This window comes from Melospiza melodia, chromosome 12, assembly GCF_035770615.1.
Source record: "Melospiza melodia melodia isolate bMelMel2 chromosome 12, bMelMel2.pri, whole genome shotgun sequence".
Classification (NCBI taxonomy): domain Eukaryota; kingdom Metazoa; phylum Chordata; class Aves; order Passeriformes; family Passerellidae; genus Melospiza; species Melospiza melodia.
In genome coordinates, this window is record NC_086205.1 from 24,061,449 (window position 1) to 24,306,991 (window position 245,543).

General features: G+C 47.7%; 3 protein-coding genes across 11 annotated transcripts; all 3 read left to right on the forward strand.

Moving 5' to 3' along the window:
* Positions 1-1,148: 1,148 nt before the first annotated feature.
* PLD1 (phospholipase D1) lies at positions 1,149-65,730 on the forward strand. Of its 4 annotated transcripts, none has more exons than XM_063167320.1 (27): positions 1,149-1,171; positions 20,225-20,410; positions 20,733-20,860; positions 21,151-21,296; positions 22,033-22,141; positions 23,568-23,633; positions 29,164-29,222; positions 29,684-29,776; positions 32,171-32,323; positions 33,019-33,168; positions 33,953-34,036; positions 35,723-35,804; positions 37,780-37,890; positions 39,113-39,325; positions 40,785-41,001; positions 41,923-42,036; positions 44,011-44,139; positions 44,419-44,537; positions 44,703-44,816; positions 50,688-50,798; positions 51,462-51,550; positions 54,650-54,763; positions 56,198-56,247; positions 57,131-57,265; positions 59,490-59,643; positions 60,262-60,376; positions 60,944-65,730. In XM_063167320.1, exons 2-27 carry the CDS (start codon positions 20,257-20,259, stop codon positions 61,166-61,168), a joined length of 3,234 nt encoding a protein of 1,077 aa, XP_063023390.1. In that variant the 5' UTR covers positions 1,149-1,171; positions 20,225-20,256; the 3' UTR covers positions 61,169-65,730. The 4 variants fall into 4 exon arrangements, with proteins under 4 accessions (XP_063023390.1, XP_063023388.1, XP_063023391.1 ...); XM_063167318.1 differs by lacking the exon at positions 1,149-1,171 and adding an exon at positions 3,259-3,334; XM_063167319.1 differs by lacking the exon at positions 1,149-1,171 and adding an exon at positions 5,123-5,233.
* A 14,482-nt stretch (positions 65,731-80,212) lies between these two features.
* On the forward strand, positions 80,213-226,806 carry TNIK (TRAF2 and NCK interacting kinase). 6 transcript variants are annotated; one of them, XM_063167324.1, is made up of 33 exons: positions 80,213-80,330; positions 106,736-106,801; positions 155,013-155,069; positions 158,630-158,755; positions 164,145-164,255; positions 166,566-166,656; positions 168,001-168,131; positions 171,420-171,474; positions 172,310-172,388; positions 176,302-176,477; positions 178,062-178,128; positions 179,520-179,724; positions 188,061-188,171; positions 188,615-188,701; positions 189,973-190,173; positions 194,435-194,599; positions 196,249-196,488; positions 198,682-198,788; positions 201,670-201,833; positions 202,929-203,026; positions 203,747-203,770; positions 207,630-207,814; positions 210,926-211,052; positions 213,790-213,954; positions 216,771-216,885; positions 217,246-217,416; positions 218,041-218,184; positions 219,718-219,852; positions 220,083-220,183; positions 221,418-221,567; positions 222,486-222,645; positions 223,210-223,349; positions 224,882-226,806. In XM_063167324.1, exons 1-33 carry the CDS (start codon positions 80,274-80,276, stop codon positions 224,963-224,965), a joined length of 4,095 nt encoding a protein of 1,364 aa, XP_063023394.1. In that variant the 5' UTR covers positions 80,213-80,273; the 3' UTR covers positions 224,966-226,806. The 6 variants fall into 6 exon arrangements, with proteins under 6 accessions (XP_063023394.1, XP_063023398.1, XP_063023395.1 ...); XM_063167328.1 differs by lacking the exon at positions 213,790-213,954; XM_063167325.1 differs by lacking the exon at positions 203,747-203,770.
* Positions 226,807-231,369: 4,563 nt separating this feature from the next.
* Positions 231,370-241,939, forward strand: SLC2A2 (solute carrier family 2 member 2). Its single transcript, XM_063167330.1, has 11 exons — positions 231,370-231,506; positions 232,136-232,231; positions 232,741-232,997; positions 233,525-233,649; positions 234,375-234,490; positions 235,020-235,182; positions 235,565-235,752; positions 236,603-236,707; positions 238,813-238,914; positions 239,329-239,532; positions 239,702-241,939. Exons 1-11 carry the CDS (start codon positions 231,492-231,494, stop codon positions 239,891-239,893), a joined length of 1,563 nt encoding a protein of 520 aa, XP_063023400.1. The 5' UTR covers positions 231,370-231,491; the 3' UTR covers positions 239,894-241,939.
* Positions 241,940-245,543: the final 3,604 nt, after the last annotated feature.

The window sequence follows — 245,543 nt, forward strand, 5'->3', positions numbered from 1 at the left end:
GTGATCCAGTTAGGGGAAAAAAACAACTCTTTATTTTTCCCCTGGTTGCCCTCTGGTCCCCACGGCTTTGCAGAGGCACCAACATGACCCACACTCGGTGTCAGGGAGCCCCTGCATGGCTAAAGGGGAACCATAAGGAGGAAAAAGGACTTTTCAATGCCTGCAGGTATGAAAGGCACTCCAGGCTCCACCCTGGCATTTGATGGTTGGTTTTTTATTTTTCCCTCTTTGATGTGTGGGTTGCTGTGAACAGTGTCAAGAGCACAGGGCTGGGGAATAGCCCATTATTGGTGGCACTGTGAATAGTGCAGGGCTGGGGTTTGTGCTGGTGTAGCTGGGCTCATTTAACAAAGGAAAAAGCAAATGGATGATAAAAATCTCTATGGGTAAAACCCTCTATTTGGGTGACACCTGTGTTCAACATGTCAGACAGATTCCTGATGTGGCTCTGCTGAGATCCTTCTTGCACTCCAACGCATTGGCAAAACTGCCTTTTGCCACAGAGGAAGGTGAGAGAGTTTTTCAGGTTGTGAAAAAATGGTTTGAGAGGTTTGGAGAAGGTGATGCTTCTTTGTGCTGTCACATGTTCACTGCAGCCTGCTCTTAATTTGGCATTTATTTTCCCTCGCTTAAAGCCTTATCTCGTTTGGCATTTCTCTAATGTCCTGCAGATCTCTGCTCCTTCCCCTTCTCCATGTCTTGTGACGTCAAGTGGTGACCGAGATTGAAAACAATGTCCTTATTTTAAAAGAATGCTTTTTCTTTTCCTGCATTATCTTTCAGCTGGTGTATTGGGCTTGGTGTGCAGCAGCAAAAGCTTTTAGTTCACCAACAGCCCTTCTGCAGATGTCTCTTACACTTTTGGCCGCCTTATTGGGCATGGAAGTGAAAAGTTTTAGGCAGAAGGAAAAAATATGAAGTACAAGTAAATAATAATAATAATAATAAAAGATTGCTAATATGAGCACCTTGGTTTTACAGACTGCAGCAGCCTCAATCCCTGCCTGTCAGCCTCATCTTAAATAAGAACACTTCACACCCCTGTGACGACACCAGGCATCCTCTAAGGGATGTGGGGAAGTTCCTGAAGAATGAAAAGCAGGTGGGAGAGAACCAAAGAAACTCCTGACAGATAATACTGTGCCTCTCAGAGCTCAAGACATTTTTGAGGGTATGTGCCAAGTATCCATTTAATGAATTGCCTCTGGGACAGGGAAGGTTCTGGGAAGTGTAGAAAACCACTAATGGGACATGGGCACAGACGGTGGTGCTTCTGCTCTGTTGTGGTGCTGCAGAGGGGGGAATTGTGAAAAGTAGAGGCCAAAGTGCTAACCTACACTGGCTGCTCTCTTCTGCTACTGGTCTAGCCCTGCTCACTGCCAACATAAACCTATAGCAGGGAGATTAAATACACATTAAGTGAGCTAAGGTTTATGGATTTGGAAAGATTTGCCAGAAATCAGCCAGTCATGTAAAGGATGAACACTGAAATGAACTCTGGGCAGGAGGGAAGGGGTTGTCTGCAGAGAAAGTTGTGTTTCTCTGTGTCTGCTATGTCTCTGCTCTGCATCAACACACATGGAGATGTGTGCAGAGATGGGAGATGGCAGAGGTCCCTGCAGCCCGCTGTCCTCCTGCCCTGGGGAGCTGGGAGGTTTACAGAGGTGTGTCCAGAGAGATGGCAGAGATTGGGCATCCTGGGCAGGTGGGTGCCCTGAGGGATGCTCCCCTTGCTGTATCTCCACTCATTCCTATTCCATACATTTAGCATGAAACCTCTCTGCAGTGTGGGCTAATGTGCCTGTCTGGAACATGGCTCTGCCCTCTCTTTGGGGTGGAAATGGCAGTGATATAGGGCAACTTTGAATATTTCCCTTTGCCTTGAAGTGTTCCACACCATCCTCCTCTCTTGCTTTGTTCTCTCCTGACAGTGAATGCCACAAATATTTGTGCTTTTTCCTTGCTCAGTGCAGCCAGCACTGCTGAGCCACCTTGACTCACAGCTGTCCACAGATGCCCAGTGGGGCAGTGTGTGAGCCCAGCCCCATGAGCTGAAGGAAGCTGTGTTGCAATACCATTGGGAACCCACCTTAGAAATCTAAGTTTGATTTTAGGTGTGAAGCACATCACTCACTCTGTTAAGGTGTTGGTAAGCCAAGTCACAGTAAACCCAGAGTAAACGAGCTGAGCCACTGTGTTACAGGTGTGCCCATAAACAAGGCAGGGGCTGCTCTGGTGGAGAATGTGATGCCTCAATATTATTCTGCCAGAGTAGGAGACAGAGGCTGCTTCTGAACCAGCAGTCCTCAAAGTTGGGTTATTTATCTCATCTACATTTAAGGTCTGTGGTTCAGTTCTTTGTGATTTAAAGAAATAGAAACTAAAATAATTTAAGGAAGAAAAATATCCTAATAACCATGCCGAAGTCTTGCTGTAGATGTAGAAGTGGGATCACTGAGTTTGCTGGAAGAAATCACCAAGATCTCCCTGTGCAGCCACAGCAGTGAGAGCTGCAGTGCTGAAGACAGATTTTGGGCGTTTCACCAGCACTCAGGGCTGGCTTAGAGCTGGAACCTGCTGGGAATTTCGCTTATCCGCATGTCAGTTCAATGCTTCTGCGAGCACAAAGATTTTCTCTCTCGCTAAAAAATCTCCTCCTTGCGTATTAAAAAGGGCATAATGGAAGTAACATGGTAAATGCAGCGTGTGTAGGGGAGGACAGCTCGGATCCAAATACCACCGGACTGTAATTACTGGGCTGTCTTACGCTAAAAAAAAAAAAAAATTAAAAATCGCATGTGCAATTAATAATTGTTAATTTGTACAGGCTTTTTCAATCTGTTTCCCTGGCCAAACGCAGTTTCTCGGTGACGGTGGGGAACCTTGGCTTCTCCTTCTCCCTCCTGGAGTGTCCGGCCACGAAGGGGAGAACCGCGCTCCCTGTGGAAGCAGCACTCGGAGCGCGCAGCAACCTCAAATCCCCTCCACCAGCGGCAAAGTTGGGCTGAAATAACCGAGTTACTCCCTTTAGCTCACTCTGCGCCTCCCTGGGCTCTTCGCACCCAGCCGGGGCGGAGCGGGGGTGCCCGTCCCTCCCTCTGAGCCGCGTCCCGGTCCGGGAGGGGCCGCGGTGCCCTCAGAGGAGGCGGGCGCGGGGCGGGCCCGGGGGCCGGGCTTGGGCAGCGCGCCCAGGAGCCCAGCGGGCGGGGCCGGTGTGAGGAGGTTCCTTGGGCTGTTCGGGGCGGCTTTTCTGGCTGCTGGTGCCCCGCGAGAGGGACGGCGCCCGGCAGGCTCTGACGGCACCATGGGGCACCCGCGGCCGCGGGGGCCGGAGGTGGGTGCGGGCGGGCGCGGCCGCGGGGCTGCCCCGGAGCGGGCGCCTGGTCCGGGGCACTGCGGTGATTTCAGCGTCTGTTTTCAAGTGAATGCTTTGCCCGGGCTCTTTGCTGGGCAGAGTTTGTCGCGGGAAGGTGTTTGTCGTCTGTCGGACGCACTCGGGATGGTTTACGCGTTTTTCGTGCAGTGAAATGGGTGGGTTTGGGTCGCTGCGGTCTGCGCTGTGTCGGGGCAGGACCGCGGGTTTGGGAAGCTCGGCGATGTGGTGAACTCCAGTGTCCCCGGCACTGGTGGAGCCGTGACCCTGCCACGTCCCTTCCGCACCCGCGGTTCTTGGGTCATGGGAAAGCCCTGAGTTACTGAAGGTGCTGACACAACCCGTTCTGCCGAGCTGCTGGGTGGGTTTCTTGCAGTGAAAGCCTTTTCTGCCTGTTGCTGGTTTTCTTTCTTTGGCGTGATGCTCTCTAGAAATCTTCAGCCCCAAGGTGCCTCTGGACCGAGCTGGACCGTGGTTCAAGTCAGTGCAGCTCCGTTGGCTTTGGAAGCGGTCCCCGGGCTGAGCAGGCTCTCTGCACACAGAAGGACAATGCCCATTGTGTGCCCTGGTCTGGTGCTCCCCACATCCCTCCTTTCAGTAAATCTGCACGGTGCCGCTCCAGTGAGGCTGTCTGGGGTCAGGCACCCGCAGTTGGACTGGGTGGATGAAGCTCTGCTGCTTTAGCGCTGGTGGAAGATGCTAAGTGTGGATGTCACGGCGAGGCCGGTGTGGCTGCTGGGACAAAAGCTCCCTGTTTGCCTACGGTGTTGTGTTTCGGGCTGCGAGGGGTGGGAGCTCTCTTTGGAGTGTCTTTAATCGCTCAAGAATTCGTGTTTTCCCTCCCGTGCTGTCTCTACCATTTGATAAGCGTGAGCTCATGCCAGAGGCTCGCAGGTAACCAGGGAACTTATTTTCCACCCACCTCATGATGCTCACAGGAGTGTTAGCCCTGTGACTTGGGTCTCATGGCCAAATCCTGCCCAGCTTAGCCCGAAGTTGGAAAGCTGTGAGTTTGAGTCTGTGGGTTCCCCTTCCTCAGGGTCACTGTTCCCCTGTGATGCTGAGCACTCCCCGGCGATGCTGGGATCCCCGATCCTGGCTCAGGGGGTTGCTGCAGAGTTCCCCCCAAAGTCCCCCCTGTGCACCTGCCCTTGCCTGCAGCTGAAAGAGGCCCTTCCTCCTGTCCTTCTGCCATGAGGTAGCACCAAGCCTGTAAAATGAGATTTTCTGCAGTGGGAAGGTGTGTCTGGCCTCTCCCAGGCCTGGGGTGCAGCCCGTGGGTGACATCCCACGGTGTCCCCATTGCCCATCATGGTGCCAGGCTTACTTGGTGGGATTCTGGGCCCTGGATCTGCCCTCCCCTCTGACTTGGTCAGAGCTCCCTGTGGGACAGGGCCAAGGTCAGATTCCCTCTGAAAAGACCTGTTAAAATTTACAGAGATTGCTGTGGACTCTGCTTCAGCTGATTGAATTAAAGTTTATTGAGAGGTACAGCGATAGAATTTGGTTCTGCCAAGATTTAACTTTCCTAAGTAAAGAAGATTGAAGGGGTTCACTTACATACTCACTTGCATTTTTAGTTTTATCTTGATATATATCACATCATCCTTTTCAGGATTATTGAAAATTAGTGTTGAGGCTCTGGTCTTCCTAGAAAAGATTCAATAACTTCAATTTTCCTGGAGGCCATGATGCTCTTCTTATTTTGAGAGGCTTGAACTCCCCCCCAGAAAATGCTGTTGTTGACAGGTGTCTCCTGAGCTCTCACAGCTGATACCAGTCTGCTGGAATGAGAATTGCACGTTCTTTGAACTGCTGAAGATGCTGTTTCACGTGTGTGAATGAAATTATAAGTACTAGGTAGGTGATTGTTGCTGGTGAAATTAATCTTTCACAAAGCAGGCTATAATCTCATGGCTCTCCTAGACATTTTTATTACTCTTTATAGTAACAAAGTGTAAAGGGTTGTGCCATTGTGACATTGTTATTCCTGTAAATTGGGAAGTGCTCTTTAGACTGCAGGTGTGTCTGTGGTGGAGGAGAGATGTTTTAAGGGAGTGGGTTCTATCTCCAGCAGTGATTTGAGAAATCTCTTACGTGATTAAGTGAAATTTCAGCCAGCTGAACCTGGGTTTTACAGTTATTCCTTCTCTGAAAATGGATTTAAATCAGGTTATCAAACCTTCAGGGAAAGAAATTTCAGGGGAATGCACTTAAATGCTGGCACTACCACAAGTGTTATTCCTTTAAATGGCATAATAAGGAATATATCAGCTGCTAATGTTTATAGAGGCTTGCAGTTTTATCTTCTGTCTGTCTGTACCCTGTGACTATACCAAAGGGGAATCTCAGGGACTGAAATTGCTGGAGTTTTGCATCATGGTCTGTGAGGAGCAGCACCTTTCTGATGCCTTTGCTGCAAACAGGTGGTTCCTTAATTTCATTTTGGAACAGCTATTTTGCAGCAAATTATTTAAAATAATAAATAATAATAATAATAATCGTAGTGCTTTAGTGAGAATTAGTTTTGGCTGGTGGCCCTAAATCTGTGTATAGCAGAGCTGAAAAAGCAATTTGATTTTCTTCTTGAGTGTTGGCACCTGGTCTTGGCTAAGGGTGAGGAAGGAGGAGGGTGAGAGCAAACCTCTACATGCCTTCATGCCTTTTCCTCCTATTGTCTGACTGGCAATTATTTGATGATGTGTTTTCAGCGCGCTCTCACATGCCCTGTACCCTGGGAGCTCCTGCAGGGACTGAGATTTGGTCATGATCATTTGCCTGACAGGAGTTGCGGCTTTGTCTTTTTTTATTTCCCTTCACAAAATCTTGGCCAGCCTTTTTTTTTTTTTTTTTTTTTTTTGGCCAAAAAAAGTGGTTTTTCAGTCCCTATTTAGGTACTGCTTGCTGTGCTTCTTCTGCCCTCTGAGAGGTGGGATGTGTGTGCAGTGCAGCCTGACTTCTCTGCACCCACCTATGCAGGGCCAGACCTCAGCTCTGCTGAGCTGCAGGATAGAGATAGACATGTAGTGTCAATTCAATTTATTGTTTGTTTTAGATACATAAATAAGTTTCTAACTGATATTTAGCCAGGTGCACCTGCCCTGTCCCTCACTTCCATGGACTTGTGATCATCTGATACATGTACATACATACCAGCTCTGTGTGTGCAGACACCCTGGAAGGCAGAAAGTTGTGGAGGGATGGATGGGAAAAGCTCAGTTTTCCCGGTTTTATTTACAAAATATTTGCCATGTTGCTCCCTCACTTGCCTGACACAAGGTGACCAGGGTGGCATCATGTGAGGGATGCTCCCCCTTACCCTGGCTTCTTTGGAGGGGGGGAACAAACAGGAGTGAAGTGTGGTTTTGAAGATCATTAATTTTATATTTATATATATTTTTTACTTTGGAATCCAGAGTTTTCTCTGTTTCCAAGCAGCAGTGGGAGCATCGTGTGCCATCACCACTGCCCCGAGCGCTTTGCACATCCCTCGCTCCCCGTGCCCACACGCTGTGGTGGCATTTGGTGATTTCTGGATCCTTCAAGCAGATCTACACCGAAACCTGGGGGTTTACATAACAAAGTGGGAGTGGGGCTTGTGTCTGTCAGACAGCTCCAGCCCCCAGGCACCCATCTGCTGCTGTGGGGAGAGGGGGAGAAGCCGTCTGGTGGCTGCTGCTCCCACACTGGGGAGAGCTGGATCCCAAAGGAGCTGGGGTGGCACCAGGCAGAGAGGAAGGCACACACCCCAGAAGGGAGGCCAGTTTTGTCTCAGAGAATAATAACTTCTATTTAAAAACACTTGTGGCTTGCACAGATCTAAATAGGTGCAGGTCAGGGCAATCTTGCTGAAAATGGGTCAGGGAAAGGGGATGGGGCAAGTGCCAGAGGATCTGCTGCTGCTGCAGTGAGGATGGTATCAGGTCAGCAAGGGTGACAGCCTGCCCAGGGCTTGTTGCCAAAACAAAATGTGGGGTTTTAATATCAGGGTAATTACCTGACGTAGTCTTGCTGGGCTCCTGTGCTTGCTTGGATGCCAGTAAAAGTGTCTGAGCATAGGGCTGGGTGGGAATAAACCCTGGCACTCAGGGTGTGCCCATCTGTGCCAAGTCTGTGCTGAAACTGGTGTTGGCTGTTTCTGGTGTTCGTACTCTTTGGTTTTCTGTGATTTGTTTGCCCTTAAATCTTCCCTTTTGCTCCCTGGGGACACAGAGTGAACCATGTTGAGCTCCATCAAATCAAATGGTGTTGCATGGCCAGTAGGATTTGACAGCAAAATAGCCAGTTTGCATTAGTTACCTTAGTGTATAGCATTGTCCCTTCCTCCTCTATCCTGTTTTCTGTGGCAGAGGAGGAATAGATAAAATAAATGATCTTCTGTCCTAAGGAACTCAGTATTTAGGGAGAAATGCTGTAATAAAAAGGCAGGTGTAATAAAAAGGTGAATAGTGGTGGGGTGCACACGTTTTTCAGTGGAGAAAGAGCAGTCCTCCACTGTTCACCCATGGAAAGTCTTTGGGAGAGGAGCTGCAGGGCTGAGGATGAGAAACCTGATCAGTATTGGCAGATTGACTTGGCAGAAGGAGACTTTTCTGTCTGGGTGGGGGAGTCCTGTGCACGCTTTACTGACAGCAGCAAGTATTCAGAATATTCATGGTGTTGAGATCTGTTTTCCTGGCTTGCACCTGCTGGTGAAGAAAGAATTCAAGTGCATTTCCTGGATTGCGTTTTCCAGGTCAGGCTGTGAGTGGGCCTGATTCCTGTTTTATGTTTTTCTTTCTGCTGGTGCAGTGAGCCCTCGTGTGCAGCCTTCACATGAGGGCTCTTTTTTGGTAGAGATAAGATGAACCCACTGATAAACACCCGGTGAGCTGGGGCACTTTGCATCTTCTTCCCCAGGGCTGGGGAGGTGGTCCTGGCACAGAGGGTCCTCTCTTCTCTGGGCAAGTGTTGCAGAGCACAGAGACAAAAGGCAGTGCCAGGCAGACAATGTCCCACAGAGCAGGGCTCTGACAGCCTCTGTCCCAGCCTGTGCAAGTGGCTGATTCAGAGCCAGTTGCAGTTTCTGGTTGCCTGGCCCTGCAAGAACCTGCTTCTTTTTCCCCTCCAGGATCTGCCAGTGCCGTGTCCTGGGGCTCTTCCTCGTCACTGGCGCTCGCTCATCGCTGAACCATTTCCTAGAAACTTCTCCCATTCTACCAGCCAGACTTCTGGCAGGATTTTATTAATCAGAAATACTCATTTCGTGTTCTTCCTGCCTGTCTCTGTCCCACCCAGAAAACACCCACTGGTGAGCACAGAGCTCACTGCACTGCCTTGAGTCAGATGAACCTTCTCTCACCATCAGCGGGGCTGACTCCTGCTTGAAGCCCTCAGGCAGGGGGAAAATAAACCAGCAAGAGTAATTAATTGCACCTTTCAACACTTTCAGTAGCTGAGGTGTTGTGGCCATGGCAGGACCTCATAACTGTACCTCAGTACCCGGTTAAAGCCAACGCTTGCTGGTGGGGCTTTTATTTATTTAAAAAGTGTTCTGACTCCCAACCAGCTTTGAATGTGACACGCAAGAGGTGGAATGATTGGGTGGTTTGCATTTATATTTTCTCTTTCAGTTCAAGTAAGATGCAGTTGACTTCACATGAAGAACACAGATTTGCCTTACTTGTGGTTCTCTTGGGTGCACTGGGAAGCACTGGTGGCTGCTGGGGTCTTCTGGGAAGCTCAGCTGTCCTTTGTCACAGTGAAAGGCTGCTGAAACCATTTAGAGGGCAGGCAGTGCATCACAGTCTTTTCAGAAAGAAGTACTTTGTTTTCTCATTTCTCTTTTGCTATTTATGTAGTCCCTGTGAGATGTTCTGAAGTATATTTTTCCATGACTGAGGTTTCCTGCAAATTGATTTTTTTTTTGTGTGTGTGTCCCACCCAGTGTTAAGTCTTACCAAGAAAGAATAGTAGATGAGTCATGGTGGCTTTGAAATCTCTGTGGTTAGGCCTGATCCTGCAGAGTTTTGGCAGCAGTTGTGGCAAGTGAGCCATTTTGTTCACCAGGAGAAAGATCTGGCAAGATGGGAACTGCTGTCCGAGCCTGTTTAGCCTTTTTTACTTCTCTCCCAAAACTATTGCGTTTCTTCCTGCCAAACAGATTTTTTTTTTTTTTTTTTTTTTTTTTTTTTGTACATGCAGAAAACTCTCTGCAAACACTTTTCTGGGCAGTGCTGCTCCAGAAGGTCATGGCAGCTGAAAGAAAAATAGCCTTTAATTTTTGCCTCATTGTGTGCTGAGGTCTGGAGGGTTAAGCTTGTAAGTCATAATATTAATGCTCTGATTTCCTCTAGGAATTTGTGGGGAAAATACTGTAAAGGAGTTTAAACAAAAAGAGAATGAACTGCAGGGTGTCTGCCTTGGCCAGACACCTGTGTTACTTGTAAGATACTGGAGGTCTGGGTGGGGGAGAGGGGGCAGCTGAGGCTTGATTTGAGCTCTGATATGAGCCTCATCTTTCCCTGCCTGCCATCACTGTTCTCCTGTGCAGGCTTGATCAAGGCATTGTTTCTCCCCTCTCTAGGAAAGTGGTTAAAAAAATTTGTCCACGGCATCTATTTTGTTCTAAGCAAGCTGTCAGTATTGTCAATGTATGTAAATGAGATATTTTGCATATATTTGCAGGTGTTTAGTTGTATTTAAGAAAGAAACATAAGGGACCTATTCTGTTCCTGCAAGTTACTGCTTCATAACAGACAATTTCTTATTAAATTTGCCTGGATTTGATCTCAGTTTGAAACCTCAGCCAGCATTCCAGAATTGTTTGTGAAATCAGAACCCAATTACTGTAATTACTCATCCTTGATTCTGATGATGAATCAAACACTTCATGGTATAGAAAAATTAACTTTTCACTGGCTTGAGTCCTGTTTCCTTGGTGCTGTTATGTTACCATGTAGGGTGTCCATGGCTGGTTTGCAAAGCCACCTGGAGCTCTCTGTGAAGTCCTGGGGACAGCATCACCTCTGCCCTCTGTGCTTGGCTTCTCTTAAAATTACCTCTGGGACTTCCCCAAGGCAACTGTTTTCTTCTTGTAAACAACATTCACAAATATTTTTCTTAGCTGGCCACAGAGAAGGAAAATGCAGTTCTTGTGAGACCTTGGTGTTACTCTAAATCCACTGAAAAAGCTGTTTGGGGGTTTCTGGGTGTGAAAGGGAGGCTGAGGGCTGATGTCTGCTCGTGTTGGTGCTGGCTGAGCTGAGGAAAAGCAGCTGTTCTTGGAAACGGGGATCAGGAGCACACTGATCCCCTGTTGCATCCTCCTGTTGTCACCTCTGTCACCTGCTGTTGCTGAGTTTTTGGGAATGATGCCCGATTGTACAACAGCCTTTTAGTGCTGGGTGTCCCAGCTCGATGGTGGGAGCCACTGAGCACTGCAGCTTTAAGAGTAGACTGGAAAATAACTGAAGTCAAATGAGGACAGAGACATCAGAATTTTGTGGAGCTTATCAGCCAGAATGCATCAAACGCATTCAAAAGCATTGCTAAATAAAACATTAAAAATCACTAGGGAGCTTCAGTTTGGAAAGGTGCAGAACCCAGGGTTGCAGGCAGGAGTACAGGAGCATTTTGGGGTCTGCACCACATCATGGGACTTTGCCCTTGTGGCTCCAGCCTGACAGGGGCAGTGCTTTCAGGGTGGTGCAGGGTCCTGTTTGGGCTGGGGAAGCAGCAGGATTCTGGCTGAGGAGCAGAGAGGAGCTGGGACATCCCCTTGCTGGGACAGCCTGGTGACCCCGAGGTGCTGCAGTTGCTCTCACACCCATTTACCAGAGGGGATCCTGTGCTTTGGTTTCTGGCAGTGTGTGCACAGTCAGCAAAAGCTTGGCACAGCCTCATGTTCAGCCTGAGCAGTCACAGGGTTCATTAATGCTGCCAGGAGGGATCAGCGTGGGATGGCACCTGTGTGGACCTGCATGTGGGTCCCAGCCCTGCACCCTGCACTTGGAGCTGCCTGCAAGAGGGACAGAAGCATCAGTGAAACTGTGGTGGTCACCCTGCAGTGGTTGTCCTGGAAGCTGGTGGTGTTTTGGGGAATCATCTGGGAGATGAGCCTGTGCCTTGCGCTCCCCAGGCAGGGGAGGGAGTTGGAGTTGGGCTTGGCTGCTCACATGGGAACATTTGAGTTCTGTGCTCTAGTGGGGACTAACCTCACTAACAGCAGGACTGTTTAGTGGGAGGGTTGCCTTCCTCCTCCATCATGGCCCTCTGCTCCTGCCAACTGTTTGGTTCATCTTAAATGGAAATGGTTTTAAAATTTCCATTAGGGCAAACAGACTCCCAAAAGTCAGGACAATGGAAACAACATTTTATTAAAGTGCTAAACTTTTAACTAAACTATTAGTAAAAATGTATGGTCTAAATCTGCTACTCTTTGTTGCTGTGATACCCACAGGAATCCCTCATTTCTTTGAGCAGGTCACAAAAAAGGTCAGCAGAATCACGTGTCTGTGGTTTCACATGGAAAAAAGCAGAAGGAAAAAGAAAAGTCATGTTCCCCCTTAATGAGAACAGTTCAATCAGCAGCAGGGTGGCAGCAGGAGCAGGGACACTGACCTCCTGACACGTACCTGTGCTCTTTGCTGTGATCCAGAGCTGCTGCCTGGAGCCAGTGCCCGTGCAGGGCTGAGATCCTGTTGCAGTCACTGAATCCCTCCCGAGCACAGGCTGCAGTGCTTTCCCTGGAATTGGCTTGGCTGGTAGGAGATATGTGAAGGTCTGTGTTTGCATTTATCAGCTGCCACCTAACCCACTGTGGGAGGAAGGGAGGGAAGGATGGATGGAGGTGTTGGGCTGCCTGCCAGCACGCCCGCTTGTCTCTGAGCTGCCGGAATTCCCTGCGGAAATGTGGCTTGGCAGGTGGCACTTGCTGGAGCACACGTGGCACTGGGAGATACCACAGCAGTGTTGGGTGATGTACAGGACACCAGCCTGTAGCTATCTATACATTTAGGTAGCAGAAATACCTGCTGTATTTGTGTGGTGTGTTCAGCTGTAGGTAAAGCTGCAGCCATGTGTATCATCCTGTGAGCACTGTGGTGGTCCCTGTTATCCCTGATTTCGTGGAGATGGCCACTCTGATAGTCCTGTGCATTGCACCATCACTTTGGCTAGCTCCTTGCTTTTGGGATTTTACATAAAGCTTTTGTGAGCTCTGTCTTGTGCCAAACTCTGTGTGTCTATCAGCAACCAGAAGTGCTTTGGCCTTCCTGCTGTTTGCTCTTTGCAGCAGGCAGTTTTCCAATCCCCACTTTTCCATCAGCCCAGGACTCTATTGAGCACTCTGTTGCATCTTGGATGTGGGGTTTGGGGATGCTGAGATGGAGCCAATCCCCAGGGTGCTGTCAGCTGGCTCCCTTTGCCTGCCTGCAGCAATAGTGCTGGTTTGTCTCTGGGGGTGTGTAAGCAGGTTCCAGGGGATCTGGGCATCCCCTGTCCTGGTTTTCAGGGCTGTTACGTGCACTGCTCCTGGGTTTAGGGCTGCAGGGTGTTTCCCATGGGCCACATCAGGGAGTGCAGGGCTGGTGGTGATCCCTGAAGGATGCACAGCCACGCAGAGGTGTGAGTGCTGTGCTTAAACACTCTTGTCCATGCCTGAGGAATCCAAAACAAGGTGATGAATTAATATGTGCAGGGCCAGCCTTAATTACCAATAAATACCTAATGATTGGCTTCCTGGGGAGGCTGCACTTCCTGTGGCAGCCCAGGGAGCAGGGATGGTGTGGATGGGCAGGGGGACATGGAGCCAGAGCAATCAGTACATCAGCACGAGATCAGGTGCTGCCCATCCGAGGATGTTTGTGTTTTCCCTCTACTGTTCTGTAAAGCAAATGAAATGAGCCCTTGGGAGGTGCCTGACGCTTGGGCTGGGCCTGGGTGTGGGGACAAACCAGCATGGAGGGGCTTTCTGGCTGAAGCTGTGGGTTAGTCTCCAGTGCCTTACCTCATCCTTTCCCTTAACCTGCCTGGCTTTTCTGTGTCCTTTTCTCCTACAAGTGGGAAAAATGTGGGATGGATGCTGCAGAGCCCTGTCCAGGGGCGGAACAGGCTCTGCCCAGTGTGGATAGTGCAGCAGGCACTTCCAAAGATGAACCTGTTGTTTCCAGCCTTGAAGCATCTCATGCCCTGTTACAAACAGGCTGTGTGGATTCCTGTGACTCTGCTGCTCCTGTGGGCAGGCTCGTGGCTTGGCAATAAACCTCACGTGGCAAGGACTGTGGAAATCAATAATGCAGAGCCAGGGAACTGTGCTGCAGGAAGCACTGCTTGGTTCCTGCTTTTAGAGGTGTTGCTATTAAATTGGGCACTTTGTGGGAATAATTGTTTTGGAAACAGTATTTTAAAATGTTTTGGTTTTATCAGGATTGGGCTAAAGATAAGCAAATTAGGTCTGGATGAGGTTTCAATGTGTCTATTGTTGATCTGGGTTTTTATTTAAGTTCTCTAGCTCCAGATCTTTCCAGGGTAGGAGCAATGCTTTGGTTCTTATTCAAGGGCTGTTTTGTGTGTTTTAAAAACAAACCCTCATCCTTTTGCACTGCCCCTGCAGTATGAGCATCCAGAAGGGCAGATTTTCTGGAGGTGTCTGCATTTGCTGTTGCTGGCTGTTGGCTCCTCTGGCTGTGTGTTTTCCATGTACTGAACTGAAGAACAGGATTAAGGCATTGCTGAGCATTTTTCAACCCTATTGTCTTTTAGTTTCATGGTTAGGGAATGTAACATTCTACCTACAAGAGCCCTGTTGTTTTGATTAAATATTGAGGGGAAGATAAAATCAGTGTGTCTATTTTGCTTGGTGTGAGTATGGGGTTTTTTTCTGGGCTGGAAAAGCAGGATGCTCCTTGCAGGTGCTTGCAGGGATCCTGAGCACAGGGACACTTCCTAACTGTGGAAGTGGAGGGCTGACCCCTGCTCAGGGCTGTGGGAGGAAGGTGTGCCAGGGCGTAAGTCTGGGGTGCTGACAAGCCCAGCTTCTCCTGGGGGAGGCAAATAACTCCTCAGAAATGGCTTTTATCAGGTGAGAGTGTTTCTCCAACACACAGTGGTCCAAAGATCATTTTAGGTTTAAAATAGGAAGAATTAGGAGGTATTTACATGCAAGAGAGTCACCACCACTAGACAGAGCAAAAAGCTGTTGAGGGCATCGTGCATGGGAATTCCTTGGAATTTTGTTTGGGCTCTTGGTGCCCCTCTTGCACCCAGGCTCCTGGCAGCAGCAGGAGGAGAGAGAGAGAATTCATGCTTCGATTCTTTGGTTTTTTGTTTGTTTGTTTTCTGTTTACTGACCCCATTTCACTGCCCTGCTTTGGCCTGAGCCTGTCTGTTCTGCTCCAGGCAGCCTGGGAGGTTTTTGTGTGTTCCTCCGTGGGCGCTGCCTGCGGGACAGAACCAAGGATGGGAACAGAGGTCACTTGTCACAGCCCTTGCCAGAAGGTCACTGTACTGGGAGAGATGTCATGAGAACAGGAATGAGATCATTTTCAGGGATTGTAGTGTTTCTCACCGTAGGGATAAGAGTTGATACAGAGCATCAAACCCTGGGAGGCATTAGCAGGAAATGTCTGTTTTTCCTGGATATATTTTCTCTTCTCTGCTTACCATTTTTTCCAAATTAAATTTTTCTGGGTTTCATAGCTCTTTGAGGTACTTTTCAGCATCAGAACATATTAAGGAGCTGTGATTGTCCGAGCTTGTTTCTGATCTGCCATGATAGAGAATAAACTTAGGCTGACCAAGTTTTAGGTAGTCTGTGCTATTACCAGCTGCATACATTTTCACATCAGGACGTCAGTGTCTTCAAACACAGAACTGTTCATGAATATTTACAAAAATATGTATTTTCTGCCTTCCAGTTTCCATGCCTTTAAAGCTGTGCTTTTGTTATCCTGTGCAACAAGTAGAAAAAAATTTTCTTTAGTGAAGGCTGAAATGGTCATATGATCCCTGAAGTAATAACTTGGGGTTAAAGCATAACCAAAATGGCAAAGAGCAAGTAGATGTTGGGCTTGCAAAGTTGCAGGATGGAGCTACAGGTTTGCAATATATTCACAAGAGCTCAGGGATTAATATAGTTAATTTCTGTTTTTTTAGCCATTGTCACTGCAGTTGAAATCTTGGCTGATTCTTGGTGAAGTCACTGTTTCCAGTGTATATATTTTATTAGTTCAAGAGGTTTGGGGCCTGTGTGCTGTGGGGACAGTCTGGGACAGAAGGCAGAGAACTTAAGTGGTGCTTCAAGAGGAAGTAATTGATATGAGATTGGGCTGGACAAAAGGCAGTGCCAGCTGTCTTTATAGGGTTTGTAGTATGTAAAAATCTTCCAGTTTTTAATCATCTCCTTTTTTTTTCCTTTTCTGTTCCAAGGTTTTCCTTTACTGCTGAGTCTTTTCATTGTGTTTTCCCTCTTGCTGCCTTTGCCCAGGCAGACTTTGAGCCGGAGGAAGCTGGAGCAGCACCTTCCCTCTGTTCAAACACAGGCTGCCACTCCAGCTCCTGCCTGCCCCCGCAGCAGGTTTGGGGTGCAACTATTCCCCTGCCTCCTGCAAGCCCTGGGGGCTCTGCAAATCCCTCCTCAGGCAGTGCCCTGCCTTTGCCATTAGGGCTTTATCCCTAATCTCTGCTTTAAACCAGCAGTTAAACTGAAAGAGAGTAGGTTTAGATTAGATATTAGGAACAAATTCCTGCCTTTGAGGGTGCTGAGTCACAGGTTGCCCAGAGGAGCTGTGGATGCCCCATCCCTGGAAATGTTCAAGGCCAGGTTGGAAGGGGCTAGGAGGGACCTGGGATAATGGAAGATGTCCCTTCCTGTGGCTGGGGGTTAGAACTGGATGACCTTTAAGGTCCTTTCCAACCTACACTGTTCAGTGATTCTAATTCAGAGCACTTCTCCCTTGCCCACCCTGCTCACAGCAACCTTCTGCAGGGTTGCAGTCTGCTGTGACATTTCTCTGCCTTCTCTCAGTATTGACACTGTTCTCACAGGTCAAATGCTTTAGGCCTGAGTTCTCCTGTGTTCTGCATCATCTCTTCCTTCCTGGCTCACAGGCAATAGTCCTGTTTGTTCATCTTGGCACAGGTTTTGCGTTTGTTCGGATTGCCGGTTCTTGACTCAGTCAGATCCTGGTTTTTCTCTTTTGGTTGTTTGGGTTTATTTTCCTTTAAAAAACATGCTGCTTATTTTCTATCTTGAATGGCAACAGCTGAATGCTGAAATGCAGCACTTATTTCTCAGAAGTTTCATCCTGTTATTTGCAGTCTGCTGCGGTTTGCTGGTATCACTTGATACCAGTGTCAGAGGTTCATAATTCCCTTTTCTAGTCTGTCAGCAGTGTGAGCAGTGAGTGGCACTGGACAGACAGGGCCTTCTTGGTGCAGCCTGCCTGGTTTGTGGTAAAATCCTGGATATCCATGTCTGGTGCCTGTTTGCACCCAGCCTGTTGCAGATTAGCCCAGGCATTCCTCAGCTTGCCCGTGGGAATGCAGAGAGTGACCACATGGAAACTCTGCCCAAGAGGTTAAATAGCTCTTGTGGAGCAGGGCCCTGTGAGCAATTTGGCAAAGCTTTCAGAGGGGTGTGTGTGTCCTGTCTTTCCAGCTGAGCCCAGTGCCATGTGGCCTGCCCAGCGTTGGGTTTGCCCTGTGCCCTGTGGCTCTGCAGCAGCCAGCTGTGACAGGGAGCCTGGCCCCTGCCCAGGTTTGTGGGGCAAGTCACATTTTCCTTCTCAACCCCAAAATTTGGCTCTAATCTTAATGGGGATAATCCTGCTGCTGAGACTGACTCAGGCCCACCTGAGTTTGGACCCTGCTTTATCGCAGGACGTGTCTGTGCCAGCTGTAAAAACAGCTTTAGCTTTAAAAAAAAATAAATAATAAAATCCTGAGTTATGGAGCCCTGCTGCGGTCCCTTGGAAATAATCATTGCATACACTGGTTAATTGTTTATCCATTAACCAACTGTGTCAATTAATGTGACAAAGAACCCAGCTGTACCTGGCACAGTGGGGAGGAGGAGGAGGAGGAGGGAGGATGAGCATCTCCTCTCTCTGTTGGCTCCTCTCTGTTGCTCTTCCTGCAGCCCTGCTGATGTGGTATTTGTCTGCTGGTTTCCTTCAAGTGTAATTGCTGGCATGGCACGTCCAGAGTGTGTTTGGGCTGGTGTTCTTTTGGACCATGGAAAACTTCTTTTGGAAAGGACATTAAATTTCCATGAAGTAAAAACATCTTCTCATGGAGGAAAAAAAATTGTTTTGTTTCTAAATGTGAATGTACACAGAAATGCAAAGCAAGATGCTACTTTATTTCCAACTGGAAATACAAAAAAAAATTCTTTGCATGAAGTGCTGAGTGGGAAATAGGATTTTAATGTAGGTATGAGGGTAAAGTGAGGCTCTGGGCTCCCTCCTGCCATCCCCAGGGTTATTGGGAAAGCCTGGCAGCATGGCCTCCCTTGGGAATGCTGTTTATGTGTGCCTGCTTTCCAGGGAGAAAATCAAACATCCAAAGCCAGTCTATATCAGGTGGAATGACTTCACTCCAAACAAATGAAAATGTACCTTCTGCTCACTGAATAATTGAAGTCCCTTGCAGTACGTTGTTAGAATGGGAAAAGTGTAAAGCTTCCAAGGGGGAGAGCTGGCTTTCCATGAGTGGTGACAGGGGAGGTGTGGGACAGTGCCAGTGCCAAATTCCTGCTGCACAGAGAGTGCACGGGCTGGCTAGGGTAACACCAGTGGGGTGAGAACAGTTTGATGATTGAAACAAAATAAAATATAGTAATAATTGTAACGAAAGGGGAATAACTGATGGAAATAAATGATGCATAATACAGCAATTTCTCACCACCCCCTGGCCAGTGCCCAGCCCCCAGCAGCAGTTGGCACCCCCCAGCCAATTTCCCCAGCTGATATCCTGGGAATGGTGTCCTGTGGAATGGAATGGGATTTCCCTTTGGCCAGTTTGGGTCAGCTTTCCTGGCCGTGCTGCCCCACAGCTCTTTGTGCACCTCCTCATTGTCAGAGCCTTGAAAACTGGGAAGTCCTTGAATTAAGGGAAGCAGAACATAGCAACAACTCAAACATCAGTGTGTTATCAACATTGTTCTGGTCCTAAATCCAAAACACAGCACTGTACCAGCTTATAATAAAATTAACTCTGTCCCAGCTGAAACCAGGATGTGGCCCCGAAGTTCAGTGTATCACTGGGAAAGGAGGTATCCACATGTGTGTTTATATTTGAATTGTTCATGCAGGTCTCTTGAAGTGGCCTGGGGGCCCAGTGCTCCCCTAGTCTGGTCCTAAAACCTTCTGTGCTCTGGTGGCTTTCCCTGCCACTGGTGGAAGGTGACAGAGCTACCCAGGCCCTTGGAGCCCTCACTCCCAAGATGAAACTGTTGCTTCTACATTTACTTAGGTATGAGAGAAGAGATTGACCCAGTTTTTCTTGATTCAAGTTCGTGTGCAAATGGATTTTTTTTTCTGAAGGCAGCTGCTTCTAGCATGTTTTTAGGCATACATGGTATCAGCCTTGTGTAGTAATGAAATAATGGACTTGTTTCAAGAGGAAACAATAATGAAGAATGCTCTTTCAAAAGCAGCTAAACACATGATTTATTAAAATGTGAAATTATTTCCAAGTTACAGCATACTCAGCTCTTGTTGTGGAGCTCACACAAGAAGAATTGCACAGTGTTCTTTGCAGAACTTAACATCAGAAATGTCACACTTTTTGGAAAAATCATTCTTTAACACAATGTAAGAGCTTCCAGAAGGATAAATGGGCATCCCTGTATTGGCTTCTGTAAAATGTTGCCAGTTTGTCCCATCCATATTTTTTCAGGGTAGCTGTGACATTTATTGCAGAGCAGGACAAAGATTGAAGGGACTTTTTATCATCATTAGGGCGATGCCCAGGAGGAGCTGGAGCCTGGCTGTGTGCAAGGACCAGCAGCCAGCTCCACAGCCCCATGGTGAGATGCAGAGCCTAGAGGAGGAAGAGGAAGAGGGTTTGCAAATATTCACAAGCAGGAAAGACTTGTGCTAGTGTCAGTGGCCGTGCCTCATCTATCGATTTACTTTTGTTTCCTTATTATTTTTGGCTTCTTCCTTCCCTATTTTTCTTGTGACTCAGGCTCCTGGAATGGATGGGTGGGAATAAAGATGGGAAGTGCTGTAGCCACCAGTGCCCAAACACCTCTAAGTGCCACTGCCTGAGTGCCCTGAGTGGGCTGCAGCCTTTTCCCTGGCTGTGTCCCAGTCCCTAAGGGACAGTGGGCTGGTCCCCTGCAGCCACCCGGGATGTTGGAGGGGTGAGCACAGAAGATTTGGGATCCACCTTGTTGATCTCAAGCTTTCTGTGGGGATCAGGATGCTCCTGACCCTGGAGAGGAACCTTTAGAGCTGTAACTTTGGAGCCTGCTGAGAGGATGGAGCCGTGGGAGAGCACGAGGCACGCAGACACCACAGGCGGTTGTGTAAGGAGCATAGAAATAGAGGAAATCTTAATAATGCTGGGAGTTTTTAGCACTGCTTCACTCAAAGGAAGAACATGTAGCAAAAACTCCCACTGATTTTCTGAGTGAGCTTTTCCTTCGTGTAGCCTGACCTGGGAAACGCTGCACCAGGTGAATTAAATCTGGGATTTGGCCAGCCAGTGACATAGCTGAATATTTGCTATTGGGTGTGTAGGGTAGGATAGTTGGGAAGAGTATAGGTAAGGGGATGGAAGGAAGATGTGTCCATGCATTTCCAGTGGTTTCCTTCAGCCCTGTGCTGCAGAGAAGGTGCTGACAGCTCTGCTTTCTCTCCGCAGCGCCCCGCGGCTCCTGAGCGCAGGCCCCTGAGATGTCTCTGAGAGCAGAAGGCCATGCAGCCACGTCCACGCTGAAGAAGCTCGCTGCAGACATGAGCAACATCATCGAGAGCCTGGACACCAGGGAGCTCCATGTGGAGGGGGAGGAGGTGGACTCGGAGGTGCTCACTGACCCCAAAGGCACCGGTGAGTCGACTCCCCTGTGTCCTCATCCCATGTCCTGCCTGGCTTTTATCAACCTGTTGGCAGGGAGGCTACAGCCGCAGGGGTTTTACCAAGCCCAGCATTGACCCTGATTTAGAACCTGGAGGCTCTTAATACTTGAGCTTCTCAAGTCAAGTCCCTTCTGTGTAACCTTGTCTTTGAGCTCTCTTTAATAAAAATTGCTCTTTTGCTGGAAGTAATGCTGCATAAATCCTCCCATGTTAAAGCATTGCCGTTGGCTGCCTTTCATGCCCTGTTACCAGGCTGTTGAGCTAACAGATTTGTGGATTTGTGCTCCTTGCAGTGTGCATTCCCTTCTCTGCCATCTACCACACCCATGGGTTCAAGGAGCCGGGCACGCAGACGTACCTCTCGGGATGTCCTGTCCGAGTGCGTGTGCTGGAAGTTGAACGCTTTACTTCCACTAAGAAGGTCAGAACTTCACAGATTTTGTTTGATTTCTGTAGAACTCTATTTAAAATGCTGCCTTAATTTTGTGCTTGCTTGTTCATGGGCTGAGGAAGCAGCAATGCCTGTGTCTCAGAAAATGCTTAGGAGAGAAGGTTGTCTGTCTATTTATAAAACCTAATAAAGCAGAACAAGAAATCGTGAGACACAATAATCCTTAAGTAAAGCTGAATAAAGGCTCTTTAGATGAGCAGCTGCAGGAAAATGGCTTATTTCAAAACTTGCATGCCATGTGGTGATGCTCTCCCCTGCAGGTACCAAGCCCCAATGTTTATACCATCGAGCTGACCCATGGAGAGTTTGTCTGGCACGTGAAAAGAAAGTTCAAGCACTTCCAAGAGTTTCACAGGGAGCTGCTGAGGTACAAAGCCTTCGTGCGCATCCCTATCCCCACCAGGAGGTGAGTGTGGACACAGCTTTGGGGGGTGTGATCTGTTAATTTAATGTCTTATCTATTTAACTTCATTAGTCCTATTTGCTTTGCTGTAAGGAGGAGAGGGAAGAAGAATTCAGTCTCCATGAATATTTAGCAGCTATGATAAAAATATTTAATCTATGTGTTCAGCAGCCATAATCTAAGTGATGCAAATATCTCTCTGCTGACGCAGAACACGTTGTCTCCTGGGTCATCAGCTTTTGAGCTGGATTTGCCTTGAACTTGGGGAAGGGGTATGATAATGCTAATGGAAATTGCTGGAGCTTTGTGGCTTTCTGACAGTGTGGGCAGGATGTGGGAGGCATGGGGGTCCCTGGCCAGGCTGGCCTTGGTGCTTGGGATGGCTGGAAATATAAGAGGAACAGGAATATAAATGTGAAAAGAAGTGGTGAAGGAGAGTGAGAGCCTTCTGATGTAGAGAATTCTTGGGAACATTATAGGAAAGGTAAAATTATGAGAGGTTAAGAGCTGGAAGAACATAATGCCCTTAAAACAGGATGTGGACTCCTTTTCCTTATGATACCAAAAGCTCACAAATCAAACTGATACTTCTGTGTTGTGTTTTGGTTTTAAGCCAGTTGGAGCACGCTGGCTTCTCGGATAGAAAAAACAAAGGCATTGCAGCAGAAGGGTTATTTATTGAGGCATACAGACACTTGCAGCACTGAGACTTGATGTTGGGGTGTGTTTTTCCTTGCAGTCACACAGTGAGAAGACAATCCATCAAAAGGGGAGAGCCGAGGCAGATGCCGAGTCTGCCGCACACCGCAGAGAGCACGGTGCGGGAGGAGCACTTCTCCAGCAGGAGGGTAAGAGCCACCTCCCTGTGGGGGCCAGAGGGATGCCCTGAGGTGCAGAGAAGCCTGGCAGGTTGCTTGCAAAGCCACACACCATCAAAACCCTTGTTTGGTATCATTACAGTATTTTTCTTGACAAAGTTTGGCTGTGACAAGTCCAGCTTTATTGCCAAATTCTCTGCTGCACAATGATGAGGGTGCTGCTCCTGGGGTTCATGTGGGCAGAGCTTTCCTCTGCAGTTGAGGAACACTGTGATGTTGGGAGTGGTGGTTCCCCTCCTCCCACCTGCTCTGATTTAAAGATAGACAAGGCAGTTTTCAGAGTCAAGTTGCCTGATGGAGGCAGCCCCGTGGCCATCAAAATCTGAGAGATTTCAGTGCCATCCCCCTCTGAAAGAGTCGATGACAGCCAGGCTATTGATGCTGAAGTGGGTAATTTTAGCCCAGGCACACGTGTTCTGTGTAACTTCATCAGATGTTAACAGATGGGCCCTTCCATGGAGAGGGTGGATGTCTTCCTACCTCTTCATTGCAGCTTTGCTGCTCACAAGTTAAAAACTCCATGTCTGTTCAGGCTGTGCTTATCGTTCTCTTTCTGCTGCTCCCTCCCTCCTTCCCTCCCTGGGCTTTGTGCCACTGGAACTTCAAGGCCCAGAGGATTAAAGGATTGTGTCTTGTGGCTGTGCCATGCAGAAACCCTGCTGTTCACAGCTTCTCTGATGTGTGGGAAGTTTGAGGAGAGAGATGTGGGTTTAAAAGAGGAAGAAAACTGTTGTATAGATGCTTTTTATTTTTTAGCCAATGTTTCCTTTCAGTTTGCTTCGTGTCCTGTAGGACTGTGCCCGGTTTCCCATGCCCAGACAGTCCAATTTTTTCTTTTCCCTTTTATCATGAGGATGGTAAGAGATTACTTCTCCCATAATGGTTTCTTCTCTTCTCCCTCCCTGGCTGGGAGGACAGGCCCAGCCACTGCTCTCTCTGTGTCCTTGGGACAGGACAGCATGGTCCCTGTGCCACTCACCCTGTGAACCTTTTGTTTTGGTTAAACAGGCTCTCTCAGTGCCTCTGAGCCTGTTTTCTCAGAAAGCTGATTCCTGTGGGCCAGAAACAATGGGGACTGATTTGGTATTTAAAATTGTTCTGAAACTTTAGCTCAGTCACAAAAGTTTACCTCCAAGGTGACCCTGCCACGGAGCAGATCTGCTGGTGGAAGGTGCAAACACAGGACTATGAACAGTAAACAACCTGTTTATGGCCAACTGTTTATGGTGCTGAGCTATGATATCCTGTGAGCTCATAATAATGGATTTATTTATCCATTCAAACTGAAAAGTGGGTCTGATTTCTTGATTGCTTCCTAATTCCAGACAGTTGGGTTACAGGAATTTTCAAGAAAAACCTGCACATCCTATCTAAAGTTTCAACATTTTAATTGTAGAAACAGCTGGAGGACTACTTGACAAATATCCTGAAAATGCCAATGTACAGGAACTACCATGGAACAGTAAGTAGAAATTACTTTGCTTAATTGTCTAAAGAATATTCCCTTTACAAATGCCGAATTCATTGGAAGCAAACATGCAGCTTCTGCAAGAAACATTTTGCAGCTGTTTTGTGAGCATTTTGGCTTAGCTGATTTCTCCAACACAGATGTAATATGATTAAAACCAAAGGAATGACTCAGTGGTTGCTGGTGTAGCACAGTGATAACCTCCTCAAGCTGGTTCAGTCCAGACAGCTGGCTGTACATGTATGATACAGTGAGATTCTGTTTAATTCTGCAGACTGTGTAAGATGATAAGTTACAGTTCTAAATACTTAAAAAATTGGAATACAAACCATATTTGTATTTGCTCCTTCAGTCTGGGCTTTGTGTGTGGTTCTGGGTGCAGATTTGTCTTGGGTTTCTATTCTGTGCAGTTTCCCTGGACATTAGTGATGTTGAGTTTGTGTGTGTGGGATACCCAGAGAGGTGAGTGTTTTGTCAGTTCCAAAGGCTTATTTAAAGTTGGCTTATTTCCCAAAGTCAACACTGTTTGAAATGAGGAGAGATGTCAAATCCAGCTTCAGGCTTATTTTAAGCAAAAATATTTCTTTCGAAATTCATCCTCGAATGTTTCTTCAGAAGTCCTCACCTGTCAGCTGCAGCTGTGACATCTCTTGGGGATGGTAATTTATTTCCCCTTTTTTGGCTGCATAATGACTGTGTTACTTCATCTTTTGTGTTACCAGCAAAATCTGATGCACGCACTGAGTAGCTGCCAAGTTTGGTGACATTTCTGAGCACAGAGTGATAGCTGGGAACACCTGGTTTTCAAACAAGCCAAAAATACAGACTGAACTTTGGGGTTCTGCAGCAGCCACTTTGGCTGTTGTTAGAAATTCTTCTATTTTGCAGGATTTCCGTTGTGTAGAGATGTTGGGCAGCTCATAGCTGGATGTTGTGTATAAAAACTTGAAAACTGTGCGTGCTCTATTGCAGAGCTCAGTGTTGAGCGCTGCTTATTCCATGGGACAAAGGGCCCATTGGGGTTGGCCATTGCTCTCTGGGTGGCAAGAAATCTTCAGGCTGAGGCTGAGGAAGCTGCATTCCTTAGAGTGCTTCTTTAGGGGACAGGCTGTGGAGCTTAATTCCAAAGCAGTGAAGAGCTGCATGTGGAAAAGAGTCATCTTTTGTTCTAGAAGCAGGATTGGGATAACTTGGCAATTTTGATCAGTAGCATATGCAGAGCGGGGGAGAGTTATTTTACAGTGTGGATCCATCTTGTCACTTTTAGGCAGGCGTTGCCTTTTTGAAATATTTTGGAACATTTCTGCTCCTCTGAGAACGTGGGTGATGCTTTGGCCAGGCTGTGGTTTGAGACAAGGCTGCACAGTGGGGGCTGGGAGAGGAGATGGGCCAGCCCTGCCTTCCCAGCAGCTGTGGGGTGCTCCCTCCTGGGCTGAATCGCCCTTCTGTCCCCAGCCCCTGGAGCCAGATGTCCCTTTTGCACATAAATTCTCAGTTCATTGTTGGCTTTCACTGCATTTGGCCGCAGAGGAGTGTTCAGGGAGGATTTGCTGCCCGTGGTGGCGGCACGGGTCCTGCAGGCGATGCTGGAAGAAAGCACAGTGAAGGAAGTGCTTCCTTTAAAGCAGCACCCAAACCACCCCCACCATTCTCAGAGGAGACTGAAGTGGAAATTTCTGGCACTTTCCCTGCAACTGTATTTGTCCTCCTGAGAACAAAATGAGGGCTTTGCTCTTCCTGTGGTTGAGAAGCCTTTTGCCCCGATGCTGACAAATGCTGTAACTGTCTTAGTCTTGGAGCACATTTGGACTTCTTTGTGTTCCTCTCATCAAATCCATGCACTGAGGACTTTTTTAAAACCAGGAACTCAGTTAAATCAGGCATGGAGTTGCAAAGGCAAGCTGAGACCTGCCTGGAGCGTAACCCGTGGTCATTGTGAAGAGCCTGCTTGGGTCAGTAGCATCTCTGAGGAGATGTTTTTTACATCTGAGCTGCACAATTTAATGAATTTGCTTTTTTACTTTTTTTATTTTGCTTTTGTGGTTAATTTATTATTTGCCAGTGAGAGCAAAGTGCTTTATACACTATCTGGAGGATGTGCCACGCACTAAGACAGTCAAGCCTGCCAGTCAGGCTTGTGGTTTTGCCCGAAGACCTGAAGTCACTGGTTGGGTTAAGGATCAGGTCCACAGTGACTACATGGCATTGGAGAGGCTGTACATCATCTAGCTTTTTATATTTAATATTTTTTAAATGATTTGATTTTTGTGGTTAAATCTCATGTCTTCTTCTTCTTTCCAAAACCTTTTTTATAGTACTTTTGGGCTGAGGTGCTTTAAGACAATTACTGTTGTGGGAATCTCAGTGTGTTAACTGTTCACACTTCTTTTTCTGAAAATTGGAAATTAGAGGAATATAGCCTCAAAATGTTGAGGCTTAATTGGATTCTGTTTAAAAAATTTTAGTAATTGGATCTTTGCATTATTTTTGTGCAAGCTCCCATACTTGCAAAAGGAAAAGTAAGATTTTATTGGATTGTATGTGTGTAATGTTTTGCATGAATTTTAGAGAGAGTAAAAACCTCATCTTAATAGGAACAGCTGAGAAGTGAGAGAGGCTACTACTTTGCCTCTGATACAGTTGCAGATCCTTTGCTTGGATCTTTGTGGAGGTCCCCACCCAACCCATCAATATTTCAAGCTATTACACTTGAAATGCAACACGTTTAGGGCTTTTTTAAATGTGTATTTTATATAAGCAATTTTTTCTTTGTGTAAGAAATTGTGCTGAACAATATAATTCTGGAGAGTGTGTAATTCCATGTTATTGCTAGTGACCAGTGCTAATCAGCTTTTGATGCATTTCTGAACCCACTAAATAAAGAACAAGGGTCAAAATGAAAAAAATACAGCATGGAGAGGCTGAATCCTTTCTGAAATGAAGATGCTCTGTGAAATTTTGACTTGCATAAATCATGCATGCTCCACATTGCTGGCAGGACAGGATGGTTTGAACACCTTGCAGCTGGTTCTCCACCTTCCACAGCCTGTCCTCCTGCAGCCCATCACTGCTGCCTGCCACAACAATGTCACTGAAGCTGCATTCTCCTGGCCATACCTCATAGCACAGCCATCCTGCTGCGGGTCTCTCTGAAACCAGAGTGGGATGCCAGATCCCAGGGAGGCAGCTGGGCAGCACAGGAATGCTGATGTGACCGAGATGAAAGCTCCTGCCTGCCTCTCCCAGCCTCTCTGTGAATGATGAGCACCTTAGATGAGACACTGGGACAGTAAAAATAGCTAATTGGAACAATTAATCATTCCATCAGATGTTTTGCTCTACACTCGGGAATTTTCCTTCTAACTGCAGGAATTTATTTAAGTTTTTTTTTTTACAAACCAACGCTTGATCAATGTGTTGGATGGGCTCCTGTCACTGCTGTTCAAGAGACTGCTTGGCTGAAGATGAGGTGGCTGTGCTGCCAGACAATCTTTCTTTCTCTTTTATGTAGTGGTAGTTCTGTTTCTGCAAGAGGAAAAACCTCTTGGTTTTTCTTTTTGCTTCTTTGAGTACAATTATTTCTCTGCATGCAGTGCTCCTCAAATTCCTACCAGCTTTCTGGTTCCAGCCAGCATTTTCAAAGGGTTTTGACATTTCTGTGCTTTTTTTGTGTGTGTGCCCACTGTGAGAGACATGTCTGGGTTTCTGATTTGTCTGATATGAAATGCCATGAAGTTAAAATGGGATCCAGACAAAGAACTGGCCTGAAATTTTGCTTGGGACCTCTGATAAGGGCTTGGAGGATACACTGGATTTTTTTCAGGCACTTCCCACCCTGCTCTGAGTGTTGCTGCAGAAACAGCAGAAACGTTCATTGGTCACACCTGGTGCTCTTCCAGAACGCTTTGGGAGAACAGAGAGAGCAAGATGGTTGGTAAAATAACATGGAATGACTTGTTCTAACCACTTGCTGAAAACGGGCTGAAATCACCCTAAAATCAAAGCATTAGGATTGACTCAGCTGAGTAGAGGTTACTTTATGTCCTTGAGATACTCAGAGGAAAGCAGTTGTGTATTTTGTTCTTCATGGCCTTGGCTGATATGAGAAGTTGGGGAGATCCCAGGAGCAGCTGAGCATGAGGAGATGGAAGGATCTTCAGTTCTGCTGCTGTTTTCTGGGAAAAAAAATGATGGTATTGGGAAGGGAGCCTGTGCTAACCTCATTGTAATGGCAAGACAGACTTTGACCCCAAATTTACTGATGCTTTTTGTTATACTTAGTGTCTGAAAATGTCTTTGAGACTTAAAGCTCCACCCATGTAATTCCTGTGCAAAGCTGGATTTTGCTGATGGGGGCCCTGAGGCTGGTTTGCCAAAGAGAGATGGCAGTGGCCCTTTCCTTGAGAAGAGAAAGCCTTTTCTTGGAGTGTCTGTGGGTACAGGTGGGCATATCCTGAAGCTGGTGCTGAGGCTGCCTCCTGTCCCCACTCCAATCTGCAGCCCTAGCAGGGTTCATTGCCAAAATGTGCTGTTAGAGGTTCCCTCTGCCTGGCCAAGGGGACAGTGACACCTGCCCTGAGCACCCTTCTGCACTTGGCCACCTTGCTGTGCCAATAAATTAGAAGTGCCTGGGTGCAGACAGGGTTCTGCTGTGTGACCCCTTTGCAGGGCTGTGCCTGCCCCAGCCCTGGCCTGCACAGGACACCCTGGGAGAATGTTTCTCCCTGCTGAAGGGGCCCAGGGCTAATAACCAGCAGACTGCCAGGAATGTCCTGCTGTGCCAAGAAAAGCCTGCTCAGTTGAAGTTGCCCAGTGTCCTATTTTTAGAGGTGAACGTAATCATGCTGAGCTTTCTCACCAGCTTTGCTCACTCTTATGTTTCCTGCAATCCTGCTGAAGCAGGAGGAGCCATGAGGAGGCAGGTTCCTGGACTTTGGGATTTGAACTTGCTCTCCTCCTGCCCCACTGTGGTTTTCCTGTGGAATTTTGGTTTTGGAGCCAGTTGGCAGTGATGTGTGTCCAGCACTGCCCTGCTGCAGTGGCCTTGGAGGATGCTCATGGGCTGTGGGGCTGAACCCTCCTGTGGTGTCTCCATGGGGTTGGGGACATAAAGGGTGCTCCCTGCTCTGGGCCTGTGTCCTCATTTCCTTTGCAGTCTTGCTTTGAGGGTCCCTGGAGGGAGGAGAGGATTCAGATAGACAGCCAAGATCACACAGACTCCTGAATAGTGTCAAACTTGAGTCTTTTTTCAGCCAAAAATCCAGGAGGGAGAATACCAGGGAGTCCCTGTGATGCATTTAAGTGTAATTGTCCTGAAATGTGTTCTCCAAAGTACATCTAAAATAAACAAACAGAAAACTCAACCAAAATACTTTCCTTGGTCTTCTTGGAGATGCTTAAGTGATGGTGGATAACATCTGCTCTGGGTGTTCTGTAGGTCGTTATGGCTGGTCACTTTGATGAAGCAAAAATTTTTGTGGATTTCAGGATTATAAAGATGGGGGAATCTCTTTTTCTTTCCCAGATGGAGTTTGTTGGAGTAAGCCAGCTGTCATTCATCCACGACCTGGGACCGAAGGGCATGTGAGTTGTGAGCTGTCTTTGTGAGTTATGATTCACTAAGAGCATGGCTTTATACATAAATACTGTTAAAATTAATAGCTTTCCTTTCTCAGCGCTAACTGACTGGGGAATATTTTGCCATCTAGATATGAAAAATTATTACTGTTCAGACAGAAATGCTACAATTTGGAGAAAGGTTTTTAAGAATGAGCTGCTTTACAAGACAGTGCTTACAGGGCTTCCATTCTTTCCTCCCTGTTGGGCCACTTAATTTTCTGCTTCCAGTGCTGTAAAACGGGACCCTGTGCTTCTTAAAACTCCATTATTTTCTTCTGGGGGAGGGTTATTTTTGCCCTTCATCCAGCTTTTAGGGGCACAGTTGCAGAGCCAGCCCTAGGCACGAGGGCTGGGGGTTGCAAAGCCCCCAGCAGCTGCAGGTGATGAGCCCCACGCCTCACCCTGCCCCTGTTGTGTCCTTGCAGAGAAGGGTTCATCATGAAGCGCTCCGGGGGCCACCGCATTCCTGGCCTCAACTGCTGTGGCCAAGGGAGGATGTGCTACCGCTGGTCCAAAAGGTACTGCTGGGCTGCCACGGGGGGGATGTGCTCAAGGGCACACAGAAATCCCTGCTTGTCTCCTTCTCCCAAAAATCTGGGGGAGAGAGTCTTGCTGTTTTTACGAAAGGTGCAGATTGTCAGGTTGGAAGGGCCCGTGGGCTATTCCCCGCCTCACCCTTCCATCTGGTGGGGTTTTTTTTCTCCTTGGTGAGTTCACAGAAGGGACATGTTACTCCAGAGAAAACCTGGGGTTTCCTAGAGTTGACAGAAATGACTGTGCCCAGCTTTCCCTGCTGTGGGAGCACAGGTGGCTCTGTGCCTCTGGGAGGGAATGTGGCTGGTGACCTGCCCCAGGCAGATTTCAGCCTGGCCTTCGGAGCTTCCCTTCCTCAATTCACAAAATGAAAATCAGTTAATTGAAACACCCTTTGGACTGCTTCAGGGCAGGATCAAATCAGGTGTGACCTGCAATGCTGAGGAGCTGTTTGGTGCAATTAACCATGGCATTAAATACATTTATGTATTGCCTCTTGCTGATTACTGCAGGTATTGAACCCCAATGTTTTCTCCTGTTCCCTTCCTGCTGCAGACAGACATAATTTGCTGTTCCCATCCCTTTACCCTCTGTGTTAGGTCTCTGTGTTGCCTGGGGCTGCAGCACAGGGAGATGTGTGCTCTGGGGGAGTATCTCTGTTACCAGCCAGCCTCCAAAAAATGCAGGCTGTACTTTCTGGAGCATGCCCTTCCCAGGCATATCTCTCCATTTCAAAATCCAAACAGCCCATATTTGCCTTACAGCAACAATTTATTAGTCAATGGAGCTTACCCCAGGCATTATGCACCTTTGGATTTTAGCATCACCCATGGGCTGTCATTAGTTTTATCTTTAATAATGCTGTTTTCCAACAAAACCTTTCTGCATTCTTGTGAAGAAAAGGTTCTGTTTCTGCACACTCTTTCCAACATTTCCTAATTTAGGTTCACAGAAGATCTCTATAATGAGGGCACAAGGATACAAAGATGTGACCTTCCTTCAGGTCAAATCATTAAATTGTCACCAATTCTTTTTCTTTTTTATGGAAATATGCCTTTTCCTCTTGATACTCCTCAGTTAACCCTTTCTTGAGCTGTCCAGAGCTCAAGCTGTAGTGGGGCCAGCAGCACACCCAGCTCTGATGGATCTCCATTTTTCTTTAGAGCCTGGAAAGGGAGTAGGAGAAGTGTTTGAGTGGGATTGTGTACAGAATATCACAAGTGAGACACTAAATTCCCATCTTGGCCCACTGGGACTGATAGTTGATGCATCAATAAATAAGCAAATAATATTTGCTTATTTAAGAGGGTTATTTAAAGGAAGGATTTTAGGAGATGGAGGAGGATAGTGGGGTGAAGCTGTGAGCAGGCACAGGCAGGGCTCCTCATGCCTGTGAAAACAGAAGGGAGAGTATTTGGAAATACATCCTGTGGGATGTTTAAGAGTGAAATTATGGGCCAAACAGAGAGGAGAGATATTTTGGCACCAAATGAGAGGTGATTCCAGGTTACTCTTTCAGGGCCCTGAAAGCAAGAAAAAAAATTACGGGATCTAATTAAAAAATATGGGAAATAGATGAGGAGCTGAGGCTGTTACTAAAGATACAGGAATGAACAGATTTTTGCAGTGTTTTGTGCTGCTTTGTGTGTTTCTGAGTGTGCAGAAGAATGAAGAGAAGGTCTGGTGATGGAGACCTGTATGGGACAGAGGGGGCTGGTTACCCCAGCTACGCTGCAGGGGGAGAAAAAATTAGAAATGCCATTCACAGTAAAAAATGTGTTTTTTCCCAGAGTTGCCTTCAGGCTACAATATTTGCGTAAAACCTGCCGGTCATCCCTCCTCGTGTGTTTCTAACAGGGTGCCTGTTGCTTGGCAATAAAAGCTTTCCAAAATGCCTTGTTCATATATTTTGATAGGAGTGAAAGTGATCCTAGCATCAGAATTAATGTAAGAAATGTCAAATAACTCCCATATAGCATACAAGCTGAATAAAAATCAGGGATGGAGGAAGGCTTGTTGCAGCATGCTTCATGCTCAGAGGTTTATGACCAGGGAGGTTCTCGTGAGTTTTGTTTAACAAGGGAACCTGTATTTTTAAAGCCTCCTGTAAAAAGGAGTTATGTAATTAACTCTGAAAGTCCTACATTGAATTAAAACTCATTACCCAAGTTCATAAAATAGACACTTTTCTGCTTAGGAAAACCACCCCCAGTCTAGCTCCTGAGAATAATTTTTACCATTTAGTAGATTTCCCAGATAAATGATTTGCACGTGTTTTGAAGAAGTATTTTCCATTTTATTAGCTCTTTTCATGGCTCATGTTTTAAGGCCTGGCATGGGTGTGCAATCCAGGTGACATGGTTGCTGTGTCTGTACAGGTGGCTGGTGGTGAAGGACTCCTTCCTGATGTACATGAAGCCTGATTCAGGGGCCATTTCCTTTGTCCTGCTGGTTGATAAGGAATTCAACATCAAGATAGGCCAGAAAGAAACAGAAACTAAATACGGGTTGCAGATTGACAATCTCTCCAGGTAAGAAAACAACTTTGTTTATCCCTTTTAGTTTGCTCTTGCTTTTTAAGGAGAAATCGATGCTGCTCTGCAGGAGAGGTTAACAAGCCTGGGTGGCTGCTGCTGGTGTGCTCAGACCTGCTGGGAATTTGGCCCTAATGCTGATTATTTCCATGCCTTAATGAGGCATTTGCAGCTTCTGTTTGTCCATCCCTGTGGTTATTACTGGAGCCTGGGGGCATAGTGCATGCTGAGTTGCACAGTCTGGTTCAACAGCAATTGCTTAGGTAATTTTTTAGACTCTGTTCTCTTTAAGCTGCAAGAAGGGATGTTTTCTTCTGCATCCCAATGGAGTATTGCTCACAAGACATGCTAGTGGGGATAAAGAGATATTTAATGTTTTTATGTTAGTGCACAGTATAAATTCATCTCTTAAAAAATACAACATTGGCTGGCTCCAGCTCCAAGTTAAGCTGGTGCTAATAATTTAAACATGGGTGGGTTTTTCATGCTTGGCACTGCAATGCTGTTAGTCACTCAGAGCAGCTCAGTGCTGTGCATTCTTTTGCAAACAAAGCAGCGACATCCCTGCTTTTTGCGTAAATAAAACATGACTGGCACAGATGCATTTACCAACATGGACAGGCGGCGAGGAGCAGCCCAATTAAATGGAAATGGCTTCAGCCTGCTGTCCTGTGCTTCGTGTGTTCCCACAGGTCACTGATTCTGAAGTGTAACAGCTACAGACATGCCCAGTGGTGGAGGCAGGGCATAGACGAGTTCATCCGCAAGCACGGCAAGGACTTCCTGACGGAGCATCGCTTCGGCTCCTACGCGGCCGTGCAGGAGAACACCCTGGCCAAGTGGTGAGCACCTGCTGCCTGCTGCCCTCAGCACCTCTCAGCAACACAGCTGGTAGCCTTTGGGAACTTGGGGACTGGTGATAATTAAAGAAGTTGCAAAAAAAAACATGAGGCTTTCTGCACCAGGGATGGAGTAGCAGTGCTGGTGGCAGGAGCTCTCAGTGTCACAGCTCATTGTGTTTTGCAAGTCAAGTTATGTTTAATTTCAAAGGTGTTGGGTATTTATCACTGTAAGGATAAAGAGAAGAAGAGGGAATCAACAAATGCGGATCTGGGTATAGTCAGGAGGGTGGGCTGGTCTTTATGCACACAGCAGCCCCTGAGAAATCATTCTGTCCCCAGTGTAACCTGACTGCACTAATCCATTCCCAGAAGTGCCTCAAAAACTGGATTCTAGCTGGAAGCAGACCAGTACTTTCCCTGCACCATCTGCCTTGCAACAACCTCTGCCTGAGTACTTTCCATAAATCAAAGGAAACACCATTCCATCATCCTTTCCTGAGAGACAAACTTGGCTTGCATGTCAAGCAGAACCCAGGAATATTGTGTGAAGTTGCCAGAAGTGCCAAGAGGCACTTAATATTCCCTTATTGTGCTATTTCATCAAGCTACTGATAGCAGCATAGAATTCTCCCTGCATATTGTCCTGATTCTGGAAATTGAATTGTGTTTGCTTTCGAGATGAGAACATAAATGTCATTAACACAGAAGCCCATCTCTCTTCAGCTATGTACTTTGCTTAATGAAGGGGACGAGGCATAACTCTGCACTCTGTTTGCTTTTGCAGGTATGTCAATGCCAAGTGGTACTTTGAAGACGTTGCAAATGCCATGGAAGCTGCTAAGGAAGAAATTTTCATCACAGATTGGTGGTGAGCACTGCCACGTTTGGGTGTTGCCCAGCTGTCTCTCTGGGGACGCTCCTGACAATGCAGCACTGTTCAGAGCCCTACAGTATGGCAGCTAGCCCTGCAGCCAGATGGTTTGGCAGCACACCCAAACCTCTCCTTGTGTTGTATTCAAAGGCCTTTTCAGGAGGGCTGGCAGCAAAAGCACACGCTTCAGATCAACAGCTTGGTTGTCTCCCTCCACGGAAATGCCTGAAATCACACGGAGGCAGCACCTGAACTGCACATGGCGTGGCTTGAGGGGCTCCTCAGGAGTGTAAATAGCTGCAGGTCTGAGGGGCATGGGTGTCTTTCAGTGTATCAGGGAAGAAGGATGCTCAGCAGTGCTATGGGATCCTGCATGGGATCCCCTTTCAGCTCCTCCTCACTGCCTTGGGAGGCCTCATGCCAAGTGTGAGAGCATCTTGTGGTGTGTCCTTTTGGTCTGCTCTTAAATGGGCCAGATAAGAGAGGAGGGGAGGTTGGTCACCTTTTCTAGGCTGTGTGTCTGCCAAAGGACCTGCTCTGCCCACTTGTTCCCTAGTTTGTGTTTATGCAGTGCTCTGGTTCCTGTTTGTGTCAGGACAAGGGTGCCCTCACAGACTGGGCAGAGTCTCCTGGCTGGGTGCTGGTTGTGGCTGCCCATGTCTTGCCTTTTCTGGAGGTTAATCTGCCTGAGCCAGCCTGGACCTTGGGCATGGGAGGCTTCCAAGACATGACTCAGATTTCCTGTTCACCTTAGGCACATCTCTGTGCTTCTCTTTCTCTGCCTCTGAAATGAACCTCTGGCTGCTTATCTGCTGCCTCTGGGAACTGAGAGACTTAGTTTCTAGGAGGAAATTATGAGAAAACTACATACCATGTTAGCTTTTGGTGGGGTAAATCTGTTTCCTGCCATGACACAGTTAAGCCTAATGTTCATGGATTCCCCCTATGCAACATAAGGTGGCAGTTCAAGAACATCTCATTTCAGACCCATTGTCTCTTACTTAGTGTTTTATTCAGACAATTGTTAAAGTATCATGGAATTCCAAAACTTACCTAAAATTTGATGTATAAGATAAAAATAGGATGTAGCAATATGCTTTATCCAAGCCCAAGTTGCAACGCTTGGTACAAAAGTAAAGGAATGAAATTCTGTCATCTTGCTGTGCACGAATTAGATGAGATTCCTTAACTATTTCTTGTAATCCTTAAAGCAATAACATGTCCTGTTGAGAGATCCAATTTCTTTGTCTATGGGCAGCAAGTAAAATTCAGCACAAATCTGTTTGGTTCAGATAGCTCAGGTACCAGGAGAACTGAAATCCCAATCTTACTTATTTTTTGTGCCTGCATATTTCTTTCAGAAAATCCTTGGGGTTTTCTTTTGTTGCATCTTTCTTTCACAGATAGAGTCACAATTTCCTTATTTATACATCACTGTTCAACCTGGTCTCATGGGTTATTGAATGAAGATGAATCTGCTGGACATGTCCCCTGCCCTCTGTAATGCTCAGTTATTAAAGAACAAAGAGCAGGATATTGGAGAATGCATCACTCTGGGACATGAGCTTTCACATCCACTTTATTTAAACTTCAATTCCTTTGCTTCCCAAGTTGGTTATTTAGGCCAGTGCTTTGTTTGCAGGCTACATGTGCTGTAGTTTTTATTCTCCTTTACTTTCTTAGGCTGAGCCCGGAAATCTTCATGAAGCGACCGGTGGTGGAAGGGAACCGCTGGCGGCTGGACTGCATCCTCAAGAGGAAAGCAGTAAGTGAGCTCCAGCTGCACCCTGCACCCTGCACCTCCCATCCAGGGGGTCATACTGGGGCTGGAGCACTTCCTCCATTCATTTTGGTAGAGATGAGAGTTAAAGCCTCACATCAGATGGCCTTGGAAAACCACGTGTTTTGATTTGTTCCCCTCGTTTGGGTTTGGAAGAGCTCAGAGGCAGAAGGTTTGATCCTCTGATTGCCCCAGGTTTGGGTCACAGCCTTGCTTTACAACTGTCTCAGTTCCTGGTGGGGTCAAAGACCTGCTGCTATCCATGTGAGTTATGTAATTTAGAGGTTACAGGGAAGGCTGAGCACTTTGTTGTGTTTATGAGTGTGGGCTGTGCTCCAGCTGTTCACACACCCTGTGATAACACCGATAACACTGCTGCTAAAAAGAGCTTGCCCATATCAGCAGAGTCACAAGGTTTGTTCCCATTCCAAGGAACTTGGACCCTTGCTGTAGTAGAAGGGCAGAATTCCATGCATTCCATAGACACGGACTTTAAACTAAAAAGGGGCAGGTTTAGATTAGCTATTAGGAAGAAATTCTTCCCTGTGAGGGTGGTGAGGCCCTGGCACAGGTTGCCTGGGAAATCGTGGCTGCCCCATCCCTGGAATTGTTCAAGGCTAGGTTGACTGGTACTTTGAGCAGCCTGGTCTAGTGGAAAGTGTCCCTGCTTATGGCTGGGGGGGGAACAAGATGATCTTGAAGTTCCCTTCCAGCCCAAACCATTCTGTGATTCTGTGATGTGCTGAAATAGTCTTTGACTCTTTCCCTTTTCAAGCCAGTTGTCATCACAGTCCTCACCCCTCCACATAGCTAGATAAAAAATGAGAGCTTTGTGTCTGACTGCTGATGGTTTGGAATTACTCTTGTTTTCTGGCAAAAATGAACTGGCCATAAGGCATCACTCACTCAAAGGAGGAATTTGGCTTCTTTTTGTCACATTGACATGGATTTTCTTATGACCATAAAAACATTGTGGTAAGGTGAGTGAGGTCAGTCACTGGAAATGCTAGCTCTTGTGGTGTTCCTTTGACTCAGCAGGGCAGTCAGCAAGCTGATCTCGTGGTGTAGGGGTGAGGCTATCCTGGCTATGTGGTGCAGCATTGCCTTGGACTCCCCTGGGTACAGTGGAGAGCAGAATATCATCCACAATTTGGAGATTGCCTTAGCTCTTAGTAGCAGCTTTAAGGGAATAGAAATTCAACAGGTTGTGGAAAGTTTAGGTTCCAAGTTTAAGCTGGCAAACTCTAGTGCAGGCTTTTAATCCATGCTAATTTATGGGAAGTGGAGGTGTCCCAGTGTGTGACCAGTATTTGCCAAGGTTTGGGAAGCACTTGGCACATTTGAAAGTGCTTTAACAAAAGGTTTTAGAAACCCTGCCATGGATACAATGCTGGTCACAAAAAGCACCATGTTTTTAGCGCTGCTCAGTGTGTTCCAGGAGCTTGTTCAGCTCTACCAGCAGAAAGAACGTCTTTACTGGTGTTGAGTTGGTGACACCCCCTTCAGGAGGGGGATGTCTGTGTCACCTCACTCGTCATGTCATCCTGCAGGGACATTGAACTGAGGGCAGCCCTCGGGGCAACACGAAGCAGCAGAACACTGAACTTTAGTGGATGATCATGATTGTAGTGAATCGTGCTTGCAAAATCTATCTCACAGGGTGTGTAAAAGGAGCTGCTGTAGGGATGACCTGTGGATGGGCCTTGGCATAGCTCAGACAAAACAGCAAAACCCACACAAACCCAGGTACTGAGCCCTTCTCAGAAAGCTGGAGAGCTTTCCCAAGGTTATCCCAGGCTGTGGGGGTCCCCATGGAGCATCTGGAAGAACATAAGAACAAAGAACCTCAATCAGCATTTCCATCAGCAAACACAACACATTGCCTCTAGCTTTTCCTCCCTTTGCAAGCAGACACTATTGATGTGCCTGTATTCAATGTGTTCTTTTTTATTTCTGACAGCAACAAGGAGTGAGAATTTTTGTTATGCTGTACAAAGAGGTGGAGCTTGCCCTGGGGATCAACAGTGAGTACAGCAAGCGGACGCTCATGCACCTCCATCCAAACATCAAGGTAATTACACAGGGCTGTGTGGATGGTGTTGCATTCTGTTGTTCTTGATGGCTGGTGCTGACCCCGGTGGATTTGGGTGGGAACTGCAAGTTCAGGAGTGTTTCCTACCATTGCAGTGTGTCTGACAAGGTACACCCATATAGTGATGCCACATCTGGCAATTTCATTTCTTTAGGTTCTAATGGAACATAAAATTGTTTCGTTTAGATTTCCAAAGCAACTGTTTGCCTTAATTCACAAGAAGTGTTCTTCATGTGACAAGTTAATGGGGTTACATCAAATGGAAAATTACAAATTGAGAGTGTTGTCTCATTTCAGCATTTCTGCTCAAATGTGAATGATCAGAGTCAACACTGGGCATTAATGTTCCCATCACAGAAGAGCAGCATTGCACTGTACTGTGCTGTTACACTGCTCTTATGGCACCAAGCAGAAAATCAGTTGTGGCAGACAAACCAGTAGATAAGGCTAGATCCAGTCTCTTAGAGACACATACACCTTAATGAGCAGAAAGGTACTTATTATGCCAGAATAATTGATTTATTTTCACTTGATCAATTGTCACAGGGAAGGGAAGCATCTGTTCATCATCTTTGTAGCGAAACTGGACAATACACATGAGCTGTGTCACAGGTTTTGGGAGCAGCCAGGTGAAACTTGGTAGCTTTTTCTCCAGGAGACTGATCTAGTGGCTCTAACATCATAAACAAAACCCTGAGCTTAGATACAGAAATTAGGGTTCCATAGATACTTGTCAAAAAGAAATTCCTAAACAAATGCCAAACAACTTGATTTTAAGTGGGGGGAAAAACCACCCAACTTCTCATTTCTCTTGTGTGGTGGCAACAACCAAAGAAGTGACTCAGATCCCCAATATGTTGTTTTCTTTCAGAGCAGGCTCTGTGTTTGAAAGCTCAGCTCTTACAGCTCAACTGAAGCAGTTTCTTTGACTATGGTCCTCTTATGGAGCTGTTGTAAGGGTGACCTATCCCAGCATCAGTAATCATTGCTGCTTGGGATTCCTGCATCCTGGGGAAACACCTGCCTGCCATATGCTATGGGGAAAATGAGTAGCTTCTGCTAATTAAGCAGTGAATACATCCAGTAACAACTCCAGCATTTCCCCATCACCCCAAACAGCCCAAAAAGTCTGCCCAGCTCTCTGCCTGGAAGGATTTAAATTTGACAGCGACGCTGAGCTCAAGTTCTGATTTCCTCACAGGTGATGAGGCACCCAGACCACGTATCCTCCTCCGTGTACCTGTGGGCCCACCACGAGAAGCTGGTGATCGTGGACCAGTCTGTGGCATTCGTGGGTGGCATTGACCTGGCCTACGGGCGCTGGGACGACGACGAGCACCGCCTGACCGACGTGGGCAGCGTCAAACGCGCCTCCACCGCCGCCACCAAGTCACTGTCCACCGCCAACCTGGCTGTAAGTGGGTGCTGTGCTGGTGGGGAATGCAAACTGCCCCAGGGGGCAGGGGGTAGGAACCATGACAGCACCAGCACACACATGCAGCAGCTCAGCAGTGAAGACACAGGAGGGTGCAGGCATGGAGTTCCAACGTGCTTTAATGTAGGGCTATGCTGAAGGAGTCCAGCGGCCAAAGACAAAGGAGGGTCCAGGGTATAAAGAGACAAAGACAAAGGAGGGTCCAGGGTATAAAGAGACAAAGACAAAGGAGGGTCCAGGAAAAGAAGGGATGGAGAAGAGCATCATGGATGCAATGGTCTGAGGGCTCAGGATTGGTACACAGGGAAGGGACCCATAGAAAATGCCAGGGTGAATTTGCGGGCTTACCCAAACCAATGGGAAAACAGGGAAGGAAGAACTTACCAAATATTAACATACAAGGGTAAAAGGGTTAGGGAAGGCCAATGGGCCAGTGGGGAAGACAGAACTGGGATAAATTAACACTGAGATAAATTAACATAGTGCTGCATCGCATCATGGGAGAAGCCTCTTTCCTCACCCTATCCTATGGGGAATGCCTGGAGCCTATGTGCATCTCTCCAGGGTATTGTTGTTGTCTTCTCCTCAGTAAATTCCTGGGCCTGCACAAGCAGCGTCCAGCTTGTGGCCACGGTCAGCCATGGCAGGTCTGGGGAGGGGTGAATGGGCTGTGTCCTCTTCTGAGCATGGAGTTGGGTTTTGGAGCTTTAATGACAAGTGGTGAGAGGAAGGATCTAAGCATCAAATGATTCTTTTGGTCTAGCTGCTGAGAAGCCCTTGCTAAGGCACAGATATGAGAGCTGGGTTTCCACTGGAGCTTGGAACAATAGCCACAATTTGAAGTCTGTGTTCTTAAAATCATAGAATCTTAGAATGGTTTGGGTTGGAAGGGACCTTAAAGATAATTTTGTTCCTACCTCCATCATGGGCAGGGACACCTTCCACTAGATCAGGTTGCTCCATGTCCTCTCCAATCTGGCCTTGAACACGTCCAGGGATGGAGCATCCACAACTTCTCTGAGCAACCTCTCTTTTCTTACTCTTAGAAATGCAGAGTAAGGACTTAGAGAGTGCTCTGAAATGTTTGTTGTTTGAGCCCTCAGCAGCTGCCTTGTTTGCTGAGCTTTCTGCTAACCTGGATCTGTATGCAACCACATGTCTCTAAAAATTTGAGAGGTCTAGGTTGATGAGAATTTCAAGGGGAGTAATAATCCAGAGTAAATTTATCGATCTAAATGCTGATAATATTACTAGGCTTTCCTGGTAAGTGCCTCCTCAGTACAGACTCTCCCCAGAAAGCAAGCCTAGTTCCCACTGAAGTGTGTCTGTCAAGAGCAAAATTTGGCTCGTGGTTGTTTCTGAGCTCTGATCTGCACGAGAATCTGTAAAGGGGAACCTCTCCATACCTGACCTGCAGCCATGTCTGGTGTCTTTTCAGGCTGCAGCAGAGTCGACTGAACGTGTCCCACTGCAGCCTCAAGGTCTGGCCCCAGAGAGCCACTTGTTTGAGAGAAATGCTGATGATGCCCTAGACACATCAAAGATGAAAGGAATAGGAAAACCCAGAAAGTTTTCAAGGTTCAGCATTTACAAGCACCTGCACAAGCACGGCATGCACCACTCTGACAGCGTCAGCAGCATCGACAGTGAGTCAAGTGAGTGATGCTCAGCTAAATAATGTATATAAAGGATGTGTGGAGGTGGTGGTGGGTGTTTGTGCACGTGCACATGATTTCTAGGGCAATGTGTTCTTTGTATGGAAGGAGAGTTGACAAGTTACCTAACTATCAGAATAATAGCTGTGTGTAGCCAACATGTAAATTTGTGTCACTGCAAAATAGAGAAGAAAGGTTTTATGTGGTTTTTTTCTTATTTAGCTAATTAGCAATTTTCATGAGCCATCAGATGATGTGATACAATGTATGTGATTCTTAATGTTTGTATTGTTGAGAAAAGTGTTTGTTCCTGCAAGAGAGAATTGAATCTTTCATTTCTCAACTTGGATTTATTATAACAAGCAAATAATTTCTGAATGGGATTATCCCCTCTCACAGACTAGTGTTAAAAGCTAGGTTTTAAATAAGTTCACATAAATGGAAATATTCCAAATTTACCCACTTACTAGAGAGGAAAGTCTGTTCAACAGTGGAATATTTAAATGCAGCTTTTAATTCCCAACATTAAAGATAACTTCAGTGCAAAATTACAAGGATCAGCTTGGCAATTGTTCCAGAATGAAATCCTTCCTGAAAGTCCTTGGCTCCTGAAGATGGGGGAACTTACTGGAATTTCCATCCCTCCCTGCTGGTCTTTCTCTTGCCTCTGGCTCCTCATGGGGGTCTTGGTTGCAGTCAGCTCAGGACACTGCCGTGCCTTTGTACTTCATGACATCTGTTTGGGTTAAAACCAGCTGGGTCCTGAATTAGGTCCTTTGCCTGGCAGCCACTTGCAGTTGCAGCAAACTGATGTCTGGTTTGAGTTCCTGTCAGCCAGGTGTCTTCAGACAGGAGCAGGCACCATGGTGCAGAGGTGGACGTGTGTTTGTGCCATGAATAGAGCATCTTGACTCTCTGCAGGTTACTCTGCCCCCACTAGGAGCCAGCCGAATCTAATCCAGAGTTTAAGGCCCCATCTGAAAATGTTCCATCACCACAGTGAATCCAAACAGGGGCTCGCTGAGCCTCGCGAGGGTAAGTGGAGGAAGGCAGAGCTGTGGACTCCTTCAGGCTTTAGCTGCTGATGTTCTTGCATTGTAACTATGGTAAGAGTGAGGCTGGGTGCCAGGATCAGCCTTTGCTGCTTGTTGTTCTCCCAGCATCCTTACCCCGCCTCTGTGGGCATCCTGGCAGAAGAGCCTTCTCCAGAATCTACAAATAAATAAGAATTAAAAACCCCAAAACAACAAAACAATCCAAAATCAAACAAATGAGCAAACAAAAGATTTGCAATAAAGACAGCAGGGAACAGTTGCAGAAATAGTTCTGATTCTGGTATGTGATGATTTCAGCAGCTCTCATCCTGTAAAGGAAAGATCTGTTACTGGAACTGGGAAGTTCTGTATTGGATATTTTTAAAGTAAGCCTCATGCAGGAAGACATGCAAACAGAGAGAGGAAGCAGCAGAGTGGCTGCTGCCAGTCCCGTGTTTGGACAAAGACTTGGGTCCCCTCTTTGTCTCCTAATTAAAAGCAAGGAAAGCACACTCAGTTGAGACAGGAGTTGGGTGGTTGTGAGCACTGAGCTGTTCCCATCTCTGGACTGGTGTTTAAGGGCCTATCCCAGTGTGGTACCCTTCCAAGATGCCTTTGGGTGCAGGAATGGAGTGAGGAGCAGTTCTTCAGCAACATCCTCTTACAAACACCTTCCTCTAAGGCATTAACTGCCAATTAGAGAATATTGGTTACAAAGTAGAGGCAGGCAACAAAGCATTTCCATGTCTGTGTGGAGACAATGTGCAGTCTCCCCCGTGGCCATTCATGCTCACTCATGAGTCACTGTGCAGTCATCAGAGCTTGTGTTGGCCTGCATCCCACACATTGCCATTCCACCCAGGCCTGTGGAGTCAGTGATTCCCCAGCTCCACCTGGACTCTCACTAGAGGTTGGAGCTTCCCAAGGCAGCTGTGGTGCAGACCTGCTGCATGGCATTTCTGGCATGGCTTGGCTCAGCTCGGCTTGGCAGGGTCACAGCAGTGCTGGCAGGGCTTGCTTTGTGTCCCCTGGTCTTGTGCTGCTGCCAGTGTGTGTTTTGTTGACTGTTTAAAGTTGGTTTTTCTGTGTACTGAGGGATTTTGTGGTTACCTGGTGGTGTGGTTGGGTTAGGAGGAAGTTTCTGCTCATGGCATTGATGTATAATTATTGCATTAATATTTGGTGTCATGGATGAAGGCTGCTCTCACAGTCAGGAAATAACACCAGGTAACTGTTTATGGTCTAGGCCAACATTTTTGGATTTTTTAAGAGCCTGGAAGAAGAGTTCACTGCACTTAAATATGTGCTCTGGAAAAGGGATCCTGTTAGGAGGGAATATCCCTGCATACAATATTTCAGACTGTTCTCAGTCAACACTAATTTGGAATTCAGGATCTATTTGTTCAACATGTGAAATTGTATCACGAATGACACTGCTATTTGGAAAAAACAAAATTATACTAAGAAAACCCACAATACTTCATGAGGGAACATGAACATCTCATTCTAGATAATAAATACTACTTCTATTAGAGGAGATGCACCCTGCTAGAGAGGCAAAATAATAAACTCTCTAGCAGAGGAGATAGAATTAGTTCACTATTAATGTAAAATATATGAAGTAGATGATATACATGATTTGCCATATGGGAATATTTAGGTGTTATTGAACTGGGAAAGGCAAATGGTTATAGGATGATGTCGTCCAAGATAAAATTCAGCATCTGCTTTTCATTTCCATAACAGACTCCTATTTATAACCTCTTCTGATTATACAAGAAATACTAAAATAGGGAAGAAAAAATGCTGACATATATCCCTTGAAAGTAACAGGAGGACTAGGGAGAAACCAGCTTCAGCTGCTTGGGACTGGCAGGTCCCAGCAGTGCTGTTCCATGGCTGTGGGTCTCTCACTGCTGTGTGCAATGGATGGCCATGACTTTGGAGCATGCTTTTGTTTTGTTTGCCTGCACAGATAAAGGATCCATCCGTAGCCTGAAGACAGGTGTTGGAGAGCTGCTTGGGGAAACCAGGTTCTGGCACGGAAAAGACTATTGCAACTTTGTCTTTAAAGACTGGGTTCAACTCGACAAGCCTTTTGCTGGTGAGTGGGAGTCTTTGCATTCCCCAAAGTTCCTTCTGTACCTTTTTGGTCTTAGATCTTATTTTTTCCTGCCTCCAAGCCAGAGGTAACAAGGCTGGTTTGGTTTGGTTGCTAAGAAAAAGCAGCAAAACTCCCTTTGAGGGAGTTCCCTTTGAGGGAAGTCATCCGCCCTGGGGGTGCTTGGTGCCAGAAACCTCAGTGTGAGGAGGGGGATGCTGTGCTTTTCCACACTCATGTCCTTTGTCTGAGGAAGCTGAGCCATGCTCCCCTGTCCCCCAGACTTCATTGACAGGTACACCACGCCCAGGATGCCCTGGCACGACATCTCCTCCGTGGTGCACGGCCGAGCCGCGCGCGACGTCGCCCGGCACTTCATCCAGCGCTGGAACTTCACCAAGGTGGGTGTCCCCTCACTGCTGGGGGCACGGAGGTAAGCACAGCCTTGCCTCATCCCCCTGCAGGCATCTCTTTTATTTCCTTGTGTTGTTTGGTATGTTGCTAGCATTTTTTCTTTATCTGTTGCAAGCATTTTTTCTTTATCTGTTTCTTTCCCCCCTGTGCAGATTATGAAACCCAAATACCGGTCCCTGTCCTACCCATTCCTGTTGCCAAAATCTCAGCAAACTGCTCATGAGTTGAAGTATCAGGTGCCTGAGGCTGTTCCTGCCACAGTCCAGGTGGGTGTTGGTCTCCTGCTCACATACTCCTTAGAGGGCTTGTTCTGCATCCTCCCATGAAGTTTGAATGCCTGACAGACCCTCTGCAGAACTTGAATTATAAGAGCAAAACTCTTGTCTAATTCAACTCACAGATTAGGTGATCAGATCCTCAAATGTAGTAAAATAAGGCAACACTTTTAGTAGAGAGGCATTAATTTATATCTCCACCTTTGAGGTAAGGGGACTAAAGTGTCTGCAAGTGGTGGGAACACTGTGACTTTGCACAGCTGTGTGGTTTAATGGTTTGTTTTCTGCTGCTCTTCTTCTTACACCTAACATTTGAGCTTTATGATTCAGGAAGGCCTTATGGGTTGAGGTTACCCAGTGAGTATTTATCTCAGATCTCAGAGCAGTCTGCCAGGCCCTGGCGCCTCGCTCAGACGGGTAGTGGTCAGTGAGAGCCCAGCATTAAGTGGAGCCTTGGGGCTGGAGTCTTGCTTTCTGCCTTGAGCTTCATCTGCACTTTATTATGCAGCCCTACACCCCTGTGGGTCCTCTGCAGTTCCACAAATCAGCCCAGAGTCTGAATTGTGACAATCAGTCTCACAGTCAGAATTGCCAAGATACCTCTGTTTAAAAGCCCAGTTTGCTCTGTCAAGTGCACGTACTTGAATACTTGAATATTGCTGTTACCCAGCAGAAATAGGAACTTGTTGAAGAGTACAAAGTCAAAATAGTTATGCTGAAGCAGCAAAACCATTGTGTGTCTCTGTGGATGAAAGATGTATGAAGTAAGAGCAGTTAGACCAAAACCAGGAAAAATGCATGACTTTGCTCTTTGTAAGGAGTGGTCCGCCCAGATGACAGCGCTGCTTGGGGAAGCTTAGTGAAATAAGATGCTTTTTTCTGGCTTTGTGGGTTGCCAGGCATTGTCTGCTCCTCTCTGTGTGGTGTGAGAGATGGGCAGCACAGGGATCTTGTGTTGGGGTTCTGGGGTGTTTTACATCAGCCTCCAAAGCAAGACTCCCAGCTTGCTGGGAAGTAGCCCCTTCAGGCATCATCCTGTTCCCTGTGGCTGTAAATGCCTCCCTGTCTGTGTCTGACTCCAGCTTTTTGGGAAATCTTGTTCTCATGGAATTGATGGGGCTTGTGTCCCCTGAGCACACTTCAACCACAAGATAAGCCGCAACTTCTAAATCACGGGGTTTGCTGTAGCAAAAAGTTAAGCTCTGCTGATTGCAGAACTGGAAGCAGTTCCCAAAGGGGAAATTAAACTGAGAAGAACCTGGATGCAGCTTCTCTCCAGCCCAGCTGCAGAGCTGCTGGCTCAGGGCACCAGGCCGTGGGAGAGGAGGATGGAGCTCAGGCGGTGAGTGCGGAATCCGCAGGCTCCGGTGATGGGTGAGCACTTGGAAAACCAGCCTGGCCACCACATTGCTGAGGCATTGCAAAGAACTGATACATCCAGGAAATGAGGGGCTGCTCTCAGTGATGCCATAAACAGCAAAAAGAGAGCAGGTTTGTCTTGTGAATTATTCATTTGAAACCACCTTGCTCATTTCTTATTTATGCATCTGTCAAAACAGCCCTGCATGTAGACAGATAAATAAACCTAGGTTATATTAGGCTGCAGATGGGTTGTTCTGAAATGTACCAACCTTCCCAGTATGAGGGAAAACTGGTGGGGAAGAGCATTTGTAGTGCCAAGCGTGGTGGAAGCAGTGAGGGAGGCTCCTCTGCCCAGGCTGAGGAGGCTCCCTGTCTGGGTGCAGGTCTCCAGGCTGCTTCAGCTGGGTTATGATTTCTGGGTGACCTCGTCAAACTCCAAGGCAGGGATTTGCAGGCACATAGTAAAATTTGGATGGTCTCCTCTCTAATACCCACACTGGCCTGGTTTCCCTTGGTCCCACACAAGTGCCCTGAGCATCCCTGAAGTCCCACAGTGAATCCAAAAGTGACTCAGTCTCTCCTCCTGATGGAGGTTTCAGATTTGGCTGCTGTAGGAAGTGGAGATATGGGAGGACACCTGCAGCCTGGATCTGAACTCCCTCTCCTGGTTGCCTTTTTCTGGAGCTCCCAGGGGAGCATACCTGTGTGACTTCTCCTTTTCTGCAGGGACAGAAATATTAACCTCTTGCCTGTCCAGTTTATTCATTTTGGAGAAGAGGGCTCAGGTGTTTGCATCTCCTCTCAGTGGTACAATTCTGCACAGAAATAAGCAAATATCCTAAAATCTTTTACCAACTTTTTATCCAGAAAAACTACAGCAATATTCTTGTTCTCCTCAGTATTGAATCCTTTGGCTGGCCAGCAGCCAATCCCCTGTTATCTCCATTTGAGTACTGTGTAGGGATTTTATAGGCAGCAGTTAATGCCCCAAGGTAAAATCCAGCATCCCAGGACTGTCCTTGGCTGTGGGGTGATTGAGGAAAGCCTGGCTCTTGGATTTCTTGTTTCTGACCTTGTTTGCAAATCTGTCTTCAACTGTGGGCAGATCAGAGGAAGGGAAAACACAAAGGATCCTTGGGGATTGCAATGTTGCTGCAAGCCCAAACCATTGACCTGTCAGCAACAGATTCCAGCCTCATTGTACCATCTGGTTTTGCTCTCCTCTGTGAGAGGAGAGGAGTAGGAAAGCATTTCTGGGAGGATAGAGCACTGACAAGGGCTTTCCCCTGGGCAGGGAGGATGAATGCAGTGTGTGTGGGAAACACTGTGGAGGTACAGGCTGGGAAGGAGAAAAGGAGTCAGGCGTGCTCTCCCATCCTCTTTCATTTGAACTTGCAATAGGCAACATGATTTTTGCAAGAGCACATTGATTTTTGCAAGAGTCAAATAGAGATCTGCCAAAGGCACTGCCCGATTTTTTTTCCACTATTCCATCTCTCAATTTCCACTCCAGAGTTTGCAGTTATCTGCCAAAGCCAGCATTGCAAAAGATGTGATGTGGTGAGGCAACATCCCGTTCCTGATGGAAATGCAATGAAAGTTTAATGCTCTGGCAGCAGCTGACGCCCTCACCTCTTTGAAGTCTGCGTGAGAGCCCTGCTTTGCTCAGGGTTTATGCACCAGCCCTCAGCAAACATCACATTTATTACCCTTGTATCAGTTAGAGAAGTTAAAGAGATGACAAGCTATTGAGAGGCTCAGGGGAGGGGAAGGGAGAGGCTGGAACATGGAGACTCCAGCTCTGGAAGGGAGGGGCTCTGCTGGGCAGCCTGTGGCCTTTTGTCCCCATGAAATAGGTTGAGTTTGAACCAGCTAACTTTAAATACCTTGGCAGGAAAGAGAGGTGTCCAGAAGTGTGAGGTGAAACATCAGTGATAAGGGAAGGGCTGTGTGTCACATTTCCAGGTGTGGGTATGTGTGAGTGCCACAGCTTTGTCTCCATGGGATGTTGCCTTGGTGGCATTGCTGTCACAGACATCTTGTGTGAAAAATCCTTTCCTTAGGATTTTTCCTCCTGACGAGCTGAGAGGCCTCAGGAACAAAATGTAAACATTGGTTATCTGCTGCTGTGGAATGCAACAGGTGCATCTGTGATTGGTCTCATGTGGTTGTTTGTAATTAATGGCCAATCACAGTCAGCTGGCTTGGACTCTCTGAGACACAAGCCTTTGTTATCATTCTTTGCTATTCTATTCTTAGCCAGCCTTCTGATGAAATCCTTTCTTCTATTCTTTTAGTATAGTTCTAATATAATATACATCATAAAATAATAAATCAAGCCTTCTGAAACATGGAGTCAGATCCTCATCTCCTCCCTCATCCTCAGACCCCTGTGACACTGTCACACATTGCCCTGTGGCTGCAGACCTGTTAAAAACAACTTTATTTTGAGGAAGTCCTAGATGAAACACCTTATACTCATTCTGTCTCATCCAACATTTTCTGACACCTCCTCTTCCCTTTGCAGGATGGATTTGAGGTTGTACCTGATGGGAGCTTTTTGGATGGTGCTGTGCCAGCTTTTTGTGATTAGCCATGACACATTGTTGTGGGGTGAGGCAGAGGGATGGTGGCACTGTAATAGGGGCAGCCTGGGGTGTGGAGTGAGCTGGGTGCCAGTTATGTGGAGGGGTGAGGAGGAATGCAGGGAAGGGCAGGTGGATGATGGGCTGATGCACTGGGAAGTCATGGTGCTGCAAAGGGATGGTCCTGAGTGATGGCTCTGTTGTGTTAACTAGCAAAAAGAAAAATTTAAAAAAATCAGATTTTGTGCACTAGAAAGCTGCAATCTGCCACTTTCTGAAGTGCAGTTCCAGATTGCTCTGCTGCTGAGCTGCATATGGAATAATTAGCCTGCTTTCAACCCTGAAACACTGTTTTTTCTGTTCTTATTAATGCCAGTAACAGCTTATTAATGCCAGTGGTGGAATTTTGTTCAAGATCTCAGTCTGTTGTGGTGCTCAGTGTTGTTTCAGCAGTGCCCAGCTTGGGATGAGTGGGAACTCTCAGCCTTGGCTTTGTAAACAAAATGAGTGATTAAACCCCTTTGGGAATGATCAGCATGGGTTGCAGAGGTTTGTTCAGGCAAAGGGCAGCTGTTTGGCACTGCTAAAGGCTGTGACAGCCCTTGTATTCAGGTTCAACTCACTCCAACATTTGTGACCCCAACACTCAGCCGAGGACACTGCAGAGTGCACCCTCCTGTTGGCCAAGAGAGCAGCTGAGAGCTGCAGGGCCTGTTTATTACTGGGAAAAAGAGATGTGGGAGAGTTCCTGTCCAGGTGAAGGAATTTGCTCAGGAGCCATCTGCTGTTTAACAGCCATGGCAGCACCAGAGATCCTCTGGAGATGAGAGGATTGGTCTGGTGGATTCCCAAGAGACCAGGATTTTGCTGGAACTGACACACACATTTCACAGATCCCCAGCCCCTGGGTCTTGTGCTGTGTGGGACTGTCCCTGAGTTGCAGTGTAATGGTTATATTGAGATATTTTAAGGCTATTGTTTCAATGTTTTTGTCTTGACAAATGTTTAAAGAGAGAGGCTAATGGTGAGTAACTATTCTCCCAAGCACGTACTCTGCCAACACTTAATTAAAAACTACATTTCCATCTAGGAAAGCCTCCCTTGGGGTGGAGTGTGGCTGCCTCTTGACTCAAAGGGCAGGAGCAGGAGGTGCCACAGCACCTCTGGCTGGGGGGGACAGGATGCTGACTGCTGTGGGGCTTGCTCAGCCTGGCCCAGACCACAAAGGTTGTTTCTGATATTGGTTGGGCTCTCTTGCACAAAAACTGCAGGGTGGAGGGGCAGGGCATGCCCTGGCAATCCTGCAGGAATCTGCTTTAAAAGTGGATTTCCAGTAAAAACTAAGAAATAAATGTGGGCAGCTGAACAAAAAAAAATATTAAAAGTTGTATCATCACAAATAGGATGGCTTGTGCAAGAATTTGGCAGAAGAAACAAATGACCTCAAGTGCTGAGGACAAAGGCAGGGCTGCGTTATCAGACTGACTGTATGATTCTGTACAGGCTCCTTGGGGGAAAACACCCTGCCCCAGCTGGAGACCAGCTTTGGAGTGCTGGGCAGATCACTGATGGGGATGTGCACCCCTAAAGCTTGGAAATTTAGGTTCTTTTAAAAGCAGTTTATGATAAGACCTTAAGAAAGGGCAAGCATCTGGAGCTGCTCAGGTGGGAGAGCCCAGTAGTACAGAGCAGTGGAACAGGGCTCTTATGTTTTAATCAAAACATTGCCAAGCATTAATAACATTTCTGCCTGCCCTCTCTCACTATTACAAATGCACTATAAATCTTGCATTTACTACCTAATTTAGTGACAGCCTGGCTGTGCCAGGGAAGAGCCTTGGCCCTGGGATGATTCAGGTGCCATGGTGCTGTCCTGCAGGGACAGAGCTGAAGGTGTCTCTCTGCTGCTCTCCAGGTGATCCGCTCTGCCGCTGACTGGTCTGCTGGCATCAAATACCACGAGGAGTCCATCCACAAAGCCTACATCAGCGTGATAGAGAACAGCAAGCACTACATCTACATAGAGGTCAGTGCCAGGGAGGGCAGGCAGGAGGGTCCTGATGCTCTCAGCATGGCTTGCAGCCACCAGCAGGGTGATTACTTCTTGAGGTTTGATCCTCAGTTTTTAGGCATTTAGACAGATCCTGTGCCTTCAATGGTTTTCAGGCCTGACTGATGGCTGTGTACCCTGACAGCCATCTGACCATGAGGTGGAAAAAAGTGGACCTCTCCTTTATAAGGCTCTTTGGAAAATTGCCAGCAGCCTTCATGGCCTGTGCAATAGTCTCCCTGTCCCCTCTGTGTCCCTTGTGCATGCCCACGCCTCCCACTCACAGGGCAGCTCTTCATCCACACAGCCTTCAGCTGCAGCAATCTCTTGTGTCAGAGTGACACTCAGTGCTGGCTGAATGGAGATGCTTTTTCTCCTCTTTTTTTTTTTTTTCCCTTAGGCTTTTGTTAGGTTGCTCTTTACATGAACTTTCTAAGGAGTGTGATTAATAAGGACTAATTCATTCCTTGAGCAAGCATAGACACACACATCATTTAATAATAATTTTAAAAAGCCTACAATCCAACGGCACACAAACCCAGCTATCTTTGGTTGCTCTTGGTCTGAAATAAAGCATGCAAATACTTTGGGTTGGTTGCTGGCAGTGTCTGACAGTAGCTTCTCTTGCTTTTCCTGCAGAACCAGTTTTTCATTAGCTGTGCTGATGACAAAGTTGTCTGGAACAAGATCGGTGATGCGATTGCTCAGAGGATTCTTAAAGCTCACAGGTAACCTGTTCTTGATGAGGCACTGGAACTCTTCAGGTGCATTTCCATGCTGTGGTGCAAAAAAATAACCCCTCAGTGGCCACAGCTGGACAGTAGCTGTGCCAACACAGAACTGACAGGGTCGAGCATCTGCATTTGCAGCAGTGAGACTCCCGAGTGGTTTCTTTGCATCTATAAAGTGATTTTCTGGACTTACCCCAATATAAATGTATTTTTAACTACAGAATTTGTTTAAAGACAAGTCTTTTGTGCACTGGTTCAGTGCCACCTTTGCTCCATTGCCAATTTGCCTTGAGCTGGGTGGTCAGGCATTTTCATGGGTGGGAAGTGTGAACTAGGATTTGTGGTTTGTTTAAATAACCTAGAGAGGAGCGGCATCAAGCTGGGGAAGCAAACACATTTTGAGGATTTGACTGCAGGGTTCTGCTGTTGTTTGAACAACTTTTTCTAGTACATGCTGCAGGGTGTTCACCACCTCCAGTCTTTGCAGGGGGACCGTTGTTTGTTCCTGGATGGATTGAATCCAACCATGCTTTAGACACTCCTTCAGCACACCTAACCCTGTGCTAACATTAATGCCACAGGTTGTGGCTTGTCTTCACTTTGATCCTGGGCACCCTTGCTCAGGGTTGCTCCCCAGGAGTCTCTTTGAGACATACATTTCATAGTATTAAACTGTACCCTCCTCCTGCTGGGCTGAAATGCAGGAAACTTTCTGAACTTTTCCCTTTCATCTCTCATGGGCTGTTTCACCACACACGGAGATGTTTTCATGCATGGATTATTTTTTCCATATTGTAGTTGTCCAGAACTCTGCAGGGCCTGCTTTTCCAGAGGTTCTTTCTCCAAGGTTGCAGGAATTCTGCTCTTTTTTGCACTTGAGCTTGGAAATTCCCACTTGGATAAAGGCATCCAACCTGAGACAGCCACCAGAGTGCAGGACATGTCTGCAAGGCCACAGGAGCTGCCCTGGGCCAGGCTGTGTTCAGAGCACTGTGGATAGAAGAGCACTATTGCAACAGGGATGGCCAGGGTGTTATCTGCTGGGCCATTAACAACAGGGTGGAGTTGCCTGTAAGCTGCAGTGAGTAGCCCAAAAAATTGAAATTAGCTAAGGATGAAAAGGTGGGATGGATTTTCTCACCCATGGTAAATGAGGAGCAGTGCCAGTGCTGCTGGAAATGCTGTTGCTGTGTTTGTAGTGCAGCTTTGAAGCTCAGAGGCAGCTGGACAAAGCATCTTAGGGCAGCTTCCAGTGCCTAAGGGGGCTGGAGGAGAGCTGGAGAGGGACTTTGGAAAAGGGCATGGGGTGATAGGACAAGGGAAATGGCTTTGAAGTAAAAGAGGATTAGATCGAGTATTGGGAAAAAATTCTTCCCTGTGAGGGTGGTGAGGGCTTGGCACAGGCTGCCCAAGAAGCTGAGGCTGCTCCATCCCTGGATGTTACGGTTTTCCCATTTTATAAACTTTGTTTAATCTGTCATTCTGTCCAGATACTAAAAGTCTGTCACAAAAGGGGGCCACACGGATTCTTAGTGACCCATTTCCAGATATGATGCTCACTTCTGCATTACTCCAATTGTATGCCAGTATTGTGCTGGCTTAATGTTGGCAATTCCTAACTGAATATTAGGTTCAAGTTCTGCATTACTGAAGATTTAAAAGTAAATTCAGACCTAAATGGTTTGTATCATAATGCTAATTTTCCAAACTGCCCCAGGAGAACAGCATTTAATTATAAATTAAGGTCTGTAGTGAGCTTGTATACTTCTCACTCTTCTAGACTAAATATTTTCTACTGATGTTATTAATAATGTTCTTTTCTTGGTTTCCGCTTTTTTTCATGGGTGGCTCTCTAGGCAGTTTAGTAAACACTGTCCTTATACAAACAAGCTGCTTTTTGGGGAATGCTTTTGTTGGTAGACCTTTCTCATGATACAAACAGACTTGGTTTCACAGTCTCTTGTGTTTGGGTAAGGCCTCATTAACTATTTCTGAGCTCTGCTGGTGAGCCAGAGCCAGTCTGCAGTGCCCAGCACAGCTGGAAGGAAGCTCTGGTTGAAATGAGGCACACAGGTCCTCATTGTCTCCCTCCCAGCTCAGATGGGACCCCAGTGCTTCACAATTCCCACCCCCCTAAATTCACAGGCATGGCTTGCTGAGGAAGGAGTGCTGCTAGCAAAAACTGCAGACTGGCTCTTCCTCAGAGTGCTGCTGGAATGGTTTTGTGCTGATCAAACTGTGTTTGCCATCTAGTGGCAGCATCCTTCCATGGAGCATCATCCTCCTCCTTCTCCTGCAGGGCACAGAGCAGGGAATTCCCAGCGCCCAGGGGCACCTGGAAAGGGCTCTCAGAGCAGATGCACCTGGCATTTGTCAGCAGAGGAAACCCAAAGGGAGCTTTGAGAAAAGCCCCAAGCAGTGCCATAATAGTAGCTTTTGTTCTTAATGGGGTCAGGATTAGGGTATTAGGATTAGTTTGGAGAACTCTGAAACGGAGATTTTTGGGTGCTGTGATGTATCAAGGATATATTTGCCTTCCCCTAGTGATCAATGTTTTGCTTGTGCTCTGAACTTTTTTCACCTTTTGTGGAAACCTTTGTCCCGTTTGCACTCTCTCAATCTTGGGTTTCTGACTTCTGAAAAGCGGGAAGCAGTGGGAATGTTGGGTTAGCTTTTGGGTTTCTGTAAGCTTTGCTGTGCTCAGCCAGGCAGCTGTCCCCACCAGTCTGCACTAGGATCACTGTGACTGGCCTATTGGGGTGCTCAAACAAACTTCTATAGTGGCAGATACAATCTGAAAAATCCTTAGCCTGCCCCTGAATTTCAGTAAAAATGTGTTTCTTTTCCTTTAGCTTCTTTTGTTGTTAGCTGTGAGTAAATGATTCCTTCTGCTCCTGAAGGAGCTCTCAGAGCAGCACTGATGGCAGGTGATGATTTCCTGGAAATGCACTTCACACTTTGCTCCCTTAAAATCTGTGTGGTGGCCTTGGATGGGAACCAGCTCAGTCATCTCAGGGGAAATGAGACTGAGGGTAGTTCACCTGGTGTGAAGCCGTGCCTTGCCCAGGCTGACATTCCCCACTCTCTCTGTTCCAGGGAGAACCGGCGCTTCCGCGTGTACGTGGTGATCCCGCTGCTGCCCGGCTTCGAAGGGGACATCTCCACAGGAGGGGGCAACGCCCTGCAGGCCATCATGCACTTCAACTACAGGTACCTCACCAGCTGTCAGAGCCCCCTGCACACCCCCACTGCTGCAGGGGGTCCCCAAGCCCCCCCTGCCATCCGTGGGACCAGCAGGGACAGAGCTTTGGGCAGCCCGGTCTTGGGGAAGGTGTCCCTGCCCATGGCAGGGGCATGGAGCTAGATGAGCTTTAGGGCTCAACCAACTCAAACCATTCTATGATTTGTTTTCTGTAGCTATGATATTTTCTGAAAAATCCTTTCCTTAGGATTTTTTCTCCTGAGAAGCTGAGAGGCATCAGGAACAAAATGCAAACAATGGTTATCTGCTGCTGTGGAATGCAACAGGTGCATCTGGGATTGGTCTCATGTGGTTGTTTGTAATTAATGGCCAATCACAGTCAGCTGGCTCAGACTCTCTGTCCGAGCCACAAACCTTTGTTATCATTCTTTCCTTTTCTATTCTTAGCCAGCCTTCTGATGAAATCCTTTTTTCTATTCTTTTAGTATAGTTTTAATATAATATATATCATAAAATAATAAATCAGGCCTTCTGAAACATGGAGTCAAATCCTCATCTCGTCCCTCATCCTAAGACCCCTGTGAACACCGTCACATTTTCCACTTTGCTGATTAATCAGACTTGCTGGCCAAGATTTATCTCCAAATCTGCCTTTTTGGTCAATACTTGGCCTGGCTCTGCCTGTTGGCCCCATGCAGGCAATGGCATCTTCCCCAGTGTGATTCCCCTGCTGCAGGATGGATGTTTTGGGGGGGCACTTGCAGTCCAGCAGATCTCACAGGAAGGACTCAGATGCAGCAGGGTGAGAAATGTAGAAGGCAAAATGGCCCAAGGTGGTTTTACTGGAAAGCTGCTATGTTATGGTATGGCCAGGGCACAGTCAGTGTCCAGAGACTGCTGCAACCCTCAGAATGAAATCCCCCTTGTCTGCTGGCCTGCAGGGCTCCTGCTGCACCTCCAGGAGGATGAGGGGCAGGGGACACAAGCAGGTGGAAAGTAGAACATGCCCCTGACCCTTCTACCTGAGCTTCCTCCTGCAAGGGCAGCCAGAGGAGATTGCCCATGGGTTGGTTGGTTCTCAGTGGAATTCCAGCTGTGGCTTTTCCAGCCCAGCCATAATCACACCAACTCCCTGACCTGGTGTTCTGCACGTTTTCTTAACATGATTTCACACCCAGGCCTGGCACGGGGGGTAGCAGCCCTGCTTGTCACACATTTACAATCATTGCCACGTGCTCTGGAAGACAGAAGTGCTCCCCAGCTCCTCTGTAGGTTGGAATAAGCTCCTTTTGGAACATGAGCAGTAGTAACTGTCCTTTGGGAAAAGAAGCACCCTGTTTGAGAGGCAGCTGTGTTTGTGATTCACCCCACCCAGTTCTGCTCCAGCACAAGCTGCTGTCTGCAGCCACGGGGGTGCTCATGGCTGCCTACCTCCTTTCCAGGACCATGTGCCGAGGGGAAAACTCCATCCTGGGCCAGCTGAAGGCAGAGGGTAAGAACTTTATTCCTCTCCTCTGTGTTGTTTACTTTGGATGCTGCTGTTTGGAGGATGCATCTGTAACACATCCTGCAGCACGTGCTGCGGGCTCGTGGGGCTGAGAGCGACCTCCTCCTTGTCTGTCCTCCCATGGGGAGCTCTGCTGGGTCACACAGGCCATGGCCACTTGTCAGAATTGAGACCTGGCTGCAGCCCTGATGCAGAGGAGGGGAGCACCCCAGGGAGGAGCCCAGCACAGTTGCAGCTGCTCAGGATTGTGTTATTTGGAAAATGTCCTGAGCGGGGTCACGCTTCTGGAGCCACGGATCCCACACAGGGTTTGTTTCTGGCACTTGTCAGATGTGGAGAGGAAGAACCTGCCTAAGCAGGAGGCTGTTTCCTTGCCATGAGGAATCCTGCTGGAATTTGCTCTGCTGGGAATTGGAGCACTGTGAAAACCCACATAATCACAAACACTGGGACCGTGCATAATGCCTCATTTGTTCTAGGTCCTGGTGTAAATGGGAACTGCACACAAGTGCATTAGGACACATTTGCCATACTGAGCATGGACAAAACACCTGCTTCCAGCCTCCTTTCTGCAGCATCTGCAGAAAAACAGTCTCATAGTCCACTTATTGTGCCGTGCCCAGGAGACTGGAGTAATTTCTCACCGAAGTGGGAGTCTCTGAGCAGGCAGCAGATCGGAGCAGCACAATGAGCTCACAAGCAAATTTTCAAATCTATTTTTTAAAAAAACTCTTTCTTTTATCTGTTCATTTATAAGTTTTAAAAGTCAAAAGTGAACTGTTATTCATAGGGGTCTTCATGTAAACAAGGTCATTTTTTTTCTTCCACCTCCCTCATGCCATCAATTTTCTTATCTTTTAATTTTCAGTTGGAGATAAGTGGATAAACTACATATCCTTCTGTGGCCTTCGGACATATGCAGAGCTGGAAGGAAAGCTGGTCACAGAGCTCATCTATGTGCACAGCAAACTGCTCATTGCTGATGACAACACAGTTATAATCGGTGAGCAGGGGCTCTCAGGAGGGGTTTGGGGCCCTGGGTTCTACCTGGATCAATCCCTTCCCATCCCCATGCACAGTGCAGGCTGCAGTGCCTTGGACTTTGCTGTATTGTCATTTCTTTCTTGAGAAATATTTTGCTGTTTAAAAAAAAAAAAAAAAAACAAACCCAAAACCCAAACTCATAAATTCATCAAGAGGGAAGAAAGGATTCAGAGGGCTGTCATTTCATTTGTTTTTCTAAAATCTTTTAAATCTGTGTGTAACCGTGAAGAGAATCCCAGTGCAGGGAATATTGTCCATCTGTCTTGTATCAAACTCTGCTCTAGCAGGAAGACTTGTGAGACTTGTCATCTGTTCCTGAAAGAACAGAATGTGCTGTAAAATTTGGAAGGTTTGGACAACATGTGTCTTGTGTCAGCTCCATTTCCTAAGAATGGGACAATATGCTATAGGGAGTAATAGATATCATTTCATCCTCTTCTCTTACCGTATTTATTATGAGAACATGAAGCAAAGACAAGAGAGTTCAGGCTCAGAGCTCTGCACTGCAGCAGAATTTCAGCCTGTTTCTTTAAAGAAGCCCTTTTTGAGCTGTTACATCAGCAATAAAAGCTTTGCCAAGGAATACCTTAATACCAGATTTTACAAGACTCAAAATACTCCCTCCCTTCAAAGCAGATGCCCTGTGGTGAGGTTTGCTCCTCTGTCACCTTCTCAGATCCTGTCCCCAGTGCACAGAGTGGCTCTGAGGTGCTTTGATACCACAGCAGGAGCTGTGTTGTTCCAGCTGGGATGGTCTGGGGGGCCTGAGGCAGATCTTAGTTTTTATTTTCTGTACCTATAAGCTTGAGGGTTGATTTTTATACAGCCTGTGCATCTCTGCTGCCTGGTGAGGGGATGGGAAGTCATACCTTTTCCACATAAGAGTGCATGGAAATTAAGTGCTCATGGAGCTTCTGGGCTGGAGGAGGGGGTGAAAGGACAGAGAGGCACTTAGCTGGATTTTCCTCTGGAGGTGTTGGCTCCCCTGGAGTTAATCCAGTTCCTGGGGAGGCTCAATGGCTAACTGCAGCCTGGGGGTCTCTTACAGCTGTGTCTGGAGGTTTTTTATTGTTGTTTTGGTCCTTTCTGTGGGTTAATGACCTCATTATGCCTATCCCTCCCTAAATCTTGCTGTTCCCTTGGAGCCAACAGCTGCAAGCAAACAGTGTTCCCCCATGCCCTGCTTTCTGATGTCTTCGTAGGACAAAGAAACCTGTCTGGGGGACAAAGCCTCAGTGGTCTTGAGCAGATCCCTCTGAATGGCACAGCAGCCTGGTCTAGTGGAAAGTTTCCCTGACCATGGCAGGGAGGTTAAAAGGAGAGCAGCTTAAAAGTCTTTTCCAAGCCAAAGCATTCTGTGATTTACGCAGAGAGCTCATCCTGCCTCAGGTCACTGGGTATCCAAACCAAATGCAGTTCAGACCTTTGAAAGATGTGTGGCTCCTTCAGCAGAAGCATCTGAGAAGTTGCAGAAAAAACAAATTTGGAAAATGTTGGCCTGTGCTTGGCTGTGATTTAATTTTCTTCCATTGAAGCCTACAAAAATTAGTTGGGTTTTTTTTCTCTCTCCCCCAGCTCCTCTCAGGGTCTGTGTTTCCATAAGGAAGCCCCTGGTTGATGCCTGGGCTTACCTAGAAACAGAGGCCAGACAAAGTTAAAAAGATAAAAGTGGATATATTTATTGAAGGGCCTTCAGGTACAGTAAGGGCAGACAAAGCCTCCCCAGGGGGCTACACCCAAAATGGACAATGGTCATGAGTTTCTCAGACAGATATAAATTTGGTCTATGGTATATAACTTCATTACCTGAATCTAATTATAGATTATAGATCTAATTATATGCCAATTTGCTCCCCACCCTGATTCACTTTGGTTTGTACTTTTTGGGGCCTGGGACAGACGGTGTCCTTGGTTCTCAGGCTTAGAAGGATCTGACCAAAATGTGAAGAGAGCTTACCAACACTCTGTATGGAGTTCAGAATTACACATTAATGCAGTCCAGGATCTGAAAAACACAACAGCTAAAACCTTAAATACAACAGCTAAAGCCTTCGTGCGTCAGGTTTGGGTTTCACCTGTGGGAGCCGTGGATGTTCCCCACGGGGCCGGGTGGTGATGGAGGCTGTGCAGGAGCACCTGGAGCAGCAGCGATTCATTGCCCGTGCCTGTCGTGCCCTGCCCAGGCTCTGCCAACATCAACGACCGCAGCATGCTGGGCAAGAGGGACAGCGAGATGGCCGTCATCGTGCAGGACAGCGACACCGTGCCCTCGCTCATGGACGGCCAGGAGTTCCGCGCCGGCCGCTTCGCGCAGTCCCTGCGCCTGCGCTGCTTCAGGTGCGGCCGGGGGACGCAGCAGGGATGGGGGACAGGGGACAGGGGACAGGGGAGGGCTTGCTCAGGCCTCACCCGCCCCACAGCCCTTCTAACCAATGGGCCAACACTGCCTGCCCAAGCTCTGCCCGGCCTGCGCTTAGCCCAGGGTTTTGCTGCTGTTTCCTCAGGCTGCTCCCCAGCTTAGCAGCTTGATTTTACAAATTATTTTTGCTCTGGGATTTCACTAGCAGAGCTCATAAACAAGTGGTATTTCCCCTCCAGATCCCGTTTGTGCACACTCTCAGTCTTGGGTGGCAGTGTCACTTTTTAAAGGAAGCTTCTTTGCTGGGAGCAGCCATCTGGCCCACAACACAGCCATTTTTAGTTTAAGGCCTTTTTCTTTTTTTTTTTTTTTTTTCCCACCCTGTTTCCCATCTGGACAGTTACTGCACAGAAGAAAAGGAGAAAATGAGGCAGCTTTAGAGCTGAGAGATTATCACAGAGCATGGAAGTGGGAGGGTGCTGGGAGCGCACAGGGTTTGGCAAGTCCCAAGGAAACTCCTTGTCTCCTGGCATTTATCAGGAGGGGAGTGCCCAGTGCCTCAGCCTGTGTGAGCATCCATCCCTTTGTCTTCTCAGGGTTGTCCTTGGCGGCTCTGACCTCAGCCCTGAACACCAGGATCCCGTCTGTGACAAATTCTTCAAGGAGGTGTGGATTGCCACAGCAGCTCGGAATGCCACCATCTTTGATAAAGTGAGGAGCACAGCAGCTTCCCCCTCCCTCCATCCCTCACAGGGGCAGCAGATGCCAATGGGAGCAGCAGCACAGGGAGGGCAAAGAGAGCAGGTCCAGTTCCTGGGGCAGGACTTTCAGAGATGTTTTGAAGGAATGAGTAGTGTCAGATGCAAGAGCTATGAACAGGAAAGTGGAGCTGGTGAATTCTCAGTGTGACAGCACCCATGAAGGCAGCAGATCAGATTTCTCTGTGTTTGCATCAGCTGTAGCTCCAGTGAATGACCATGGTGTAGTTACTACTTGTAATTAGCCACAGTGTAACTGGAGTAGAAGCAAATTTTACTCCTGTCTTTTAATGAGCTTTTGCAGTGATTAGAAAAGGCCCTGGAGCTTCCTCTCTGCCTGCTCCAGCCTCATCCAGGGCAGGCACTTACCTCTTCCCTCCCTGTTCTCTGGGCTGTTCATTCAGTCACTCCCACCCTGGGGAATTTTCCAAGCACTGGAAGCTTGGTCCTTTTTCAGGAGCTCTGCATTGCTGCATTTCCCCTGCACTGACAGGTGACTTCTGCTTTCTGTTCTGCTCAGGTGTTTCGATGCCTTCCCAGTGACCAGGTGAATAATTTAGCCCAACTGCGTGATTTCATCAGCAAGCCCAAATTAGCAACTGATGATCCTGTGAAAGCAGCAGAAGAATTGAAAAAGATTCGTGGGTTTTTAGTACAATTCCCCTTTCGTTTTCTGGAGGAAGAGTACTTGCTTCCCTCTGTTGGAACAAAGGAGTCCATGGTACCCATGGAGGTTTGGACTTAAGAAGATAAAGCAGACTGCTTTACCTTTTAAAGTCTTGTTCTCAGGAGAGAAGTTAATGAAAAATACGGGATTTTGGAATGTGAAAGAAGACTAAAAGCTTCTCCACCAAGGTAATGAGCCTTCAGAAGGATTTTGGTGGAGGAACTTGAAGCAAATCAACACTAGCAGACAAGAGGAGCAGAAAAACTTGCAAATGGTGGCAGACAGAAGCTTAACTTCTGGAGGAGTTACTTCTTCAGGCATGTTCTGAGCATCTAAAGGATGCAGGCTGCTTCCTAGGACAGGAACTGACTCCCAGTCGATGTTGTCACCACTGCCAGCTGTATCCTGTGCTTGTGATCGTGCTGTGGCTGCACAGGAGGCCTGGGCTGCCTGTGCTGCTTCTCAGGCTTTGGGTGTCTGCACCTTGGCTCGCTGGAGCTCCCCATCTCACCCCTCCACATGCCATCAGAGCACACTGTGCAGCCCTGCCACTGCTGGGAAGTGCCATTTGCTGCTGCCTTGGGCTGTCCTGCAGCTTTCTGAGTGTGTTTCACTTCTTAAAGGGAAACAGACTAACAATCCTGTATCAGAATCAGCATTTTGGTCTCTTCATCCCTTCAGGGGAAAAAAATCCTCTTCCTATTGCAGCTGGAGCAATCAGCAGCCCTCAGGCTTGGCAGAAGGCAGTCTCTGGAGGTGCTGGAGATCACTGGAGCTTGCTGGCCTTTGCACACACAGCACATCAGCTTGGTCCCACTGAGTGTGACTGATTTCCTCAGGAAAGGATCAAGGTTCCAACTCAAGCCTGAGGTGTGCAGAGCTGGGGGAAGCCAAGGCCCTGCATGTGACAGGACTGAGACTGGAGAGGCAGCGTGATCTGGACCAAGCTCTGCACTCTGTGCATTCATCTTGCAGCCTGTGGGGAGATTTTCATTTCCATCCCTTTCCCCTTACTCAAAAGAAGGGAAGGGCCAGTAAGCTGACACCATGCTCAGACCAAGCTGATGTGTGGGTTTGTAGATGGGGTGAAGGCAAGGGGGAAGGGGAGCAGATGACAAAGCCTTGTCTCTGCTCTGCTTTGTTACTGATCCAGCCACAGCCTTGAGTGCAGTCATGCAGGATGTGTCTTCCCAAGCAGAGTGAAGCTCAGCATGCACATTCCTGTTTCACATTGCTGTTAGAAGCTTTCCAAAGCTCTTTTGCACCTCCCTGTACAGAGCAGTTCAATCCAGCATCCTGGGAAAAACACTACAGTTCCTGGGTTAGGACCTGGTGTGGTGGGCACCAGCCTGGGTCTCAGCCCATGCTCCATCCTGCAGTGAGGCCTTGTCTCCCAGTTCCATGTCCAGCCCCAGCCTGAGGTGTTCCTGGCAGCCTGCAGTGCTGTGTCAGCCACTGGGATAGTGGAGCATTATGGAATGGAAACACTTCAGGAGAGTTGGATCTGGAGGAGTGGGAGGCTGAGCTCTTCTGCTGCCCCCATTCAGGCATCCCTCCCTTCCCTTCCCAGGGTTATACTGTGCCCAACACTCCTTGGTCCAAAGGCCCAGTAAACTGGTATTTATTTTGTTTCACAGAAGAATTTATATTTTTTCTTTTCTACGTCTTCCAGCAGTTTTTTAACTGGAAAATAATCCCACTGGTCACCTACCTATGCCCAAAAGGTAGCTGGCATGACATTTCAGCTGATTGCCTTGTGTGTTCAGACCTGTAAATAGGCACCAGCTTATTCTGTCCCTGCTGCATCACCCAAATAGGGAACAAACCCCAGATGTTCTTCCAAATCTCAGCCCATTCCTGCAGCTTCCACTGTTTTACACTTGTGTTTTGTAGATGCAGTTGCCTCCTCTGCTCCTTTCTGGCATCTGTGGTGTGGTTCACCTTTGGGAAGTGCATGTGCAGCATTTTATGTGCTTGAGTCCAGGGGGTTGATGGTTTTACCTGGCATGCTGTAAGCACAGAAATATCTTCCCTTGACATTTTTCCTCTTCAAAAACCTGACCTGGGGTCACCCCCTGCAGAACCAAAGCAATGTGTGCCCTGACCATTTCCAATCGGAAAGATCAAAGGTGTCCTGTGGTTTCACATCAGTGCAGGGTCAGAGCTTTCCTCTCCTGATGTTTTTAGCTGTTTTAGTTGGACTGAAGCTGCTGACTTTAAACAATTACAGCCTGCCAGAGAATCCTTGTCAGTCACACAGGTCCATGTTCAGAGTCAGAAATTGTTCAACCCCACCACCTGCGCACTGAACCTTGAAATGCAACACTCCTGTCACCTTCTAAGTGCTCTTATTCTCCTCCTCCTGATATTAGCAAAGGTTTTTATAATTGTTAAATTATCCTTACATTGTCTTTTAAAATGGTAGGTTGCTAATTGTTGGGGCTTTTAACTGCAGAGGTGTTAACTCCCCCTCTGCCAGGCTGCTTTGGGGAACAACCACTCCGGCTCTGCAATGCTCAGTAGCTGCTGGTCCCCAGTGACACAGCAGAGCCATGGAGGGACATGTAATTGAGTTATTTGGTGTGAGAAGGTGCTAATTAAGGAGCTCTTTCATAACTGAGGTAGCAGACAGGCCTGATGTTGGCTCTCTGTCTGGCAGGAGGTTCCCCTCTGTGGAAGCAGAGGCACTGTGCTGACCATCCCTGCCCTGTGTTGGTGCTAAATTCCTGATACCAGGAGTTTAGAGACATTCCAGTGCAAGCAGGGTGTGCAGCCTCAGCACAATGAGGAGAGCCCAGCATCCCCCAAAGCTTGTGGCACCATCAGGTTCCCTGTGGAAGCAGCTCTGCTCACCCCAGACAGACAGACAGACAGGAGGGCTGGAGCCACTCCAGTGATGACCCTGCTCACTCACAGCCCAGGCTGTGCTGTCTGGAGCTGCCTCCTTGGGTCCTGTGTGCTGCAGGTTTGTTTCTTACATTAAGAAGCCTGCGAGGTTGAGCACCTTGAGAGAGTTGGTTTGTGCACCTGAACAATCACAGCTTCTTAGTCTGTCAAACCAGCTTGGGCTTCAAAGTGGAGAAAGTCACCCATGGTACCCAGAGCTGGAACAGGAGATGAGGATCCAAGCACTAGCAACCCCAGAAACATCTGCTGTTTCTTGTGGTATTTATTTGTTACAACTATAGGGAATGAGAAATTCTCCCAGACTCAGACTTTATTTTGTGATTCAACCCGAGTAGAACACTTCTTTTCCCTTTAAATTATTCTTTAACGGGTATCGTTTTGAGAACTCATGCTCCTTTCCTTAAATCTTAATGGTCTAATATTTTAAAATATGTGTTTTGTTGTATAGATATTGGACTGAATAAATGTTTCACTGTAAAGATAATGCATGATTTAAAAATGAGGGATAAAATGTCATTGTCTGCAAGAAATGTACTAAAAACAGTTTATAAGAGAACCACTCCATGGAAGAGGCAAAGTGCTCAGCTCAGTGTCTGTCTCTTGGTCTCAGTTTGTCCCCTGACTTGGTGAGCTGTGCTGCATTAAACCCCAAACACTCCATTTGCCTTTCTTTTGATGACAACATGATTTTGCAATGCTGGTGCTGTCCCTGGGAGAAGCTCAGTGCAGGTGTTGCCTGGCTGGGACTCTCCCATGAATTATTTCCAATGAATATTTCCTTCCGGAGGGAGCATCCCTGTAACAATCAAGTGCAGATGTGCTGTTGTTATTTCAGTGTAAGGAGCCTTGAACACTTGTGGCAAGGACGCTCTGGGGGCTGTGTCTGGTCACAGAGCTGCATTTTGGGGACACTCCCACACAAGTGTGAGAGAGCTGTAGGACAATGCCATTTCCCTCTCCACGCTGGGCCAGGCTGACCCCTCTCACCAGAGCCTTTCATGGTGTGCTTTTCTTCCAAGGGGAAGAAGAGCAGAGCAGGATATGAGCAGGGTGCCCCAGAGATGTGAACACACTGTCACAGCTCCTGGCACTCATTCTGCAGATGGATTCAGCCAAGCAGTGGCTGCTGCCCTGCTGGAGCCAGGAGCTCTGCAGGATCCAGAGTGGAACTGCATGGCCTGAATCAAGGCCAGCCTGTGAATCTCAGTGTATCCAAGTGGAGCTGCCCCAGTCACCACACATCGACCACTGAATGCAATGATCCTCTTGGGGTGTCACTTTTTTCCTTTCCCTGCCTGCTTTCTTGTTAGATTTTCCAGTACTTGTGGTTATTCTATTTTTAACCTTCCAGTGTCTTCATAAAACCTCCTCTGTGTCAATAATTCCAACTTTCCCTAGTCCTGACTCTAGGGAATTGAGAAAAAGTGTCCAAAAGTCACCATTTTTGGAATGTTTTGTTGTGTTTTGCAGGGTTTTTTTTTTTTTTTTTTGAAATTATGTCTCTAGCTAACCTAATCCACAAAAGGAGAGCTTCCACTTGGGGTGTGAGCGCAGGTCTCCGTGCATCCTTGACTGTGCTGCTGTGATACAGAATATCCCTTCTGTGAAGGCCGCTGGAATTGAGTTTTGTATCCTTGTTCCTGCTAACCATGGCTTTCCTTTCCACTCTGTTTGTATCTGGTAAATGAATGTGTATTAATGGACTGAAAATACAACAGATCATCACGTCAGAACGTTTGGCTTTGGTGTCTTTCTCCTTGTTTTGGGGGCCTCATCCTGCCTTGAGTTCTGTCCTTGTTCTGTATCAGCAGCCAAGACATGAGGGGGAAAGGCCCAGAACAGCAATAAAAAAGGCTAGACTTGAGTCATTTGGGTTTTCCTGGGAGAGGGAAATTGCTGGGGTGAAACAGCATAGAAAGAAAATTGGACTTCTTAAATAGATTAAAAAGTCGTGGTTTAAAGGAGTTTTAATAATCCAGAAGCATTATGAAAGGCACAGACAAAAATGCTCTGTCTCCAAAATAAAATTAACTTGCCCCTGTCTATTTTAACTTCCAGTAAAGGAAATTCAGCAGAGAGAGAGAGGGGAAGAAGCAGCTGCCTGTTGTCCTCCAGGGGCAGAAGAGATTAATAAAGCATCAGTGGCATTTCCAAGCTCTCTTGCAAACTGAAAACATATTAACTTCTCCATTTCTTAGGTTTCATCTCCTTCCTCAGATGCCAGAGGGCTCTCTGCATCTTCAGAACTTCCAAACCCAATCTGTGTCCTCGACAGACACAATAAACCGAGACAGCAGAGCCAGAGGGTGAGGCAGGGTTGGTAGGGGACATCAGGCACTGGCGAGTGCCACTCCTGAGTGACACTGTCGGCTTCTGCTGCCACTGCAGCATCCCCCTGCTGATCTGTGCCTGCTGAATCCCACTTGGGGGCTCCTGAGGAGGAGGCAGCAGCAGGCAGAGCAGTGTGGGAGCTGACACTCTGCACTGCTGGGTGCAGAGCTGAGCCCAGGGGTGCTGGGGGCAGCAGGGGTGCTGTGGGGTCACACAGGGCAGCCACAGCTGAGGCTGCTGTGTTCTGCTGGCATTGCTTGGGTTCCCTGTTGGCTTTGCTTGGGTTCCCTGCCAGCAGCAGGAGAGCCCTGGGATCACAGCTGAGACTATCTTGGTGTGAAATTAATGTGAGACTGGAAGTTTCAGGAGTTCAGGTATGGTTTTGTAGGAATATCCTTTCCCTCCTCTCCGTGGTTGTCCTGGTTTTGGGGGGGATAGAGTTCATTTCCCTCAGTAGCTGGTGGGTTCTGTTTTGGATTCAAGCAGGGGCCCAACCTGAGGGCACTGTTGCTGCTTTTGCTGTTTTCCTCTCCTACAGGACCTGCCTTCACTCACATCCATCCCTCAGAGCAGGAGTGAGTGCAGCCATGGCTGTGGCTGGCACTGGCCAGGGGAGGCAGGGACGCGATGGCAAAACTCGCCCTGCCCTTGCCCTGCCCAGCCTGTTCTGTTTGCTGCTGCAGGATCTGCAGCCTCGCTGATGGCTCCTTGTCCTGCACGCACAGAGTGCCCTTGCCAGGGTGTTCAACAACCTGTTCTTCCCAGGGTGGATTCCTCCAGCCCTGTTTTGTGCCGAGGCTGTTCCTGCCTCCTCCCACAGGTCAGATGTGGCCACAGGAGTCCCGTGCCAGGGCCAGGATTCTCTCTCTCTCTCTCTTTCTCTCTCACGCACCCCCAGCACCCACACATCTGCTCTGTGGCCCTTCATTGGCATTTATGCACCAAGCTCTCAATAACGCATCAACTTTAATGAGTGCCAGCCCTCTGCATGCATGGAATCACTAATATGCTGTAGTTATTTTTGTTCTGAGGAGGAAAGCAGGGAAGAAAGGAAAAAAGAAAAGGTTTTGTGAGCCAGGTCTAAGGGTACATGAAGAAACAGGTTTCTTCTCACTGCTAAAAATCAATTTATTTTAGTTTCTCTGCAATTGTGCCGGCTCTTCACATTTTCAAGTATGGCTCTGAAGCGCTGATGCAGTGGAGCAAAGGTTTGGAGAGCTTGAATCACAACAGCACTGTGAGTGAAATGCTGGATTTGGTTCTTATTGGAAAAATTAAAAGTGACAGCTTCAAAATTGGTTCCACTGCTTTGATTGATTAGACAGAATATTTAGCTCAAAATGATTATGGCACAATTTTCTACAGAGGCTCATGGCTGGGATGGAAATTAATTTGGAGAAAAGGGGAGGGGGAGTTGTTAAAAAGAAATTATTCTGCAAAGGAAACTGTTTATCCCTGGAATCTTAGATGAGTAATCTCTCCATATTCAGCCTGATCTCAATAATTAGATATTCTGTGAGTTCCTATTTGAGGGCAAAGGGGGGACAGGGAGATGGTGTTAGTGAGGCTTCACAGGTGTGTATCCCCTGGAGGTGCTGCCAGGGCTGCTCAGTGCCCAGCAGATGCAGATGGCCTGTCTGTGGGAATGTCCTGACTGGGAAACCTGCCCTGGGCAAGGGTTGGGGTTCAGGGGAGCTGCAGGGCACCCACTGGGGAGCTGAGGGCCATTGCAGGTGCTGTGGGCACAAGGCAAGGTCAGGCAAGAGCTGGAGCCACCCCTCCAGCTGGAGAACCAGGGCCAAGCACAGCTTTAAGCAGACTCACACAAGGCTGCTCCAGTGTCTCCAGCTGCTCTCTTGCTCTGGATCCATCCTGGAATGGGAGGGGACACCTGGGAGGGAGGGGACAGGCAGGCTGGGCTGTCACCCAGGGAGACACCAAAAGCAGAATCACAGAATGGTTTGGGTTGGAATGGACCTTAAAGCTCATCTTGTTCCACCCCCTGCCATGGGCAGGGACAGCTTCCACTATCCCAGGCCACTCCAAGCCCATCCAGCCTGGCCTGGGGCACTTCCAGGGCTGGGGCAGCCACAGCTTCTCTGGCTGCTGCACAGGGAAGAATTTTTCCCTGATATCCAGTCTAAACCTACTCTCAGTTAGAACAGATTCCCCCTTGGCCTGTAACTCCAGACCCTTTTAAAAAGTTCCTCTCCATCTTTCTTGCAGGCTCCCTTGTCAGGTACTGAAATGCCATAATTAGGTGACTCCAAAGCCTTCTCCTCTCCAGGCTGAACATCCCCAATTCTCTCAGCCTTATAGCAGTGGTGCTCCTAACCTCTGTCCCATCTCATGGCTCTGTCCTGCTGCTGGTGTCCTGCTTTTGGCATTTATCTGATTCATCCTTGTTCCTTGCACTGAACAGGCAGAAAAGTGTTTCTACTCTCTTCATTGGGTTATCTTCCTTACTCCATTCTTTATCAGACAAAGTCACATTAAAGGGCCCAGCCAAGCCCAGCAGACTCACAGGCTGGGCATTGTGCACATTGTGCATCCAAGACAGAAACAGAAAATGGGTCCTTCAGGAGAGGACTCGGGCTACTTGCCCAGCAATTTTAAATTTCAACTTGAAAAATAGGTTTGAGACTTTGGGTCGTGCTTTTTAATTTTTGGGTTTTTTTACATTTTAGGTTTTCACATTCAGACATGCTTCCTCTTGAAATAGGTACATGATTTATGAAATAAAATATAAAAGAACTGTAACTGCAGAAATATGAAGTGGGTACTGTATATGGAAGTAATTTAAAGTAGAGTTAATGTTTTTCTTTATACAGAAAAGCTCCATTTTGACCAGTATCAGATATGAAACAAGGAAACTCCAGAAGCAAAGACAGCTGTAGCCACAAGCCACAGCTGTAGCCACAGACCAGCACAGCACTTAGAGGATGTTTTTCCATGGGTGTCTCCTGTCTCATGCACAGTGAATCCTGGATAATCCCCACATATCTTTTAGGATTGTGCATTGGCCAGCACATCCTGGCTGGAAAGAGTAACGCAGATGTAACCTGGGCATTTAATCCCATGTAGGAATTGAGGCTGTGCTGGGGCCACGTTACAGCAGCCCCAAGGTCACTTTTAGGTAACAATCCACAATTTTCACAGATGGGTCACTCTTAGGCAACAATCCATGCGACTCTTCTTGGCCTGGCAGCCATTCTGCCCAGGTGTGTGGGGGCACAGAGCCCACGGCTGAGGGATGCAGTGCCCACAGCTCCTGGGCTGAACCGATGTGCATCTTACAGGCACCGCACGTTGTGAGTGACACGCTCATCTCCTCACCTGCACCTCCAGTTTGGGTCAAACCTGCCACCAAAACAATGCCGATTGCAGCTGGCGACACACCTGGAGCCCTGCAAGGAGGATTTCCCGTGGTGCTGCTCCCCGGGCTGCTGGGGAGCCTCTGCTCCGCCTCGCCCTGTCCTGCAGCGCTGCTCGCCTCCATCCCCTGCAGCACCACCGGGAATCCTGCTGCTGCTCGGGCTCAGCGCTGCTGGGGCCCGGTATTGTTCTGCTGCACAGCGATGGGTTAAACACGCCTAAGGAAAAAGAAAAATAATCTAAAAATAATCCCTTTTGGAGGGATTCCTTCCGGCGGCTCCAGCCCTCCCTGCAGCCGCGGGCTGGGTTCCTCTAGAGGGTGCTGCGGGCTCAGCCAGCGCTGCCCCGCAGGGATGCGGGGTTTGCGGGGAGCCTGCGAGCCCCGTCCCGCTCTGCCCGCTCCCTGCAGCTCCCTACAGCTCCCTGCAGCTCCCTGCAGCTCCCTACAGATCCCTACAGATCCCCGCAGGTCCCCGCGGCCACAGCCCAGCTGCAGATAACCCACACAGCCCCGCCGGGCTCCCTGCTCCAGCCTGCTCCTGCGGGCTGTCCCCACCTCTGGCCTTGCTGCAGGTCAGCATCCCCCCCTTCCTCTGAGCACGGCCACGCTGAGACACCTTTACATGAAGCACTGCGTGTACCGTGACTGTTGGGGCTTAAATGCATTCCAAGGCTGCCCTGGCTCTCCAGTGACTCGCTGCAATGTGTATCTCCCCTTGGTTTCCTTGCAGACCATATCTGTACGACATCGATTGTACCGGCTAAGAATGCTTACAAACCTATTTCCTGCTGCAGGATGATCACATTATACACAATTACACACTCTAGGAATTTCTCCTGAGATCCAGCTGGGTACAGGCTGGAGTGGCGGAGGAGCCGGAGCGTGTGTGGAATAATGAATCACTCATTCAAGCTGACTCCAAGCTCTCGGGTTGTGCGAGCATGTGGTGAGCTGCACTAGCTGCTAACTGCCCCAAAAAAAGCCTGAATCACCTAAATCATCCCAAATTTGGTTTCCACTGGGTGTACACTTTCTGAGTCTTGCCACTTCATTATTATTATTTTTACCATACCAGAAAGGTTTGAGCAGAATTTATTCTGAATGTCTCAGCAGGAGAAATCTCCATGAGCTGAGACATGCTGTTCCAAACAGAGACTTTCTCAGCAGGAGCCAAATCCACGTCCACAAGGTTCCCACCCTCAGGAGAGACACAGGATTGCTTGTCCTGTTACTGGTGGTGATGGCAGCAGCAGCAGCACTGTGATGATGCATTTCCATTGCAGCTCCATGGGGCACCTTCCCAGGATCCTGGGATACCAAGGGATCCAAAACCTCAGCATTTCCCTGGCCTGGAAATCTCACAGCCTAAGATGGGACAGAGCTGCCTGGAAATCATGGAGATGCCCTTGAGAAGGGCAGGGATGTCTCATGCAGAGTTTTTCTATAAACAAGGAAGCTGATGCTTTTCTTTGACCCACTGTTGGATCAGTCTGGGAAAGCCATGTGCTGTAGTGCCACAGGAGGGACGTGGAGATGACCATGATGAAGCCCCAGTGAGGAGCACAAAGCCCATCAAGCTGGGCTGGCTGTCCCTGAGAGTCCCACAGTGCCAGGGCTGCAGTGTGGCACACTGCAACACCCAAAAACCTGACCCTCACCTTCCTCTTCCTCCTCCTGGCCAAGCTGCCCCAGGAGCAGCTCTCCTGCTCCACATGGTGAAACACCTCCCTGCACAGCATCACCTCCCTGGTATCCAGCTATGTTTTATCCACTGTTCCATCCTTATCTGCCAGCTCAAAAGGCTGCAGCATGTTTGTTAGCTAAAGATTTCCTTTTAGGGAGCTGGAGGCAGATTATCCTGGCTGTTTCTAACAATGTGTAATCTAAGCTGTCACCCACATTTCCAATATTTTACTCCTGGCAAGGCTACAGCAAGGCTGGAGTGGAGCTGAGGGGTTGGAGAGCCTTCCTCACGCTGGATGGATGGTGTCTTTGACCTGGGACCTCACCAATCCCATCACCTCCACCCTCAGGTCACCTAAACTTCAGTTTCTTTAACCCTCTCAGGGATCATACTCTATCGCTTTCCTAAGGTTACGACTTCCAGTTGTTTATTTTAAAATAAGAGCTAAAATTCATATAAGGAGGTTCCCATCCCTGCAAAAGTACTGAATCTTGTGAGAGCTGGGAGAAAAATCAAGCAAAATGTCTCCACAGAAACACTTCAGACACACTGTTTGGAAGACCCACCCTTGCCAAGCAGGCTTGTGTACTCCCCTTTTGTTCATCATAACTTTTGTTTATGTCAACCTCTGCAAAGAGAATTTAGCAGAGGATTTATTGGCACACTGAATTTTTTTACAGTTTTCCAATGTGGCACATCCACCCACCTGAATGTGTTTTAGAAAGTGCCCAGCCTCCTGTGATAATCTGAAGGGACATTTCCCTTCAGTGCCACGTGAGATAATGTCACCTTGACCCCATATGTTTCTTTCTTCCTGACTAAATGGCTGCTGCACTGGTGGTTTTGCTGTGCTTAATCTGAACTCAGTATAAGGCCGATGTGCTTGTTATGTTCTCACATTCCTTTATCTACAAAGCTGAAACAAAACCCAGGCAATTCTGTAAGGGCAAACACAACTGTTTTGCATGCCTGGAAGAAATTGTTGTCTTGCAGTTGTCTTACAGGTTTTTTCATTATTTTAATGTGTAATCCCAGGCCAGCTGCATCTCAGCTCTAACACTGGATCAAGTTAGAGACTGAAAAGTAATGAAAAACCAGGCTGAAAGAGGGCCTGCGTGTTTCAGGAGCTCAAGTCCTATTTTTCACAAGCAACCTGGGCTTTTAGCAGCCTAATTGCCATTTACTAGCAGCTGGACTAGCTCTTAATGCTCAGTTTTGCAGAGGAAAAGGCTAATTCTCCTTCAGTGAACAGCGTGTGTCAGCCACAGCAAATGCAGAACTCAGCCTTGCTGTGTGTGTCATCTGGTGCTCCTGAGAGCTCACAAAGGGCTGAACCCACCACCTACCTGTGCGGAGGATGGAGGATTTTCTGTCAGAATATGGCCAGCTTGCTTCTTAAGATGTTGTGTAAAGCACTGAAAGCTTCTATAACAATAATTCAGAGAATTTTCGCAGAGAGGTCCCTTGTGGGGCTGCCAGCACCTCCCCTCTGTATTTTGGTGGGATGATTTGGTACAGAATGGCTTTATCCCCTCTGCCCAAGCATGTGGTGGAAGGGAACCAACAGGACACAGCTCACCACAACCACCTTTGGTCAAGTAGGATTTGAAAGTGGGCTGGACCACTGGTTCCTTTTTCCATCTCCCTTGGCAGGGACCAGGGGGGAGGATTCTTACTGTCAGGACAGGTTGGAGCTCTTCAGTATCCAAGGGCACAAAAGCACCTCCTGCCTTTGCCACTGCCCCAAGGCTTCCAGCTGACTCCTGGGCAAAGGCTGGCTTAGAGAAGCACCAGTAACAAAGCAGCAGTAACAGAGCAGAGCATGGAACAAACAATGTGCTTGGTATGTGCAGATGACTCAGCTTTCCAGAGCCCTCACTGAACGGGGCTGGAGCACCACTCTGACAGCAGTGATGGACAAAGAAGTCAGTCTTCAATCTCTGTCATCTGTGCTGTGCCCCTTCCCAGTCATCTCCATGTGCTTTTGAGAGGCTTGTAACTCTTGGGGTGACAAAGGTCTTGGCAACCTCTGTGCAGGCTGCAGTACTGCATGTGCTAGGAGCCACAAACTGAGAAACACAAATTTCTGAGTTAATTAAATATATAATAGCATTTTTTAAAGTCTCTGTAATACTGTGGTTGCTTTGAGCCTGTAGGGGACAGAATTTCAAAGGAAATTTTCCGGCTTATCCCTCCCACTCAGAACTGGTGCACAGAGGAACTGGGTCTCAGTCATGTCTTTGTCGTTTGGGGTTGATGTGATTTTCTCACCAAGGTTCTCCCGAGTGTCCTGCCCATTCCCAGCTGATGGTTCCCTTGTAGTAACCTACTCATGAGAGCCCAGACTGCAGCTCAGATGTGGGCAGGGTTTCCCCCTGCTCTGAGGATCAGCCCACTCTTTTCTGCTTTCTGAACTGAAGATGGAGTCACTCCAGTGAACATGCAGAACGCCTTCATCAGATATTTTCAAAACCACACAGTTTCCTGCCTGGTGTTTTGGTAGTTATTCAGAAATCACATGTTAACACTAAAGTCATCAGCTTGTTTAAATGTACCCGTTTTATTTTGATCTATATATCCTTGTGCTGACAGGGTATATAGATCACACAAGTGTGACAGTGCTTTTCCCATCTTGGATGCTCCTTCATTCCCAGGTTCCTGCTGACCAGGAGAAGGTCCCCTTGTCCCTTCCTGCTGGGTAGGGAGGGCACAGAGGTGTCAATCAGTGTATATAAAGTCTACAGGACCTCCTGGGCCCAATGCCAGCCTCCATCCACATCCCTGCAGCAGAAGCCTTCCATATATAAATCCAGACTCGAGTGCCTCCTCTCTGAGATGGTGAAGTGGTATTTTTGGGTGCTCTGGTTATGATTTTCTCTTTCAGCAAGTCTGAAAGCCCATGCCTTGATATTCTCCACCCATTTCCAAAGCGTACAGCATGTCTTACCTTTGGTGAATATTTGGGTGAGCTTTTTAAAGCTTTTCCTTGTTATGACATGACCTAGAACATACCCCTCCTTCTTTTATTTTTTTTTTTTAAACCATTTTCATCTAATTCCAGGAGAAGTGCTTTCATAGACTGCCACATCTCCATGAAGGCATGAGGAAGTAAACACCTCTGAGCGAAGCCTCCCCAGAAAGGCAACAGCAGTTGGCTCAAACCCCGTCTTCCTACTCAAACCTCACACTTTACTCAGACGATTTCTTTGAGTTCCTTTAAGTACCTCCAGTTGTTTTCTGACTTGCTTCTGCTTTGGGCATTGATGATGAGTGGGAAGCCTGAAACACAAAGTCTATTCTGTAGTTTAACTCTTTTTAAATTAAATTTTATTTTATTTTATTTTGTTTTATTTTATTTTATTTTATTTTATTTTATTTTATTTTATTTTATTTTATTTTATTTTATTTTATTTTATTTTATTTTATTTTATTTTATTTTATTTTATTTTATTTTATTTTATTTTATTTTATATTTTATTTTATATGTGTGTGTGTGTAAAAGACTTACACCTTTTGCAGGGAAAAGTGGCAAGTACTCAACGTGCTCCCAACAGGGCAGAAGCATCATGTGTTTGTGGCCCTATCTTTGCAGAACAACAATTTTCACAAGCCATGGTGAAGACACTGATAATTTTTTTTTTTAAAAAGGGAAATCTGGAAAAATATATGTGCCCAGGAGGTTTAGGACTGTATTGCCTCCAGTCTCAGTGGTCTGAGAGAGCCCTGCATGCCTGGCTGCCACCAAAGCCCTGTGGGACCTTTGTTGTCAGCACGTTTGCCAACTGCAGTTCGAGTCTTGTAACCCCTTTCCCGAGGACAGATGTTGAACCCTACCCACACCTCAGGATAGATTATAATTTAAAAAAAAAAACCCAAACCTCACTGTTCCTGAAATGTGTCTTAATTAACTCTCAGCAATTTGCATTTGACAAAAGATAGAAGCCAGTTTCTCTTGTTCTACTGATCTGTGCTTCATGCCAGATGGGGGTGGCTTCAGGTCAGGTGTTTCCCAGACCTGGGGCTGTCTTTGGGATGCAAGGCAGCCCAGGAGAGAAAAGGGAAAGAGAGAAAATAAATACTGGTTGGCTTAGGGTAGCTCAGCTCCAGACCGAGCCGCATTAAAAAAACCATATTGGGATGATAAATAATTTTGATAAAAGGCCCTTGACAAATGGAGCAGCTGTTCCACCCTGTGGATGGGGCTGTAAATCCAGTATTTATGGGCAGGGGCTCCCAAAGGACTTCCCTGCTGTGGCAGGTGGGTCCTGGGGAACGTCCCTATTCTGGCAGCTCATGCATTGTGGATCTTACACATACTAATATCATCCCTGAGATGCAGGCAAAGAAAGGAGAGATTAGTATTCCTCAGCAGGACTGTGGGGACATGGTTTGCTGGGGGCAAGGCCACGTTAAGGTTTTTGCAAGCAGTGCAAAAATGGGGTTTTGATTGGTTTCTAACCAGTCACAATTGGCACATTTTAAATGACTTTAAAAGACCTGACACCCTCCTGAAGAATAGGGTCGCCCTTTAATGTATTTTTTTTCTTTGTAGAGGAGGCACAAAGGAAAGAGGTTAATTGACAAACCAAAGTCCTGCATCTCTAGTGTGCAGTGTTCCCAAATAGCAACATAAAAACATATTGCCAAAAGGACATGTTAAAGCCCTGATCCTACAGCCAGGCTGAGGGGAGAGACCTCAGCTCCTGCTGCATCTGCTGGTGAGGCACACACATCATCACATACAGCTCTGCTTTAGCCAAAACCTGAAATTTCACATTTAAATTTTAGCATTCTGGTAAATGCTACAGAGGTGCCTCAAAGGATGTGGGTGCTTGCTACCCTGGGGAAGCCTCCTTCAGCCCAGGCCAGACACAGAGTGAGTCTGAGCTGCATAAACCAGGCACGGGCACAGCGAGCACTCCTGCCGGGGGTGCCTTCTAGGCTGGAGTGTCCGTGGTGCCTTTGGCCCACAGTGGCTGCTCTCAAGAGAAGACAAATGCAATGGCAACAGAAGGAGCATAAAGAAAACCCTGTGCTGGTTCTCAGTGTCAGATATTTTGGGGAAGAACAGCACTCCTGGAGGATGGCTGTGGGTGAGTTAAGCTCCTGGAAGCGAACCATCCCCTGTCTCTCTCCCCGTGGTGCCCCAGGAATTTGCTGGTTTTTCAGTGTACCACTCTGTTCCCTGGTATGAATCTGTAGAGGAAGGGCTTCCCAAAGAGCTCTTGCTGATTTTCCATTTACTCCCCCATCACGGTGATTACAGAGGTTTGTACTTCACAATGCTTAAATAGGGGAGTGATGAACTATTTACAGGGGGTTTTTCTTTTGTATACAGCTATAGGAAAAATCCTGACAGCAGGGTTCACTCACATAGCCCTGCTCTGCTCCAAGGATGCAATGGAAAAACACTTCTCTCCCTGGAGAGGAACCCACATCAGCAGGAGGACGAGCAATCAGTAAGTGATAATGAATCAGTTAAAGTGCATTTGAGATCAATAGATGTAGGTTAGGACACATGTAGCCAGTCATTTCTGAGTCTCTTTTAACACCGCTGCATGTTAGCCTAAACACCAATTATTATGCATTTTACAGAGTATAAATTTTTCAGCACCTCTGTTGAGTTTGTTCAGTACTGTCTCACATGGGCTAACAGTGGGGTAAACCAGCCTGGATTTGGAAAAATTGGGGCCACATGGTCACAGAATTATTGTGGAATAAATAATATGTTGGGGCCCAAATGTGCTTCCTTGTTTGCTTCATTCCTCTTCTTGATGATCTTTTGAAGAATGATCCAAAGCCCAAAGCACCTGAAGCTGTTGCTAACTGGGCAATGGCTTATGTGTCACTTAGATTTACTCATTCTACATACACCCCCTCACAATATAATTAATAGTGATGGCACTGTTAGATAATTAAATTTAGTTTTAGGCAGAGGTCAAATGACCTGGATAGTTTATATGAGGGCTGATGCCCTTCCATGAGTAAATCAAAAATTGTGATTTCAGGGTCCCCCACTCACTGCTGACAGCTGAGCTTTGGGTCATTAAGGTGCTCATTGCTCACCAAGGCCTGTGGGAAATATGGAATTTTCACATTTCCCCACTTCCCAAGTGGAAATTAAATAGGAAAAACAATGACCTGTCAGAGAATGATCCCAGTGTGTGGCAGAAGAAATGGCAATGGAGCTGATGAGGGATGTGGGGTCTGAGCTGGGAGGGCTGTGTGCTTTTTCCATGGTTGCTGTTTAATGAAGGATGGGATGTGGTAACCTTATCTGTTTTATTATTTATTATTTATTTTATTAAATTCCTTCATTTGGCCTGGCGGTGCCCTGCCCGTGCTGCGCCTCAGCCGTAGCTGTGCCAGGGCTGGCTGGAGCTGCTGTGGCACAGCAGGGTCTGGCTGCCATGCCCAGGGGGCACCTGCCAGGTGGGAACTCAATCTTGTGCTGAAATGACTCACACCAAAATATTTTGAGCCAGTTCAACTGATTACTTTGTTTTGAGTCATGGTGACTGTAACTGCAAGGTTTGTTTAGATGCAGAAAAAAAACCAGTGTACATAGAGACACAGATAGATTGGTAAATGTATAACTAAAAGAATAACATATTGGAAACAATTTTTTTTAATGGAAAAAGCTTCCTGCAAAAAATGACTGCTCAGTTTAAGCTTTTCCTGTAGCCAGGCTGGGTACAGCCCACATAGCACCCCTGGCATCTCCAGAGGTCACCGGGTGCTCATCTCCCCTCCAAGGCTCTGAATTTGCTCCAAGCAGCCTGGAAACAGCAGCCCTCTCTGGGATTTTCCTGTCACTTCCCTCCATCACTTTATGCATTTCTTATTTCAGCGATAACAGGAGGGTCCTCTACATTTTCCCCATCTCTATAGGCAGTGGATAAATCATAATTAAATCACAGCTTAGCTTGGGACTTGGCACTCGTGCTGAGGATCAGGGCAATCTGTCTATTTGCAGGATTAGACATACATAGATATATATATGCATATATTAATCCTTATGTTTTTCACAAATAATCCTGTGTATTCTTGGATGGAAAGTACATTAGAGCAAGCCAGCATCCTCTCTCATCCTGTTTGTTCCTCCCTTCTCTGCCTGAGAACAAAGACAGCAGGAGGAAGTCTCGCATTGGTTTGTTACCAGTTTCCAGGCAGTTTTGCTTCCAGCTCCCCAACTACGAGTGCAACATTGCAAACCCTGGGCTGGAACAGACACAGACAACATCTGGTCTAGAAAAACATCACCAAAGCTTGGGGACCTTGTTGAATTTAGCATTTTGATAAAATTGATTTCTTTATATGTGAGTGAGGGCTATTGACTGTGCACGATATTAAGGAGGAATGGTGTGTAGCTCGGGAAAAGGGGTTCAATCCAGGCAGGCTGCCGTCACTGCGGGTGATGTGCAGCCCCGTGCGACTTCCGCTACCTGCCACTTGGGCAGTTCATTACCCAAAAAAATCACATTCTGCTGCGCCCTCGCAGCCCTGCAGGCTGGAACAGACACGGCCAGCGCTGCAATCGGGATTAGTACGTGATAAGGCAGGGATGCAGTCCCCGGGGAGAGCCGAGGGCAGCGGCAGCACCGACCCTGCTGTTTCTAGGGAGGTTTCAGCAGCTCCTTCTGGCCCTTGGTCCATCCGTGTCCCTCAGTCCTGCCTGGTGAGGCTGCACCTCCCACATCAGCAGCCTCCCCACAACTGCACGGCCGTTTGTAATACCATTTATTATTACATTTTGGAGCACATCTCCAATCAGAGAGTGTAAGAAAATCCCATCCGCCTGCCAGTTGACTCATGTGTAGGGTTTCCGCTTCCCAGATCTGCATATTGTAAGCTCCTGACACAAGTTGATGTTGTAAGTACAGCTTCCATACGGCTCTCTCAAAGGCAACAGATTTTTTTATACATATATATTTATATACGGCACCTGGTTTGGCAGGAACCACATCCGAAAAGGGGAAATAAGGAAAACTAAAAGCTGACTCTACCTAGCTATTGCTGGCTTGGGAGGCGGTTTGGCCAATTCCAAACACAGCATCCATCCTGAGGATCAGCCTGGGAGTTGGTAGGGCTGGGATGGCTCCCAAATGCCGAGGGAACAGGTCGACAACCGGTCAGCAAAGCCAGCTGTGACATCTGGATCCAGCTGCAGAAGGGCCGAATCTCCCCGAGCATCCCGAGGAACACCAAGCAGGTTCCTCTGGCCTTGGTGCTCCCATCTCCTGCCTGCAGGATTCGGGTTCAGCACCTGAAACCGGGCAGTTTTCCCACCGCACCTGACGGGCACCGCTGCCGGGCTCCTTGCGTGAGGGAACCCACGCGGCCTGGAGCCCTGCGCCTTTCCGCCCAGCCCCAGCCCGGATTCCGGGACCTTTGTGTCTCGGGGGGGATCTGCGGGCTGAACGAGCCCGTTTGTGCACCCCGGCGGGTCCCGGTGCCCGTTCCCTCCGCGGGTGCGGCTGCCCCACACGCCGCGTCCCCCTCGCTGGTCACAGCCGCGGTGCCGGCGCAGCCCCCGCCCGCCCCTGAGGGGGCTCTGCCCGCCCCCGCGCGGCGCCGCCCCCTGGCGGCGGGTCGGGCGCCGCCCCCGCGGTGACAGACAGGGGCGGCGCGGGGCCGTGCGGGCGCGGTGCGGGGCGGGCGCGGCGATGCGCCGCCGCCGCCGCCATCCCGGCGCAGCCCGCGGCGAGCCCTGCCTGCCTGGCCGCCCCTAGGCAGCCGCGCTGCGGGCGGAAGGACAGGGGCGGCGGCGGCGGCTTCTCCTTCCCGGCGCCCCGCATGAGGAGAGGCGTTAAATAGCGCCAGCGCCGCGGCGGCCGCCACTGCCCGGTCGGTGGCGGCGGGGCCGCCTGGCCGGCGGCGGAAATATGGCGAGCGACTCCCCGGCGCGGAGCCTGGACGAGATAGACCTCTCGGCGCTGCGGGTGAGGCGCAGGGCCGGGGACGGCGGGGAGGCATGCGGGAGCGGCACCCCTCCCATCCATCCATCCATCTATCCATCCATCCATCTATCCATCCATCCACCTATGCATGCATGCATCCATGCATCCATCCTTCTCCCGGTGGCGGGGAGATGGGGCTGGGGGTCCGCGGGGCTCGGTATGTGTGTCTGTGTGTGTGTATGTGTGTGTGTGTGTGCAATGTGCGCCTGCACGTATGTAAATGCGGGTAAGATAACCGTGCGCGCCCGCCGCCGCTCGCTCGTGTGCGCGCATCCACACGTGTGTGCATCCGCACATGTGTGCGCGTATCCGCGCGTGTGCGCATCCGCACATGTGTGTGTCTGTGTGTGTGTGTGTGAGTGTGCCCGCCCCGCAGGTGTGTGCGTGTCCGTGTGCGCGCACCCGCGCAGCGCCGTGGGGACGCGGGTGCGGGCGGCCGGGCGGGTCCCCGCGGCGGGGAGCGGGGCCGGTCCCACCCGGACACCCCCGCGCTCCGATCCGCTCACCGTGGGCAGGCGGACACGCAGGGATGGCGGGGCCGGGCACCGCCGGGGTGCGGAGCTCAGCCCCAGATTCCGCTTTCCCCGCCCCGGCCCCGCAGCCTCTCTCCATCCCTTCTCTCCATCCCTTCTCTCCATCCCTTCTCTCCATCCCTTCTCTTCATCCCTCTCTCCATCCCTCTCCCGCTGTGTCCCTGCGCGCTGCCTCCTCCTCGCCCCCCCGGAAAATGAAGCCCAGCATGTACCCTTGAAATGTCAGCCTCGTCAGACGTGTCAGCCTCGGCGTGGGCTGTGGCCTGATGTCCCCCCTGGTCCATTTCTCTTGTAACTTTCTTCCTTTTCCCCGTCTTTCTGGCCGTAAGAACGGCTCGATGGAAACGAGCATGGGGAGTCATTGAGAGAAACAGCATTTATGCGGCAGGCAGCAGCCAGGCTGCTCCACACAGCCCGCTGCATAGGCAAATAAATAAAATCAAGCAGAATCTGCTGAAGACTTGAACAAATGTATTTTTAGAAATATTATTTGCTTCAGTGCAAGGGAAAAAAAAAAAGAGAAGTCTATCTTTATTCACTTGCCCTACTTTCTTTCTGGTGAGTTTCTGGTTGATTAATAGTGTAAATGATTGCTCAGCAATACACAGTGTAGATGAGATTGGAATGGGGGAACCATCTGCCTTAAAAACAGACCTGGTTTCCCCTCTTAGGTGGAAGGTGCCTTGGGAGGAAGGTTGCTGAAGCCGGTGGAGTTAATCCAGGAGAACAGTATAATTTGGGAGAGAGGGAGCCCTCCCCTTCTTCCTCACCTTTTGGTTTTTTTTTTTAATTTAAATTTTTTGTTTAACATCTGTGCTGGGAAGTGTATTTGAACTAGGATATAATGTCTTTTTAAAACCATATCCACACGTGCTTAGGGTTTTTTTTTGTTGTTTTTTTGGTTTTTTTGGGGTTTTTTTTCCCCTCCTGTTTGTGGCTTTTTAATAGCAATGCACAGCAGCCACAGTCGGGGTTTTGTTTTCGCTTTAGGAGGAAATGTATATTGCCTCCCTCCCCCTGAGACACAGCAGCAGCAGCAGCGCCTGGCTGATGAGCAGAGCAGTGCTGGCATTTCAGGGTAACCGGAGACAAGGGGGACCTAAAAACCCTGACTGTCACCGGGGTGGGACAGCAAAACCCTGACTGTCCCCAGGGTGGGACAGCAAAACCCTGCTCTCTGCCCAGCAGTGCCCACTCTGCCAGCACGGAGCTGCTGCCACTCAGCCCTCTGCCCCCTCTCATGGGGACAGAGCTGCTGTGGCACTTTCCTGTAAATGATGAGGGATGTGGTGGTTTGCAAGCCAGACAAGAATAGGAGCTTAATTTGCCAAGGAATAGATCTCCTTCTAAACTGAGCTCCTCCAGCACTTAGAATAATTGTTAGAGGTCGTAAATTCAGCAGATTTAGGGCACGAGGCGTGAATCATTCCGTGGGGTCTGAATCAGAAATCGATAGTAAATTTGCTGCCTGAGCACAAAACATGGCAGGGAGGCGTAATTCCCCAAGCCTTGCAAAATTTTTATGTATCAGAAAAGAGGTGTCACATTGCAGTGGGTTTGTGGAAGAGTCTGGGTGGAGGAGATGTTGCTCTTGACCCGCCTGTGTGTTTAAAGGGGTGAGAGGCGCCTCTGTGAAATGCTGGGAGCAGGTAGTGACTCAAAAACCCGGCGATTTGTTCCCAGCAGCGGGGAAAGGAAGCGCTCAGGACACTTTATCTCTGAGTTTGAGTCACTGAAATGTTCCGGGAGGCTGAGATGAGCCACAGGCAAACGTGTGCGAGAAAGGTGGGCTGCCGGCTTGCCCAGTGCCTTGCTTTGGCTTGCCTCCTGCCGTCCCAGGGAAGGGAGCTGTATCTGCAGGATGGCTGTTGGAGGCTGAGCACCAGCAGAACCCTGCACACCATCATTCAGTGCAGTTTGCCACTGCCCACGGGCTTGTGGGGTGGGCTTTACAGATCTGGAAGGCTGGAAGGTGACATAGGAGGTGGCAGGAGTTGCGGTTTTTGCCACGCTGTGGAGTTTATTTTGGCCACACAGCCGGGCTCCAGTGCAGCAGTGCGTCTGCTTGATGTGCTGGAGGCTGGGCAGGAACAAAGCACTGAATTCTGATTGAAATGCACGGCCTGGTGCACTTGGGGTTGGCTCCTGCCTTCCCTGTGACGTGCTTCTATCCATCACTGGGCACCGTGCTCATTGCCCTGGTACCCAGGAGTGCCCCTGTGTGTGCCAGGACAGGAAGGATTCTCAACACAGAGATCTTCCAGTGGTGCTGCTGGTAATGGGGATTGTTAATGTTGCAGAAAAATGTAAATTAAAACGAGGCCAGCAAACAGGTAGCACTGCATATTATACTGACAAGAGATAAACTACATTATAATGTTCTTTTGTATGGGCAAGGTGATATTTTTGCTAGTCCACTCAGCATGTTTAATAGCCAGATGACCTGGCAGTGTTATTAACAGAATAATGATTAACATGGGGATTCACACAGGCTGTTGACAGGCATGTTGGAGAAGCAGATTTTTGCAATAAAATGAAAAAGTGTGAGAAGGGATGCAGTGGGCCATGGTCTGTGGTGGGAAATGCACAGCTGATCCCAATAGGAGAGAGCAGAAAGATGGGGCTGGGTTTGGTGGTTTTCCCCCCCTTTTTTTTTTTTTTTCATCTCAGCGAATGCAAGAGCCTGTCATCTCTTGCTGAAGGCAGTGGCCTTGATCCTTCTCAAATATTCAGGTCAGTAGCTTTTCCTGTGCTGCATCCATCTGCAGGGCTGGGCCTCTGGCTGATGCTCTCAGAGCAGTGATGCTGGGCTCTTCTGCAGTAGCTGCCACAGCTGGATTCATCCCCAGTTGCTTTGCAAGGTGTGTGGGAGTTATAAAAGATCTCAGGGAGGAAAAACCTTCCCCAGGGAGCTGATAACCCCTGGGCTGGGTCTGGCTTGGGGCCAGCAATCCCCCTGCTCACAGCTGCTGCTTGTCTTGCAGGCGAGGGCTCGCCCTGGGCAGGGGGCACCAGGCTCAGCTGGGATGTGCAGCTGGGCTGGGGGTTTCCTGCAAGTCAGGGAGTTTAAAAAGAGCCTTTTGGGGAAGAAGCAATTGTTTTCTTCATGTACCTGGACGTTGCTTTTGTTTTGAGCTCATTAACGAACGCCAGGCTTTTGTTGTTTACTTCAGTGAAGTGCTGACCGTGCACTCTTTGGAAACTGTATCCTAAAATCGTTTATTGTTTTGAAAAAGCCTGGCCTTTAATGCTCAGGCTTGGAGGGGAGACAGCAAAGAATTTAAGGAGCCGGTGAGTATTAGCTGTTGCTGGGAAGAATTGGATGAAACCCAAAAATGTCACTACTCTTCCTTTAGCCTGCTTTGTGTAGAAGTGAAGTTTCAGTGGCCCTTTGTTTGCATTAGTTGATCACTGTCAATGAAGATAAAAGCTGACACGTTAAAAACCCACAAAACTCAAGCATTCTGGCATTGTCCTGTTTCTAGAACTTTGTCAGTTTATGGCATATTTCAGCATCATTAAAGATTTAGGTGAAGCTCTATTGTGGGATAAGCACTGCAAGCCACCACTCAGGAGCATTACTCAGGCAGCATTATTTTAGGTTTCTTCTTCCAGCACTTTTTAAAAAAAAATCTGTAGCTCAACAGAATTTGGGCAGCTTTTGTAAAGGTCACCTTCCTAAATAGAAAGAGGAACAAACTTGACTGGAGATGACTTTTAGAGATTAAAAGAAAAAAGACATGAAAAGCTTATTTTGCTGTATTTTACATGATAATGCTATATTTGCAAATAACTTTGCAAATTAATATCTAATTTAAAATTAAAATAGTTTAATATTTATTTTGGAAATAACTTTGCAAAATTTGGGGCAGATGTTCAACAAATGAAAATATATATTCACAGTTCCTGAGGAAAGACACTCTCAAGAGTATTCCATCAGGGACTTAATCTGTCCTCTTCCAGTGTCATTCAGTGCACATGTAAGCTATGGAGCATGACAGCATCCATGTGCTTTGTCTGTTTTGGAGTCCTTTGAGTTCTAAACCATAAAACTGCAGCAGAATACTGGTCCTGAATCACAGAATCATGGAATGGTTTGGGTTTGAAGGGACCTCAGAGCTCATTTAGTTTTAAACCCCTTCCCTTAGCCCAGGCTGCTCCAAGCACTGTCCAGTCTGGCCTTGAACAATTCCAGGGATGAGGCATCCACAGCTCCTCTGGGTTTTATGTTGCAGTGCATTTCTACCCTCTGAGAAAATAATTTATTCCTAACATCTAATCCAACTCGTTCCTCTAATTTAAATCTTCCCAAAGGGATGGCAATGTCCAGCTCCATTCCTTGAGCCGTTGGTGCAAATGTATCCTCTGTGCACCTGTGCATGTTCTTGTGTGTGCTCATGCAGAGTTACCATGGAAAAGGGTCTGTCTTCTGTCAGATCTTTCTCTGGGGTTGATTGTGTTCTTTTCTCTGCCCTTTGGAGTTGTGCAGCCCAGCTGCTGCTCTTCTGCAGTTACTCTTCAGCACTGGTCTTCCTTATCTTTGCAGCTCTTCCACAGCACAGCAGTGTATGGTGTGTTTGAGGGCATGGAGAATTCTCTGTTCTCACTGATGTTCTTTTGCTGGGCAGTCATAAAAATTAATAATTTGGAGTGAATTTATGGCAAAATGTATGCTTGAGCAGGCTGAAGTTTGAGCACAAGCACTTTGTTGAATCAAGCCTTGAAGCAACAAAGAGCCTTTGGCTGGTGTGCATATTTAAAATAAAGGGTCTGTTTTTAATGCATGTGACAAGGAGGAGTTAGAGGAGGTTTTTAACCTTGCTACCTGAAGGTAGTTTTTTATATGCCAGGCTTGTAGCTGTAGTGGTACAGTCTGTATGAGGTGAGGGATGAGTTTCCATTTGATCTGTGTGTGAATCCCCATGGATGAATCAGCCAGCTGTGGGAGAGGTGTCCTTGGAAATCATCACTCGTGTGAGGCCAGGTCAGGGGAGAGCTCCTGGGCTCAGGCTCTGAGCTGCTCCCTGCACCCCCTTCCTGACTCCTCCTGATGCACCCTCACCCTCGGCAAGGGCAATTACAGACACCAGTGGGGGTTCTGTGGCTCTGACCTGCAGGCCAAGGACGGGCTATTGATCCCTGTCTCGATTCTTCATGCCTCATCTGTAAAGGGGCAGAATCCTGCTAGATGTCCCGTGCTTCCCCAGGGAAAGCTACCAGCAGGCAAAAGGGTACATGGTGTGGAGAAATACCTTTGGCAAAAGCTCTTGTGCCTTGGGGTGTGGAGGATGGTTGAGGGTTCAGGACCTTCCACCTGGAGGCAGCTGGCTGCCAGGGGAGCACACACATTGTTTTCCCTTGCTGCCAACTACAGAAAAGACCAGGAGCCTGATGGAGTGAAGGGGTGACCTGCATCTGCTCTCCCAGGATTTGGCTGATCCTTTCTCCCTGCTGGTGGCCTTTTTGGCCCTGACTGCTCTGCAGGTGTAGAGCCTCCATCAGGAGGTTTCTGTTTGCTGATGCTCAGGTGCCTTCTTTGCTACCTTTCACACAGCCATTAAAGCAGGATGCAGGTTGAAACCCACAAGCCTAAGTCATTTGGTAGCTCCATTGGGTGAGAGGTTGTGTTTCCCGCTTAGAAAGCCAGCAGCTTTAATTTCCTTCTCCCCAGCTCCCTTCCTCTGTCCTGTTTTGTCACTTTGCACTGTGGCTCCACATTGAAAGTGATGGCCAGTCTGCTCTGGGCACAGAAAGACAATTTATGTAAGTGAGATTTGGTGTTTTCCATGTAAATTGTTTATGATTTCTAAAGGAGCTGTGGCCAAGGAACGCGGTCCTTGGGAAACGGATACTCCCCCTCTCCCTGTGCTCCTCCTCCATGGCTGTTTGTGGATGAGCCCTGCAAAGGGCTCAGCATCCCCTTCCTGCCCTGGGATGAGGATGCCCAGCACATCAGCCCTGGGGAGCTCCTGCAATGGCTCATTAGAGAAAGGAGAGGAAAAGCCACCAAGGTTGGAAAGCACTGATAAGAACTTTAGTTGGCACTCAGTTCTATCTTTCTGCACGCTTGATTTTTATTTTGTAATGGCCAATCAGAAAACATTTCCCTTTGATCCAGAACGTCGCTTTTCAGTGTTGCTTTGCTGCAGTGCTTGCCAGAAGTTCAAGGTTGTGTGTTGGTAATAAATGATGGCAATCAGACAGGCAGCACTGGAATGGCCAGGCTGGATAGCAGCTCCTGCTTCCATCCAAGGGAGCCAGCAGCCTGTCCTGCCCCACACTCAGAAACTGAGTTACCCTGGCCAGCACAAAGTGTTCCCTTTGCTCTGCTGTGGCTAACCAGCTCTGCTCTGCCACAGGAGCCTTGTCAGATATTCATGGCTTTGTGCAAACAGCATCCACTGCCAGTCAGTGAGGAGCCACCTGTGCAGGTGACACTGTCCCATCCTTCCTATGGTTGCAGTCTGGTGAAAACAGCCCTACCCTGTGGCAGGCACCTATTTGTGCTGCTGTGAGCAGTGAGCTGCTCCTCTGAGCAAAGCCTGAGCAGTGCAAGCTCAACATCCTCCTGCTGCAGCGAGGGTGGGTGTTTCTGCTTGCCTGAGTGCCCGTGTGGTTTTCAGCCTCACACTGCACACAACCTTTTGTTGCAGATTTTGCTTGTTCCCTCCAGCACAGTGGCGTTTCAGGGTGCAGAAAGTGTTGCTTTCAGAACAGCAAATTGTTCCGAAAGCAGCTCTCTTTAAAAGCCAGGGATATTGCCTCACGTGCATAGTCCTTTATAAGCTAACAAGAAAAGTAAAAAATTTATATGGCTGACAGTTTCCCCTCCCCTTCCTTTTAAAAATTCCCTTTTCTCCTGATTTTGAAACTCAGCAGGAAAAAGCCTACTGCCAGCTGAGTCATGTGTTCAGTGCATGACAGAAGTGACTGTTTGGGATCATGCCCTGAATCTGCTGGATGGTGACTTTAGGATGCATTGGAGGTGGTAGAGCCTTTGCTGAGGAAAAGATCTCACAGCTTGAGCCTAATAAAATGTGTCTAATAACTGCTGTAGCATGCTACAGAAATACAAGAGATCAAAGCTTCAGAGGCATTTATTTTCATAATTTGTGGGTCAGATCCTTGCAGGACTAATTGGGTGCTGTTTGATGTCCAGGCAACAATAGAAATCTCCCCGTACATCAGAATATGTTTGTCTCTTCCTCTTTCTTTCATACCAAAGCATAAAAGCTTAGTGTGATTTTGAGATAAACTGGCAAAAGGGGAAGAGCAGATCTCCTCCCTACCTCACTGCAGCCTTTCTTAGCAGTATTAGGAGGATAGTGAGGCACTGGGACAAGTGCCCAGAGAAATGGCAGATGATCCATGCATGGAAGTGTTCAAGGCCGGGTTGGATGGAGCTTGGAGCAGCCTGGTTTAGTGGGTGGCATCTCTGCCCATGGTGAAGGATGGCTTAAGGGTCCCTTCCAACCCAAACCATTCTATGCTTCTGTTACGCTGGGGCCATACAGCTGATTCAGTGGCCAGAACAACGTGTCTGCTTACCAGATGTTGATTGTTTAATTACCATCAGTGCTTCAGGAGCACTAAGCCTCATGGCTGTTGTCTACCAGGCTGCTGCTCCCCAAAACATGAGCCAGGATGAAACCAGAGGATGAGTTTGGTGGTGCAGCTCAGTGCACCTCTCCATTTGTGAATCTCTGGTGGTGTCTCAGCACCGTGGGTGGTCACCCCAAAACACAGCAGGTCAGAAATGCTTTGGGCTTTGCAGGGCGCTTACAAAGGTCTTGTATTTATATGTATTAAAAGAAAGTGTACAAATATAAATAAAAATAAGCGTGGGTCTAACCGTTCCCTCTTGAGTGGAACAGGACAGCACAGCTTGTCCCTGTGCCTGGCAAATAGACCTTCTTCAAAACAGGCCAGAATTTTCCAGGCTACTCACTCAGATGGGAGATGCCAAAACAGTCATGAAACATGGCTGGAAAGGAAGGTGCAGTGCTCTTAAACTTGTGGGTTTGTGTTTTATATTCCCACTGAATACTCAGGATAGGTGTTTGGGGAAGGGGATTCTCTCAGGTGTCTGCAGGTACCACCATTTGGGGAGGAAAGAAAGATGGGTGTGCAAGGCAAATGTTTCTGGAGAAGAACCAGAGGCCAAAGGAACAAAATGAAAAGGACTTTAAATGCATTTTCTAGCCATGCAGACAGGCTGTCTTCAGTGCAATAAATCTTCAGCCTTTATATATTGATTAGCTTCAGTAAATAGTGTGATGACTCTGCTCTTCCCATTGCTATTCTGTGGGGATCGGTGTGTTAGTATGGCTGAAGAGGCTATAAAAGCTAAATGGGATTCCAGTAGTGAGAGCCGTTTACAAATGCACTCCAAAGTGATCCTCACAGCCAGTGGGACTGTGTTGGACTGCTGTAGATGTAAACAGAATGCTCCACTGGTGACCAGGCTCCTAATGGCCGTGTTTTCTAATGGGCAAAGCTCTGTTCTCTGAGCCAAGTGTCCTCCAGTGCCCGTGCCCTGCCCTGGCAGGGATGCTGTCTGCCCCTGGTCCCTGGCTGGGCACCTGTCATGGACACATTCTGAAGAGGAGAGGCTGAAATATGGGGATCCCTGGCTAGAAAACAGAAAATGGCTGAAAATGCCCCTTTTTGCACCAGCCATGTAATAATTTCTTCAGCATTTGTATGATGCTGGGCATAATTTGAAGCAATTTTGCTTGTTAAGTTTTGCTCCTGCTCTTGGAGCCAGGTATGTGATGTGGCAGCCTGAAGGTGGTTGTGTTTGAGCTCTGGGCAAGCCCCAGATCCCTGAGCATTTGCTACTAAAAAGCATGGACAGAGCAGGAAGATGGCAGGAGCAGCATCTCATTGTCCTTATGGAGGATGGATGGATGGATGGATGGATGGATGGATGGATGGATGGAGAGCTGCTTTACCTGTTGCCATAGCTGGAAGCCCATCCAGAAGATTTCCATTGGCATCTCCCTGTTTTGTGGCTGCCTGTAACAACACCCTGGTGAAAGAGCTCTTCCAGAGGTGGTTTGGACCATGAGCTGAAATCCCAGGTTGCTCTGGAGACAGATGAAGGAAAGATAGGATGGAGCAGTTACAAAATTACCATAACAATGCACCTTTAATTCAGCTTGAAGGAAATAATTGAAGACTAGTTGTCACTTACGTTTGTGACCTCTGCCGGGATGACTCACACTGCAATATAATATGAGTCACTTGTTAATGATGGCCTGTTAAGGAGAAAGTGCCAAATCCCTGTAACAACTTCTGTAAAAGCCAGGATGGGTGTTCAGGATATTATTGCCTAGAAGTAACTGATACTCAAGAGCACTGAACACCTTGAGGTGGCTCTGGGTGACTCGGGTGTGAAAAGGCAAAGGTCCTGAGCAGAAATGCTGCTTCTTCTTTGGCCTTGGTTTGAAAGAGCCGCAGAACACGGTGTAGCTCTCCTCCCCAGTGCTGCCCTGACGTGCCCAAGGGTGGGGACCCTGATAGCTTTCCTTCCTGCCAGATGGCCCAGCTGGCCAGAGGCAAGTGCCTGCTGGTGGGACAGAGGCTGGGAGGGAGGGAAGGGGCTTAATGGGTGCTCAGCTCACCCATCAGATCTTTTATTTATATGTATTGTGTCTTCAAACCTCTACAGAGCATGGGCAGGGAGGTCTTGGAGGCATCATGGCTGTTGGGAGAAGGTGAAGGGAGCACTGAAACACTCTGTGGGAAGGTCCCTGGGGTAGCACTGATGTAGAGACCTGGGGGAGGAAGGTGAGGAGCTGCAGCCTGTGGTGCCATGCAGGGAGGGCTTGGCCAGGCACAGCTTCCCCCTGAACTCCTCGTCTCTGACGTGTGAGAGAAGTTTTTTATGGCCTCAGGAACTCGCCGGTGCTCCTGCAGCAATTGACTTGAGCACTCACTTGTTAATCATCTACCAGCTGTATTAAATGCTTCCTCTTACCGAGCTAGTGTTTTTCCTCAATAAATGAGATTTCACAATCCACAGAAGAAGTGAGAGGCTGGTGTGGAGATGCTTGTGACCAGGGGTAGGAGCTCACCAAGAAGTGACCAGCTCCTGTGCTGTGCTCCTGTCACCCCTGGGAGGGGGTTTCTCAATTGACAGAAGAATGATTTTGTCTGTAGTCAGGAAATTCTGTGAAGTGCTGACACCAGAAGTTAGCTTGGAAAAGGGAGTATTTTCCCCTCGATCTCATAATTGTAGAGAAGCATGGAAAAAGGTCTTCTGGAAAGACCATAATCCAAAGGGCAAATAGAAGACTTCAAGTAGCTTATTGAAAATTCAGAAGAAAAAAATGGAGATAAATGTGTGAGGCTCTGCCTACTCTCTTCCCCGAGTGATAAAACAGAGATCCCTGAGCTGCTTGTGCCATGCTTTCATCCTGCAGGTGAGAAGCTGCCTTCCCTCTCTTCTGCCACCTGCTCCAAGGTGTATCTTGCCCTCTGGGCTTTGCCTGGTGGCAGTCCAGACAGGACTGGTGCCCATAGAGGATCCTGCTGCCTTAGGCAGCACCTGTGTGGGCACAAGGAGGCAGGAGGGTGGTGGTGAGGGGCTGTGGAGGAAAGGGATGAGGAGGAATGGACCTGAAGGAAGAGAAATTTACTCTTGGATGTTCCTATCAAGGCAGTCTAAGGCAAGCAAAGGACATTGAATGTACGTGTTGGTTGCATGGCAGAAAATTGTGTTTAGGACCTTAGGAATAGCTCTCTGTGAGGGGTGGGGGAATGAGACTTCCTGAAGAGAAGCTGCCAGCACAGTGGAACCCAGATCTTGAGCACATCTGTGTTTTGTCTTGCTCGTTTGATAACGATCACCCACTTCTTTATCAGTTCCTGCTTTAGCACAGTGCTCCTGCTGCTGTGGGAGCTCTCATCATGCCTCTTGAATAGGCAGAAGTTCATCATCTGATGGAACTGGAGGCACACCTTGCAGGTGGGCAGACCAAACCCCCAAAAATGGAGCAGTGTGGTTGACCAGCGAGACAGGGCAGAAGTTCAGAGGTGAAGCTGGTTTCTCAAGGCCCTTTCACCATAAATGGTGGGTTTGTTTTTGCCTGTTGATGTGACCTCTTTGTGCTGCTGGTGTACAGCAAAGTGCCTGCACAGATGAAGTGTCCTCGAGAGAAGATGCAAAAGCTCTGCTCATTATCAGAAACGAGTGAAACTGCTCCAAGCTAATATGGCTGCCTAAAAATAGAAGTGGTGTTAGGGGGAAGGGCTGTCTTCTGTGTTCATTTGCCCTTGATTTTCATGACATTTTGCTGCTCTATATTGCGTGTCTTGTTCAGGAGACTGCGTGTCCTGGTCACACTGGAGTAATTCACAAGAATGTGTGCTTGTGTCAAAAAAACATCCTGAGGAGTCTGAAGAGCTTGTTGGGGGTTTATCAGTTAACTGGCAGAATGCAGTTATTCAGGTTTATTCCCTCATCCTCCTGCCCCTCTTGTGTCCCTTGCTGTGATCCTGAAGCCTTTCCTGAAGGAGTGGGAGGCCTGAAGAAGGGGATGTGGCTGACAGTGAGGCTCTGGGATGGGTGCTGTGAGGTGGTGGTTGCACAGGCCATCCATCATGTGCAAACCTTGCCAGAGAGGACACTCATACCTCAGCTGAAGGTTGCAGCATCTACTTTGCAGTTAAGCGGAAAAAAAAAAAAAAAAAAAAAAAAAAGGAGAAAAAAAATTACTTATGAGACTTAATTACTGAGTTATTGTTATTCAGTATTTAAAGCCCAAGTTTCATAACTGCCTTGTGATATCAGCATTCATGTTCTTTGTCAGTATTATGCAAGCAGCTCACCTTGTGATCATGGAATACTGAAAAGTGCTTTCTAATGCTCACCCTCGTTTCTCAACGAGTCCATAAAACCTCTTCTGCTTTCCATTAATTATGGAACAATGGAGCATTTTCCTCTTGAAGGGAGCTGAGCCTTTTTTGTTTTTTCTTCAAGTTCTTGAGCCAGCTGCTCCTCTGAGATGTGTCTGTTCCAGAGTGGACGTATCTCCTGTCCTTCACTGCATTGTCTTTTGCCACTGGGGAGAAAGCAGGAGGTTTGTGGGCCAATCTTAGGGGCAGAGGTCTTGCTCTGCTGAAGCAGTTCCAGCTGGTGCTTGGCTGTTTCTGGCCCTGCTGTGGTTGGTGTGATCTGCCTTCAAGGTTAACTGAGGCAGCTGGGAAAGATGGGAGCAGGTCCAATGGGGATAACTCAATTTCCTTCCCAAAAGAGCTGAAATACTGGCTTGCTTGTTGATATTCAGTTGTTTTCCAAGTGAGAGTTTGTTTAAAACCAGAAGAAGCCTTTCTGGCCCCAGCAGGAGCCGTGTTGTGAGACCCTGGCACTGCAGCTCTGGTTTCACCTGTGCCAGGTCTGGATTTTCCCCACCTTCCAGATTTTGCAGAACACTGAGAGCAGACCTCTAGTTTTCCTGCTGATCAGTCCAGTTCTGCCGCTCAGTGGCATCCAGAGAAAGGCTGGGACAGGGAGGGTTGTCCTGTTCTGTGGGGGTTGCCTGTGAGGTGGTTCTGCAGGTGGCTCTCCAGAGGTGGTGGGGTCTTGTGATGTTCTTGGGAGAGTCTTGAATGATTTCCTTGACTTAAGAGATGCAAAATTTAATCTTCCCCCTGAGCTTTCTCGAGAAAAAGGAAATGATTGTTTTTTCCCTTCCCTGTAGGAGGAAAGGGTTCAGATGTTTCTCTGAGCCCAGATGTGGAGTGCTGAAGGGGATGTGTGCTCCCTGGCCAGTGCTGCTTCTCCATCCTCCGGACTTTTCCTCAGGTGCACTTCTGGAGATCCATAACTCTCTTCACATGCTAATGAGGACTTTACAGATAAGATCCCCTGTGAGGAAAGGAATGCTAGGACAGTCTCATAGCAGGGGAAATCAAGGTGAGGAGTGGTCAAACATCTTCCTTAGATTCACTCATGAGCCGTGCAGCCCCAGCAGAGCTCAGAGTAGAAGTCAGACCCTTTGGCCTCTCATCCCGTGTTGTGGCCATTAAACTCTGCTCTCCTAAGATTAGATAGCCTGTGGTTTTACTGTCTGCAAGCCTCGATGAGCAAATTCCTCTGAATAAATGCTTTTCTTGTACACTTGCCAACACTGAGTGATGTTTGGGACATGAGGGAAGGGAAATAACTTGCAGGCGTCAATTTTCAGGAGATGAATCAGATGAAGAGATGATACCTAACAGGTCTGAGCTGTTGGAGTGGCTCAGTGGTGAGGATCACATTCTGTGTCTCTGGTTTAGACTAAGTGATATGGGAAACCCAGGGTGCAGCTGTACCGCCAGCAGCTTACCATGAATTTGAATATTGCTGAACACTATCCATTCATGGATATTGCTGGACAACTGGATATTGCTGAACAATATCCAGTTCCTCTGGGTCTCTGGCAGGATGAGAAATGGCACTGGAGTTTGAGCCTTGGAATGGGTGCTAAAGGGATTGGAGTTGCATACTTGGTGTTACCCTGACCAAAAAGTCCATCCTGGCTTTGCATCACTTGCAGTCTGGGAAAGCTGATAGTTGAGGTGGTTTTCCTGCATAATGAATATTCCTTTTCAACACAGGTCTTCAGAGAAGGATTGCAGAAGCATCTTGGTGTTGCGGTAGTTTGTGTTTCTTGCTGCAGCCTGAGGCTGTAAGGTGGACCACAGCTCAGCTGAGCACATGCTGCCTTTGGCTTTCAATGAATCTGCAGCATCTCCCCTCCCTTCAGACCAGAGAGACAGTGATGGCTCAGCTGGGTCTGCCGAGAGGGATGAGGTGAAGCTTTCTGAGCATTTAGGGTGGCCTGGCAGAGTTTGTTGTGCTGTTTATTTTGCTTTCTGTGGGGTTGTGTTGTCGCTGAAGCACGTGGGTTTGACTTCTGGTTATGAGCATCCTTATCTGCCTCTGTAGCCATTAGCTCTCTGTCTTGCCCATGTGGGAAGCTGTGAGCTGCTTCATCCGATAAGGCTTCTCTTATCTCTTCTGCTCTTTATTGTGTAGAATTGAAATTACTCTAGGAACTATAAAAAAGAGGATGAGCCTGGGAATTGCAGCTGAGGAGTTGTGTTTCTCTTCCCTGCACAGACCAACGAGATGTCAATAGAAAGTTTGAATGTCTCCAAGCATCAGCCAAAGCTGAGTTCTTGGTCATGTATTATGTTAAGAGCAAAACATATGTCCTGAGATTTCCTTCCCTTACTTTGTGCAGCACCATCACAACACCACGTTTGGCCTTCTAAGCTCATCAGCCTGCTTGTGAAATATTCAGTAAAGCTGAGTTTGCATCACTGTCAGTGTGCTGCATCTTTTTGGAGTGACTTTGATCTTACTCCGTGCTGAGTAATTTACAGCCCTCTCCCTCTGCGAGTCTGGCCCTTGCAGGCTCCCTCGTTTCTCCTAATCGTAAGCATTTAAGTGGTATTAGAGCTGCTTATCCCCGTCTTGTTCTCTTGCAGAGTCATTAACACCTCTGCAAAGAAAGCGTCAAGCTGTAGTAAAGTCGGCTGGTGGCACTTGGCAGTGGTTTGGGTGGTTCCAGAGGGAGCAGGGGGCTGAGCAGGGTGTTTGGGAGGGATGCTGGTGGTGGGCTCACCCTTGGGAGGTGGTGTTCCCCTTCAGCCTGGGGTCAGGGCTCCTTTCTGGGTATTACAGCAGGCACCTCAAGCTTTTGTTGAGTTCTTCCCCCACCCCAATTCCCTAGAGGCCAGAAACATCCATCTCTCTATGTTTGCTGTGCCTCGTTCAAGGGCATGTCTCTGATGATGTCAGCAATTTTCTTTTCTGTTCTGTTACCTTTACAAAGAGATGTTCAAGGGTGATCCCACAGGAAGTCATCCAAGAAAACCCAGAGCTGGTTTTGCTCTTCACCTTGTCTGTGTTCCTGTGCCACAGTGGTCTGATCTGCCTCATGGCCATGGAGAAGTCCCACTCATTGCTTGGTCCTTGGAGCCAGTTGAGCTCTCCACTAATTAATGGGAAATTGTCATGCCTTACGTTAGGCTGGCAGGAAAAATTAATGGGGGTGAATAATAGCACAAGATACACGGGAATCAACGTTTTTCTCCTTGGAGGCTGTAGATGTAATCCACTTAATATTCTGTGGAACACAAGATTAATATTCTTCAGCATAATATATTTGAGGGCTTTTCTTTTTAGTTTGCTGGCAGAGGCATTGCTGCATTGCTAAAGCTGAGGGCAGGGGATTAGGAGGGGGGTGGGAAGGATGCTGACCCAACTTCCAGAGGATTCAGAAACAGAGAAATCTGGCTAGAGGAGATTAAACTTCTTCCTGGCTAGCAGGACTTTTATGCAAAAAATGCGTCTCACACTGGGACAGCCCCTGTTGAAAGCTGGTAGGGTGTCTTTCAACTCTCTGGATGCCTGAATTATTGGGGAACAGGTCTGATTTGCTTGGACTGTGTGGTGTGACTCTGCTGGTGGGCTCCCAGTGCAAAGCTGGTGCCTGCAGAGTGTGGAAACCAGCCCCAGCCTTGCACTTGTCCTCCTTCACAACAGAGTTTTGCCATGATTTAAACTCATAGAGCTGCTAAGCTTCACAGAGGTTCCTTTAAAATAATAATAAAGCAAATCCCCTGTTCTTTTTCTTTCACAGGATGGAAAGAATGCAGTGGGTTGCCAAGCTTAAAGAGGAGTAGATACAGCAGAAATAAATAAATGAAGACCATTTATTTAAAGTTGATTAATCTGATATGTTCGTAGTTTTCTAAAATAAAATCTAGCCCCAGAGAGTTTGGCAAATCAAATAACAATAACGGCAGTTAATTTAGAAGCAGTTACTAATGTTTCTCATCCCCTTTTCAGATCCTTAAACACTCATGATTAATCTCACATCCTATGACTGTGGGCCAGATCCTCGTGGGGATGTGCACTGTGTCTCTTGGGATGAAGGAGGTGGGTTTGAAGAGCTGACCCCATTTCTGAGTATGGGAAGGACTGAAGGGCTCAGAGGAGTGGCTGGTGGTTGCTGGCACCTTGTGCCTCCAGGAGGAATAGTTCTGATTTTTCAGTTGAAATTCCAATTATTATGGGCTTCCCCACCTGCTTTGTTTTCCTGTCTTGTACTGGTCTTCAGCAGGCTGGTCCCTGTGGTCTTACAGAGCTTGCTTAGCTGCTGTGTGTGTGTTTATGTTAACAATTCCAGCCTGCTTGTGTGAACTAATAAAAACTGGTGGGGCTCTGCAAGAAGCCAGATAATGTCACAGCTGGTTCCAGGGACCAGAGCTGGCTCCCAAGGCAGGGAGGTGTCATGGGGCTCCAGTTTGACCTGTGGGTCAAATAAAGCAAAATATGGTGGTTGGACTTATGGGACATCAAGATGATTTGCAAAGCAAAACCTGCACATGCTCGTGGGGTGTCTGGGGGAATGGTCCCTCACCTCGTCTCATCTAATGCAGATATCAAATGAGCTAAACTAAATAATGTGTGTGCCCCTGCCAAGTTTAGTAGTTCAAGACATTGGGGTTTGAAATAAAAAGCATCTCCTTCAATTTCCTAGTGTGTTTCACAATGTAGGAAGCCACCAAGAAATACAGAAGACTTGCTATAGGAAATACTTCACACCCTGGCAAAAAAAAAAAAATCTTGCAAATCACTTCAGCAACTGTGGACCAACCCTGATTTTAGGCTTTTTTTGGGCATGGATCAGGCAGGAGCTTGATTTTTGCTGTGGAACCTTGTTTTACACCCAGTTTGAGTGTCTATCATAACCAACCTTTTGGACTTCCTGCTGGGTCATTTCACAGCCTGTGAAATGTAGGAAGAAAGGTGAGAAGCCTTCCTTTCCCCTTCCCCACATCTTGTTAACTCTTGGGTGAGCCATGTATTTCTAAATTGAAACATGCAAATTAGTACAAATTTGATAATGTTTTAGATAATTCTGCTGATTTGTCAAGACAATTCAATGTAAAAGTGAGTTTATAATACAAGGTTTTGGCATCTTGTTGATATAGTTGTGGAGTTTGGGATTTTTCTACAGTCTATGCTGCAGAGTTCTGCTGAGTAATTTAAAGTGATTTGTTCCCCGTATTGTCCTGGCTTGAAACTGCTGCCACTGGGGAGTTATCTGCATTTCTTGCTAGCCAGCCCTTGTAGAGCCAAGTGTGAGCAGCTGATGACAAGTGACAGGCTGTGGGTAAACTCCTTGAAAAGCACAAAACCAGCAGATAACTCCATCTCCAGATGATCTGTGAAAACTGGGCTGATGTGAGAAACTGAATCCAGCAGGGGAGGTGGTGTTTCTCCAGACATGTGTACAGGGACAGGAAAATATTGAAAAGTAATGGCAGCTGCTTTAATCTGGGATTCAGGGATTTCTGGAATGCTTGCCTACATGCCTGGCTGTGTGTTGGTTGTTGCACAGATCCCTGCTGTTGAAGGCTGTAGTCCTTGGGTTGTTGATGCTGCAGCCCTTTCATCCCTGACGAGATTTCTGATAACTGAAAAATGGGCATAAGAGGTGCAAAACCATCCTAGTTTAAGAAAGCAAAAGGTTTTAAGATTGCTTTTCTTTTCTTGCTCCAAAATGCAAGAGAGTGAGACATTCTCCTGTTTTAAGCCATCTCTCTGGGCACAACTCTCACTGCAAGGAGGGAGCAGGGCTGTCATTTCTTGGCAAAGGCGGTCCCAGATGGTGACCCCAGCCCTCCTGTGAGGGCTGCAGGAGCTGGAGTGTCCTGCAGTGCCTCAGGAAGGTGCAGACTGGCTTCTGTCACCCCTGCAGACAATGCCACAAGCGTGTCCTGCTGTTGGAGACTGAATGTTTGTTTGCCTGTGTGTGAGAGGGTGCTCCCTTCTCTTGGCACGAGCTTGGCACCAGTTGTGCTTTACACAGTGCATCTCCAGGAGTGGGATGTCAAGGGGCTGCAGTTCCCAAAACAGCTGCCTTGGTAAGTGATTAAACCAACTCCTCCAAGAGCCCATAAACCTTTGACAGCGTTCAGTGGCAGGTAACGACTTCAGCTTGATGCAAACATTTGCTGGCCAAGGTTGAAACTCTCTTTCTCAGAGGGGTGAGATCTAAACATTTAGGAATAATATCTTACTGGTCTGAAACTACATGAATGACTTCCAGTGAGGAGAGCATCCAGCTGCTGTGCTCTAATTGATGTCTGCATCTGAAGAAGCGTGGTACAATAGTGGTAGTGACTTCAGATCTTCTGGGGGCTATAGATGTGATTTATAATTGGCACTGCAGCTTTTTAGAGACACTGAGCTCAGCCAAGCCTTTTATATATTGCCTTGTTGGAGTTGTGTGCTTGAATTAGGCATATGTTGAAGGGGTTGATGGCGCTGAGGCTGCATTCATCTAGCAAGGCATTGAAAACCTTGGGGTTCACTTAGCTTTTGCTGATGCTTCTGGTGTGATTGGCTTCTGGCTCTCCTGGATGAACAGTCTGCTGTGAAACTGGGAGGTGGGCTTGTCATACAGCTGCAAACAATTCATGGAGTCTGTCCTGGTGATGTATGGAATGTGCTGTGGAGCTTTAAAGGGGTGAGAGGAATGGCTGCTTTGGAGGGAAATTAACTTCAAATGAAGAACAAGTACAGTTGTGTTGTCTTGAGGGTTATTGAATATCTCAGCATTTCCTTACCATGCTGAGGCTCACGGAGGCCAAATGTTCATTTTCATTAGCCTCAAGTCAAAACTCACTGCCTTTTACTCAAATGACATCAGGAGAGATGAACTCACTGTGTTGTGAAGGAGTGTCAACAACTCTCCATGCTTTTGAAGGAGTGGGAAGGAGGCTTGGACCTTTGTTTTGATTAATGTAAATGTGTAGCTTGTGGGTGGCTTTTCCTTGGCCTGGACTGCTCTGACATGCTGGAGGAAGGTTAATTTACATATGTCATTGTTGTCCTCTCCTGGTATCACTAGTGCATCTTGGTCTGTGGGACCCACCATTTGCAGTGCTATAACTGCATCATTTTGGTTGGAGAAAACCATTTTTTTTCCAGGTCAGTATATATGTGTTCCTTACAGGCTTAGAGCTCCCACATTTCATATTTATGGAGAGGGTACAGAATGGCTGCTTTTTCTTTTGACGTGCTAGAAAGGAGAAACTAGGTCAGAAGAACTCTAATTTTGTGTGTGCAGGTTTGAGTCTGTGAGCAGGAAATCTGGAATACTCAGTTTATTGTAGCTGCAGTGGCTTGGCCTCTGCAGAACCAAATGGGAATGAACTGTCTATGTGCATAAGGGATTTTGTATTTTTCTTCCCTAAGCACTGGTGTTGGCTATTCCTCTGCTGGCTGGGGGCTACAAATCTACACTTACATCCTAAATTGAACAGGTAATAGTTGAAGAAGTAATACAGTTTTATTGACTGAAAAGCCCAATGTGGCGATTAGTCCTTATTTAATTTTGCTGCTGCCAGCTATTGGCAGGTCTTAACATTCTGGAAAGGAAAGAGACGCTCACATGGTGGCTGGAGCTTTATTGCAGTGAGAAACTGGAGAGGAGAGTGCTGGAGACCTGGGAGAGAGAGTGGATTTATGGTTCAGGAAGGGGGAATGGACAGAGCACAGATGTGGCTCTCAGGGGGAATGGACAGAGCACAGATGTGGCTCTCAGTGGGGCCTGGAAGAGCATCTCCTGGTGAGATGCTGCACAGGATGGTTCAAATAGATTTGTAAACAGCCTTCTCAACTGTCCAGGGGAGAAATTTCTGTTAATAACTTTCCTTCTGTTAATAACTTTGCCTTGAGAGCAGTTTTTCTTACGCTGCGTAGTAATGCTGTTTCTTGACAAACATCTTCTTTTAAGCTACGGAGCTGGGTGTTTGGGGGTGAGGGAGGACAAACTGCTTCTCCAAAACGAAAACAAAGCCCTCGGGGAGTTCATTATTACCCTTCCAAGTGGAGCAGCTTGTATTGCTTGAGTGGGCAGGAGGTGCAGTGGTAGATGGCATTGATGATAGCTTGTTTTGTGAGTCTCTGGATGGGTGGGCGAAGGAGGGGAAGGTACCAGAGCTAGCAGGAGAAGGCGTGAGATTAAACAATCCCTGTGAGGGCTGAGGAACATCCAGGAGTCCAGCACGGTTCTGCTCCATTGCTTGGCTTTTATCTCAGAAATACCTGTGCAGCCTTTTGAGGTTTTTTGCACTGCTTTAATTAATGGGCAGCCTTAGGGCTATGTCTGTGTGATTGAAACTTGAAAAAGTCATGTCCCCAGCATCTTTTTTAGAAAGTTGCCAGTGACTCAGTCAGTATTTTGTTGCCTTGGCCTCTGCCTTCCTGCTTTGTTTGCTGCTGTATTAACAATCCTCTGCTGGCTTGTGCAGTCCATCTTCACATTACTCACAGGGCTGTTAACTAGAAGTGCCTTGGAGATGGAGACAGCCAGCTGATTACTAAAAAGCAGCTGTGTCTTCAAGTGCTCTTCAAACCCCTCTGTTTTTCTCTGAACTGAGTGTCATTTGGGGTAACTTCCCCAAGGTAATCCAGACCTTGTTTTGTCACACAAGTGCTTCAGTTCCTGCTGTAGAAGCCAGTGCAGAAAGTGCTGCAGAAGGAGTGAAATTATGCCCCTTCAGAAGGAATAGCAGGGGAATTTGTAGAGCTTGGGGTTACTGGGGTCCTGATGGCTGGGAGATTGATGGCTGTTTACAGAGTTTCTAAAGCTTCCTGCTAATATGAGAGGTGGCTTCACAGAGTATGGCCCAGCCAGCATTTGGCCTTGGGGAAATGGAATCTGGGCAGGTGTACAGTGTGAGAACAAAAGGCTTCATCCTTGTACTCATCCCTGGCAGTGGTGCTTTGCATAATCAGGAATGTTACTCTGATGGCAGTTTTTGCCTATTGAGCTCTACTGCTGAAAGGCTTTTCTGTCTCCCCTGCACTCCTTGCAAAACCTTTCTCACATTCTCAATCAACGATCTTTCTCTTCTGGCTGGAGCTTGGTAGGGTTGGAAAACTCAACTTTCTCCAGGCAATTGACACCTCAAGACAACCCCTTGGGTTGGCAGTGCTGCCATGCCAAGCTGTGTGGTGCCAGGTGGGATTATGGTTTTCCTGGGCTGTCTGGGCAATTGCCATTAGTTTACAAGAGCCAGCTTTTTGGGATGAATGGCCCTCTGGTGCTTCCCAGTGCCAAAGTTTCTCTTTGTAACTCCCAGGAGTTGCCTAGGCAGAGGCACCTGCCCGCAGACAGAGCTCCCTGGGTCTCGTGTTGAGGGTGATGAGTAAATGGCTTTGTAAGCCTGCTTTGTTTTTTGTGGGATCTCCTGTTGAGGCTGTTTTATGATGGAGATGTAAGGCAGAGGCTCACAATATCCTGATGCTTGGGAGCATTAGTGCACAGGCTTTATCTTTTGGTGGAGATTAAAAAAAACTCTTGTGATGCCGCAGAGCTGCTTTAGCTGATTGGAGCCTGGGGACACTCCTCTGTTACTGACCCGTAACTCTGCTGCCTCTGGTTACACACTGCTTTTTCTTTCTCTAGGGTTGTAACATTTGCTTAATGACTGGGTAGCTCCATGATTTTTGGCTGGAAGTTGTCATTAGCTGCTAGAATTGGGGGACTAAGCGCACAATGATTGCAGAGGCTCCAATCTCTGATTTCCCCTCCCGTGCATCCACTGCAATCGTGGTTTAATTGGTGTGCCCCTGGGTTCCCCTCTCCTGAGCATCTTTCCACTGTCTCCTCATGTAACCCTTCCTGTTACATCCCCTTTGTGTGGGCTACAAGAGAGAAAATTGAGTCTCCTTCAAGGGAAACAAGCAGATTTGGTGTACAGGCTGTGGGTAAATATTTCTCATGTTCATGGACACCTGCATAGTGGTATTTAAAGATGGCTAACTTGTGTTCTGCTCACCATAGCCAACACTGATACACACCTGCAGGCCTTGGCCCTCAGGTGACTTAGCCCTGGGTGTGGATACTGCTCTCTGAATTGTCTCCTCAAGCAAAGTGTTGGCTGTTGTGTGCCTTGGACTTGTTGGGACATTGTGGTGTGGGCAAGGACATCTCTCAGCTTTAGTTCTGTGGGTTAGGCAGAAGGAAAGGAGCAGTTTTAACCAGGAACCTGCCAGCCCCACTGTGTGCTCCGTGCTGATAAGTCTTCAAAAGGGAGGCCTGTTTTGTTACTGAAATTTGAATGTATCCTGCTTTATCACCCACACACAGAAGTCCCTTTTCTGATAATGCACCAGTTTCAAATGCACTGTTTACTGAAATAAAGTGGCCTTTTTTGTCCTTACCCATGATATTGCTGGAAAGGATGATGCTTCTGTGTTCTTCTGTGTCTCAGATATGGTTTTAGCCACTGAGACGTTTGTGCCACTGATTTTCTTGTGAGATTAGGAGAAACATTAACAATTTCCCACTTGAATTTGAGCCTGTCCAGGCTTTACTTGTGGCAGCATGGCCATACCCTGGCACAAGAGGCAGTTCCAGGCATGTCCCAACCCATCTCTGCCTGGAGGAGCACTGGGTCTGCAGGTGCTGCTCTGAAACATTTCCCATCCCATGGGCAGATGAAAAGTCCTGTTGAGTGTTTTGTTGCTTTACAGAGAGAATGCTTTGTGGAGAGCCTGAGTTTGTGTTTTCTGGCACAAGCTCTGAGTAGCAGGGAGGAGGGAGGGACCCTACCTTAGTTAAAGGCATCTTGGCAAAGTCCTGGTGCTGCTACAGCTGTAAAAATCCTTTTCTAGTTAGAGTGAGGCTAATGTAGAGCTGAGAATTATTTGTGGGTTTGTCTCAGATGCTGTCTCTCTCCTCCCTGTTTTAAACAATGCACCTTCTTTGCCTAAACTAACAGCTCACCTCATTTTTTTCCTTTTTCTTTGTGGGCTTGTCATTCAGTGCAGCTGTCTGCAGTTACACGAGGTACAGTAGCTCTTGTGCAGGCATTCTGGGGTGTGGGAGGAATGGGTTGCAGCAGCCTTATCACCTGTGTGTCCCTCCTGCACTGAGGAGAGGGCATCAGCAGGCTGGGAGCAGCTGTGTGGGATGAGCTTTGCAGCCACCCCCAGCCAAGTGCTGCTGTGAGCCCTGATCTGCAGCACAGGCTATATTTGGTCTGAGATTATTCCCTGCTTGGCCTGGATTGGTCCTGGCTGGGGCTCTGCAGGGTGGATTTCTTTTTCCCCTGGCTAACATCACCCATGCTGTGTGCCTCTCTCTTTTTTCTCCCTCCCTGCCCTCTCCAGCCTGCCCGAGCTGCTCTGGTCCCTCCTGCAGCCTCAGCAGGGGCTTGGTGGGATGTGCAGGGACAGCCTATTCCCCAGCAGCCATTAAGATGCAAATCTCCTTTCTGTGCATCAATCGGTCCAGGGGAGGCCAGTGGGAAGCAGGGCTTTTTTTTTTTTTTTTTTTTTTTTTTTTTCTGGAAAGGCCATTAATAGCATATTATCCCTGTTTCTTGGGGAGAAGCTTTTCCCTTTAGCTGCCTGCTGGATGGGAGGAGGGCAGTGGGTCTGGGAGGAGGGATCCAGCCCCCTGTGCTCCCTGGCAGTGCTGGGGCTCCCAGTGTGCTGGCTGTGCCGAGGTGGCAGCAGTCAGGGGAGCAGTGTCACTCCTGGCTGTGCTGAGAGATGCCCAGTCACCTTGGCAATGCTTCTGGAAAAATGCCGGGGGAAAACAGGATGGAGAGGGGACATTGCAGCAGGGAAACTGCCTGGCTGGTGGGAGACAGGAGTGGAACTTGTGGGTGATGTGAGCTATGGGGAAAAGCCCTACCCTGGGCACAGTGACAGCAGAGGCAGTTGTGGATAGCATCCCAAACAAGTGATGGATGGACTCAGGCAAAGCTGTTGGAGCTACAAATGTGACATTTACACACATAAGACCAGTGAACCTGGGATGGTGGGATGGGGTGCTCTTGAGTTTTAGGATTTGTAGAAAGAGGCTGGAAAGCATATTGCAAAAAGGAATTCTTTTTATCAGAAATGGCCAGCTGCATCCCTGCATGTTTCTCCAAACCTCCTAAGCATATGCCCTAGGCACAGCTTTCTTCTGCCTTAATCTCCTAGTGAATATTCAAGAATAGATATACTTGTAGCACTGGAAAAGCCTCTTTCAGAGTTGTTTCAGCACTGCAGAGAACAACCCTTAGGAAAGAAACTCAAAAAATAAACAGCAGCTGCTGCCATGTTTCCCTGTCCCCACCTCCTCACCCACTGTGGAAACCCGGTGTCAGTTCCCTTTCCCATCCATTCCTGGCATTTCCCTGCCTGGTACCAAGGCAGCAAAACCCACAGGCTATCCCCAGCCAGCTGAGATGCTGCATGCTGGAAACCTGTTGTGCTGCAGCTTCACCTGTGTCTGGCCCAAGTGTGTGGATGCAGGTGTGTTTGTACATGTATGGTCTCCTCCAGCACAGCTTCCCTGCCCTTTGCTGCAGATTGTCCTGCTGAATCTGAGTGTTGCTCCCACCCTGGAGTACCCCAGGGTTTCCCAGGCAGCCTGAGGAAGCTGCTGATAGATGATGGAGGAGCAGGCAGAGGGGGGATGTGGCATTTCTGGATGATCAGAGTCATTATGTCACCCTGTCACGGAGCCGTGCCAAACCCCGGCTGCTCCACAGCAGCTCCTCGAGTTCCTGGCTGGGTGGAAAGCTGCCCCAGCCATATCAGGACTCAGATTAATTTACTTTTGTGGCCCTGTTAACTGGATGAACCTTGCTTCTCAGCTTCTCACAAAGATCCAGTGTTTGACTTTTGGACCCAGCAGCATCTTGAGTCCCTGCAGCTTCGTAATGAATGAACCCTCTGTGTCTGTAGTGGGGTGGTGGGTGTCCATCTCCTCTCTCCTCAGGAGTGCTGCTGGCTGATCCTCCTTGGGAGGCATCCCTGGGAGCTGGTATCCCTGGGTTCAATGGGATGCCAAGTCATCCAGCAGCTCGAGTAAACCCAGCAGGGAGGATGAGGATGGGTGGTGGTGTGGGAGGCAAGGTCACACACAGACCCCTGGGATGTCAGGATGCCTCCGCATCTGCAGCTTCCAGGGGGATTGTGCTCTCCAAAATTGGAGTGATGAGTACAGGAAAAGGAGGAGGAGCAGGAGAAGGGAAAAACCCACCCAGAGGAGAAAATAGCAGCAATGATTATTCCTTCTTTCTGTCTTTCCCCACCCTCCCTCTTATCTCACTGCTCGTATCATCTTTGGGCTGTGCTGGTGGGTGCACGAGTGTGTGTGACTGCACTTCCCCTGGCTGGGCACATGCCAAGTGCAGGGGGTGTGGGAACAGGGTTTCCTGCTTTGTTGCCACCTTTACAAGGTGTTGTGTCCTCACATATAGCATTGCCTTGGAGCTGCTTATCTCAGCTGGCAAACTGGGATGTCAATAGCCAGGATGCACCAAACCAAAAATGGCCTTTAGACCAAGTAACACTAATGGTGCTGACCTCAGGAACAGACCTGGAAACCCCTGCTTTGAGCCCCAGAATGGCATCCTGCCAGTTGGCTTGTTTTATTCCAAAGCTGCATAAGAAAATCTAACTTTTAACAGGAAATGTTTGCTGTTGCATTTAAAGCTTGCCCTGAGTGTTCATAGATGGAGCAGATGACAGTCAAATGGATGGATGCTCACTCACAGGCACCTGCCTGGCATCTCCCAGGCCAGGTGCTGGAGGTGGGCAGCACCTGGCAGCTCTGTGCTGCCCAGAGTGCTGGGGCTGCCCACACAGGGCTGGCACCTGGACAGTGCCACACTTGTGCTCATTGTCCCTGTAATTCCCGTCTCTGGTCTGCCTGAAAACCTTAAACCACTCAAAACCCTTGTCAGAGAAATGCTGATCTTCATCAAACATTTATTTTTTCAGAAGTCTATAAATATTGCTTATTTAACATTCTTTCTCTTTTCTCCTAGGATCCTGCAGGAATCTTTGAACTGGTTGAGCTCGTTGGCAATGGCACCTACGGGCAGGTCTACAAGGTAAGAGCTCCTGCTGAAGTGATGCTGTTTGCCTTGGCTGGGTGTTGAACATGGAGCATCCCAGCACATCACCTTGACTAGGTCTGACCATTTCAAACCTGACAAGAAACCTTGCTGAGCTCTGACCCTTTGGTCCTGTGTGCAAGCACCGTGTAGCATACACAGCTCTTACAATAAGGAATTCACATTAGCTCTGAAACTGCCACAAGAAAATGAATTGCTTTTTTTTTCTCCCCCTTTCCCCCCAGTTGCTTTTTATTGATTAGATGATGAGGAGGGAGTGAGAAGTCTGTGCTTTAATAGCTAAATCTCGATCTCGTCTGAGAGCTGAGTTTACGGCTGCAATAGGCTGCCAAATGAGTTTGCTACAGTCTAGTGCTCTGCTTGCACACAGGCTGGTTGCCGTCCTTTCCACTGGCAGCAACCTGCTACAGGATTAAAAACACTATTAAAATGTTTTTATTAAGGTGCCTGTTACAGTCAGTAGGATTGCTTTAAGTTTTTCTAAACATCTAGAAGCAGCAATCCACATGAGAATAGTGAAGGGACTGTGGAGAGCAGGATTTTTAAAACATGAACATCTTTACAAGAATATTTAAAATGCCCTTCTCCTGTATTGTATCACCTGTCCCAAACACTTCTTAGCTTGGGGGATTTCCAGATATTGTTATCTTGGTGGGGTCTTTTTATGGACTGTTCTTGTGCATTTGGGGTGGGATTGAATTATTTCGAAGTCTGGGGTTATCTGTGTTTATATGTGGTGAGGAGTTGTTTCTTGTCATGGTTGCTTGAGGAATTTGCCAACTTTTATGGTTCTGCTGGGAGTCAGTTCCTCCCCTGGGCCTCATTCTCCAAGGAACTCCCGTGTGTGTGTGTGTGTGTGTGGGCACAAGTGCTGTGTACACGTGTACTCATGCGTGTGTGGGCACACAGGGAGCCTGTTTACCCGTCATGCCCGTGTTTCACTTTGACTACAGAAAAGAATATACTCATGTGCTCCTACTCTGTGGTTTTGGAGACACAGCTCTTGCTTGTCATGCTCTAAAAGCCAGCGGGCTGCCCCTGCTGTAGAGAGTGGTGTTCAAAGAGCCAAAATTCCCCCATCCTCCTGCTGCTGTAGACTAATCCTGTCAGTAGAAGGATCAAGGGATTGAAGCGAACCGAAGATGAACTGGAACTTCTGGAGTTTTAAATGTGCGAATGTTTGAACTGAAACAGATTTTTTTTTTAAAAAATAACAAAAACAAAGGAAAAACCGCCCCACCCCAAAGCTGTTCTTATCAAGGTTATATTCCAGGGAGCCTTCCCCTCTGGTATTCATTGTTTTCCCACCATGTGCTCCCTGCCACGGGAGCTCCCTTCTGAACTGTTTTTATTCTCAGCTGCTAAAATAACGGTGGAAGGTGACCTAATTTTAACTGGTTCATATTTCTAACAATCCGTGGAAACTATGTGCCTGTAACAGCCTTTTCAAAGCGTCGTGTGTTTTTGTGGAGAGCAAAAAAAGGAAATAAGCTGGTGCTGCTGGTTGTGCGGCTCAGCTGATCGGGTTTCCTCTTGCTGGGTTCAGTTCTTTCTGTGTGTTACCTCAAAGGGGAAAAAAACCGCCCAGAAACGTCCCAAGTGTAGGCTGAACGTTTCTGTGTTCCTTTCCCCCGTGCTGTACAAGGGGAAAATCCTCCTGCTAGCTGTTTTTAACGTGCTGGAGTGGCTGGATTGTCCTCGGTGTGATTCACGTGGTGCCGGTGCCAGACGGGATGGTGACGGGGGTGGAGGGGAGAACGCTGCTGTCCAAACCAAATTAGTAACTATTGAGGTATGAGCTCAGGCTAAGCCTGACTCCACAGCTCTCCCTTAAACTGGAGTCCTGGAGTAGCACACGGCTCTATAAACAAAAGGAGACTTTGATATAAAACATACATAACTGTTTATGGTGTCCCACCCTAAAACCCAGCGTGGAAATAAGATCTCTGCCATTCTTTTTCTCCAGATACCACCGCTGTATTTATCTCTTGCAGCAAAACAAATGGATCAACTTTCAAGACACACAGACCTTCTGGCTCCATTCTAAATCAGCCCTCAGAAGTGATCCATACCTAGGAGCAGTGTCCTCTGTAATTAGATGGTTGTTCCATTCCCATTTCCAAGCCCTTCTCAGGCAGGGCTGGACTGTTCACAGAATCATTTAGTTTGGAAAAGGTCTTTAAGCTTGAGTCCAGACAATAACCCAGCACTGCCAAGCCCACCATGTCCCTAAGTGCCACAGCTACCCATCTGTTGAGTCCCTGCAGGGATGGTGACCTACCCCTGTGTGCTGTGTTACCTGAGGTGCACCTTTGCTCCCCTCCTAGAGGCTGCTGCACCTCTGGTTGTGTTTTTGGGTTCTGGTGCTGGCTGCCAGCCCGAGCTCTGCAGGTCCAGCCCCTGTGCTCTCAGCCAGGAGCAGTCACCTGGTGAGCATCACCCCCCTTCTCATGGCTGGTCCCTCTCTGGAGCAAGAAAAGCAACTTTGCTGTTGGAAAGAGGCAGAAGTGAGATGTTTATTCCAGGCAGGGGATGATGTTTTATGTCTGTGTGCTGCAGCCTTGATGTTTCCCCTGGAAGATCTGATACAGCAGCAATGTCTGACCCTTCTTCATGGCCACGTTTGTGCTGGAGATTGCAGGTGTCCTGGTGAGGACCATCTGGCCTGCCCAGGACCTGGGGGGAAAACGTGCAAGGTGCAAACTTCCCGTTGATCCCATGGGATAAAGGGCATGGTTATGTTCTTACAGCTGAACGATCTCACAGGTTGAGGAGCCTGAGAAGTGTCTGGGGGTGCCGCAGCAACAGGAGCCCTCAGGGAGCAGGGATTCATGGAGCCTCAGCATCTGCTGTGTTGGAGAGGCGGGGAGCCCCTGGCACAGCACAGCACATGCCTTCTCCTTGCTGGTGGGAGGAGAGCTGTGTTGGCCAAGCCTGGAGCACCCTGAGAGCTCCCACAAGGAGGGCACCACTGCCAGAGCCTGAGCACTGGGGTGCAGCTGCTGCTGCTGCTGCTTTGATCCTGCTTTCTGGGTCGTGGTCTGAAGATCCCTTTCAGGTGGTTCACTGTGCTCCTGTGAATCAAAGCCTTGTTTTCTGAGCCTTGTGCTCGAGGCAAAGGCCATGGGTTCTGTTTGACCTCTGTATTTGCAAGTAAAGGTCTTCCTTTGCTCAGAGCAGCAGGTTAAAATATCCCTTTGGTTCTTCCCAGTGACACCTGGGCACTGCAGGAGCCCTCAGCACAGACCTGCTCTGCTTTCACTTCTCTAACCCCAACCATAAGCTCCTCACTCTGGAAAAATGCAGAGAGAAATACATTCCTTGTTCGTGCTTAACAATCTCCTGTGAATAGCTCAATTTTTATTTTAATGAGGGACTGCACTGGTGATGATTTATCTCTCTAATTGAGTCGAAAGCTTTTCTTTATTTTCTAATAATCCTGCATCTAATGTTACAGATTGTAAACTGGTTTTGATGAAAGACTGAGAACTTGCTAGCTGCTGTGCCAGACATTGTTGCAGTAGTGAATTTTTGTGTCCTTGGATTTTATTTTTTTATAGGTATTTAAGGAAATGACTATCAGGAATACAATGAGTTGGACTTGGGGAATTAAGCCTTTGCCTCACTGGTTTTTAGCTGATGGCTGAAAGCAGCTCTAAACACAAAACTCACTAGGACTCTTCAGAGCATTATCTAAACTGTGAGGAAATGCTGCTTTTATGTCCCAGAACATTATTATTGCTGTTTATTTCTACTCTGCATGGGAGCAAACAAATACTCCTTAGAATACAGTGTGTGCTTAGATTGCCTGGGTAGATCAGGGCCATAAGCAGTGGGGTGTCCAGCACCAATAAAGAGAGGAGTTCAAAGGAAAAGGACACTGGGCTACTCAGAAATACCTGCCCAGTAGATGGGTGCAAAGCCTGGGGACACACCCACTGACTGTGCATTGGGTAAGTGGAAAACCAGAGCAATCCCTTCAGTGTTTTTATGGACTTAGCTGTGGCCCATGGATGGTGTCAGCCAGGAAGGATTTTGATGCAAACCTTCACAGTAGTGAGAAAAAGAATCAGGAAATAGATGAGATGTAACCTTTGTACCTCTCATCTTGTGTGTTTTACAACGTGGAAGTAGATGATGTTGAGATTACAAATTCACGTGCTCCTTCCCCACTGTGCCAGGAGGACAGTGGTCATTAATGCCAAGTGCTGCTTCGCCTGGTTCCCTGGGATGTGGCTCTCCATTTGCAGCTCCAGCAAGGTTTTATTTTACAGAGTACAAGATAGAGTATGTGGGCACCTCTGTAACTGCACAATAACTATTGATTGCTTAATTATCTGGTAAATGCCATATAATCAGCGAGCTATTACCCAGCAATAGTCTGTGCTCTAATTTAGAGCGTGTGGGATCCACGTGCCGCCCGTGTCAGCTGTGCCCGTCCGAGGAGCTGCTTTACCATCCCCACCTGATGGGGCATGGCAGGGAATCACCCAGGGCAGGTGGAGCACCTCTGCAGCCCTCTGCCAGCCCAAGTGAGGCAGATGTTTGAAGGGAAGGTGGGTTTTGCAATTGCTTTTTGTTGTCTCTCTGTCTGGAGTACAATACACATGGGAAAAGATTGAAGAAATGCATCCCAGAGTCTTTAGTCAGGACTTATTTATTGCCTAGCTGGTATTTGCCAGAAGTCAGGCCTAATCCACCTGGAGGCAAATGCCCAGGTTTGACCTGGTAGGTGGAGATGTTGAGGTGTGTGGGTATTATAAAGTGAGTAAAATATTTGAAATCCAAGTCACCTGTTGCTGTAGAGCTGGGACAATTTGGTTGCTGAGACAAACCTGTGGGAATGTCCCAGGCACAAGCCTGTGTTTGACAGTGTTGTCTTGGAGTTTGCAGGTGCCAGAGGAGGGATAATGCATGTTCTGCACTCCTGGGTGCTTTCTGTGCACTCCATGCACAGTGGCATCCTTCCTCCTGGCATCCCCAGGCATTCCACCAGTGCAGGCTGGTGGGGTAGCAGATGAATATCTTAAAGAAAGACTATTAGAAGACTTCTTTTTCCTTTAACTTATTTTTGAGAAAACAGAGTGGAGTCTGTGCCGTGTTTAACTTGCCTGACATCTGTCTCAGTCTGGCTGCTGCTGATCAAGTGCTGGGCCTTTGCATGTGCCCTGGTGAGAACAGAAACTCTCCAGGTTCCTGGGTCATTAATAGGAGTTCAGATAATTAGCCTGAGTGAAGAATGACAGTAATTGTTTTTAATCATCAGTTGGTTTATTGTCTCCCTTTCTGAAAGGCTGATGGTCAATAGCTCGATAATTAATCACTGCTGCTTTACCCGTGTGGAAGAAGCCACCATGCTGCACACAATTAATATTTCCTGGGGATTGTTGCTGTAAAGAATGAACTGTAGTTTACATACACAGCTTTTATAGCTGCCGACTGACTGCTGTGCCTTGCTTGAGATGCCAGGCTGAATGTGTGCACACCAGTGCCTGCAGAGCGGGCTGTGCTGCCACACACCCTTGTCCCAACACCTGGCCTGATGTGCTGGTCCTGAGCACACCCAGGGCACCTGGTGCCCCCACTCACAGGCTGCTGAAGGAATTCAGAGCCCCATCATCCTGCAGTCTAAACAAGCAGCTCTAAGCCTAGACAGCTGTTGCATTTGAGGGAGCACTGTGAGCGTTTCTCTTTTCCCACCTTCGTGTTTATGAAATGAACTGTGATGTTGCAAGGTTGGGTGTGACTTGGGCATTGGTGGTTCTAGTGTTGTATCCTGAGCTTTGGGTCTTTGTTTTTTATGTTTTCAAGCTCTTCAGAGGCTGTTTTTGGTGCAGGCTGAGTGTAACCACACGTGTGTGAATGTGTGTAGCCATCCCTCCTCATGCTCTTGTGGTCCCTCTGGTTTGGGAAACTTCTGGCCTTCCCCATGGTTTGGTGCAGCTCTCAGAGCCTGCTCCAGGGGACTGAGGCAGGGAAGCACTTTGGGACAGGGCAGGGTGGGCAGACACAGGCTCTTCCTTCATTGGGATGGTTTTGGTGTTGGCTGGAACGCTCACACGCACATCCACACACAGACCCTTGTGGGCAGGCCCTGGCTGCTCATCACCTTCAAGGTCAGGGATGGCCTGAGTGTGGAATGGATTTACAAGACTTACAAGCTGCTTTATAATCCTTCTGTATGACAAGCACAGTATTAAATATTAAGCCATTGTTTCTGCTGGGATGGCTCTGTGTGCCGGCAGAGAGGGTGCTGCTGCTGTGTGGGGATGCTCACCAGGGCTGGGGTCTCCATTGCTTCCATTGCTGGGCTTTTACCAGCTCTTTCTGGGTTGCAGGAAGGGGCTGGGCTGGAGTACTGGTGTGTGATAACTCCTGCAGCCTTATCAGAAGGAAAATGGGCAACCTCAATGCATCAGCTTCCCCACGATGTTATAGTAGCTCTGGAGGAGAAGGTCCTTTCCATGCTGACTCAAATGGAGTGTGTGTGTGTTTCTGAAATGCAGATTTGTTTTTGCCATGCAGGCAAGGAGGTCTGAACTGAAAAATGCTTAAAGTGATGCTTCATTCTTATTTAAAAAAAAAAAAAAAAAAAAAAAAAAGGCAAAAGCTTTGTTACCAGAGCAACTGGTACATCTTGTGCTGCTTCATTTCTCTGAAACACAGAGCGAGCCCTCAGCCCTCCCTTCCCCCCGACAAGAAACCAGCCCCCACACACCTACACACCAATATGTCACATTAGCTTTGCTGCTTTCTGAATAATGTAAGGGAAAGGTGCTTTTTCAGTCCTGGAGAATGCAGGTTATAAAAGGTGATTAAAAATGTCTGTATTGCTTCCCTTTAAATCTCTGCTCCCTTTCCCTCCCTGCTGAGTTTGTGAAGGGAAAGGGCAGGGTGAAGGTCAGGAGCAGGTTGATGTGTCTATGGAGTGGCATTTGTCCACTCTGCCTTGCATTGCTGGGTGCTCTCATTCTATAAATACTGCACAGCTTTGCAGGACAAAAAAAAAATATTTGCAGTGTCTTAGGGTTAGAAAAGCTGCTTTTGAGGATGCCAAGTGAAGTCAGTGGTGCTGCAGAGCGTGGGGAATGTGGTGCTTGGGCCTGCAGTGCCCTTTGTGTGGGTGCCAGGCATGGATGGGGACAGAGGAGAGCCCCCTCCTTGCCTTGTGGCATTGCAAGGTGCTCTGTGCAAGCAGCTGCTGTGCTGATCATAGCAGCAAGCCCCACGTCCATCCAGTGCCACATTCCCCTGCCCAGAGGAAAGCCTGGGCTGGGAACTCAGCCTTGGCTTTTGTCACATCTTCTGTGGGGGCACCGAGAGTGAGGGGTGAGGGTGCAGTGTGTGAGGGAGGTGTTTAGAAAAGAGCCAGCTTTCAGAACTGGGGTTACTGTGTCTGAAAGCAGAACTCTCTGCTTTGGAGGGGTGGCTTCTCCTCTGCTGAAGGTCCCACTGCTCTGCTCACTGTAGTATCTTACCAGCAGTGCTCTACAAGGGTGTGGCTGTGGCTGGTGGGTGCTGTAAGGCTTGGGTGGGCTACAAAACACATTTGCTTTTGGGTTATAGCCCTCTCATGGGAACCCTGGGCTGCAGGGCACACGTGAGGAGCTTCTTGCTCTCAGCAGAAGCTGGTACCTGCTGTTTTTTGCAGTTGTAAGCTTGGATATTGTATTTAGGAGGTAACAGGCTCGTGTAGTGAATTGGAGCCTGTGCAGTGCACAGGGAGCTGGGGACCAGGACCTCACTGCTGTGGATTCTCCAGTGACCTTTGCTAAGTGCCTTCTCTCTTCTCCTTTCCCATCTTCCTTTCCCATCCCTGTCCTTACCCCATTCCCAATATAATCAGAAACAGAGCAATGCTGGGGAGGTTTGGGGGGCAGAGCTGGGAGCTGCTGGGTGGCACCAGCATTGGAAATCCATCTCTGAGGCCATGGGGAGGCTGAGTGCCTCTGCAGCAACATTTCGGGAACGAAATGCTGAGAGCAAGGCTGATTCCCAGAGGAGCAAGTGGAGCAGCTGCTGCTAGGTCAGCTGAGGAAAACAACCGAGAGAAGCACTGAAAAATAGGTTTTGGAGCTGGGAGGTGTTTTGTTCCTCCCAGCTCTGGAGGTGCCACTCTCAGCTAGGAAGACACTTTTTAGAGAAGGGGATGGGAGGAGCAGCAAGCTGTAAACGCTGGTCCAGGCTGTGGATTTGAAGCTTTTGCAAATGCTGTGGTGTTTGTCTTCAGAGACGTTTCTCGCTTGTCACTTTTTTGTGTCACTCCCAAGTTTTGATGCAGCTTGACTCGTGGCTGACCCTGAGGACTGGGAGGCAAGTGATGCCCACAGGGAGCTGGCTGGAGCTCTGCAGCTCCTCCTGCTTCTGCTTTGAAGGCTCACTGCAGAGAGAATGGTGCCTCTCTTCAAATCTGCTCTTTATTCTTAGGTTTACCTGGGAAGCCCTTTACACTAATTACCTAAAGATGGAAAGTGCCAAGCAAACACAGCCTGCTTCCAAATGTTGTGGGATTTTTTTTTTTTCCTCTTCTTGCATAAGAATGGCAGATTGGTGTAATTTTTTTTTTTGTTTTGTTTTGTTTAAGTCTTCATATTTTTTGCGTGTCTTTAGGTGTCTTAAATTCTTGTGTTGAAATGTGCACAAGGCAGTGTGTGGCTAGAAGCCCAGCTCCACCCTCCCATGCCCTTGTCTCCAGCCCATCTCAGCCTGTGTGTGGGTGGCTGGGAAGGTCAGTTTGGGCTGGAGAGGGATGTGGGGGAACCTGAGCCTTTGTTAGCACCAGCTGAGGTGATCCAGCCCAGAGAGTCCTGTCAGGTGCCACAGCCTCCTCTCCCTGTGCCCAGGGCTCATCTTTGGGTGTAGAGCATCCACATTCACCTGTCTTGGGCTGGGCTCCACACCTGGGCACTGCTGTCCCACTCATTGCTGGAATTCTCTGACTTCCCTCCCCAAGCTTTTTGTGCTCTCCACTGGAGCAGGGCAGTGCTTTTAAAGTATAGGTAAATGCTCCTTTTTCTTTTTTTTTTTTTTTTTTCTGATGATGGTGTAATGACCAGGGCATTGGGCTGTGGGGCTTTGTGCCTGCATTCAGGTCAGTGTCTTGTGTGGCAGTGTTGATTTGCATTTTAAAAGCCCCAGACTTATGGTGGCTGTTGTTGAGGAAAGGTTGAATGTGTCAGCCTCAATGGCAAAGGAAACAGAAGTAAGCAGATGTGCTGGGAGAAATGAACATCTCTCCTGCTCTGATATCTGGGCCAGCAGAGTGAGATGGGGACAGGGAGCCATTTCATCCTTCCAGCTTAACTCTGTTCTTCTTGCTTTGCATCCCCTTTTGGAAAAGATGGGAGGTTTCCATCATATCTTGCAGTTTATAACTCTTTATGCCAATACTTTCCTTGATGTTGTAATTTCTCCCTGAGCAGAGCCATTATTTGAGGACAAGATGCCTCATTCAGTAACTTGAGCATTCACAAGTCTCCAGCCAAACTCCCCTGTCCCCACCTGGGACATAAAAAGAGTTGGAAACTCTCACAGACCACACAAAAGGCTAGAAATGCATCTTTGTTTTCCAGAGGTAGAAATTCAATATAAGCAGTCATCAGGGCTAAGGAAAAATTGCAGATTCCACTGGACTTGCCATTAGTCTCTTGGTTTTTTTTAGAGCAGTTGTGGCTGCAGTTGAAGTGGGCAGCACCAGTGGAAATGCCTTTGCATTCCTGGACTTCAGAGATTTTCCCTTTCACACTTTTATTCAGCAGGTCCAGGATCAAGGCCAAACCTTTTCTACGTAACTAATAGAAAGACAGCCAGTTCAGCAGAATTTCTGTAAATAGCCTGTTCCAGATGAGTTGTGAATTGTGCGTGTGAATGCCAATAAGGCTAACACTGGGGGTAGTTTGCCAAAGAAGATGGAAACCTTGTGTTCGAGAAGCAGGCTTCTGAAACACAATGTCAGATCACATTTTTGGACTCTGCAGACACATTGTTTGCTGTAGTCATGAAACTGCCCAAAATGCAGAAGAGTTTTGAACCATGGCACTGAAGGACAGCATCCAGGGGGTGAGTCCTGGTCACACAGAAAACACTCAGCATCAGCTGAAAATCCTGCAGCAGCCCAGCAGCGAGCTGGGCCCTTGAAAGAACTCCTCCAGTATTTTTAATGTTTTTTTTTTAATTGTCAAAAGCCAGCATGTGTTGGGATAGCCTGGCAGGCAGTTTGCCAAAGGGCTCACAGAGAGCACAGTTTTGGGCTATGCCATGTGTTGCACACATCTTTTCATTAAAAATCCTTTCCTTAGGATTTTTCCCTTCTGAGAAGCTGAGAGGCCTCAGGAACAAAATGCAAACAATGGTTATCTGCTGCTGTGGAATGCAACAGGTGCATCTGTGATTGATCTCGTGTGGATGTTTGTAATTAATGGCCAATCATGGCAGAGCTGGCTCTCTCTCTGTCCGAGCCACAGACCTTTGTTGATTCTTTTCTATTCTAGCCTTCTGAGATGAAACTTTTCCTTCTATTCTTTAGTATAGTTTTAATCTAATATATTATCATAAAATAATAAATCAAGCCTTCTGAAACATGGAGTCAGATCTACGTCTCTTCCCTCATCCTGAGACTCCTGTGACCACTGTCACAGCCATGTGTCTAAGATCACTCTTCTTCCTCCAAATCTGTCATCTTTCTTCTAGAAAGAGCCCTAAATGTGTGTTACAGTGCCTGGGGTTGTGTTTAGAGGACTCTGCACATCAGCAGTTGGATTTAAACCCATTGGGGGCAGTGTGTGAGCCCCTGGCAGAGCAATGTGCCTGCCTGTGAGGGTGCAAGAAGCCCCAGCCAGCCGTGAGAGCATCCCTCATCCCTGGGGAGGGGATGCAGCTCCTGGAACAACCACAGCAATGTGTGCCTTTGCCTCTGCTGGTCACTGCCTGCACACTATTCCAGGGCTAGGGAATGTTCCTTGGGCTTGGGGAGCCCACAGCTGAGCTGGCACGGGGAGAAATCCAGTGACAGGCAACAGCAAACAGCTCTTGAAAGCTCCAGCAGATGCTCCCAGTATTGAGTTTTCTTCTTCCCTCACTGGTGACTGTCTACAACCTGTTTGGGAAGGCACTTGAGAAGAAATAAGGTAATTACATAATTGAATAACAGGTGTGAGAGTGGCATTCTGAGCACAGCAGCAGTGAGGAGGAGCTGGGGCTGTGGGACGTGACTTGTCTTGCACGGCACACATTAATCACATCAGCTCCTGGGAGACAGGTCTGCCAGAGAGGTGCTTGTGCTGGATGCACTGTTCATACCACTCAAATTAGGCTGTGTACAAGAGCTAGTAAAAACAGGGGGAGAGAATTCCAGCAGAAGGGATCAATAACTTGAAAGCGTTTTAATTCAGAACTGGAAAAATGAGAGAGGTTATGGGCAAGGAGAGTGTGTTAATAAAGGAAAATGAGTATTTGTTACTGCAGGTGTGAAATGAGATAATTTAAGAGATGTTCTAGGTGCCTTTTGTCACAGTTAATGCCTTTTGTTAGGTTTCCAAGCAAAATGGAGCCTGCAACGTTCAATTTCAGGGTTCTCAGATGATCAAAATACCGTGGGGCAGCTTGATCATCTCATGCTTTACTGGAATGAGGTCATCAATAACTTTTGCCTGGGTGTGATTTACACAGTTGTCAGTGTCTGGATTGCCATAATATGTCTCTGCCCAGGAAAAATGCTGCATTTGGAGGGGGGGAAAAAACCAACAAAACAGAAGCTCTCTGGGTAGTTGGTTCACTGCTAATAATGGATACAGAAAAGTGATTACTTGTGATCCATTCAAACAAAAAGGCTCAGCCTCTAAAGCTGGAGGCATGGAAGCTGTTACAAGGTCAAGCAGTGTCCTTTAAGGAGAAATAGGTGGCAAATACTGTCAGTGGCAGATAACACATCTGCAGCATCGTGAGAAGTACATCTGAAATTAAGATTAAAGGTGCTTTGCACTCGTATGGAGAGGGGGAAAAGAGAAGATAGAGATGAAATCAGAAAAAAGAGGATTAGCTTTTGGTGGGTGACAGGCAATAGCTCTGGCCAGGGAGAGATTTAAGCAGCAAAGTGCTCAGTAACCCAGGGAATTATCAAAGGTTTCTGCATCTGCTTCCAACTGATGGTCTTCAAGAGCCCCAAATTCTTTGTGTTTGAACCCTTCTCTCACCCCAAGCCTGTGTGTGTGTGTGTGCACATGCAAAATCTCATCTGCAGCCCCATATGTCAAGCTGGGAATGCAAAGCCCAGAGGCCCTGGCCATCCTCACTTGCAGGAGTCTGCTTTAATTTTAGATGCCTTATTCACACTGAGGAAAAGGGGACCTGACCTGTAGCTATGGTGGCAGACCTCGTTCTTTGATTGACTTACGCTGTGGGTCAGGGCACCAAGAGCTTCTGAAAATGAAGTCATTGTGTCTGGGCAGATGTTTTCAAGTCTCTGCTTTCCTAAATGGGGCTGGGAAGCTTTGCTGAAGGTCCTGCAGGAGAAAGTAGATCTGTTGACTGATGGGTAGGAGGTAAAATTAGCTTATTTGAGGTGTTGAAGAGGGTGGCACTAAGTTTTGTCAGTCATGATGCTGTGAAACCCTAATATTTGAAGATCGGTTTTGGCTGTGACCTCTTTGAGAAGTAGAAATACTTTGACCCTTAATAACTATGGTATGGCAGTGGCTTCACAGGTGGGAAATTTGGATTTGTGTTCCCAAAGGAAAACACGTTCCCTGAAGCAGAAGGAATAAGATCCAAGGCATCAAATGTGCTTCTCCTGCACCTTGGGAAAACACCACAGCCCGCCAAAACCTATGAGGTTTTCATTCACATCGGACCCCTTGGTGCAAATCTTGTTTTTGCAAAAACTTTAAAATGTCTGGGGTTTATTCCATTGTGGGGAAAAAAGAGTGTGTTTGCAGATCTCAGACATTTAGGAGAATGTTGTTGGTTTCCTGGTGGTGGTCAGTGGTGCCCAGGGCTGCTGGTCTGCAGTTCTGCTTGTTTCCTCTGTGGCAAGATGCTCACTGACATCCAGATTATCAGGTCCATAAATACCCAGGCATCTGGGAGCCCTTCCTGGTGTCTGGTCTGTAGCTGACCTTTCATTTTGCTGGCAGAAAACGAAGATTAGCCTTGAGATCAGCAGACTGCAGTGGAGGTTGCACATCCATGCTGTCAGATAGAAATAGAAACAGAAACTGGAAAGGGGAAATATCATATCTGTTAAAGATCATCTGTGCGCTGTTAATGTACCAGTGGCCAGGCCTCTCCCTGAGCTTGTGAGAGCTTTGCCTGCTTTAAAAAGTTGTGTCTGAACTACAACAACCTCCCAAGTTTGTGTCCTTCTTGTGGACCTTGCCTCCTCCATTTTCTCATGTGTCTTATCAAAGGAGCATAGTGTTTAATCCAAGGCAAGTCTCAGAAGAATAAACTGCTTTGGTTTTCATAGTCTGGTGCAAAATTCTTTCTGCATTTCTTGGCACTTGGTTATTAATGAGGCATTTGTTCTGTTTGCTTGAAAACCTCCCAGCAGCCAGCACGTGTGTGCTATGCAAATTATTTGTGGTTTGGTTAAATACTGTTTTACTAGGAAGGGGAATAACTGAAATTAGTAGAGGAAAAATAAGTAATATTAACCCTCTGTGGGCTGTTCCCTTGTTAATTGTTTTGGTGATTTGGCTCTTGAACTGAGTGTGCCACTGTTGTAAATGGCAATTTGGGATGTGGGCTTGAATAGTCACATACCCCTGAGTGCTTATTTTGTGTGGCAGTGGTCCAAAAAACTGCCAGCGTCCTAATTAACACACTTTTTCAATGGACAATATTAATATTCATACTATTATAATGTAAAATGAGTAATTTGAATAGACAGAATACCTTGCACTCTCTTGCTCTCTTGTGGATTAACCTACAAAAGGCCACTGGCACTCATCCTTTCAGGCCTTAATGGGTACAAAGGCTTCTAATAAAACTGTTTGGAGCAGAGGTGCCTGGAAATGTGTAGCAGATATAGTGCATGTGGTAGGGATGGTGATAATTTGTTAGAGTGGTGAAGGGAAATGGTTTTGTAATAGATGAGCACCTCCAAATGATGGAGGAGAGAGGCAGCTCTCGGGGGTGACTGGCCCCACAACATCCATCTGAATGGTGTCAGCCTGGCAGCAGTGATGCAGGAGTCCCTCAGCTGGGCTGGTGCTCGGAGGAAAACAGCACTGAGGGGGAGGAAGCAGATATATATCTGACTGGAAAACAAAGGACTCGCAAGGCTGGTTTGTTTTATTGATGCCCACCATTAGAGGCTACCACAAGATCTACTGCCGAGTGTAGAAAAAGGAATGGAAGTGCAGGGAATGCTGTGAAAGAAAAGGGAAAGCAGGTGCAACTGAAGCAGGAAACATTGGATTTAGCCAAGAGGTTGAGCTGTGAGGGTTGTGGGGTGTGTTTGGGTAAGGCCAAGTCAGTTACTGGAGGATCCAGGTTACTCCCTCCTCCTGAGATATGTGCCTTGTATCTGCACAAACCATCCTCTGCCTCTCCCAAGGTCTGACTGACCTTGAGTCCTCAAAGAAGAACTGGCTTTGGGGTCAGTATTGAGGGAAACTGCTGCTGAAAAAGCCAGACAGGTCTCAGCACATCTTCAGCACTCGGTGCAGAGAAGGCTGTCAGCTGGGGGAATCAGCTTTGCAGATGCTCCATCCTCTAAAGAACCCTTGCTGGTGCAAAGGAAGCCTTGGTGGCTGCAGGTTTGGCTGTGGTCCCTGCAGGTCTTGGGATCCTGCAGAGAAGCTGCTCTGTCTTGAGCAGCAGAGGAGAAAACCTGTGTGAGTGCAGAATTGATGACAGCAGATTTGAGTGGCTCAGTGTAGGAACAAGATCACTTTTAGAAGCATCAGGGGAGACTTTGAAGAATGGATGAAAGGGAGCTGGGTGAGCAGGCAGCTGTGGACACAGATTACCTGGACCCAGGGTAGTTTTTGGTGGCGTCACACACAATCTGTGCATTCCCAGGGCCTGGCACTGCTCGTGGTCTCTTATGGAGGATGCAGACACACCTTAGAGCTCAACAAGCCAAAGGCATCTGTGAGGAACAGCATTTTCAGCAGAGGAAGGTGACTCTGTAGTGCCACAGGGTTCAGCGTTGAAACTGATTTAGTTCATTTTGTGTATGGGTAGCTTTGGCTTCTGAATGAAAACTTAACCGTGGAAACTGTAGCTGCTCAGTCAGAGCTGCAAACCCCTTTCTGCAAAGCCTGGCCTGATTCTGCTCTGGTGCCTGTCTGTGGCCTGTACAAGTTGCTGGAATGGGGCAAACCACTTTTCCTGAAGGTTACTCATCAGCTCCTCTGCCAGCAGCCAAGATGGGCAGACCAGGCTGAGTTACCCAGCTGACTTTGGGTGCTGCCTTCTGCCTGGGGGTAGCACCTGAAGCCTTTGTGTGTGCCCGCCCAGGCTGGATCATCCCTTGACTGGTCAAAGATGGGTGGCATCCCCTCTTCTCAAACAGCTTCAAGTACCTCTGTCTATGGTGTGTTCAGGATGAGCTCTTACCTTTGGTACCACCTGTGGGCTCTTCCCATAACTTGGGATTTGGTACATCCCATGTAAACCCTGAACATGGGTGATTTGCACTCCATTGCACTTTCAAACCCAGCACGTTTGTGCATCCAACCAACACCAATAGCCACATTAGCTGTCCCTTGATGCATCGTGTTCCAGTGGAGCACATCCCCATCTTCATTAAATAATCATCCTGAGAAATGGACTCGTAGCCCAGAGATCTGCACTGAGCTCTGGTATCTGGAGAGCAGCTCTGTGGGACTGTTCCCATCAACTTCTGGGCAGGCACATTCCCTTAGATATCAGCAGGACTGCCACTTAGTCTTCCTCACTCTGTTAATTCAGTTTAATATTAATTATTATAGATCTTACTTTATTTTTTTTAAAGTGAAAGGGGACAAGAAGTATGTTTTCAGGCTGTGACAGAGATTGCTTGAGTCCGTAAACAAAGGACCCACTGGAAAAGTTGGGGATATCCCATTAGCTGGGAGCTCATGGAAAAACTAGAAGCTTTTAGAGCCCAAGTTACTGTTGTGAATTAAAACCTGATTTGTTATTGCAGCATTACATGAACTAGCAAACCTCCTACGAGGAGTTTGTGATTTAATCATGCAAAATAAAAGTCCACATCCCAGATGCTTCTCCATGGTGGCTGTGGGGGCTGGCTGGGGCTGGCAGGCTCCCTGTCAGCCCCGGCTTTCACCCTCTGCAGCTCCCTCCCTTGAAGATATTTTGGTGAGCAGTGAAACCGCCAGCGAGGCAAAAAAAAAAAAAAAAAAAAAAAAAAACCCAAAGAAAGGCAAGAGGAATAATAATACATGTAATAGTGAAGGCAGTTGGGAGGGGAGGGGAGCAGGGCCGAGTGGTGCAGAGCTATGAGTCACAGGCAGCTCCGCTCCCGTGCGGGCGCAGTCCCGCAGCATCGCTGCTGCCAGCCTTGCCAGCTCCCTGCCGTGGGGCTGCCCTGCTTCCACACCCCTCATCCTCCTCCCCGCTCCCCTCCAGCCCCGTGTGTCCCACCGTGGGCGCTGGGGATGCTCGTGCCCGTGCCCTTCGCTCCGCTGAGCCCCAGGAATGGGAATTGTGTCTGCCGCGAGGTGCCCGGGGCTGGTGGCACTGCTGGGCATCCTCCCGCTGGGCACAGGCTCTGCTCAGCTGAGCTCCCTCGCTGCTGCTTCCATCTGCCCGTGTCTTTGCTGCCAGAGTTCATAGAAGTACCGAAATCCATTTTCCTGCCCACACTTGCTTGTCCTTAGGTGTCCTCTTTTTGTGGAGCGGTTTCGTTTAATTGATTATTTTTCGGAACTTTTGGGAAGAAGCCTCAGAGAAGGCCTTAAAATAGAGAAATCATGTAAGTTTAAATATTTTTGAGGAAGGCTGGGAAAATATTCTGCAGCCTGCTCTGTGACCTTTCCATGTCTCCTAGGAGGCTGAGATCAACTTATTTTTGAATAATCCCCCATTTGCATTGAAAATACGGAAAAACTCATTTGTATAGCTGCATGTTTTGCTTCAAGGTGAACAGAAGTCTCAAATGTACTGAGTGGTGGCAAGCCAGGGCTGATGCCAGGAGGGTATGTCCATCAGAACACCAAGGCACGGAGTATGATTTTTTTATTTTTATTCAATCTCACGAGAAGGCTGCAGTTAGCCAGGCCAGGGTGAAGGTCAGGCTCAGCTCCGCCTAAAAGCTCTCATGGTATTTTGTTCAGTTGAGCTTTAGAGGGTTTATTGCTTCATTTTTTAGCCTCAAGGCAGAAATTGTTTTCCCCTTTTTTGCAGGAAGGATGTTTTCTCACAGATCCTTTGCTTTGCTGATGACGGAAGGAAATTCTTCCGAGCCAAAATATTCAAATGATGGTTTCCTTCTAGAAAAAAATAATATCCCCTTTTCTTTTTTTTTTTCCTCTCCACTGTAAAATATGTGTATAACACAATACCTGTCTGGGAAATGTGCTGTATTTTTAAGCTTTGGTTCCCATTCTGGGGTTTTGCTTTGTTTTTAACACATCTTTGCAGCATGAGCTGCTGCTGTTCCAGCTAGCTCTGCTCACTCCACATGGAGACACATTTAATGAGAGGTCTTTCCAAGGCTCCCCTTCCTGAGCCACATGCCTTTTCCTGCCCTGGCCCGAGGTGAAGCGTGGAGGAGCCTGGAGTGCCCTTAGTGGGGGCAGCTGGTGACAGTGCTGAGGTGACAGTGCCCTCCATTGCAGCTGGAGCAGCCCCAGAGGAGCGCAGGAATGAACTCTGCATTTCCTAATCACTGTTGTTTGGGCAGGTTGTTCTGAAGGGCCTGTAGCTGATCTCTGCTGCGGTGGCTCTGGCGAGGGGTGGCTCGCTCCAGCCTCGCCTGGTGCAGCGTTCTCAGCCTTTGTCAGAGCACTGTTCCTTGCTAATTTTCTGTAATGCTGGAGGTTCTTCAAGCTGGGACTGAGCAGGCAGTGAGAGCTGCAGTGGAGGGATCTGTGTGTTCATCCATCCTCCCTTGCCCCCCTGGCTGCCCCAGGCAGTGCAGGTAGCAGGGATGCTGTTCTGGAATGGCCACGCTGATGTCAGGACACACATATTGTTTTGAACAGAATGAGGTATCTGCTTACAAAGCAAATGACTTCTCATGGTTAGGTTGAGATCCTCACAAATTTGCAAATTCTGGGCTGTGTAGAGATGAGGCACCCAGCTTGCTTGGTGTTGCAGTGAGGAGAGGAGATCACCTCTGTGGTTATTTAAGGATAAATCAATCAGTGCTCAATCTCATCCATATTTGTTCCTAATGTGTTTATTTACGTGCTCAGCCCAGGCATATGAACATCCCTTTTAAAATCAGGGGGGAGAGAAGATGCTCCAATCAAAATGGAAAAATTACTTTCTGCAGCATTTTATCTTAAATCCAGTCTCAGTTATTGCTCCAGGACTAGCTGGGTGTGATGAAGAGCCAGGAGCCAGCAGATTACTTCAAATTTTTTTTTTTTTTTTTTTTTTTTTTTCCCTGAGGAGACAGAGGAGGGGAAAAAGCTGTCAGGGTTCTTACACCAAGAGGGAAGGGAGGGATAAGAGGGGAGCCCCAAGGGGTTTGCTGGTGCCAAGGTGGAGGCACAGGGTCCCACCCCTGCACCTTGGGGCCACATCCTGCCCTGTCAGAGGGTTCCTTCAGAGGGATGCATGGTGGCAGGACACCTTGAGGCAGGCAGCTGAGTCATAACTGCAGCCAGGGGATGCTTGGGGAGCAGGGCCCATCACCCTGGTGCCCCCAGAGCATCCCTGCAGGGCTTCACATGGGCCCCAGCATCACCTCCAGCAATTAAGTTTTTCTTCATTCCCGTCATCTTTCAGTTCTGAAGCAGCATTTACATTCATATCCATTTTTTCCCTGGCTGCTGCTGCTGCATTTTGTGCCGGGGGAACCTTTTTGGAGAATGCCTTTGACAGAAATGTGTTTTCTTATCCCTTGAAGCTGAAAGCCATAAAGAAAGAATGAGTTTAATGAACAGACCTTGCCGAATCACCACCTTGAAGCTCTGGCTGCTCATGTGAATCAAAACTGGCTGAAAGTAGGTCATATAGTAAAAATGAATTAGGCTTACTTCACATTTTATTGACTCTGCCAGTTTTTCATTCATAAAGGCCTATAGTTTGGAATGTATCTTGTCTTTTTAATGCTAGGCTGAGGTAAAAGGGGAGAGCACTGTTCCTTATTCCCTCCCTTTTGCCTTGCATGTTTCTGGTGGTTGATTTTATGATGGCTGGACTTTCTCTTTCCCGTTTATTTATTCTTTTGTTCTCCTGCACTCAAGAACTGCTTAAATGATGACCATAATATGTTCACAAGCGGGAATTCAGGCTGGTCCCAGAAGCTTGTGTAACACCTAAATTAGTCTTGTAGCTTCTGAGAAGGGTTGAAGGGGTAGTGGGGGCAGAGGGGTTACACTGGCATCTTCTCCGTGGGCTTGGGCAGCAGGATGGCACAGGGAGGGGTCAGTCCTCTGCTTCCAGCCTCTGCCCCTGTGAGAAATCCTGGATTTTGGGGTGGCTGGAGCTACCTCACCGTCGGGCAGATGATGGGCTCCACCTGTTAATTCATTCAGTGATGCTGAGCTGCATCTTCGGCAGCTTATTGGGATCAAACTTTTAATTTTGGTGTAAATCCTTCAAGTGTCAGTGGTTCCACTGCTAGTCCATCCATCCCTGCTCGTGATTAATTAGTCTCACTCATAAAGGGTGCTCTTTATTTCCCATTGGTCTTTGTCTGTTTTCAGTTTGGAGTCATTTGGTCTTGTGGTCTTTGTCTGCCATTTTCTGCCTCTGTCTGGAATTGTGATTTTTCCTGAAGTTTCTGCTGGAGTTAAACAATCTGGTCTCAGCTTTAACAAGAAGCTGGGAGAAAGAGGATGGAGAGAAGGCAGAAACATTGCAGTGGTGGGATCCCTGACTCTGTGCATGCAGTGTTCATTTAAAAGACATTTTTTAAGGGAGACACATAATACACAGCACTGAGATCTTGTGTTCAGGATTTCTGTTGTGGCTAGTGGCAAAACAGGGAATGAGGGCAGCTTCTGTAATGATGGATGATTTTTTCCCTGCCTTCCTGTCTCTGTTGCCTACTCTAGATGGCACATACTTTAAGGAGGTGAAAAATCCCTACTGATAAATTAGGATTTGTTTTGCACCCTTTTCTCCGCAATTACAGCTAACTGCTTTGATCCCAGCTGAAGACCTTTATCCAATGACAGAACATAAATCTTCTCTACCTGTGGTTTCATAACTTAAAGAAATACAGCCAGAAAGTGTCTGGGTAGGAAGAGAAAGTCCCTGCTGGCAGCCCTGTACCAGCTGACTGGGGAGGGCACAGCAGATAGTACAAGTACCCTCTGTCCTTATAATTACTGCTGGACAATCCACACATTACCTAAAATCCCAGCTTGAAAAAATTAAACCATTTAATCTTGTGTAATACAATGTGAGACATAGATGAAGGCCTGTAAGTAAGCCACTATTCTACTCCAGAAAAGACCTTCATTGACTATTATGTGAACAATAAATCTTCCATTTTCTGTTAAGAAACAGTAATTACAGAATCTTCAGCTGCGATGGGTATCTCCTGCTGACAATAAAAGTCTGTCCTCCAGCACATCATCAGTATCTTGGTGATGGATGCTGTGGACTACACTGTAAAGATAATATAAAATACTGTCTGTAGTATGTGCTGGCAGCCCCTTTTTTAAGCCTTGTGAGTACAGATTGGGAAGGTGCTCTGTGTATCCAGGAACACTTCTTGTTTGTCACACTTTCTGTTTTTACCAGTTCCAGGATATTTTTGCTGTTTGGCTCGGTTGCTAGCAAGGAGCTCCAGGGAGGTAAGCTCTGGTTTTTGGTAGGTAGGAAGCTGCCTCAGCACACATGGCAGAGAGAGATGACCTCTTTCACTGCTTCACCAGCAGAATCGAAGTGGAAAGCTGAGTGGATCAATGGAGCCATAATCCAGTTTCCCAGGGTGGAACTGGGTCACGGGAGGCATGGGCTGTGGCCAGGAACCTGCCTGTGGGTGCAGCTCCAGCGCTCAGGGACACCTCAAGGACACATCCAGCTGCTGTTCCATTCAATCTGATGGACGCTGGCTGCCCCACAACAGGTATTGGTATGGGAAGCAGGTGAGGGGATCAAAAGGAATTGTTTTCTGTATCTGTGACGGTGTTCACAGGGGTCTTGTGTTTAGGGAAGAGATGAGGATCTGACTCTATGCTTCAGAAGGCTTGATTTATTATTTTATGATATATATTACATTAAAACTATATTAAAAGAAGAAAAGGTTTCATCTCAGAAGGCTGGCTAAGCTAAGAACAGAAAGGAATGAAAAACAAAGGCAGCTGTCCCAGACTCTCTGTCCAAGCCAGCTGACTGTGATTGGCCATTAATCAGAAACAACCCCATGAGACCAATCCCAGATGCACCTGTTGCATTCCACAGCAGCAGATAACCATTGTTTACATTTTGTTCCTGAGGCTTCTCAGCTTCTCAAGAGGAAAAATCCTAGGGAAAGAATTTTCATAAAAAGATGTCTGTGACATGTATCCATCATATTTAGGCTGATGTGGACGCTGCTGGAAGGCAAACGTGGAGTCCCTGGCTCAGGATCTACAGCTGGAGGCAGCTCTGCTGCCCAGGCTGTCCCTGGAAGGTTCTGCTGCACCTTGTCATGACTGCTAACAGGGGATCTTGGCTCCACATATCACAGACCCAGCAGGACCATGGAGCTCCTGATAGAAACCCTTGTGATGAGTTGGGCAGAAATGGATGAATAATTGTGATGAGGTCAACATGGAAAAGGAAATGTTGCCAAAACCTTGCAAAGTGCACATTTCAAAATACACTCCTCAGCACTAGCTTGATGCCCATCAGGCTTTGGCTCTGCATCCAGGCCATCCATAGCCACTGAGGCCTCTCTGCCTTTAAAGGTGGATTCCATTTTTGTGGTGTTGAGGAAGACAAAAGCTAGATGGACTCTGAGCTATTTTTACTTCTCAGATTGTTTCCTGAGAAAATATTTCTCAAAAAGTGTTGCAATCTTATTAAATGGCAGTACATCTAAATTTACTGACAATTTTGAGATTTTTTTAGTTTATTTCTTTTTTCGTGGCCTGATGTTTTATAGTCTTGCAGGAGTTGGGTGGCAGCAGAGACTTGGCCTCTCTTTTGGAGAATGCTCAGGTAGATCTGGTTTTCCAGGAGTCATTACAGAGCCTCTTTGATTCCCCTGGAATTCAGAGTGAATCAGGGTCAGGGTGTCAGGTTGTTGCCTGCTTTGGCTGTCATGTCACAGCACAGAATTCTTCCAGGCAGGGTTCACATGACTGAGCCTTGAAATGCCCCCATAAATGTTGGGAGGTTTGTGTGTGCCTCCATCAGTGCTGCTGGGGGCTTTGGCCAAGTCCTAGCTGGGGTTCTTTTGAAAAGACTTCAATTAGACAAGCAGGTGCTGTGCTCTGACCCTCAATTTTCTCTCTTCTCTTCCCTATCCCAATCTGTTCTTAAACCATTGTGCATCAGGCATGTGAGAAGCACAATAATAGTTTGAAGACAGCATTAAATAGACAAATAGCCAACTTTCATCTTTAGTAGCTTCATTTCTTTTCTCCCCTTTCCCTCCTGTAATGTACTGTTTCTCTGTTATTTCTTTTTTCCCCCATTTCCTCATTTATTTATATCTTTCCCTGCCTGAAATTGCCCTAGTTACAGCTGTCACATCCTCACTTGCTGGTGGTCTGATTTGGCAGCCCTGTTCCCTCGTAAAACTTACAGACAAATGACGGCGTTTAACTCGCGGCATCCTCTGGATGCTCTGCACTGTCACAACAAGATTAGAGCAATTCACATAAAACTAGAAAACCCAGCTGTCTCCTAGGAGGAAAGTCTATTCCTCCATTCCTTCACAGGGTGTGAAGATGGAGCAGTTTGTTGTGGAGAGCTGCAGGCCCTGTGGTTGCATTTCTGTGCTGCATCCTCCATTGTTAGTGGTGGTTTCATGGTGTTCTCTGTCCACCCTCTGCGTCTTTTCTGAACTTGGAGTCAACTGGGCACCATTTCATTGCTGATGGTTGAAACCCCAGGCTGAGGCGTATTGTTCCTTGGAAATGAGCAGAAATAACTGGCTGAGATGACTGCCTAAATAATTCACTCTTGGAGGAGCGTTCTTTGTGCGCTCTCTGAAGCAGTGGTGAGGAAGGAAGCAGAATGCTTCTCCTGCACAGCAGCACGTTGAAAAACATCTCTACTTCTTTTTCAGTGACACAAACAGATTTTGCAGGCCATCCTAATGTTCTGCTACCTCCTGCCCAGTGACTGATGTGATCCATTTCAGATTATACACTATTTTTCTTCCCGTCAGGAGCAAAAATTGGCCTTGCCTTGTGGCTGGTGACAGAGGAGCTCCTGGCATTTCCTGAGATGACTCATCTCTCGCCATGTTGATACATTTGGAATGACTTTGAACTCTGTGGTGCTTTGGTAATTAATTTGGCGTCTTCCTGAAAGGGCTTTCAACAGTGACTCCTTGTGACTTCTTTTGCTGCCTAAGTCATTGAGGAACTTTGTGGAAAGGGGAACTTTTTTGGGTTTCCTTGCTGCAGGATTAGTCAGATAACACCCAGTGTGCTACAGCCTGCGAAGGATCAGAGGTGTGTGGTCAAGGCACAGGATTGAGGAGCTGAATGTTTCTGCTGTGAGAGTGGTTTTGGTGTTTTCAGGGCTGTCGACCTTTCTGTGCCTCCCTTGGCTCATCAGTACCATCAGCCCAATGGGGACATTCCTCACTTTGTTGCAGTTCTTGGGTAACTGATGCCAAAACCGCATTTTCTACCCAGTGCTTCTGACTCCCTAGGGCATGCTGAATGGGTTTGTCAGCCTTGTGAAGTTCAGGGAGGGTCTTTGGTGTGATCTGTGGGTTTGGAGAGGGGTCATGGAGAACCAGGTCCTGTGCTGCAGGAGGGCTCCCCAGGCACGGATCTGGGTTTTTTGACCAAATATCTGGCACCTAGCTGTGATCTTCACAGACTGACTTTTGTACAGATGGTTTGATAAGAGCCTCAGCTGTGCCACTGTGAAAAAGCTGGGATTTTTACAAAGGCTGCTGTTCATGGAAATAATGTAAAAATTTCATTTGTTGTCAATACATGAAAGCCCACGCTGAAGATGAAAACTCATCTTACAAACTGCTCTCTAAATTATACCCATGTGGTGTTTGGAACATTCTGCTCAACCCTTTTAATTAAAGACTAAACTCTATGAGACAATTGCTTTGCATCCCTCCCCTCATCCCCCTTTGCTTTTTTGGCTGTTTCCTTAAAACATATTCCCTCTGTTGGGAGGAATGACTGAATTCTGTTGCTCCTTCTTCTCCCAAATGTTCCAAAGGTATGTTACTTTCTGAGTGTATGCAGTGGGGTGGGCTTGCTGTAGGACCAGCAGGACTTGTGGTAACTATTTTCCAGTGAGCAGCAAAGCCCAGTGGATACCACACTCTGTCCCCAACCTGTGGGTGAGTTGCCATGGCCAGATAATGTGTCACCCAAAAAGCCTTGGCTGTTACACACCCTACTCTTGTGCTTTTACTGGCAAAGTGGTCCCATGGAGAACTGATGGTCAGCTCGGGGATGACCATCACAGCATTTTAGTGCCCTGTTGTGCCTCTTTGGTGAGCGTCACTTTTTGTGGTTTCTTTTGCCTTCCCATCTGTGATGTGGGGTTGTGAGTGGTGTTGTACATCCTGGTGCTTCTGCAAGTGCTGTCAGTGCTGGGAAAGCAGTCAGAGGCTTGATGTGTCAGGTCAGCTGAGCTCAGCCTAGCGTGAGGGTTCGATTGTGGCACCTAAATAAACAGCATTTTACCCAGTCAGCTCTGCTCTTCCTGCCTGCTTTGAGAACAGCCAGAGGTGGGGTCGCTGAGAGCAAAAAGGAAGCAGGGATGTGAAGAGATGAGTGAGGGGCTTCTCTGATAGACAAGTGACCATCACAGAAGGGCCTGGTGCTGGACCTTGCATGTTGCTGTTGTCTGTGGGCTGTGCAAGGAGCAAGGCTCTCTCTGTAATCTGTTCTTGTTCTTCTTTATCTCTTAATGTCTATTTTCTTCTTGATACCTTGTGAATAAATGGCATCAGTCCTGGGATTAAAGTTCAGATAAGAATCTGCTGTAAGATTGAGACCATTTTCTCTTGTGAAGGCTGTGCATCTACACTAAATGGCTTAGGAGTCAGGGAGCAAACGACTGTAATGAAAAAATTGCTCTCATGAACCACTGTGTTCTCACACCCTGTGATAGGAGAATCCCAGAGTGTGTTCAGTGGTGTATTTGCAAGAAATAGATGGGCAGAAGGGACTGTAAGTGGGACAGGTGCTCTTATATCACACAGAAGGAGAGAGCAATCTCATTCTTGCTGTTCAGAGGAGCAGAATGCACCTATATCACAGCAGCAAATTGAAAAGTCGTGGGTAGAAGATTAGGTTTACTAGCTGTGGAATGCCTCCTGGAATTCAGATAGAGCTGTGCCATTAATAGAGCATTAAAATTTGATAGCTCTTGGCTTTGCTGGAAGTCTGAATTTACAGCTAGTTACTGGGGTGTGCTGTGGACCTGGAGGAGGTGGTGGAGGTTGACCATGGTGGCTGATGGATTGTCCACCAGCATTTCTGTGCTGTGGCCCTGCTCCCTCCTGTGGGTCAGCCCCAGCTCCTGGGTGGTTGTGATCTGTGGTGGCCCTGCCTTGGACAGGGCTTGCACCAGGTGGAGAGCACCTCTAAGCCATATTCAAAAGCCACATCCAAAAAAGTCAGGATGCTGTTTTTGTCTGTGAGGAACTGGCTGAGCTGAGCAAGTCTTGGTTTAGCTGTGCTTCTTTCTGACTGTCCCCTCATGTGAAGTGGGGTGACATCCCCACCAAGAGGCAGATTAATGTGTGATTTCTGCACCATCAGTACCGGGATGTGGCGCGTGTTCCTTTTGCCTGTGCACAGTGGCTAATCACTGGGAACCAAGGGAACATCCCACTGAGCACCATCACCTTGTCTGGCAGCATTCCTGGTTCAGGGCCCTGGTGTTTTCCAGGCAGGCAGGGCTGGCTGGGCACCCTGCATGCCTGAGCACAGCACACATCATCCCCACTGCTCCCTTCACAAGGTTTATTATTTTTAGAGCAAGCAGGAGATGGGAATGTGCTGAGCTGGCTCATAAGACCTGCCAAAAAAAGAACATCTTTCAGGGCTTTAACTTCCATCCCCGTGTCGACAGAAGAGCAATCTACCTGGAATTGATAAGTGGTATAGCTTGGAGTCAGTAAGACTTTTGTAGCACCTCCATAAGGTATGAAATCTATTACATGACTGTTGGAGGAAATCTGTCAGGATAAACATTAGGGTTTAAAAATAAGCAGGTGTTTTGCACCCAGAAAAGTTTAATTACTGGATTTTTAATGCTAGTGCTAAGAAAGACCAAGGTGTTTTGTAGGACAAATCATGGCAGCCCCTGTATGCACTGGGGCTGTTGGTGCTCATGGCATGCTGTCAGGCCCACAGCCCTCTGGATGGGAAAAGCAGTGAAAAACGCCAGAATCCTGGTGCAAGGACAGGCAGAGCTGCTGGCACTGACATCCATGGGGTCAGGCTTTTTTCCATCTGTACTTGCCCAGTTTCATGGGTTAAACTCTTGAGTTGCCTCATGAGTTTGTTAGTGATCCTCTGCAGCTTTCCGAGGGCTGTGATGCCCTGGGGTGGTCCCAGTCCCTCTGGGCAGCGTGGGCTCCTGGGGACACCCTGGCCATGGGGTTTGCCCCTGTCCCAGCGTGTGCCACAGCCCAGCAGCAGCTGCAGAGCAGTTTGTGTGGCGGGAGGAATGCGAGGCTCCCATGACGTGCACCTTCAAATATGCTCCTTTATTCTGGGCCCTTGCAGCCCGCAGATAAACCCGTGACTTGTAGGGTAAAGACAAACAGCACAAGCACACCCTTGAGTTATCTTGGGTGACATTATTACTGTGATGAAGTACCTTGCAAGGACGTTATCACGTTGCTTTGCTCCATTATAAGGTCAGCAATTGAGGGCTGAGTCAAGGAGGGATATGGCATTTTTGTTTTGCACAGTGAGCTTGATAGGGATAACTAGTTTTTTTCCCAGACTGATAAACTGCATTAAAAGTTTTCAAGACCTGTAAAATTAGGAGTAAACTTAAACTGTATGGAGTAGAGATAGCTTTTTTTTATTTAAATCTTTTTGTGAAACTAGTCAGCAAAGCATTTACAAGTAGTGTTGGCTGTAGCTTCAGTGAGCCAGGGGCAGAAGAGCCCCAGGTTTGTAGTGAGAGGTAATGTCTTTTATTAGAACAGCAGTTTTTAGCCAGCCTGGAGGAGCTGCCTGAGCCCTGGGGCATGCTCAGCCCTTTCCTCAGCCTGGGAAAAGACGATGAAAATATTTTCAGCAGTCTGTTGACCGTGTTAGGCAGGATTTAAATCAGCTTCCTGGCGCAGTGATTCAGGTAGGGTGGGAAAGGCTGGTCCATCTCCATGCAGAATGGATGGGATTTGTCTGCTGCCATAAGGAGATCCAAGATCCATGGGTCAATGGCTGATGTGAAACCCACTGAGATCGACTGGGAGGCATTAGGGATCACTTGTGTTTGGGGCCAGAGCCCAGGCAGCCTTATTTATGTCCCCCTCCAGCTGCTCCCACAGAAGACAACTTGCAGGTGTCCCCGGGAGCGGGAGGGCTGGCTCAGCCAGCTCAGCTTTCTCCTTGGCTGTCAGTGCTTTGCTTCCATAAGTGAATGTTTTCTGCCAGAAAAATGTTCCCAGCTATATTTTGTTTTCCCCCACTGGCTTTATTGAAACACTGTGCCTTTCTTCTCCTGGCGTCCCAGCTGGTGCCTGCCCTTCCTTTGGTGCATACCAAGTCCTCCCTTCGTCACGGAGAGGGGATGCCCAGACTCTCTTGCTCAAAACTGGTTTACATTAGGGAAAAAAAAAAAACCAAAACTTTTGTGCAAATTAAAAGTTTGTTTTCCATGGAGAGGCTTGGATTTATTTTCATAGTATCTTGGCAGTTTGGGGGATATTTCTTTTCTTTTGTTATGGGGTTTTGGGGGTTTTTAAACCATCTTTACTTGGTGCCAGCCTGGAATTGAGCATGGAAGCAATGATGTGCTTTTCAGCTGAATTTCCCAAAGAAATGAAGCTGTGCCAATGGCATGCTTATCAGTGAGTCTCTTCTGTCTCCCAGTCAGGGAAATTTCCAACCTCCCAGCTCATCCCAGCTGATGTAGCAAGAGCAGAGGTCCCTGGGACCAGTGAGAGTCCCTAAGACAGGTAATTGGAATAAGGAAGAGACCCTCCATGCTGCTGAGGGAACAGCTGCAAACCCTGACATTACTGAGCATCCACGAGTTTATATTTATGAGTGGCAAAAAATAGTTTTGATAAACTGCAGCGCTTGTTTCTCTTTTCCTTTTTTTAATGAACAGAATGGCTCGTTTCTACAAGATGCTTAAAGGGCCTTGTGTGCACCACTTATTTAACGGCCTGTAGTGGAGCCTTCCTGGGAAAGTGACCTAGTTCAAGTCCCCTGAGGCTACTGCAATAAAAATGATTATGAATAAAACTGCTCTTATCACCATATGGCAGTTTCAGGCACTGCACATCCAGAGTCTGCAGCGGTTTTGTCCAGAAATGGTGAGCTTTTTCTTAAATAAATCTCTCCAGCAAAGGCAGCAGAGGAGGGGTTGCCATTATTATTGGTGCTGTTCCCTGTGAACCAGCAGCAAAATCCTCGGTGGCTGGAGAGGGGAGGATGGGTTTTGTTCTGCAGGCTGCCCTGGATAATGTGCTTTGGGAGCTGAAATCCTCCCATGGAACAGAATCCATTCTGCAGGTGCAGAGCACTTTACTTTTTCCTTATAAGCCCAAGCAGAGATTTAATTGCTGCTCTTCAGAAGTGCAAAACAAGAGAATGTAATAATTAGAGCTGTCAGGGTGTCCTTTCTTTCATGCTGATGCTGACATTAGCTGGTTTAAAGCCTATTTTTAACCTCTGCAACATTGAAGACTGACTGTGTATTTTCAGTCTGGCTTTATTTGTTTCAAAGTTTGTAAATTTTAAGTAGTGTAAACTGGAAGAGGTGAGGAAAAACTGGATGAAAAAAGGAAAGAAAGAGGAAAACCAAACCAAATAGAATGAAAAATGCATTGGTAAATTATGTTCATCTTACAGTGAGTTTTTTTTCTTTCTATGATCCTGCAAAATTCCTTCTAACTGGAAGTTGAAAAATCTCAAAGCATAAAACCACAAGTGCCTGGTAAGATAAATATTGTGTTTAATGTACCTTCAGACAGTGCCCTGGATACAGCAGGCAGCACAGGGACTGTTTTTCTTCTTCAGTAGTCATGGCTTTATCCAGCTTCATCCCTGACTCCTCTGGGGTTACCCTGATGGGCCAACAGCAACAATAGGAAACCATGATGTGCTGATTTAGCATTTTGCATATATTGTATATAGGCATGTAACTCTGAGTGGATATCTATGTACATGGATTTAAAAAAAAAAATAAAAATATGTATAGTAAGTGTTAAAAGTGAGCCACTGCTCCCCTATAGCTTCTCTGGGGCAATGTTTTTTTTGGAGGTTTACAAAAGGCTGAGCTGGTGGAGATGCCCCCATGCAGGGCACTGAGGACTTTGCCATGTTGCACTAAAGGGTCTCTCCTTATCCTGGAGGAATGAACCCAAAGGACACAATGAAACTGGGATTTCTTGGGGTGTCAGAAAGGTCACAGTCCTCTGGTGCTGGTTAAATACCTCATTTAAAGTGAGTCAGGGATGGAAGAAGAGCAGTGTGGTTGTGTGGTCTCAGTCTTGCTAAATTAGTGCCAGAATGGGATGTTCAGACAATCTCACCACATGGCTTCCCATATATGTTCTCATATATTTTTCTCTGTCTGGCATTTAATTATCATTTTTTTTGGTACCTGGCAGTGCTGCCAGCAGTAACTGGGGGCTGCAAGGAGAGATGGGGATGGTTGTGTGGTGAAGGAGTCCTCTTGGATCCATCTGATGGTGGCATGAACTTTGTCACATTGCTGATTAGGCACTGATATCTTGTGGCTGTAGCTGGACAGTCCCAGTGAAGGCAGTGGATCTCTGCAGAGGTATGTGTTACTCCCCTGTTGTTACAGGAGAGCTTAGAACGTGGTGTTGGCAATAGATTTATTGTATATTTTTGGTGTTTCTTGGCATGGATGGCTCATTCCTTGCTTGCCCTCTCGGTTCCTTGCAGATGGATTAGAGCATCATCATGCCACTGATGCTGGCCTCTTGTCATGCAAGGTATTGACATCCAAAGTACAGATTTCTAATCCTAAAATTACAGCCTGCTCCTTCATAACATGAAATCAGTTAGTTAACCTCCAGATAGTCCCCCAGCCCCTCGTTAGTCACTTTGCACTGTTGAACTCTGAGGCATTAAAGCACAAATGTTACACACACCCCCTGGCTCCGAACCCGCCGGCCCCACGTGAGGATGGAGTGGCAAAGGATGGAGCTCTCCAGCTCCAGTGGGCTCAGTGCTGCCCTGGGGAGTTGGTGTCCTCACCTTTCCCCCTCAAAGCCTCTTGGGGTGCATTGTGACACCCAGTGATCCTGATTTTCCTCTTACACTGGGGAAAGTGAGATACTGGAATTGCTGGGAATCACTGATTAAATCTGACCTGAGAACTGGAGTTGAAAGCTTCTTCCCATAAGGCTGGTTCAGCTGTAGTTTGTGTTCTGTAACCAGAGTTCAGCCAGAACCTGGCTCCCTCCATAATGAGCTCAGTTACTTGCCCATTGTGAGTGCCATGGTTCTAGAAGCTCTTGAGTTTTGGTTGGTTTTGTGATTAAATTTTCCTGAAAGATCAAGCCAGGACTGTGCTGTTAAGATTACTGATCTGTTTTATCCCTCCCCCAGTAATCAGGGATGAAATGGGCATTTCTGCCAGCACCAGAAGTAATAAACCTGGTTTCCGTTGTATTTATGTCTCTTGGTTGATTGAGTACTTCCCTAATTAAATTAGGATTCTATTATGTCTGCTTATACCTATAGTCTCTCACTCCCATTACTTTTTTGGCAGCACTGAGGCTGCTATAATTGACTGGAGAAAGGGGCCAGCAGAATTAAAAGCTGTTGGAGATAAACCTTGTGAAAGGCTGCATCCAGCATCCTTTGCCACCCAGCTGCCTGTTGCCATGAAGTTGGTAGAAAATAATTATCTTTGATGTCTTTGAAGTTAGCTAATAGTGTTAAAGCTCCCAAGTGCACACGTGCATGCACCCACGTGAGTCAAATCCCAGCTTTTCCTGGGGAAGCTGGGATAAAATGGAGGAGGGATGGTGTTTTTCAGTCCAAGCTGATGGTTTTGCTCTGGAAGGTGAGGAATGTGTGTGGCCAGCATGTTAAAGTGTGGTTTGGCAGGTGAAGAATGCCATGATGAGTTGTGCACCTGTGCCATGGCAGCACAGTGTGAGAGGGAGAAATGGGCTTGCAAGTGAGCACTGAGGGGGTTTTGTGTAAGCAACAGCTCTTCCCAAATGTGGTCTGTTCACAGAAAACCAGGCTGTGCCTAGAAAATCACGTACCAGAGTGCTGGGGTAACTCTTACTGGTTTTGGGACAGGTGGGAGATGGTTGGGTCTGTCTGAAAGTGTTTCTCCTGGAGTGCCACAGTGCAGACATCAGTAGGAATAAATAGAGTGGAATACCTCTGGAAGGCTCACAGCCCTCATTCCTGCCTGGGAAGGGGTGAACATTACACCCTCTGAACAGGAGACCCTCCAGGCTTTGTCTTTCCACACAGGAACCCTGCAAGATCCTGGAATTGCATTTCAGGAGCACTGCAGGAGCTTTCCATTCAGTGTACCCCAGACGTGACAGTGGGACCTCTGTCCTGTGGCAGGATCGAGAAGACAAGTTAGTAGGTTGAAAGGTGGTGGTGAAATCTTCCTCCATATGTTATGAAAATCATGGAATGATGGGAATCCTTGCTGGAAATCCGTCTTTAGGCTGAAATGTTTGTGTCAGGTTTAGTAGTGTAGAAAATATGTGAAAATAGAGGCTTTGCATGGCAGATACCCTTTTGTGAATAATTACACGGCAGCAGAGCTCAATTAACAGTTTTTTTAAAAAAAGAAACAAAGCAAATTTGCAGAAACACAACCTTAGGACTGCAGTAAAAAAGGGAGTTACCTGAGAAACATGAATCTTTATGTTTGTCTATATGACAAGAAGGGGGAAATGCTGAATACTGGTGTGACAGCACAGCCAGGTCTTAGAAAAGTAATTACATAAATGTTCTCAGCCCACCTTCCCACCTTTTTTTTGCCCTTTTAAAAAAATATGTATATTCTTTTAGAACATGGAACAATTTTGCAGGCTTGGAATTGCCATTTATTCATTTCCCAGTAACTAAATTAGATGTACTTCTGCTTTTCTGAATTAGCCTGTTTCATTTTCCGTGCTTTTAGATGCTTTTAGTTCTAATTTGTGTGGTGTCCAGGTACCACAGTCAGAGAAGAATGGGTGGGGGAAGGAGAAAAGGAGAAACCCTCCCATCAGTCCTGTCCCTGCACCTTCTCCAGATGAAGCTGTGGGGTCAGTGGCTTTTTAACAAGTCCTCCAACTTCTTTTTCAGAGGGATGCCAGGTACCAGGGGGGATAGCTGGTATCAGCTGGATGCCTTGCCAGGACTGTAGTGAAACCTTACCAGAACTGTTGTTGAAATGAAACAGGGAAAAGCAGAATGTGAAAAACAGAGGAAAATGGAAAGAATGAAAATAAAGGAGTAAGAGGAAGGAGGCAGTAGGGGCTCGTAGGACTTGGATAAGCTGCTGTCAGACGATGCTGCAGAAAGCCTGAACTTGTATTTTTAGGGACACTTGTGTTTATACTTTACTGTAAATAATGGGCTTGGGGGGGAAGAAGAGAAATGACTGTTCTTCCTGGAATCTGCCCCACTAGGCTTTGTTTCACTTCTGCTTTCCTTCCTTGGAACCACAGCATTTGCAGAGTGAGAGGTGTTGGCATCCTCCCACCCATCGCTCCTGGGGCTTGCCCCAGCACAGCAGAGAATTTCCAGGTGGCACAGCAGCCAGGGAACCACCATGTACCACCCACCTCCTGGAAATCTGCTTTGCCCACTCATTCAATAGCAATTTACCATTTCTTGCCATCCAGGACCAGGTTTGCTGTATGTTGGAAGATTTCCCCTAAGTGTTTGTATTTCTAGTGGCTCTGGGCTCAGAGCAGAAGAGCAAGGGCTGGTAATCTAATTTGCATTAAATCATTGAGGAAAACAGGATGCTTTTGGAAAGACAGGTGTATTTTTGACCTGTTCACTGAGCTTTCAGAAAGAGGAAATGATTTGAGATTTCCTCAAAGGGATTTCAAGCTGTCCAGGAATTTCAGGGGAGACCAAGAATTTGCTTTTCTGTTGTCACATGGGGTGTTTCTCACTTCTTCTTTCTGCCTCGTATTTTCACAGAAATGGGACACATTTGTGCTAAATCACAACACTATGCATCACTGATAGTTCAGGCAGGGTTTATGAGCACTTTTAAAAGACTCTTCCCCCATCATCATTTAAGACAGAGAATGACTTTTATTTATCATCAGCAGGATGGGAAAGGACCATGGTTTTGTAGCACATTAATAGGCTGCTGCAGATGGTGTCCTGAGCAGGTCTAAGGAGCTTTTCCCAGGCTGCAAGTGCTGCTGAAATCTCTCACTCTTAACAAGTGTCCTCCACAACCACAAAACCCAACTTGCAGTCAGGGGACAGCTTGGCTTGCCCATCATTCAGGTGACTGATCTCCTTGCATGGCTTTACATCACATCAGGGCAGTTTATCCCCTCTATATCTACATTTATCTTCAGGGTGGGTTTTATTTGCTGAATTCCATTTCTTCCTGGTCCAGCACATAAGTGCTTTGAGAGCCTGAGAAGACAAGGAAAAATACTGCAACAGAAATTTATGGGGTGCTTGTGCGTGAAAAGGAGCAAGATTTATTGGATTCTCTGGTTCTTCTTGATCTGGAAAGTACTGGGAACAGCAGCCTTCAGGGAATACTTCAGCTCAGCTCTTTCAGAGACAGGAATTTGGAGATCTGGAGGAAGGAAACAAAATGTTAAAAGCTTAAAAAAGATAAATGGAAAAAAAGAAAGGGACTTGTAGCACAGGTACCTAATCCAGTTGAGACATTTGTGTCAGAAGTTTTGATGATGGCTCATTCTTTTGTCTGAAATTACTCATCTTCCTCCTTTGTTTGAAGCTCATGGGTTGTAGGCAGCAAGGATGAGTTGTGGCTTCTGCAGTCACCTCCTGTGCCATCCTGGTGCTGCTGCCAGTGACTTCCCAATCACATCACTGTGAGCATTAATCACAGTTATTCACTTGCAGTTAAATAGCCAGGGTGGGTTTCAGTGGCCTTGCAGGCTCCCTAGAGTGAGCTTGGTTGGAGGCACCATCTAGAGAAGTGGTGCTGGGATCAGCAAACCTGCTTAGGTTTTCTGTCTCAAGACTGATGCTCCAGTGGCCCTTGGGTCTGGCTCTGGGCGCAGCTCTGCAGCACTTGTGACAGAAATCTTCCCCCCATTTCCCTGTGCTGCCCTTTCCATGTCAGTGATGCATCTTCCCCTTCAGCCAGCACTTCCCTTCGTGATACAAAACAAGCTCTTCTCCTGAGGAGCTTTTTTGTTCAAAGGGATCTGTGTGTGCTTTTGTGAGGTGAGGAAAGGAACATCTTTCCTCTCTGGAGAGGACCCAGGGGGCAAACATGCACCCAGGAGAAGAACAGCTCAAAACAGAGACACATGCAGAGGTTTAAGTTCATGGCCCCTCATGCCTTTGCTGTAAACATCCTCTGCTCCTCACAGTGCTGCTCCTGTCTGAGCAAATGGTGCCCTGGCTTTCCTTTATCCTCTGGGAGTCTCCCAGGTTCACCTCTTGCAGAATATGAGGAGCACCAGGACATCTCTGCCTCATCTCAGCCCATCACCTGCATCATTTGGGACAGGAGCAAATGGCTTCAAGCTGCATCAGGAGAAGTTTAGATTGGCTATTAGGAAAAATTTCCTCACAGAAAGAGTTGTCAGGCACTGGAACAGGCTGCCTAAGGAAGCAGTTGAGTCACCAGCCCTGAGGGATTTAAAGGATGAGTAGATGTGGTGCTCGGGGATGTGGTTTAGTGCTGGACTTGGCAGTGAAAGGTTTACAGTTGGGCTCGTTCATCTTAAAGGTCTTTTCCAACCTAAAGGATTCTGTGATTACTGAAACAACAACATCAACAACAAAAGAAGAGCCAAGCACATCTTGTAGCTCCCTCTGGGAAATGTGGTGTCCGTGGAAATGTTAGAAACTGAATCCCAGGGTGGTATTTCTGCAGCCGGTGTGTCCTGCTGAGCTGCAGCTGTGGGAGGGATGAGAAATACCAGGCAATCTGATTTCAGTTTCCTGCTCCAAAGGCAAAGGAGCAGGTTACATTTATAATGGCATTTGTACAGAAAAACACATCTGTCCAAGGGCTTTGTGTTGTTTTTTGGGCATTAGGAAAGGGGTTGATCTTTTGCTCTCACAGGCTGCTCGTTTCCCCTCTGATGCTGGTCAGAAATTGGGTGATAGTAACTGAATTTTATCTTTTACCCTTCGCATTTAAGGAAACCTTCCTCTGTTCTCTCAAATGCTGGCAGCTCAGTGTGTGCTGATTGGAAACAGTCAGTGCTGCACTGGCAGAGCTGGCTGGGGCCAGGGTTGAAGCTGCAGAAGCCTGAGTCATCTCGTGAAGCAGATCAGCTTTTAATTACAATTTCTAGTGCACTTTTTAAGCAGTCTTGTGGAAATGCTGTGCAGAAGCATTTGAATTGAAAATGTAAAGACATTTTGTTGACTTTTTGTTTTCTTGTTAAGTTTTCTGGGAAAACAAAAGCCCTTTGCTTTAGAAAAAAATAATTAAGAATTTATAGACCGCTGTTGTTTGAAGGTGTGAATGCAGGGTATGGCTGTGTGAGGAACAATTCCTGATATTCTCTAACATGTCTCTACACTTAGGCAAGGCTTTGGAGGCTTTTTGCAACATGGCATCACCCACTGCATCATCATTATGGGGTAATTAGTATTATTTTGCCCATTTTACCAGGGGATAGCATTGAGCAGCAAAGAGCCCAGACTCTCACCCAAGGTTGAGAGCACTTGGTGGGGATCCAGGAATAGCACCCAGCTGTTTGCCTTGGCCTTGGCCTTGCATCCCAGGAAATTGTCTCACACCACACAGCACTGGCTGTGCTTTCCAATCCTTTCTTGGAGTTTAAGACTCCACAGTGCACTTAAAAATCTGCATTAACTCAGTCAAGGCTCCAATGTAAAGGAAATTTATACAGCCTGGTACGTGTATACCAAAACTTACCCCTGAAGGTGAGTGTTTGGAGGATTGGGCAAACTGACAGGTTGGGGTTTTTTTCCCTGGAAAAATACAGGGAGGTCCTTCCCTGCTCTTGCATGTTGGTGGCTTCTACAAATGATCTTTGCCCAGGTGAACAGTCCCTGAATACCAAACAGCATAACCAAACCAGCATTTTGTCTGACAGCCAGCTCTTACTGAGGGGAAAGACCTTGAATATGAAAGAGCTTTTTAATATGAATCTGCCTGTAACTATTGGTGACATTGCTCCTACTGAGAAAGGGCTAACAGCCTGCGGTGGGCTGGGAGGAGTGGCATGTTGTCCTGGCTCTAGGGAATGGGATTTCTGGGTGGCCTGAGCTGCCTTTAGGTAGGAGCAGGATGCAGCTGGTCCCGGCTGATGCTTCTAAAGCTGTACCTTACCAATTTCTTTCTCTCAGTACAGCTGAAATTGCGGGTTTGTGGCGTGACTCAGTGCAGTGCCTGGCCTTGGTTCCTTCCTGGCGTGCCTGCAGCATGGCATAGTCCGTGTGGATTAGCTGTGGATGAGATCTCACACTGAGCTTTTCAGATTTCCACTAAGATCTTTATCCACTGGAATAAAAGGCCATCACCCCCTGCCCATATGTGTTCTCCCTGCAAAGCTGCGGGCAGCCTTCCTGAGCTGCCCACGTTCCTGCAGGCAGCTTTTTGGGCTGCTTTGAGAGCTTTTTTGTCTGCTTTGTTTCGCTTTGCAAATAACTGTGAGTAAAATCCATAGCCTTCAGTCGGTTCCTTCAAACTGTACAGCATTGATTTGTGTCTGTACATGTTATTGCTCTCTAATGGCTGCAGAGCCCTCCTGCCTTGGTAACCACATCAGGCAGTGGCTGCAGTTCTGAATTGCCAAATAGTGACTGCTGTGCCAGTGCTGGGCTCGTCCCTCCTGTCCCCAAGTGCTGAAGGTGGCAGGGACACATGGTCCTTTCTGGCTTCCTCCCACTCATTCCTGAGCTGTACTGTTCCCATGCAATCCCTGGTACTGGCTTAACCTTCCCCTGCTAATCCCAAGTCCTCCTCCTCCTCTTCTGCCTGCTTTCAAATCCCTGGCTAAAGCCCCTCTCTGCTGTGCTGCCTTGTGGAAAGGCTGGATGGGGGGCTGTGTGCAGGGCTGGGGAGGGTCTTCTGCTTTGTGGGGTCTTTTAGGGCTCACTCCTTTCCTGGAGGAGCCCTTGCTCCCCAGTTTATTCAGCAGAGAAATGAGGAGCAGTGAGGAGCCCTGGGTATCCTGGGAGAAGGCTCCTTTGGCATGCATGGGTGCCCAGTGGTGGCATCAGGTCTGTTTTGGAGCAACCTGGCTGCCTTACTGCTTCACAGAAAAGCTCTTCCTTGCCAGTGTGAGGGTAGGAAATTCCTGCTTGGGAGAGGAGACTGGGAGATGGAGAAGCTGTAGGAGCAGAGCAGTTTAATCTGCCGATCGACGCTGTTGATCCCAACCCACAGGGCTGGCTTAGAGGGTGAGCCACAGAGGGGCTGTTCTGCAGCACAGTCAGAAATCCCATCTTTCTCCCAGACAAAGCAGAGAGTGCCCATGTGACACATACAAAGGAAATGCAAGGGTTGAAGGGGTCTGCATGTCATTCATCAGCCTCCCCTTTCCAAAAGCAGTTCTGAAATTTTGCTGCTCAATACCTGACTTGCTTGAAACATTAGACAACATGAAAGCTTTGATGCCTCCCTGTGCAGCCAGATTAGTATGTATATCACAGAGGATTGCTCTAGGCATGGCTGGGTCTTTTAAATCAGTAAAACACAGCACTGCAAAACGTTTATTGACTCCTGACAGTAAGTGACTCAGGGTAGGATGGGATGGACAATAAGTTGTCAAGGCTGCTCAAGGCAGACAAAGAGCCTGGAGGCAAGTCTGGATGAAAGGGAGTGTGATGTCCATCTGCCTTCAGCTGTGTGAGGTCTAAAATTGATATTTGAGCTGACATAGATAGAGAAATGTGCAACACAAGGTCTGCAGTATCTTGAGTTACAAAACCATTGGGATTAGGGGAGCACCTCAGCCCTCCACAGAAGATTTGGGGTATTTATGTCACTCTTACACTCATTTTCCTCATGCTATGACCTCAGTCACCCAAGAGATACAAGTGAGACTTTCTGGCAGCTGTGGCATTTTCTCCTAAGCCCCATAAAGTGTAAGTACCTTTATCAGCTTGTTCTTGTTCCTTCTGCCACCCTGAGACAGGGCCTTGGAGTCAGCTCAGGATTGATGAATGAGTGAAGCCTGAGTGTGTGAATTGGCTCAGGTGCCAGTCAGCCCTGCCACGTGGGCAGGAATCAAGGGGCTTAGATCTGTGCTGACCCAAGGGTTTGCAGGACTGGAAAGGCTCAAAGAGGGAGGCAGTGGAAGGGTTGGAAGGATGGCTTGCTAAGAAAGTGGTTCAAGGTGACTGGATGTGAATCCTGGCTCATGATGGGCATGTTCAGCTGTTACCAACATTGGGACTGGACCTCAGAAGTCCCCAAATTTCTGCTGGATTCGGAGTGTTAGGGTTGGTGCACAAATGAAACCTGGTGGATTTGTGTTTAGGCTCCTTTCTACAAGCAGAGAGTCGTGGAGCAGGTGGGGCTGACAGAGATAAGAGCCTGTTTGATAACCTCTGCTGAGGTGTCCAGAGAGATCCATGGTGGGATCTCATCCTGGGCCATCGTGTCTGCAGACGAACAGGGCCGTGGGGGGCAACTGTGCTGTGCTGTGAGCTGAGCTAAAAGAGCACTGCCCTGCAGTCACATGGAGAAAGAAACACGGGGAACAGGACAAACATGGCAGGGAGAGCAGGCTGGGCTGCTCAGCCAGCTGTGGTGATCCATGGGAACGTGGACATGCTTGGTTTGTGCCTTTGGCAAGTCAATGAAATGCAGTGGAACCCCTTCATGAAAACCCATTGACAGCCATAGACTTAAACTTCCTGAATTAAATGGTTGGGAAAACACCACAAATATTGGGCTTTCCTTCTTACTCAGTTTTCTTTACACAGCCACAACAAAAATCACAAAACCCTCAAGCAGCTTTGGATAACAGATGCCTCTGTGTTACCTGGCTCCCCTGTTGCTGTCTCCTGCCACCAGTGCTGTCCATCCCTGCTGCCAGAGAGGATGCCAAGCACTCAGGTTCACAGAAGGTGGTTCTCCCTTGCTGTTGTTGGTTGAAAAATCACCTTGCACTTCACATGCCACCTCCAAAACTGGATCTTGCTACTATGAAGCTCGAGCCGAAGTCAAGCAGATGGCAGTGCAGAGGTGTTTCCAGAAAATCCCATTTCCGTCACTGTGTAGTGTTTTTTCCAGAAGGGCCATTTTTAAAACTCAGTTTGCAAGACAGTTACTGATTTGGGGAGTGGCTTAAAGAGTAGGTGACAGTTCAGATGTTGAAAAGCAGCTGTTTAATGTGAGGCACAAATAAATGGGGTACCAAACACCTGAGAAGGCTGAGGGGTACCTGTGTCCTTCAGTGTTCTGGGATGGATTGTCATGGGAAGCAGCAGCAAACGTTTGCAGGCACTAAGCCCTGTCTGCTCTGCAGCAGGGAGCAGGTTAGGAACAATCTCTTTTGAAGGGAATTGTTTTTCTTACAAGTACAGAAGACATAGCAGCAGCTGCCAGAGCACATGGTGTTGTAGAGACCATGCTGGTGCCCCTGAGCTCTGGACGCAGCAGCTCGTTCTCATGCTGAGCTTTTGGTCTGAAGTCATGAGCAGCTCCAGTCATTAAATTAAATCCCTGATGCCCTGGGATGCCTTTTCCTGTGTCCTGCACAGAGCCTGCTTCATTTGTGATGGGAGCTGGTGCCTGAAGCTGCTGGGCTCGTGCTGGAGTTTGAATGTTGGAGCTGAAGTGGTTCTGACTCCAATAAAGCCAAGGTGACCTGGGTCCAAGCAGAAATGGGTGGCTGTGGGTTGCAGACAGCAAAAGTGTGTGGAGATGGGGATCTGTGTGGCATTGTGCAGGTGTGACAGCTCGTGCTGCAGCCCAGGCCTGGCCAGGTGTCCCATGTCAGTGGGACAGTGCTCTGGGGTCGGTGCCAGCTGTGGGCCTGGAGCCTGGCTCCTTCTTGGGCCACCCTTGAGAGCCAAGGATCTCTTTGGGAATGCTGGCTGATCCAGGCAGTGCTCCCTGCACGCTCACTGCTTCCCACTGGGAGGAAACCTGGTGCTGCTGTCAGTACATGGCCCCTGTCCAAGGGTGCCTTGTGGGTCTCCTCAAGGCAGTTTTAATTTTAGTTGTGAGCTCTGCAGCATTGAATAGGCAGCGAGTGAAACAGAAGCACAGTGGGGGTGTTAAGGGTGGTAATAACATGGCTGTCATGAACTAATGCTGCTGGGAACAGGCTGTGCTGCCTCCTTTTAGCTGTGAAAATGTGCACTTGCAGAGGAGCTGGGGCAAAGGGAGGACAGGCTGTGTGGCAGGGGAAGGAGCACCCCAAGGCCTGGCTGCTGCCTTCCTTGGCAGAGACTCGTGTGGAATGCCCCATGATGGATCTGGGGATGCTGGGGAAGGGGGCAAAGGGAGGACAGGCTCTGTGGCAGGGGAAGGAGCACCCCAAGGCCTGGCTGCTGCCCTCCTTGCTGCTCCCCATGGCAGAGACCCATGGGGAGTGCCCCATGATGGATCTGGGGACTCTGGGCAAGGGGGCAAAGCTCACAGAGGGCCTGGGGAGGCTGCATGGGGTTCAGTGGTAAATGGTGTCATCTCTTTCCTTCATCCCACTGATATGCTCTTGAATCCTGCAGCCTTCAGTGTGGGATCAACTCAGTGAACATTGCCCTGAGACAATGCTTGTCCTTCCAGTTTTTCTTATATATACATTGCTCTTTGTCAGGAACATCTCTCCTTAGGCCTTTGGTGCCTCAGGTTTCCATAGGCTGCTCCTAAAGCCCACTATTGGGGTAATCTTTTGTCTGTTGATGATCTCCATCTCTCTCTGCTCCCTGCTCTGGTGTTCAGCCCACTCCTCTTCCAGCCCAGACCTGCTCCTGTTGAGGCTTTGACCTCCCTTTCCCAGAGCAGTGTTCGTTCCTGGGCCATGACAAATGCAGAAACACCTTGAAATCTGCTCTGCTGCAGGGTTTGCTGTGACCATGAAGAGCAGACCTTCAAAAGCTGCATCTTCAAACACTTGTGGGCAGAATCTGTCGCAGTCCTTGGTGTGACCATGGAGGAGATGCACAGCCTGACTTGCCCAGTGGGCTGCTGCTGAGTGGTGCCACAGAGAGGGGGGACAAGCTTTACAACCAGTGTTCTTCCCTGGGTGGAAATTAGAAATGGGGCAGGCCGTATCTACAGGAACCATCTGCAGAAGCTTCTGGAAGGATTCAGCTCTCTGATGCTGATTTTGGACTATTTAAGGCGATGGTTTTATCCGTGGAAGAGGGAAACCTGGTTCTTCCTGAGCTGGAGGCGGGAGTCTCCAGCCTCATTTGAGCTACAGGAGAGATGGAGGATGGAATAAGCACAAGCACTCACCTGAGAGATGTGTTTCCATTATATAGGGAATATAAAACTGTAGTCTTGCTCACCTATAGGCTGTAGTGCATGTTATTTCTGGAGATGAATAATGTGCTAATTTAACAATTTCGTTTGTTAATCTAATAATCCTGCCTTTTCTTAACGTCAGAGCTATTGTGGAGCTGCACTAATGGAATTGCAGCTCTCAGAGCTGCAGGGTCCTGATCAGAGCTTGGATTGATACAGAGGGCTGGAAAACACTTCAGTCCAAAGGCCAGCTCTGTTGGGTCAGCACAGAGCATTAGCTTGGCCCTGTGCAATTACAGGCGTCTGTGCTGGGAGCAGATTTAGGCTTTTCCAAGGGGAAGCTCTGGTTGTTCAGTCCAAACTGAAGTATTAATAAAAATGCCCAGCTTAGCAGCAAAAAATTTTTAAAAAATCCATTTTGTTTAGTTTCTCTTGGAGTTTTTTGAATGTTTTTCAATATTTGCTCTTTAAAGCCTTGGAAAAGATGACAGTTGTAAGGGGAGGATTGGCTATGAGTGAAATTTGTGTTTTTCCCTCCCAGTGAAAGGTCTTCTCCCCAGAAATAGCCCAAAGGAAGGTAGCATGTTGGGCAGAGGTGAAAATCTGTCCTGAAGTGAGCAACCAGTGTTCTGAGAGCTCAGGAGTGAGAGGAGAGCCTATCCTGGCCACCAAGTGAGATGTCAAACACCGGATGCAGCTTTTTTTGGTTTTCATAGGTTTTCCATTTCTTGGAGTTTCAGGTGTGCCATGTTTATTGGAGGATGCCATTTGCAGAGTGTTGGAAGTCTGGGGAAACAGGGGCTGTTTTCAGTGGGGTTTGCCCCAGGTGGAAAGGAACTGCAACAAGTCAGATGTGTTCCTTTGGTGCTTCGAGGCAGTGGGATCACTCTGAAGATCTGCAAATCTGTTTGTGGGACAGGAAATGATGGAGAGATGGAAGGAAGGACGCTGCCATTGTGGCCAGCTCCTGCTGTAGTAAAGCAGAGAGATGGGGCTGAACCCCCGGGCAGGGTGAGGGCTTGGTCTCCAGCCCCAGTGGCTTGAAATCCCACTCCTATACTGGAGTTAAATGCAGGCAGCAACAATAAGGTTTGGCCCATGATGGTTCTGTTTTAATCAGAGATATGTTACTCTTTGTTAAAATAAACATTTTCCCCATCCTGTTACATGACTCAGTTTTTCTTATGCTGGCCTCCAATGTTTTAACTGCCTTCTCAGATACATGGATTTATTTCAGATGTATTTGAAGAGATCTGTAAACCAAGTGCAAAGCTTGGGTACGTCATTTTTAGCCAGCTTGTTTTGGAGATTGCTGAATTTTCACACTAAAATAAGCCTATTTTTTACATCAGTAAGTATTTTAGCCCCTCAGACTAGCTGGAGAGGGGATTTTGGCACCCTCAAGATTGTTTTCAATGGGAAACCAAGTACATAAATGTGCCTGTACTCTGTAAAAGCTGAGAATAAATCATGCCAGGTGCTATAAAATGGTCTAATGTACAGCAGGATGGCAGCTCAGCTCCACAGCTCCTGTCGGAAGGCAAAGCTCCTTCTCCCAGGAAAAATTGGATGCAGTTTTCAGTGCATTAGTGCTGAAGTGCCTGCATGCTAAAAATCTTGGATTGAGTCCCTGGATTGCCTTGAACTACAGGAAGAGAACTGGCAGGACCTAGACCATGAGGCTGTGAGAGGTTCTGGCCCATCCCAGGAGATCTGAACTGCAGAAGGTCTTGGATGCTGAAGCAGAATCTGGAGGAGATGGGACTCAGCAGTGTACACCTTGACTAGTGTGTGTGCAGAAGTGGGGCTGGGCAAAGGGTTTTTTGTAGCATTTAGCAAAAATTATATGTGGACACAGAAAAGTGAGCTGGTGACTTCTAACCTGGTAAAATCTGTGGTGAGATTGTTCTAGGAAGAGCATGCAGGGTGTGGTGATGCTGAGGATGTACTGGGTTTGGAGGCACGGGTTGGACAGTAGAATGGGTGATGGTTGGGCTGCTGGCACCAGGCTCAGTATTTTAACTACAACAGAAATGAAATTGAAGAAATTTATTTGGGAGGATTCTCTTCAGCCAAAGTGGTGATATTTGGAATTTTATGAGAGTTTTTGTTGTTTGTCTCACTGAGATTTCTGTGTGAGACACAGTGTTCCTCAGTGGGGAGGGCTGACATTGTGGCCTGGTCCCAGCAGGGCTGTGCATGTTGAAATTTCAGCAGTGCCTTGCAAGGTCCCATTCATTTGAATATTTACATGCAGCACTACTAAGGGCAGTGCAAAATGGTTGGATTTTAAGTGTTTTGCTGTAAAACATCAGGCATACAACATGGTTACTCCATTGAGTGGTTGCAGTGGGGATTTTGTGTGCATGGGGCATTGGCGCATGTCCAGGCTGGGAAGTGTAAGAGATGTTGCTCTGCCTGGCAGAAGGACGTGGGAGCTCTGCATTTCCCAGCAAAGTGACAATTCTGTCGTGTCCCACTGGCTGCAGCAGGTGGTGGGTCATTTATTTTGTGGGATGAATAAAAGCCGACAGCACGAGTTAAGTAAATATGATGGAATACATTTCTGGGTACAGAAACTGCAGGTTTTGCTTAGAGGTGAAATTCATGCTTGTGCAAGGAAAATTTTAAAAAGCAACAATCAATCATCCTCTTTCTGTCCTTAAAATGTGGGCTTCAGTTTTGGGCCAGGATATGCAGTTGTTGTCTGCAAAGGCTGGTATTGAGGCCAGGGTTTATTTATTTAGTAAACATAATGCCTGAATGCACCAATTGATGTTTAAAAGCATTTACCAATGTTCTGATTGTGTGCTGGTCCATTACACTTTATGGAGTGTGAGGACCACAACCTTTGAAGAAAAAATTTGTGGTGCTTGCTTCATTTGTAGAAATTAGTCTTAATACTTGACATTATCAAGTTAGTGATAGTTGATATAACATTTTGAGAGTAATTAGGAGCATGAGTTTATGCTCAGATGGATGTTCAATTAAAAACTGTGGCAGCTTTGAAGATCATGCTTGAATAATCCTGAGGCTGAAATGTGGGTTTGTACCCAAGTGAACCTTGACAGCAAATCTGGAGAGGGGGAAATGCTTTAATAGCTCAGTTTTCCTGCTGTATGTTTTATGCCTTTGTAGCCCTCTCCCATGCCCATGGGGGTACCAGAGTGGAGGACTTTTGAAAAAGTAGAGATTTTCTGTTGAACCACAACACTTCTTGCCCGTTTTGAGCCACATCTTTGGTGTCGAGGAAGGCAGAGTTGAGTAAGGGAGCAGGAGTAGGGCTCAGTCTTAATGTGGTTTTTGGATAGGTGGTGGCTGATGGTGTGCAATGTTTAAAGGGAAAAAAACACTGCTGTGGTGATGGTTTAAAGGAAGAAACCAACAAGTTTTGGTGAGTGGAGGACACACAGGAGGTAGAAGCATCACAACAGAGCTTTTTGGTGCTTCTCTTGTATTGATACGTCAGTACTCTTTTGTAGCTTCCTTGCAGCAGTACAGATTAACACTGGACAATTTAACACTTGACATTAATTAATTCCCAATTTCAGCTTGTCTTGGCTTTGGCAGAGATGGTTCCACTTCCTGATCCAACTGATAATTTGGAGAGACTGCAGGGGCATGGGTGCTTCTGGACTTGCTTCCAGGCTTTGGGCACAGGCTCTGGAATCTGCATGGCCAAGGTGCCAGAGGTGGCTGATGCTGTCAGAGGGGTTTGTTGCTGCCATGGCACCTTTTAATGGGTACAGGTTGGATGTTGATTTATTTCCTCTGTTGCATCTCTCACTTCCAGTTCTTGGTGTCTTCCTGCAGCCTGTCTGTATCTTTATTGCAAATTCAAGGACACCTGCAGTAGGGTAAAAATCAGCTGGGTTTTCTAAGCTGTTTATGAAGGTTTCACAGCAAGTCTCAGTGCTGAGCAGTAGGTTGAATTAAAGGGGATGGTTGACTGCTGAGGAGATGCCTGTTTTCCCTGGATGGCTTCATCTGCCAGGGTGAAGCTCTGCAATCCATTATTGTGAACAAACTATAGAAAAAGCAAATCTTTGCTACAATATCCCAGGGTGAGCACTTACTGGTTCTACTCCGCCTGATTTTTGCGTGACTAAGTGCCCCTCATGGCTTACATTAACATATGTTTCCAAGTGGTTTATTTTGTTTTGGTAAATGTTTACACGATATTAAGTTCTTACCATTGTCTGTAAATGTTTGGGAGGTGTGCAAGGAGGCAGCAGATTCCTAGGAGAAGGATGCTGTGAGCATACAGGGATCCCTTTCCCCTTGGCTGGTACTGAGGGAAGCAGGAGCACTTCACCACAGCAAAGCTGGGGCATTTCCTTAAAATACAAAATGAGGTGGTGGTGCATCACATGAAGGAGGTATAACTCCTAAATCATGGTTTGAAATGCTCCAGCTTGCTTCCCCCTCCTCCTCCTCCAGCTCGTGGGAGATGGGGATGCCATGGTCCAAGTGTTTACCCTGCTGGTGCTCTGTGGGCTTTAATTAAAGTGTCAGTACACGTGGGCACTTCCTGGGCAAGCCAACAAGGACAAATTTAGGAAGAGGAGGATTTGTTTCTGCAGATCATGCTGTCTAAATAGATGGTGTCTGTTGACATGCCCCTCCTTCCCCACAGCCACATCCAGGGGATGCTTCAGCTACAGCCTGGGCTGCTGGGCTGCACTTGCTTTCATTACTTTTTGTGTTGCACACTCTTTAAAGTAAAGCTCTTTTTCCTCTGCTAGAACATGGGCTTGCTCAGGACGTATAAATTGTGTTAATAAATGAGCGAGGAGCCCTGGTGGGTGAATTGGCTTCCTGGTGAAGTCATAAATTTGGAGAGGATGATGCTGCCTTGCTCCACAGCCGGCGCATGGGTTTGCTTCCCAGCGCCGTGCCTGGAGACCTCAGGGACCAGGGAGAGGTTCCCATGTCTGGTAATTCAGGGTTCCTGAGCTGAGGTGGTGTGAAAGACCATCTCCAGTGTGCAGGAGGGATGGGAGACCTGACACACACCCCAGCTCATCAACACACACACTGCTGTGGGGGCAGGAGGAGCCTCCAATTCAGGAAAAGCTTCTATTTTTCCCTGTTTCTGCCACTCTGCAGCTTGATCCCTCTTTGTCTCTGCTGCTGGTTCTGTCCTTGGTGTGTTAATTGTCAATTAAGACACCAAGGACAGGGCAGGAGCTGCCACTGCCTCTGTGTCTTCCACACCATATCTCACAAGATGGGGCCTTGGGCAGCTCCACAGTAAATAGGGATGCAAACTGGAAAATAGGGATGCTTCCCTTTGCCTCCTGTGAGAATCAGCATTTGCTGCCTTTCCTGGAGGAAAATCATCTTTTCCTCAGGCTGCCTGGTTTGGAAGCAGAGCACATGTCCTGCAGTTGGGGGTGGGAATGATTTGATACGAGCAATTTGGATGTGATGTTGGGTGATCAGTTTCTCAGGAAAGGAGGAAAGGCTGGGAATTGACTTGCTTGATAGCAGTTGTGTTGGTTTTAAGGCCTCATAAATAGTTGGAGCTCTTTTATATTTTCACCATCTCTCCCAGGCATTTTCCCATTAGGATTAATGTAGTCGAGCACTGTGCAACAAACAGTTCATTGCAGTGATTTGCTGTTTTTTTCAGTGGCTGAAAATTGTAAAAACCTCTCTAGCCCGCTCACCAAGTCTTTCTGTAAAGAAATAAATTACTGGGCAGGGTGAATGTGGTGCCCTGCAGGGCAGGGGTCCCTGGTGTGTGCCCAGGGAGCTGGGATGGAACCCAGGTGTGCTGAAGGCAGTGTGGGTACCCCAGCCAGCACATTCCCATCCTCTCATTTGCAGCAGAGTCATGCTCTGTGCTCAGCAGAGGCCCCAAGCTGGTTCTTTGTGCATGGCTGAGCATTAAAGGGTATTTCCAGCACTTGTTTGCCAGGAAAACACAGCACTGAAGGCCCTGTACTAATTAATTGTAGTGGCAGGAGGAAGGGGAGGGAATTGCTTTCTCATCATGGCTGCTGTGAAGATGCTCTTGAAAAAGCAACAAATAATGCATGGATGCTGCCAGGGCGAGGAGATTGTTTAAGGATATTGTTCACTGCGAGGAAAACATTGTCACTGAGCAAAACCAAACAAATTTCTCCCTTTTCTTTTGCAGGGTCGCCATGTTAAAACAGGCCAGCTTGCTGCTATTAAGGTTATGGACGTCACCGGGGTAATGTATCCTCCTCCTCCTCCTTCTGCATCCTTAAATTACAGATAAGAGGGGAAAGGGGATGGGGTGTGACAATGTGTGGGGGTGGGTGGAAGACTGATGTTTCCTGGGATGTAAATTGCCTTTGTCTTAATAGGATATGTGCCATTAGGAGGTTTTAGTTTTAATAAATATGTGAGGAAAAAATACATCTGGAAGAGTTTTGGAAATTAAGTACTTCATGCTGAAGCAAAGCAGCATCCAGTTCCAGCAGTGGCTCTTTTAAACACCCTACTAAATTCTGGAAAAGATCATAGAATGATTTGGGTTGGAAGGGACCTTAAAGATAATCCAATTCCAATCCCTGCCTTGGGACACCTTCCATTGTCCCAAACTGCTCCAAGCCCCATCCAACCTGGCCTTGGACACTTGTAGGGATGGGACAGCCACAGCTTCTCTGGGCAACCTGTGCCAGGGCCTCACCACCCTCACAGGGAAGAATTTTTTCCCAATATCCCATTTAACCCTGCCCCCTGCCCGTTTAAAGCCATTCCCTCTTGTCCTATTGTACATGATTTTGTCAAAAGTAGCAACAGGATCGTGTATTCATATCTCCTTTCTGTTTCTCTGCATGCATGATTATCACTGAAGAGCTTTTGTTCACCAAAAATATGTTGCAATTATTGTAATGAATAACTTCACGAGGCAAGTTGAATAATTCCTGTGCATCCTACTGATAAAGAGGAAAAAACCCACACCACCCTGGTCTCAAATGTGGCTCTTTTGAAACTTGTGTCAGACTGACAACCGAGAATTTACAAATCAATAAATTAATAACAAAATTATAGGGAAAGGATGCTTTCACCATTTCCCAGTTGCCTCAAAAAAAAAAATTATTTAAAAACAGAGATACATTTTGGAGCATGACATGAAGATGATTTTTTCTTGAGTATTTTTTTCCTAAGTGCAGTACTATCCCTCCCAAAGTTCCTGCACTGGAAACAATGCCAGGCTTGGGAGTAAGAATGTGTTTTGTTATGTTTTGTCTTTTTTTTTTTTTTTTTTTTTGACTGGAATAACACCTTTCAAAATTAGGACTAGATCACAATCTACCCACCTTAATTTTTGAGTTAATGTTTTGGTAGCTTACAGGAGCTCAGCACATGCAGAAATGACTCTCTGTGAGAGCAGTCAGCTGGCCTTGGGAATCTGTTTTGAAATACCTTAGATGTTGTGGTGTGGTATTAATATCTATGGGACCTTGATCCAGGTTATTTTTGGTGCTAACAGGTGAAATGGTGTGTGGAAATCAGTCTGTAAATGTGAATGAGATTTGTTCCTGTTTACTTGTAGTATGTACAAGTGCCATTTATCTTGTTCTCGTGGGAAGCAGGCTCCAAGGGAATAGGCAAACTCACCAAGCATAAACCCATGGCATAAATAGCAGTGAAATTCCCATGGGATGAAGCCTGATGCTAGAATGAATTTTAGCTGAGAAATCAAAATATTACTCTGAGGCCAAACACAAGCTTAGATTTGAATCCACCCTTAATTCAGTTGTTCTAAAACACTTCCAAGGAAAGATATTGGAGAAAAGGAGCAACCTGCTCTGGTGGAAGGTGTCATTGCCCATTTGGGGGGGTTTAACTAGGTGATCTTTAAGGTCTCTTCCATCCCCCAAACCTGATGATTCTGTGTTCAGTGAGCTCCCAGAGAGCATTTCATCCTGGCCACGTGCTTCGTGCTAAACCCCAACAGGCTCCTGACAATCATGCTTTGTTTAACTCATCTCTGCTCTTATTAATTATCTGCTTGGGAAGATTGCAGAATAGAGGTCCTCACATTGCAGCACTTCATCAGTTTGGGCAGCTGCTCTCTCTGAGTTAAGGTTCAGATCCATTGTCCAGGGCTGGTCCTGCTGTGTGCTGCATGACCCACATCCAGCAGTGGATGTCACAGAATCAGCTGAGGGAGGCAAAGTGAGGCAGCAGAGCCTGGCCTGTGGCTTTTGTTGGATTTGGGATTGGAGTAGTTGCAGCAGCTTGCTGTGATGATTCCATTTCCATCCCTACCTCTCTGGATTTGTTGAGGATGATCGTTCTCAGTAGTCCTGCTTGGAACAGGAGTTTGGGCTGGAGCCCCTGAGCCTGGCCATGCAGACACATCCCCAGATGCCATCCACAATTCTCATGCTTTGGAGGCTTTTTCCACCCATTTTGAGTTCTTCAGCTTGAAGATGGAGTCAAAATAAAACTTCAGACCAAGTGTCCCTCTGGCTTGCCTCCATTTCTTCCTAGAGAGCCAGGCATGAATGGAGGGATGACTGAAAAGCTGGATGGGTGCTCAGAGCTGGAGGGATTTTGTGCTGAGCACTGCTCCCAGCACTGTTGAGCATCCAGCTGCTTTTTAGGGCTTCAATTAATAGAATCATCTCTGATAACCTTCATGTTATGTGCCCTGGTTTCCTGGACAAATGAAAAGAAGCAAAGTTGTGTTGACTGCTTGAGGAGAGGTGATAAAGGTTCTTCCAGAATAGTCCCCTGGTTTCCTTTGTAATGTTTGAGCCTGTTCCTCCTCCTCTTTGGTGCTTATACCCTCCCTGTTCTTACCAAAAATAAAACTGGAGGTTGTTTATGCAAGCTCCATCCAGATATTTCTCGTACTTTTTCCTCCTGTCTTCACCTTTGCTGTTGTTCCCTGGATGGTATTTTGGGAAGAGAGATGTGTTTCTGTCTGTGTTAGGTGACACCTGGTCAGGGGGCACTGCTCCTCAGGAAAAGCTGCTCCTGCAGCTCTGCTGCTCTCTGGGTCCTTGTCCTTTGCCCATTTGTAAAACTGAGGTCAGGAGAGGCAGGTGAGGGACACAGGGGAATAAAGGAGAATAAAGAACAAGGAGCCCTTCTGGTCCTTTATACCAAAGCTGGCTGACATCAAGGTGCTGAGTGCTTCCTGTGCAAATACAGGGGGCTGGAATTCAGTCAGCTTAAAATAAAACCAGGGCACCTTTGGTGGGTGTGAGAACAAAGAGGTGGGACATCAAAACAGGTATTAGTGTGGCTCCTCTGCCTCTGCTGCTTCAGCTAAAGCCACTCTGCAGGTGGGACAGAAAGGAGTTGGGACAGCTTGGAATGGTGCTTGTCACCAGGACTGGGTTATCCTGATGGAGTTTGTGGGCAGGCAGCCCCTGCCTGTTCCCCATGTGGTGCCACCCCACCACCAGCAACTCCTGGTATCTCCAGAGGTCTTCAGGAGTGATGTGCCAGAGAGCTGGGAGCACAGCAGCCCTTCTGCTATGCAGTGGTTTGTAGGAAAACACCTCTGGTGTGTCTGTGAGGGTGTGTTAATGCATCACTGGGGTAACACAGGTATGGTTGAGCCTCACAGCAACATGAGTCTCCAGAGCAGCTCACAGAATCCACTGCAAAGTGGCTGTAAAAAATGGTGCAAATAACCCCCTGGGATGTCAGGCAGGAATGGGGTGCTTGGAAGTTCACCCACGGGCAAAGACAGCTCAGACCCTGTGAAGTGCAGTCTCCTAATGCCTCTGGTTTTGTCTTTCTTTTCTTTTCACCTCATCCCAGGATGAAGAGGAAGAGATCAAACAAGAAATTAACATGCTGAAGAAGTATTCTCATCACCGAAATATTGCTACATATTATGGTGCTTTTATTAAAAAGAACCCACCAGGAATGGATGATCAGCTCTGGGTAAGTTGCTTTCTTTTCTTTAAAATAACTGGGATTTAACAGAGATTTTTTACTCTGAATTGTCCTCTTACCAGCACCCAGCTTACACAGAACCCCTTATTTTGCATTCATCTTCTTCAAAGCCATGGCTTTGATCAGGCTCTTGCTGCACTGCAAAACACATCTCCATTTTGCCATCAAATCTTTGCAGGCTGATTGTAAACCCATTTTTATTCTGAAGTGACATTAGCAGTATCTTTATTACAATAGTCATGTTGGAAATCATTCCATCTTCTGGCAGCTGGAGGGAGCTGGGAACATCTCTGGGAAGATGGAGGCTGAGGGTGATTCCTGCCAGCTCTTGGTGGTGCCTCTTGTAATTCACATTTCATGGAGCCTGTGCAGGCAGATAAAGAGGAGGGGACAGTGAGGGGAGGTCAGGGGCATCTGTGGCTGCTCAGCCACTTTGGTGGAGGTGCTGATGTTGCTGAAGGGCATCAAGCTGCTCTGCATCTCCACAAATCCTCGTCTGCCTCCTCCTGCTGCTTCCCTTGTCGGGGCCTTCTTGGTTATTAATTCAGCATTCCCAGCGCAGGGAGGATGGAGTTTGAATCTGCTCCATCCCTGGGGAGAGACAGAGCATCAGAGCCCACTCCCACAGCAGCAGCTGGTGCTCAGGGCAGGGCAGTGGCACCACGAGTCAGGGCTCTGGTCGTTGCTGTAAAATTAATTAAAGTTGTTGTGCTGTGTTCTGAGCTTGGCTGTGCTGGTTGGAGTCTCTGGAGCAGCAGCCTGCAGTGCCTCTGGCCATCAGAGCAGCAGTGTAGGACCCTGCTTTCCTTGGAGGTCTCTGGGAGAGAAGGCTGTGTCATCAGTACAACGACCTGGATGTTGTCCTGGGGTTGAAAAAGTCTTTATTTCCTCACAGAGTTGTAAATCCAGTAAATTCTGCCTTACCCATGTCAGGGGGTTTTTAAGTCTGTGCCCAGTGTTGGGATGGTGGAGGCATTCCTGGGAAATGCCCCAGAGGAGAGGTGTGCAGGTGCCACTGTGTTAAATAGCTGTTGTTTCAGGATCTGATTGAATTAGGGCTCCTGTGAACTCTATCAGTCTTTGCCTCACAGATAAAGGCTTGTTTATTTTTCATTGGCTCTTTGTTGGAATAAAACGGTTTCTGATAATGCCCAAGTAATTCTTTTTATCGACACTCGGGAGGCTGATACGGAAATAAAAAATAGGGAACTCTTTCAGAGGAGATTAAAATCTCTCAGAAACGTGGCAGGCTTCCGACATGAGGTATTGTCAGTGCTGCTGCTCCATTCCACAGCAGCCACTTGCCCTGAAAGATGAGCTCAAGCTCACTGAACAACCCTGTTTCCAGAAATTAGGGAGCTGTGCAGAGGGTGTTATAGCAGATGCATCACAAATATGTTGTGTTAGGCAAAAAAAAAAAAAAAGGAAGCAAAAGTCATAGGGACAACCTTTATGGACCATTTAAAAAAGAAATTTAAAAATATGAGGTAGGTTTATTCTTGTGTTGGATAATGTGTTGCATTCTGGGGTGCTGTGGGTTTCAGGAGGGTTTGTGCATCTCTAGCTGAGGTGAGGGGGTCCTGCTCTGGTGCAAGGGAACAGGGTGAGGGTGGGCTGCAGAAACTGGGGAAGTTCCCAGGGATGTGAGGATCCAGATAATCAGTAAACTGCTGCTTCTCAGAGTTAAACTCAATAAATTCCCCTTGCTCTTCTCAAATCTGAGCTATGGGATACCAGGCTGTGCATAACCCAGAGAGGTTGTTGAGATATTTTGGGGTGGGTGATTTTTAAATGGTGGCAGATGAAGCCTTCATTTAGAAGTGAATTTAGCATTCATTTTAGAGCTGGATGTGGGAGGTGACCCCATCCCAAAGGACCCCTTCCCTGAGCACTGCTGGAAGCTGCAGGCACTGTGACCCCCATACCCTGTGCCCCTGTGCAGGGTCGTGGAGGTGCCACTCAGCTGGACACTTGTCACCTGCCCTTGCTGTCCCCTGAGGCCATGGACAGAGCAGGCCCAGGGGCTGTGCAGAGTGTGGGGGCTGAGCAAAGGCTGGCACAACCCAGAGCCCACCCAGGGCAGGGCAGGGCAGAGCCCGCACGGTCCCCGATGGATGGGCTGCCATGGCAACCCTGCCCGCAGCTGCATCTGTCACCAAGGGGGACAAATTGCTAATAGGCGGGCTGCCAGATAGCCACGTGGTGGGGTGGCCTCTGGGGTGCCCTCTGCAGCAGATAATCTGGGCCAGTGTGGGGGTGATGTGGGAGCAGCCCCTGGGGCAGGGTGGCACTGCTGCAGCTGTGCAGTGCTCAGGGCTGGGATTGTGTGCTTGCAATGTGTTTTTTCACTCTGTTGAGCTCTAGGGGCCCATTGAATTGCTTTAGGGTGATGTGAACAGAGTCACACCAGGGATCTGCAGAGCAGAAATGGGGGCAGCAAGGCTCTGTTGAAAATTGAGCATGAGTTGTCAAAGCACTGGGTTACACCTGTGCAGCTCTGAGCAAGATTGCTCTTAATCTGTTTATATACCCTGAAAAATATTTTTGGGCAGTTGCTGATTCTTTGCGTGACAGAAATTAGATCATGAAGCATTTGAGAGGGGTCAGTTTTCGGTTGAGCTGTATCTCTCTTTAGTCTCTCCAAGCTCTTCAGTCCCAGGGGAGTGAGAGGGGATCAGGGCTGCTCCTCTGGCCCCTGAGCGAGAGCTCAGGGTTACCAGAGCAGATTTCTTCTGCTGTCTGGCAGAGTAATCCAGCACTATTTAACTCTCACTGCTCTTCAGAGCAATGTCAGTGCTGTAAACACTGCAGGACTGTGAGCGCAGCTCCTTCTGCTGCCATCCCTAACCCAAAGACACCAGCCTGCTCAGGATCCCTGGTGTCAGCTGCCTCCCCAAGGGGCATGGCTTGTTTGGCTGGGCTTGACATCCAGGGAGATGCAGGCAAGTCATTTATTGAGGAATTTGTGTGAGAGCACTTGGATGCTGCAGTTGGAGAGGAGAGAGCAAAGCAGCGCTGGCCCCCTGCTCCCACCCCAGCACCAACAGAAACAATGAAAACCTGGCCTTGTCTCACTGCTGAATATTTTAGTTGCTGCTAAACACCAGTTTGATTGCTATTTCTGTTTCTGAAAGGGGCATCAGCTTTTCTGCTGATCCCCCAAGGGAAGGTCTCTGTGTTTTTAACACTCCATCCCTGCCTCAGGTGCCACAGTGTGAGGCATGAGGGACTCCTTTGCGTGGGAGCCAGGCTGAGGGGGTGGGATGAGGAATTTGAGTGGCCTGGGCTTATGGGACCATGTTGCACCCAGGTCCTGCTTACACACACAGCAGAAGGATTGATTTCCAGCAGCATTTAGCCTGAGGGTGTTGTGTGCTTTTTTCTGTAACTTCAAAGAAGTCAAATTGTTTCTGAGCTGAGGCATAGGGACACAGGAGGATTTGTCTTGTGTAGTAAAATATTTAATTTGGGGAGTTCCTCTGGACAAGCTGGAGCAGTTCACTGCAGGATGAATTGGAATTGGTGTTCTGGAGATGCTCAGGTTTGAGCTCTTCCAGGTAATACCCAGCAGTGATTGGAACAGAGGTCTTGCCATTCCCAAACTGAGTAAGTAGTGGTTGATTTGAAAACTGAAAAGGCTCTTTAAACAAAAAATTCATGAGACAGCAGGACACAGAGATTTACAGCTGCAGCTTCTGAATTTGCCTTGCTTATGAAGTTTGCTGTCACTCTGGTATGAAGAGCTAAGTAAATGCTAAATGAACTGTATTTAAATATACTTCTTCAATAAATGTCCTTGCAAATTAAATTTCAGAAGATGATCTTACCTTTAGCCCATCTTGATGATAATTTTAATTATAGTTAATATAAATTCAATATGCATTTCCAGTTTATTGTCTTACTCCATCATGGCTTCATCCCTTAAGAAAATTGGTGATGATGCAGGTGTGTGAGGGCAAAGCACTCACCCAGAGCTATGAGATTTGTGAGAAAGTATTTCAGTATCTAAGTGCCCTTTGAAGCCTTTTCTGAGTGTTTTAAGCTCTGCCCTAAAATCAGCAAGAACTTATGCTCATTTTAATTTTTCTCCTGTAAGACTGTTGGTTTCCAGCCTAAACATACCCATAGTGTTCATAAATTGATATTGTGGTAGTAACTTCATTGTTCTTCTCCCTCTCTGGTGCTTATCTGTCCTTGGTCAAAGCCAAGTAAGGTATAGTCTGCTCAAGTGTTTTATTTAGCCTGAAGGTTTATGGCAGTCCTGTGTCTGGATTTTATGATCATTATAATTTATGATAGTCCTAAATCACTGCATTTGTGCAGTTTGGTCAGGAGTAACCCTTCTGCTGTTTTAATTCTCTTCTTGGCCTGTGCTTTTAATCATGATGTCACTTGCTTGGAGAACGTTAAATGCCATGTAAGCCTCATGTGATAAGAAACTTGAAACATGCACATTGAAGAATCTGGCAAGGGAATGTATTCAAGTAGGAAGCAGATCTAATTGGAAAACATGGTTTCACATCAGAGAGGAAGGCACTTGCCCAGGCCTTGGAGGAGGCTTGTTGCACACAGGGGCTGTGCTCACTTTCTGGAGCACGCTGATGGCTCCTGCACACCCTGGGGTCTGCGAAATCCCAGGGAGGCAGACTCACATCCCGTGCTATTTTTGTAATGTTTATTTCACAGTTGCACAAGGAAGATTAGGTTTGGGCAGGGTTAGATCATTACATTTCTATATTTGATATTCTAAAATTTTGGAAGTGGTACAAGTGGCCAGTCATGGTGGAACCAGCCTGAGCAGTAGGACAGCAGCTCTCTCCTGGGAAGTCTGACACTGCTTGGTAACCTTCCCCTCAAAGGAGGTTTCCTGCTCAAAGACATGGTCACAACCAAAGTCTGTCTGGTTAAATAAAAAATAAAAATTGAAAAGTACACCTGGTTTCTAAATCATAGGAAGCTTTCAAATATCTGCCTCGGTGCCTTTGTATTTTCAGGTTTGAAGAACTTGCATGCAAGAGGCAGAGTTTTGTTTTATTGCTGTTGATACTAACATTGATCAGAAGTACAAAGTAGGGCATGTAGGGGGTAGGGTTTGAGATTCTGATCTCCTCCACTGATTTTCAGCACTGGATTGATTCCTGTTTCTTGCTCCCAGTCTTCTGAAGGGCCACAAGCCTCTCAAGCCTTTCAAGCCTTTTACTGTTTCATTTTCTCTCAAACCCCAAATGGATTGCAAGCTGATAGGTCCAGGATGATGTTCCAATGGCTCTGTTAGCACCATGGGGTCCCCACAGAAGCAGTGCCGGTGTCAGGATGCTGCTGCTGGTGTCACTGCACAACATTTATGTCATTAATGCCATTCCTGTTCCCTCTGCAGCTGGTGATGGAGTTCTGCGGCGCGGGCTCCGTCACCGACCTCATCAAGAACACCAAGGGGAACACCTTGAAGGAGGAGTGGATTGCCTACATCTGCAGAGAGATTTTGCGGGTACGTGTCCAGGGGGAGCTGGGTGTTGTTGGGAAGGTGGCAGTTGAGGGCTCAGGGGACACAGGAAGCCTTTGGCTCCGCAGATTTCGTGGATGCTATGCTGCCATGGGCTGGAGCCTCTGTGCTGCCAGCAGGCGTGAATGATTCATGTGCCTGTATGATGCATAATAAATAAGCCCTGCTTAATGCCCTTTAGCTCTGTTAGTTGCCTGAATTTTAACCCTCTTTTTCCTTCAACAAAAATATAATCTCCTATTAGTATTTAAAGGGCAAAGATTTATTTACGTTTGAATTACGTTTGTAGTTAGCAGAAAGGTGAGGACTAATAAAGTCTGTGGAAAGAAGAATCTTCATGATTAAAAAGCATCCTATTTTTTATTAAATCCACATATCTGATTTTAATGAGGATGCTGCAGCTTTTATACTCACAGTATAAATGTTTGACTGAGATGTCTTAAAATGGGCCATGCCAGAGTTTCATGTACTGGGAACTGGCAGCTTCAGCAAAGACTTTCCTGCAGTTTGCATTGCTGAGCTTAGAGGATGGGGTTGTAATGGTTGCCCTACATTAAAATCTATTGCTGTGTGAGCCAAAGATTTGTTCAAGAGGAAGCAGGAATATTTGGCATGTGAAGGAAATCTGCGCAAGAGCTATCAAGTGATAGGATGAGAGGAAAACGCCTCAAGTCACACTAGGGGAGATTTAGGAAAAATTTCTTCATCAAAGGGGTTGTTAAGCACTGGAACAGGCTGTCCAGGAAAGGATGGATCCCCATCCCTGAGGGGATTTAAAAGAGTGGCTGTGCCACTTAGGGACATGGTTTGGTGGTGGCCTTGGCAGCTGTCAGGGTTATGGTTGGACTCTGTGGTCTTAAAGGTCTTTTCCAACCTGAACAATTGTTTGATTCTATGAATGAAAATGAGGCAGAATGACCATTCCAAATGGATGTGCCTAACACTGAGCCTGCCATGGGTGTCCAGAGGTGACACAGCATTTCTGCATTGACCCTGAATGCCACTGCCCACACCACAGTGATGTGCAGGAGGTGCTGGTGCTGTAACTCATCAGCTTTTGCATGGACACTGCTTTCAGTGCCAGGAGGGCACAGTTACATGGGCTTATTTTTAGTGTATGAGCTCCATGAGCCTGCTCCTTAAAATAGTCCTGGCAGTGAGTCAAAAGCCAGCCTCTGACTCATGTCCCAGGGCCAGCATTGGGTGTCACCTACTGCATTTTGGCCACACATTGGGGTGGTGGTGGGTGACCTCTGTGGGGTGTGGGGTGAGGAAAGGCTCCCAGCTTCACACTGCAGAACGTGGCTCAGCCTTGGTTCAGACAGTGGTGGACAGTTGGAATTCTAACACGAGGCTCAATCCCATGTTGTTAAAGGATTTATTGAAATCCTGTGGAATTTTTGCTTTGCCTCAAATGCTGAAAGGTGCCTGTAATCAAGTATAATATGGCTTTAAAAAGGACTCCTATACAGATATAATCTGTTCCACAGTTTTCCCAAGGTAACGAGCATAAAATTACTAATAGCTACCAGAAACGATAGCTGAAATCCTTTTCTTCCTCAAATATGAATGTTTAATCTGAAATGCAAACCTAGTGCAAAATTAGTTTTTGAAGTAATCCATATTTTTCCTAAGCTGGCAATCTGGGTGGATTTTGCTTTAAAACTGAAATAATGAATGAATGAAATAAAAATGTGGGTTGCAAAAAGAAATTAATGAGCTAATAAACCAGCACAACAGCAAAGCTAGTTTACCTTTAGCCTTTGAGACAGGCTTTTCACTTGAGCTATATCTCTATTAGGGATATGTGCAAGTTATAATATTTGTATTTGCATGGTAGCTTTTTTAATACTAATTTCTCAGTGCACTGAAATCCAGTTTATTGGACCGATATAACAAGAGAATTGTTTTCTTCAGTTTCTGGATGATGGAAATGGAAAAGGGGGACAAACCCATTCTATTATTTCTGCCACAGAAATGGCTCCCTGAGGCAAGGGAGCACATGGAGGAAATCATGTCTGGAGTGATAGAAGAATTTGGGTTATTACAGGTTCCTGCTGGAATGGGAAAGATTGGGTTAAAACCCCACAGAATGGGCAAGGCTCCTCGCCAGGCCTGTCCTCCCAGCATGGGACATGGGACAGTGTTTGGAGCCTGTGATAAACAAAAACATTCTCAAGTGCTTAACTCCAACTGTGAACCTTTCATTTCTGGAGCATAATTGGTTGAGGAGGAATGTCAGAAAATAACATACTTTGAACTTGGGTTCCTCTAACCTTTCTCTGAATTCTCCAGGGCTTGAGTCATCTACACCAGCACAAAGTAATTCACCGAGACATCAAGGGACAGAACGTGTTGCTGACAGAAAATGCAGAAGTGAAACTAGGTAAGAGTGGGTTAGAGCTCCTGGAAACTGCAGGTGGGCTGGCTGGGGAGAAGCAGCCAAACTGGCTTGTGCATGACCTGAAGAAAGAGGATGGGTACCAAGAGCTTCTCTCTGGGCTTTGTTATGTTGGCTTTGATGCATGACCTTGGGTGTTGACCAAGTGCTGTGCCTCACACTGCCAGGGGTTGATGGCCAGGTTCTGCTTGCAGAGATGCACCTGCAGTGGTGTTTCTGCTCAGACGGCTCTGCCACCAGGTACAGGTTAAGCAACCAACACCAATTTTTCATGCCCTGGATTGAAAATTGCCCTGTGATCACCACCAGATGTTGTCAGTGGCTGTTTCCCCACAGCTGTATAGCAGTGTCCTGGAGAATAATCCATTTTCAGTTTAGCATGACATCATCCAGACTCCTTTTCCAGCTAACCTGATGGAGGGGTTGAATTTGCAAGAACTACTCTGAATTTTGTGCACCCTGTTAGTCACCCTGGAGAGGAGCAGGCATTGGTGTGGAGATCATATGGAAGGCAGCAGATCAGTGGAGATTGTGTCTTCACATCCTCACTTGTCCAATATTGATGTTATTGAGGCTGTCTTTGCACAATTAATTTATGTTGGTGATGGAAGAGCCCTCACACTGGTCAGGTGTGGTGCAAGTCTGGTTTTCCCGTGCCTCCTCTCTCCCTCTACAGCAGAATAAACCCCTGGCTTAACAGATGGCACCACCAGCCCATTGGACTTTATGCTGGTGAGGATTCCTCTCCAAGGGGAAATTCTCCAGGGCAAATCTCTAGCCTTTGTGTTGTGCAAAGTGCAGTTAGTGGACCATAGAGTTTTCTCTCATTGGTTTGATTTCATCATTTTTTGCTTCATTTTGCAGCTCCCTGCTTGACATTTCTCATGGGCCTTTGTCCTTGGTCCTTAGCTCCTTAAGTCTTTTGCATTTCTGCCATTTGCAGCAAGAATTTAGGTAGAAAAATGAGGCTTCCACCAGCATTTGGCAGGCTTCAATTCAAATGAGCAAGCACAGAACAAAGGCTGCTGCTTATTCATGTAGCTAACCCTGTTTCTCATTAGTATGAGGAGCTGTGATTTCTTTTCATTGCCTCCTGGCAAGGAGGAGAAGGCACAGGGTTTTGTACAAAACCTGGACATCAGATGATGAGGTCTGTCCTTGGCTGACCTCTGTTGATGCCAGCAGAGATCAAACAGGAATGTCTTCAGCCACGTCCCCCTTTCCTGGCTGTGCAGAGCTGTTCTGAACGAGCACGATGTTTTACATGGAGCAGAGCATTGCTCAGGTTTGTCCCTGACCTTGCCATGCCCTGCTGTGTCCCTGCTGCAGTGGATTTTGGTGTCAGTGCCCAGCTGGACAGGACTGTGGGCAGGCGGAACACCTTCATTGGCACGCCTTACTGGATGGCCCCCGAGGTCATCGCCTGCGACGAGAACCCCGATGCCACCTACGACTTCAAGGTACCTAAACCAGCCTCTCCCTGCTCAGGGAATCTTTGCAGCACTGAACAGCACATTGGCAGGCAGCACAGGCTCCTCCTGCTTTCTGGCTGTGGGATTTTGGGATGCCAGTTCAGGTCCAACCTGAATCTTGGTTGTGCTGCTCACGTATCCAAGTTTACTGTGAGGAGTCTTTCCCCGTGTGGAGAAAGTGTCAGACTCAGGCTTCCCACCTGCTACTCTGCTTTTTGGTGCTGTGTATTCAAATACTCCAGTCAAACAAGCTGTATTTGCTCTATTTACTCTGGAGAGGAGTCAGGTCAGGTTTAGAAAGGATAAAATCACATCCTCTGGCCTGCAGGCTGATATTCACAGGGAGATGTGAAGGCTGCCACACAATCAGACGTTTAGGGGGCTGACCTACTTTTCACATGTCTCTCCAGCCTGTTTGAAGTTTATTTTTGGATCAGTGGCAGCACAACATCGCTGCTGAGTTATAATGTGGCACAGAGCCCTGTGCCATGCAGCAGATCCACAGGAAGGTTAGGAGTCCCACCTGCCCATTCAAACTACAGTGAGGTCTGATGTTTAAAGCAGAGAGAGCTTATTATAGTTTATCTATTATAGTTTATCCTGTTTCTGCCTTACTACAAGTTTCTGGCCACACATCTGTAGAAATATCCCTCGATTTTTTGTCACTTGGTTTTTTGAAGTGTCCCAGAACTTGAATTTCCAGCTCCAGACCTCCTAAGGTCCACTGAGGGTGTCCAGAGAGGAGGGTAGGGCATTGCCACATGAACCCTGGGGGGGAAGCTCAGGCACATGTGAAGCTTGCTGTACTTCTGTTCATGTGCCTGCTGAGAGGTCACTTCACAAGGTGATGTTTAAAAAGGACTTTGAGACCCTCTGGTGTGAGCTGCTTTCTAAAAGTAGAACACTCCAATGTAGCAGAGCCACAGCCCACCATTGTGATACAATTTTGGCTGCAATTACTGATTATTCAGAGAAATATTTGAGAAATGAATGATTTTAAAGAAGTCAAATGATGCTTTTCTCTTGCAGCCATTTAAGTGCATCAGTCAACTTTTGAACTGAGGCTTTTCCAGAGAGCAGCTCTCCAGTCTGAGTTCAGACTCTGGGTTACAGAAATTGTTAATGATGGGGACATGTAGAAATAGTTTAATCTCCAATTACTTATTACTCTTTGATTAAGCAATTACAACAAGCATTTCCTCAGCTCTTCTGAGGGCAGTGCTTCATGACAGGGCTGCACCCTGCACTGGCCGCTCTCACTTCTCCACCAACAGCTGCCTGTGCAATACTCTCATTAATCACAGCTTTTTGTCATTATTTCTTTTTAAAAGGACTGATATCTTCATAGGCTACTTCTACCCTCTGAAATCCCTGAGGATTTTCCTCCTGCCAGAATAACTGGGGCACTTAATATGCCATGGGCTGCTGCACAGGCTGCGGGAGCAGAATCCCTCTATTGTCCCCGAGGATCAGATGCTCACAGCGAGCCTCTGAAGTTGGCTCTGGCCATTTTCCCGTGGCTGGGGGTGTGGAACAGGAGCTGATTGCTGCTGACACGCTCCTTGCAGGGTGCTTTCAGAGCTCCTGGTGGTGTGGGAGCCGCTGGACATTAGTCCATACCCCGGATCACAGCCTTGCACCTGATGCTCCTGCTTTGAAGTAGGGTGGGGAGGATGTAAATTATAATTATTTCTTTTAAAAGGGATGCAAATCAGATGCTCTCAGGTTTGGCTGACTGGCTTAAAATACTGAATGCAAAAAAAATGAGATTTATAGGGTGAGAAAAGCAATCCTCACAGGCTTAATCTCTTAGACAAAAAGCCTCTGATCTCACTGTTTTCTTAGCCAGAAAGAGATGGCTGTGTAATCTATGGAAGGAGGCAGTAAATACCTCCTCACATAAATAAACCACTTTAAAAAAGAACAAATAGAACCCCCCCTGCCGTTGTTGAGGTTATTTGTTGTTTTTTTTCCCCAGCCAGTCTTCGTTTTTTCTTTAGAGATATCTCGTCAATAAGCTTAGAATCAAAAGGCGGAGGAGAAGGGAGCCTGCTTCCCTTCCCAAGTCAAGGCAATGCAAATACATTAGCACAGCATCCCTTTGCTGGATGGACTGAAAGGCTTTTCAGTCTTAAAAATAAAAAAACATTTAAAAAAATCCTGAATTCCAGATCATTATAAAATGTGTGCTTCCCGCTGAGCTTTCTGCTTTCTCTGGGAGACTTAGAGAGATGATAATCCCTTTCTGTGTTCCTCCAGCTTTAAGATCACTTGGCATCTTGCATATAACACTGGGCACCTCAATATGGAAAGACACATTAGGAATTTGGAAGGAGTTCAGTGGCAACCCAGAGGGAAGGGGTCATGTGTGCTGAATCATGTGGAACGACTGTGATAATTAAGTATGCAGCAGAAATCCCAGCTGACCAGAAACAAAGGATGGATGAGACTGTGCTGTGAAAGGGCTGAAAATAATATTTGAGAGAGAATTTTTAAGCAGGTGCAAAGATGTGTAGCAAGGACAGCATTTGTTGAGGGAGAACTTGAGCTAAAAATGAGGAAAAGTGCCCTGGAATTGGAAATCCAAGTTGCCTTTCCTGGAGGGTGTATGTGAAAAGGTGACTGTGGCTCCTGGAGCTCTCTCTAGCTCTGGCTGGGCTTTTGGGACTCTGTACTGGGAAAAACAACCTGTCTGGGATTTATTCACTAAATGGTGGGTTTAGAGGCTTGAGGCAGTTTAGAAAGAGCAGCTCTTAAAGTGGAGAGGAGAAAAGTGAAGTGGGACTTCAGGGACGTGGCAGAAAGCAGGGCAAGGGAGAGCTGGATGTACAAGAGGAAGGTGGAAGGCAGAGTCCATCCCTCCCAGCCTTGGTGGAAGCACCAGCACTGGTCTGAGTCGTGTTCCCAGTCCAGCAGATGGGTTGTGCTCATTTTCTCTCACTGGGCACGTCCAGCCTCTGCCTCCTGCACTGCCAGGAGAGCAAATCCATCCCCTGGGCTCATTGCCAGGCTGGGAGTGCAGCCAGGGCTCAGGAGTGATGGTGGGGTGGGGAGGAGCATGGAGGACAGGGAGCTGGGGATTTGGGTGATCCTGCTGGCAAGGGAGAGGATGGAAGGAGGAGTGTTAGAGGCATGAAATCAGGTTTTCCCAGATAGGTGCATTGTCTCTGCTCTGACCCTTCAAGAGACTCAGGGCTGAGCAGGGCTTGGGAGCAGGGTAAATAAATGTGTGCATTCCTCCTTGCACTGGCAATGTCCCTCTGCTTTCTTCCACAGAGTGACCTGTGGTCTCTGGGGATAACAGCCATCGAGATGGCCGAAGGTGCTCCCCGTGAGTAGCCATGGCTCTCTTCTTTACCCCTGGGTTGTAAAGGCTGGGCTTTGCTGAGCACCAGCCAGAGTTCAGCTCTGGGCAAGGAACACCACCCCAAAGATTTCCCTGGGATTGCTGAGCTGGAGCTCGCAGCACCCATGGGGACAAAGCTGCCAGGGGGCAGGGTGGGCAGGGAGCAAAGGCACCTGTGTGACACCTGATACATCCTGGGGCACTCTGGGACGTGGTTTCCTCAAATAAAACACAGATGAAGAAGGGATGGAGAACTGGAAGCAGTAAAACACCTCAGAGCTGGTGTGGCACTAATAGTGACACACTGGGTTCACCTGGGTGCAGCTGCACATGTCACACTGCCACCGTTCCAGCGTTGTCCTCAGGCTGTCCTTGCTGGAAAATGGAAGTAAATAAAGCACAGGATTGTGCCATGTGGTGTGGCTGTCCCATGCTCTGGCCCACTGATGTCAGCACCTGGCAGGTGCTGGGGACCTGGAGCTGCAGGAGCAGAGATGTGCCCAGCCAGCCCCTGCAGTGACCCTGGCGGTGCTGGGGACACTCAGAGCCCTGGGATGGGGACACCAGACCCTGAACTCTGAGCCCTTGGTTGGGGACACCAGACCCTGAACTCAGAGCCCTTGGATGGGAACACCAGACCCTGAACTCACAGCCCTGGGATGGAGACATCAGCCCTCACCTGAGCCGCAGGGCTGGGGGTGTCTCTGGGGGCTTGTTGCTGCTCTCATTCTGCCACAAGGGTCTGGCAGCCTCAGAGGAAGCTGTGATCTCCCAGTTGAATGTGTGTGCTGTATTTAATGCCTCTCTTTACAAATTGCAGCTCTGTGTGACATGCATCCCATGAGAGCCCTGTTCCTCATCCCCCGCAACCCGGCCCCGAGGTTGAAATCAAAGAAGTGGTGAGTTTCTTTCTCCATCTTTAGGGACTGTAAAAACATTGCTGGAGCAGTCTTTTTCTGCAGCTGGGCACGCTGGGGACATGGTGTTGATATTTATTTATTTAGTTTTGGGGGTTGGTGATCGTCTCCAGCATCATGCTGGTGAGTGCAGGTTTGTGTTTTGGTCTTCCACGGAGAGGAAATTTGTTCTGAAGGATCCACAATGGCATGGAGGCCTTCCTTGGCATGCAGAGAGAGCAGCACCCTCACCCTGCCATCTCACAGTGCAGAATTGGCTTTTCCTGGGCAGTTTGTGCAGCCTGAAGTCTGATGACACTTTGCTTGGCTCCCGTTTCATTCCAGTCAGGTTCCGTTCTCAAGTGGAAACATGTATCCAGGCCAAAGAAAAAAAAAAGAGGATGGTTTATCTTGAAGGCCCAGGAATGCAGAGATTTGTACTTTGTTTGGGCTTTATTTTAAAATTTTGCAGGAAAAGAGACATCACTGTTTTGGAAAAAAAAAAGCCAGAAAGGAAAGAAAGTGAGGCATGCCAATAAAAACCCACAGGAAAAATATTCCTGAAGCCTAGCCAGATGTTGTTTTGTTACTGTATGTTCTGTATTGATGGAAGTGGAGTCCTTAAAAACACTTGTCTTTGGTTTGTGCTGTTTTCCTGCCCCAGTTCAGCAGTGGTTTAGTCAGGAAAGATCTGCCACATGTTGGAGAGACAGCACTGCCCCCTGTTCCCAGATGGGCTGAGCTCACAAAGGGAAGCTTTGCCTTAATCCTTTAAATTTTGCTTAATATCTTATTGATTGCACACCCATAAAAAGGAGAAGAGCCCATGGTGTGTACTGATGACAATTGGAGCAACAGCAGCAAATATTTTATTGCTGACAGAGAAGTGAGAGGGACTTGGAGCTCTCTGCTTTGGATGCATGGTGTTAGGTTTTTAGGACCAGCCTAAAAACTCACCCAGGCTTTGGCAGGAGGCATCTCAGGTTGGTCAGCCTGATCATCAGCTGCTCCAGTACCAAAGCAGGAGCAGAGGGACCATTCCCAGCTGGCTCTGCAGAGGGTTGTCAGATATTCTTGCTCTCTTTGCATGACCTTTTGAGGATACAATTAGTCAGCTGAGAAAATAGTGTAGGTGCTTGTTTTCTGCCAGATCACCAGTCTGCTCCTTTGTTATCCTCACTCCTACAGCACAAAGAGGATTGTGAGACTTGAGAGTTTATTTTTCATACAAAAGTGCTGTTTATTCAGCAAAGACTCCCTCAGCCTCCAGGCAGAGGGGAGCTGATGAAAGCAGATTTTGAGCAGGATGTTTCCCCATGTCCTTAAGGTAAAAACAGAGCTGGGATGGAATTTGTGTTTTAGTCCTTACCCTGCAAGGTGGCATGTTCCTGGGCACCCCCTTGCCACACACATCTGGCAGCTGTGCCAGGTTGGCACATCCTGTGGGGTCTGCTCAGAGCTGTGCCAGGGGTGGCATCTGGGTGCTTTGATGGAAGATCTCCTGGGAAGCCACAGTGTAATGAAACTCCAGCTTCAAGAGCAGCTTGGTGCTCACCTGGCCTCTGCTCCCCTTCCATGATCAAGCAGGCATCCCTGGTGTCCATCACAGCTGGGACATGTGCACCTCGGGTAGCTCAGAGCTCTGTTCATCCTCCAAGCTGTCATTGCAGTGGAAAGCTCCAAAGGATCCCGATAAAGCTCCACCAGCTCCTTGAAAGCAAATTTTTGCAGCATTTTCAGTGTAGCACTGGGCAGATTTGCTGTCCTTGGCTCATTTCTCAGCTGGAGGTTTTTGAGCTTTGCTGGGATGAATCCTGGAATTCTGCAGGCCCATCCCAGGAAGAGAGGAGATGTTTGACCAGGCTTTTGGGCTTTCACAAGCACAGGTCACAAGAGCAAAGCAAAATGGAGAAAGGTTCAACTTGAGTTTGTCCTTGCTTTTGTGCACAGCAGCACATAAGTAAAAGCACACTACAGGGGCAGACCATCTTTTTCCTTGCATGTAAAAGTAGTGAAGGGACTCCAGCCCCTCTGAGGGTAAGTCAGGAAAGCCAAGAGAACACTGGCATGGGAGCCTGCCCTCAATTAAAAATCGCAGAGAGGAAAATAATTTTGTTGCTTGCTAAATCCTCAAACTAGCTTTTGAAGCAGTGCTGTGTTCCAATGAAATTAAAGTCTTTGGTGTATCATTTTCTTTCCCAATTAAAGGCAGCCAGCAATGAAGCTTTATTTTCCTCTTCCCCTGGTTGCAGGCAAAATGAACTCAAACTTTAGTGATTTTGTTCCCATAAACTTTCGTTGTAAAAGACATGAAACCTCTTTGTTAATGAGGTGATATTTGCACTGTGGTACCACTTTTCATCCAAGCAGCTGCAGAAGCTTTGCAAACATTGATTTAAGCTTTACAAAGCCCAGGAGCTGGAGGAACGTGTGTGTTTCGGGAAGGTGGGCTGCCCTGGGCCTGGGAGGGGATGAAATGTGTGGTGGAATCCTCCTGGATCAGAGCCAGGGAGAAACCCTTGGTCCTCAGCTCCAGTGGGGGCTGAACCTGCCCCTGGACAGGCTGGCTTTGAGAGAGGAAGATTTTGGGAAATGCAGCAGCCTGAGCTGGAAAATGGAGGGGGAATCCTTGTCCATAGCTGCTCAGGTGTCTTAGGGCATCACAGGGCACTGGGAACCCCCATCCCATCACTTCCAGAAGGATAATTTTTCAGCTGCTTCACCTGTATTCTCTTTGCACATGCTCTGGACCACACATCCAGGATGGAGCCTCTCCAGCTTCACACCAGCAAGGGAAAATCGTATTTTAAAAGTGATTTTTCTTTTTTTTTTTTTTTTGAGCATCACATTGATTGTGCCTTCTGGGTACACTGATACACTGTGCTTCTCAAGGCAAGGTGGGGAAGGCAGATTTGCTCATTAGCAGAGCTGGAGGGAAGATTTAATTGGATCCAGTAGCATATTTTATTTTTGCATCTCCATTTGTATGGATTAGCACTTGAAAGATAAATCATTTTTAGTCTGACAGCTTAAAAGTAAAATCCCTGAAAGCTTATTGTTTTACTTCTAATGCAATTCTGTAGTATCTGTTGGCTTCTGACATTAATTTATATTCATTTTCTTATTTGCTAAAGCAACATAGACTACAGTAGCCTGTCAACATTTTCCTTTCTTGTAAATCCCTGTTCTCTTGAGTTTATAATGTGGTGAAATTAGTTCCAGGAAAACTTTGGATATGCAGCACATGAGACTAAGACAAATTTGTTTATTAAAGATTTGGCTGAAACCGTTTTAGCTGAGATCGAATGTGACTTTGTGGGCAGAGAGGAAGGCAGGGCTCTGTTCCCATCTCTATCTGAAGAGCTTGTCCCAGTTCCAATCTCCCAGTCCCCCTGTCCCAATCTGTTGGATCAGGGGCTCTGGGGCTTGCTGGCCCCCCAGACCTGGTGGGTTGTGATGCTGCTGAGAGAGCAGGGAAGGGCTGCAGGCAACAGCATCACCCAAAAGTTGCCTGAGCTCTACCAAGCCCTGCAATGTTGACACTTAAATCTAAAAAAAAAAATTAACCTAGCTTGTCCCACTCAGCTTCACAAAGATTCATCTCTTGAAACACTGCCTGGGGTTATAAAATATGAGAAACAATCCACTCAGGCATTGTGCTTATATCTGTGTGTGTTGTATCTCGTTTCTACCTGCAGTTTCACAGGTTCAGAGGGGAGGGAGCAGGAACACTGCCTTGCCTTTTCTTGGGTGCCATTGGTGACATCTTGCTTTGGTGATTCTCTGGTCATACTGATGGTTCCCAGCTTTCTGGGATAACGAGCGAGACCTGGGAAAAATCATCTCGAACTTTCTAACATGAGAATCAATATATTTACCTATTATTTCTGTACCTTCCTTGCCTGTTCTTGACCAGGTCTAAGAAGTTTCAGTCCTTCATTGAGAGCTGCCTAGTGAAGAACCACAGCCAGAGACCAACCACGGAGCAGCTGATGAAGCACCCCTTCATCCGGGACCAGCCCAACGAGAGGCAGGTCCGCATCCAGCTCAAGGACCACATCGACAGGACTAAAAAGAAGCGAGGAGAGAAAGGTCAGTGGACAAGAGAGAAGGGTCATTGGAGAAGAAGCAACACTCTGAGCAATCCTTAACCTCTGCCATGTGCTCAGATATGCCTGCCTGGGCAATCTGTGACCTCTGCCACGTGCTTGGGGATCCCTAGTGCAGACCAGGGCACGTCCAGGCAGGTGAAGCTTATGGGTAAAAGAGGGAAGACAAAAAGGACTGGGTTGCCCAGTACTAGTTCCCCTTACTCAGATGGGTGAAATTTTTTGCAATCTCGTTAAATTCTATAGGTGTGAGCCTTCATGTGGTTTTGGGGACTGATTGTTTTGTTGGGTTTGATTCCTCTCAGTCGTTGAAATGAAAATAAATACCTGTAACTAAACAATGCGTGTTCATGCAAAGCAGACAGGTGACTGTCATTAGAGTTAATCAGTGTTTTTAAATATTTTTTTTTGCCTAATGAAAAATGATGCCACTTTTTAGGCCAGGTGGTAATTTCCACATGGAACATCCAAGCCTTGATTCATTAAAGCGTGTGTATAAAATTTACGTTTGCATAGATCCGTGCTGGCGTGTGGGAGGGTGAAGCTGCTAAGCTGAATTTTCCCCAGCTCACGTATTTCATGCCAAGTGTGTTGATCTACGTGACATCCCTGCAGCACCAGCGATGAGCAGAGCTGTGCAAACCAACATCCAGATAAGACCCTTGCCCCAAAGCAATTCTGCTGACTAGGAATAACCCATTAAACTGAATGTTTTCAGTGAACTCTCCAGGCCCTATCAAAGTCCTCTGCAAGAAAGATCAGATAGCAGAAGAAACTTGTTAAAGTATTCAGCTGCTTGTGAACTGAATTTTAATTTGAAAGCTCATTTGTAGGATCCAGCAAATTAATATGTTGCTATTTCTCTTCTTATTGGTAGTGGAATTAATTTTTCATGAGTACCTTCCAGCCCCTTGTAATAGATTTCACTACAATCAAAACAATAAAATGGGATCCCAGTGAAGTATTAAATGTGTTTAGTCTGGCAAATGAAGGTTGGACCCTAGAGATGGAGAGTAATTGGATAAATGCAAGCCTTTCTTTGACTATAATTCCCTTCATCCGATAAAGATGATATCCCAGCAGAAATTGCAGTATGTAACACAACATTGCAGTGAGCTTTTATGTGGATATCTTCATTGCCTGGAAATTACATGGATTTGCATAGGAAGAGCATATGTTTAGGGAAAGAGGAGCTGCTGCCTTCAGAGCCTTGGGTAAATCCCACCTCCCTGTGGCTGTGGCTCCAATGGCTGGTGGTGCACCTCCTGTTGCAGACCCTGAAGAAGGGGGTTACTCACTGTCATATGGGGATAAATTCTTATTTTGTGGACACCCCCATCTTTACATCAAGGGGCTGTGGTTGTCAGGGCTGTTGCCCACTGTGCTGGTGCTTCCCTGCCCTTGTGGCCCCCATAAAACCACAAAATGCAGAGCAGTAATGCTGCTTATTCTTGGTTATGCAAGGTAAAGAGAATTGGCTGTTCTGCCTTCAGAGCTCTGGGGTTTTCAGCCACTGGAAAAATAAATGAGTCCAGCAAAGGGCACTGATGAGCAATTCTGTTCCTAGATGAGACAGAGTACGAGTACAGTGGAAGTGAGGAGGAGGAGGAGGAAAACGACTCTGGAGAGCCAAGGTAAGAATCAGCATTTCATTTGTGCCCTTACATCCCTTGAGCTGTGCATAAAATCAGCTTGGAGCATGGGCTCCTATGAACTGGAAGTGGAAAAAGGACATTCTGAGCACAGAGTCCTGTTCCCTGGCAGAACAGAGGGAATTCTCACTGCCGGGTGGTGCGTGGGTATGAACTGATGCTCTGGATCACCTTAACCAAAAGCTGGGGAAGAAAAACCCCATTGCCTGTTGGATCTGCAGCACAACATGGTGCTGTCATGGGAATACGGATATTGAGATGTGGAAAAATGTGAGGTGAAATTAAAAAATTCTTCAAAATATGGTTCCTTACATCCAAGTGTAACTAACTCCCAGTTTCCATGTAATTTTTCACCATGAAACCTCCCAGGTGCTGCTGCAAGCACCGTGGGGCTGGAACTTTCTTTGCTGACATTTTTCAGAGCTGTTGTAATTAGTATCAGGTTATTCCATTATTTCTCTGAGATAATGTAGTATTTTAATAGCTGGCAGTGATTCATGCTAAATGTGCTTTGTGCACAGCTAAATATAGTGCGTGCCAGCCACTGCAGCACCAGAGGCTTTGGTTAGAAACTTAATGTAAAGGAAACCTTGCCCTTTCCAGTGAGTAAATGACCGATGAGCCATGAGCAAAGCTCTGTCACCTTGCAGGTCCCCATCCCTCCACCCCTGCTGCCCTGACGTTGGCAGGGGGTTATTTACAAATCACAAATGGAATGGGACTGCTGGGGAACGTGCCTTGAGCTCTTTTATTTTTCAGCATTAGTTTCTTTACATGATTATGACAATGGGAAGAAGCCAGCAGCTCACATCTCAGGCAGCAGACTAAGAATTTGATGTTACAACTTACTTTATAAGTTTTTTGGCCAATCACACAAAGCAAAAGCATATTGACAGTAGTTCTATTTAATCACCATAAGCACACATACCTTTGGTTAAAACAATGCTTGCTTACTTTGAATACAATACCTGCTTGTAAGCCTTAAAACACAACGCCCAGAGCTCCATCAACCTTCCTAATATCTTGCTGGATAAACTTTTCTGTAGCTTAGAGAGTTACTCTAGACAAGCGTTAATACACAGACCGTTGTTCTATGCGTTAATTCACAGATCTTTTCTACAGTTTAAATAATTTTTCTGCTGACCTATCTCATAGCTGCTACTTAGCTCTGCTCACAGTTCTACTGTATCTAAAGCCAGCCTTTTCCAGCTTTCCCAAACCCCTCTATTTTTGCGGATTCCCACAATGCCCACAAGCTCTGTCGGGTGCTTGGATGCTGTCGGGATGGGAGCGGGGCCACGCTGGGGAACCACACAGGTACAACAGCTTCAAGGCTGCAGGGAGGGGATCTCTAACGCTCCTCCTGCGTGCAGCTCCATCCTGAACCTGCCCGGGGAGTCGACGCTGCGGCGGGATTTCCTGCGGCTGCAGCTGGCCAACAAGGAGCGCTCGGAGGCGCTGCGGCGGCAGCAGCTGGAGCAGCAGCAGCGCGAGAACGAGGAGCACAAGCGGCAGCTCCTGGCCGAGCGGCAGAAGCGCATCGAGGAGCAGAAGGAGCAGAGGAGGAGGCTGGAGGAGGTAACTGGCCAGGGCTGAGCTGGCTGTGGGTGTGGAGCAGCAGAGTCTCTGGTGGCAGGTCTCTTGGCCTCCTTGAGCCAGGTCTCATAAGTTGTTGGAGGTGTATTACTCACCCAAGGTAGCTCAGCTACCTTTGGAGGTATAAAATCAGCAGGATGGCTTCTGTCGCAGTGTTGGAAACACTAAAGTGTAATAAAAGGCAGAATAACAAATAGAGAAAAACCGAGCCAGGTGCAAGAGGTTCTTGCTCCTGGTAAAACACCTCACAAAAGCGATTAGTTTCTTTGCTCGCTTCTTTTTTTAGTAAATTGACTTTTTGGCTCCTGTCCAATTAGCTGTCCTTAAGTCTGAGGTGAAGTCCCCTAAGCCTGTGAAATGGCTCTTTCACCTAACCAAGGAGAGAAACTTCTGAGCTTCTTTCTTTTTTGAGGGGACAAAGGAGAGTTTTGTCACTCTGTCAGCAAGGAGCACATTCCTGTAACTGTTCTCAGGTGGTTTAAGGTTATGAGCTGACCTCTCCAGTCAGTAATCCCAAACATTTTGTCACAATGGTCAGGCCCCATCCTTTTGGTGTAGCCTCCTCCAGCCACTCTCCCCACCATAGCCAAGTGTTGCCAACTTTTGTGAAGGTAATAGAACTAGTTTGCTATGAATAAATCCTTGGAATTCTAAACCTAAAGGGGTCCCTGGAAGTATTGAACTACTAACTATAGAGTTAGCCCATGACTGGGGTGACAGCTGTGTTCAGTCGAGGTGTGCAATCCAGCATCTGTCAAGTTCATTATCATTATTTGCTCCTGTGGACTGTTACAGTGGAAAAGGAGCTGAAAAGCTCAATTTGCCCTGTCCCTGGATCCATGTGCCATTTGTGTCCTATTTAATCCATAATTTCAATTTCAGTCTTACAGTCCCTGCCAATTACAATTTCTCTTGCAGGGGAGGGGCAGATGCCTGCCTGACTTGTGCAATGATCCATATGTGCCCTGAAGGATAAGATTTCATTACTCTTGTCTTTACATACCAGCCACAAATGCAGTCGGTCTTAAAATTATCCACCCCATTTAAAATCCAGCTGCAGGATTTGACCTCGTGACTTTGGGTGTCCCTGAGCTGCTCAGCCTGGCCATGTGCTCTGGAGGCAGTGCTTGCTTTTGATTTAGCTCCTGGTTCTTGTATTGAAGAAATTCATCAAAAAATAAAGGGGCTTTTCCCCATCTCTTGGGGGTTTTGATGGGGTTTTTCAAAAAGGCACCCATAGCCTTGCTCTGAACTCAGCCAAGTGACTCATTGAAGGGTTCATATGTTGAGGATCATTAAACTAGCTTTCTCAAGAGGTCACCAATATGTCTGATAAAAGGGTTTGCAGTAAATGGAGTGTTAGACAATCCACCCCCTTTATCTGTACTGGGTAATGCCTCAGGCCAGGGGCACAGACAGGAAGGAATTTCAGGCAGCTGATGGTGATGATGGTGATAGTATGGCCCCTCTTCGAGGTGGTCCTCTGAGCCCCTCCAGGGCAAAAATCAACACAGGCAAATCCCAGGCAAAGCATTTTTTCAGTCTGGTAAATATGTAGGTTTGTTGTAGTGTTCAATACTTTGTAGGTCAAGGTTTGCTAGAGCCCTGCACCCATCCCAAGGCAGGCAAGCTGCTCTGGGAGAGGACAAGGCTTGCACACAGATGCACCCCAAAATCCCCTGCCCCAGTGGGTGTTTGTGAGGACTGCTGTAAGGGAGCTTGGTTCTGCCTTTGTCTCAGCCTGCTTGCTGCAAGCAGTACAGGAGCAGAACAACAGCAGAATAAAAGCAGACACCAGATTAACTGCAATCCTGTAATGAATACAATGCTTGCTGCTGTATTAATATGTTCTCTTCACACAGAAGAAAATTGTTCTCTTTGCTGCTTCCCAGGCAGGTTTTGAATGGAGGACTAATCCCTTTGCTAAGCAGGAGAGCTCTGCCCTGAGCTACAGAGTTGCTGCCTTGCTGGGCTGGGCTGTGCTCAGTCCCCTGGGCTCTGCCAGTTCCCTTCTGTCCCCAGGTCATTAAAAGTCACCATAGCCAGGATTTAAACCCAATGCCTTTTCTAATGGCTTGGAACAGCCCCTTCACCCACTGCCTTCTTCCCAGCTGGCTCACAGCTTTTGGACCTCGGGTGAAAGGGGAATGTGCTGGAGCAAAGCTGGCCAAGAGGTGTTTGGAAGCTCCTGCCATGTCAGGGGAGTGGGAAAGGCAGGGGGCTGTGGCTGAAGAGCATCCTCTGCCCCCTTGATGTGATCTGTCCCACGGGCTCAGCCAGGATCAGGGCAGATGCTGGGGCCAGCTGGCAGCTGTGATAGCCCCAGCATCTTCTCAAGTGCCCATTTCCTCAGGTCCATCTGGCCAGGTTTAGCCTCACCTGCATCCAGCCAGAGCAAAATGAGCTCTGCTCTCTATTAGACACGGTTTGCGTGGCGAGCAAGGAGCAGCTGAGTTGCTATGGTGAGGATTAAAGCTGGAGTCCTTGAAAGAGGCACAGCCCTTCTGTTGCAAACGTGGTGGGTTGTGGCAGTGGTGGGGACAGATGCTCCCCAGCATGGCTGGCTGTGGCTTTGCCAGCTGCAAGGTGCCCTGAATCTGCAAAACCAGAAAATATGCAAGGGCAGAGATTAGCAAATGAAGTTTCATGGCTGCTGCAGGGATATAGTTTGGATATAGCTTGGTCTTTGCCCTTGCTGGGTATTTTGGGGCGGGAAGCCTCTGATGGGCAGCCACCAGCAGCTGTCACAGTTGTGCTGAGTGTGGTGTGGCTGTCCTTAGGCTCCCAGCACACTGCATGGCTGTGGAGGGATGCTCCAGCCAGGCTGCTGCTGTTGGGCCTCTCTGCTTTTTCCTACACCAGCTTTGCACTAGCTTTCATCAATAGCTTTCTTGGCCAGGGATTTATTTTGGTTAATGGGAGCAGGATTTCTTCCATGCTACTTTATGGTCTGACTAAGATGGGGTGTGCCTGCAGCAGGCAGCAGTGGTACCAGCAGATCTCTGGGGGAACAGACCAGTGGAAGACTCAGATTACTGTGTTTTCAAAATAAATTTGACCTTTAAAACACGGCAGAGCAGCCGGGACAAATAAACCCTTGGAGCTGGTGGCTTTTGGGTCTCCCAAGTCAGCCTGTTCAAGCTGCCAAACATATTACTGTGTTTACAGAAAGAGCTCCTACTCATCATAAGATGCTGTGGAGGTGTCCAGGCTGAGGGAGTGAGTTGGCATTTGGGCCCAAGTGCAGCTCCAAAGGGATTGATGTAGAAGGATGCCAAGCTCAGAAATGCCTGGAGTTAATTTGTACTGAAGATGAACAGCAAAAGAGCTGAAGAAAGGCCTTAGTGGGATAACTGGCCCATTCCCCCATCAGTGCAGACCTCCAGGAGGTTTGTTTAGTGGTTTTTCAGTGTCTTTAAATACTGGCAGGGGCAGAGCTCCTACCCTTTCTCGTGTCTCAAAATGAAAGAATCACATTTTTTCTGTCACCTTGATCTTCCTAAATGGGGATTTCTGAACCTCTCACAAAGCACCTCCCACGTTAGGGCTTTTTTGGGGAAATCCACCATCTCCTGATGTTGCTCTGACAATAACATCAAATGCATATAGTAAAAAGTCAAGTGAGGAGTCTTCTGGAAGGTCTTTATGGCCTTCCTGGTGCCCTGCAGACCTTGCTGCCATCCTTTGCGTGTCTCCTTGCATCTGTTGGACACTTGGGTCTCCTTTTTCAGGAGCTGACCAATTTCCTTCTCTGAGGCTGAATCTTCTTCCAGGCAGTCAAAGAGATTTAGATTTGCAGCTGTCTTTAATTGCAGTGGAAGTAAAAATGCCCAAGCCAGCTTTGAAACCGGGGCTTTCATGGGAGCAGAGTTGCAGCTTTGTTTTCCCTCTCACAGAAAGTTGGTCTCATGAATTCAAAATGTGCACCAGAACTAACCCTCAAATTAGGAAATTAAATATCAATAGATCCAACAGCACTGCAGAAAATGTTTGTGTCATGCAGAAGGGTGAATAGGCTTGAATATATTTTAATTTTTCCCTATATATACATATATTAGATATATATAGTTCCCTAATCAGCCTTCCATTTGTTGCTGGCACAGAATGAGCCTTGATGCACTGGTTTAACCACCAAAACTCCAGCTGAGCTGTAGGAATAACACATCCTGGGGTCAGGAGCTTTGGGGATCCTGCAAGACAAATCTCTGTGCAGACCCCTTGGCAGCAGTGGGCAGATGGAGTCAGAGAGGGCTTTACATAACCTCATTTTTCTGCCAAATTGTGGATTTTTCTCCATTCTAGGTGTAAAATGAAGGTCAGATCATTACAGGGAATGTACCAGGCAGATCTAAGCATCTTGCTGTTTTCATTTGAGGCTCCAGTTAGTGCACTTACAGAGCTGGATGTTCAAGGGATAAAAAATTGCTGAAGCTCCTGTAAATGTTAACCAGCAGAGCACCATTGACTGGAAGCTCTTATAAAGCAATGAAAAAAAATTCAGCAGTTAGTTGTAGGTAAATTTAGGTTATCTAAAATGGTGGTTTGTTATTTTCTTCTGCATGTGCAGTTGTCCCATAGCTTGTAGGAACCTTGTCATTAAGCCCCCTCATAGGTGTGGGGTCCATGGGGACCCTGCAGTGGTCCCAGCAGCATTCCTGCACCCATTTCCAGGGAGAGCTGGGTTACAGCAGCCCCTGTAGTACAGGTAGGAGCTAAACCTCATGTCCCTCTCCTTTTTCTTTGGTCAGGAAGCATGTAGGGCTCATAGTTCCTGAAGCATGAGATTCCTCCTGCATGGGGCATCCCTGCATGGTGATCCTGAGCAAAAGCTCTGCAGTGGTTCAGAGCAAATCAGATCCCTGCTTGCCGTGGTGGGAAATTCTGACCCAGATTCTCTACCAGTGGGAAACACCTCTCCATGCTCCAGTGCTTGGTGTGTCAGAAAAGATGATGTTCCAGCCACAGTCACTCTTTCCCTGGTGGCTCAGATAAATGAGCCTGTCACAACAACGCAGCCACCTAGAATATTTGTTTTCATTTGTCACTTGGAATTCCCCTTCCACTTCTTTCCTGGCTCATGCTGGTGTTTGGGAGCAGCAAGCCAGGGTTTCCAGGAGCTTCTTCTTGCTGGTGTCAGTGCCTCTCTGAGCTCACAGGGTTCAAGGGGCAGCTGCAGCTCCCTCATTGCTCATAGCCCAGGATGTGTCTGATCTGGCAAAGTGAGCTCGCTCTTTGAAGTCCTTGTTTCATGCCAGGCCTCCAAGGGCCTCCCCACCAGAGGTTTTGCTTTTGTGTGTCTCCTCTCATCAATATTTAAAACCTGTCATATCTGGTGCAGTGCAAATAAGACCCCGTTCTGGCTTACAAGCAGCTACATATAGCTTTACCTGCAGAGTTATATAAATGCAGCCCTAATTAATTGGTGCTCTTGCCTTGCATGAATAATGGATCTGGATGGTGTAAATACACACAGTAGTTTCAGGCTTGGAGAAATGTGGGAAGTGTGCTCTTGCAGTGGGAGAGGGAGGTCAGAAAACAGAGAGAAAAGGAGGCAATGAAAAGAAAGAAAGATCTTTGAATCTTTGATTGGTTTTTTGGGATTTTTTTGTTTATTTGTTGGTTTTGTTTTGTTTTTTTTTTTGTTTGTTTTGTTGGGGTTTTTTGTTTATTTGTTTTTTGGGGTTTTTGTTGAGGTTTTTGTTGGGGTTTTTGGGTTTTTTTTTGTTTCTACATGCACTTGTTTTCAGCTGCATCTCCCTGATCCAAATCCCTCTTTCAAAAATGGTCCATATCATCCTGATACTGGGTAGACTGGGGTTTTGCCCACTGCAGTGCCAGCTCCTCTCCAGATGTTTGCCAGCTGCTGCAGCGGGGCCATACAGGGAAGGCAGCTGATTCAGCCCTGCTCTTCTGGGCTGCAGTGTTCAGCTGAAGGTGCTGGCAATGCCACAAATGGTGACAAGTGACCTGCTTCTAATGTGACCTGACAAATGTGCTGTGGAGCTGCAGGGCAGTGCTGCTCTGCTGGCCTCCATAAATGTGTGTGTTGGATCCTGCTCAGAGCCTCAGCCCCAAGAGCCTGCCTGCAGCAGGGTGCAGGGGGCCTTGGAGCATCCAAAAGAGCATCAGGCCTGGCTTTGAAGGAAAGTGGTCCCTGTGGGTCTCAGTTCTCATTCCTGTAGTTAAGTAGGCTTTTAGAAGGCTGCTGGTGAGGTGCTGCCTGGAAGGAAAGGGGCCAGAAGTGGGGCAAGCTCACTGGGGCATGTGGGTACCCAGGAAGGATGAGAAAATTGCTTTTGCCTCCTTGTTTGGAAGGATTTGGATTTGTTCACCTACCAGATTGGAAATGAAGCCCGTTTGGGTGATTTTTATTTAAGAAATAGCTGTGATATTCAGGGCCTTGCCTCCTGCCAGCCAAGCCCAGCCTACACAAGCATTATGTGCCTTATTCAGCAGTGTGATAGTTTAACTAAAAAAGCCAGCCGTTAAAACCCACCCCAAAACCAGTGTGGCACAACTGGGACTGGAAGCTCAGGGTAATTTATTCAACACATTAGTCTGAAGATGTGTGCTTCAGAGGTCATGGGAGCAGTGACCAGCACCTGAGGACATCAGGGAGCACTGGTGAGGCCAAGAAATCCAGTAAACCACCAGGGTGCTGCAGAGTGCTTGTGTCCTGGTGGTGAGCCCTCTGCAGTTTCCAGTGCAGAGTCCCAAAAGCTGCACCCAGGCCCACGTTCCCCTGTTGCCAGTGGGGACAGGAGTGCACACAGAGCAGCACATGCATCCCCTGCCCATGTGGGCAGTGCCAGGGACTGTGCCTGCAGCTGGCAGGTTATTTCAGGTTGGAGGCAGTTTTTCCTTCCCTGATAAATACTGCTATAGGTGGCACTAAAGCTGTGCTGCAGCTCAAGGAAATCATTGGAGTCCGTGTGGATGTTACCTGTGGGTGAGGAGGCAGCAGCAGGACAGGCAGTGGCTCCTAATGGAAATGCTGGGGTCTTTAAATGTTTGTTACAACAGCTGTAGATAGATTTATCTCCATGGATATCTATCTGTAAAGATATCCTTGGATGTGTATCTCCACAGAGACACAAATATATAGAATATGGAGGAAAATACAGTATCTCTATAGGTATCTACAGATTGATACAGATTTTAAGTCAGTCTGTGCAGTGCAGGTTCCTGCAGAGCAGCAGTTTCACACGGAGGCATCTTGGCCTCTGCAGTGCTCAGCCAGCTCTCCAGCTGCTGGCTCCAGCCCTCCCCACGGTTTAGAGAACGCATGGCAGTGCCAGCTTCTCCAGTGACACATTGCCAGGCACTGCTCAGCCACCGTGTGTCGGCAAGGGAGGGGAAAAAATACAGGAAAAAAAAGAAGGAGAAAGAAGGGCCAGGTTTCTGCTGCAGCGGGTGCCTTCCTGCTGCCGTGTGGTTGCACCAAGGAGATGATGGGGACGATGGAGTCAGGGCAGGCAGCTCCAGAGCCAGTCCCGGCATTGGAGTGCCCTCTGCCGATGCTGCATGCGGTGCTGCATGTGTGCTGCAGTGAGGGGCTGCCCTGGCCAGCAGCCTGTGCAGCACTGCAGCACTCTGCTGCCAGCCCCTGCTCCCGGCGTGGTTTAGGAGGAGTTAGGCTGGGTTAAAAGCAGGTGTGTGGGGGCTGCAGGTGTGCCCAGGGTGACTCACAGCAGGCTGTGGGTTGTCATCACCCCAACACTCCCTGTCAGCAAAGGTGCTGCAGAGTGGAGCAGGCAGGGATGCACCCAGGAGGAGTGGGACAGGCAGGACCTGACAATAGCAAGGGAAGTCCCATCCTGCTCATTTGGTGCTTCAGAAAGGAAAAACCCTTGGATTTTGAGTCTTCCTTGTTGGTTTCTGGTCTCAGCAAACATAAAGAGGAATGCATTCCCTCTCAGTAGGCAGTAAGTCCCCTGGCTCTGTCCCTGATCCAGGGACAGAGGCAATGGGTTCATGTAGCTCCCAGCTGTCCAAGGCTTCATTAACCTCCTGGTTGGCCATGCTGGGACATGGGGACCATGCACTGCCCCCATGGCTTCATCTGCAGGTGGGAGATAAAATGATCTGGTTCTGGCCAGGAGGATGCTGTGGGTTCTCCACAGCCAGTGCCAAGCACCCGAGTGTGTGAGGATGGAGTGGCATCAAGGAGTCCCTGTACCACCGAATGATCTCCTTCGATGGGTGGGAGCCCTCTGGGTGCGTGGGCAAGGTGACACCCCAAAAACGATGACAAAAAGGACTTTGAGCTCCTGGGGAGAGGGACGGGGATGCTGACCTGAACCTCCTGCCCCCCACAGCAACAGAGGCGGGAGAAGGAGCTGCGGAAGCAGCAGGAGCGGGAGCAGCGCCGGCACTACGAGGAGCAGATGCGGCGCGAGGAGGAGCGGCGGCGCGCCGAGCACGAGCAGGTACCGGGCTGGGAGCACGCCTTCCTCCGCCTCTCATCACAGATCTTCCTGTAAACACTCCTTTTTTGCCACTTGAGAGCAAATTGCTTAATTGTTAACACTGCGTGCGTCGCTTTCACTGCTGTTTATTTCTGTGTGGATCCACTTGCTGGCCCACAGATGTGAAGGCACTTGGTGCAGGTTTTCCATGCCCGCTTGTTCTTGGGGTCAGGTTTTTTGTTATTCTTGAGTAATGTTTGCCATTCCCCAGCAGTTTCCATTCTTGTAGAGTGGTGGACACCCTGGGCTCTTGGGGCAGGGATGGAGGGTGCCAGGGCTGATTGATCAGATCACTTGGGTGGGGTGGATGTGGGTGCCCACCTCATTCTCCTTCCTCCCTGGAAATACTGGCTCTTTTACCTTCTCTCTCTTTTTCCTTTGATCCTTGCTGCCCATGCCTCCAGGAGTACATCAGGCGACAGTTAGAGGAGGAGCAGAGGCAGTTAGAGATCCTGCAGCAGCAGTTGTTGCAGGAGCAGGCGCTACTTCTGGTAAATGGGAGGCCACGGCCACGCTTGCCGCTTGCTGCCCGTGTCGTGTCCGCATGCACCCGTGTGCCCCAGTGCCTCCTGGCATGCCCAGACATGGGGGACACCGCTGTCACCACCCTCCCTGGAGCCTCCTGTCCTGCTCCATGGCTGCAGCATGCCTGGATGCCCTGTTCTGCCTGGGGCTGGCTGCCCTCATGGTGCACGGCTCTCATCGCATCCCTCCGCAGCATTGGTGTGTTTGTGTGTGTGTGTGTCCTCCTGAGAGGAGCAGCCCTGGTTGCTGCTGTGGAGTTTTGGAGGCTGTTTGCAGCATGTTGGGATGTGTTCCAGCTGTTGTGTGCCTGCATCCATCAAACCCACCCTGCCATGCTGTTCTTCATGTTCTAAGTGAGGGCTTTTGTTTCAATTTCCTCGCAGGAACACTGTCTGTTCCCTTGTGAGCTGTTTGCATTCTTGATGTCCTCTTTTTTATTTAATTTGAGTTTGAGTTATCCTTTTTACTGCTGGTAGCTGTTACTCTTACTGCATTTTCTTTTAATCTACAGGGTTGTTTGTTTGGGTTTTTTTTGTCTTGCTATTTTATTTAGGAAAAAATCCAAAGCCCTCACAGAAACCATTACCTTTTAAAAGGACTTCGCAAAATTATTTACTCCTTTAAACTCATAGAGCTGTAGGGATTCAGAAAGATCACACAGTTGGCTTTGCAGTCTGACTCTTCTCAGGATCAATTAATTGGTCCTACAGAGGAGTTGGCTTCAGTTGAGTTTTGTCTGACCATAATATCATGAAATGGTTTGGGTTGGAAGGGACATTAAAGACAGTCTCTTTCCAACCCCCTGCCATGGGCAGGGACACCTTCCACTAGACCAGGTTACTCTGAGCCCCATCTTGACCAGGGGATGCTTGGCACATCATTGAATTGATCCTTCTTTTCTCTATCCAGAAAAACTTGGGCAAAGTCAGTGGTAACTGCTAAGCAAACCTCAGCCCTCAGTGGGTCTTTCAGGGTTTCCCTGACAAGGCAGCACTCACATCCCCCATTCCTCCCAAATGGGGCAGAGCATCACTGGCAGAGTCACAACTCTGAATTTGCTGGCTCTGCTGTCTCTCCTTGGGGATGCTTTACAGCTCAGTCCCCAACGTCTTCCAAATCAGCGAGCTCTGCCAGAAAACAACCTTTCAGCTGCTCAGGCCCCATTGTTGACCCAAACAGATAAATCTGCAGGTTGCAGGCTGGCTGGGCACCGTGTGACTGTGTTTCTCCTGGGCAGGAGTACAAGCGCAAGCAGCTGGAGGAGCAGCGGCAGGCGGAGAGGCTGCAGAGGCAGCTCCAGCAGGAGAGGGACTACCTGGTGTCCCTGCAGCAGCAGCAGCAGCAGCAGAGGCAGGACCAGAGGCCAGCAGAGAAGAAACCCCTGTACCATTACAAAGAAGGGATAAATGCCAGCGAGAAGCCAGCGTGGGCCAAGGAGGTAAGGGAGAGCAGGGAGGATGGTGATGCTCGTGTGCATCTGCAGGGCTGGCTCTGAAATGCACTCAGCGGGTTGTGCTGCACAGGGTGGGGACCCAGGAGATGCCATCAGCTGTGCTAGGAGCACTCCCAGCTCGGTGCAGTGTGTCTGGGTTTGTACAAACGGGAGGTTTTTCCATGAGGGAATGTGAGAAGGAGAGTGAATCCCTCCTGGAGGGGTTCAGCCTGTCTGGGGGCTTGTGGACATAGAATCATATAATTCAATTAAGGGGTTAGAATGGACCTTGAAGATCACCTCCTCATTCTCCTTCCTGCCATGTCCACAAGTCTGCAGGGTCAGGGGTGAATGCAGAGGGTGATGGTTGTGAGGTTCTTTGCTGAGCCCTAATTCTGCATAGGCAGGGGTTGGACAGCTTTTCCCCAAGCTCAGGGCTGTATCCCTTGGGGTTGCTCTTTCCTGATTTTTTTTCTCTCAGGCAAAAAGAGAGGATTGTAATAGTTGTGAGATCTTGAATATTAATTATTGCTAGTCTGAATAGTCTTGAAAAGATTAAGACATGCATTGTCTGCAGTGCAGATTCAGAACCATGTGCAAACTCTTTCTCCTTTATCTCTTTGTGGTGACTCCAGTAAGACTGGTGCCTGCTCTTGCTATTAATTTTTCTAAAATTCCATCATCATTCTCCAGCCCTTTTTAGTGTAAGAAGAGGTTTGATGAGTGGGATTGCAGATGAGGTGTTCCAGATATGCTGAGCTGCCTCTGATGAGAGAGGCTTCCACCTGGGTGGTTCCTCTGCAGCTCTGTGCAGAACTGGGTCACTCTTGTCCATCTGCTGGGAGGCTGAGAGTAGGTAGTGGGCAGGGAAAAGGGAATAAACTCTGTCTTTTATTGCCTGGTTTTAAGTAAACCCTCTAGAACCTTGCTTAAGTGCTTCTGGCACTGTCTGCAAAACTTCAGCAAAGATATGTAAAAAAGAATATTATTTTTTTATCTGGGGTGAAGGAGAAGAGTGCTGGATTTAGCTTTCCCTTTCAAACACAAAGGCCCATTTCTTCTGTTTCATGGGGCTGGCATCTTTTTGATGCTGTCCCTGGAAGCAGGACATTGGGAACTGCACAGTGTTAAAAAGAGCAGCAGAACATGGCCTCTTCCCCTTTGCCAAAATCATAGGGAAGATGAGGTTTCCTGTTGTTGGGGAACTTCTCCAGCTTCCACCAATTAGCTCTCCAAACCATTTATTCCTTACCTGTGTCACTCTGTCTGGTTTCTAATTAAATGCTCCAAGCTGTGGCATCTTTCTGCTGTTGGGAGCAGTAGTTTGATGTACTGCCTCAGCAAAGCCCCCTTGGGAATCTCCCAGAATGACTCCTCTTGCCTCCATCCTGTTTTATCTTCTGTTTAGTCCTACTTTTAACACAATTCAGGTACTTTGCTGCATATATTGAAGGCCCACCTTTGCTGGCTCCACAGATAGATTTGTGCTGATACTTAATGAGCCCACCATGGTTTTTGTTACAGTTTAGCAATTTCCATACCCAGCCCATGCATGCTAATTTAACAGAAATATTGAGACTTTGTTTTCCTGTGGGAACAATGAAAAGACAAGTCTGGTGCTCAGCCTACAGTTTCTGGAGGCTGTGCAAAGCTTATTTGGATATTTCCTGAGGATTTTGCATTACATCCCATACTGCCCTTGTTTTTATGCTTTTTTGGTCTCAAGTCTTCTCTTGTAGGAGCTTGATCACCACGGCTGAGCCCTCCTCATGCTGTGCCTGTCTTTGCTTTTCACACCTCTCCTTTATGCACACATTTTCCCACCCCACTGGTTTTCACAGGGTGACCCCAAGACCCTGCAGGAGTGGGATGAAGCATCAGAGTGAGGCTGTGAGACTCACCCTGTGGTCATGTCCCTGCATCCCCTGGTTAAGGGGCTGGCCTGTTGGTGATGACAAAGCTCTGGGTGATGATCCAGCCTGTGCTGCATCTCTCACAGCTTCCCCAGAGCACAGACAAGGATTTCTCTTGATGCTGAACGAAACAGTCTGAGCAGATAGTCCTGCCAAAACGCATGGATGCACACTCCCTTCTGCTGCCCCTTCTACTCATCTTCTGGTTACCCAGGGTTATGCACTGGAAGCTAACTTGGGATGTAGCTTGGATGCTGTCCCAGACCTGTCCTGATTTTCCAGGCACATCTCTTATAATTACGGACTGTTTGGGCTTTTTTGGAGATCATGTTGGGACCCTCTGGTGATCCAGCCAGGGATGTGGCATTAGCACTCTGAGCTGTGGTCCTGGAATTAGCAGCTCCCTTTGTTACTGACTTTTCTGTTATGGATCAGTATTTGCTGAACAAGGTGTTGCAGATAGCCAGGTACAGCTTGGTCAGCTGAAGGATGGATTTGGGCAGGAATATATCACACATGATTGTGCAGAAAGGAGGGGACAAGTTTCCACATTTTCCACATGGTGGCTGGACCCCATGGTGCTTTCCCACTGTTCAGAGCTTCCCTGAGAGAACTCAGGGCTCAGCTGTGCATCATGAGCTGTTCTGTTCTCTGCAGCAGCCAACACCCACAATCAGCTCCTCCTTCAGTCCCCGTGGCTTTTATCCTGCTCTCACTTTGAAGTGATGTATTAAGACATTAGCAATCTTCTACTGGGACTGCACAGACACTGCTAAGGATGTTTCCTGTTTGGGGAACCTTGAGTTCAATTAGAGATGGTCTGTACTGGAGCAATGATGAACATCTGAAGGATTTTGCTGCTTTTTCCCCCTTTCTGCCTAACAGTGGAATCAGTAGGGCCCCACCAAGCACAGCTGGAGAATTGCAAAAGCATCTTTTGCTGTGCTGGTCCCACAAGGTGCAAGTGAGGAGATACTGGCAGTGGGAAATCAAGCACCTTTCTCCTTCCCAGTGCCCAGACATCCCAATTTGATCCCTCTCCTGCCTTCTCCTGCACACCAGCTTGGAGATCCTCCACAATCAGCTGCACCTTGGAGCCCGGTGTTGTGCTGGGAGCAGCTGGGGCGCAGCGGCTCCGTCTCCGCCTGTCGCTGTCCCTGCCAGGGCTTGGCTGAGGAGGAGATGGACTGGAGCAGCCGTGACCCAGCACTCAGGCTGCTGCTCGCTTTTCAGAGGCACTTCTCCTTCCCACCCTGCTCCTCTTCTCATCCCTTTGTCTCCTTGGGCACTGCTGAGCAGAGCTTTGCACGGCCTCTGCTTGCTGGTGGGTCTGGGGAAGTTGTGGTGACCTTCTAGGACACAGCAGTAGCCCAGGCTACTTAAACTGAAGAAACAGTCCATAACACAAATTTCTTACCTAGATTTAACTCTGTTTCGTGCTCAGTCTCTGAAAAGGATTCATTTTTATTCATATAATGGTTCTTTTGTTTCATGAGTATTTATTTAAAGAAGAGCTGTGGTTCTTTCCAAGCAAAGCTGTTGTCAAGATTGCCTTTTACTGTGGCATCATCCACAGTGGAACCGAGACACGCTAGGGGTATTTAACACTTTAATGACACATAAATAAAATACACATCAGATCCCGAGGTATCAAAAATTCTGCATAGCATATTCTGCCTGAATATCAATGCACAGCCTAGCTGCAGGATGGCACGGCTGGGTGAGCTGAAACCACCGTGTTCCCATCAAGGGGAGCTGAAAGCAGTGGGCTTGGGGTTGATGTTCTCTCTCAGTAAAAGAGGTTTTTCCCCTCCCATACATGACAAGGTGCCAGACTCAGTAAATTCAGATCAAAGCCAACATTTTTCTGGCTGCCATGTTTATTCTTTTATTCAGATCAAACAAAACTACCCGTTGTGGTGTTTATAACAGTGAAGGAAAATGGTTCCCTTGCTCAAAGATCCATTTGAGAAGAAGCAAGAGCTTCTCGGGAGTATTCTTCTAGGAACATCTCTCTGAGGCCTGCTGCCTTTTCTTTATGTTTTCTTTTTAGTTTCTTTATTTTTTCCATTTCATATTCAGAAATTAATGAAGCGTATAAATCCAAGCATTTTCATGCCTTTAAAATGCATTTATTGCACAGTTTGACGGAAATCTTGGATTCCATGATCACAGAATCACTTAGGTTGGGAAGCACCTCCAAGATCATCAAGTCCAGCCTGTGAGTGATCACCACCTTGGTTAAGCAATAGATACGCTATGCCTGAGGAGAAAGGGGGTTTCTGTATGTTCACGCCTACCCTGGATCCCGTTGGAATGGGTTTTTGGGCTCTGACTGTCCCGGTGTCGCGCAGGTGGAGGAGCGCTCGCGGCTCAACCGGCAGAGCTCGCCGGCCATGCCCCACAAGGTGGCCAACAGGATTTCTGACCCCAACCTGCCTCCTCGCTCCGAGTCCTTCAGCATCAGCGGCGTGCAGCCAGCCCGGACGCCGCCCCTGCTCCGGCCCGTGGACCCGCAGGTAACGGTGCTCCCCCTGCCAGGGTGCTGGGGGTGCTGGTAAGGAGACGAGGAGTGATGGATGGATGGCGGGGAAATAGCGGCTGGCTCCCTGGATTCTCAGCCTTAAGCATGTTCATGAGTAAGAGCAGCATCTGCATGCATGAGTGTGTTCCTCTTGTCACCTCCATGTGTTAGCAACATCACGCTGGTTTGTACCTTCCTTTGAAGCATCACGTACTGGTTACTGCTAGAAACAAGCTGGAGGACCAGGAGGAGCTGCTGCTCTGGGCCAGTGCAGCTGTTGCTCTGATCCTCTTTGGATCTGGTTTATGTAAAGGCCTAAAACCACAGAGCCTGGTACAAAAGACCCGGGATGCTTTGATGCTGAGGATCATCAGAAAGAGGTTTTGCTTTCTTTGCCGCTTTGATTCAAGGTTTTGTTTTGGTTTTCCATTGAGTTGACATCAGTCACGAACACATCTGGAGAGGGCATAGATCACCATGACTGTCACAGAGGAGGGGCATTGTTATTCTAGAAGTTTCTCCCAGCCATGAGATCTGTAAGAACTCTGCCACCAAAAGCTGTAGGAGTGTCAGTGCTGGCTCTGGTCCAGCCGCTGGAATTGCTCCCACAGATCCACAGACTCCAGCAGGGATTTCAGAGGGAAATACAAAGCCTTTGCTCCAGGTTCAGCTGGGCTTTCTATGGAATATGTGCCAACTAAGTGCCAGCCACGTGTGGCACCTCCAGAACAGAGCCAGCCTTAAACAAAAATGTGCAGGAAAGCCCTGAAACATACTTTTTTTGTATGCAATTGGAAAGTGGGCAAAACCCCACTTCACTGTCATCCCTCTGACTGACCAAGTAATTTTCAGTGACTTTCTTGGTGTCCCATACCATCAGCAGCTACAGAGACTTTTGTTTGGCAATAAAATACCCATGAAAGAGTTGCTTGAAGCCCAGAGCCCCGTGTCAGTGTGTGTGTGCATACTCCTGTACCCTTGAGACATGGACACATACAGAGATCTGTATGTAGAAATTTCAAATAAAAGTCACATCCCTGTTGTATCAATGGAGTGCAGCTTCACAGAGTCCTGGGAAGGAGCTCTGATTTCACAAACTGTAACCTTGTGATTTTCTCACATTTCCCAGAACAGATGTCATTATTCCTTAAACTTGCAACCTGTAGGGCTAATCCTTGGGAGCCACCAAGACCTATAGAAGCTCATGCCTCAAGATATTTTTTAAGCCATCTATGCCTCAGAATTCCTGATGATTTTTTTAATCAGTTATTATTTATTATCGTTTCCTTCTTTTTGGTTTTTTTTCATTTTTAACATGGAAAATCCATGCCAAACCTCATTAGTACAACCACGGAGGTGCAGGTGTAGGAGCTGGACTTTGGGCCAGCAGCAGCAGAGCCTGGGGCGGGCACGGCGTGTGCGGGAGTGTGATTTTTAACAGATCTTGCCTTGAAGTGATGTAAGTCAGAAGTTCCTGAAATCAAGGCAGTGCTGATCTCAGACCAAGGGGGCTTTTCAGTGCGTCCAAAGTGCTAATCAAAATAAATTTTTTTTTAATCAAATTTAAAAATTTTTTTAATTCCGTTTTTATTTTTTTTTTAGCCTCCATTTTGACTGATAGTTCTGTTTTGACTTGGTGCTTAGATTCCACATCTGGTCACTGTGAAATCCCAAGGAAGCTCCTTGTCTGGGTCTCAGTCACTGCATGAACAGCCTGCAAAGGGACTGGCTGGGTTTCAGGAGGCTCTGACGGTGACCTCTCACCGCACTGAGATGCCAAGGCAGAACTCGGACCCCACCTCAGAAAACCCTCCTCTGCCCCCTCGCATTGAAAAGTTTGACCGAAGTTCTTGGTTACGGCAGGAGGAAGACATTCCACCAAAGGTAACACAACCACTCCTCACTTTCAGCACCTCAGAGCTGAGTCCCTCTGGCGAAGCAGAGTGGGCAGGACTGAGCCCACCCCGAGGCTCTGCAGCAGGGGCTGACCCACCCAGGGGCTGCGTTTCCTCAGGACATGCTGGGAGCTGCTCTTGGCTGCAAAATAGCTGCAAAACAGCACTGCCCTCCAGCAAAGAAAGTTCTAGAGCTCAGACAGAGGCCAAAACAAATTAATCTCTTCTCTCCCTTGGATAAAAAACAACCTTCTGCTTAAATAGAATTATAGGAACATAAAATTTGTCATACTCAATAAGACAGGTCCTTTTTAGTCCAGTACCGTGCCTCCAGTTGCAATCAATATTGATGGAAGACTTGTAAGGGCTCCAGCAGCTTTATACATTCATTGACATTTTGGCAGTGTCTGGCAGTACCTCTTTAATTAGGATTCTTCTGGACCAGTATTTCGATTGTGTTGTTTATACACCTTCACTTGGGAAGAATTATAACTTGGCCATTAAAGCTGCCCTTACAGTGAATCAGTGCTCAGCCAGGAGGATTTTTACAGAGGAGAAATGATTATAAATTGATTAGTGACAGGGAGGCAGTATTTGTCCCTGATTGAGAGGCAGTTTTTCTGTGTATTTGCAAAGTGAGTAACTTGCCTTTTGAAGAGCAAAGTCACAGTCACCAGGTAAGCCTCCCTGTGCAGGGGATCTGTGGTGGTGTCATGGGTGTTGATAATGCTCCTGTTTCTGCTGTCACCAAGCAAGAGGGGACATCAGTGCTCTGCTGAAGGCAGCAGCAAGCCAACAGCTCCTGGAACTGTGTGTGTGCTTGGCTCCTCCATCGTGCAGGGGGGTGGCTGCCTGGTTTTAACCTAATTAAGAAAAAGCCCTGCAATTTAATGTTGGCTTTTGCCATGAGTCCTTTGAGAAGGACGCTCGGCCGCAGCGATGCCCTGCGTGGTGAGACCATGGCTGCTGGGAGAAAAGCTGTTTCTCCAGCACTCTGCAGTGCTTTCCCCCTTGGCTGAGGGAAGATGGACGCTGGAAGGGATCCACCAGATCACATTTAGGGCTGGTGTGTTGGCAGTTCCACCCCAGAGGAGCCTGACTGCACACTGGGCTGCCCAAGGTGGGTTTGGGGTGTTTGGAGGCAGGAGAGAAAGGACTGCCCTGAGAGGCAGGACAGGCTGTCTCCGTGGTCCAGGGTCTTGTTTCTGCCAGTGCTTGTGGCTGGATGCTTCAGAGGAAGGTGAAAAACTCCCCAAGTCCTGACTGCAGAGTACCCTACCTGGAGGGGATACTGCTTTGTGCTGGGACAAGCTGCAGTCCAGACTCTCTAAATCTTCTCTTATCTTACCTAATGGAACCGTGTGTTTATTCTTAAAAAAGCCAAGCCTAATCCTTTTTCTTGCTAATCCTGACGAGCCCTTGGCCTTTCTGTTACCTGGTGCAAGGTATTGAACCAGGTGAGTATTGTCTTGCTTCTGCACATCACTGAGGTGCTGGGGATGAGGCCACTGTACCTGTGACCATGAAGTGATGCCTGAGCTCCCACGGGATGGGGCAGAGGTCAGGGTCACCTGTCACTGCCCCTCTAGGCTGTGGTTGGCTTTGGGTGCTCGTGCTGAGCCCTTCTGCCAGCAGCAAGGTTTGGCAGTGGCCTCTGAAGCTCAGTGGAGGTCACAGTGTCTAATCCCAGTGTTAGGTGGGTCAGTCTGGGTCTTCCCACTGTCAACCCTCTTGTTTGTCCACCAGTCAACACCTTTTGTCTGCTGGCATGCGTCATATCTGAGCTAGATAGAAAACCTCTGTTGTGGCTGTAGAAATGCACTTCAGTCTGAATTTTACCTTAAAAATTACTTGTATGGGTTTTGTTAGATTTAAATTATATATATGTGTGTGTATATATGTGCATACATTTCTTCTAGATGTAAGTGCCTTTTTTGGTGGTAGCCAGGCTGCTCTGGGGGCTCCTGTGCCAGGAGCATCCCTGATACCACCTTTGCTGCTTGCTGCTGCCTCACACTCCAGTGATCCCTTCTAAAAGCTGAGAGCCTTGTCTTTCATAATTGCCCTAAATACTGCCTTTCTCTCAGTGGGAAATCACTTGTAAATCAGCCTTGAGGCAGAGCTGGAAGGTGATCTGTGATGGCTCAGGTGGGTGACTGCAGATGTCTCCATTCTTTTCCAGGTGCCTCAAAGAACCACTTCCATATCCCCTGCCCTGGCAAGGAAGAACTCCCCGGGCAATGGCAGCGCCCTGGGGCCACGGCTGGGCTCCCAGCCCATCAGGGCAAGGTGAGGGCATGCAGGGGATGGAGAGGATGGGCAGTGTGGAGGTTCCACTTGTGGGTTTCTCTGGGTCTGGATTGAAGGCACTTAAGACAGTAATTTGTGTTTGGACTCAGGTGTTTATTATTTCTTATCAGTAAAACAGTCTCACTGCTGTGAGTTTGGCAGCTTGTCATTACAAGACACAAAATGGCCAACAATCTCTTGTTAGAAGGTCTTTTAAGACTAAACTGTCCAATTAAGAACTGACACCTAGATTATTTTCCCTTTTAACCCAATAACTGATTCCAAAAAGCTGCAATGGGGACTTTTCTGCCCAATTACCAAATGCCACCCAAACCCATGGAGAAGAAGGAAGAAGAAGCATGAAGAAGAAACCCAGGACAACACGCTGTGCCCTCCATCTTACTTCTATCCACAACATACTAAAAATCCCAAAACCTAAATTTCTCACCAGCTGATACACCTACACTACTCTCTGTAATCTATTTCACTTTTTGGACTTTTGTGGATACCAGTGTCTATCTTGAAGTCTGGGAAACTTTCTCCATGGATGAGGGTCAAATTCAGTGCTGCCCTGGGGGTCAGGGCACCCCAGAGCAGACAGAGAAATATTCCCTGAGTGCCCTAGGTTTCCCCAGGGCAGGAGTGACCCTGGTGTGCCACTGCTGCACTGCCTGGCATTGCCCAGCTGGGAGCACAGACAGGGGCTGGGTCCAGCCCTGCTTTAGCTGACTGAGCACCACCTGCAAGGCTTCTCTTGTGCCTGGGATGAATTTTTGCATCCAACAGTGATTTGTACTGACAAGGCTTGGAGCTTCCCTGGAGGCTTTGCTCCCTTCCTGAATGAACTCCCGGGCATTGCAGGGTTTGGAGGTGGATGCTGCATCTGCTGCTGTGGAGGCAAACAGGAGTTTGGGTGCTCCCCTTGCTGGATTTAGGTCCTGGTTCTCACCTCCTGCATGTCAGTGGGTCCCTGTAAGCCAGTGGGGAGGTCTCAGTGGTACATTCCATACATTTCTTATGCATCAGAGTGGTTTTTCACAGATAATGACTGAGGAATGTGCTGCAGGACAGACACTCATGCAGCCAGCTGAGATCTTCTCTAGATGTAGATCAAGGATTAAATTCTTCCTAGGACTGGGCCTTCACCTCAGGCGGATCCAGCTCTGGGAGGGTGCAGTGCCACTGCTGTGGCCCCATCCCTGCCGTGCCACAGCTGTCCCTGGGCATGTCTAAAACGAGCAGGGAGGCTGACAGGCTCTGCTCAGAGCTGGATGTTAAAAACACAGCTTAGTCATGCGAGAGCCTGTCTGTGATTCACAGAACAGACCTCAGACAGGCAAATCCTGGGAGAAATGCAAGTTCCAATTAGCCTTGCGTGAGGGAGCTCCTTGGCTGCTTCCTCCTGCCTTGTCCTCAGAGGGGGAGGTCAGAAAGTGACTGTGGGGATGTTCATGGGCTGTGCTGTCACCAGTGTGAGCAATGCCTCCCTTTCCAGCTCACTGCCCCTCTGTGCTTCAGCAAACTCACAGGCAGCAGCCCCAAGTCACTGCAGGGACAGCAGCAGGAGGAAGAGAATTTTTTGTTGTTCTTTTCTTTTTTTTTTTTTTTTTTTTTTTTAATTAGAGAAAAAGCATATCATGGTTTGTTGCTCTTCTTTGCCAAAAGCTGAAACATTTTGAATTCTTGAAAATGTTGCTATTTTAATTAGCTGTTGCTTGAAGGACAAGCTGTTGCTTGAAGTTTAAAATGCAGAGGGATATTGGACTGCGTAATCTTTATAAGTGATGCTATTGAAAGTAAAAAGGATAATGGAAAGCTGGGATTCAAGCTGAAGGTTGCCCAGTGTTTCCTAACCCTCAGTCTGGTTGGTGCAGGTAAATACATCAGTTGCCAAAATTTTCAAATATACTTCATTAGTTAATTTAGCTAAGGATTTCAGCCATAGAACCTGAGCTGGAGGCCTTCAGTTTGATGAAAATTGGAAATTATTAGGATGCTACCACGTGTCCCTTAAATTTGTCATTGAAATTATTTTATACTTTATTTCTCTCACACTAATGTAATATTTTTCCTTTTTCCCCGTTTCTTCTATTGGTTCTTGGTTTTCCCCATGCATAAATACAAATATTACAAAAATATCCCATCTTTTATTTGTCACCCAGTTGTGACAAATGAGGGAATATTTACTATACATTTTAAAGAGGCCTTTGAATAAGATCACTTCCAGAAACACTGTATAAAACCAAATTGCCTAACTCTGCATGAACATCTCTTCTGATGTCATTTCAATGCCAAATAAGAATTAATTTCCTAAAGGCATCTGATACCCAGAGAGATATTAGTCACTCCTTGTGTATCAAGGGCACTTTTTATTCTAGATTTATCTGTGTTCACAAGGGTGAGAGAAATCAAGGAGGAAAAGTGGATATCTGATGCAAGTTTGAAGTGAAGCCATGAAAATTTGGGACTGTGAATTAAGTGGTACAAGAGATCTGCAGCCTTGCTGCACATTGGAGATCCTTGCTTTGCTGAAGTCTTTGTCTAACAGCACATCACAAATTCCTGCATTTACGAAGGATTTTGGTGGCTAATTAGGTAACTCCAGCTTTGCAAATCTACAGATCAAGAGCAAGGAATCTTTTAATGGTTGCCAAATTTTATAAAATAAGAGCAGAGAGCTACTCCAGGCAATTTTTTGTTGTTGTTGTTGTGGTCATAGGGCACCCAAAGTTGGTGACCTCAGCCCTGTCTCCTCCAGCTGAGGAGGACTCTGGGGGCCTTTGCAGCCACCCCTGTCAGTGTGGGCAGGGTCTGGAGCCCTGGGGTGGCTGGGTGTGTGTGACCCTGGCTGATGGTGCCCCTCTGTTCTGCCCTCCTGCAGCAACCCAGACCTGAGGAGGACAGAGACCATCGTGGAGAGCCCCTTGCAGAGGACCAGCAGTGGCAGCTCCTCCAGCTCCAGCACTCCCAGCTCCCAGCCCAGCTCCCAGGGTGGGTCCCAGCCCGGCTCCCAGGCTGGCTCCAGCGAGCGCAACAGAGTCAGAGGTGAGCTTGGGCACGTCCCTCAGCCCCAGGCACACTTTGGGAGGGCAAGAGACGTGTGATCTCATGCTTGTTTTCTAAAAAACTTAAAAATCAAAGGATCCATCATTTCTGATGTGCTTTTGTGACCTGCTGGCCTCCATGCAGACGGAGTTGCCAACAGCCCCATTTCCCCGGAGGCTGATGTAAGATGGCCACAGCATCTCACTGCCAAGTAGCCCTGGCAGAAGGAGATGGGAGTTATGCTTTAGGGTAAACAGATAAAACAACCTGTGTGCTTCCTGTCTTCATCCACTCAGGTGCACCTCTCCTGATGTGGTTTCTTTGGGAGTGTGTTTCACTTTTAATTGATATATATATTTTTTGAGGGGCTTCATCTTTGTGCCGGAGATAGAATCAGAGGAGTGACATAACCTATAAGAAGCTTTCTCTCAAGTGCTTTCACCAGGCAGCCGTGCTGACATGAGATTTATGTGTGTAGCCAAATTGTTCCCTCTCACCCTAGAGCCCCTCTTAAAGATATTCCATTCCCCTGTTTGATGGCAGTGGAGTAGTAGAGTTGCCACAGCTCGTACACCCACTCATCTGCATTCTGGCACAGCCCCACAATTCCATTCCCCAGGGCTGAAGAGCTTTAAGACAAATGCTGCCTCCATGCCTTGAATATTTTATTACTTGGCCATAAGATGATGGTGTCTGTTGTTGAAACCATCAGTCCTCTAGGTACTCAATAAAAGGAGTTTGTAACCCATTGTCATTTCAGGTTTGGTTTTGCTTTTACTAATGAGGAATCCTGTGACAAATATTGTCCTAGCGATGTCAGATGCTGCAGAGCTTTTCATTTATCATATGCCCTGCTCTTCTGCAAAGTAAATTTGTTTCTTTAGTAGGAAAGGAGCAGTAACTCTGTGAGAGGGCTGTTGGTGGAGGCTGGGCAGGATCATGGCTACTCTTGCTCTGTTGGTGGAGAAGCAGAAAGGAGCAGGAGGGTTTTTCAAGACAGTAGAAGCAAAGTGATGATGAAGGCCCCATGACAGGATGTAGTGATGGATTTTGGCAGCGTTTTAATTCCCACTCTCTCCTCCTGCCTTTCACCAGGGAATGCCAAGCCTGAAGGGTCCCCTGTGCTCTCCCATGAGCCCGCCAAGGTCAAGCAGGAGGACAACAGGGACGTGACACGACCGAGCCGACCCGCTGTGAGTGCTCAATTCCTTCCCATGGGAATGCTGCCAGCTGGCTTGGCCGCGTTTCCCTTCGGTGCGGTGGCACAACCGCGGGGACCCCAAAAACGAGGCTAGCACTGCTGCTGCTCCAGCTGAGAGACTGGACAGCAGCAGTACAGCAAGAGCCCCTGGGAGATTTGAATGCTTAAGAGAGTGCATGAGTTTTTACCAGGAGCCCAAGCCTAGGGGAAAGCACTTAAGCCCGTGTTTCCAGGCGAAGCAGACGCTTAAGGGCTTTGCTAGCTTGGGCGCGGCGGTGGCCAATGGCACATGGTTGTGTTCCGTGCTGCATGTCCCCCGCAGCACCCGCCCAGGGATGCTCTGCTCGTGAAGGCTGGGGAACCAACCAGCCCCCGACAGCCTTCCCAGCTTAAAACCCCACCTGGTAGTGGTCTCTGTACAATCCCCTTCTATTATTCTGAGCAAAATCTCATCCGAAGTGTTTCCTCCTGGTTTAATGCTGTTGACATTTGTATCTTAAAACTGCAGAGTCGGCCTAAAAGCTATATGAATTTCTACTGCTTCTCTATTTTAATGTGTATTAATGTTTTGTTGATGATGTTTTTTTTCTCTACACTCCACAGCGTTGAGCTAACAATTCTAATTTTATTTCTAACCTGCTTGCCCTTCCTCTGGCTTTTTCCTGTCCCGATCTGTTTCCTCTGATGCTGATTATTCTTCCTTTACCCACAGAGCTATAAGAAAGCTATAGATGAGGTTAGTGATATCTTTTCTCAGTGGGTCATGCCTGTGCAAGGTTGACTAGTTAGTGCTTAATTCCGAGCTGGGTTTTCTTGGTGCTGTTGATAAAGGTGGCGATGCGATCTCGGGTCGGACGGGAGAGCGAACCGGTGCCGTTCCGGTGTCGGGAGGGGACAGCACTGCTGGTGTGCTCTGCTCAGCCCTGGGCTGCCCAAAACCTGCTGGCCACGCCACTTGCATGGAGGCCAGGGCAGAGGCATCCCAGTGCTCGCGTGGGGGAGCAGGTGGTGCTGCTGCTGTTGGAAGGAGAAGGAGCCAGAGCGAAGGTTTCTCGTGCCAGTGGAGGAGGTCGGGCATCCTGGACCCCTCACCACATTCTGCTCTCAGCCACAGCCCCTGGCCACCTGCTGATTTCAGTAGGACCATCAAGTGCTTTTTGAAATGTGTTCTAAGCCTAATTCAAAACAAGGCACTTGAAAAACAGGAGTGGGTTGTTCATTCTCATGGACCAGCATCCACTGCAAAGCCTGTCAGCAGAGCCATCTCGGGTGTTGATGGCGGTGCTGGTCCTCATTCATCCTCTTAAAAATGAGAGTCCTCAAGTACACCTTTTTCACTTAGGATAATATTTTAAATGTGCATCTGGCAGTGGCGGATGTTTAAACATTCATGGGACAAGACCCAGCATTCCTGATTTAACATTTAACTTGCCTCACACACGCATCGCTGTGCACACTGCAGATACTGGTAACTGCAGGGCTGTAGCAGAAAGCACTGGTTTCAGCAGCCTCTTTCCTCTAAAAATAGAAGATATGAAAGAAGGAAGATGTGCTGGTTAGTTAACTTGTTCTCTTGGATAAAATATGAGCAATACATTTTGTTTAATGAGGTGCTTTGTTAAGAAAAAAAGCACATAAATCAGTGTCTAAATAGGCAGCATGTGTGCTGAATTCAAGCTCAAGGAGCAGTGTGATTTTGGAAACCAATCTGACTTGATTCCAGCAAATATTAAATCTAAAGAAGGCTTTGTAATTAAAAGTAATTAAAGAGCACCGACACTGCTGACTTATGTATTATGTCACCCTCAGTAATAACACTTGGAACATGTGTGGAACTACAGAGCACTTTCTCTCTGGTTGTCAGATTGTTTTTGGTCCAGGAGCAACTTGGTGAAGCTGTTTAATCCTACAAAGTGCTCATTACTTAAACAAAATTATAGCATCAAAGAATTAACCATCCCGAGGCAAAGCTTTAACTAGGAAATATGAGTTATCTGATGATATTGTCTGGGAGTATTACTTTTCTTATAACTTTCAAATTAGTTATTAAAAAGTAATTAAGCTGATTTTTAAAGTACCTGACTATCTTCTAGTGATGGCCAAAAAAGGCTGATAGGGTACCTTGAAGCATATTAGAAGTGGAAGGTGTAAAAAAGAAATAATTTTCACAGTCCAGTGCTGTGACAGGGAGGAGATCAGTGCTAGTCCTGCACTGCAGAAGTCCAGCTGCAGTTTTAAGAGGCTCTTACACAGTCCTAAAATCCCTTTTAAAGTGCGAGGCTCTAATTCAATTCAAAGGCAAGTGCTCAATAAAGAGCATGTTTGATACTCTAAATGGAAAGCATTGTTAAGCTGCTCAAATTGTCACTGATTCGTATTTAGGAAAAGAAGCAGTCGTATCATAGAAGCTGCTACAGCACTAATTAAAATAATTAGTTGTCGTGACTGCAGATTTGACTCCATTTCAATCTCAAACATGTTGGCATCGAAAAGGAGCTCTTGAAATACCACAATCTCTCTTTAATCATGGTAAAGAGCCTTTCTTTAAAGGTACAGAGACCATTTGGAGGGACACAGAACTACAGAATCAGAGAATGGTTTGGGTTGGAAGGGACCTTAAAGTTCATCTTGTTCCACCCCACCCAGTCCATAAACAGGGACGCCTTCCACTATCCCAGGTTGCTGCAAGCCTCATCCATCCTGGCCTTGAACATTTCCAGGGATAGGGCAGCCACAGCTTCCCTGAGCCACCTGTGCCAGGGCCTCACCACAGCCTGAATAAGGAATTTCTTCCCAATATCTAATCTAAACCTACTCTCTGTCAGTTTGAAGCCATTCCCCTTTGTCCTGTCACTCCATACCCTTGTCCAAAGTCCCTCTCCAACTCTACTGGAGCCTCTTTAGGTGCTGGAAGATGCTCTGAGGTCTCCCTGTGGGACTTTGTCTTCACCAGGCTGAACAACCCATATAAAACCCATCACAGGTACCCGCTGTGAAACAGAGATTGACAAATCAAAAAAAAAAAAAAACCCCAAAAAAAGCCTTTTTTGGGATGCTTATACTTCTGGGTCTGATGCAAAGCTCTCCAACTCTCCAAAATCCAGGGGAGTCTCTCTGTCAGAGCCTGGGCAGGGCAGACCTGGGAGCAGAATGTGTGGCTGTCACCGGTGGGAGCCCGCCGGGAGGCGTGGGTCATCAGAAACCAAAGCACAGATTGCTTACAAAACATTCCTCCCGCACCATTAAAAACCAAACTGGGTTTGCATCTCAGCCATAGAGCTTCTCCATCCTTCTCTTCATGTGTCGACAGGATAGGTTTTAGGAGCTCCTTTTGCCACAATAATTAATATTGCCGTAGGCGCCCTGCTGGAACGGTAAACTGGAAATGCAGTAAATGAGAGTATGGCCGTAAGACAATTGTGGAATTTAGTCTTTTTCAATGAGTTTCTTTCTCCCTGATCCTTTATCTCTGACCGAATGCACTGATGCCTACCTCGGTCACTAATATAGGGAGAAATGGTAAGACTGACAATTGCAATGCTTTGTTCGTCATGTGCATGTCTTGTGCAACAGAGTTCTCTAACCCATTCTAATTCGAGCTCTCATGCTTTTCTGCCCTACTGCTTCCCCCTGCATTGCTATAAAAGCATGTAAGATAACAAAAAGTCTCTTTTCTACACGGTGCCTGCCATGTTCCTTGTTTTGAAATAGCAGTGTCTATTTTATATGACTGTCGGGTCTGAGACCTCATCAAAGTCATGGTAAACTGAAAAATTATGACTAGGCTTTGGGACTGCTCCTATCTTTTTTCTTGTTTCAAGGCTTTTTGGTTGGTTTTTTTTTTGGTTTTTTTTTTAGTTTCTTTCTCCCTTAGCTTGTAGGCTGCCACATTTCACATAAAGTGCTTAATGGGTCCCGCTGAGGGATTTTTTTTTTTTTTTAATTATTATTTTTTTTGATCGTATGGCTGACTCAGAGCTGTGACTCCAAAGTCTGGCTGAGCTGGGCGCTTCTCCTCGTGCTCCTCACCGCCTCTCGGCAGCCGCCCGACAGCGGAGACTCACCATGGAAGCAGCTCTTGACGTGGGGATTGCACCACTCCATGGGAGATGCTGTCATTGCTTCCTTCCCAAATGCATTTATTACAGAATAAATACCATTACGGGGTCTCTTTTGAGAAGTTTGAAAGAAGAGAAAACCCTGCAGGAGAAATTCTCCGAGCCAATCTTTGAAGTGACGTTGTTTTCCAGTTTACTATGATGGTGACTGAACTTCACCTTTTCCAACAAATATAATTTTGTCGTGTATATACATATAAGTGTGTGTATATATATGCACATACACGTTCCAAAGAGAAAAAGAAGAGGTTGGCTATTGACTTTTCAGTGAGCGTAAATCAGTTTTGTTTTGTTTAATAAATGCTACATGCTACAAACATTGTCTTACGTTTGTCTCATGTTTGTAACGACTCTGTAAAGCTATTTCTCGTTGCTCGTGCTGTTAGCATTGGCTTTTGGAGAGATGTGTGTGACCTTCTCCTCGCTCTGAGTGTAACAGCCGTCGCCTCCTTGTTTCCTCGCCCCCATCCCCTTTAGGACCTGACGGCTTTAGCCAAAGAGCTGAGGGAGCTGCGCATCGAGGAAACCAACCGGCCCCTGAAGAAGGTGACAGACTATTCCTCCTCCAGCGAGGAGTCGGAGAGCAGCGAGGAGGAGGAGGAGGATGGGGAGAACGAGACACACGACGGGACCGTGCCTGTCAGTGACATCCCACGGCTCATGTGAGCAGCGCTTTCTTTTGGGGGGGGCAAGCCATGAAAGCCCAGCGTGTGTTTTTATGGAGGTGGAACCCCAGTGTGTCCTGGCCTGGAGGAGAAACCCTGGTGTGTCCTGGCCTGGAGGAGCAGTAGCTGTGATAAGGGACATGGCCAAAGCGTGTCCATGTTTGGTGGCTGGCACTGGGAATGGCCTCATGGTTGCAAGGGATGATGTACTCACATGAGTGCTTTTCCTGTTCCAAACTAGAGAGAATTAATGGGGAAAACTGAGCTATTTCTGCTGCGTATTCAGTGAATGTTGGCTCAAAGCTGATGGAGCTATACCTGCTGATGAGCCAGGCAGGTTTTTGGCCAGAGTGGGCACAGCTGACCTCATCCACACCGTGGGTTGTGCCCATGGGATGGATGTGTTAAATTCTGCCTGCTCTTGAGCCTGATCTTGCCCCAAATTAAGCCATGCTTAAGTGTCAGTACTTGGTGTCCTGCCCAGTGCCAACTGGTAGAGCCAGGATTGCAATAATCCTGAATCTTTTTCTTGGATTTCTGCCCTTGGCACAGTCAGTGTTGGTGGGTTGAAGTGGTGAAATGAAGAGATCAGCAGACTGTTGTGTCCCATGGGACATTTGTGCTTTTGAATCTCTCCAGATCAGGGCAGCACAGCTTCAACACTCACAGGGAGCTGTTGCCATTCAGAGAGAGTTCCTGGAATATCTCTGCTCAGGTTTCCCACCCAGTGCTTTGCAGAGGCATTTCTGGAGGGCTCTGCCTGGCAGCGGGATCTGAATCCTGCCCCTCTGAATTCACAGAGGAGCTGTAGGAAAGTTTCAGGGGATTATTTGTGTTTTAATCAGTTCATTTCCATTTTTCCTGCTAAATGAGTTGTAGCTGACACAGGCATACCTGGCTTCAGGAACATGGTTTAGCAGTGAACATGATGGTGCTGGGTGAATGGTTGGACTCAAGGAATTTAGAGTCCTTTTCCTCTAAAGCTAAACAATTCTTTGATTCTCTGATTCGTGGGGCATGGAGCAGCACAGAAGCCCTCTAAGTGGCAGGGAGACCATGTCTCCTTGGGTCCATGTTATTCAGAGTGCCAAGCTCCTGGGTTGAAGCTTCCTTCCAGCACAAGAATTACAATCAGAGCTCTTGAGTTGGTTGGAGCAGGTCAGGAGGCAGAGGGATGGCTCTGAACGTGCAGCAGTGGGATGGGCAGTCAGGCGTGCCAGAAGGGGCCTCAAGCTGCTCATGGCAGAGGAGTTTGATCAGGAGTGGTTAATTTGTGCTGACATCCTTCTTCAGACACCTTGGGTTTGACACAGCACTTCCCAGTGGATGAATATCCCACTGGATGCCTTGCAGCCACATGTGTGGGATGACAGCAGTGAGCTGGATGCCCCCAGCCCCTGCCAGCCCAATGCCACATGTCCCACAATGTCCTGTCTCCCTCGTGTCCCAGAGATGCAGGAGTGTCTGCAGGCAGAGCTGCACTGCCCCATGTCTGGGGAAAAGGAAAGCAAATCCTCTGAGTTAAACCCTTATTTCTCAAGAGGGACCTTAGCTTCAGTTCAGCCTCGATGTACTTTTCTAACAGAATGTGGTGTTTTTTTCTAACAGAGATTTATTTTCCTGTGTTTAGTGTTTGTCATTGGAAAGTGGGACCAAGAGAGATAATTTTGTCTTCTGCTGCACCTTCTGAGTGATCTTTGTGTAACCCTTGTTTAAACTTCCTTGGGTATCCTCCCTGAGCACTTGGCTGCTCTTCATTCCAGCTCTATCCTGCTGCAGGATAAACCAACCTATCAATTTTTGCTCTGTGTCCCAGTGGATAGGAGAGATTGTTTATTCCATCCACCTCTGGAGATATCATTTCTCCATCTGAAAACTCTGATGACTCCCCTCAGCTCCCTCTCCTTGAGCCGTGCCAGCCAGCTCTTGCCCATGGCCAGGGAATTCTTGCAGGATGACATGGAAACTGTGCACTGATGAAATTTGGGACCCCAGGGCTGCCTCAGCCATTCATTCACTGGCTGTACAGTCTCAAAATTTTAAAGCTATAATAACTGTGCTATTTTCTCATCCTTTGGTGAAAAGCTAAAGGGAGGTGTTAGCTGCCCTCATGGAAGGTGCTGTAGGGAATCTGGTGGGCTGCTGTGTGGAGTGCCTTTGTGATACCCATCCAGTTGTAGGTTTGATTGGATGCAGGCAAGGATCCAGTCCCACCTTGGGGTCCCCAGGGCTCAGGTCCCACCCTGGACCAGTAATCCCATGATTAATCCAGGTTGTTATGGCTTTTCAACGACCAGGCTCCCTCACCAGCCTCGGGGCTTGTTGGTGTGCACGGGAGTTCAAGGTTGTATTGCCTCACACTGCTGGAAGCAATTGGTCTGTGAGGGTTTTAAATGCACAGTATCAGGTCTGATCATCCAGGGGTGTTGGTTGTTTGCTTGTGGATTTGTTCCAGTTATATTTAAGCAGCCAGGCTGCCAAGTGAAGTAATGGGAGCTGCTCAGCACCTGTGACATCCAATCTCAGGCAGTCCTACAATTTAATAAATTCCAGCCCCCTTCTTCAAATAGAATCGTGGAGATTACAAGGTGAAACCACAGGTTAGGGCTGAATTTTCACCTGGGAAACAGCAGAAAGCTACAGGACACAACTTGTCCTGCTCACATCTTCTCCAGACCCCATCCCCTCCCTTGTTATTTGCCATCAGATGCTCTGGTGTTTCCTTTTCAGGGGTTGAGGTGGGAATTAAAGGGAATAAATTTTGGTTTTCTACAGCTTTTTTAGGTAGGAAAAAATTATATAAAGTAGAGCAGGAGTGCCACTCCTTGTTACCTGTTCATCGGTGCTCCTCTCAGGACACCTTGGGATAAGGAAGAGAATGGTCTATCTCTTTGGTATCTGTCCTTTATCAACCTGACCCCGGCCCTGTATTTCTGGCAGTGTCTGTCATTTCCCCATAAATCTAAATGTATACATTTTTTTAACTTTTCTTCCTCTGACATACAGAGCCTTACTCTTACTGAAATAATAATACTGTACCAGAGGATTTTTTTACCTAGTTTAACAAAGGGAATATTCACCATTAATGCTTTTCCCCTCTGTCCCCAGCCCCACAGGAATTCCTGGAAGCAACGAGCCGTACAACCTGGGCATGGTGACAAGCCACGGGCTCGAGACTTCCCACGCAGATACGTTTAGCAATATTTCAAGGGAAGGGACTTTGATGGTGAGGGAGGTAAGTTGTAAAACAAACACTTCCATGGAGCATCTTCAGGAGGTTTTGCCCATGTAAGCACAAAAACTAACAGTGCTGTGTGTCCGGAACACAAAATGAGGAGTAAATTGTGCTCGTTAGCGCAATTTACACTCGGAGCAAATGTGGCAAGTGCAAATGTTTCTCAGAACTACAAACAGCAGTGAATGGCAGTGCCAGGGCACGGCGGGGAGGAGGCTCCTGCAAAGGCTCTGCTGTAACCCCACCATTGCTCCGGGCAGCAGGAGTTACCTTCCATCTACAGCGTTCAGTGAATTCACTTGGAACTGGCCCAAAGTCTGCCCTCTTCTTCCCAGCCTTTGCCACTTGGGACTGATAGAGCCGTGCAGTGTTTGTAGAGGATTTGGGGGCTTTCAGCAGAGGCTGGTGCTGTGGGGGGCACTGGGCATCCCAGGGGGACGTGAGCCCCCATCCCAGGGCTGTGGGAGGCACTGGGCATCCCAGAGGGATGTGAGCCCTCATCCCAGGCTGTGGGAGGCACTGGGCATCCCAGGGGGACGTGAGCCCTCATCCCAGGCTGTGGGAGGCACTGGGCATCCCAGAGGGATGTGAGCCCCCATCCCAGGGCTGTGGGAGGCACTGGGCATCCCAGAGAGATGTCAGCCCTCATCCCAGGGCTGTGGGAGGCACTGGGCATCCCAGAGGGATGGGAGCCCCCATCCCAGGGCTGTGGGAGGCACTGGGCATCCCAGAGGGATGGGAGCCCCCATCCCAGGGCTGTGGGAGGCACTGGGCATCCCACAGGGATGTGAGCCCCCATCCCAGGGCTGTGGGAGGCACTGGGCATCCCAGAGGGATGGGAGCCCCCATCCCAGGGCTGTGGGAGGCACTGGGCATCCCACAGGGATGTGAGCCCCCATCCCAGGGCTGTGGGAGGCACTGGGCATCCCAGAGAGATGTCAGCCCTCATCCCAGGCTGTGGGAGGCACTGGGCATCCCAGAGAGATGTCAGCCCTCATCCCAGGCTGTGGGAGGCACTGGGCATCCCAGAGGGATGGGAGCCCCCATCCCAGGGCTGTGGAGGTGAGGCTGTGCTGGGAGCAGGGCTGAGGGATGGTTCTGCAGCAGTGAGGCAGAGCAGGCACCTGCAGTGGCTGTGGAAGATCTCCCTCGGTGTTTCTCGACTTGCCAGCTGCTGGAACGTTCTGGTGATGCTGGTGGAAGTGCAGATGGGGAGCTGGACCTCTGGTGAGAGAGCAGGAGGTCCTCATGGTTATGGAACAGGGGAGTGGCTCTGCCACCAGCACATCAGGGAGGTGGAAGAGGAGAAGGAAGGAGGGGAGCTTGGAGTCTGCAATTGTAGGGGAGGGATGTTTAGATCACACAAGACTTGAGCTGCATTTTAATTCTTAATTCCATTTATCTAATGTATTCACATATGAATGAAAAATATAAACGCAAGTTTGAAAGAGAGGAATGAGTTAGCAAAAGAAGTTACAGGATGTTTGTTGCCTTTCTCCATTAGTTTTGGAGGGGGTAATAATACAGTCCACCCCATCCCTCAGTGGGATGGAGCTGTTCAGAGCAGGGATCCCCACAGCTCTGCACACCCCTAAATCAGGGAGGGTGCTGTGGGTGAGTGGGAGAACAAGGCTCTGTGTAACAGGCAGCTGTTCCTGAAATGAGCTTGTGTTCAGCATCACAACAGTAAAGCCTGTGCTGTGCCAGCAGGGCTGGATGGGAATTGGGATGAGAATTGGGGTGCAGAAGGGTTTGAAAGGCATGGGCAAGAGAAGCAGCTGGGAAACCCCACTGGGAGGAGAAAGCATGATAAGAAATCCAAACTGCAGCCTTGTGCTGGGTGCTTACTGTTTTCCCCCCACACCATATCCATCAGAGGATGAGCTCACAGAGGTCAGAGGGCTTTGGGCAAAGAGCTTTTCACTCTTTGGTGGGATGGCAAGGTGTGGTCAAAGGTGAGGATAATGAGCAATCAAAAGATGAATGTCATCAGGACTAGTCAGGCTTGGTGAGCCCAGTTAAAGTTTCCCCAAGTCCCAGTAAATGGGTAAATCTCTGTAACAATCTCATTGATGTGCTCCAGGTAGGTGAGATCCATCAAAATGGCAAAATAAATTAGGAAGGGAGAAACTTCCCAGTGCCTGCCTTGCACAGGGAGGGGATGGAAAGGAAGGGGAACCCTGTGGAAACGAAACCCAAGGAACCTCCTGTGCAGGGCGAGCTGCTGGTGGTTCTGCCCCTCCCGCCCTGCTGCTGCTGTTCACTGCTGCTTTGGGTCACAGAAACATGGACAGGGCTGTGCTGGCACTTGCAGTCAGGCTGCTCTTTGCCATAGCTGTGCAAAGCTGTCCAGGCTAGGGCTGGCTGAGGGCTCAGTGTCACCAGTGGCTGTGTGGGAGGAGAGCTGGCCATGGGGTTTGCACCCATGGGGGCAAGCACAGAATCTGCCCTGAGTTCCTCGTCTCCAACCAACAGTGACCAGGCCTCTCTCGCTGTTTCGTGGCTAATTACTCTGCACTGACTTTGTCATTAATCCTGTCTAATTCTCTGGAGTGGGGGGGTTGGTGTGCTGCTTGCCAGGCTGCATGGGGATGGAACAGAGAGGGTCCTTCTCCTGCGCTTGCTCTGGGAGCCGCGGGACTGCCGACAACTTCATTTGGTTTGGATTTTTCCCCTTCTCTTTTCTCTTCCCTCCCCCCTCCCTTCTCTTTCTTCCTCATGCCTTGTGTCTCTGCAGACCTCTGGTGAAAAAAAGCGTTCTGGCCACGCAGCCAGCAATGGCTTTGCAGGTCACATCAACCTGCCTGACCTGGTGCAGCAAAGCCACTCGCCGGCGGGCACGCCGACCGAGGCCCTGGGGCGAGTCTCCACGCATGCGCAGGACATGGACTCGGTGCCTGAAGTACGTGCTGGGGGGCTCCTTTCTCTCCTTTGCACTGCTTGTAAATCAAGGATTAACATCTCTGCCCCCTGATGGGCTCTCCTGCTCTCCTCCCTGCCTTTCTTGGCTCTTCCCTCGCTCTGTTTCTGGTCCCCGTGGGTGAGCGTAGTGGAAATGCGAGGGAATCGGATGGGTTGCTGCTATAGGGGTCTGTGGCTGATGGGAGAGGGATTTATTAGGTCTTTCAAGCCCACTAGCTGGAGTTCTGGTGGTGTGACACCAGTGCTGCCAACTGGTAAGAAAGCCCCATTTTTTTTTGACACTTGGATATAAAAGGAAGTGGTGGGAGCCAGTGATGCCATTAGCTTCAACTGGGCCCAGCTTCCATCTGTGCAACCTCTGATAATTGTCATGGCTGAAAAGTTACCAAAAACCAAAGCCAGCAAAATCCCACATTGTTCTTCAGAGTAGAAGAAGCCTGCACACTTCTAAAATCATGTGTTTCCTGTCATGGCAAAATGTTTCTCTCTGGTAGGTGTTTTATGGGCACATGACTGAACACTAAAATTGAATAAAGTGTAAAAAGCCTTAGTACAAGATGTGACAAATAAACCAAGGGAATTGATGTGTCCAGCTTACCATCCTTAGCTGTGGGAGCCAAACAGTTCATTTTTCCCATGAGAACTCAACCCATTTGGTGCTAATTAAGCTATTGTATTTAATGTTGTTGTTTCATTTGGTAGGTTGTACATCAAAAATTCTGCCATCCTATGTTCTTTCATAGAAATGGTGTTCTCACTCTATGGTCTACTTTTACTAGCAGTATAAAAATAAAAATTTCTTGGAATTGGGCATTGATAAAACGTAAGAACAGATGGTGCCTGACTTGACCTCAAGTTTTTATCTGTTTCCTCATTGGCATAAAAAGCAGGAATGAGAGAGTCGATCCTGAAAGTAACACCTTCCACAGTCATCCTGGGGCTGAAATGCAGCCTAGGATTGAGTTTAAATGTATTCATTTATAGAATATCAACCAAAAAGATCTTCTCCATTTCTAAAATTGTATTTTTAGAGTTGACTGAGCAGGGAGTGGGTGTGAGTGGAAACTTAGGGATTTTGTTCAAGGGTTTCCAGGTGACTCATGCAAGCACGACTTCAGCCTGCAGCTTGATGCTCTTTGTAAGCCACCACACAGGTTTATGGGCTGTTGAACAGGACCTGGGGGAAGATGAAGTCTTAATATTTAAATATCAGCCTTGGATGCTATTAAAATGTCATCTTCTGAGGAGAATAACTGCATCTGAGCAAGGAAAAATGCTCGGTGCATTGGGATGAGGGGTTTCTTTGTAATTCATTTGCTGGAAAGCACCTGGCTCTCAGCTGGAAATCCCTGCAAAATCTGAAATCTTCTCTTCCTTAAATTGCCATTGTTTTATGGAAAAGACATTCAGCACAGGGAAAGAATCTGTGTATTCCTTGGATAGGAGACAAGCACAAAGCAGAGGTATCTGTGCCCACAGCCTTCCCTGCTGCAGGCTGTTAACTCCTTCAGTTACCATCTTCTGCTTAGAAATCCATCCTGTTTCTATGGAAACAGCCAGGCTGTCAGGGAACAGGGCTGGGAGGGAAGCAGGATGCACAGCCTGATTTTGGCATGGATGCTGGCTCACCCGTGGATGCCAGCCCCAAAGTGCTGGGAAAAGTCACGAGCCACGAAGCTGCTCCTGCACCTGGTTTGTTGTGCCCTTGAATCACTTTATGGTTCACTGGAGGACAGGCACAGCCTGGTTTCAGTGGGGATGTGCCAGGGTGGTGGTGGTGTTCCCCATGGCACACCTCCCCAGGCAGGAATGTCACACAGGGACAGGGAGCAGCCTGGGCTGGGTGACTGGGTGAAAGCTGAGGAAGATTTATGTCACAAGAAGGACAATGTATGTCCCAGAGGAGAAAAACGTGAGCTGTAGTGGTGCTGCAGAGTGAGCTGGGTTTGCTGCTGCTGCAGCTCTAAACTGAGCTCATCCATAAAGCATGTCCTGGGTAAATGCAGGAGTAGGGAGGATAAGCTGCTCAAAGAAGGGGAAATTCACATCCCTTTGACTCCAAAGACAAGGATTTCCTTTTGCTTGGAAGGAGGTCTTAGCCTTGTTTTCTGCCTTAAAGCAATGGTTTTAAAAAGAAAGCAGTGTGACACTGCAGTTTGTTCATCCCCAGATTCCCTCAGCATAGTATTGGCTCTGACATTTCCTGCCAAACCTTCAGGTTAAGTTTTGTTAACTTAGAAATGCCCCTTTCTGCAGTCCCTCTTGAAATGCTGGGGATAATTTAAAGCTGTGCCAGCTGCCCCAGGCCTCACAGGGACTCCCAGCACCATCCTGCCAACCTCAGCAGGAATGGGAAAGTGGGAAAAGCAAACCCTCGCCTGCCTGACGTCCCAGAGAAGGTTTAAGGCATGTATGTGACATGCAGAGAAGTTACCAGGTGGATTGATGATCTTAAAGGTCTGCTCCAGTCTAAATGATTCTGTGGTGGATTTTACCTGCCTTGGCTTCTGCCTCTGGCCCTGTGGCTTCTCTGCTGACTGTCCTCATGGCTGTGCTTCTGCCTGTGAGGGGAGAGCAGAGCCAGGCCCTGCTCCTCCCATTTTCTGTCGCTCACAAACACTCAGAAATCCAATTTAATATTTGCTTCTGATTAGTTATGGGAAGGAGGAGCAGATGTTCATAGAGGGCTCAAAAAGGGCACTGCAGAGGCAGGCACCATTTGCTAATTAGAAAGTCTTAGATGTACACAAGTGTTATTTCTGTGCACTGAGCCCTCTCTTGCTCTTCATTTTCTAGTATGGTATGGGAAGTAGCACCAAAGCCTCTTTCACCCCCTTTGTGGACACCAGAGTGTATCAGACCTCACCTACCGATGAAGATGAAGATGAGGATGAAGAGTCATCTGCTAATCGTAAGAGCCAATGGGGCCAGTTTGAGATGGGAGGGAGAGCATGTCAAGGAGCCTGAATAACCCCAGTGAACTTCTCACATTCCAATGACTCCAGACATCCAGACATAGCTGGCGTGTGTGTCCTTGCCCTCTCCAGCTCCCATCCAATTTCTTCTCCTCTCCAGCAAAATGCCCCCAGAAAGATCTGGGAGGAAATGGAGAGCAGCAGAAATCCACCCTGCTGTCTGCTCGGGCAAACTAATACCTTGTAACACAGCGATGACTCCTCCATGGAGAAACAAACCAAATATTGTCATTCTATCCCAAAAAAGAGGTGATAGAGCATTTAACCCATCGCCCCTCCCTGTGTTGCCTTTCCAGCCCTGTTCACCAGCGAGCTGCTGAGGCAGGAGCAGGCCAAGCTGAACGAGGCGCGCAAGATCTCGGTGGTGAACGTGAACCCCACCAACATCCGCCCGCACAGCGACACCCCCGAGATCCGCAAGTACAAGAAGCGCTTCAACTCCGAGATCCTCTGTGCTGCTCTCTGGGGTAGGCCCTGGGCACTCCCTGCGGCTCCCAGGGGCTGGGAATGGGTGGGAATGGGTGGGAATGTGCCCCTGCCTCCGCTCGGCCCCTTCTCTGTGGTGGTGTTCGCAGGGGTTCCAGGAAGAGGGAAGAGATGAGGATCTGACTCCGTGTTTCAGAAGGCTGATTTATTATTTTATGGTATATATATAATATTAAAACTCTACTAAAAGAATAGAAGCAGGGATTTCATCAGAAGGCTAGCAAGCAAGGAGAAAGAACGGAATGATAACAAAATCCTGTGACTGGCCAGACAGTCCGGACAGCTCGGCTGTGATTGGCCATTAATTAGAAACAACCACATGAGACCAATCACAGATGCACCTTTTGCATTCCACAGCAGCAGATAACCATTGTTTGCATTTTGTTCCCGAGGCCTCTCAGCTTCTCAGGAGGAAAAATCCTAGCAAAGGGATTTTTCAGAAAATATCATGGCTACACTTCTCCATGCCCCAAGGGTCACATCCCCTGTGCTGTAGAGTGACCCTTCCTGTCCCTGGATCGGTCACACTTGTGGTGGCAGCAGAGACGAGCTCGGGGTGTTGTCCTTGGCTCCTGGCACCCATGGCTCTCTGTTCTCTTCTCCAGGTGTGAATCTGCTGGTGGGCACGGAGAATGGCCTGATGCTGCTGGACCGCAGCGGGCAGGGCAAGGTCTACAACCTCATCAACCGGCGGCGCTTCCAGCAGATGGACGTCCTGGAGGGCCTCAACGTCCTCGTGACAATATCAGGTGCTCTCTCGTGCTTTCACCCCGTCACTCACCTGCTGGGCCTTGTGCAAGCCCTGAGTGGCTCCAGCTCAGACAGAACCTGCTCACTGGTGTCAGAGGGAAGCTCCCAGGGGAGCTGGACCTGGTTTATTCTGGAATCAAATCAGTTTAATCTGCTTAAGCAAACAGTTTCAGCAGTTTGCTTCCTTCACCTGCTGACTGCACTTCATTTCCAGTCTCCTTGAGCAGGGAAGGGGAGGTGCAGGATGCAGGATGCAGGCAGGTGGCCCAGCAGAGGAGGCAATCACAGCTTGAGGGGACAGAGAGCTCTGCTTGGGTCTGTTTGGTTCTGGCTGAGGGAGCTGTAATCCATGGCTCTAGATTTCCAGTTCAGACCACAGATGTGCCTGGGCTGTCCCAAGAATTGTGACAGGCTTTTCACTGTCCCTGTTTTTATCTGGGAGCTCCAGTGTGCTCATACCAAGCTCATGGGGTGATTTCTGGGAAAAAAACCCCAAAACTTCTCTAGTCCAGTCTCCAAGGAGAGCATCCAGCATCCTCCTGCAGAGCAGCCTGAGGAGCACATGGGTGACAGCCAGAGCAGAGCCTTCTCCTGCTGATACCTGTCCAACAAAGCTCACAGAGGGCAGCAAGAGAAGTGCTCATGAGGAAACTGTTTGATGGCATCCTTCTGTTTCCTTTCTGGCCTTGCTCTGCATTCACCTGCAAATTCCTGCTCGCCCCATCCAGCCAGAGCCTCCAAACTCACTGCTCCATCCTTTACCTGCTCTGCAGCCCCCTGTGGTTTTGGGATCCAGCTGTAGGGATTTAGTACAGCTGGAATGGGAATAGCACCAAACTCCAGGATGAAGCTGAGAATGAATCCTGGGGATTTGAGGAAGCCTGTGAGCAGACAGGGTTTGTCCTTTGGGTCTCATCTCACCAGGCTCAGCGTGAGCTCTGTCCTGTCCCTGTCATGGGGGCTCTGCAGCCACAGGGATTCTGCAGCCCTGTCACAGCCATCCAAGAGCAGGCAGCAGTGCAGAAACTTGGCAGCCCCTCAGCATTGCAGAGCCCAGGCTTGCTGGCTGACAGCAGTGCCTGTCACAGGCCAAGGAGCTCCTGCCTCATCTCCAGGGTGGAATTAATGTTGTATGAAGGAGAGGGAAGGAAAGAAACCCAGTAGCTGAGTGGTTGGATAAGCTTTGAGCTGTAGGAGGGTTGGGGTCACTGCCCTACTTAGCCCCACTGTCCCTCTGTGGACACTGATTTATAGGAAAAGGAATATTTCCAGCCTGTGGGAAGCAAAAGCCTGCCTTTTCCAGTGTCTGCCTGCAGCCTGCAAGACAGAGCTCTGGGCTTCACTTCCCATATATTTCTTCCCAAGGAAAAATCCCAAAACAACTAAATTGCTATTTTCAGTTACTATTTATATTACTTTTATCATGAAATGGCCTTAAATTCTATCATCTTGTGACTGAAAATAAGCTGAAACCTCAAGATGGTCCATGCAAGCGTGCTCTGCTCTGACAGAGACATTTCCTTTGCCAACAGGAAAGAAGAACAAGCTGCGTGTGTACTACCTGTCCTGGCTGAGAAACAGGATTTTACACAACGACCCTGAGGTGGAGAAGAAGCAGGGCTGGATCACAGTTGGGGACCTGGAGGGATGCATCCACTACAAAGTTGGTGAGTGGAAATAAATGTCTGAAGAGATGTGGTTTTGTTCTCTGGCCTTAGGTCTGACCTGACAATTTGATATTAAAAGACCATAGCCACGAGTAAATTTGGAATTCATCTTAATGCATTAGGTGGGCTCTATGTAATGAGAATCAACAGAGGGACGGCCTGAGAAGCTGTTCTGGAGATTTGTAGGAAGAAAGTGAATGTTTCTAAAATTGGGTTTGTTTTAATTTTAGTGAAATATGAAAGAATCAAGTTCTTGGTGATTGCCTTAAAGAACGCTGTAGAGATCTACGCTTGGGCTCCTAAACCATATCACAAGTTTATGGCATTTAAGGTATGTTTGTCTTTCACACTCTGTAATTGTAAATACATGAGGTTTCTGTACTCTGCAGAGCAGAAAAGCATCTTGCTTATGTAGCTGAGCTGCTCAGGATGCCTGGCAGGCATGGGAGATGGGATGCTGAAGAGATTGGAAATGTTCTGCTTGCAGCCAACAATGAAGTGTTATTATTAGTTTATGCTAGCAGGCTTTACATGAGGAATTTTCAGAAAGCTGATCTAATGCACATGAATAAAACTGAGTTGGGGATTTTGGTGAGTTTTTTTGTGAGGTTTTTGTGTTTGGTGGGGTTTTTTCCCTCTAATTTTTAACATACAGTACAAAAATAGGCTGGCATGATTTTCTGTTTTCATTTTTCAAGGTCCTCTCCTCTTCTGCAATTTGGATTCTGTTTCAAGACAAAAAGTTTGGGAGAGTGACCCACTCTTTCTCTTTTCTCCTCTCTTTTCACCTGTCTTGGTTTCCTCAGTGAGACCTTCCTCCTCTCCAGCCTGTCAGTGGGCATTTTGTGCTTATTCCTTCAGAGCACTTTTCATCCCATGCTCTGTGCAGAAGAGTCACAAGGGCAATGCCTTGTGGAGATGTTCATGCTGAGTAATCTCATTTTACATCTTTCCAACACACATGGACTTATGCAGTATTAGGTCACATTTGCTTTTTCTGAACAGAAGCCAGAGTAAATGGGTTCAGTGACATGGAGAGCTCAGCAGCATCAAATGCTCTGGGATCCAGCTTCCCACAGGTGTTTGTGTCACTATCCTGAGCACCCAAGCCATGGTGCTTGATCTGGACCTGGCTGGGGTTGGTCCCAGCCTTGCTGCAGCAGGTTAGATGGAGCAGGGAAAGTAGCTCTGTGCTAAACTGGCTCATTTCAGCTGCCCAAAGCAGAGCAGTGATCCCTGCCAACACAGGAGGTGGGTGGTCACAGATCTCTGCTGAGAGAGACTGAGCACACACTCATGTAAAATTGAGCTGTCTCCTTCCTTCAGAGACCAAATCCTTGTGTTGGCCTCAGGCTGCTGTGAGAGAGAGCTGGGCTTGGCAAGGGTGGGCACTTATCTGCTGGGATGACTGAATACCCTCTGAGGGGAGCAGAGAGGCAGCAGTATAAATAACCATGTATTTAGTAGGAAACACAGTCAAACAAATATGATTTCAAAAGCATATCAGGCTGCTGCAATGGGGATTTGCTGGTTTTCTGTGGTGCTCATGGAAGGGATTATAAAAGTCTTTTGCAGATCTCCAGCACAAGCCGTTGCTCGTGGATCTCACTGTAGAGGAAGGTCAGAGGCTGAAGGTTATCTTTGGATCCCACACTGGTTTCCATGTGATTGATGTAGATTCTGGGAACTCCTATGATATCTATATACCATCTCACGTGAGTACAGGGCAGTGCTGCTGCCTGAGGAGGGGACACCAGTGGGGTCTGGGGGGCTCCCAGGGGCTCACAGTGGGGACCAGTGATGGTGTGACATTCCCCAGTGCTGCACTCACTTAAAGAGGGCTCAGGGCTCTCACATACTTCATGCTCATCTGCACAGGCTGTTTCTGTCCTCGTGCAGGAGCAGTGAAGTTTAAAGCAAAGGTTTTTTTATGTCCCACAAAAAGGACAATCTGTCTGCACACTGCATGGAGCAGTAATGGAGTTCTCTGTAGGATTTTCTTGTTGGGTCATTTAAACTCCATCTATACTGTTGGCCCACAGTAAACTGGTCAAGGAGAAACTGTGTCACTAAACAAATGTAGGAATTGTTGAATCTGATTCAAGCAACAGTCTCCTCTGTGAGAGCTAGCAAGAGCAGAGGGAGAAATCCTGGGGCAGTTTGGGATGGTTTTGTGTTGTCTTAGCTATGGAAGGGCAGACATGGGTGGAAAGTCAATGCAGCTGCCCTTGGAACTAGAGGGTGATTGCTAAAAAGTAGGATATTTCCTCCCTAGGGCTGCCTGTAAAATTCTGAGTTGATTTACCTTGATTTGAACTGGTGATGGATTCATTGGCTCAGTCACTTACTTGTGCTGCAGCCAAGTGTCAGCCATCAGTCTTGGGGGCGTGTATGTTGTGATCTGTCTGTAATTGCTGAACCTGTTTATCCTTGCTGTGTCAGACTGCTTTGATGCAGGGGTAAACATGACAGTCTATTCCCCTTCAGGCTTATCTCTGAAACCCATTCCTGTGGGGGGAATGCAGGGAGGGCTTTGTTCTTGGGCCGGTTTGGGCTTTTTCCTGCAGTGCTCTGCTGCCTTCCCCTTTTTCCATTCAGGGTAATTGTGACTCTCAGGGTCTGTGTTCCTGCAGATTCAGGGCAATATCACTCCCCACGCCATTGTCATCCTGCCCAAGACGGACGGGATGGAGATGCTGGTGTGCTACGAGGACGAGGGTGTCTACGTCAACACCTACGGGCGGATCACTAAGGACGTGGTGCTCCAGTGGGGAGAAATGCCTACTTCCGTGGGTAGGTCACCCTTCCTCTCCACCTGCTTAAAACACAAGCCACAGGCAAGATGAGGAGTTGTGAATGCTGGGATGGAGTCATTTGGGATGAAGGGGATTTCCCTCAGGCAGCCATGAGATGCAGTTACTTAATTTGTCCGGTTTGGTCCTCCACAATAAAAACAAGCAATTTCTTGAAGATTTGAACTTTTTGAGTATAAGATAAATGTGAGATAATGCAACCTGTTGCACTGTGTTGAGTGGAGGGGGGCTGAGTATGGAGATGGGAGCCCTTGAATTGCTCTTCTGGCTCTGCTGTTGCTCAGCTCCACAACCCGTGGAGGCAAAACACTGCCCAGCTCCTCACCTTGTGAAACCGGAAAAAGTGATGCTGCTTCTGTTTAAATTTCTCAGCAATTCCTGGATGAAAAGTGCTCTGAAAGGGCTGCTGTCCCTGCAGGCCATCAGAGCTCTGCCATTGATCTGCTTAGACTTTGAGTAACAGCTTATGAGAGCTTTTCTGCTCATTGCATAATATTTAACTCAGCACAAGTTGTAACACCTGCCAAACGCTTCCTTTTGACAGCCTACATTCATTCCAATCAAATAATGGGCTGGGGAGAGAAAGCGATTGAAATCCGGTCAGTGGAGACAGGACATTTGGATGGAGTATTTATGCACAAGAGAGCTCAAAGGTTAAAGTTTCTATGTGAAAGAAATGATAAGGTAAGTCCACTTCAAAGCTTCTATCTGTGCTGCGAGCTACAAGGAGCTTTTAGAGCTTAGGTCTGGTTTGTCTTGAGATTAATAATTAATCTGAAGGTTCTGTTTAATAAGCAGTGCCCTTAAGCCTATTCCCAGTTAATTTTCTCCAGTGGATGGAGACCTCAGCCTGCAAGATCTCTTCTCCATCCAGCTGAGATCTGCGTTGACTTGGCTTGACTTTCTCCCAGTTCTTTCATTGAACATTAAATTGAGGCTGCCAGGTGAACTCTGAAAGTGGAATATTAGCAAGGGTGTGTAAGTGACCCTGATTTGAGCTCTGATGCAGAAACATTTTGATGCATCTTTTGATTTAAACCTCTCACAGCCTCATCCATTTCTGTGGACAGCAGTGATAAATGCTGCTCTGGAGGGTCTCCAGAGTTGCATGGCTGTCATGCAGATGCCCCCTGCCACAGGTGTTGCAAGAGGGGCAGGGAATGAGGAGAAATTGCTGGAGGAAAAGGCATTTTTGTGTGGAAGAGATGCTTGAATGCCAAGGTCTTTCTGCAGGTGGTGTTCCCTCCCCTCACAAGGTGTCACTAAGACAAGTCAGGACCAAGCAGCAGGGAGATCTTTCATAATGGACATGATCACAAAACCAGTGAAGAAACCCGTTGCTGTGTCCCCAGAGCAGGATTTAATAATGTGCAGTAAATGAGCTTTGAGGCCATGATCACTGTAGTGAACAGCTGCTCATTAGCCGAGCTCTGCCCTTCCTGGGGCATGGAGGTGGGCTGAAGCTCTGCAGGAAAATGTATCCTAACTTTGCAGTTGAATATGTTATGAGAAGCTGTCCAAGAAGCTGCATTTGAGTTAATTTTAGTATAATCTCATTCTAACAAAGCTGGAAAAAATACTGTGATCTTTTTAAAATCCTGGAACCAGCTGATCACTGATGGGTTTGAAATACTAAGCTCAGATGGTTCTCTTTCTGGAGAACTGATTAAACTGATAGTTTTGAAGTAATTTTTGGTTTTATTAAGGACAGAGGCTTTAGATAGTTGCCTTCAATATTTGCAAATTATAACTCATTAATTTTTTAATTCCCTTGGAATCAAATGCTGGTGGATCATTCCAGAAGCACCAAAATCCCTGTTCTTCATACAGAATCCTGATATGTTTGTGCACTTTGAGCATGTTGAAGGGAAGTAGTTTTTTCTGGGCTTTACTTTCAGGAATAGCTGAAATACCAGGACTCACTTTTCCAAAAAAAAGCCATTTCAGACTGAGGCAGATATCGACCAAATGGTAAATGTTTAGCAAGATCCAAACCACTGACAGTAGTTCTTTGTTAGTACTTCATAATAAATGATGCTGTGGCAGTAAAATGTGATAAACCTGGTATTTTCAAGGCATTCCAAACTCTTTGGTAGCGAGGGAGAAGGAGGTTTAATTACTGCATTTACTAATGAGTGGCTCAATTTAATCCCAGTCTGGCATGGGTTAGCTCCATCCCCTGAGTATTAATAGGTGTTTTTTTCCCTTCCAAACAGGTATTTTTTGCATCGGTGAGATCCGGAGGAAGCAGCCAAGTGTTTTTCATGACCCTCAACAGAAACTCCATGATGAACTGGTAACAGAGGAGCACTTGGCACTCACCGCCATGGCATTATTTCTAATTTAAAGGACATTAAACACGTGGACTAACACTGTAGAGGCAGGTGGAGGGCGCCGAGGAACCCCCTGCCCACGCTCCCCCGGCGCCGCCAGCCCCGGGGCAGGGACTGCAGCCAGGGATGGACTTTTCACGCTTGGAACCCCCCGAGGTCTCCTGATTACGCTGTGTTATAGTGGGTTATGAGTTTTCCTTTATTTTATTTTATTTTATTTTTTAGTTTTACTTTTTCTTTGTCCCCTACTTTGTAAGAACGGGGAAAGAAACAGTGTCAAAAAGTCTGTTTTTAATTCTGTCTGCCTGCTAGCATCAAATATATAGTATGTTGTAAAGTTACCAATTAAATCTGGTGAGAGACAGCACAATAAATGTACCTTTTATCTTTGTGATGAAGGCCATAACCATATAGCTGGGTAATTTTAGAAATCTTTTGCCTTCACCAACATTTACATGTTGCTTTTGGCAGCAACGGCTTAACGGATTTTTAAAGAAGAGAAAAAATAATAGGTTTTTTTCCCCTCTTTTGGGAAATGGATTTTAAATGGCTAAACTACTAGCCTTAGACTAATAAAAATCAGCTACCATTTTTGTCAAGTCTGTCAATCCATATTTCTATATGGATCTTCACATAATGGTGTGTCTTGATAGGGACAGAGGTGCCATTTCTTGTTGCTCCAGAGGTGCCCGCCTGCCCTGGGGCTTGGCCACGGGCACCGTGACAGGGGATCAGAGGAGGAGAGGACAGAGGAGCGGTCAGAGGAGCCCTGTGCTCGCCCCTGAGGGGGATTTGTGACCACAGAGGCTCCCGGGATGCTGTGGGCACCGGACCCTGCTGCTGAAGGTTGTGGGTGTTCATTCCCCCCAGTCCAGAGCCGGGCACTGGCGTGCGGGAGCAGCCGGCACAGGGATGGGGACCGTGGAACAAGCTGCCTGTCCCCCATGTTCTGGATTGGGCTTGTAAAGAGCTTAAAAAAATATATATATGTGTGGTTTCTTCGGCCAAGGGTCTGAATCTACTCGTTTTCCACCCCCTCACTCCCTAGGAATTACCCAACATACAGTGAAAGACAACATCTGTGCCGAACCGTGTGTGTGTGTTTAGTTCAGGTTGAATCGTGTCCTTATAAACCTTGCTCAGTTGATTTCTGTTCTCAGTGCGTATCTGGGGTTTTCTTTCTCAGTAGCTGCAAGCATGGCCGCCTGTGGTGTTGGGGTGTCGCATAACAAGGTCTGTGTTGCTGGTTTTAACCTACCTCGTTTCGGTTGGGGTTTGTTTTTTGGTTTGGTTTCGTTTTATTTTTTTTCCGTTCCGCTGTCGATCACAGCGCTGTTACCTCCAGCGACATATAGAGAGCTTAACTGGCAATCTTGGTGTACTCAGTAACGATGGCTTTATTAAAAAATGATTAAATCAACAGGACTTGGTCAAACTTGAATCTTTATGGAGGGTAAGAGGTGATGTGGGCTGGCGGGGATGGGATGGGCCAGGCCACCCTCACCTGAGGCATTCTGTGGGCGCGGTGTCAGGGTTTGGTACTGCAGGGATTGCCGGCAGTGGGACTCCCAGGATGTGGAGTTCAGGGAAAAACAGGTGGGATGTGCTTTGTGGTGCCTTCTGTGAGCACCAGACACCTTCCTGTTGGGCTGGTGCAGCCTGGAGAGTGTAGGGTTGGCCACAGGATCAAATACTGGTATTCAAATCCCATCACAAACACTGATTGCCACCAGCTCTTTGTATTTTCATTGTGGTTAAAATAAAAATCAAATAAAGCCCAGAGCTTTTATTGTGTTGCAAACTGATAACTGTTTTGGGGTGTTTTTTGTTCTACTTCAAGTGACAAATGCACAGCTTTGGATGATTTTTGTTATTATGAGTTTTTGCATACAGTGATGAAATAGCAGGCAGTCATTGAGTTTAAACGACTCAGGTGGTTTGTGAATGTATTTTTTTTAAATCTCAGAATAATTTGAAACAAAAATCACAGAAGCCAATATTACCACAGTCTTGTCTATGGCATGTGTGTATGGAGATAACACAGAGCAAATGCTTTTCTGGTGCCAACCACAATAAAACACAAAACTTCACCATTAAGCCATGCCTTTTATGTTTGGGAAAATAAAACCTGGGGTGTTGGAGGACGTGGAGGTAAAGGGGGTTTTCAGGGCTCCCAGTCACAATGCTCTTTGTCTGGAGACTCTTGGGAAGGTGGTTTTGGAACAGGATGAGTGCAGGGAGATGGGACACGTCCTTTGTGATGCTGCCCAGCAGTGAGCAGTGGCCAAGGGATGTCTTGATGGACCATCACCATCTGAAAACTCCTCTTCTACAAAATCAACCCATGGTTACTATAAAGACATTTCCCCTCCAAATGTTACTAACTTTGATTTCCTTTTCTTTTGCTGAAAGTAAAATGTGCTTATGGTTGATTAATGCCCTCAGAAACTACTTATTAGTAGTGTTTAAAGAAATAAAACCTGCAGCTCATTTTAAAATCCTGGTTTTGGGACTTTTTGCCCAGGAAAGGAAATTTATTCAGCTGTGCAGTGCCACAGGAGGAAAAAGCAGTAATGTCTGTGCGTGCAGGGGTCGCTTGAGCCTGTTGCAGATTCAGTTATTTACAGAGTTGCTATGAAATTGTATAACTTCAAGGATGAGTCATGGTAAATGGAAGAAAAGCCCTGAGAGCTGGCATGAGGCCATGCAAGGGCCATGGTTGGCTCCACCACCCTGAGGAGATGCTGGGTACCTCTGCCAGGGGAAGGATGCTCAGAGGTAAGGCTGTAGCAGCTACTTGTGAGAACTGAATCTTTTCAAACCTGTCTCAGCATTATTACCAAATGGCTTTTTTCTTGTTGTGAGATGGTTTGGGGGTTTGACACTACATATTTTGGGATAGAACAGGGATGCCTGAGGTGACCCTGGCCCCAGCCCCAGAGCTGGACTGGTTGCTGGAAATGGTTGAAGTTAAACTGCAGATCATTGTCTCAATGTGAGCCCACTTTAAGGTCTTTTTCTGCTCGTGCACAATTTGATGCTCTGTAATTGGGGCCAGCATGGGCATCATGCAGGCCAGCAGGGACTGAACCTGCCTGTCCCAAAGGTGTGGGTGGAGCCCCATGTCACACCCTGCCTGTGTCTGGGCTAAGCCACCCACCTGGCAGGGCTCTGAGCAGATCCAGCAGAGATTCCTCAGCAGTCAGGATGCATTTCCTGGCACAGGACAGCTGCCACAGCCACTGCTGCCCTGCAGCATCCTGCCCTGCCCTGTGGGACCTGCAGCTGGGGAGCTTTGCTGGGTTTGCTTCCCAGTTTTTCTCTTCTGGGAGATGCTGCAGCACCCAGAGCTGGGGGTGGGAAGGGGCTCATTAACCTCTGGTATCTTTACAGCAGTGCTGTAAATGCACCAAATTCTCTCTCCTAAATGGGTTTTATCAGCCTCAGCTGCTGTCTCTCATGTAGCCTCAGCAGTGCTGCCTGCCCCAGCTGATGTGCTTAGAGAGGAGAAATGAAAGAGCATAATTTTGGTTTTGTGCCAGACACTGATGTGCTACATCAGCCTCTCTTTGAGAGCCCATGTCTTACAGACCAGATCTACCTTCTTTCCTTTGTTTTGTTTTGGTTTATGGCATACTTTTCCTTTTTTTTTAACATCAAAGCTGTCTCTGAATGACCCAGAGCAATAAAATGGATGTGCAAATTGCCCCAGCACCTGGGTATAGCCTCACAGCCCCTCTGGAATCTTTTAATTCCTTCCACTGAGGTGACAAGCATGCCCAGCTGTTCCAAAGCAGAGCCCCACCATAAAATTAAGCCCAGTGCTTTTATCACACATAGTTAGATTATCAACACCACCAATTACTCTACACACAACACAGAGCAGGCAATAAGCGTGGCAATGCTGTCTAACATTATGCACAGTTCTTGCACTTTATTATTTAACTAAAGCCTTAGCAATAATGCAGACCCTGCTGTTTGCCCATCACCTAAACACTGCCTGGCCAGGCTCTCCAGCCATGGGATGGGTCAGTGTTGCTTTGGGCTGTGCTGTGCCACTCTCTGCACCCTCTGGAGTGTGATCACAACTGGCTGTCAGGTGTGCAAGAGATTTGATGGTAAGTCATTGACCCTGGTGGAGCCAGGCCTGCTTCTTTATCCTGTAGGAACAATCTGCTTCTCTCTACCAAGCTAACAATCAGCCCCTTTGGAAAGTGATTGCAGTGAGAGGAAGATTTACACACCAACCTTTCCCATCCACGAGCCTTGAGACCAGACTAAAGCTGGCCTCTGCTACTCACCACATCCACATCCAGCCCCGTGTTCAGAGAATCACCAAGTCTGGAGTCTGTTGGTACCACTGAGAGTTCAGTATGTTAAACACTAAATTCCCTGGGGTCAAGCTGAGGAGGAGTGTGTGTCACAGCCCAGCTGGCACCCCCTCAGAGGCAGAGGTGAGGCAGCCTTGGCACTGGGTTGCAGCACCTTGCCTGGCAGGGAGGGGTGGGGAAACCCCGGGATTACTCCATGCCTTTTGCCAGCAGACCTGGCCAAGGGATACGTGTGCCTGTGGGGCCTCCATCCTTTGGCATCCAAAGCTTCCATGAAGTGGAAGAGCAGCTCCTGGGGAGGTGAGTGATGCTCACCCAGCCTCCCAGCACTGTCCAGCTGCTCCACACCCCATCCCCAGGAAGCTGGATTCCAGGAGGGCTCTGCTCTAAGCAGCAGTGGGCAGGACATGGAAAGGCCACCCTGCTCATGCCTTGTTGGTGGCCTTTGATCCCTCCACTGGGAAGAATAGGGAGGGAAAGCTCTTTGTGCCGGGCACCTGCAACAGGATGGGGACCCCTGAGGGGCACATGGGAATCCTGGAGGGGGACATGTGTCCTGGCAGGGTTTTCACGGTGCCTGAAGGTTTGGTCTTGGGTCAGGGCCCCCATTTGTTTTCTGATTCAAGCCTTAGCAGCCTGGTAATTGTCAAATCCTGACAGTCCCATTGTGAAGGTATTTAACTGCAATGCAAAGAAACTGCTTGTAAATGCCTGGGTATCCACACACAGCGAGCAAACAAACACCATTGGCAAAGATCTCAGCAGGAAGGACAAATATTGGGGAAAACTAAAAAGCTCAGCCTTGGGGCCCTTCCTGTCACATCTACACCAGCCCTAGAGGGGAATGCAGGTGCTGTGGCTGGAATCAAAGCCTGCTTAATGTAATGAACTTTCCTCTCCCAGTTAAAGTTTTACCTTTCTGGAGACCAGTGCAAAGATTAGTGGTCTTACACTCATCTTTGTTGTTTTTTCTCTTGCTCTTCCTCTGTAGAAAGTACATTTTGTGCCCATGTGAAGCCTGGCTGACTGAGAGCATTATCCAATGAGTGCTGTAGCTTGGCTGCTGAACCCATCGGGGGCTGATCTGGAAGATAATGACTTTAATCAGCATTAATCACCTTCCCGGCTGACTCAGGCTTTGGCACGGTCTGCTGCCGCTAAGGATGCCACTGTACCCCCCCACCCCGGCCCTGCAGCTCCTCTCTCTGACCATGTCAAGGACAGCAAATCCCAAGCCCGAGCAAGACCAGCTCAGACCAGCTTGTGCAGATGTGCAAAGTTCGTGAAAGCCAAGTGAGCTAACGCAAAAATATTTGGCAGCATCAGAAGTATTTGGCAGCATTGGCAGTATTACCCAGAATCCACAATATTTGACAGCACAGCCATCAGCTGGTGGTGCTGAAAGGTTCACTGTTCACACCACTGTAGGATTTTTAATGAAAGCCTCCTTTAATGTAATATTCTGGGTAATTTTGTTGTGTTCTATGTCCATATACACACAGAGCTATCTCTGATAGCATCAGAGCTGCCTGCTGAGGGGGCTCTGTGTATGCAGGTGTCTGTGTATGGACACACAGAGAGACCTGTATACATCTGTGTTTATATGTGCCTCTCTCTGTGGTATACACACATGAATATATTTTAAAGCAGGTGCTAACTGCTATTAAAATAAAACTCTTAGTCATTTTCTAGCTGCTTTGCTACATGTGCTGGAGAGATTTCTTGTCCCTGATTCAGCAAGAGGATTGTGATGTGACATGCATGCCCAGCACAAAAGCTGAGGTGGGTGTTGAGCATCTCAAAACAGGCTCAAGCCCCTGGCACGTCACATTCCAACTGTTCAGCTGAGGGACAGCCCCAAATCATTTGAATTTTCCAGATCCACTCTATCTCTTTACAGGTCTCTCACTGTTTCGTGTGTGTCCCAAACACGGGGATTGGTGGTGGCTGCTTGAGCTGAGCGGTGGCCAAATAATGCGTGGAAGACTTGGGTTTCTCATTAACTCCAGAGTTGATATAGTCCCATCTCTCCAAGCACCAGCCCATTTTCCTGCCTCCATCCCAGCTCTGCTGTCCAAGCCCTCACCTTGCTCTGCAGCCCAGGACAGTGACTGTTCCCAGGAGGAGAGTGGAGGAGCTGCGGGGTGGATGACAAAAGGAAGATGCAGACAGAGAAGGTAATCATGGCTTGCTGGTATTCTTGCACTAGACTTTCCAGTGAAATGATCAGAATTTCTGCAGGACCCCAGACCTGAGCAACCCCTTGCCAAAACTGAAACCAATAAAAAAAAGTCCCCTCTAATTAATTGTGCACAGGGGTAAAGGGGAAAAGGGCCAAGGGCCTGTTTTTAAGAGCGCTGTTCGCTCACTGGATAACTTTAACTGTGATGGGAAGAAAAATGCTTTAAACAGGGCTGCTGAAAAACACCCTTTTGGTGTTTTCTTCCTAGCTGTTTTACTCCAGGGATGGGGAATGAGACCCTGCTGCTGCTTCTTGCACCTCTGTACTGGGCAGAGCTTTGGCTCCAGTGAGCTCTAGGGCGAGGATGGGTAGCACAGCAGGGAGAGCTGGACTGTCATTGTGGGGCAACACCACTCTGCCCTGGGGGCCTGATCTCCCCTGTCCCCAAGGGCTTTCCTTCTCCTTTGGAGCAAGCCAAGCACCTGTGCTGCTGCAGCAGCATCCCTGGATGCCACTGTCCCAGCCAACTGGGCAGCAGGGTCCCCTGGGACAGGGGTGGGATGCAGCCTTCCCCCAGTTCTGGCACTGCTAGGACAGTATGATGAGGTTGTTGTTTGCTTCCAGCACCTCACGGGAACATTGATCCTCTCTGTCTTCACTGCGGTGTTGGGCTTCTTCCAGTATGGCTACAGCCTGGGGGTCATTAATGCCCCCCAGAAGGTAAGTTGAGCCCCTCAAGCTGTGCATGGCCAAGGAACTATGGCTTCAGGGCAGCCAGGGCCAGTTTGTCCCTCGCAGAAGCCCTCAGGAAGACTCTGTCCCTTCCCAGGCAGTTTCTCCCACAGCACAGGGGACAGGGCAGTGGGGTGAGAACAACCCGGACCCTCTGCTGGCACTTCCCCAGGGAAAGAGTGGGGTTCTGCATGTAATGGAGCTGTCCCCACTGCAACACAGTCCCTGTGCCCGAGCCAAGGGACTGCACCCCTCCACCAAATCCAGTGCCAAATCCAAACAGCAGCTCAGCCCAGCCCCAGGAGGGGGATGCTTTGTGCCTGCCCTCGTGGCCCCTCCCCGCTGGGGTCTGCGTGTTATGGAGCTGGGGGACCCCAGGATTTTACCCCTGCAGAGCCTGCAATGCAAATCTTCTTCTGAGGCAGAAAAAATCCAAACAGGGGTTGGGGTGGTTATAGATCTCAGCTGATGGCGTTTTTCTTCTTTACCTGTCACAGGTTATAGAAGCACACTACGCGCGCGTGCTGGGCATTGTCTCCCCAGACAGATACGCTGCCAATGCCTCTGGGGAGGATGGCACGTTCCTCCGGGCTGGCACAGAGGGCACACTCCCACCCCCAGCTGACACCAGCGAGGAGCTTGCTGCCTCCCCACACATCCTGACCATGTACTGGTCCCTGTCCGTGTCCGTGTTCGCCATCGGGGGCATGGTCTCCTCCTTCACCGTGGGCTGGATCGGCGACCGGCTCGGGAGGTGAGAGGCTCCTGTGTGCTCTGACTCTGGGCCACAGCACAAACCCTTCTCATTGATTTTTTCTCACAGAACCATTTCCACCCTGTAGAAATATCATTTGTGTTATTTTCAGCAATTTAGGAAAAAAAGGAAAAATAACCCTCCCAACTTCCAAATTGCTGTTTAAACCATCACAGAGGTTGGGCTTTTCATAATCCTGTTACAATTCAGACATTTTATTGCAACTTGAGCATTTCAGAGAGCAGCTGATGAGCAGCCTTGATTAAGCTCTGAATTCCCCCTTCTCTTTCCATGGCAAAAGGAAGAGAAGGACATCTGCATGGTATTTGCACAGGATGTAAAGTATCATTTATAATATAATTTTAACTACTCTGATTGTACCCCGGTCCCTGTATTTTGCAGTGCCTGCTATCATTGTTTTTCCCCTGTAGTACTGATTAAGTGACTTCACAGCTCCTCTTGTGTGTTGCAATGGCTGCTTTGGCTGAGTGAGGTGCCAGAGGAGCTGTGCTGCTGCTGCCTTGCAGAGTGAAAGCCATGCTGGTGGTGAACGTGCTCTCCATTGCTGGGAACCTCCTCATGGGGCTGGCGAAATTTGGGCCATCCCACATCCTCATCATCTCTGGGAGAGCGGTCACGGGGCTGTACTGTGGTGAGTCCAGGCTGAAAGCAGCTCCCTGCTAGCGTGTCCAGGGCTGCAGTTCAGAGTTTCCCAGATTTTTCAATCCTTTTCTTAGTTCAGAAGGGCTTTCACAGCTGGGAATTTCCCTCTTCTCCCTATGTCTGCCATTCTTGATCTAGGATCTTTCCCAGAAGTGATTGGGTTGGCTCTATCATATCTTCATATTACACATCCTGAAAGGAGCAGGTCCCTCTGTATCTCAGGGTTGGTTTTGCTGGTGGCTGCTGCAAGAGCACACCACAAGCCAGGCTGGTTAACATGTTCCCTAGACAGAGACCACAGGACCACTGTACATTGAGAGGATATAGCCAGCAAATAATTGGGAATTACATTAGAATTAGCTTGGAAATAACAGCTCTTTATACTGTTACTGGTATGCAAATACAATACTCCACTCTAAGGTTTCAAGACAAGTTTTAAGAAGGCTCTTTACCCTGTGATAACTTCAGCAGATAATTCCTGCCTCGTGCTCTGATGTGTGTGTTCAAGTAAAAGGCTTCCCAGTTTGGGGCTCTGAATGCAGGGACATCCCAGCACCTTCCCAAGGTGCAGGTGGTTCCCAGCCAGGCATGAGGGGCTTGGTGGGGTGTGGGGTGCAGCACACAGGCTCCATCCTCCTTTGCCATTTGGGAAGTGCTTTCTGCTGTTGCTGAGCTGTGTCTGGAAGAGGTGACAGCCACGTGTGCTCGGTGCAGGGCTCTCCTCTGGACTCGTGCCCATGTATGTCAGCGAGGTCTCTCCCACGGCCCTTCGAGGAGCGCTGGGGACGCTGCACCAGCTCGCAATCGTCACGGGCATCCTCTTCAGCCAGGTAAGCAGGAAAACACACACATCCAGAGAGGCTGCTGCAGAGAATAGGAAGACCATAGTGATATACTGGGCTATTGTTCACCATTCCACCCCAAAACTGAAGGAGTGTGCAAAACAATCTGTTTTAATGGGGTTAAATCCCTGCCTTCAGTAAGAGGTGTCTCTACAAAGACAACTTCACAAGAAATAAAAACAAATACTTCTGCAAATAATTTCTCCTCTCCCTGAAGAATTTTTTTCAGCACCTCATCAGTGTCAGGCTGGATCCTGAGCATTAGACCCCTGATAATCAGGTTCTCAAAAATGGCTTCATCAGGCAAGTAGGGAGCCCAAAGCCCTCATCAGCATTGCCCACCATGGCACAAGTCCCAGCTACACAAAGGTGGGCACATAAATGTACATCCAAAAAAACAGTTGGAATTTGCTTCTAGTTTTCCCCCAGCTTGTCACTTCAAAACACCATAGTGGTCAATTGCTTTCTCTTTTTAGTGTGCAAAATGATCCATTCAAATATGCCTCAATTATTCCAGATCCTTGGACTAGACTTTCTTCTGGGCAATGACGAGATGTGGCCCCTGCTCCTTGGTCTGTCTGGTGTGGCTGCCCTGCTGCAGTTCTTCCTGCTCTTACTGTGCCCTGAGAGCCCCCGATACCTTTACATCAAACTGGGAAAGGTGGAGGAAGCTAAAAAAAGTAAGAAAGACATTCCGAGCTTGTCTAGAGTTGTTTTTATACTTTACATAGTACAACAGAGAAGGAAAAGCCTCACATGTGGCTGAGGACTCACATGTGACTGTGGTTGCCCCATTTCAAGCTCTGAGCTGCTGAGATACAAACTAGCTCTGGATCAGAAACTATTGAGATATTTGCATGGGACTAAGCAGCACTGCTGAGGGATGAGGCTTGAGAGTGATCTCAGGGCTGTTGCAGAGCTGATGTGCTGCTGCCCCTGACTGAGCAGATGCACCCTGGATTCTTGGCTTACCTTGAGTTTTGCCTAAAGAGATTCTTGTCCTTACATATACAACTTACCTACCACTGAAAATAATATGTCAACCTTTTTTTTTTCCCTAAGATTTGAAAAGGCTTAGAGGAAACTGTGATCCAATGAAAGAGATTGAAGAGATGGAAAAGGAAAAGCAAGAAGCTGCTAGTGAAAAGAAAGTCTCCATAAGACAGCTTTTCACCTCTTCCAAGTACAGGCAGGCTGTCATCGTGGCGCTGATGGTGCAAATATCCCAGCAGTTCTCGGGAATCAACGCGGTGAGTCTCCCCAAAATGTCTGTCTCTCAAGAGATCCATGCTGAGCATGAAAAGGCAGCTCTGGCTCCATCCAAGCCATGCAGGGATGGAAGAAGGCTTTCCCATGGTCACAGTGGGCTCCTGGGTCCCTGCCAAGCAGGGGGGGAGAAGGGTGGGAGGGAGTCCAGCACAAAAGCAGCTGGCACAGCAGGCCCATGCTGAGCCCTCCCATGACCCTCCCCTACCCAAGTTTGTTAGCAGTTTGCTCTCTTTAATGACATCATGCTCGCCCCAGAATCACTATTTTCTAGCCATTTTTAACTAAACAACTTTTGCATCACCTCCTGGAATACCAGAAATCCATTTGACACCCAGCAGCATTAAGGAGCACACAGGGATGCCCAGCCTACCTGGCTCCAGGCCATGCCAATCCACCAGGCACCCTTTACCTTCTGCCCTTAACTTTCACTAGAAAGGAATCACCTTATTCTTGGAGAGAAGAAAGAAATGGGAGCCATTGCAATGAGAATATTTTAAAATTAATGTAAAACTTGGTCATAGTAAGATATTTGTCTTGAGTGCTCAGTGCTGGTGATCTGGATTTTAAGATTAAACAGACTAGACCGAAGAAAGCAGATTTAATGTGCAAATGCAGTAGTTCAAGAGGAGAATTTCAACAGGATTTTTAACTCCCTCAGGCTCCTATGAAATTTTCAGCTTTATTCATTATAACAAGCCATTAAAAGTTGAAAAATTAATCATAATTAAATTGCGCCACATCTCAGCCAAGCAAGTGCAACTCTTCCCTCATGTGAACAAAAAGTTTCAACAGCCTTGTTGCCTAATCCTTCATCCTGATGTATTCTGATAGATCTTTTACTATTCCACAAACATTTTCGAGAGAGCTGGGGTTGACCAACCAGTTTATGCAACCATCGGTGTCGGAGTGGTGAACACGGTCTTCACTGTTATCTCTGTAAGTAAATACTTCTGCCCCCTGGACTACAAAGACACATGAGGTACAACGTGGTTTTGAAACATGATTTTATCCTGGAGCTGGGATTTGCAGTGTTGCAGGACTGACCCTGGGAAAAATCATTCCCTGGGAAAGTTGAATTTGAAAATTCAAGCCTTGACATAGAGCGTGTGGCTATTGATCCGCACTGCTAAATGCCTCGTGAGTGGAAACTGCACTGCTCTGTTCAGGGCAGCTCTAAAAACTCTGCATTTCCCCCTAAAGGAAAAGTTGCCCTTGAGACTGCAATTCTGCAGGTCCTATTTCCCCAGGAAGCAGGCTCTGATGGGGAAGTCACCAGCTCCCAATCTGCTCTTACCTGTTATCTTTCAAACTGTTTTCTGTATGTACATAGCACCTGCAAGAGTGATATCCAAAGGCTATTCCACAGCAATAAAAGTAATCCAGCACCTATCCTCATCCTATCTACACAGGGCTCTGCAGCAATAAAAGGATGGTTCTGTTTCCACAGACCTCCCCCTCATTTGTCTCTCTCTTGAGAGAATTAACACAATTCCTATCAGCTGGCAATTAGTTTTATAATGTGGCCATTAATATAAGATCAGGAAATGCCAGGCCTATTTCCCTCATATCTCTCTAGAGATTTAGGGAGTAAAGAACTTTCACCAACATGATGCAGGACTGGCTGCAAGGCAGAAATACACAGCTCCAAGAGATTTAGGACAAGGAGACAATTTTAAACTGAAAGAGAGGAGGATTTGATTAGATATTAGAAATTCTTGTCTGTAAGGGTGGTGAGCCACTGGCACAGGTTTCTTAGAGAGGCTGTGGATGCTCCATCCCTGAACTGTCCATGACCAGGCTTGGTCTTGTGGAAGGTGTCCCTGCTTATGACAGGGGGTTGAAATTGGATGATCTTTAAGGTCCCTTCCAACCTAAACCATGTGTATTCCAGTATGTGTGAGAGAGGACATCTTAGAGTAAACCTGCCTTTGAGAAAGTCAATTGTAGGCCCCATGAGGAGAAATTATATTTATTGTGAAATGAGGCCCAGAGGTGTGCAGCTGGAAGAAGCCTTTCTTCAGCATGGAGGGTGCCCTCCAGCTCAATCCCCAGGGCTGTGGTACCAACAGCCTTGGGCATTTGCTCTCTGCTTCTTTTGTCCACGAGCACTTAAAAATTACCTGTTTTTGTCAATAAATGACAGACCCCGATCAAAAGGCAGAAGTGCTGACAGCTGGGTGGACCTTGGCAAGGGGAGAAGGGAGCAGAGACTCATCCTCTGCAACTTCACGTGTCAGCACATGAACAGCCCTCAGCAACAGAGACGGTCTCTGGGAAGTGTAAATCATGGCTGTAATGGCAGCAAAGCGGGGGCTGCTGGCCACAGGTGTCCTTTCAAGCACAGGGGAAGGAGCAGGCAGCCTAACCTGCTGCATGGTTAGGCCAGGACACCTGCACAGTCCTCTGGAGGGACCTACAGCTCCCTGTCGGGTGAGGTGTCTGGTACGGACTTATGTATCTGTCAAAAGCTGGGTGACATGGCTGGAGTCCACCAAGAGGAGCTGAGAAGGAGCAAACTAAGCTTTGTGACTACCAGCGAAGCAAAAAAAGTCTGGGAGTGATTGGAGGAAAAATCCTGACTGCAGCTGCTACACAACTATCCCTGCCTTAGGACAGGCAAGGTGCAATGGCCCGTGATGTGACCTGAATTGTGCTACATTCTGAAGCCTGATTTCAAACTAATGCAGACCTAGTAAGTTTTTAGTTCCTGGAAGAAAAAAAGAAAAGGGAGAGAGAAAGTCCATAGTCAGCAATGTGTAGGAGCAGTGGGAAGTCCTGAGAGCTTGGAAATGCATGGGCTCTGATTGTGTATGCCTTTGCCTTGCCCTTGGCAGAGTGAAAGCTCAGTCAGGCTCCCCAGCAGCTGCCAGCAGAGTTTCTGACACTTGGAAACCAGCACATAAATCTGTACCACTAGAGCTAAAAGAGCAAAAGAACAAAAGAGCAAAAATGTGGCAGCGGTAACAGGATGGTTATTGCTAATGGACCTGATCCTGAGAGTGGTGGTGCTGGACACTGAGCTCCTGCATGTGTTTCTACAGGTCTTCCTGGTGGAGAAGGCAGGCAGGAGGTCCCTGTTCCTGGCAGGTTTGATGGGCATGTTAGTCAGTGCCGTGGCCATGACAGTCGGGCTTGTGCTCCTGGTAAGGATTTCTCTCCAATTTTTCTCCCTGGTTTGAAAACAAGAGAAGATTCCATCAAAATCAGTCTAAACTATTGCTGCAAGTCCCGTCAAGATGAAAAAGCAAATGAGGGGTGGCCTCCTTTGCTGGACACCCTAGTTATTAAAGGGTGCCATTCTGCCACATTTTGCTGAGCTGCAGGCAAGGAGAGGGCTCAAAGTAACAGCTGAGCTGATGGCTGTGAACTCCTCCAGGCAGCAATGCTGGCACCACATGCCCAGCCAGCACCTGGCACAAGAGTTTAAAACATTAATTATTCATGTCCAGTCCCCCTTTGTCAGAATAGAAAGAAATTTCTGAAAAACAAACCTAAACAAAGCAATTAGTGATAATTAATGAGAGTTACTTGGGGACTATAACACCAACCTCTTGCAGAGCAAGTTTGCCTGGATGAGCTATGTCAGCATGGTCGCAATCTTCCTCTTCGTCATCTTCTTCGAAGTGGGGCCTGGGCCCATCCCCTGGTTTATCGTAGCCGAGCTGTTCAGCCAGGGCCCGCGCCCTGCCGCCATCGCTGTCGCCGGCTTCTGCAACTGGGCCTGCAACTTCATCGTGGGAATGTGCTTCCAGTACATAGCAGTAAGAAATCCCTTAGCCCATACAAATAAACAACTGACCCCATGTGAATGTGCCTCCCAGATTTCCATCCCCTAGCCTGGCTGGGCACACCTCAGCCAGCTGGGTAGGAAGGGGAAGCCATGCCTGTGGTGCTGATGGTGGTCTCCCTGTGCTCCCTTTCCCACTGCAGGATCTGTGTGGACCATACGTGTTTGCAATCTTCGCGGGTCTGCTCCTCATCTTTTTCCTGTTTGCACACTTCAAAGTGCCGGAGACGAAGGGAAAGTCCTTTGAGGAGATTGCAGCCGTGTTCCGCCGCAAGAAGCTCTCGGCCAAAGCCATGACTGAGCTGCAAGACCTGCGACGCAGCGAGGAGGCATAGACATCCCATGCACCCAGAAAGGAGGGACTGGGCGTGCACCTCCTTCAGGCACCATGGGAAGAATGTTGGGCAAAAGTCTCATTTCACAAAAACCTTGCAGCTGGCAGACCAGGAGGACCCATCCATCGGATTCCTTCTGGCTGCTGCGGTTCACACCTCTCAGCCACAGGTGCTAACCTGCAATTTTACTCTGAGACACTTGGGACAACTGGGCTGCAGGAAGATCTAGGGAAAGGACAGGAGGAGTATGATACATGTCCATCTCAATGCCCTGCTGGAACAGCCCAGTGGGACAGTGATCTTACCAGACAGGATTGAGCAGGGCTGTCTCTTAGCTGAAATGAAGGAAAGAGGGGCTGGCTAAGACTGCAGCCTCATGTTTTCACTTTTTTATCCCCATCTCTCTGCTTCATTCTGCTGAGTGACATGGTGCCTTTAAAATCCAACTGCTCATGCAGTTGTGCCACCAGCACACAGCACTCATCACCCCAGGTGCTAAGGAAAACAGGTGGAGCAAACACCCCCTTACTCTTGCTTCTGCAGAGGAAGACGGTGGATCCCACCTGAACTGGTTGGGATGTACTTCCCTTGCTTTTCTATCTGTGCATTATGGAAATGCTGTCTGATCTCATTAGGATTTCTCAGTTGCAGTATTTTTTTTGAGAATCTCAGAAACTGGCTGGGCTGATGGGCACTTTCTACATCTCAGCCATACTATTTAGCTCACTCTTTCCTCCCGGGAAGCCTCTCCTCTCCCCCTTCTCACTGCTACAGCACAAGGCACAGCACGACACTGACCACACAAAAGGCCTGGGCACTCTTGGCCTCCATGTGAGGAGACTCGAGCCCTGCTGCCACCTCTTCCATGGTGTGACCATTGCCAGGGCACCTCCTTCCCCATCTGCACCTTCCTTCCCTTCCTTTCACACAGTGCCCAAGACCCACAGGCTCCCGGTCCAGCCAAGGGCTCGGGCTGCTCATAGAGCAACAATTAATGATGACCCAAAGAAGAAATGGGTATTGGAAGGTTGACTGGAAGGTGCCACTTACCTAACCCCCATTTTGCATCACTTAGCATTTTGCTGGCTGGGTGTGCTTCAGCCAAGATAGTGTGCAAGCAGGAGGTCATGCTGTTTCCATAGCCTTGTTTTTGCTCCTTTTGCTCTTTATGAGACATTTATATGTGTCACAATCAACTCCAAGGATTTTTCTTCCTTTTTTGGGGGCATATTTTGGAACCATTGTAAAAGCCTGCTCTCTGCTTGACTTTTAAGATTTGCATGTTTCTTGTTGTGATACCAGGTTACTTTTTGGCAACTTTCTCAGGGTAGAAACCCATTATTTATTTAGAGATGAAACACCAGCATTGCTTGGTCACTGTGTGCTCACCACAGCTGCTAGTGAAGCAGTGGCCAAAATGTAACAGAGGATTGAGCATAATGAAAAGCACAAAACAGATGGGCTGAGAAGGATCACACTGTTGCTATAGGTTTGGTTTTAGGGGAGGTTCATGCTCCTTTCCACGTGCCTGAACTTTTTTTCCTTTGTAGACTTTACTGTCTTGGTATTAACCTTACAGCACACTCTGGTCACTTCCAAGTGATGGGAAGAGCAGCTACAGGTCCACTGGCAGAAATGCCTGGCCCTGGTGTGTGCACTGAAGCAGTAAGATTGCACCAAAGGCTTTGCTGGAGTGACTGCTGGGATTTAACTGGAGGAGAACTGGGTCAGTGCTGTCATGTGCTGCAGTGGTGGGTGACCTGGCTCTGACACGGGGCATGCAGGGCTGCTGGAACCAGGGCCCAGCTAGGGAGGAGAAGGGAGCAGCAGAGCTGGGGCACAGGTCGGTGTGGAGCTGTCCATCTGTGTGCTGCACACAGGTCTCCCCAGGTGAGACCAACAGCAGGCTCAGAAGTTCTCCACTGGCTGTGTTCACTGTATGTTAAATATAAGGAATTATCTGAATGTACAAAAAGGAGAAAAAAGAGGACTCTTGCTATCAGCATTGTTATCTAGGTATGTTAGATAAAAGATGAACAACATCTATGTCATGTGATGGCTTGTGCTGCTGTTTTTCCCCCTCTGTACATCTCAGACATACATCCAGTGTCAGATGGGAGCTATTTTCCTCGCAGGACACATTTGCTCCACAGGTGGTAAAAGCTGTGCAAGCCCTCAGCTAAATCCCTTTCAAACAGGTGGTCCACAGGTGAGCCTTGGGGTTGGAGGCAGCCCTGGAGCTGGTGGCAGGGGCCTTTGGGCTGGGATGGACCCTGACTGGAGGGGTGCCAGTGTCTGGCCCAGCTGTCCACACTGCCCCCTTCACCCCACTGTGAAGCACCTCTGCTTGCACAGTGCTGATGCAGCCTAAAACCTGGCACTGGGGCCTCTGTAGGCACAAGGGGCAGGAGGAGCATTTGGGGAGAAGTGAGGTTCAAAGCACATTTGCTGCTGCTCTGAGGGCCCAGCCAGCCTGGGTTCCCTGTGATCATATGGGGGTACAAAATTATTTCCTAAACTTCTGCTAAGTTTTGTCCTGTTGTGTGGGGGGCGTCAGTGACTCTCCCAGCAGCTCAGCAGTGAGGGGCCTTACTGATCAACACTGAGCAGTCAGTCCTGGTTTTCCTGTGTCACTGGTGAACGACAATAGAAAGCCCAGCCCAGTTACTGTAGCACAGCACATAAACCAGTTTAACAAAGCCCACAGCATTAACATTGCCCACAGCTACAACACTGAACTTCCCAGAAGAGCTGCCTGGGGGTCCAGAGGCACCTAAGGAAACTGGAGTTTCAGGCCGTGTTTCCTTGCAGCAGCTGCCATGTGGAAGGTAAGGGCGTTTTCTCCTTCCAGCCTGTGACAGGATGAGCAGAGTAAGGCATTGCTGGCCCTTTGTCCTCCCCATGGCTGCAGTGAAGGATCAAGCTGGGCTTTACTACCACAAGAGCACTTTAGTCATATGCCAGCACAGGATGGGGTCATTAGAGTTAGTTAAATCTGACGATATGTTTACTTTTGTCTCGTCCCATCAGGCTGATAATTAGGACTGTACACTTTATCTGTCCTTGCTACATGCAAGTTCCAGTTAAAACTTGTTCTTGAGACACAGCTTGTTGAATCATTATTTTTATCTCTCACCATTACAGTTTTACTAAGCTGCTAATCATTAAGAAAATCTAAAAGACCAAGTCAAACTTATTAGCTAAATGGTCATTGCATTTTAGTAACATGCTAAATATGTTCTCATACCATGCCTGGCTAATAATGCAATATAATTAATAATCCCTGAGAAAGCATCTTGTCAGCAAGAGCTTTGACAGTGTTTTCCTAATGTGCTGAGACAACAGCCATTAGGACTTTTCTGTTGTGCCAACGGTATCTAGTCTCCCACTCTCTAGGCTTAATTTTAAAATTAGTTTGACTTCCCTAATTCAATAAACTCAGGACATTTGGCCCCATTAACGCTCTCCACACTAATTTATCACAGGTTTTTCTGCCTCACTTCAACTTGTTTTTCATCACTGAGAAGAACTACCCTCTATCTCTGGAGTCAAACAGCTGATAATGATGAAGCTAACCCAAGTACTAGGTATGCAGGGACAAAGTCTTTGAGGTATGATGAATTTTCTGAGGTGTTCAATGTCCTTATCTTTCACCGGAAATCTATGGGAGCTGATGAATTTCAAGGTAGGATATCAGGTCTGGATCCAGCAGAATGTGTAAGCATCAGATAAAATTTAAGGTAAATGAGTGTGCTCAAGTATTTCACTAAATCCTGAAGCAACAGTGGCAAATTTCACCCAGAGACACAGCCTGAGTAGCTGTGCTGAAAGGGAAGGAATCTCCTCCCCAGCACTGGGGCAATAAATGCTGGCTGCAGATCAGCAGTCCTTAAATTTTACAGGCTGTAGATACAACTGCAGACCCAAGGCTTGGGTAGTATCCTGTGTTTTGTCTCCCTGCACTCTGTTCAGGAGAGAGAGCAGCTCTGTGACTCTGGAAAAGTTCAGGCCCCGGCAGGTCAGGGTGGAATATCACTGCTGCAGCACTGTTGCAGGCCCAGGAGGAGGGAACAGCTGGAGTTACTTTGTGCTTTCCTTCTTCCCTGTGGGGAAGTTACAATTACAGCGGTTCCTGCTAGCTCACAGTGTCACCCTGCTGTCACCACTTGTCCCTGATCCCCAGGGTGTGCCCAGGGTGATTCCCTGGGTATTCCATGGGAATGGAATACATGGCTCAGCACAGGAAGCAGACAGTGAACGCCAGGACTAAAGCAGTGCCCGGAGCAGAGTGGGTGCCTATGGCAAGGGCACTACAGAGCATCCCTGACCCCATTCCTGCAACACAGGCACACTGCACCTGGGAGCTCTGAGGGCCTGCTGAGCGGGGCACTGCCCTGTGGTGGGGAATCACTGACCCACAGCTTCTCTCACGTCCTCCTGCTCAAGGCCGTGCCCACAAGCCAGCCTGAACCCTCACCCCACCAGCCAGGACATGGTGGGATCCCAGGAAAGTCAGCTCAGCAGCTGAAACAGGGACACTGCTCAGGTTGGAACAGGGCTGTTTACACCACTCTGCTCATGACCTGGTATTTCTAATCGTGTGACCTGACCCCACTGCCCAGAGGTGTAAACACCTCCTCCTGCCTTCCATGAGCTGCCTGGAAACAGGTGGGATGTTTCTGGAAACAAGGTTGGATGTTAACCCAGCACTGACATGCATTTTCTCAAGGCTGGGCTTTGATGAGGTGCTTTAGGGCATCAGACACTTCTCCAGGACATAACTGAGAATGGACACAACTCGCTCAGTTCAAATCTTCCTGAATTTTTCTAGTCCCTTTTCACTTCTTAAGGACACAGGTAACAGAAGAAAAACTTGATAACATTCTGAGCCTACTTGAGAGAAAAGGTGTGTGATCCAGCTGTGCAACACTGGAAAGAAAACACCTTTAAATGTGAAAGGCCACGGTATTTCATTTACAAATATGCTTTGAATCAAATTGCTGTTCTTGTATAGAAAAGTGGGATAATCACATTAATACTATCAAGAACTGCACTTTAGAAAATTAATGTCGATCGAGACAAAAGAACGATGCCTGCAGGCAATAACTGATGGATTGGATTTCCAATGTTTTTTATTGAATCTCAAATAAAAGCTGTCTTGGAATATTTGTTTTGGGTCTGAAAAAATTAGTATCATCTACAGCACACTTCAATAAAAAGACTTGATTTAGCCCAAAAGATCTCTCAAGTAACTCAAAATGAATCTGTTAATTGTGGAAAATCAGCCAAATTTATCAACTGATACTTGAGGAAAAAAAAGTCATGAGTAGTGTTTAGCTCCAGGCTGCTGCAGTTTGGGTTCAGAACAGTTGGTCGTTTTCTCACAAAGTGTTTTTTTAAAAGATAAAAAGCCCTAGAGCATGTGCAACTGGTCACACACTTGCAGGTAAACAAACACATGTTAAAACACTTAACAGGATGCCCCAGATTCTGCTTATCAACTGAGACAGGAGTAAAACGGGCAGGAGAAAGGGTATCATCTCCAGAGCAGGCTGGGTGAGGCAGCATCCAGGGAAAGCCCAAGTTAAGGACAGAGATGATGCTGGGGCCTCATGAAGTGGCCCCATGTAAATGAGAGCCAAACTTAACT

What these genes read in the sequence shown, in the direction of transcription:
- PLD1 (XM_063167320.1), top strand. Translation starts at nt 20,257, where the DNA reads ATGTCTCTGAGAGCAGAAGGCCATGCAGCCACGTCCACGCTGAAGAAG. An exon ending in GACCTGGGACCGAAGGGCAT is followed by an intron (nt 29,223 to 29,683) that starts GTGAGTTGTGAG and finishes GTGTCCTTGCAG; the next exon opens with AGAAGGGTTCATCATGAAGC. An exon ending in AGCGCTGGAACTTCACCAAG is followed by an intron (nt 44,538 to 44,702) that starts GTGGGTGTCCCC and finishes CCCCCTGTGCAG; the next exon opens with ATTATGAAACCCAAATACCG.
- TNIK (XM_063167324.1), top strand. Translation starts at nt 80,274, where the DNA reads ATGGCGAGCGACTCCCCGGCGCGGAGCCTGGACGAGATAGACCTCTCG. An exon ending in TCCCAGCCCATCAGGGCAAG is followed by an intron (nt 198,789 to 201,669) that starts GTGAGGGCATGC and finishes GCCCTCCTGCAG; the next exon opens with CAACCCAGACCTGAGGAGGA. An exon ending in TATGTGAAAGAAATGATAAG is followed by an intron (nt 223,350 to 224,881) that starts GTAAGTCCACTT and finishes CCTTCCAAACAG; the next exon opens with GTATTTTTTGCATCGGTGAG.
- SLC2A2 (XM_063167330.1), top strand. An exon ending in TCATTAATGCCCCCCAGAAG is followed by an intron (nt 232,232 to 232,740) that starts GTAAGTTGAGCC and finishes TACCTGTCACAG; the next exon opens with GTTATAGAAGCACACTACGC. An exon ending in CGGGCATCCTCTTCAGCCAG is followed by an intron (nt 234,491 to 235,019) that starts GTAAGCAGGAAA and finishes CAATTATTCCAG; the next exon opens with ATCCTTGGACTAGACTTTCT.